Source organism: Homo sapiens, chromosome X (genome assembly GCF_000001405.40).
Source record: "Homo sapiens chromosome X, GRCh38.p14 Primary Assembly".
NCBI lineage: Eukaryota > Metazoa > Chordata > Mammalia > Primates > Hominidae > Homo > Homo sapiens.
Window position 1 is genome coordinate 15,281,310 of NC_000023.11, and position 217,668 is coordinate 15,498,977.

General features: G+C 39.6%; 4 protein-coding genes and 1 long non-coding RNA gene across 16 annotated transcripts, besides 6 other annotated features; all 5 read right to left on the minus strand.

The window, feature by feature from the left end:
- Window positions 388–34,331, minus strand: ASB11 (ankyrin repeat and SOCS box containing 11). 3 transcript variants are annotated; one of them, NM_001201583.2, is made up of 7 exons: window positions 34,116–34,331; window positions 21,419–21,498; window positions 16,265–16,321; window positions 11,861–12,011; window positions 8,195–8,329; window positions 6,572–6,763; window positions 388–2,320 (listed from the first exon to the last, which is right to left on the minus strand). In NM_001201583.2, exons 1-7 carry the CDS (start codon window positions 34,294–34,296, stop codon window positions 2,196–2,198), a joined length of 921 nt encoding a protein of 306 aa, NP_001188512.1. In that variant the 5' UTR covers window positions 34,297–34,331; the 3' UTR covers window positions 388–2,195. The 3 variants fall into 3 exon arrangements, with proteins under 3 accessions (NP_001188512.1, NP_543149.1, NP_001012428.1); NM_080873.3 differs by having other exon boundaries at window positions 16,265–16,372; NM_001012428.2 differs by lacking the exon at window positions 34,116–34,331 and adding an exon at window positions 33,060–33,250 and having other exon boundaries at window positions 16,265–16,372.
- Window positions 16,918–17,212: an enhancer, noted in NCBI's record as "tiled region #14330; HepG2 Activating non-DNase unmatched - State 23:Low, and K562 Activating non-DNase unmatched - State 22:ReprW". NCBI's record gives its function as "activates a minimal TATA promoter and a strong SV40 promoter by Sharpr-MPRA in HepG2 and K562 cells {active_cell/tissue: HepG2 | K562}" and the evidence as "EXISTENCE:reporter gene assay evidence [ECO:0000049][PMID:27701403]".
- Window positions 38,142–54,245, minus strand: PIGA (phosphatidylinositol glycan anchor biosynthesis class A). Of its 9 annotated transcripts, none has more exons than NR_199790.1 (7): window positions 54,192–54,214; window positions 50,565–50,683; window positions 46,912–47,004; window positions 44,605–44,737; window positions 43,711–43,843; window positions 43,356–43,562; window positions 38,147–40,463 (listed from the first exon to the last, which is right to left on the minus strand). NR_199790.1 is itself a non-coding variant. In NM_001440789.1 (7 exons), the coding sequence occupies exons 2-7, from the start codon at window positions 50,619–50,621 to the stop codon at window positions 40,197–40,199; spliced, it is 1,548 nt and encodes a 515-aa protein (NP_001427718.1). In that variant the 5' UTR covers window positions 50,622–50,683; window positions 54,192–54,214; the 3' UTR covers window positions 38,147–40,196. The 9 variants fall into 9 exon arrangements, 5 of the variants coding, with proteins under 5 accessions (NP_065206.3, XP_011543841.1, NP_001427718.1 ...); NR_199789.1 differs by having other exon boundaries at window positions 50,281–50,683; NM_001440789.1 differs by having other exon boundaries at window positions 49,907–50,683.
- Window positions 53,966–54,015: an enhancer, noted in NCBI's record as "active region_29446". NCBI's record gives its function as "activates an Ori minimal core promoter by ATAC-STARR-seq in GM12878 lymphoblastoid cells {active_cell/tissue: GM12878}" and the evidence as "EXISTENCE:reporter gene assay evidence [ECO:0000049][PMID:35858748]".
- Window positions 54,066–54,145: an enhancer, noted in NCBI's record as "active region_29447". NCBI's record gives its function as "activates an Ori minimal core promoter by ATAC-STARR-seq in GM12878 lymphoblastoid cells {active_cell/tissue: GM12878}" and the evidence as "EXISTENCE:reporter gene assay evidence [ECO:0000049][PMID:35858748]".
- On the minus strand, window positions 64,282–210,000 carry PIR-FIGF (PIR-FIGF readthrough). The gene is made up of 15 exons (NR_037859.2): window positions 209,853–210,000; window positions 198,420–198,512; window positions 178,348–178,431; window positions 174,539–174,745; window positions 144,597–144,681; window positions 126,197–126,241; window positions 125,821–126,073; window positions 116,140–116,222; window positions 108,876–108,942; window positions 81,800–82,010; window positions 76,694–76,884; window positions 73,841–73,989; window positions 71,759–71,859; window positions 65,855–66,050; window positions 64,282–64,950 (listed from the first exon to the last, which is right to left on the minus strand). It is a non-coding gene; the product is annotated as a PIR-FIGF readthrough (long non-coding RNA).
- VEGFD (vascular endothelial growth factor D) lies at window positions 64,287–103,104 on the minus strand. Its single transcript, NM_004469.5, has 7 exons — window positions 102,548–103,104; window positions 81,800–82,010; window positions 76,694–76,884; window positions 73,841–73,989; window positions 71,759–71,859; window positions 65,855–66,050; window positions 64,287–64,950 (listed from the first exon to the last, which is right to left on the minus strand). The coding sequence occupies exons 1-7, from the start codon at window positions 102,635–102,637 to the stop codon at window positions 64,824–64,826; spliced, it is 1,065 nt and encodes a 354-aa protein (NP_004460.1). The 5' UTR covers window positions 102,638–103,104; the 3' UTR covers window positions 64,287–64,823.
- Window positions 103,490–212,024, minus strand: PIR (pirin). 2 transcript variants are annotated; one of them, NM_001018109.3, is made up of 10 exons: window positions 211,881–212,024; window positions 209,853–210,000; window positions 198,420–198,512; window positions 178,348–178,431; window positions 174,539–174,745; window positions 144,597–144,681; window positions 126,197–126,241; window positions 116,140–116,222; window positions 108,876–108,942; window positions 103,490–103,807 (listed from the first exon to the last, which is right to left on the minus strand). In NM_001018109.3, exons 2-10 carry the CDS (start codon window positions 209,946–209,948, stop codon window positions 103,695–103,697), a joined length of 873 nt encoding a protein of 290 aa, NP_001018119.1. In that variant the 5' UTR covers window positions 209,949–210,000; window positions 211,881–212,024; the 3' UTR covers window positions 103,490–103,694. The 2 variants fall into 2 exon arrangements, with proteins under 2 accessions (NP_001018119.1, NP_003653.1); NM_003662.4 differs by having other exon boundaries at window positions 211,847–212,024.
- Window positions 157,156–157,225: a silencer, noted in NCBI's record as "silent region_20672". NCBI's record gives its function as "represses an Ori minimal core promoter by ATAC-STARR-seq in GM12878 lymphoblastoid cells {active_cell/tissue: GM12878}" and the evidence as "EXISTENCE:reporter gene assay evidence [ECO:0000049][PMID:35858748]".
- Window positions 211,434–211,936: an enhancer, noted in NCBI's record as "H3K27ac hESC enhancer chrX:15510866-15511368 (GRCh37/hg19 assembly coordinates)". NCBI's record gives its function as "activates a minimal SCP1, AML or CMV promoter by ChIP-STARR-seq in naive H9 embryonic stem cells {active_cell/tissue: H9 hESC(naive)}" and the evidence as "EXISTENCE:reporter gene assay evidence [ECO:0000049][PMID:30033119]".
- Window positions 211,937–212,440: an enhancer, noted in NCBI's record as "H3K27ac hESC enhancer chrX:15511369-15511872 (GRCh37/hg19 assembly coordinates)". NCBI's record gives its function as "activates a minimal SCP1, AML or CMV promoter by ChIP-STARR-seq in naive H9 embryonic stem cells {active_cell/tissue: H9 hESC(naive)}" and the evidence as "EXISTENCE:reporter gene assay evidence [ECO:0000049][PMID:30033119]".

Genomic DNA, 217,668 nt, shown 5'->3' on the forward strand with positions numbered 1-217,668 from the left:
CAATTCCTGTGCTCATTAGCCATATGTGGCTAGTAGCTACCGTATTGAATAGCACAGGCTTAGAGGTTGCAATGAGCCAAGGTCATACCATTGCACTCGAGCCTGGATGACAAAAGTGAAACTCCGTCTAAAAAAGAAAACAAAACAAAGTTCATAATGTTTCATATTCTTTTTTTACTCAATCACTAAAATGTAATATGTATTTTACACTTACAACACATCTTAATTCAGCCTATCCACAATTCCTGTGCTCATTAGCCATATGTAGCTAGCAGCTACTGTATTGAATAGCACAGGCTTAGAGAAGGGTTTCTCACTCTTGGCACTATTGACATTTTGTACCTGATAATTCTTTTTTTTGTTTGTTTTTCTTTCTTTCTTTCTTTCTTTTTTTTTTTTTTGTTTTGAGACGGAGTCTCGCTCTGTCACCCAGGCTGGAGTGCAGTGGCGTGATCTTGGCTTACTGCAATCTCCGCCTCCCGGGTTCAAGTGATTCTCCTGCCTCAGCCTCCCAAGTAGCTGGGACTATAGGCACCTGCCACCACGCCTGGCTAACTTTTGTATTTTTAGTAGAGACAGGGTTTCACCATAGTGGCCAGGCGGTTCTCGAACTCCTGACAGTGCGATCTGCCTGCCTCGGCCTCCCAAAATGCTGGGATTACAGGCGTGAGCCACCATGCCCGGCCAGATCTGATAATTCTTTGTTGCTGGCTCCTGTGCACTGTAGGGTGATTAGCTGCATCCCTGATCTCCACCGTCTAGATGATAGTAGCAATTCTCCCCCAGTTGTTGCAACTAAACATGTCTGCAGACATTGACAAATGTCTCAGTGGGAGTGGGGCAAAATTGTCTCCAGTTGAGAGCCAAAGGTCTAGAAAAATTGGGGGAAAAAAAAACATGTGTGAAATGAGTCTTAGGATGATCTGAGAGGGAATTTTCATTTTAGAACTGAATACTGAACCATGACAGTAATACTTACAATAATTAAAAGTCTATCCAGTTCCCATGTTCTAAATTCACAAAAAAGAGAAAGAATAGAGGAAGAGGAGGGGTGACAGAAGGAGAGAGAAATGAGAAGAAGGAGAAGACAGAAAAGGAGAAGCCTCTTTTTATATACCTTTGTGCTTATTTTGGGCCCCTATCCACAGAAAAAAATATTGACCCAGCATTGAGCCCACTTTGGTGGCTGGCATCAGTATGTAATTATTTCAAAAACCCTGAGCATCTTGACTTTGAAAATAAGCCAGTGCTTGGGTTGCAACATGCCTCAGACAATGCCTGTGGGTTCAGGTTGTTGGGGACACCCAGTGTTCTCAATCCTAGAACTGCTTACTTCAAATAACAGCATTTAATATCAGAAGCAATAAGCAATAGATGCCAACCTCTGGGTGCACTGATCTCTTCCAAAGTCTCTCTTATCAACCAGGACCGCAGTAACTGGAAGCCTCAGTTAACTACAATGTTTCTGAAGTCCTTAACTTTATATATGTATATATATATAAAGTCTATATAAATATATATAACTTTATATATAAAGAACTTTGAAAACATATATATATAAGCTTTATACATATATTAAGGACTTTGAAAACATATATGAACTATATATATTAAGGACTTTGAAAACATTAAATATATGAGTGCATGTGTGTGTGTGTATATATATACGTATATATATATACGTATATGTATGTATATATATATACGTATATATATACAAAAAATCAAAATTATACCAGATTTATTCAAGGAAAGAAAGAAAAAAAGTGGGGAAGGGCTGAAGGAAGGAACTAAATCAAGAACATATCTTGGAATACCTAACATTTGTTATAATCTTATCCACCTGAATTTATATGTGTCTATACAATATTCAGAATGTTGACTTTTAGGTACAAGAAGATCCCGAATCATCAAAAAACAGCCTATTGTTTTCACTCTACTTCACAGTTCTTTTAAGTTTCTTAACAACAAGAGCTAAAAGCTAAATGGTTTCTACTTGCCCCTTGGTTAATGAGAACATTAAACTAACCAGGAGTTTCCACTCCTCAAGTGTTCTAGCTCATGGGGGATTTACTTCGACTGAGCTCATTTAAAGATACTAGGAGTCTAAGCTGTTGAGCTTCTACATTAGGTACTCTAGGTACAGCAGACAACAATCTGTGTCATTCCAAGTATCTTCCCAGGAACACTTAGGACTATTGGTATAGGAGGAATCGTTCGAGTGGCTCTGGCAGATGTAGCTTGTGGATGGCTTGATGACATGCTCGACCGAGACACTTCCGGACACACAGGCGGCAGAGCTGGGAAAGAGCAGGTGGGCCTGAGAGAGAAATAAAAATGGTGTTAACTTCATAGTGGTGGGAGGTGGGGTGGAAGGGGGAAATCAGAGAACTGGAAGAGGCGGAAATTTTCTAAAAGCAGAAGAGAAGCTGGATCTGTATAGGAACTATAGAATGAGGTAGCGGACACTAAATACAGACAGCAGATCCTGATTTGCCCCTCTGGAAGGGATGCATTTCTTTAAGTTAATCTTCCAATGGTACTTGGATTACCAATGTTGAAGAATGAAGCTAACCAGAGGCAAGTTAGGAATGAGGTGTGGGGTCTAAAGGGAATGCATCTCATTCATGTATTGAATGTGCCAATGAAAGTGATACACGGGGCCAGGCACGGTGGCTCACGCCTGTAATCCCAGCACTTTGGGAGGCCAAGGTGGGCGGATCACGAGGTCAGGAGATGGAGACCATCCTGGCTAACACGGTGAAACCCCGTGTCCACTAAAAATACAAAAAATTAGCCGGGTGTGGTGGCGGGTGCCTATAGTCCCAGCTACTCGGGAGGCTGAGGCAGGAGAATGGCGTGAACCCGGGAGGCGGAGCTTGCAGTGAGCCGAGATCGGGCCACTGCACTCCAGCCTGGGCGACAGAGCGAGACTCCGCCTCAAAAAAAAAAAAAAAAAAAGAAAGAAAGAAAGAAAGTAATACACTGGCCAAGGAGAAAATGCAAATGGAAGGACTGAACACGCAGGACTCCAAGACACAGCCACAGAACAGAGGGACAATACGGAAAGGGTGTCAGCGGGAAGTTCCACCTGCGTGGTGACAGAGGCAGTGTTAGGAGATGTGCCAGGGGCCAGATATTCAGCCCTCAAAGTACTCCTGGACCTACCGGCTCTAGCTGCCCATGAGGTGGTGCTGGCTGGGTCTCAACTTAAATCTGAAGAGGCCCTTTATTCTTGCAAGGATTCCAGCTCAATAGAGATCTGCAAGAAGGACTCAAGTCAGACCCTATTGTTCCCTGAAACTGAGTCTCATGGACTCTCAAGGAGTCTCACAGAATCATCATGCCCATGGCTTTGAATGGCTCTGAATCCTTAAGGAAAATCAGCTGATGAGAGTCCAGAATATGGTTGAATAGGATGAATGAGCTTTTGGCTGCAATACTAGTTGCACAGTCATTATTTCCTAACCTGACTGTTATCAGTAAAGATCTCTTCAAGAAAACCTAATTACTGGTCTACACAAAGTTTTCCTTTTCAAAAAAATCCACTGTAACAGCATCTCACACCCCATGAAAAATGATGGACTGCATATGCGAATAGCCAGGTTAACATTTGGCTTCACATTGCCAAGGAGCATCCATGAGATAGAAAGCTACCTGGAGGACCAAACAATCGATCTTAGTTAAAATCTTGGGAAGCAAGAATAGAAAACTTCTTTACCTGTTGTCCTACTTAACCTCCTCTGCAAAATGGTAATGTAGACAAATTGTCCAGTGCCCAGAGACACTGACAGGAGAGTGAACTCTGATGTAGTTGGTATTTAATCTTTCTTTTTTTTTTTTTTTTTTTTTGACAGAATCTCACTCGGTCGCCCAGGCTGAAATGCAGTGGTTCAATCTCAGCTCACTCCAACCTCTGCCTCCCGGGTTTAGGCAGTTCTCTGCCTCAGCCTCCCGGGTAGGTGGGATTACAGGCGGGTGCCACCAAACCCAGCTAATTTTTGTATTTTTAGTAGAGACGGGGTTTCACCATCTTAGCCAGGCTGGTCTTGAACTCCTGACCTCATGGTCTACCCGCCTGGGCCTCCCAAAGTGCTGGGATTACAGGTGTGAGCCACCGCGCCCAGCCAGTATTAATCTTTCTAGAGCAAGTGGCTATATTTATGAAGACAAAGGACAGAGGAGCTAGGCCCTGTCCAGGATATCCAGGTCTACAAATCCTAGTCCTAGAAACATTTTTGATGGAAGAAAATAGGAAATGTGAAAACTTCTATAAACTATAGTCTCTGCTAACAGTTGGAAAGTAGCTGGTATTTCCAAGCTCGGATCTGCTGAGGAAGATCATAATTCTTCTGGTGAAGATTCAAATAAAAGAACAATGATTAATGATCTAGACTATTGAAAATAATCCTGGCCAGGCGCGGTGGCTCACGCCTGAAATCCCTGCACTTTGGGAGGCTGAGGCGGGTGGATCACCTGAGGTCAGGAGTTCGAGACCAGCCTAGCCAACATGATGAAACCCCATCTCTACTAAAAATACAAAAAATTAGCTGGGCGTGGTGGCACGCGCCTGTAATCGCAGCTACTCAGGAGGCTGAAGCAGGAGAATTGCTTGAACCCGGGAGGCGGAGGTTGCAGTGAGCCGAGATCACGCCACTGCACTCCAGCCTGGGCAACAAGAGCAAAACTCCGTCTAAAATAATAATAATAATAATAACAATAATAATAATCTAGACCAGTGGTACGCAAAGTGTGGTCCTCAGACCAGCACCATCAACATCACGTGGGAGCCTGCTAGACATGCAGAGTCACAGGTCCCATCCTAGACCTCCTGAATGAGAATCTGTATTTTAAGGAAATCCTCAAGTGAACTGATATGCATGTTAAATCTTAAGAAGCACTGATTTAGAAAGACTATTCATAAAATGGTTAAAACCAAGCATTCTACTTGGAAGGTATATATGATGTAGTGGTTTCACAAAATGGAACTGGTGAGTGAAATAAGACCCTCCTCACTGAATGTTTCAAAAGATTCAGGGTTGGGGCCTTATGACATTAAGAGTGCACATTCTGATGGCCAGGTGCAGTGGCTCACACCTGTAATCCCAGCACTTTGGAAGGCTGAGGCGGGCGGATCACAATGTCAAGAGATCGAGACCATCCTGGCTAACATGGTGAAACCCCGTCTCTACTAAAAATACAAAAATTAGCTGGGTGTGGTGGTGCACGCCTGTAGTCCCAGCTACTCAGGAGGCTGAGGCAGAAAAATCGCTTGAACCCGGGAGGCAGAGGTTGCAGTGAGCCGAGATCGCACCACTGCACTCCAGCCTGGAGACAGAGTGAGACTCCATCTCAAAAAAAAAAAAAAAAAAAAAAGTGCACACTCTGGGGTCAGATGGCTCAGAATCCTACCTAATTCTATTATGTAGCTAGCTGTGTGACCTTGTCAATGCTTTTCTTTTCCCATTTGTACCTGGCATAGCAACCAGCTACTACCATATAAAGTTCCCACTGCTCTAAAGTTTTAAAAATTCAGTGAGCTTGATCTATGTTTCAAATTTAGCCCAGTGCCTGGCATACGTAGAGCTGAATAATTATAATTATCTTTAATATTCTTCAGGCACACAAATAATCAATATAGGCTCCGAAAATATTTTCTTACTGTATAGACATAAGAGGTTCTCTTCTGAATTGGTTCTCTTCTGAATTTCAGATGCTCGCCTTACCTCTTCTGGCATCAGTAGTTGCTCTTAATGCTCATGGTGGAAACGGGAATGAAGCAATGAAGAATGCAGACCCACCTACTCCCTGATCTGGAGAACAGGCAAACAACCTCACCATTTAGTCGGATTTCTGAAATACTCTGTGTCCTCCCCTACAGACTCTGACTCAAGTCTTTTGAATTTGCCATCAGATTGTCTCCCAATATTACAAAGCAGAGTTTTGGTTTGCTCAATCATACGCTTATGCCAGGACAGAAATGGAAATTCAAGATTTTCGGGGTATAAACAAGGTTTTCTGGTTTTCTTTTTTTTGAGACGGAGTCTCGCTCTGTCACCCAGGCTGGAATGCAGTGGTGTGATCTCTGCTCATCGCAACCTCCGCCTCCCAGGTTCAAGCGATTCTCCTGCCTCAGCCTCCCAAGTAGCTGGAACTACAGGCGCCAGCCACCACATCTGGCTAATTTCTGTATTTTTAGTAGAGACAGGATTTCACCATGCTGGCCAGGCTGGTCTCAAACTCCTGACCTTGTGATCCACCCGCCTCAGCCTCCCAAAGTGCTGGGATTACAGGCGTGAGCCACCACGCCCAGCCGGTTTTCTGGTTATTTTCTTGTTATATAAAATACAAAGCAACACTCTGGTTATAGGTAAATGCCCTTTGGTTGTTAGTGAATATACACAGCATATAAAATCCCAGAAGACAGGTCAGTGACGGCAGGGCCTATCACCTCCCACAATGCCACCTTCAATTAAAAAGAGAAAAGAAAAAGGAAAAAATGCTACAGATGAGACAGGAAGGGGAGAGAATGTGCTTATGGAAGAGGAATGGATACCCAGCCCTTGGTTACCTTCACGGAGCAAGAGTGCCTGCTCCACGCTGCTTTTTGGAGCCGCCAGATCAAGCGCACTTTTGCCCTGAGCATTTCTACGCTTCAGGTTAGCTCCATAGTCGGTTAGCAGGTGGATGACCTCCACATTGGACTGCCTCGCTGCAGCATGGAGTGGGGTGTCCAGCCACTGGCCATGGTCGACACTGGCTCCTTAACAAAACAGATGGCCACAATTCAACACTAAATGTAATGTAAAGCACAATGAGCTTCAAATATAGTCATTGCATATAAAGACATTTTAAGTACCATGACATACTTGACAAATGTTTGAAAATATGCAACTCAAGCCTAGAACCTCAGCAATGCCTACTAAGACTACTTGAAATTCTTTGGTGAGAAAAGTGAATTTAGATAGTTTTAGTCATTTTAAATACTTGCTTTCCCGTATAAACTGTGTGGCATACAAAATAAAGTATTTGAGGCTCCTGTTACATAGTTATTATGTTTTGGGACAAAAGATAAAGCTAAGTTTATTTAGTATTTATATTATTTGGGGCTCAAAAAATGATTTCTGAACTTACTATAGAGAATAGTAAATGATGGGAAATAAAAAAGACAAAAACTTCCTCAAGATAAAAATTCACAACTAAAGGTTTTTACTAAATCTCCACCTTTATGTCAGGGGCTAAGTTTGTTGAATCTTTAACCAAAGAATAGTTTCAAGATATTTCATTTTTCCGGCCGGGCACAGTGGCTCACACCTGTAATCCCAGCACTTTGGGAGACTGAGGAAGGTGGATCACCTGAGGTCAGGAGTTCGAGACCAGCCTGGCCAACATGGTAAAATCCTGTCTCTACTAAAAATACAATAAATTAGCCGGGTGTAGTGGTGTGCGTCTGTAATCCCAGCTACTCCGGCGGCTAGGGCAGGAGAATCGCTTAAACCCTGGAGGTGGAGGTTGCAGTGAGCTGAGGTCACGCCATTGCACTCCAACCTGGGCAATAAGAGCGAAACTTCATCTCAAAAAAAAAAAAGATATTTCATTTTTCCACGGACTCTTGGTTTCTGTATATGCCTTTTAGAATTGCTTTTAAAATGACTAGATACTGTAGCAGGATAGATATAAACTAGCCTGTAGCAAATGTCTGTTTTTACCGTCCAGCATCTTCCTGGCAAGCATACCTAGATTTCCCAAAGGTAAACCACCCTCTTGTTAGTTTCAGTTCTCGTGTTTCCAGTGAAGCCTAATAAATGCAGAGTAGGCTGAAATCTAGGCCTAAACTAATCAATATATTGTATTCCCTTGGCCCCCATGAGGGGTTCAAAGATGGGCATGTGACTTAAAAAGAGCCAATGCTCTTTCTTGCTGCGTATGGATAAGGAGGGCTGTAAGCCCAGGTATTGCTGGCAGCTATCTTGTGACAACCAGGGAGAACAATACCAGGTAAATGGAGTTAACATCAAAGGAAGCAGGACTGAGAAATACAGACACTCATTTCTCTAGAGAAGTTTTGTTTTTAGCATTCAAACATAAAATGCTAACCGAATATTTTTCAACCATGACAAGAACTTCATCTTTGAAGCTGTAGAAAATCAACAAAGTTAACAGGTTTCTTCATGAAAATAATTTTGGAAATTACCTAATTCTAGAAGTTTCTTCACACAGTCTACCCTCTGGTAGGTGCAGGCCACATATAGGGGAGTTCCGAGCTGAGGCACCTCATGGTCAATGTTAACATTATTTGCCAGCAGGATCTCCATGCACTCTCTGTGACCTGGTGGAACACAAGATACCCTCACTCAAGTAAGGGACATATTAAATATTAACAGAATTATAGGATTGCTTATCTGAAATGGGCTTTAGAAATAACCTAGGTTGGCCGGGTGTGGTGGCTCACGCCTGTAATCTCAGCTTTTTGGGAGGCTGAGACCGGCGGATTCCCTGAGGTCAGGAGTTCGAGACCAGCCTGGCCAACATGGTGAAACCCCATCTCTACTAAAAATACAAAAATTAGCTGGGCATGGTGGCACACACCCATAATCCCAGCTACTCGGGAAGCTGAGGCAGGAGAATCACTTGAACCGGGGAGGAGGAGGTTACAGTGAGCCGAGATAGCGCCACTGCACTCCAGCCTGGCCGACAAAGCGAGACTCTGTCTCAAAATAAATAAATAAATAAATTAATTAAATAACCTAGATCTCTTTTTGTAGCATAAAAACATTTTTGTGTTTGTTTTTGGAAATCTTAGGTAGAAACCACCAAAATAATACCAATAAAAAGAGGAGCATGCCCATGCTTCCCCACTCCAGCTCCTCTTTACAGCCCAAGTTAACTTTAACTGAACTAAGGGCTCCAAGTAGCACAGTTGAAATCACTCTCCAGAATGATGCCACCATTTTACAAATGGAAGTGACAAGACCCAGAGGGACAAACGACTAGGCCTATTATTACTCTGAAAAGCTAGTGCTCAAACCCAAGAGAACCCTGTCGCCTCTCCATTACAAATCTCTCATTCTCTTCTTTATCCATGCATGTGAGATTGGATATATGGCCTGCAACAGTACTTTGGTTAGTCTGAAAAATACCTATGAGAAAGAATAAAGAAGTCTTAAGTATAGAATATATTTAAATACACTTTCATATTCAGTGGCTAACAACAACTATGTAAGCAAGCATTCTCTTTTGAGAGTTTGCCCAATAAATAGATAGACATGATAAATTTGCAACCTGTGAATGCTTTGTTCAGGAGAGAGTGCTTCTGAGGTATTGATGGGAGCTTGCAAAGAGTTAGTTCTCTTTGAAGATTTAAATATCTCCCTAAAAAATCATGTCATTACTAATTAATTTAGCCAACCTATTTTTTGTAGATAACATAAAAGTAAGCTTCATTTTAGACCTACCTGATTTATCACAAATTCTAAATTAAGTATAAATATGCATTAAAATGTACAAATCAGGACTGTCAATTCAAACTATTTGTTCACATAATTAAATATTATACCTGAATTACAGCATCAATATGTCAAGGTATTGACTCAAACTATGACTCAGCTTGTTCATAGAGGTTTAGAGCTATAAGAATCCAGAAATAATATCTAGTAAGTCCCTAAAACTACTTGGAAAATACAGGGTATTTAATACATATTTTTGAATAATTCTTGTCTTTTTTTTGAAGAACAAGAAACAGCCTAGTTTGAGTTAAATTTAAATATTCTCAGAAAGTTTTAAAAATGAATACAGAAAAGTTAAATAGCTAGCACTAATACAAGTGTATAAAATAATGAATTTGCTAATCATGCTTACATTCTGTGGATATTTATCCTTAACATGCTTTTACAGTACAGAAAAATATACAGAGACACACAAATTATGTGTTTATTATGAGCATATATATGTTTTATAGGCACATAGATACCAAAAGCTCCAAATATAATCAGTCAAGCACTGCAGACATACTTAATTAATTCAAACCATTCTCAGTACTTATCAATTTTTAAACATTTGTATGGAAATACAAATAATATTAATTTTTACTTCAAAAATTTACTTCAAATCAATATTAAATTTTTAATAAAGACTTTTTGTAATACCAGCACTTTGGAAGGCTGAGGTGGGTGGATCACCTGAGGTCAGGAGTCTGAGACCAGCCTGGCCAACATGATGAAACCCTGTCTTTACTAAAAAATACAAAAATCAGCTGGGCACTGTGACAGGTGCCTGTAATCTCAGCTACGTGGGAGGCTGAGGCAGGAGAATTGCTTGAACCCAGGAGGTGGAGGTTGCAGTGAGCCGAGATTGTGCCATTGCACTCCAGCCTGTGAGACAGAGCAAGACTCTGTCTCAAAAAATAAAAAAAAAATTTAAAAAAATTAAAAAAAAAAGACTTATATGGCTGAGCACGGTGGCTCATGCCTGTAATACCAGCACTTTGGGAGGCCGAGTCAGGTGGATCACCTGAGGTCGAGTTCGAGACCAGAGTGGCCAACATGGTGAAACCCCATCTCTACTAAAAATACAAAAATTAGCCAATTGTGGTGGCGGGCACCTGTAATCCCAGCTACTTGGGAGGCTGAGGCAGGAGAATCGCTTGAACCCAGGAGCCAGAGGTTGCAATGAGCAGAAATCATGCCACTGCACTGCAGCCTGGGCAACAGCACGAGACTCTGTCGAAAAAAAAAAAAAAAAGAAAGAAAGACATTTATATCATTTCCAAAGTAGTTCATTACTCTACAACTTAAAGGACTTACATGATGTTTGGGAAATGACTAACATCAGCTATTAATTAATAAATATGTATTAAATACATTTAGAACATAAAATACATAGATAAATTTAGATTTGGGTCTTTTGCATCATTTAAAGTAATCCACTGGAAAAAATTGGCAAGTGACATGTTTAATAACCTGGAACAAATCTTTCACTTTTGCTTTTTGAAATAAAATATTTCATCTCCAGTTACACCAGCAAAGATCACTATTCTAGAGTGTTTTAACTTCACCATTGTATTTCTGATCTCAGTATAAGAGAACAACTCCCTCACTTGCTATCATCAAAATGTTGCTCTTTGGGTGTGACCTTTGACAAATGGCCTTCTCCTTTCAGTGGCATCTTCTCGGTTCAGGTCTAGTCTGTACATACAGTCTTTAAATTCCTTAAATTTACTATTTTCCTTCACTTGGAAATTAACTGACAACACAGGAGTCTAGAGTCAGCTTCAAGATTACCAATGCTATACTTTGGAAAGTTGCAGCCTTTTCTTTTCAATAACTATGACCTTGAAGTCATCAGCCCATCTAGATTGTGTAACTTATTATGAACGGTTATATTTACTATTCCATTAGAGATAGTATCAGCCTTGGCTTTCAGATACTTTCATAGTTTATTTTAGGTTAGTGGTTGGTATTTTATGGGCTTTAGAGGATAAGCTATTCTTGCCTACTAAGGACAGAGACATAAGCATAGTACAATTCAGGGAAGTCAGAACTACTGCCTTGGCTGTACCAGCTGCCACCAAAACACCAGCAAAGAGGATCTGGAAAGGCCTGCCAATAGACCATCCCCAGGAAATGGGAAATTGGAGTCAGGAAAGCATTCCGAAGTTATAAGTAGGGCTCTTTTGTGCCACACTGGTATTTCCTGAAGATTTAGGCAAATTGAAGTTACTGCTGTGGGATTTCTAGGCCACACATATTCTAATGGTGAGGAAGATCAGGGTCACCCTTGAATGACTAACACTAGACCATTGATTCATACAGATTGGAGTGAGCCCATCAATGTTTCACATGCATTGTGGTGGCTCATTTACCTCTCTTCACTGCCTCATGGATGGGCGAGGCCAGGTGCACCTCCAACTGGGCCTTGGCTCCGAACTCCAGCAGCACATTGACACATGCAGCACTGCCGCTGCAGCAAGCATTGAAGAGGGGTGTGGCTCCGTGAACTGTCACTCCATTGACCTAATGATGGGCAAAGAGAGACCCAAAGGATTTGTTATTTCATTCTCACCATCTCCAAGTATGTCTTCCTATGTATTTGCCTAGAGGAATTCCCCACGCTGGTGAATAAGTGAGGGAACTCCACATCTTTACAGTATTATGAAACCTCATGAAGTTATTGGGTGGATCGAGCGAGTTACTATATGTAAACACTTAAAACATTACATGTCACCCAGTAAGCACTCAATAAGCATTTGCAACAACAATTATTTCCATTTTCCATTTTCCATTAATATGACTCCCCTCTGAATCATGAACAAACATGGCAGGCTGTGGTCCCAAAATCCATGCTTACAAAATCCTTGGCAATTCTCCACAGATCTACTGTCTTTCTTGCCACAACTTCCTCTCTGGTCTACTATAATCCATGCAAATTACACATGCCAGCTGTTACTTCTAGAGATAGCATGACCAAGCCAAAGGGACATAGAAAATAGCCATCAACATTTTCTTAATCCAGTCTATCATTGTTGGACATTTGGGTTGGTTTCACAGGAAGGGGAACATCACACACCGGGGACTGTTGTGGGGTGGGGGGAGGGGGGAGGGATAGCATTAGGATGTAAATGACGAGTTAATGGGTGCAGCACACCAACATGGCACATGTATACATATGTAACAAACCTGCACGTTGTGCACATGTACTCTAAAACTTAAAGTATAATAAAAAATAAAAATAAAAATAAATAAATAAAATTAAAAGATTAAATTTAAAAAAAGGAAAGAAAATAGCCATCAACATGGTGTCTGCAACCATCTTTGGTACCTTGTAGGGATGTGGGAAGCACATGAGAACCAGCAGGGCTGGGAGACATCTTTGTGTATCAGCAATAGATTGGAAAGAACATCGGGAACCGCAGGAGTGGTAGGGAGCCTCTGATGCCATTGAAATATAGGACAGTCAAGTTTGTGATGTGAAACAATTTTGCTTCAACAACTAAGGATGCATGCTTGTGATAATCAGGATTCTAAATGTCCTTGCTTTGGACACAAAAAAAGACTTGTTTCCAGAGTTGCAATATAACCCGTGAAACAGGGTCTTGCTCTGCTATCCAGGCTGGAGTGCAGTGTCATGATCATAGCTCACTGCAGCCTCGAATTCCTAGGCTCAAATGATCCTCCTGCCTCAGCCTCCTGAGCAGCTGGGACTACAGGCGTGCACCACCATGACCCACAAATTTAGAAAAATTATTTGTAGACAGCGTCTAGCTATCTTGCCCAGGCTGGTCTCAAACTCCTGGGTTCAAATGACCCTCCTGCCTCAGCCTGCCAAAGGGCAGGGATTACAGGTGTGAGCCACCACACCCAGCCTAACCCCCATTAAATTGGAAAGTTAAAGATAATATGCTAAGATGGCAGAGACAGACAAGGTCAGGGGAAAATGTGTGTAAATTTATATTGCTAGGGGTTTCTATATTTTTACTAAAAAATATTTGGTAGGACTAGTTTGATTTGTGTTTTACTAAGTTTCATCCTCACCCTCAGTCTAGGAAGTTGTCTTCTTATGCGATTTCCTATAAATTTCTCTTAGTTCACGTCAACAAACATTTATTGAGCATCTACTAGGTGCTAATGTTTTGGAAACAATGATAAGACAATTGCCTCTCCTTGAGTGGGCTGAACAATTGCCTCTCCTTGAGTAGGCTGAATTCCATTAGGGAAGACAAATACAAAAAGAATTTTTTTTAATTTTTTTATTTTTTAGATGGAGTCTTGCTCTGTTGCCAGGCTGGAGTGCAGTGGTGTGATCTCGGCTCACTGCAACCTCCGCCTCCTGGGTTCAAGAGATTCTGCTGCCTTAGGCTCCCAAGAAGCTGGGACTACAGGCGCGTGCCACCATGCCTAGCTAGTTTTTGTATTTTTAGTAGAGACGGGGTTTCACCATGTTGGCCAGGATGGTCTTGATCTCTTGATCTCATGATCTACCTGCCTCAGCCTCCCAAAGTGCTGGGATTACAGGCGTGAGCCACTGTGCCTGGCCAAAAAGAAATCATTTTGAAAATATAATAAATAATTTAGATGACTATGGGAGTAGGATAAAGGAGAGGATAGACTTGGGAAAAACTTAGAAAGTAAAATTAGCAGGAGTTTTTAATTAATTAGATAGGGAGATGAAAGAAATAAGATGACTCTCAGGTTTGCAGCTTGGGAAACCAAGAGGATGTTTCTTTCACCAGGCCTCTGAAACTAGGAACCCAAGATGAGGAGCAGGTCCCAGAGGGAAGAACATGATAAGCTCAGTTACAAATGCACTGAGTTTGAGGTATTCATGGGACTGCCAATTGTGGGGGACTTTCTACTGATGGACCAACTTTCTCTTATTTCGTTTCTCATTCTGATTTAAATGTTAAATGGTGTGCTACAGTATTTATTGGCTGTTTCTTTATAAAATTGACAAAGACAAGGAAACATGTCTTATTCTTCTCTTTGTGCCCAACAAAACCTCCTCTCTGACCTGATATTGTCAGCAGTCTGCCTGTGACTCCAGTCATCTAGCTTGAAAGGAAACGGCTCTCACACAGCCTTCCTTCATCATTACCCATGAGCTGACTGAGTGGTAACTTAGAGAAGCACTACCTAATGAAAATGCATGACCACTTGGCAGGGCACGGTGGCTCACGCCTGTAATCCCAGCACTTTGGGAGGCCAAGGCGGGCGGATCACCTGAGGTCAGGAGTCTGAAACCAGCATCGCTGGTTTCACTAAAAATACAAAAATTACTGCACTAAAAATACAAAAATTAGCTGGACGTGGTGGCGGGCACCTGTAATCCCAGTTACTCAGGAGGCTGAGGCAGGGGAATCGTTCGAATCTAGGAAGTGGAGTTTGCAGTGAGCTGAGATTGTGCCACTGCACTCCAGCTTGGGCAACAGTGTTAGTGAGACTCTGTCTAAAAATAAAAAGATGGAAAAAAAAAAAACAAAAAAAGAAAATGCACGACCACAATGGCATCAGGAAAATTAGTTTTCACAAGGAAGACTTTTATATTCAGTTCTACATGTAGAAACCCGATTTCCATATAAAATGTTTTAAATTGTCATTAAGCACTTAAAAACATTGCAGCTCATAAAGTAAATAATGCAAGGACTGAGTTAAACAACAAAATTAGAAACAAAGAACATCTGGCAACTAAACACAGAAGATTTTTAGAAGTTGTGATTTTATGATTCTATTCTGATATCTGTATTATATATTGCACCTCAGTCACCCTTTGAAAAAAGTTTGGAGATAAATTTAAAATAAGATAAAGTTCAATTCTGTAGGTTTCCCCCAATGTATTATTTATTAAAAGCTCGCTCATTTTGATAATTTTGCTCAATAAAAATAGTTGTTCATTTAAGGTGTTGAATTAAGAGTGTTTTCTATTGTTCTTTAAAATCTTGTTATTAAGCCTCATACAGTGTTAGTGGGATTATAAATTAGTACAACCATTATGGGGAACAGTTTGGAGGTTCATCAGAAAACTAAAAACAGAGATACCATATGATCCAACAATCTTACTGCTGGGTATATACCCAGAAGAAAGGAAAACAGTATATCCAAGAGATATCTGCACTCCCATGTCTGATGCAGCACTGTTCACAATTGCAAAGACCTGAAAGCAACCCAAGTGTCCACCAACAGATGAATGCATAAAGAAAACATGGTACAAGGCCGGGCGCGGTGGCTCACGCCTGTAATCCCAGCACTTTGGGAGGCCGAGGCAGGTGGATCACAAGGTCAGGAGATCAAGACCATCCTGGCTAACACAGTGAAACTCTGTCTCTACTAAAAATACAAAAATTAGCCGGGCGTGGCGGCGTGTGCCTGTAGTCCCAGCTGCTGGGGAGGCTGAGGCAGGAGAATGGCGTGAACCCCGGCAGAGCTTGCAGTGAGCGGAGATTGTGCCACTGCACTCCAGCCTGGGCGACAGAGTGAGACTCCGTCTCAAAAACAAAACAAAACAAAACAAAAAAAAAACATGGTACAATAAAGATTTCTTAAGGTCAGCAACACAGTTTTAAAAGGTTCCTGTGAGTTGCCATGTCTGAATATTTACACACAGGGGGGTAAGTTGAAGAGAGAGGAGTAGCCTAAATGATGGAATACGGACATGGATAGAACCAGCCCAGCCCTTACCCACAGTGGGTAAGCCATCTGGAAGGTAAACTATCATTAAACATTAACAGATGCATCTGGCCAGACAGACCCAAGTGGGCAGGGGCAGTACTCACGTGTGCACCATTTTCCAATAAGGCTTTGGCACAGGCCACGTGACCTCCAAGGCATGCCTCGTGGAGAGAAGACACCCGGTTAATTGTCACAAGGTTCACATTGACACCCTATAATTTAGAAAGAAGAGAGTTTATTTATTTTTTACAGACTGGGGTCTCACTGTGTTGCCCAGGCTGGTCTCAAACTCCTGGCCTCAAGTGATCTTCCTGCCTCAGCATCCTGAGTAGCTGGGATTTCAAGTGCAAGCCACCAAGCCCAGCAGAAGAGAGTGAAATACTGCATTAGTGATAGCAATGAAAGCAATGTTGTTTCACATGTTTCTGACATTTTCACAGTCTGTGGGTGTAATATTAGTACCATAGAGAGAGAAGTAGAAGTTACGATCAGGGGAGCCTAAAGACAGCATGACAGCCTCACATTCATTTATCCAAAAGAATGTTAATTCTGCATTCTGGAGCAGGTAATGTACTAGGACCTGGGTCTTCAAAACTTATGACATGGGTCTCTCTTCTCCCAGAGCCTACTGGGGAGGCAGAAATGAAAGACAAAAGAGCAAGAATATTGCTATACTGGAAGCATGTCCAAAATTAGTTTGGGAGCATAGGATATCCTTGAATCTGGCTTGGGGAGTAAGAAAAACCTTGCAAATGAGGTAGTATTTAGCTAAGACTTGAAGCATAAAATGTTTCAAGCTGTGAAGACCAAGAAAGAGTATGCCATTAGGAGAGAATAGAAACTGCAAATTCAGGAAGCAACAGGAAGTTATTTCCTGTTGCTTCCTGTTGCTTCCTGTGGCAGGGCCACAGTCGGATTTCTGGAACAGAAAGAACCCACAGAAAGTAGAAGCAGGAGATGGGAGGAGACAAAGGAGGACAGTAAGCTGGAGCTAGGTCATGAAAGGCCTTGATTTCCAAACAAGGAGGGCATGTCTTAGAGGAAATGGAGCACCTATGAAGTCTGCTAGGCTGCGGAGGGTCTGGAGCTAATAGATTAGCCTTTTTAGAAGCTTACTGGTAGCAGCATGGAGGGTTGATTGCAGGAGTAGGGATGTAAGACCAAAGCAAGGAGAGCCACAGAGATGTCACTATGAGTCTAGGAACAGGCTGGCATGGGCCTGCTGTGGCTGTGAATAACAGTAGGTATGAGGTATAGATGATGGAGTGCAGACAAGTTCAGGAGGTCGAGCTGGATCTGAAACAAAACAATAACTCCCAGGCTTAAGAGTAAGTAGACTGTGCTCCTAGGATTCATGTGCTGTGGAGTAGCAGCACTGCTTCAGCCATGACTCCACTGTGTGCAGAGGTCTCTGAAGTCCTAGAGTCCGGGGCCAGCGGACTTCTCCTAACCTTCATCTCCTCACCCAGGTATGAGTGCCTCCACCCTGTCCTAACACATTCTCCCTCCCCATACTACCATGTGTCCCCTTCCTTGTCCTGGACTCCATGTGACAGATGACAAGGTCAGCCTAGCTGCTGGACAACTCTGACTTCATAACCTGATTTTAACAACTTGGCTCTTACCATTTCCCTCCCTCTGATGATCACGTTCTATCTGCAAAAGTGTTGACAAAAACAGTCAAACTATAAAATATTTGAAGAGATTTATTCTGAGCCAAATATAAGTGACCAATGGCCTGTGACAAGCTCTCAGGAGATCCAGAGAACATGTGCCCAGGGTAGTCAGGGCACAGCCTAGTTTTATACATTTTAGGGAAACATGAGACATCAATCAAATACATGTAAAATGTACATTTGTTTGGCCTGGGAAGGTTGGACAACTCAAAGTGGGGGCCTGGGGCTCCAGATTATAGACAGATTGAAAATTTTTCTGATTGGCAATTGGTTGAAAGAGTTATTATCAATAGAAATGTCTGTCTGGGTTACAATAAGGGGTTGTGGAGACAAAAGTTTTATCATGTGGATGAAGCCTCCAGGTAGCAGGCTTCAGAGAGAATAGATTGTAAATGTTTCTTATCAGACTTAAGGTCTGTGTTGATGTTAAATTCTGGTCATCTTTTCCTGAGTTCCAAAAGGGAGGAGGGTATAATGAGGCATGTTCAACCCCCCTTTCCTGTCATGGCCTGAACCAGTTTTTCAGGTTAGTTTTGGAATGCCCTGGCTGAGAGGAGGGGTACATTCAGATGGTTGGAGAGGGGGTGCTTAGAATTTTATTTTTGATTTATAAAAGGAATTAGGTCCCTGGTCTGTCCTTCCCAGCCGAGTCCTGCTTTTGATCCTATGCCTTGTAACTGACCAACTGAAAGCTTCCAAAACCCAATGCCATGACCCTGAACCCCGAACTCCTACTTACACGGCCACCATCTCCTGCCAGATCTCTGGCTGCATCCTTGCTGTGGCCAGCAGCTGTGATTTCCCAGAATTGTCCCTTCATCATAAGGCCTCTTTTTGACTCCTGAATTCTGTCTATTTTCATGTCCTGAATATGACATCATTACTCTAGATCTGTGCTACATATTTCAAACTGGGCATCTAATAAGAGTTAGAAAAAGTCTTTTCATTTTTCTTTTCCTTTTGAGAAAATAAGAAAAAACAGACTAGTCCACAAGGTGGCAGAAGTGTGCTAGAAAAAACTGTTACGGTGCAAAATCTCAGAATCCCTGAAATTGTAGAAATGTGATGCTGGAAAGGCCTGAAAGATCATCTAGAGTGGATCACCTCAATTGTGCATGAGAAAATGGAGGAGTAGAATGTTCAAATACTTTTTAAGACTGGTTGTCAGTGACAGCCAGCAGTGTAACCAAGAGCTCCTGAATCTTGGTTTAATGTTTTACTCACATTTACTCACATTAGCTTAATGTTTTACTCATATCGGTTTAATGTTTTACTCACATCGATCATATTATCTAAATGTAAAATAAAGTTTATAAAAGTAGACAAATACATTTTTTAACAGTGTATAAGAGTAAAGAAGTAGGGGTGTAAAAGAAAAAGTTGAACTTTTGTATAAAGAATGCCCCCTTACACATTTAACCATATTATTGAAGCTAATATGCTTATTAAGTATAGTTAGTGCAATGTGGGATCCTGGAACAGAAATAGGACATGAGAGGAAAAACTGGTGAAATCACAATAGTGTGCAGTTTAGTCAGTGGTATTGTATCAATGTTAACTTCGTATTTTTGACTAATGTACCATAGCTATGTAAGATGTCAATATTAAAGGAAGTTGGGTGAAGGGTACAGTGTATATGGGAACTGTCTGTATCCTTTTCAACTCTTCTTTAAAATTATACAAAAATTTAAAAAGCCTATTAAAAATATACCAATGAAAGTATTGAGGTGGGAGACTGAGAGAGAAGAGGTGGGTGGGAGACTGAGAGAGAAGAGGTGGGTGCAAGACGTTTCATTGTGCACCTTTTTAATTTTATTTATTTATTTATTTTATTGAGACAGAGTTTCACTCTTTCACCCAGGCTGGAGTGAAGTGACGCGATCTCGGTTCACTGCAACCTCCACCCCGCCAGGTTCAAACGATTTTCCTGCCTCAGCCTCCCAAGTAGCTGGGATTATAGGCGCCCACCACCACGCCTGGCTAATTTTTGTACTTTTAGTACAGATGGGGTTTCACCATGTTGCCCAGGCTGGTCTCGAACTCCTGACCTCAGGTGATCCACCCACCTTGGCCTCCTAAAGTGCTAGGATTACAGGCGTGAGCCACCACATCCGGCCAGTCCACCTTTTTAAATAATTGTAATTTTTGAACTATGTGAATATATTACCTATTAAAAATAATCAAATCACATCCAATTTAAAGTACTTAAAAATAAATAAGCAAGTGATAAAATCAGGTACAAAGTTCATTTGATCATTGCTGGCAGTGCTGATTTCCATTTACCTCTACTTTTTAAGAAGTAACACAACTCATAAAGGAGAAATCAAAAAACAAATAAATGAAAAATACATACACATGCACACACAGACAGAGAGAGAGAGACAGAGAGAGAGAGAGAAAGAAAAAGAGAGAGAGAGAGCAGTGCACCCAGTGGTTTAAATTCAAAGTAGCAAGAAAGCCAGATGATTGCCTAGTTGTGGAAGAAAGACATGATGGCTTACCTCCTCTGTATAAATGTAGACCCTAAAACATACAAAGCAAATGGAGCCTGCACACTTTCATTCATTCATTTCACAAATACTTACCAGGCCCCTACTCATTTTTCAAGGTGCTGGGGATGTAGTCATAAATATAAATAAAGTAGCCTTCATAACTAAGACTTCAATAAATGTTCCCTGGGGAGTCAGATTTACCCATTGTCAACCTATTTTAATGCTTGTTCTTAAAATAGTGTATCATTGGGATAGGCAGCCTCTAAGATAGCACCCAGTAATCCTGGAATCCAGGTATTGCCTCCCTTGTATAATCCCTGCCCCTTGAGTGTGGGCTGGACTTGTTGACTCACACCTAATGAGTAGAATATGGCAGAAGTGACAGAATGTCACTTCGGAGATGAGGTTATAAAACAACTGTGACTTCCTTCTTAGGTACCTCTTGCACTCTCTCTGAGAGAAGCCAGCTGCCATCTCATGACACAGCCCTGTGGAGAGGCTCATGTGGCAAGGAATTGAGGTTTCCCAACAACCACGTGAGTGAGTTTGAAAGCAGATCCTGCCCGCCTTGAGCCATGAGATGACTGCAGCCCTGGCTGACACGTGGCAGCCTGTGAGAGACCCAGAGCCAGAATCACCTAGCTAAGCTGCTCCCTGGCCCACAGAAACCATGAAAATCCAAGTTTCTGTTGTTTTCAGCCATTATGCTTTGAGGTCATTTTTTAGGCAGCAATAGCTGACTAACTTAGCTTCAGGACTGCTGGTGCTAATGCATGCTGGAAGAGCATGAGGTGAGTTAGTGCAACAAACATTTGAGAGCATTCTCTATCATTCCTCATAGGGAAACTTCTTATGAGGTAAAGGAAGGCCCAGAGGAAAAGGAGGGAACTGGGCTGAAAATGAAGGAGCTCTCCAGGAAAGGAGAGGCAGGAGGAGGAGAGGCAGTGAGGTATGAGAGGACATACGTGCCTCGAATGGCAATGGTGGGACCTGGATAGGGTGAGCCACACCTCTGCTACAGCCAAAGCTAATAAAGAATGATGTGTAATTATAGCATAAGCATGAAGGATCAAGTCTTCAGTTCACTTACTTGTGCAATTAAAGTTTTAAGGGCCAGTAAGCGCCCCTGAGCTGCAGCTTCATGAAGTGGGGATCGATCAGCCCAGCAATCTGAAACACAAATCAAGCTCAAAGTCAAGGCCTGGAGACTTCTTCCTGTAACTTGTCCATGCTGCCCACCCACTGTGAGAGGAGGTTTGGGGGAAGAGGAGGGAAGAGGAGGGAAGCAGGTATCACGCATCAGGCTCTCTCGTCAGCCACTTTCAGGGAGACAAGCTACTGAATGTTAAAGTCCTTTACGGTTTGGTGGTGCGTGCCAAGAGAAGGAACAGTCAATCTCTCTGGCTTTTGGGAGGCAATTTTAATAAGCAATAGATTTAGTTCAAAAATATAGTGCTCAGTGCTTGAATCCGATAGCTCTATGTAAGGCAAAATGAAGGGCCAAGAAAGTCAATGAGCCTCCACATTTTTATCCTTCCCCTGCCTTCCACCTTCATCCACACCCCAAAGACTCAACAGCCTGTGTATTATGAAGGAGACTCTAAGGCAGGGGTGTCCAATCTTTTGGTTTCCCTGGGCCGCATTGGAAGGAGTATTGTCTTGGGCCACACATGAAATATACTAACACTAACAATATCTGATGAGCTAAAAAATAAAAATCACAAAAAAATCTCGTAAGTTTTACGAAAATTTATGAATTTGTGTTGGGCCACATTCACAGCCATCCTGGGCCACGAGTTGGACAAGCTTGCTCTGAGGGATCAGTGAAAATGTTTTTTTCCCCAAATTCTCTAGGTAATTTTATCTGCTTCATTTGATAATGAAGACATATCTATTATACTGCAGAATGTCATTTTTCAGACAATTTAATCTCCCAAAAGTTTTTCCCTAAAAGCTTTGTTGTGGGCAGCTTAGTGTGATGACTGAGCATGGGCCAGTGGAGCCAGACTGCTAGGGTTCAAGTCCTACCTTGATCACTTTCTCTGCCAAATTCAGCAAGTTACCAAAATTACTTGAACCCCAGTTTCCTTACTGGTAAGATGGAAATATAATAATCTGATATTTGTCAAGTGCATTGGTCTCTAAGTAGGCCAATCAAATACAACCGCGATGTTAAGTGCTCCGGACATTGTATGATTAATAAGTAGGCACAGTAGAGCAGTGCCATAAGGAACAGCCTTAGAGCCGCCTTCCAGACATATTTTTCTTATAATTGCTTATCTGCAAACAAGACTAACTAGTTTAAATGAGCATTTGAGAAGTAACCCCCCATTAAACCTGCCAAAGGGCAATCAATTGTTTTGGAAGAAAACCTACTCCAGTTTGCAAAATGTAGGACTTTTTCACATTATGGTTGTGCTTTTCATGCACTGAATAGAATGTAATATAATTTGGATTTAACACAAAGGCTCCTCAACCTCTTGTGGGTGATCCTGATGGTGTTAAAAACTCAGGTTTCCATACCTATAAACTTGGTGAAACGAAAATCCCAGCAAAAATGGAATTGTGTGAATTTGAAATAACTGAAGGCCTTAAGGAAAGAAAGAATTTTTCCAGTGGATGAGAATCAGGGTTAGAAACATTTCAATAAGCCCTCCTCCTACACTGAAACTCAATGTATGAACTTCTCTCACCCTTTGGGTTCTGAAAATGGGGGAAACTTGAATGCACTTTACGAGGTTGGATTGATATTGGAGCAATTAGCATGAAAATGTGATTTTCAATATATCTAGATATAAAAGTAAATTTAAATGTAAAACATAGATGTGCGTATATACGTATTTTTTTTTAGCATGGTGCACTGAGAAAACCTGAACCCGGACTCCTTAGAGAAATGTTGATCCCAGGTCTGGGCCAGGTAAAATACAAGATGGGCCTTAAACATCTTCCAAGAAAGTAAGAAAGTGCTGGCCAGGCTCACGCCTGTAATCCCAGCACTTTGGGAAGCTGAGGCGGGCAGATCACGAGGTTAGGAGTTCGAGACCAGCCTGGCCAGCATGGTGAAACCCTGTCTCTGATAAAAATACAAAAATTAGGGTGTGGTGGTGCACGCCTGTAGTGCCAGCTACTCAGGAGGCTGAGGCAGAAGAATCGCTTGAACCCGGGAGGCAGAGGTTGCAGTGAGCTAAGATTATGCCACTGTACTCTGGCCTGGGTGACAAAAAGACACAGATGCTGGCTTGATGGGGCTTCCATTGGCCAAATATGGGAAAACCTGATTTCAAAATAAACAATAAGAGATTATATCTTATCAAATAAAATGGTAATCTAGAAGTCCTCACTGATATAAATGAATATATAAAGACAGAGAAGAGAAAGTGCTTCCTTATAATAAAATCCCAACTTAGAAATTGAAGAAATAATAGAATCAGCTTCAACTCATCTCCCTGCAAAATAATGACTAACTAGAAAAGGAACAGGGATAATTTTATAGAACAGAATTGTAGACATCACTTTGCCCAAGTGATCAAAGTTAACATCAGCAAAGTTAACACCAGTGATGGAACAGATTGTCATCTGATGGAATGCGATGAGCAACATCATGTGCCATAAGAAGAAACATAATGAGAAGAACACACCACCGCTTCTGTGATATTTCTGCCCAAAATGCATAACCAAAATCTGATAAGGAGGAAACTGTGCACCAACCCAAACTGAGGGGACATTTTACAAAATAATTGGAGAGACTGAGGAACAGTTCCAGATTGAAAGGGATGACGAAACGCGCTATCTAAAGGCAAGACACCTGATCCTTTTGCTATAAAGGACATTATTAGGACCGTTGGCTAAACATGAATGGAGTCTCTGGGTGAAGAGAAGCAGGAATTTTTTTGTACTGTTCTTGTAACTTTTCTGTCGGCTGAAATTATTTCCAAACATTTTAACAAGAAAAAAAAAGATTAGATAGATAGATAGATAGATAGATAGATAGATAGATAGATAGAATCACTGGTGATCCCATACTCCTGATATGAATGTGTATTGCTTTTTATAATAACAAAGAAAAACAGATAAAAAATTTTCCAAAGAAAATAATTATATGCAATAGACATCATCAATTTTATGTTTTTTGACTTTTATCTTAAGTTCAGGGGTACATGTGCAGGATGTGCAGGTTTGTTCCATAGGTAAACTTGTGCCATGGGGGTTTGTTTTACAGAGTATTTCATCACCCAGGTATTAAGCCTAGTATCCTTTAGTTATTTTTCCTGATCGTCTCACTCCTCCTACCCTCCACCCTCCAATAGGCCCCAGTGTATGTTGTTCCCCTCTACGTGTCCATGTGTTCTCATCATTTAGCTCCACTTATAAGTGAGAACATGTGGCATTTGGTTTTCTGTTCCTGTTAGTTTTCTAAGGATAATGGCCTCCAGCTCCATCCATGTCTCTGCAAAGGACATGATCTCATTCTTTTTTATGACTACATAGTATTGCATAATGTATATGTACCACATTTTCTTTACCCAGTCTGTCATTGATGGGCATTTGGGTTGAGTCCATGTCTTTGTTATTGTGATTAGTGCTGTAATGAACATATGCACGTATGTGTCCTTATAACAGAACAATTCATATGCCTTTAGGTATATACCCAGTAATGGGATTGCTGAGTCGAATGGTATTTCAAAAACAGATAAAAATTTTTAACATGAGCATATATTGCATTTGTATTTACCCTTGTCTTTAGTTGGTTGAAAGCTGACAAGTAGAATATTTTAAACTCTCTTTGAGGCCGGGTGCAGTGGCTCACGCTGTAATCCCAGCACTTTGGGAGGCTGAGGCAGGTGGATCACCTGAGGTCAGGAGTTTGAAACCAGCCTGGCCAACATGAAACCCCATCTCTACTAAAAATATAAAAATTAGCCTGGCACGGTGGTAGGCGCCTGTAATCCCAGCTACTTGGGAGGCTGAGGCAGGAGAATCACTTGAACCCGGGAGGTGGAGGCTGCAGTGAGCCAAGATCACGCCATTGCACTCCAGCTTGGGTGACACAGTGACACTTTGTCTCAAACAACAACAACAACAACAACAACAACAACAACTCTTTGGATATTTATAATTTGCATAAACTGGAAATAATGAGACAATGTATGCATATAATTACCAATTAGTGAGGCTTTTCCTCTAATATGTCTGCATCTCATTCAATATGAAATGTACTTCAGACATGTTACGCTCTTGCCTAGTTGCTCTTGGAAGTGAATGCATGCACTGGGGTTGGTAGGACAGTCTTTACCCATGGCTGCCAGCTCGGCACCCTGACCAATGGAAGAGGCAAACCCATAACTGTGGCTTTGTCATTTCATTGTTCTGACAATAACCAGTCAACCTGAGTCACTTGAAGGTACTGTAAGTATTCCATTTAAAAATAAAGACAGGATTTAAGTGGCAACTTGCAATTAAAAGAGTTAACATAGGTTATCAACACGAATGTTTTCATTATTTCTAAAACTTGTCTCCAAGTGGGCTGTGGTGATCCTCATTTTCTAGTAACTTTCCGTTACTTATCAGTCCCATTAGACTCAAGTCATATACACAACATGGATAAATCTCACAAACCTAATGTTGAGTGAAAGAAGCCAGACACAAAAGAACATGTACCGTGTGATTTGGTTTCTATAAAGCAGCAGTCCCCAACCTTTTTGCCACCAAGGACTGGTTTCATGGAAGACAATTTTTCCACAGATGAGGGTGGGCAGGGGATGGTTTCAGGATGACACTGTACCACCTCAGATCATCAGGCATTAGATTCTCATAAAGAGAATGTAATCTAGGTCCCTTGCATGTGCAGTTCACAATAGGGCTCACACTCCTATGAGAATCTAATGCCACCACTGATCTGACAGAAGGCGGAGCTCAAGCAGTAATGTCCCTCACCTGCCGCTCACCTCCTGCTGTATGGCCCAGTTCCTAACAGGCCATGGACTGGTACTGGTCTGTGGCCTGGGGGTTGGAGACCCCTGCTATAAAGTACACAAGGAAGGGAAACTTGCCTTGGGTGTTAGGAGTCAAAAGCACCCCGAGGAGGGGTGAGGACTGTTTGCAAGAGGGCATGGTGGGGGCCATGCTGATAATATGCAATTTCTTGCTCTTAGGTGCTGGTTCCTGACTGTGTTCACTTTGTGAAAATTCATGCAGTTGTTCACTTAGGATTTGTGCATGTCTCTGTATTTACATCATACTTTCATGAAGAGTTTCTAAAGTAACACAGACTAGCCCTCTTTCTAGCTGTAATCTCTGATCCTCTTCACAGCTCCTGGCCTTTTCCCACTCCCAGGGCAGGGTATGGCCTTCTCCAGCCCACCCAGCAGCTGGAGACAGAAGGGCAGCATGTTCTTCACATGCTTCCCACCTCCTTCTTCTAGGGTCCAACCCTTTAGTGCCTTGGGAGTGGGGAGAAACAAGAGGGACAGGAAAGGGAAATGGGATGGGAAGTGTTAACTGGAAGAGGAGGCTGGTCCTGCTTGATCAGTCTCAACTGCAGGCCTCACTCCAGGTCTGTGGCATGCCCTTCACACTGGGGCTTACACCCATGTACCTTTTCTACCCATTGGCATTTGGCCACCTCTCCTAGTGTCTGTCATCACTGCAGCATCCTCTGATGTCCCCAACTCTGATCCTGTGCCTCTGAGATCAAGGTTAACAAGCCTGTGGTGCCATCTTTCATTCCACCAAGAAAGAGGGAATGGTGGTTGTCCTGGGCTTCTCCCTCACCACATTGCTGCTTTCCAATTCTCTTCCTCATATTCATCTGGCATGGGGGGTTCAGCAAGTTGTCTCTCTAAGCAGATTTCCAACTTGAGAGTGAAATTCCAGGCTCCCCTCCTTTTGAATGCCCCTTATCTAAACTTGTATTGCTCCCAGAGTACCCATCCCATAGCTTCCAGTGAAGGGGGGAAAAGCCTTGCTTTGCTGAATGGTAACACCCCAAAATGCATGACAACCACTGCTCCACATGAAGCTGTCTCATGGCTAGGAAGTATCAGAAATAGGACTGAAACCCTAGTTATGGGGACTTTAGAACACACCTTGTTCTGGTTTTAAGAACTATTGGTTTTTAATTTCTCCTTATTCTCGTGGTAGATTGACTTGTCTTGGGTTGCTCTGACATCCACCTCCTCTTTATAAATCAGGGGTCCCTAACCCCTGGGCCATTCCGTGGCCTGTTAGGAACCGGGCTGCACAGCAGGAAGTGAGCAGCAGGTGAGCAAGTGAAGCTTCTTCTGTATTTTTCTTTTTTGAGATGGAGTCTCGCTCTGTCCCCTAGGCTGGAGTGCAGTGGTGCAATCTCAGCTTACTGCAACCTCTGCCTCCCAGGTTCAAGAGATTCTCTGGCCTCAGCCTCCCGAGTAGCTGGGACTACAGACACACATCACCACTCCCAGCTAATTTTAGTATTTTTAGTAGAGACGGGATTTCGCCATGTTGCCCAGGCTGGTCTTGAACTCCTGACCTCAAGTGATCCACTTGCCTCGGCCTCCCAAAATGCTGGCATTACAGGCATGAGCCACTGTGCCCGGATGCTTCTTCTGTATTTACAGCCACTCCCCTTTGCTTGCATTACCTCCTGAGCTCTGCCTCCTGTCAGATCATCAGTGGCACTAGATTCTTAGAAGAGTGTGAACTGAACATACAAGGGATCTAGGATGGGCGCTCCTTATGAGTCTAATGCCTGATGATCTGTCACTGTCTCCCATCACCCCTAGATGGGACCATCTAGTTGCAGGAAAACAAGCTCAGGGCTCCCACAGATTCTACATTATGGTGAGTTGTATAATTATTTGATTATATATTACAATGTAATAATAATACAAATAAAGTGCACAATAAATGTAATGCACAAGAATCATCCCAAAACCATCCCCCCACACCCTGGTCCATGGAGAAATTGTCTTCCATGAAACCAGTCCCTGGTGCCAAGAAGGTTGGGGACCACTGCTATAAATGGTGTGAAATAAACCAATTGTACCACCCTAAAAGTAGAGATCCAGGGCTGGGTGCAGTGGCTCACGCCTGTAATCCCAGCACTTTGGGAGACTGAGGCGGGTGGATCACGAGGTCAGGAGATCGAGACCATCCTGGCTAACATGGTGAAACCCCATCTCTACTAAATGTACAAAAAAATTAGCCAGGCGTGGTGGCGGGCGCCTGTAGTCCCAGCTACCTGGGAGGCTGAGGCAGGAGAATGGTGTGAACCCGAGAGACGGAGCTCGCAGTGAGCCGAGATCGCGCCACTGCACTCCAGCCTGGGCGACAGAGCAAGACTCCGTCTCAAAAAAAAAAAAAAAAAAAAAAAAGTAGAAGTCCTTTTTGTTTCCCAACTGGAAACGAAGTAACTCTCAAGAAAGTAGCCTTTCTAGTTCCATCATTTCCCAGAACTTGCTTCAAAGGACCTTCAAGGGTTTTCACACAGAACCCTTTTCCAGAAACTGCCACAGTGGGGTCTCCTGCTTTTCTATCCTTGTTCCCAACAGAGTCTCTCACTCTTACCATTCTCATTTTGCAAACTGGAGCTAATTGTGAGAAATTGAGGATAAAAGTTACTTGGCAGCTTGGGAGTTTTTCCATTCCCTTCAGGAAGTATGCAACTGAGCTCTCCAAATAAATGAATGCTTAAGTAGGACTCAATCATTCTCTTCTAAGGCAATCTATTTTTAGTTTTTTGGCAGATCGCCCGTGTCACAGGGCTGCAAACACATTATGAAGATAGTTTACTCTACAAATATGTTTGCTTATTCCTGATGAGGTGTACGGAAAATGTTCAAGTGCTTTTTCATTTCCCCCTTTGAATTTTTCTCAGAATGTGATTTGTATCTCAGACTGTTTGAATGACAACTTCACAACAACTTCTAAAACCGTATATATTTCAATAACATTGGTTCAGATGGAGTACAGCTGTCTAAGTTCCAACCATTTGAGATAAAAAACGATTAAACTGTTTTTGTAATTTTTACTCTAATTTCAACAAGTATTTCAGATTACTGTTTTTTTATTTAAAAAGATGACCCAACAGCCGGGCGCGGTGGCTTATGCCTGTAATCCCAGCACTTTGGGAGGCCAAGGCAGGTGGATAACCTAAGGTCAGGAGTTCGAGACCAGCCTGGCCAACATGGTGAAACCCTGTCTCTACTAAAAATACAAAAATTAGCCAGTGTGGTGGCGGGCGCCTGTACTCCCAGCTACTCAGCAGGCTGAGGCAGGAGAATCACTTGAACCCAGGAGGCAGAGGTTGCAGTGAGCCGAGATCACATCACTGCACTCCAGCTTGGGCAATAAGAGCGAAACTCCAACTCAAAAAATAAAAAATAAAATCATATGAAACAAATCTTCTGTAGCATTTATTAAGGAAAAGAAAATTCATAAGGAATTTTAATTTTGAACCAAAATACAGGCAAGAGCCTAGCAGAATTAATGGTATTTTATGTGAAACAAAGGTAACTGGGAAAATAGAATGTATTTCCTGAGATATCTAAAATATTGTAATAAAACTGAGTTAAAATAAATATTCTCCAGAATGTCCAGTCCTAGAGAGGAGATGAGACACAGTGAGCTGTGTTAGACACAATTAACTATGTTGCAGTGTATTAGAAAGAAGGCTCCTTTGAACTCTTAAGGGCGGGAGAGCTGAGCTAAAGGAGACTGGTGGAAGGTAGAGCCTCTGCCAAGGACTGGTTGTCCCAACCTAGGAAAAGCCAGCAGGCACCTGATATGCAACTTAGAGGATGGTTAGGCCAATGTTTGTGGAGACAACCAGCAAAACTAAATAAGAGCAGAAGGCTAGGTCGAGGTTTGGGCAAGAATGAAACTAAGGCGATCCTATTGGAATGGAAAAGACAGGAAAAAGGATTCAGAATGCTGAGTTAGGCAGAGGCATAGCTGTCAAATCATGGTCAGTCCATCAACAAGTGATTTTAAGCATAAAACTTAGAATAGGACTGATCTTTTAGACACAGCTTAAAATAGCCCTTTTTTTTTTTGAAAGAGGGCACTACAGTTCTACAACGTCTTATCTGCACTTGTAAAGTTCCTCCAATTCTGAAAACCAAGCTTTACCCCAAATTTGATGCAAACTTGTTTAGCAGCAAAGCATGGCCAGGACTTAGGTTAAGCAATTTATTATTTGTTTTATATTTCCATCTAGTGTGAATACCTATATGTTCACTATAGAAAGATCAAAATGTTTGACTGTGGGAGGCAGCTCCAGGCCCCACCAGAAGTGCTGTGCAATAGACAGTATGCACATTGTATGATCTTTCTAACATTCAAAAGCTATTGAATTCTGAAACATGGCTGGCTGAAGGGTTATGAATAACAGATGATCAATCTGTATCTACACTATATTTTCTTTCTTGATGACCAAGTCACAGTACTAAACATAGCTTAATACAAATTAGCAAAGCTTGAAAAATCATACAATACATCTCTCCTGAGAAAGTGCCTGCAGAAATATCTATGGACTGAAGGTGGGATCCAGTGATCCATCTGGTGCTCTAGGCATAACACCAAAGGCCAAGGACAATGTATTAAACTTTAAAAAAGAAAAAAAAATATACATATAATAGACAAAATAAACAAAGAAGCTTAAAAACCAAAACTAATAACAGTCAACCATGGCTTAATTCAACTATGATGAGTGATCAGCAAATGTAATAGTTTAAGCCACAAAGACATATAAAATAATGTATTCCAGACTATGAAATCCACCCCCACCCGCCCACTGCACAAAAAAAAAAAAAAAAAAACAACTTTCCAAAAGGTTTTACAGCACAAAGAATGATATTTAATGAGGCATGTGGTGTTAAATGCAGCTTCCAAAAAAAAAAAAAAAAAAGAGTGCTCTGGACCTACAAAAGTCTAACCTGTGTGCTGGCTAGGTTTTTCCTGCCCTTCCTTGCTTTTGACATTGCTGACAATAGTTTACAGGAATAGCATATGCTAGCAGACTCAAGAAACTTAACCTTGGGCTGGGACTTTTGTAAGTCAATTAGCTAATTTACTGATTAAATGTCATATATTTTCCCAACAAACATTTGTCTGACCAGTGCAAAAGTGACCAAAAGCAAAGGTGATTTCTGGTTTGAGTTTGATTTCTGGTTTGAGTTTAACACTTCCACAAAATTTTGTTCTTGATTTTTAATACACCTAAATATATTGTTATGGGATAATTTAGGAATTAGAGAGACTGAGGGGTTGAGGAGGATTTATTGTTTAGGTGTATTGGCCTAGTTGCATTAATATTTAAAGGACTGGGTTTTGAATAAAGAGTTGTTATTTTTTAAGTATTTTGTGGGGCGGGGGAAGATTTGTAATAATATAGTATCTGACTGTTAACAGTGGTATCAAAAGAAAAACACAGAACCATGTGAAAAATACTGGTCCAGGCATGTTACTGCCTACATTCTTATAGAAAGACTTATTTAGCGGCCAGGCACAGGTGCTCACACCTATAATCCCAGCACTTTGGGAGGCCAAGGTGGGCAGATCACTTGAGGTCAGGAGTTCGAGACCAGCCTGGCCAACATAGCGAAACCCCATCTCTACTAAAAATACAAAAATTAGCCGGGCGTGGTGGCGTGCGCCTATAATCCCAGCTACTCAGGAGGCTGAGGCACGAGAATTGCTTGAACCCCAGAGGAGGAGGTTGCACTGAGCTAAGATCGTGCCACTGAACTCCAGCCTGGGTGACAGAGCAAGAATCCATCTCAAAACAAACAAAAAAACAGAAAGTCTTATTTACCAAATCTTGGTAAATTTGGGGGTGGGGGGATTCGTGTATATGTATACACACACACACACACATATACATATATATATGAAAGAAATAAAACTGGGAAATTAACATGCACCATTCCCTGCCTCTTTAACAATAATTGAAAAATGTTTTTGACCTTAGAATACTATGCTACTTGCAAATTAACCTATTTTAAGAGATTGAACAAGTAAAGATATTTGCACTACAGAATGAACGAACTGTATTTAAGAGATTTGTATTCCAGCTCCAGATTAAATTCAAACCATGCTTACATGGGTTTTGACTATAAGGAGGTTTTATACCTTTTTTAAGAGTGCACTTGAGGCCGGGCGCGGTGGCTCACGCCTGTAATCCCAGCACTTTGCGAGGCCGAGGCGGGCGGATCATGAGGTCAGGAGTTCAAGACCAGCCTGGCCAACATGGTGAAACCCTGTCTCTACTAAAAATACAAAAAAATTAGCTGGGCATGGTGGCGTGTGCCTGTAATCCCAGCTACTCAGGAGGCTAAGACAGGAGAATTGCTTCAACCGGGACCTGGGAGGCGGAGGTTGCAGTGAGCCGAGATGGTGCCACTGCACTCCAGCCTAGGCTACAGAGCGAGACTCCATCTCAAAAAAAAAAAAAAAAAAAAAGAGTGCACTTAATTAAAGACCACAAAGACAGAAATAATGCGCAGGTGCAACAGGAGAAAACATTTGTAACATGTTCTTGCCAATATTGACTTTGTTGGACTTCATCTAATTTAGACCAGAAGAATGATTTATCTATGAGAACACCAAAACTATTATTGAAAATTTTAGAAAGCCCTTGCCCAAATTGACAAATTAAATTAGAAGATAACTTTTCAGATCATGCTTAACTTGAAACTTATCAGAAGCATTACTTTTTTTTTTTTTTTTTGTAACTAGTCAAAGTAACATACCTCCCTGAAATGTGTGACAAATATAATCCCCAAAAGAAATCTCTTTCCATGGTCCGGACCTTCTGATACGTTCTGAAACTTCACAATTCTTCTCATTTTCCCCAGTTAATTGAAGCATTCTGATGCTTCGTCCTTGGAGGTCTTATTTCTTTAGATAAGACTGCTGTTGTCTAGTGTCTTCTGAGTTGTCTAGTGTATTGGAATCACATAAGACTATTTTGAAAGAGAATCCTGGATGCAAATTGAAATGGATACTAGATAAAGAATGATGTAATCCTGGAACCCCTGCAAACACTAAAAATACACGGGGAAATTCTGAACTCTGTTTATGAATAAATACTCCTCTATTAAGTGACAATCCCAGGAGTGACAGGGATATCTGACTCATTTACTTTTGTAGCATCTCACCACAATTAAAGTAAATCATTTCTTGAAAGAAATGGACACTATTCTCTACAAAGCATGAGAATTTAAAATGTTTTGCCCAAATCTTGGCATTTCATGTTAGAATAAACTTTGTTTGGAGTGCTTTGCATGCTACCATATAAAATGGGTTTAGTGAAGAGCTTTTCCTGACAGTGACAAGTGGTTAATCAATTCCAGTTGCAAATGACAGCAAAAAAAATACACATAGCTTGCCACGTTTGCTGCTTTAATTATAATTTATTAGTCATTCTATTTCCTGAGAGAATTTAGTCTGGTTAGAATGCCCTTCATTGTTAAAGTTTGCTTTAAAATATTAAAGAAAATAATTATATACAAGTAATTACTTTGGCTAGTAGAAATGAAGTTTCTCAAAATACTCTTAGTAAGCCACTACCTATTTACTTCTTAAATAACAACTGCTACAAGATCTACGAACTTGCAAAAAATAAAGCTGAAAATCCTCCACAAATTGATGCAGCCAACAGCATTTGCTACTTTAAGTGACAATTTTTCAAACTACCCACTTAAAATCAAAGTATAAATATAATCTGCCTTCCAGAAATACTAGTCATATGAATTATCTAGGAGGGATTTTCTTTAAATATTAGGAACAAATTCATGTACTTTTACCTGAAATTCCACCATAGATCTCTTCTGCTATCCTAGCCGCTTCTTTTCTATTTCCTTTGACGATATAGAAATGGGTTAGGAGAGCCAAAAAAACTTTAATTAAAAGCTTAAAGAAAAAAAACGTAGCAAACATTGTAATAAAAATGTTTTTAAAGCCATAGAAAACAGGACCATCTTCCATTTTGGCTTATGCTCTGTATAGGGTCCTAGGACTGTAAAATTTCACTGAGTTATAATTGGTATCATATGACATCTATTTTAAACCTTCTAGCACTCAGTGCTCCTGTTACCGAGATCTCTGTAGGTTCTAATCTAACTGATTTGGCGACTGCATGTGCTGACTCCACAGCAGTGTTAAATAAACTAAAGAAACTTCCTTCTAACCAGAAACATCCAATAGTTCTAGAACTACATAACTCAGTACTATCTAACAGATAAGATTCATATCCAAACATTTTATATTCCTAAACCCCTATTTTTCCTATTTTATGTTAGAAAGCAGGGTTGGAAAGATAGAAACTTCTTGGCTTCCACAGAAACAAAGCAAGTTATTTGACATACAAAAGAAGTGCAAATATGCTGTATGTTCTAAGTGGGAAATACTACTCCCTGGAGCATTTCATTTTCTCTTAATTCTGAAGTTTATAGAGGATTAAATCCAAATCTAAAATATGACCAGTTAAAAAAGACCATTTACCTGGCCGGGCGCGGTGGTTGACTCCTGTAATCCCAGCACTTTGGGAGGCTGAAGCAGGCGGATCACCTGAGGTCAGGAGTTTGCGACCAGCCTGGCCAACATGGCGAAACCCCCGTCTCTACTAAAAGTACAAAAATTAGCTGGGCGTGGTGGCAGGTGCCTGTAATCCCAGCTACTCAGGAGGCTGAGGCAGGAGAATTGCTTGAACCTGGGAGGCGGAGGTTGCAGTGAGCCGAGATCGCGCCACTGCACTCCAGCCTGGGTGACAAGAGCAAGATTCTGTCTCAAAAAAAAAAAAAAAAAAGACAATTTACCCTAAAGCTGTATGTATGTATGTATGCATGTATGCACGTATGTATGTATTTAGTTTTAAGATGGAGTCTTACTCTGTTGCCCAGGCTGGAGTGCAATGGTGCGATCGCGGCTCACTGCAACCTCTGCCTCCTGGGTTCAAGCGATTCTCCTGCCTCAGCCTCCCAAGAAGCTGGGATTACAGGCATGCGTCACCACGCCTGGATAATTTTCGTATTTTTAGTAGAGACGAGGTTTCGCCATGTTGGCCAGGCTGGTCTCGAACCCCTGACCTCAGGTGATCCACCCACTTTGGCCTCCCAAAGTGCTAGGATTACAGGTGTGAGCCACTGCACCCGGCCAAGCCTGTATTTAATAAAAGGCCTATCTTGGATGCCTCTCCAAGTAAGTGTCACACTAGAAGCATCAGACTACTCGCCATGGTAGTTCCATCTGGGACAAGGTCCCATGGCAAGGTTCCCTCCTGATCATTCACTTGCATTTCAAGCATTGGTAAAGGTGGTGCCCATTTCTGAAAAATGTGGGCTATCCTTGATCATGGAAGAGTCATAGTGAAATGGACAAAAGAGATGCCCTAGGTTCTGGATGAAGTACCCAAATATTTCATGAATCAACCTTCTCTAGTTGGGCAATTTTCTCTTATCAGCTGGCCAACACAAGTGAAATGGGTTTATTTTTAGTTTTCCTCATCACTCTAGGTCTCTGCCTTCATTCTTGGCTATGTTCGATTTTGTAAATTTTAAAAATCAATTGAAAAGACAAGCCAAAATATAGTTATACAAGTGGCCTAATAAATCTTAACAAATGATTTATGCAAAAATATGGGAATTTCTCCTAGCATGCAGGCAAATTAGAATGACTGCCTGGTTAAGAACTGTTTCACTACATTAAAAAGCTGACATGTAAGAATACAATCTTGAGTCACAACATACAGCTCATCGATTTCAGTGTATCAGAGCACTATAAAGACCTTGAGTCGTCTTAACTCTCAAGGAACAGACATTAACATAAGATTTACTTTACTGAGCTTATATTACCTGGTAGAATGCCAGTGTATGAAAATACATGAATACAACTCTTTTAGTCCTTTTCATTTATCTTTCTTCAATTATACTCTAAGTAGGCAATCATTTAGTCATGTCAGACCAGTGATGTACATTGTTCTATAACATTATTCAATCTTGTTTTGGTCTTTTCATTTAAAACATGGCTGTCCTATGTTTTACACGCCAAAAAAGTTGGCCATGAAAAGCTCAACTTTATTAAGGTTCAAATGGGTGTCTATACTATTTCTGAGAGGCCATCTTTTTTTTTTTTTTTTTTTTTTGAGACGGAGTCTCACTCTGACTCCTAGGCTGGAGTGCAGTGGCGCAATCTCGGCTCACTGCAAGCTCCGCCTCCCGGGTTCACGCCATTCTCCTGCCTCAGCCTCCCAAGTAGCTGGGACTACAGGTGCTCGCCACCACGCCCAGCTAATTTTTTGTATTTTTAGTAGACACGGGGTTTCACCGTGTTAGCCGGGATGGTCTCGATATCCTGACCTCGTGATCCGCCCACCTCGGCCTCCCAAAGTGCTGGGATTACAGGCGTGAGCCACCATGCCCGGCAAGACCATCTTTACTATATTTGAACATTACATTTGTGATGGGCATAAAAGGCTACTGATACATAAGGACAGTTGATTCATGCTATCTTTCACAGATGAAATCATCAACAGCACCAAGGTTTCTCAGCCTCAGCACTATTGACATTTTGGGACAGATACATGTGTTGTGGGGGATGGCCCAGAGCATCGCGGAATGCTTAGCAGCAACCCTGACCTCTACTCACTTGATGCCAATGCCCCACCCCACCTAGTAGTAACAACCAGACATTGCCAGATGTCCCCTGGGAAACAAAACTGTCCCCCCAAGCCCTAGTTGAGAACCACTGAGCCATACCCAAATAGAAATGATAAAGGATAAAAATCAGTTCCCCCAAGTACTAAAGGCTACAAATCAAATTCTACATAGAACTTTTTCATAATTTTATATTAAAAAATCCAGCCACAGGATGATACAATTCAACATCTAGCCACATCCATTTGGGAATGCAGAGATGGATAAAGAGGCTTTAAAATTACTTCACAAAAGTAAACACAGACCTATACTACCCTGACTTTGCCAAAAATAAGTTTTGGCATAAGATAAATCAAAACATAAACATAGGTGACTGCTTTCCACTGCTTCCCACAAAAGGAGTGGGAGAAACTAAATCAGGGATGTCCAATCTTTTGGCTTCCCTGGGCCACGCTGGAAGATTTGTCTTGGGCCACACATAAAATACACTAACAGCAGATCATGAGATCAGGAGTTCGAGATCAGCCCGGCCAAAATGGTGAAACCCCATCTCTACTAAAAAATACTAAAGTTAGCCAGTGTGGTGGTGGGCGCCCGTAATCCCAGCTACTCAGGAGGTTGAGGCGGGAGAATCATTTGAACCCGGGAGGCGGAGGTTGCAGTGAGCCAAGATCGTGCCACTGCACTCCAGCCTGGGCAACAAGAGCGAAACTCCGTCTCAAAAATATATAAATAAATAAATGAAAATACCCTAATAGCTGATGAGCTAAAAAAAAAAGAAAGAAAGAAAGAAAGAAAATCACAAGTCTCATAATGTTTTAAGAAAGTTTACAAATTTGTGTTGGGCAAAGTAGAAAGCATAATTATGTAGCTCACATACACAGTATAGTTTGTAGATATTTTCCTTGTCTCACGTGATAATGCTAGGGCAATGAAAAACAAGGGCTTATTTGGGTAAGGAAACAAAGGCACAATTGAACTCGCTATTCCATGAGTGAGAGAGAGAAGATATTCTAGAAACAAAAAATGACAGAGTAATTCATCGCCCAAAGGGTATTTCTTGTTTTACTAATAGACCAAGCAACACATCCAAATTGCACTGAAAAAGAATGTGTCGGGGGCAGGGATAGCCTGTTCCACTAGTAAATAATAGTCTGTTCATAAAATAAGACAAACTCAGAAAATTATCAAAATGTCATTCTGGTCTTTATTTTTGGACATGTAGCATGTTTTAACAAATCAGTTTTTCATAGGCAACCTTTTGAAACATCAAAAGAAATACAATATATTTTTCACAAATTTCTCATCACTGTAAATTCACTTTAAAATCAACTAAGTAGCAGGGTAGAGCAATGTGTTTCCATATACCGACCAGTGCAAACTGACAGTTACAATTAAGGTATCCAGAAAGGTTGAAAATTAAGATTTACGTGAAACAAATTTACTTCCATTTGTTAAAAAAAAGAAAAATAATAATTTGCAAATCACATGTTTTACAGGCAAAGGCAACTAACTTTAGATCTTATTTCCATCTCAAATAAATGACAGTTTAAGAATTAAATGACAATTTAAAAAAATTAAGCAAAAATATAAGGAAAAAATGGTGGCATGCCTCTAAAACCTGTTGAATAGAATAATGGCCAAATATTACAGTTTCTCACTTTCCTATGAATACTGGCACTGTTTATTTCATGTTTATATGTGAGTTTCTATGCATAAAAATCCCAGTAAGACTGAATAGTTTAAAGATCAGTCCATTTTTCTCCAACAAAACCCCTAACTTCTAGATTTTAAAAATTGCACTCTTGCTTTTGCATTTTAGTACAAACAAAACACAAATATATTTCTTTTATATCAGTGCAACCAGTTAATAGGCATGTTATTTTTTAAAAAGTAATAAATTTTGTGAATGTTGTCATTTTTAAAAATCCTATACAGAATCACAACACTGTCAGAATCTATGTAGTGCACCCACAAGTGCCTTATTGTTTTGAATTCACAGTCCTTTTCTCACAAAAACCTTAAGAGTTCAAAGAATTCATAATACACACCATGTGGATAATTTGGGGTTAAAAAACCCATGGCTCTGGGCAACAACAATGACAGTTAATAACATCCACCCACAAAGACTGTTTCTAAAATTTTCAACTTAGTTTGCTATAAATAAACCATTCTGAAGTAAAGCCTTTTGCACACTGACAATACTTATCAGACATCAGCGAGGCCACAGTGAAGGGGAGTGACTTACATTAAAAGGACAGGGTAGCAGCTGGTTTTGGGATGGCACACCTCGTACATTCTGCTCAGAAAACACGAAGGCATTTATAGAAAACTCAATTATGCACTGAAAAATGTGGAGGGTTTCTCTGCACTATCAACAGTGATATCGGTCCCCAGTATTTAAAAAGCAAAAAATACCTTCACAAACACAACTGAAGATGGAGGCTCTACCTAGGAGAATGCATACAACAGGAACAAAGTACTAGTAGTGTGTCGGTGATTTTTTTCCTGGCATTAACTGGCATGAGCATTTTTGGCATGTTGGATATTGATCTCATATCAACCACAATTATGATGAAGTAAGCCATTTGAATGGTAAACAAAGAGTGAATGCACCCCTGGTCCTTAATGGCGGGAAGCATCTAGTTCAACATTCTACACAGAGCAGGGGTTCAAAATGTGCTGGTAACTGATGGACTATCTTACTCAAGGAACCTGTTAATTACATGTAACACCTACTGAGTGAACCTAATAAATGTTCAAAGACATGATTTAGATTCCTAATAAATGTATATGAACATGATATAAAACAGTTCATATAATTGTTGTAGTTCCCCTAAAGAAAACTTGTAAACATCTGGTGAGTGTCTAATGGTGTTACATTAAAAACTGGCCAAAAAATGCCCAGAAAACGTTTGGCCCTTCAGCACCCAAAGCTCTCAAAATATAATGTTAAAACATCTCTGCTACAGGGATTTCAGTAGTCTGAAAAATTGCATACCTGAGTGGCTTAAATGTTCTCTCCTAAATTTTAAATAAGTGCAAGAAGTTTCTACACTCAGGAATTGCATACATTTTTATCTTTCCTCAACAGAAAATATTGAATGATATAGAGGTAGCATAACTTACTAAATTAACTCTAAAAAAACAAAAACCCCCCAAAAGCAAGGTTATTTTCCATAGTCTTTATAGAACTATTACAAATGTTTAAAATCTTACAATCTAGGCTTCCTTCTACCTGGTTTCAGATATCTCATTATTCTCACCCCCTCTTTTACTGTGAGAATAGTTATTAGTCCAGGCACCCCGTGGCCCAGTGGCATCTATTGCAACATCAATGATAGAATCTGGAGTCATCCATCTCAAGAAAATGAGGAAGAGGAAGTTGAAAACTGCCAACAAAGCAAAGATGTAGCCTGTTACTGGGCCGCAGTGAGAAATAAGTCTGTCCAGTCGTTTGTCCATTGGCAACACAGCTTCCACTGATACCCGGTCATATACCTGGAGGGAGAGAAGCCAAGTGTGAGCACTTTCACCCATCACCCCATCACCTGTCCCATGATAAACAATGACCCGATCCTGCAGGAACATTTTATAAACAAATACAAACAAAAGTTGCTTGTGTTTTGTTGTTGTTGTCATAGTAATGATATCCTTAATGAACTTAATCACGATAATTATTGCCATTTGATTCAAAACTTATTGGGTACTTATTCTGGGCAAGACACCGGGCTAGAGGCTGTGTGATACAAAGAATAAGCCACAGTTCCTCTCCCCTAGGGAGTCACCATCAATTTTAGCCAACTACTAGAATTCCAAAGTCCCGCAAAGTCTGAACAGCTTTTGGGGTCACCACTGTAGGGTCAATATTTAATTCAGCAGTGACTTCAGCAGTACTGAAGCAGGATTTGCCTTTGAAGATTCCTTGACTAAGCTGAGATGCTCTCACCGGCATCTGGCAGACATCAACCACAAGCAGAGAGCTACAATCTAGCATACTTCTGGGAACACAGAGCCTCCTCTTTCAACAGCCACATGAGGCTGTACATGTTGCTGAGCATGGATGGTGAGGACATGCAGAAGCATTTCATGGATTTCAAATAAAAGAAGATAAAGAGATGGGGGAAATTTCAGTAGATAGTATAGGTCAAATGCTGGCAAATGAAATAACGTTTTTTGCTGAGCAAGTAGGTGGCTTGCTTTTTAAAACACTGCTAAGTACTAAGCTCTAAAATATCAAAAAACGAAGATCTTTAAACATACTTGTTCAGAACACATCAAATGGGCCAACATTCATATTTTGTAATTTGAGTATTACTTGTGCTTAGTCTCATATATTAGACCTTTAAACCGTCTCCTTTTGAACTCAAGGAAGTTATAACATGCAGTGCATGTTGTACAGGTCAACAGCCCTTGAAAGGTACGGCATGTTTTCATCGAGCTCTTTTACCCTGAGGACATTCTGAATACAAACATTTTAATCAGAATTATGTTGAGAATTATGCTGAGACTGGTGAATTGCAATTGAAGAAGTATGTTTACAGCATGAACTCCAAATTAATTTCATGATCGATTTCCTAAATAGCACAGTTAAACTAAGAAGGAGGAGTTGAAATGAATTAAAATGTCATAGGGTTAAAAGAGTAACTACAAACTGACTTTTTTGTCCAGCTTTATTTCAGGTCAATTAATCTACTTATAGTTTTAAGTGATAAAATAACAATTTACTATTATGAAGAGAATGTTAGCGATGACAATCCATTATAGGCAAGGATTTACTTTTTTCTAAAAGTGTATTATAAATCACCATAGAATTAAAAAAAATACAGATGCTGTACTATTACTTTAACCAAAAGAAAAATGTGGTTACCAAAAAAATCCCAATTAGCCCCTTTACTATATGCTGACAAACCGTCACCACAGTTCTTTCCCTGTTAACTTATTACCTACAGTGGCTCAGGCTTCTGGGGTTTATACGATGTCAATGAAGAAGGTCAAGTCACAACTTAACAGTGCCATGGTTCTCAAAGGGAGTGGAGATCAGGATGGTATCATCAAAATAACCTGTCTGACCAAATATCCCTGCCAATTATACCCCCAATTCTATCTCTGCTCCTAAAGGATAACACTGGAATCTAGGGAGTGGTTGGGGAGGCAGGGGGACATCAAGATGGAGTAGAGAGAGTCTGAAAAGGCTGCCCGGGGACTCTGACATGTACTCCCAACAGGTAAGCACTAGACTCCAACTTTCCATGTTTCATATGGGAGAGATAGTACAAGACTTGTAGAAGGTCAGAATGTCTCAAAATGCTTCAGTCAAAAATGTTTGACTGTCGCAAACATCTCATGTTTCAATGGAAAATGTATAAGACAATTTTTAGAGATAAGTTTTTAGAACTTCCATTCACATATGAGTTCATCTTATATACTGGAATTCATCATTCAAACCAAGTAAGAAAGCCTTACAGTAAAGAGCTATTCTCCTCAGCTCCAACTTGCTATCTACTCTAGGCTAAAAACTCATTGCTCCACTGAATATCACGTTGGTAGCATTACTCTAAACTACTACCTTCTCCATGTTCCACCTGGTTATCTTTCTGGTTCACAATTTCTACATACTAAGAAGCTGAGTTGTTTCTGTTCAGCTTGTTACATGGTAATAAGAGGCATGAGGCAGAGAACATCATGAAAAGGACGTAAAGGATGAAACTGAGAATGAAAGCAGTCCCTAATTCAAATTCAGGAAGCATTTCCCACAACTGTAATCTCCTACCTAAGGGTGTTAATCTATTTCCTATACCTGTCCTTTTGGAAATTCTCTGTTGCTGCTTTTTATTTGTGATTTTTCCCACGTTTGTCACGTACATTTTGAATTCTAACTTACTATGTTCTCAATCAGCCCAAAGATGCAAAAATCCTTTTCCTGGAGAAAATCACAGTAGTTAGCAAAAGGGCTACAAGAGGTTTAGGAAGTAGCCTGAATTAAATATTCACAAGTTATAAAGTTGCTGCAATCAGCAAAACCATGCATTTCCTAATAGAGATGTTTGCTTTAGAATTATCAACAGCTTCAAGAAAATATCTAAGAGTAGATTTAATACTCGTCTTGTCTCTACTCATTGTGACTTTTAGAAAATTTTGTAACTTCTTTATGCCCAGTTTAATGAGGGGGCTAGACTGTATTACTGCTATTTTCAAATGTCAAACGCAATAATTTGACCAGACACTTAGCCCGGTGTGTGTACCAAAATCTGTTTCTTTTCACCTGGAAGAGATTTCATCAACTTAAGCAATAGAACAAAAATGGTAAACATCTATGTAAGAAAAAGCAAATGTGTACGTGAAACATCAAGTAAGAGTTCAGACACAATCTTTTCTCAGCATGTGACATACCTTTTCAGTTCTTTCTGCAACATTCCTCCAGGTGTAGAAAGTCTTTACTATGTTATGGATGTTTTCTGGAGCTGGCAATGTCCCTGACTTCAGTTGGAAAATAGCCTTTTCCAATCCTTCACACAAAGATTTTACTGAAGGCTCACATAAAATAATAAGGTTTTCTGGAAGCACCTCAGGAATTCCACCAACTCTGGTACTTACAACCTTAAAAAGAAAGAAAGAACACATACTCCACCATAATCATACCTCAGGAAGATCAACAAAACCAGTTAAAACATTATTATGGAATGTGTCTCATTATTTTTCAAAATACACAGAAATCCCAACCATGAATGCCCTCAAAGCTTTTTACCTGTAAACCACAACTGGCTGCTTCCACGATCGCCATGCAGAATGCTTCAGTAAGGGAGGTATTCAGAAAAATATGTCCTTGAACTAAGACATTTCTAACATCCTTGTGTTCTAAAGCTCCCAAAAGACGCACCCTGATTTTTTAAATGAGAGGGGAAGAAAGGAGTGAAAACTCATGCTACAAAAGAAATTTAATTTATAAACCAAGTCTGCTATTTATATTACACTTAAATTCTTATTGCTGCTAATGTTCTCCACCTCAAGATTAGTATCACCAAACACTGATCTAATAGAAACAGCCTTATAAAGCAGTTGGGTTAAAACTCATACAGCGAACATTATTTCTAACTTTTGTTACACATATCAAACTTTATCTTCTCCAAAACTAGTCTGTATGTAATAATATTAATAAACTTTGATAATTTAATGTTAAAGTGCCATTTGTAAACAGGAAAATGGCCTTTTTATTAAAATTGATGCTTTACACGTACAAGCCTTGTGTTGTGTAAGTTACTGAGGAAGAGACTTGTCCAAATCTGTATGTGCAGAGCAATTTACATGATTTGAGCCCTATTACTTAAATCACTACACAGTATGGCCTGGAAATCTGCAAACGCTTCCAGTTAAAGCAGCTGTTTTTTGTGCCTTTCATGGTGCCTCCAACAATGGCCCCCCAAAGTCAAATAATATTGGGCTAATGGAAAAAATAGTGAATTAACTAGGTTTCCTATTTATATAAAAATTTTGAAAACAGTCCTTGCATTAGATTTATATCAATTATATGTATATCAATTACATGCAGGAGAAGCAACACACCTAAGGTACGCATGCAGTTAAAACCAAATAGAGATAATTGACATCTTCTCCCTCAAGACAACATGAAATTCATCAATACCTGTCATGCAGCTGGTATCTTTCCCGAACTTCTTCCAAAATGATTCTCTTTGGTCCCTCTCCTCCAATTATGAAATTTAAATCTGGATATTTCTGACAGAGTTCAGGTATTATACCACTAAGCAAATCGATCCCTGAAAATATAAAGTTGAATGTTGGAGATATTAATATTTAAACTTAAAAAAATTCACCAGAACGACTGAGAATCCACTTATTTTGAAAAGTATTAGCTATGCACTCCATAAAGGAGAGAAACTCTCTTAAACCTTTTCCAGGAGTGGAATTGTTTGCAAACTGGCAGTGGTCCCCCAAGAGTTACAATTCTTGAAGACGTAGACCTTGACATGCATTACCTTCCACACACCCAAAATATGGACTATTCTGTTTCATCTCAACAGACTATTCTTTAAGTTATTCACTTGTGTTTATACATTGCGTACTTCTAAAAAAGGTATATTTAAGGTGGCTAAGGTTTGAGTTCGTTTTCTCCAGAGCAGGCAGCTGATTGGAGATCTGGGTCTTTTCCCAGCTTTTTTAACCAGCAAGCCCATTGATCGTGGGGAAGTTTCAAGATCTATAAAATAAAGATACCTATGTACCTAAAGTCTCTTTCAGCTATAAAATTCTATCAGTCTGTGATCCCACTTACTGCCACAGGAAAAGGCTAAGCAACGAAATCTAACTGCTGCCTCCACTTTGTTTAAAATGTGGCTGGTACAGAGAATTTTGCAGTGAACACTACATTATCGCAAAATTTAAGTTCAAACCAGCTATAGCCCACTTTCCTGGAATGAGGGTAAATGAAGGCAGCAGGGCATCAACTGTTAGATCACTACAGTCCATAGAACAAAAGGATGCATCTTGGCTCCTTTTTTCTCCAAAATGATTTTCTTATAATATATAAACACAATCTCAGGTAATAGAAAACAATAAAGTAAATTATGCCCTATTAGTCTGAAAAAGTGAGTGGCTATCCAAAGTCCCAACAATGTCAACACTATTTAAGAATCTAGTTCATTAACAATTACAAAACGTACATATTCAAAAGTAAGAGTAGGCAGGGCGCGGTGGCTCACGCCTGTAATCCCAGTAATCCCAGCATTTCGGGAGGCCAAGGCAGGCGGATCACAAGGTCAGGAAATTGAGACCATCCTGGCTAACATGGTGAAACCCCGTCTCTACTAAAAATACAAAAAATTAGCCGGGCGTAGTGGCGGGCGCCTGTAGTCCCAGCTACTCCGGAGGCTGAGGCAGGAGAATGGCGTGAACCCGGGAGGCGGAGTTTGCAGTGAGCCGAGATTGCGCCACTGCACTCCAGCCTGGGAGACAGAGCGAGACTCCGTCTCAAAAAAAAAAAAACAAAAAAAAAGTAAAAGTAAATATAAAATAATCCACCTAGAGCTAAGTTTATTAATTTTAAAAATGCACACACACATAAGAATTGTATTTCTTAATCTTCCACCCCAAATAGGCAGATCAGTTATAAAATAGATGATATTTTATATCAGATATAAAATAGGAGAAATGACATATATATTATAGGGTCATTTTTATTAAATAATACAAAGTAGAATTCATTAAGTAAACTCTGCTAGTACTTTCAAACTGTTATTGTATGTATCAAAAATTCCCACGCAGCTTTTCTGAATATGAAGGCTTCTCATTAAAATCATAGCTATCTTTGTTTCATGTCTACTAACAAATCACTCAATTGGATTTCTAGATAAACCAGAAGGTAGTTTAATGACTTTTAACATTTAGTCTCCTACAATTCCTTCAATCCATTTTCTTCCTCACCCTTTTCTTTCTCGTACAAGGTTAAGAGCCCATTCTTCAAACAAACAAAAAACAACATAGAGCAATAGTCATAAATGATAATAGCTAACAGTAACAGAGTGCTTGCTATGACAGGCAATATACTTTAAATTCATTATGTCATTTAATCCTGACAAGTATCTCATAAGAAATGGAACTGATTACTATTACCAATGATCTATATTCTTATTCTAAGAATAAGGGCTTTTCCCCACCACTATAAAAAAATTTATTCTGGAGCCTCTAAGAAGGGTATAATGCAATGGAACCTAGAGACTTTCGACTGCCATGTGAACACAAAACAGACAATGAAAATCTCTGATCCAAACTGCTTTTAAAGCTCAGTCTAACAATATTTTTAAGAACCTTCTGATCTACACCTAGGATATGAGTGGCTGGGCATGGGTGGAGGAAGAGGAGAACTTAGCTCCAGAAAAGCTGAACTCGTGTGTCATCTCTGTTACTTACTGTGTAACCTGGGTGAGTTACTTACCCTCTCTGAGACTCAATTTCATGTAGATAACATCTACCCTACAGTTGTTGGGAGGGTCAAATGAGGTATTGTACCACGAACAGGCTTTATCAACTGCAGAATACAAATGTAGGTTGTCATTACCACTACAGAAGGAAGCAGGTGAGCGTGCCTACACATGCAGAGTGCTGGTAAATCCTGACTGAGAGCAAAACAGGCTTGGAAGAGGAGGCTCAGGAAAAAGACATCCAAAAAGCCTGGATAAGGAAAACTTTGATTTATCCTCTCTCTCACTTAAGACATTCCAGTGGGACTTTGATATCTGGTCCAATAAACTCCTGAGGAAATTAATTTGTTAATAAGGAATGGACCATTAATACAACTACTCACTTTTGGGCTACAGGCATGGCTGTTCCTTTTCAGAATGTTACTTTCTGCAGGGTGCCTGGCATCTGGAGAGGGTTCGATAAATAACTGTTCAATTACTGAATTGAGTACAGGAAAGGCCATACCATCACTCCATTGGTGGTTAGCTCAGCTAGTTAAAATACCACATTAGGGAAGTAAAGGTAACAGGTTTAATCTTTGCATGGGTAGTTAATTTTGCTGATCCTTGATCACACTTGTGTCATACTCTTTCTCAGCTAGCCATCTCAAGAAGATATGCTATTTGGTTAAAAAATAAATTAGGTACAATTCCTAAGTTACAAAAAAACACATCACTAATGTCCCAGGAGGAATTCAGAATACAGAATGCCAGTCGGTTCACATGTTCCTGATTAAAGAATGAAAGCATGTCATTGCCTTCAAACCAGAAAATGAAGTTCAGGCCAAGTTTCCTTGCCAACCTCCACTTAAATGGACTGCTGGGTCAATCAAGATTCTCCATTCCAAACGTAAACTGACCAAGGCCCACATCTAGATTTTAGGCCACTCCCTAGCACACTGGCACACCACTGAATTCAGTGCTTGTCAAGAATCAATTGTTTGTTCACACATCTGTTTGATGTCAGTTGTACTTGTTATCGTCGTGTTGAGTAATTTAATTATCATATAAACTGACAAAAAGAGTATCCACAAAAACTAAGCTGAACAGTTTGAAAAATCCAATAAAGGAATGTCACAGAAAAAAGTTCTTGGCAGATGAGGGGTGTCCTAAACTACTGTATAAAATTGAAAACAAATTAAAACTCCTGAAGCATATCAGTTCATACGCCTTTAAGTTCTGACCCCACCCAAAAGAAACTCAAAGTAGCAATGGTAGATTATGTTTTATGAAGGAGGGTGTGCAAGATGCAGCTGAAACCAGTGGCCCAGCACTCAAAGCCTGCAATCCTACATCAAACTACGGGCAACTCAGTGTGTATTAATATTTTGAGTTTAATTCAAATATTAACTATTTAAGGGGGTATGTATTTATGTATTTTTTTTAATGATTCCCTACTATAAATGACACTTTTGATTAGTGGACAGGTTTTCAAATAGCACTCAGAAGACACTGTTTTTTATAACCAGACTGTGTCAGACTTTTAGTAAACAAGCCTCCACACATTCAACTGCAGTGTCCATTAAGTGCTGTAGAGGTACAAAAAACAGCCTCCTTGGCCAGGTGCAGTGGCTCACGCCTGTTAATCCCAGCATTTTGGGAGGCCGGGGCAGGTGGATCACGAGGTCAGGAGTTTGAGACCAGCCTGGCCAACATAGTGAAACCTTGTCTCTACTAAAAATACAAAAAATTAGCTGGGCTTGGTGGTGGGCGCCTGTAATCCCAGCTACTTGGGAGGCTGAGGCAGGAGAATCGCTTGAACCTGGGAGGCAGAGGTTGCAGTGAGCTGAGATCACGTCACTGCACTCCAGCCCGGGGGGTGACAGTGCGAGACTCCGTCTCAAAAAAAAAAAACCCAAAAACCTCCTTGATAATAGTGGACAGTTACAAACTAGGCTAATAGTTTATAGGAACTATCACTGAACCCTTGCGAGGTTCCCAATGTTGCTTACATTACACAAATGAAAAAACTGAGACTTAGAGATGTTAAGCTACTTGTCCTCGATCACACAGCAGGACAGACCCATCATCTGATCCCAGGACATCTAATCCCCTTTTCTTCATCACTTACCTGCCAATATGTTACTAATGTCTTATACATGATGAAATGAAACAAGCAAGCTACAATACAGTAACGTGCAGAGCAAGCCCACTGATTTTCAGTATATGTACGTACACATAAAAAAGACAGGAAAGCTATAAATCAAAATACTCATTAGGGTATCTCTGAATAATACAGTTACAGCTGATTTTAGTTTTCATCTTTGTGCTTTTCTTAGTTTCCAAAATATCTGCAATGAAAAGACATTACTTTGGCAATCAGAAGAAAAAAGCCATCTGTGAGCTCTGCCCTTTACTTCTTTTTTTTTTCTTTAGAGACGGAGTCTCGTTATGTCGCCCAGGCTGGAGTGCAGTGGCACGATCTCTGCTCACTGCAAGCTCCGCCTCCCAGGTTCATGCCATTCTCCTGCCTCAGCCTCCGGAGTAGCTGGGACTACAGGAGCCTGCCACCATGCCCAGCTAATTTTTTGTATTTTTAGTTGAGACAGGGTTTCACCATGTTAGCCAGGATGGTCTCAACCTCCTGACCCCGTGATCTGCCTGCCTCAGCCTCCCAAAGTGCTGAGATTACAGGTGTGAGCCACCGTACACGGCCTGCCCTCTACTTCTTTACCACATGTGCAGGGCTGTTTTAATTTTTAAAAAGATCTGAAATTTAACAGCATCAGGTTATTCTTATTTTTAGTAACCATTAAAACATCAAAGGTTGGGGGACAGCATTCACCACCATCCTGAAAAATCGCTCTTCTTGGATATATAAACCAATATTAGAACTTTCTTTGCTATAATTTATAGCATTATAAAACCATAAAACAAAATGAAAAGCCAAACAATCATTATATACAAGTATTCAACAGCTTTCTATAGGGAAAAAAGTCTACAATGCAATTATAGCTATCATTTCATTACCTTTTCTGTAAACAAGTCTGCTGACAACAACAATAGTTATACTATCATGCCTTCTAAATGGGTCTGGAGTGAAGTCAGTAGGATCTACAGCATTAGGAATGACGGACACTATTTCAGGATTCAGTGCTGCTCTTAGTACAGTATTTTCCTTACTAGTATAAGACACACAAATGATGTGGTTTGTATCACAAAGAGACACGGTTAGAAGCTTGTTTGTAAGCACCGAGCTGACATCAGCAAATCCAAAAAGGGAATGGTCCGTGAAGACTGTCTGAAGCCCCATTGTCTTGGCGTGGAAGAGAGCATCATGGGCCATAGCAGAAAAAGAACTATGTGAATGGATTATCGTGACTCTCTCCCGAACAAATATGTACCTGAGCAATGGCAGACTGTGAAAGAGGGTCGTGGCTGTAGACTGGTTGTACATGACTTTCAGAGGCAAGTAATAGACTTTGAGGCCACTGGTGAGGTAACGGATGCCTTTTCGATTTCCATAAGCATGGGTGACAATTATAACCTTATGCCCTCTTTCAATCAGGCACTGAGAGAGCTGGTAAATGTGGCTTTCCACGCCTCCCATATTTGGGTAGAAAAAGTCAGATACCATGCATATATTATGGGTACGGGTTCTACATGTGTAAAGACTTCCAGGGCTAACCCGAGAGAGTGTAGCTGAGGCACGGTGGCCATTCCCAGCTCCTCCTCTACAGGCCATGCTGAGACGGTTTAGACATCAGTTCTTAGAGCAACCCAGTTAAGAGATGTGTCCTCTATTACCTGAAAAAGAGTAAAACAGGATCTCAGCTCAGAAACAAAACACATTCCATATTACAAATCCAGATATAGATATTGTTTTAATGTTAATGTAAATTTGTTAGCTTTCCCCAGAATTAAAAATAAAGCAAATCATCAATTTACTCATTTGACATTTACTTGCTTGGCATTTACATACAACAAAACTAGGTTCTACCATGTCTTAATTTTGCCCTAAAAATACTGCTACATGTAACTTTAAATAGTAAGTTTGTTACACCACAGCATATCATGGTTTACCACGTTAACAAACCAGTCTCTTCCAATAATTAAGTATATATACACACATACATACACACATTTATATATTTCCCCTTTACTCTTATACTTTACCAGCTTCTATTAATACTTATTAAATGGCCACTATACATCAGCTACTACATGCTAAGACTCTTCTATATCTTATTGCAGCCTCACCAAAACTCCATGAGTTATCAACTCCATCTTATAAATGGAAAGTCTAAAGCTTAAAGGGGTTAAGAAATTTGTTCAGTTATTCAGTGCTTAGAGGTAACACAATGTAGCAGTCTGATTCATTAGCGGTCATGTCTTCTGGTATTTATGCCCTTCTATAGTATAGTCCCTTCCCGTTGCATTTGGACCTGGTTTAGCCCATAGAAGGTAGTGAAAGTGATGTGCAAATTTTTGGCCTCGGCCTAAAAAAGGTGTGGTGATTTCCAAGGTGTGGTGGTTTTCACTTGTGCACTCTTAGATATCCTAAGCCAAAGTGTAAGGAATCCATCTACTGTGCTAGAGGGACAAGGGAAGAGATAATATGGAGAAGGAAGAGCTCTGAGACTACATGGAAAGAGCCAGAGGCCCAGCCATCCAGCCAACTTACCAGCTAAATGCAGCCTCCTAGTGACCACTGGCAAGACCAAGAGAACCACCCAGCTGAGCCTAGCTCACTGCAGTATCATGAAACATACCAAAATGGCTATTGTTTTACATCGTCTTGGGGTGGTTTGGTAAAAAATAACAGACAACTAAAACAGGCCAGGATCCAAACTCGGTTATACTGGTCCACTGCCTGTTTTTGTAAAGTTTTATAGGCTCATAGGTGTGCCCATTCATTTATGTGAATGGCTACTTTTGTGCTACAAGAGCAGAGTAGCTACAACAGAGACCATATGACCCACAGAGCTGAAAATATTTACCATCTGGTCCTCTACTAAAGTTTGCCAACCCCTGCTCTATAGCTTAGCCACTGATTCAATTACTCTCAAAGTTTTGCTAGCATTACCTTTGTGGTTTACACTAAAACACACCCGGAGCTCGAACTATCTTTTTGAGAGCACCTTTTTCAAATGTCACCAGAGCACATGCTGCACACATGTTCTCCTTCCTTATTCAAAGAGGGTGATTATTTAGGCCGGGTGCGGTGGCTCACGCCTGTAATCCTAGCACTTTGGGAGGCTGAGGTGGGTGGATCACCTGAGGTCAGGAGTTCAAGACCAGCCTGGCCAACATGAAGAAACCTCATCTCTATTAAAAATACAAAAATTAGCTGGGCGTGGTGGTGCCTGCCTGTGGTCCTAGCTACTCGGGAGGCTGAGGCAGGAGAACCGCTTGAACCCGGGAGTCCGAAGTTGCAGTGAGCCGAGATCGCGCCGCTGCACTCCAGCCAGGGTGACACAGCGAGACTCCATCTCAAAAAAACAAAACAAAACAAAAACAAAAAACAGAAACACAAAAACCAAAGAGGGTGATTATGTAACTGCTCCCTTCACTTTTTAAACTTTTCTATCAGTTATGCAGGCCTTTCAAACTCAATGAGTGTCCCTCCCTTCAGTGCGGTGTCTAAAGATAAAGGCTAAACTAGAGATGGGCTGTATCTGGGACCATTTTCTCAATTTAAAGTGCGAAATGTTTATCTCAGGGGTCCCCTAAAGCTTTATTAATGTGAAATGCCCACTCAATATTTAGTACTACTGTACATTCTTAGACACTTAAAGCTAAAAAGAATCTTGGATATCTAGTCAAAATCTTCCTCAGCTTTACAAATGAGATTTCCAAGGCTCCAGAAAACAAACAACTATACAATGAGAAGCCATCCTAAAGCTCTGAGTTTCCGGTTTCACCTGCAAACTCAGAAAATGCCAATTAACTGTATGTGCAAAGGCTTAACTGTCTAGTCTCTCCAACAAATTCATCTACTTTTTTTTTTTTTTTTTTTTTTTGAGACGGAGTCTCACTCTGTTGCCCAGGCTAGTGTGCAGTGGAGCGATCTCGTCTCACTGCAGCCTCTGCCTCCCGAGTTCAAGCGATTCTCCCACTTCAGCCTCCTGAATAGCTGGAATTACAGGCGCACACCACAAGCCCAGCTAATTTTTGTATTTTTAGTAGAGACGGGGTTTCATCATGTTGGCCAGGCTGGTCTCGAACCCCTGACCTCAGGTGATCCACCAGCCTCGGCCTCCCAAAGTGCTGGGATTACAGGTGTGAGCCACCGTGCCCGGCCTCATCTACATTTTAAATATACTCTCGGAAAGACCCCAGAAGTGTTTGTTGACTGAGTTTACTAATTAAGATTCAATATTACCAAATATTGAAATTCCCCAAGTTTGTACTTTTAGGTGGCTTAACTAACATTTTCTTACTGTGGTCACCTAAACCCGAACTTCCAGTTCTACCAGTTTTAAAAGATGAACGATAGCAAAAACAGTGAGTAATGAACCAAATGATATCATTTAAAATGTTGTCATTAGCCTGCAACGTTCTGTGAGGAGTCTGCCCACTTCCGCCAGGTTTTCAGTCCAAACATCTTTGACATAAAAGTTCATTATGCTGCACAATCGCAGAATCTTAGCTCTTAAAGCCGAAATGAGGCTTGGAGCTCTAGTGAATACCTCTCTCGTTTTACAAATGAGAACCCAGACAAGTTGAGTGATTTGTCCAAGGTTCCCACCCAGCCACTTAAAGTGGCAAAGACATTACCGTAAAATTCTCGACCACGACCAACGAGCCCTGGGCAATCATTAGCAGTAGAGGTTCCTGAAGAACCTTAGGGAGACCTGGCAGGAGTTGTGGGTCAAGAGAATGGTACTTCCACCGACAATTCCTGGGCACTGTCTGAGCTTCATTCCCTGATTCCCTGAGAGGTCGCTGGGGAAACGCTCGGGCCAAGGAGGGGATACCCCTGCTCAGACAGCGACCCCGCTGGGTTCATGGCGGGGATGGCCAGGCCCAAAGAGAGAAAGAAAACAACCAAAGAGTGGACGTTGGTCTCAGGCCCGGGGTTCCGGAGACCCCAGTCCCTCGACCCACCCGCCTGAGCCAAGGAACCCAGCGCGTCCGCCCTAAACGCACCCTCAGCCCCAACCTACTCTGGAGACCCTCCGACCCAACTTCCGGGCTTCGAACCGGGTCGGTTTCACCCCCTCCACCACCCGCCACGATCCCACGCGCGCAGAACAGCCCCATCCGAAAGCGGCCCAGAGCGCTGGAGAGGGGCGGCGCGACGCGCACTCACCGGTGAGTTCCATGGCCGCCAGTGTCCGGACCTCCCGCGGCTGCAGCCGGAGTCCCTCCCTGCTGTTCCGCAGCACCAATCTAGGGCGTCCGCGCCCAAGGGCCGCGCCCCCGAGGCAGCCAATCACAAAGAGGCGCTGAGGTCACGTCCGAGAGAGACGCTCTGTCGTCCCCACCCTTAAGCGCGAGATGTAACGTCAGCGCGCGCCTGCGCCCGTCTCCTAGAAGCGGCCGACGGTAGGGTGGGTGCTCACCCTGGTTTCCTGGTTACAGCGTCTCTATTCCGGACGCCAGTTCTCTGCGCGCTTGCTTCTGATTGGAGAGACTTTTTGTTTGTAATCAGCTGTGCCACGGCAAAACCGTGCCGGTTCTTACCGCTCTGGGACGTTTGCCAGATAAATAAATAAAAATACACAAAAAGTCAAAACAGATGAAACTATGAAGTTTTAATTTCAGATAAAGCACAAATGATGTTTAATACAAGCATGTACCAAATATTGGGGACTTCACTACACATTCGTTTTTTATCGGACATGTAAATTTAACTAGACATCCTGTTATTTATATGGCAATTCTACACTCTGAGGGAAACATACGAGGTCTGATCTGAAATATCAACTCCCACTCGACTGGTTCAACTAGTTACGATGGTGCTTGACTAGGAAGCTAAAGAATCAGTGAGAGTGGTATGACGGTCATCCATGCGTCACAGCTGGTACTTGGAATCCCCCATCCCTGCCATACGTGCGTTTTCGAGAAGAAATTCCTTTCTGAGTACCATCACAGCCACCGTTACTGGCACCCATTTTATTAAGCCTAGTGTAAGCCTATTCATCCCTGAAAATGTCTGCTCCTTTCTGATGCTTTCCCCAAGCCTCCAGAGAATGAAATACTCTCACTTTTTAATTTTAATAGTACTTTGGCCACATGCTGGCCAAAGTATAACATTTATCAGATGATATTCAAGTTGTTTGCCTGATTGCATTCTCCCTCCTCACCCTGATCCTTGATTACTTGTCTCTTGAGATCTCACATGGACTTCTTTCTGAAAACGGAAATTGTATTTGCTTGTTAAATGTCTGCCTTCCCTGCCAGATAGTAAACTGAGGCAGGATCTGTTCTTGGTAATGGATGTTGAGGAAGTTTTAGTTTAATACATGAATTTCTTTACCCAATGTCAGCACACTCCCTGACACATATTAGATGCTCACAATAAAATGTATTGACAGTATTTCGTGGAGTGTACCTTATACAAATTACAGTGCAATAACATCATTGAAAGAGCATTTTAGTTGTGAGATTTGAAGCGAATTAATGAGTTGATGAGTAAGACTAGAGTAGCAATCGATACTTTGCCCTGTGTTAATATTGATGAAGCATCGGAGAATTACAGTGATGAAGACTCAAGGACACTTAATTAAGCTTTATAATTTGTAGTTGGTTTCACAGATAACAGCGACATTACCAGATAGGTACAGCATTTGGCCTCCTTTCCATTTTTGTAATAGGTTTTAAGACAAAGAGTGGGGGTAGAAATCCTGGAAGGTATAAATGAGGGTTAAGCCTCACTTATTGAGCCCCTGGTTTGCCCCTGCCATAGTTCTGATCACAGTACACGTTTGAAATTCCACCATGAATCTTTTTTCAAAATATAACAAATATTTCTTATTTTTATCATCAAACATTTACTGGATGTCTGCTCTGTAAAAGGCCTTGTGGGGAATACAAGAAATATTAAGCATAGTCCCTGTGTTTCAACAGCTTTTTATTTTTTCTAGCTTTTCCTGTACATGTTATCAATAGTCAAAAGAAATCCACCTTTCTTAAAAGGTTCTTTGTGTTTCAAATATAGAATAGGCTGACCTTTATAAATAGATATTAATAGAGGCACACTGTTGCTGAGTCTCTGTGGGGGAGGGCGTTGAGGAGCCTGCAGGCTGTTCCAACAAAGTCTGAAAACATTGAACATTTATTTAAAGCTCCAGCTTCTGTCCTAGGCACTGAGCATTAAAAGATAAATAAATCATGATTCCGACTCCCAAGGGTTCATAATCTCACCTGGGTACATGACTTCATTTATAGTCAGTTAAGTAAAGGTCTCCATTTAAGGCTATATTCTAAAAAGTCAAAAGAAATTTGTAGTAGCAAGATTAAGATATAAATCTGGAGATGATTCTAATTATGGTGTCCTGCCTTAATGTATGGTCTCAAGGTATGTCTTGAGAGAATTTTCTCCGGAACCACTAAAATTAGACTAAGATACTTACATGCATTATATTCTGATTGCACTTAATAAAATATGAGGGCAATTGGTACCAGTTTTAGTATTAAACGACCTGAGATGATGAAGATGTAAAATAAATGTAGATATCATCTTCCCTTGAAATTCAGTTTTTGCAACTTCATATGTAAATTAGCTCTTTGGGATAATCTTGGAGTGCGAAGGCAACAAACATGTCTTGAGAGCCTACTATCTGTGTACAAAGCACGATGCAGAGAAAACCTGGCATGAGCTTTACTTGCAAGGAAACAATACAGAGTTAAGGCATATGTAAATATCTACGATAAAAAGCAGGAAGTGATAAATGCCATAAGAGAAATATAAGAAAAATATTGGGAGTTCAAAGGGGAAGAGTATTTCTAGCTGCCAGCATTTAGCTAGAAGAATAAGTAGATGGTGTCATGCAACTCTTGGGAACAGGGTAATTCCAAGAACAACATGAATGAGGTACAGACAGGTGCTGTCCAGCAAACACTGCTTTGTAATCACAAAGGAAAAGAGAAGGGAAAGTGGGCAGACAGAAGAAGAGTGGCATTATCAATGAAGGTTAGAGCAAACTGGTAGAAGATATTACTAAGGAAAATGGGCTTGATGTTGAGGCGGACTTCCAGCCAAGATCACATTTTCAATTAGTATTTTGAGACTCCTAACTCCTGATTCTGCTTCAAATATAACAATAAGTGATACAATATAAATGAGAAAATTTAATGTTTTACCTGTGATTTAAACAAGAAGATAAACATTTCCGTGTATCAGAAACAGAACCAATACGCAAAATGGTGATCAGGAACAAAGCCACCTAGGTCCTGGATTCTGTATGTGGCAGCAGGAAGATGTGAACCAGGGTTCAGCCCCTGTAGAATAATAGACTAACAGGGTTCCATGTGTGGCTTGATACAGGAACCAGTTTTGTGAGAGACTGTTACAACGGTGACCTTCAATAAACCAGTATTCCATATTGGCAGCCTTGTCTAATCCTCTCCCACATTGGCTCTGGGTTTGAGCATGTGACTGGAATGGCCAAATGAGATGCCACAGATGCTTAATAAGTGTTTATTTACTGGGATGCATCTTGTTGGAACCTTTCCTCTTGAAAGCCAATGACCATGCTGTGAAGCTCAGACAAGATATTGGATAATGGCAAGCCACATGGAGAGAAGCCCTGAAGAATGAGAGGTCATCTTGGGCATTCCAGCAGTAAGTGAGTTCCCAATTTAATATAACCACTGGAGTGACTTCAGCCTATACTATGTGGAAAGAACCACTTAGCTGATCCTAACTAACCCACAGAATTATGAGAAATAATAAATCGTTATTGTCTCAAAACATTAAGTTTTTGGGTGATTTGTTACATAGCAATAGATAACCAAGCCTTATTGCTTAACCATCTCCCCTACTTGTGAATAGACATTGAAAGAATTTTTTGCCAACAGTCTGAGGATATAACTTTGCTAACAGAACTGAGCCAAGCAACATAATTTGCAATTTTCCACTATCACTGCTAGTCTGGGGGATATAAGCACACACACACACACACACACACACACACACACATACACACACACACACACGGGGAGAGGAGAGAGTGAGAGTGAGAGCGAGAGAGAGAGAGCTCTCAAGATTGGTTTATAAACCAAAATTCAAAAACAATGGAAGATATATAATATTAAGAAAGACAACACACAAATGTAACAATGGAAGAAGAATTCACTCTAGACGCAATTCAAATAATTTTTGAAATGACATTTTTAAAAGAATAAGAATTTGGAAATAAAAACATGCAGAAATTAAACAAACACCAGTGGATATAAAAGAATCAATTAGATACCTTGAACATGAAGATGTTACTAGCATTTTTAAAACTCATATTGATAAGCTTTAGGCTACACACTGTTGAAACAAAGGTTAGTGTGGTGGAAAAGAGTAACTAAGGCAGTTACTTCTTTTTGATGCAGAATATGAGATGAAATGTCAAACCACAATCAAAGCTTTGTCCTAGGAAAATTGTTCCAAGAACTGGAGAAAAGGAAGGTGAAAGAGTGGCACAGCTGGAGAAGAGACCAGTTAGGCTGTTCCAGTAGTCCAGAAGCCTCCTTGCAATTTAAAGTAGGGGCTGCAGATCAGCAACAGCAACTGGGAGCTGGTCAGAAGTGCAGACTCTCAGATTCTCCAGACCTGCTAAATCTGAATCTGCAATTTAACAAGATCTGGAATGATAGTATGCACATTATAGCTTAAGAAACTAGCTCTAGACTAGAGGCAATGAGGACCTGATGTTTTCTCGTGGCAATAAAAAAAAAGAGAGAGACAAGGAAAATCACAGGATATTGGGATTTGTTTGAGTGATGTCTTCCTTTTCGTTTTAGCACCCTTTTTTGAAGACCGTCCTCCAGTAGCCTCCTAAAGAAGACTGCATGGGAGATCGGGAGATTTTCTAAGAACTTTAATGTCTGAAAATTTATTTTTCAGCCCTCCAATTTTATTGATAGTTTGGGTGCCAAATAGTAGGCCAGAAATTATTTTCCTTCAGAAGTTTAGCAGCATTGCTCTAGCCTGCTAGCTTTTGGTGTTGCTATTGAGAAAACTAATTTCATTCGGATTCCTGGCCCTTTGTTTGAAGTTATCATAATTTTTCTTTACTCTGGAAACTTATACATTATCTCTTAGTCTCCCGTGTCCTGAAATTTCATCATTTTGTGCCTTGGTATAGGCATAGTTTCACCTTTTGGACTAGGGACTCAGAGAGCCTTTTCACTTGCCAACTCATGTGCTTCGAAATTCTCTTGAATTTTTAAATTGTTGATTACATCTCCTATTGTGTCTCTTCTCATTTCCTGTAACTTCAGTTATTCTGATGTTAGACCTTCTTATCTTTTCACTTTTAATTTCTTATTTATTCTACTTCATAGGAAATTTCTTCAACTCTGTCTTCCTTTTTTGTTCTATTGAATTTTCAATTTATTATAATAGTTTTAGTTTCCTAGGGCTCAATTATGTCCTCTGACATTTTCTTTTTTAATAACACCTTCATTTTATTTATTAGTTGCACTGTCTCACCTTCTTCCCTCATCCCCTGGCTATTAATGATTTGAAGTTTTCTTCTGTTTCCTCCAAATTGCCTTTTTCTGTGTGTTTTACTCTCTGTCTTTCATGTTAGAAATTTTCCCTGGAGGTCTGGGAATTCATGCTTGCTTGCTCATACTTAAAAGAAAGGGACAAAGGAGCTGATCTGAGGTCTGAGCCCAGGAATGGGGCTTGATGACCTCTTTGGGCTGTTCCATTTGATAGTCCCTCCCCCAGCTAATTTCAGTCCTTTTTAGGTCTTTTCTCTTAGGCTGGTAAGATTCCCCCTAGAGAAATACTTTTCCAGTACAGATCCAACTGCCTGAATTGTGGTTGCACCTAGTATGTACGCGTTCACTTAATCCTCTTGTTAGTTCAGCACCCTGCCCTCATGGATGTCAGGCATCCCCCATTCAGGATGCTCTCTCTTTTACCTTAGCCAAACGACTAATAACCCATCTTTTGCCTGGGGTTGGAAGGAGCAGTCACTCCACCACAGGGAATGTGGGAGAAGATTTGGGATCAAACTGTTTCTTATACAGATTTTTGGAATGAACCTCATTTTAGCACCCCTCTCATCCCTCCCATTTCTAGAGGTGCTTGGGACACCCACTTCTGAGCCTTTTGGGAACTCATCTTTCCAGACTGTTGGCTTAAATTATTTTTTTTTTCAGGTCGGCCACATCATTTACAACTTATCTACGTGCTTTTCAGCTTTCAGAACATTGTTGTTTCTGTTGACTTTATCATTTACCCTGTCCTTGCGGGCTTATGCTTTAAAAAAAAAAAAAAAATCCTGGTCCGGGTGCGGTGGCTCACGCCTGTAATCCCAGCACTTTGGGAGGCCGAGGCGGGTGGATCACAAGGTCAGGAGATCGAGACCATCCTGGCTAACATAGTGAAACTCCGTTTCTACTAAAAAATACAAAAATTAGCTAGGCATGGTGGCGGGTGCCTGTAGCCTGTAATCTCAGCTACTCAGGAGGCTGAGGCAGCAGAATCACTTGAACTTGGGAGGCAGAGGTTGCAGTGAGCCAAGATTGTGCCACTGCACTCCAGCCTGGGTGACAGAGTGAGACTCTGTCTCAAAAAAAAAAAAAAAAATCCCCTTACTCTTTAGGAGTATTTACTTTACCCAGGGCATTGGAAAAAAGAGAAAAAACAAACAAACAAAAAAAAAACTAATATGTTTATGCACTATCTCTATTTAGAGTCCACGCCATCAACACTAACATTTTAGAGCTATACCACAAACATAACTAGAACCCATCAATAAATGTATCCATGACTTTATTTGAATTGTGGAAACCTGAAATTTAAATCACTGTAACTTTTTAGCTTCATTGGGTTGCACACTACACAATGACTCAAATAAGGTGAGGCCAGTTGATTCCAACAATCGATCAAGGCCAGGTAAAAGTGCCATTTCTTATAGGGGTTCAAGAAGCAGTCTAATTCATTATATTTAATGTTCATTGATGACGTGATAAAATAAGAAATATTTTTACACAAGCGGTTGGCTAACTTTTTCTGTAATGGACCAAAGAGTAAATATTTTAGGCATTGCAAGCCAAACAGTCTCTGTCCCCAACTACTCAACTCTGCTGTTGTAGAATAAAAGTAGCCATAGACAATACATCAACAAATGAGCATAACTGTGTTCCAATAAAGCAGTATTTACCAAAACAACAGGCAGTGAGCTGAAAGTGGCCTATGGGCCATAGCTTACTGACCACTGTTTCAGAACAATATCAGTGATAAAATTACCAAAGGCAGACTTTCTTTCATGAAGCCATTAATAAGGGTCAAATAACAGAATTTTTTTGCTCCTTTTCATTTCATAAATATTTTGAGAATAGATTAAATTCCTTTCTAGAGTTGCAACATCTGAATAATTCAGACATGCATATAATTTAGCTGAGTTTGAAAAACATGAGCTATGTAAAATTACTCTTCACTTTTTAAAGAGATAATTTCATTGGCTGGCCACAAAATCAATGTAATAACTTATTATTTATTAAATATTTATTGAGTACCTAATATATGCAAGACATTGTTCTCACACTGAGGATTAAGACTAAATTAGGCAAAGTCCAGCTCTTGCTGACCAAATCTATTAAGCTCACAATTTTCACTGAACTATGGCTTTTCTTAAGGGCATTAAAACGTAATGTTTGTATAATTTCCTTTATCAAGTCTCTCAGACAGTATTTTAATCTTCATTCAACTCTGATCATCATGCTGCCTAATCTGTTTCCATCTCTAAAGGGCCTCCTGCCACACTGTTTTAGTCATAGATTTATGACGTGTGCTGTCACATTAATAATTCTCTGGCCCTGTGGCGTAATCAGGGACATCATGCATTGCTGGCATTTATTGTGTTTGCTTAAAGCTCTTGGAGTTTCTCACATACTTTTATTTTGCAACAAGTTGAGGATTTTCAACTCACGTTCCAGGGCTGTTAGTATGACAAATATTCCTGTGCAATGTCTAGTGAACTCTAAGAAAGCAACAGGCCAGTTACCCCACCTCCGCCCTCAAGGACCAGACCCATCCTGACCCAGCGTCAGGGATCCAAGTGCAGATCTTGATGGTAATTGGGAATTAAGGAGGAAGAAGAGGGAGGGGTTTTAGAAGCACAAAGCCAGATCACATTGAGTTTTGGCTTAGCTTAGAATTCCCTATGATAATCTCCATCTAAATGGCAATTATGAAGCCAGAGGCATTTCGAGCCAAAACATGGTTTGAGTTGGTTTTAGGACAGATCCAAGGATCCAGTATAAGCCAAGAACATCTCAGAGGTCCCAAGCTTCTGAGATTTGCTCAGTCTTGCTTTTTTCCTTCAGAATAATTCCTTTGAGCTATAAGGTACATTGTATTGTTCAATTTTTTTTTTTCACTAATCGTAACTCTAATGAAATTATCAATTCTGAGATTTAGGGAAATGAGATTATCATTTACATTTGACAGATGAGAAAACTGAGGCTCGATGACATTGTTCAGGCTTACAATGTGTTTAGGTGGCAGAGTCTGTCCTTAAATTCAGGTCTTTTCTCCTTAGTGATACATCCCCTCTTTTTACCAGTCGAGGATAAGCAAAGTAACTCCTTTAATTGTGTGGTATCCTTGAATTGTCTTCTGCCCCAGATCTCAAAGGAATTTAAGCAAATATCATGGAGAAGTTGGGAGTGGTAGAAACTGAACGAAAAGGCAAAGCAAAGAGTCGAATGCCAAGTATGTTTTAAAAAACTAAGTTATGTGCAAGCATTTTCAGAAGCCTGATTAAAAATACAGTAAAATGAGAAGGAAGAAGCCTGTTGACATCAAGGTCATAAAGTGAGGGCAAAAAGAACAGTGGCAAAAGAGGAGTGACTGGGTTGGCACCAGTAAATGACAAGAGCAATGACAATGGCAGCACAGTGGGGAGTGGTTCCAAGGCCAGGTGAAGGTTAGCTCATGTCCCCAGGGCAGGGACTGAGAGTTAAAGCCAGGGAAGCATCAAAGGACCTGGAGCCCCAGGCTTCAGAGAATTTCAGTGAATGAAGGGAGAATTCAGGAACTGCTTAGAAACCCTGGCAGAGGAAGGGTAGGGATTTGGGCCAGGATCAAACAATGCCACTACCATGGGGCTACATTTGTTTACTATTCCATTGTTTATCATTGTCTTTCTCCTTTTGATTGTACTGTTCCAGGGTGTTCTGGCCTGAGAAAGTTGGGTTACACAAATTTGATCAGGACACCGTTTCCAATCATAATGAGGTCACAGTATGGTGGGGAGATAAACAGGAACACTACTATTTACACAAATGTGTTGTAAGTACCATAATGGGTTGTGTGTGTCTATATACATATCTATCTATGCAAGATACTATGCAGGGATTAATTTTAAGTTATTTAATACATAACTTAAATCTGCTAATGCTGCTAAATTCTCTCTGTTATGGCAAAATTTCAATAAAGTCTACATCATTAACAAATTAGATGTAGGAGTACTTTGAGGAAAAAGGCTTTATGTGGCCGGGCGCGCTGGCTCATGCCTGTAATCCTAGCACTTTGGGAGGCTGAGGAGGGTGGATCACAAGGTCAAGAGCTTGAGACCATCCTGGCCAACACGGTGAAACCCCGTCTCTACTAAAAATACAAAAATTAGCTGGGCGTGGTGGTGTGCATCTGTAGACCCAGCTACTCGGGAGGCTGAGGCAGGAGAATCACTTGAACCTGGGAGGCAGAGGTTGCAGTGAGCCAAGATCGCACCACTGCACTCCAGCCTGGCGACAGAGTGAGACTCCGTCTAAAAAAAAAACAAAACAAAAAACAAAACAAAACAAAACAAAAAGTGATAGCTGTAGAACAGAGAGAAGAACTGTGTTGCCATGAGAGTTGGGGTGTCCATGACACTGAGATTTGAGTAAGTGCAGAAACTTGGAGCCAGAGGTGGCTAGAAGAAATGCAAACTCTCAAAGAGGTCAAGGGCATGGATGGGTTCCCCTCTGCCATGGGATGGGGATCAGGTCAAGTTCAATTTAATCTCAAGGCACAGAGTGATTCGCAGTGGATTCTTGGGTCACATTTGCTTAGCCTCATTTAGGATCTTAACCTTTCTGAGAGCTATTCCCTTGGTTTCCCAAAACTGAGGTCCAGTGTTTGTGTCTCTTCCTGCACCTTCCACTTTGAAATTCCTTTCTTTCTTTAAAACACTTTTTCTTTAGCATAAATATAGAGTGGAAGCATATTAAATAACATAAAATTATATGGCTTGAATAATGGTGTTTATTTTCTTTAAATACACTTAAATATGAAACATCAGATGGTAGTTCATTAAACTGGAAGACTATAAGCTGGACAGTAATCAGAAAGTCAGTACTGATCATACGAATCAAATTCTGCATAAAAAAGAATCAGAATAATTCACAAGAGTTGCGATTAGCAAAGGACTCAGAGACTACAGTTTTCCTCATCTGCTCTGAGTAATCAGTCATATGACACCTGCCATTCCATGACCAGCACACCTTTCTCATTCACCAAAAAACAAAAACAAAACTAAACAAAAGGATTACATGGGTCCCCTCCTCTCCATTCCTTGGTGCGCAGAGGCATCTGCAGCTAGAAGACATCCATCAATGAACCAGGGACTCCTTAGCTGGTGTGAATGGAAGGTTGGTCTGGATTCACTGTGGTGCTGTGTAAAATGGATTTTTTTTTTAACACCTGGGAAAAAAACAGTGACAGCAACTTGGCAAAGCAGCATGCTGTTAAAAATGACAGGGATGGGGAACTTGGAACGCTGAATCAAGGATTCTTTCGGCTGTGGGGCCCCTGGGCAGCCCTTTTCTCCTTTGGAAAGCGGCAATGCTTTGCACATGCTGTTTTGCCACTTGCACATGGTCTGGTATGAAAGGGGCATCTGTCCTCACAGCTGTTGCAAAAGAAAATAAAGATGAGAATTCAGAATCAATGACTGGATTCAAAAGAATAACTCTGCTCTGATTTGATTAAGTTTTCCAGACATGTATTTAAAATGTCAGTATAAAATCCTGCATGGTTATCCCACATGGATTCAAAATCTACTGAAGTGAATCAGTAACCTCCAAGTGTTCTATTCATGAATAAATTACTTGCTATATAAATCCAATGATATTCCCTCCATTAAAGAAAAAAACAAACATATATAGACATAAACAATGAGAGATTGAACTAAACAGGTTGATGATCTGAAACCTCCCCTTCCTAAAATATTATTATTAAGCAATATCCTAATAACTGCTTAAATTTTACCAATTTCATTGTTGTTTAAGAGCTCTAAACCCCGGGTGGGCGCGGTGGCTCATGCCTGTAATCCCAGCACTTTGGGAGGCCGAGACGGGTGGATCATGAGGTCAGGAGATCAAGACTATCCTGGCCAACATGGTGAAACCCCGTCTCTACTGAAATACAAAAATTAGCTGGGTGTGGTGGCACGTGCCTGTAATCCCAGCTACTTGGGAGGCTGAGGCAGGAGACTCCCTTGAACCAGAGAGACGGAGGTTGCAGTGAGCCCAGATCACGCCACTGCACTCCAGCCTGGAGACAGAGCGAGACTCCGTCTAAAAAAAAAAAGCTCTACACACATAATAACAGGCAGGATTGATTTTCTTATTTTCATGATTAATCATGACTCGGTATACTCTTGCTTATTCCTTAGCTGCTAAACCTCTGTTCTATTATCCAAAAGGGACTCAGGCACCAAGGGGAAAAATTAGCTTACTAAGGAATCCCACCAAATTAAAATGGCATCTACGTTAAATGTCATGAGTAAAGGCAAGACAACTCAAGGCATTTACCTGCAGGTGTCTGGGTGAAATAGCTTGTGCTTCTGGCAGCAGGTCTCCAGACTTTCTTTGCACTCAAAGCAACTGCAGTTTTTGGGGTGCTGGATTAGATCTTTGGGACATGGTGTTTTACAGACACACTCGCAACGATCTTCGTCAAACATCATGTGTGGCCCACAGAGAGCTGGTTCCTGGAGATGAGAGTGGTCTAAAGAGAAACAGAAACGTGTTGGTCAGATAGTTGTAGTGTGGCAATTGGATCACCAAAGTTGATTGTATCTTTTATGTCATCCGTAAGTAACTTGGATTCACCCAATCTCCTTCCTATAGATTTATGCCCCTAATTTTTTCACAGGGTGAGGAAGATTAACCTCTGATTTCACAATACAAACACAGGTTTGTGTGTTTTCTTAGGTTTGTGATTTTTAAAATATCATAAGCTGAATATTTTTCATAAAATATTTTTAGAGATTTTTATGTTGATGACTTGTTTAGAATGCAAACTTCCACAACCAAGTATTAGTAATAAAATATAGGATGTCTAAGGGTTATGAATCTAGCTGTCTCCATTTTTTGGTGGAGATTAAAAGGAGAGACACACAAAATAATTGGTGTTGTAGAAATACACCTCAGACATTCCAGGCCAGGCGTAGCAATAGCAATGCATGTCCTCACTGCAGATCATAACACTAGTATAAAAGATATAGGAGTAATAATGAACTTTGATTCCACCAACATCTGCTGGAAGATACATTCAAGTAAAGGGGAGGGTCTGAGAAGTTTTTGACATACTCATCTGACAAATATTTCTTCTAGAAGGTGTATAAAACAATTGAATAGCTACTACTCCAAATCCATTTCTGATTAACAAGTTGAAATTCATTGCAAAATAAATGGAAGAGACAGAAACTTTGGAAGAACTTGACTCTGTCCCTTTAGCATTCTTGAAGGTTTTGGAGGGACGTACATGTTTAGTAGTTTTCTCCCCAAATCTGCTTCTCTCCCAGTTTGCCTCATTTAGGGAATGGTGACATCATTCTTGACTCACCTGCTCTGGTAAGTCTGAGCATCATGTCCACTCAGTTCTGCCTCTCTAAATTTGTTCTTTATTTTCCATCCCCACTACCACTCCCACAATTCAGTCTGTACCTTGTGTTTCTTTTGTAGATGGCTGTCGCTCTGTCACTCATCTCACCACCACAAGTTTTATCCCTCCAACCTATTCTTCTTCACATGATTAACAAATGCAAACCAAATCACTTCATTCCACTGCTTTGAATGCATTAAAAGGTTCCCTTCCCACAATAAAAACCAATTTTCCCACCAGGACATACAAGGCCCTCCATGAACTGGATCATAGTAACCTCACAGACTCATCTTCTGTTTCTTGCTTTCATATATCCTGTGTGTTCCATTTATACCAAATGACAGCACTTTCTGTTGCCCTGATATTCCAGTGCCTCCCAGTCCCATGCCTTTGGCCTTGTCTTTCCTTCTGCCATCCCTTTTCCCTGACATCTTTCCCAATGTCTGCAGGTTTAGCTAAGTGTCCTTATCCTGTGCATATTGCTGTCCGATTCTTTCTTGCACTGATTACATTTGTCTGTTTACTTGTATGTTTCCCCCATTAAGTAAAATGTCCTGAAGGAGAAGGAGCAGGTCTCATTGTTCTGATATAAAATAGGCACTCGATGGATGTTTGTTGGGTTTATTTGGTGTAATAAAAGGGTCCTGAAGCAGGCCGATGTATGGAGCTTCTGGGAATCCCATCCAGCATTCCAAGCCATTGGGTTAAACCATATGTTCTTGCCAATATCTGACTTTAATGACATATCAAAATGAGAATCTCGTGCGGTTCAACTTTATAGTTTAAACTTTTCTGTAATGCACGACGTTTGAGAATGGGTGCTGGAAGGCTAAATCTGAGAAGTCTCCATTTTGAACTTTGTGGAGAGGGAAAATGTGAGCTCTGTAAGTCATATGCCAGTGAGGCAGATGCCGCTTTGGGGTAAGACAAGAGTAACTTGTTAAAGGATAAAGAGGCTTTTTAAAAATTCGCAATGATCACTAGGTGGCAGCAGAAGTTCACTAAGAATACTTCAGACAGGCCCAAGGCCATTGTTGGACAGGGTTGTTCAGGGAAACACAATCCACAAGGTGTTTGCAGAACTTCAGCAGGCTGTTTGGCAGAGTCTGTGCTCACATCCTTATAGCCAAGTTAAAAGAAACAAAAACTGGATGCAAGAGAACTGGTGGTGGAACAGCAAGTAGCTGAGGGTGATATCTTGAAGTATTATGTATTGATTTCCGTCCCTAGAGAGTCTGATGATATGTTCTGTTCTCAGCTTTGTTCCTTTTACCATTTTTATCAATAAACTGATAGAATTTTTTCAAAATAAATTCTTGAAATTGTAGCTCTCTTCAAGAAGGAAGGGATATATTAAGTATTTTAAAATACAGAATTGGGACCTCCTCAATTTATTCTTTTGTGTGTGTGTGTGTTTGTGTATATCGTTTGTTTTAACAATTTAGAGCAATGACCTGACTCTAACAAGACTCAATTAAATTAGACTTGGATTCACTAACCTAAATGTGCTCATCTGGGCAAGAGAAGTCACTGTAGAAAAGGCAGTTGGCTTAACAGTCACATGTGCGGAAAAAAAGTATAGTGAGCAGTAAGCTCAGTAAATCCCATCAATTTGATGGGGCCACTGGAGAAATGAATGTGAACTTGATCCACATTGGGGACTTATAGGAGATGAGAATGAGAAACAATTGTGATCCAGTCCACCCTGCGCCTCTCACTTACATCATTGCTACAACTTCCCAAAAGGTTTCCTGCCTCCTTCCCTGCCCCGAGTCAACACATCCTCTTCTACACTGTTGCTGATATGATTTTGTTAAAATTCTAATGGGTACTGTCACTCTCCTGCTTTAGCCAGTTGTGTGGTTTCCCTTTGTCCTTAGTATCACATCCAAGCTCCCATGCAAGAATTACAAGGTCCTTCTGCTTTGCCCCTGTGAGCCTGTCCAGCTTCTTCTCTCACATCTAACCAGCCCCTTCCCCATTATGTCCCCACCCATTATATCCCCACCATGCTGAACTTCTTCCAGTATGTTCTCTCACCTCCAGCCCTGAGTGCTCATATACCCGCTGCTTAGAACAGCACTTCTCTTCTTCCCTATTCTTCTTACCACCCTCTACACACGTGTACTGGCTGAGTGCCTTCCCAAGAATTATCTCCAGCAGAAATAAGCTGCCTCTCCTAAGGCTACATCCCCTCTCCAAGGCAGCCAATGAACGGTCTACAGGGCTCAGCCTCTTCACCTAGATTTAAGACTTACCCCCGCAGGGGTTCCCAGCTTCAACTTCCCATTGGCTTAGGCTGATGCCTCTTAGCAACTGCGCTGTGGTCTGCTGCCTCTCTCTTTACCCTTTAATGCCTTGTGCCTGCCTACAAACCTCCTCCGTACAAAACTGTCTCAGAGGCTTTGTGCCAGGAAATCCTCAGCTAGAGCCTTTAAGCTCTAAGTATATTGCCCTTCCCACAGTAACTTACTTTCTTTCTCTTTCTTTCTTTCTATCCTTCCTTCCTTCCTTTCTTTTTCTTTCTTTTCTTTCTTTCTTTCTCTCTCTTTCTTTTCTTTTCTTTCTTTCTTTCTCTCTCTCTCTCTTTCTTTTCTTTTCTTTTTCTCTTTCTCTCTTTCTTTCTTTCTTTCTTTTTTTGGAGGCAGAGTCTCACTCTGTCATCCAGGCCCGAGTGCGGTGGCATGACCTCGGCTCACTGCAACCTCTGCCTCCCAGGTTCAAGAGATTCTCATGCCTCAGCCTCCTGAGTAGCTGGGACTACAGGCGCACATCACCATGCCCAGCTATTTTTTTTTTTTTTTTTTTTTTTTTTTTTTTTTTTTTAGTAGTAGTAGAGATGGGATTTCGCCATGTTGGCCCGGCTGGTTTTCTTTTTTTTTTTTTTCTTTTTTTGAGACGGAGTCTCGCTCTGTTGCCCAGGCTGGAGTGCAGTGGCGGGATCTCGGCTCACTGCAAGCTCCGCCTCCCGGGTTCACGCCATTCTCCTGCCTCAGCCTCCCAAGTAGCTGGGACTACAGGCGCCCGCCACTACGCCCGGCTAATTTTTTTTTTGTATTTTTAGTAGAGACGGGGTTTCACCGTTTTAGCCAGGATGGTCTCAATCTCCTGACCTCGTGATCCGCCCGCCTCGGCCTCCCAAAGTGCTGGGACTACAGGCGTGAGCCACCGCGCCCGGCCGGCCCGGCTGGTTTTCAAACTCCCAACCTCAAGTGATCCTCCCATCTCGGCCTCCCAAAGTGCTAGGATTACAGGCATGAGCCACCATTCCCGGCCAACCCCACAAAAATTTTCTAACACTTTTAGAACATGAGTCACATGGAGAAAGAATTAGATTTGTTTTACATGGTTCTATAGGGTAAAACCTGAACTAATGAGTTGATGCTCTTGAGCTGGGCTGTCCAACAAGGTAGCTATGGGCCATATGTGACTATTGGGCATGAAATAGAGAGTCTAAATTGAGATGTGCTGTAAGTGTACAACACACACTGGATTTCAAAGACTTAGCACAAAGAATGTAGGCTAGCTCATAAATTTTTTATATTGATTGCATGTTGAAATGATAGTACATTGGATAGATTGGATTAAATAAAATATATTAAGATAAATTTCACTTGTTTCTTTTTATCTTTTTAATGTAAAATGTGAGTTACATATATGACTCTTATTGTATTCCATTGGGCAGTCTGGTCTGTTCTGGAGAGAGATTTCATTTCAGTATAACAACAGGAGTGTGCCCACCCCTTGGTGCTGCCTCACTGGATGGCGAGTCTCCAAATAACTGATGTATGTTCTGGTAGAGGATGGCTGAACACTTGGTGGGAAGGGTGTAAAGAACATTCAAGATCGGCATGGGCATTTAAACCACATAAATATTAAATTTCCCCACATGCTCTGGGCTGAGCTTTCGTGAAAACATTTAGAAGGAAGCTGAGAGGCAGAAGAATGGAGAGTAGGTTGCTATTTACAGTTTATAGGACAGATTTCTTAGAGTTTAGCCCTTACTGTTCTTGCTTATAGATTATAGTTTAAAACAAGCAAGGTTAAAACTGCATGACTACTTGTGACTTTTTTTTTCTTTCTTTTTTTTTTTTGGTGGAACCATGTAAAGCTCTCTGGAAAATACATTAAAATGCATTCATTTTCAAGCAAATGTTCATCACCCAAAGTCACAGAATTACGGATTATGAGCAATGACAATTTGACTATATCTCATTTTGCTCCCAGCTCCCCTTAGACCAATAGCCATATTTTGCTTTTGCTTTGCCCTAATTCCAGAAAAATTTTCTCTTATTCTCCATTTCTTTTTTCAAATTACTGGCGTGTTTTCATATGATGCAGCTGACAGAAACCAAGTCCAAAATTACTTTATGTTCCTGTGAGACTTTTATACAAATAAATTAGTAAACTGCAGTTGACTAGTATTTAGTTCTGAAGCAGCTTTCATTCAAGTTTAACATCCCCTTTCAATTTCAGTGTTTCAGGATGCTCCAACCACTCTGGGCTTTTCTTTGAGATTAAAAAGCAGAGTGATGCATTGATGGACTTACTATATGATTATGGTACAGAGGGTTCTGGAATCTGACCACTTCTATCACTCTCAGCTGTGTGACCTTGAGGAAATTACTCGATATCTTGGTGTGCCCATTTTGTAATTGTAAAAAAAGAAATAACAATAGTACATTACAGGGTTGTTGTGAGAATTAAATGAGTTAAAACATATACAAGATTTACAACATTGTCTGGTCATACTAAGTACTCAATAACGGTTGCTGCTATTGTTGCTACTTTTATTATTACTGTTATTATTTTACTACTACTATCATTACCTTCTGTTCCAGCAAGTGGATTTTCCTCCTGCAAAACACATTTACATTTGTTGCTATCCCATAGCATGTCAATAGGACAGAGTTTCTTGGAATGGGAACAGCTAGGAAAAGAAAACAATGAACCAGATTTAAAAGCTTTCAAGGATAATCAAAACTTTGGAACATTAAATAAATTCCTGAGTAGATAATAGTTAAGATTTTTTAAATTTATTTTTTGCTTTTTATACTCAGTTTGGAGAAATAAGGTTTTGAGATCTATTGCACAGCATGGTAACTATAGTCAATAATAATAATGTATTTTATATTTCCAAATTGCTAAGAGAGTAAATTTCAAATGTTCTCACCACAAAATGATAAGGATGTGAGAAGAGTTAAGATTTTAAAGGAGCGGGCCAGGTGCGGTGGCTCACGCCTGTAATCCCAGCACTTTGGGAGTCCGAGGCGGGCAGATCACCTGAGGTCGGGAGTTCGAGACCAGCCTGACTAATATGGAGAAACCCCATCTCTACTGAAAAATACAAAATTAGCCGGGCGTGGCGGCACATGCCTGTAATCCCAGCTACTTGGAAGGCTGAGGCAGGAGAATCACTTGAACCTGGGAGGCGGAGGTTGCAGTGAGCCGAGATCTCGCCATTGCACTCCAGCCGGGGCAACAAGAGCGAAACTCCGTCTCAAAAAAAAAAAAGATTTTAAAGGAGCTTAATTTGTATTTATGAACTGCATCTTACTAGATAGTGATTCTGTAATTATAAATATTCTACGTGGAAATGTTTAGAAACTAAACTGTAATTTTGGAAATTGTAATCTTCTTAAGAAGGTATATGTTAAAACTATGCAAATTATAGCTGTCAACAGTTTATTTACGAAAATTAAATATGTTCTAACATACCTCCTAAGATTATTTTCTTTTCTTTTTTTTTTGACGGAGTCTCCCTCTGTTGCCCAGGCTGGAGTGCAGTGGCGCGATCTCGGCTCACTGCAAGCTCCACCTCCCAGGTTCATGCCATTCTCCTGCCTCAGCCTCCCAAGTAACTGGGACTACAGGCACCCACCACCACACCCGGCTAATTTTTTTTTATATTTTTAGTAGAGACGGAGTTGCACCGTGTTAGCCAGGATGGTCTCAATCTCCTGACCTCGTGATCTGCCCGCCTCAGCCTCCCATACTGCTGGGATTACAGGTGTGAGCCACCGTGCCCGGCCCCTAAGATTATTTTCTTTAAAATAAAGATAAAAGCATTGGCCAGAACAGCAGGAACATCTTGAGAATAAATGTTGCTTTTCTACAAGTTTTCTTTTCTGCTGGAGAGAGGCGGGAGGTGTCTTCTTGGTTCAATGTTAACTAATCACCAGCTTACTCTTTTACTTGCCACTCACACAATATATTTATTGCTTTACTTTTGCAAAGTCTAAGTATCTAACTAATGATCTTTTCATTCAGTTACCCTTTACTTGTTTCTTTATATTAAATCCTTTTTTTTCTTCAAATAAGTGATCCTTACCTTTGGTTTTGTCGTTTGTCTTATAAATAATCACAAAATTAATCTCAAGAGAATTTCAAAGCCAAATTAATTTTAAGTCATTTTAATTTAAAATAAGGGTTTTCCATTTGGTAATCTTAAGGGGGAAAGATTAGAAAGTTGCAAAACTCACGTGCTGCTAGTTTTGTCACTCCCCAATGACCCCAGGAATCTTCTTTGTTTTCTCTCATTTCAGGATGTAAATATACAAACAGCCTGAAATAAGTTTTATTTAATGCTTGTTCTGGAACATGTGCTAAATTTGAGGTTACAGCGGTTTTACACCTGCAGTAGACTATGCATATTAAGAACAAACGTGTCTACAAGTAGACATGACAAGCTCATACCACTGAGCGTTTTGGTCCTACCACAATATATATCTAACATCTAATAAAAATATGTATTTGCCAGTTATTACCAGTAGGTTCAGGTTAGAAGCTAAAATATGAATAATTTGAAGATAAATTGATAACTCTACATTAATGAAAAATCCTCTACACACAGTTTTGGCAAGGCAAAAATAAGCATAATCCAGTATAAAAAAAAAAACAAAAGTGCTTACCGATCTTCTTCAGGGATCTGGATGGATCTTCTGATAATTGAGTATGGATGGCGGGGGGCTGTTGGCAAGCACTTACAACCTGTATGATTGGCAACTTTAACAGGCACTAATTCAGGTACTGATGTCAAAGGCACTGATATCTCAAAGAGCTACAGCAGAGAAAGATAACCACAATATATTTTTTTAATTTTATATATCATTTTTAAAGTTGTTCTAGTCTGAATTTTTGCCTTTGTCATTTACGGCAATGACTTTAGCCAAGTTGTCCATTAAGAATGGAACTAAACAGGCTCATCTAACTTTATGAAGTGTTTAAGTTTGGTCAAATCTTTTAACTTTTTGATCATTGATACTCTTGTAAAATGGTACTGTTAATCCCTGCTCCTGCTTTAAATTTGAGTGTAAATCGTAAGGGTTAAATGAGATTAAAGCTATGCAGTTTCTTTAGGATTTTATTAGAATAGATTATTATTCAAACTATTTATTCATCCCTTCTCACACCATCTCTATTGAAGAAATATAGTTTCCTGTCTCTTGACTTTTTATTTGGCCATGTCACTTTCTTTGGCTAGTGGGATGTTAGCAGACATGACAGAAGTACAAATTTGAACTGTGCATGTTTTATGGGGCTTGTTTTCTCAAACTTATGCTATAGCCATGAAAAGAACATAATCCGGCAGGCTTGCTGGTCCAAGCGATGGGAAACATAGAAGTTGACTTGGACTCACACTGCAGCTTAGAGTCAAGCCCAGCTGAATCCACCCTAAACTAACTGAACCTCAGATACATAAGTGAGAGTAAATCATTGTTGTTTGGAACCACTGAGTTTTAGTGTGTTTGTTACGTAGCACTGTGTATTAATAGCTGACTGATACAAGATCATCATGCCCAAACAAATAATTATAGCTAACATGTATATCATTCTTTCTACGCTTTCCGTAGGCCAGGCCCTGTTGTAAGTGCTTTCATGTTAACTCATTTACCCCTTATAACAACATTATGGGGTGGGTTTTTATTATCCCCATCTTACAGGTGAAGAAACAGATGTACAGAGAGATTACACAACTTTCTTGAGTGGTTCTATGATGTGTGGATGAGTTTGAAGTTGATTTTAATGCATTGTCTATTCAATCACCATTCCATGTAGTCCTTACTACATAGAGTATTCATTTGTTCACTTTGTTTCTAAGAGGTGGTTTGCCAAATAGTCCATAACTTTGGGGCGAGAGATAGTTTTTAAAAAACTACTATTAAAATGTTCAAAAATGCATATTTGGAAGAAAAACTGCTGTACACTTACACTTAAGTACATTGTATGAAATTAATCATTTGTTGAGTACAGCAGTCAAAATAAAGTACTCAACTATCTATTAAGTGGAAGCAATCCATTAAGGTTGTGTTTATTCTGACATCTCAATATGTAATGGAACTTCCATGAGTCTCAGTGAGAGTGTTTTTGTAGTGTTTACTTTGCATAAACTTCATCTTCTTGCACAATTTTTTGGCTATGCTCTAGGGAATCACATGATCATGAACTAAACCCTCTTACGTTATGCAAGCTTTTTTTCTACTCAGAATTGATGCTTAGCCCTACTTGGGTCATTTTTTTTTCCTAATTGTCAAATAGTAGAGGTTAAAATACACACAAGCTCCAAGATTCTCTAAAAGAATTTAGAAAAAGAAACTCTGCAGTTTAAAGGATATTTTAGAGGGTGGAGGAACAAAATTAAGGATAAGTAAATCTATTAACAAAACAAATCAGCATTAAGAAAATTACCTAACATGGATATATTCAGTGCATGTAATTTTCTTGTACTACCTCTTTTTGCAGTTAAAAGGAGAATAAACCATATAGGCAAACTGACAATTAAATAAGTATATCAACATTCAAAGAATTTGCAACAGATACCAAAAATAATGTAGTTTGATGTACAGTTTTTTAGTATTGCTTTCCCAAGTTTGTTACTACTGCTCTCATATGCGACATTTATTAAAAACATGGTAACCAGAGAAAGGAAAACTTACCTACTAAGCAAAGGGAAATTTATAAGATGAAGAGGGCTGAATTATTTCTTTCATGGGGACTGCAGAATTATTTCCAAATGTCTTTTGTGCTAGATATTCTCTCTTTGCCCCTCCAGAGACACCATCCTCTCCCCTTCCTTCCCCATCAGGCTCTGTGCCCCAGGACGCTGCCCTCCATGGGCTACATCTATAAACCCTCTTGCCTCTCCCAGCCCCTGCCCCTACTCCCTGCCAGGCTAAGAGTTGACAGTGGCCAGTCCAGAAACCCTCTTCTCCGCTTTCCCTCTGGGTTCCCATAACTGCTCCCTCCCCTTGTCTCCTCAGTCGAAGGGTGGGGAAATCTCACCCTTTTTGCTAGCTTCAGGTGCTTCACTGTCCCATCCCTCTTTCCCCAATTCTGCCCACAACCTTCATTAAATTTTTCTCAATCACTCCATTTGAGCAACACAGAACCTGCCATCAGCTATCTTCATTCCTTTTAACATCCTGTCCTAGTAACTTCCATATGGTTTTCTGAGTCTTGACATCATAGCATCAGAGAGACAATAACTGATAAGAGTTCAGGCTCTGGCCTCCCACAGACCTGGGTTTGAATCCCAGCTCTGCTATTTATCAGCCGTGTAAACTTGGATAAGTAAGTTACCTCTCTGAGCCTCAGTTTCCTCATCTATAAAGGAGCATAAAATACCCTCTTGATTTGTTTCAAAGATTAAATGCGATTATGCACATAAAGCATTTAGTACAGTGTTTAGCAACAAGGTTGTTGTAGCTATCAACACTATTATCATCAGGGCTTTAGAGACGGCAGGCTTGCCGATGTCCTTATACCTGTTTGGAAATGTACGAGGTGCTGGTGTTCATACAGATAAGGCTCTCTTCATTGCAACAGCCACCACATCGGAACACGTTCACACAAGGGGGCTTGAAGAATGTGTTGGTACTCTTCCCCAGCTCACTGGCCACCTCCACGCACGTTTCTCTAGGGCTGCACTGAGTTCTTTGCCATTCTTCATCTATAACTGCAGAGAGAAAGAAAGCTCACTGGGGCTAGCAGGTGGAATGGTCCTGGTGTGCCAACATGTGCCAGGGTTATGCTGAACACAGTCATTTTCACATTTCTACTGCTTGTTTCTTTTACTAGATGGATATTTTTTGTCAGTCCTTTAACCAAAGATTGTTTGCAGAGAAGTTACAACCAATCTCTGTGCTCTTTCCCATTTATACCATACCTTGTAGAATATAAGTATTTTATTTCCCTTTGAGGTAGAACACCATGTCCTGTACATAATTACACTGAATACATCTGGAGAAGCTGGTTAATAGGGAAGTAAATAGAAGCGTGTAAAGAAATAACATGTAAATATTATTTATCAAGCAATTTATAGGATACAGCTGGATAGCATTTCTTCTGCTTTAAAGCCAGGTGTAGGTAGGTTTTAGCATCATCAAGAAATATGTTTCTGTTGGTTGCTTAAGTAACTACAGTAGGATTTAAACTTGGCAAACGCATAAATGGAAATTGAAGTGAAACTAATCCTTACTCAAATCAGAGTTTTCTCATTTGCAAGTGCCCGATACTGATATTTATGTAAATGATGAAATAAGCCTGTTCTTATTACTGGAATGAGCAATCCTTTGACCATAGTTAATTTGAAGGTAACAAAAAAAGAAGCCTATGGGAATAAAAAAATTATATACTTTCTTGTAAAACAGTACTTGCTTTTCTCTCATAATTTATTTTTTAAATTAGATTTTGACCCTTTGATACTTAATGCTGCATAGCCTTTCTACAGGTGTTTTGGGGGAAAGATTCAATTTTATGATAAAGACAACACAAAGACTTCCTTGTAGCTTGCCATGGAACTGTAGAGTTTATTTATTATGTGTGGGGTTGTGGTGCTGGTGAAAATCTCTTGTGGTAGGCAGCTTTGAAACTAACCCCCAGTGGTCCCCATCTCCTGATAGTCATGCCCTTGTGTAAATGCCTTCCCCTCGTGTGTGAGCTGAACCTAGTAACTTGCTTCTTATGAAGAGAATACAGCAAAAGTGATGGGATACCACTTCCATGATGAAGTTAAAAAAGATTGCAGTCTTGTTTCTACTTATTGCAAGCTCCCTTCTTTCTTACTCTGTCTCACTTTCTCACACACACTCTCTCTCTCTCTCTCCTCCTTCTCCACTTGCAGGCTTTTTTTTTTTTTTTTTTTTTTAGCTTATTTTACTTTAAGTTCTGGGATACATGTGCAGAACGTGCAGGTTTGTTACACAGGTATGCATGTGCCACGGTGGTTTGCTGCACCCGTCAACCCGTCATCTAGGTTTCAAGCCCCGCATGCATTAGGTATTTGTCCTAATGCTCTCCCTCCCTTTGCCCCCCACCCACCAACAGGCCCTGGTTTGTGATGTTCCCCTCCTTGTGTATATGTGTTCTCATTGTTCAACTCCCACTTATGAGTGAGAACATGCGGTGTTTGGTTTTCAGTTCTTGTGTTAGTTTGCCGCCATGTTAGAAAGGTCCACACGACAAGGAACTTGAGGCAGCCTCTGGCCAATAGCCAGCGAGGAACTAAGACCCTCAGTCCAACAGCCTGTGAGGAATTGAGTCCTGCAAACAACAGCTGACTGAACTTGAAAGCACACTCTGCTTCAGCTGTGCCCTAAGATGCCTGCAGCCCAAGCCAACATCTTAACTGCAGCCTCCAGAGACATCTGAAGCAGAAAAACTGATCTAGGCCATGTCAGCATTTCTGGCCCACAGAAACTGAGATAAATATTGTTTTAAGTAGCTAAGTTTTGTGGTAATGTGTTATGCAACAATAGGCAAACTCTCCTTTATTTTTACTGCATTTTCAAGAACTCTCCTGAGATTATCCTGAATTCCCATATAGGGGAATAGAAGGAATAGAGAAAACGTCTGCTTGAAGTATACTGATACAATATTACCATTTGAGATGTGACCCTAGTCCCTAAATTATTCCCTTATAACATCTTCTCCATTCCTTTCTCCTTTTTCATCCCTTAATACCAATTTTTTTCATATGTTGCTTCTTCAATCACTGAAAACATAATATGAGTTGTCTGGAGCACTGCATTATACTACACAGTCTACCTAAACTTTGTTTTTTTTTATTTTTTTCCTCATAATAAAACATTCTATCCTGAGAAACTTTTTTTTTTTTTTTTGAGACGGGGTCTCACTCTGTTGCCAGGCTGGAGTGCAGCGGCGCGATCTCGGCTCACTGCAACCTCCACCTCCTGGGTTCAAGCGATTCTCCTGCCTCAGCCTCCCAAGTAGCTGGGATTACAGGTATGCGCCACCATGCCCAGCTAATTTTTGTATTTTTAGTAGAGACGGAGTTTCACCATGTTGGCCAGGCTGGTCTTGATCTCTTAACCTTGTGATCCGCCCACCTCAGCCTCCCAAAGTGCTGGGATTAAAGGCGTGAGCCACTGTGCCCAGCCCCCAAGAAACCTTTTTAAAAATTTCTGATTATTAATATTTATATAAAAAGCCTGAAGGCTGAACACATGAGAGATAAATTACTCAATTAAGTATTATTATGGTTATTATTTAATTCACTATAATTAATCATGAATCCTTGAAAAAACAAGAAACCAACCTATGAAAATATTCCCAATTTAAAATTCTACTTAAAGGTTGCTTTCCATTTGCTTTTTCTCTTTTTATAAAACTAAGTTTTGAAATTGGAGTGGTAAGCTTTTAATCAAAATCATATGCAATTATGACCAACATCACTGATTAAAGGCTTCATAACTCTACTATTCTTTACTGCTTCCCAGCAGGACTGCTCTGCCTCAGGAAATTACCTTGAAATCCACAAGGGAGAGTTGATAACAAATTCTAATTGGTGTAACATGCTGATTTCATTATTGACTGCTTCTAACTTAGTAAATAACTTCAGATGATCCCCTAGAAATTACGAGATAAATTCATAGGGTTTGCAAATTCCGTGATATTTTAATGGTTTTCTCCTTAGAAAATGTCAATGTCATTGACTTTTTTTAGATCACCTAGTCTTGGTTTTATGGTAACGTTCATGTTCATGAAATAGCTCCAGGTTCACCTCAGGCCTTCAGTCAGGTAATCTGGTTAAGGCCTTTGACCTCTAGATGAGGTGCCAACCCTTTGTTCTCATGAAGGCTATATTAATTCACCACATAGAAACATCTAGAGCTTCAAATTTCTGTCTGAAGTGAGCTCGAGGCTATGGTTCCTACCACATCAACTCACTTAGACACACAGTCATACACATGAACACTAAGAATCCTCTTCACACTCATGCCCAAGGTGCTACCAAAGAATATGTCCCCATCTATGCACAGCTCTCCCCACAGCCAACAACAGAGGTCTGTGCAACCCCAACATCTTTTTACAAATGGGAAAAAACAAATACAATTTTAGGTAGAAAGAAAAAAATAGTTTTGGCCTAGTGGTTAATTTGAATTATGCTATATATATAGTCAGTTACCAGGTAATCATGTTAATCAAATCTAGAATGCTAGATCAGCAATGCTGTAGCAGCTTCTTGTGTTGTTTTGACATGACATCAAAAAATTAAGTGCCTAATCAGAAACCACAGAACTTTACTTGACAAGCATTTTATTCATTATGACAGTACCTACTCACACTGGTTTTCTTTCTTTCTTTCTTTGTTTTTTTGTTTTGTTTTGTTTTGTTTTTTTGTTTTTTAAGATGGAGTTTCACTCTTGTTGCCCAGGTTGGAGTGCAATGGTGCAATCTTGGCTCACTGCAACCTCCGCCTCCTGGGTTCAAGTGATTCTCCTGCCTCAGCCTCCCAAGTAGTTGGGATTACAGGCATGCACCGCCATGCCTGGCTAATTTTGTATTTTTAGTAGAGATGGGTTTTCACCATGTTGGTCAGGCTGGTCTCGAACTCCTGACCTCAGGTGATCCACCTGCCTCAACCTCCCAAAGTGCTGGGATTACAGGTGTCATCCACCACACCTGGCCTGATTTTCTTTTAAAGAATCTTCATACGTTACTAGGGAACGATCATTATCCTTATTTCAAATTATGTTATTTTCTAGTCTGGAGTTTTGATCATTTTGTCTTGAGAATTTTCTCCCTTCATTATTCTCCTAGCAATACCAGTACCCAATATTACAACTCAGTGTCTAACTTTTACTTTTCACTTTTACTAAAAAATCACACAACTTTGCAGAAATAAAAAAAAAAGCTATACCTAATCTATTGGTTCGGGGAGGGGGTGGTTTTTTTGAGACAGGATCTTGCTCTGTTGCCCAGGCTGGAGTGCAGTAGCATGATCATGGCTCACTGCAGCCTCGACCTCCTGGGCTCAGCCGATCCTCCCACCTCAGCCTCCCAAGTAGCTGGGAATACAGGCACGTACCACAATGTTCAGCTATTTTTTTCTATTTTTTTGTAGAGATGGGGTCTCGTCATGTTGCCCAGGCTGGTTTCAAACTCCTGGGCTCAAGCGATCTGCCGTTCTTGGCCTCCCAAAGTGCTGGGATTACAGGCATGAGCCACCATGCCTGGCCATCTTTGGTTTTTGTCTATGTATGTATGGCAGTAGAATACTCCTTGTGGATGAATCCCCAGGTTTTATTTTCTAAGTAAACCTGATGATTGTTTTTCTATTGAGAACAATAGTCTTCCTGGGTTTTCTTTGCCCCCACATCCTTGAGTTAAATTTATTTCTATATTTTGAGATGTTCTTTTGTGTTTTTTATCTCAAAATCATATTGAATATATTTCTCTGTGAAGTAAACATTAAAAAATCAAGATTCTGCACTAATACTGGAAATCAAAGACCGACTTTCATTCTCCCTCTGACACGTGTCTGCCCTACGCAGACTTTTGGAGAAAGTAAGTGTGTTTGTCACTATCTAATAAAGAGAAAGAATTTGTCTCCACATCCACACACCTACCTTTTAGTGTTTCAATGTCATAGAAAGTTGCCGCAAACCTAGTGGACCGATGGGATGCTGAGCGAGAGTCCATACTGGTAAAACTTTTGAGCCTCAGCCTGCATCTCCACAGCTTCCAGTCCTCAGAGTGAGTAATTCGAAGTAGTTCCTCCAAACTAGAAGCAGCCCTGATCTGCTGTTCAGATCGTTCCAATGTGGACTGAGATGATCGCTTAAAAAAACAAAAATACCAGTTTAAAAACAAGTTACTAAATTTTAAATTTGTCATAATAATCTTCATTTCTGACACTTAGAAGTGTAAATACATCTGTAATTAGAGATACTATTGAAACGTATGCCAGTGCCTAGGAAAAAGGATATCTTCTAGTATTTTTGGTTTACATTCTGCTCATTTTTGATTGAATCAGAGGATTTACTTATTCTTCCTGGGTTCTCAGAACACTTACAAAGAAAATTGTAGTGCATTGAATGGTGGGCCTCAAAATGATATGTCCACATCCTAACCCACAGAACCTGTGAACATTACCTTAATTTGGACAAAGGATCTGTACAGATGTAATGAAGTTAAGGATCTTAAAATGAGATCCTCCTGGATTATCTATGTGGACCCTAAATACTGTACAATGACAAGTGTCCTTATAAGAGACAGAAGAGAAGACAGGGACACAGAGGAAGGTCATTTGAAGATGGGGGCAGAGACCGGAGTGATGCAGTGACAAGCGGGGGATTGCCTAGAGCCATCAGAAGCTGGATGAAGCAAGAAAAGATTCTCTCCAAGAGTGTTTTGAGGGCGTGCAGCCTTGCTGACCCTTCCATTTTGGAATTCTGGACTCTGGAGCTGTGAGAAAATACATTTCTGTTATTTTAAGCCACCAAGTTTGTGATAATTAGTTATGGCAGCCATAGGAAACGAAAAGATGTTTATCATATTATTTTTGTGACAGTAGCTACTGACAGTTGTTTTCATCTCTGTTATTTGTTTGAGAAATTGATCCACAAAGGCCTGGGTAACCTGACTACAGTCACAAAAAAAAGATATCAAGCCCCTGATAACCTGAATTTTCTTACTTCTAACTCTCTTTGTTTTCTTTTAAAACCTACTATTTCAAAAACATGATTTTTTTCTGACAAAATACTTTTCTGGGGTTTTACGCTCTAGAAGTATAAGAGTTTAATATTCTTATGGAGCTATCAAATACTCTTCTAGAGTTTGCTTTCCATACAGTTGCATGAACTGTATTGGCGGATACAGTGCAACTGTATTGGATGGGTTTGTAAGAAAAAAAAGACTTGGTAGATAAAAGATTTTCAGTATGTAGCCTCTTGTTCAAAATTGGGGGCTTAGTTATATAAATAATGATATATGCATACAATGAATTCTATGTGATCATCAAAACAAAGGATGTAGAGGTATATTGGGACAGAACGAATTGAGATCCTTCCTGGAATGTGCTGGAGAAATGATAAGGTGATCTATCTATGGCTAGGGCCTCCGATTTTCTCTTGCTGACCCGGTAGTTACTAGATGTTTGTTTTGCTGGGTGGTTGGAATATGCAGGCTGAGGCCATTTGTAGAGCTGGGATGAGGGAGGAGGCAAAGGACCAGTGCTGAGAGAGGAGGGTGGAAGGGAAAGGTGAATGTCAGCTGCCTGCTGCAGGGCGAGGAACAGTGAAGGAAAACAAAGATGAGCAAAAGGGGCTGTTAAAAGGCTTTGCATTGGGTAGTGTGATGTACACTCTCCTCCACTGAGCCTCAAAAGCTGTAGTTAAAATCTACATCATGCATTAGCATTTTAGGAGGAGAAATTTTTTTTAGACATGCTAGTGGACACTGAGAGTTGTCCAAAAATGGGTACTCAGAAGAGCAAGTGTGGTCTAAGTCATGTGTGATTCAGCTATGATATAACCTCTTTTAAAATTACTTATGTATTTTTACTTATGCACTTATGTACATCATATATACATACTTATATGGATATATGAGGAACATCTGGAGACATATACATGAAAATGTAAACAAAGGTTATTCTTTATTTATTTTCGAGACCGAGTCTGGCTCTGTCATCCAGGCTGGAGTGCAGTGGCACCATCTCCGCTCACTGCAACCTCAGCCTCCCAGGTTCAAGCGATTCTCCTGCCTCAGCCTCCTAAGTAGCTGGGACTACAGGAGCCTGCCACCATGCCCGGCTAATTTTTGTACTTTTAGTAGAGATGGGGTTTCGCCATGTTGCGCAGGCTGGTCTTGAACTCCTGGGCTCAAGTGATCTGCTCGCCTTGGCCGCCCAAAGTGTTGTGATTACAGACATGAGCCGCTGCGCCTGGCCAACAATGGTTATTCTTTAGATCAAGAGCTGTCAAACTATGACCTCCCAGCCTAATTTAGCCTGCTGCCTGCCTGTTTTTGTAAATCAAGTTGTATTGACACACAGCCATGTCCATTCATTTACTTATTGTCTACGGCTGCTTTCATACTACAAAAGCAGAGTTGAGAATTTGAGACAGAGACCTTCATGGCAGTTTCAATCTGAGGCCACTTGTCTTTTTTATTCTCAATTCTTTAATATTCTCAGCCATTATCATTTTCATTATTCCACCTATAATATTGCCTCTACTCTCTTTTTTGAAAAATGTTGGAGGCTTTTAATCATCTTACATGTCTCTTAAATGTGCTTTTATATTTAGCTATTTTTTCCTCTTCACCTCTCTCTAATGTGTTATGGGTAAATTAATTGGTTCATCTTTCCAATCACCAACTCTCCAATTGTTGTGAGTCTAGAGTTTACTTTGTTAAGGTTTTAATTTCAATCACCGTATTTCTAATTTCAAGCATTTCTACTTCATTCTTCTTCCTATCTACTTTCTGTTACATTTCTGTATATTCTTCCTAGTTTGTTTGTTTGTTTGTTTGTTTGTTTTGAGACCCAGTCTCATTCTGTTGCCCAGGCTAGAGTGCAGTGGCGCGATCTCGGCTCACTGCAAGCTCCACCTCCCGGGTTCACGCCATTCTCCCTCCTCAGCCTCCTGAGTAGCTGGGACTACAGGCGCCCACCACCACGCCCGGCTAATTTTGTTTTTGTATTTTTATTAGAGACAGGGTTTCACCGTGTTAGCCAGGATGGTCTCGATCTCCTGACTTTGTGATCCACCCACCTCGGCCTCCCACAGTGCTGGGATTACAGGCGTGAGCCACTGCGCCCTGCCCCTAGTTTGTCATTTCAATTTTATGAATATTATTTCTTTATCTCTTTGAGGGTTGCAAATATTTTTAAGTATTTCTTCAAATTATTTTAGATTTTAACTTTATAGGTATGACATATACTGATTATTCATTTTGTTGCTGTCATTCTTAGTAATAATTATATTAACGTGATTTGGAATTTTGGTTAGTAGTTCCATTTTCATTCAGAGATTCATTTTTCTTTCTCATTATTCTTTCTCCAACATTTAGAAGTTTTATGGTTGTACCCCATAATACCCTGGGTCCTGAATCCGAATCTTGTTGAGTATTTATGATTCAGGGATCAGCTCAGCTCACGTCCTAGTTGCAAGGAAGTATCTGCTTCCTCCTTTGCCCCGTTAAGTAATTTCATAGAAGTCACAGCTCCAGGCAGCAATGAGCAGTAACTCTTCCTTCCTCTTTCATGGATCTGATGTAGTGCACTAAAAGAGCCGATTTCCAACTGAAGCTAAATTTTTGATGGCCCCTGTCTTCTAGCCCAGATCCATAAGTCCTGCAGCTTCAGCTTCATGGCTTTAGTGCCATTTCTGTAAATGATTGTCATCTGCAGATGTTTGCCATCATTCAATCAATTTTATATTCTGTGGACTAAGAACGATCTGAAAATATGAATCTACAAGGTTATCGCACTTGGGAATCCAGATGTGAGTGTGTGTCTGTGGGTGCATGTTTTTAATAAAAGCGGGAGAATTATAAGCTGGGGGAAAGAGGCAACAGACAGGAAGAAAGAAAAAGCATATGCAGGAGAGCTAAGGCAGGACCTAGAGGGGTTGTTTTGACATAAGTGCCAGAGATAAGTGGATGTAGTGTGACTAGATGAGAGGATCACTGTCAGAAACAAGAGGAAAATACAGAATGACATGGGTTTGTAGATGGCAAGACTGCCTGGGAAGCTCAGTGAGCTCATACCTGTGATTTCTCACTTTTCGATAAAGTTTGAATCAAGGCAAAATTGTGGGAGTGAGAGGAGTGGGGAGCATGAGGATCATAGATCGGGTTTGTGAAATTGGCTTGCCACAGCTTCTTCATCTAAGAAATCTGGAGATGAAACTGAACAATTGCTAATGTCTCTGGCAGCTTTGAAATTCAATGCTTCTCCATTAAGTCTTATTTGTCAATAGTCTCTCTTTTCCTGATTATTCATTCTCTTCTAGTTGGACAGTACTCCATATACAATTCAGTCTTCAAAATAAAACTTTGTGACAATGCTGCTTCCACGTGAAAATAATGAAACCAAGCAGCTTTTTAAAGATTTTAGAGTTGAAGCATATTGAAAGGATTTTTATGTATTGAGGCAAATTTCACTCAATATTATCCAAAAATACAAGGCCAGGCATGGTGGCTTACACTTGTAATCCCAGCACTTTGGGAAGCCGAGGTGGGAGGATTGCCTGAGCCCAAGAGTTCAAGATCAGACTGGAAACATGGTGAGACCCTGTCTCTACTAAAAATACAAAAATTAGCCAGACATGCTGGTGCATGCCTGTACTCCCAGCTACTCAGGAGACTGAGGTGGGAGAATCACCTGAGCCTGGGGAGGTCAAGGTTGCAGTGAGCCATGATCTCGCCACTTGCACTCCAGCCTGGGCAATGGAGCACGATCTTGAAAAAGAAAGAAAGAAAGAAAGAAAGAAAAAGAAAAAGAAAGAAAGAAAGAAAGAAAGAAAGAAAGAAAGAAAGAAAGGAAAGAAGAAAGAAAGAAAGAAGAAAGAAAGGAAAGAAAGAAAGAAAGAAAGAAAAGAAAGAAAGAAAGAAAAGAAGGAAAGAAAGAAAGGAGAGAAAGAGAAAGAAAGAAAGGAGAGAAAGAGAAAGAAAGAAAGAAAAGAAAGGAGAGAAAGAGAAAGAAAGAAAACAGGCAGATGTATGGTTTTATTATAGTTCTTACAGGATTCAATTCAATCTTAGAAATATTTTTAAACTATCCAACTGTGAGAACTCAGGAGAAAATATCAAATCTCTGGATTGAATTAAAGTAATTAAATGGCTCATACAACTTGCCTCATCATAAAAAATGCAGTGTTTACTCAAGTACTCAGAGTTATTTAAGCTTACTTTCAACCCCAGAATTTAAAACCTAGTTTGAAATAACAGAAATTGCAGACAGTCATTTTGCTATTTTAAGTGGAAGTACTAACAATTAAACTTAAGTAGAAACCTGACAAGTAATTCATCAAGGGCATACATTTTCAAAGGGTTCAAGAATGGTTGTTTGTTCCCAATCGGCTTTCTGCACTGGTTGATTTTTGTATAATGAACTTTATGTTATCCACTTGGGTAAGACAAAAATAACAATTAAAAATGTGTTTATCCCAAATACATACTTAAACCATTGATTTCAGTGGTTTTAATTACTAAACCTTTGCCAAGTAAATTGCTCCTAATTTCTTCCTATTTTCTGATGGAAGTGCTAATCAAAATCAAAATAATTAAAAGGTTTTCATCAAGAGGAAGAAAGTGAATGAAGCAGGGTTACCAGATCTCTGCTTTTTATTACAGCGGCAGCTTTTTTATGGTAATTAATTCAAGACTACTAGCAATTTCACTCTTAAATAACAAATCATTCTCTAATTTCTTGGCTACCACAAGCCAGCTTCTAAATTGGGAGGCTTAAAGTCTTTTTAATAAGACTTCACCATCATTTGAATGTATGCTCCTTTCTGTGGTACAATTTCAAGGGTAGTCATTTCCCCTTTTGCTAATTTCTAAGTTCACACAGCATTCTCCCCTGAGGAAGCATGAGCATCTCCATAGCTTCCTAAGTATTAATTTAGGTCACGGGTGACCAAGATGGCAGGCAAGATATTTGGAAAGGTATAGTGGTGGGGTTTGTAGGAGAAACTTGGAAGTGTCCCACGTTGTGAGGAAGTCAACGGCCTTCTGTACTCCTACCAATTTCATCTCTCAATTTCCAGCCCCTCTCCTTCACCAAAAATACATATCCAGTCAAGTAACACATTCAAAGAATGAAGAAAGGCATAATTTGGGGATATCAACGAGCCTCAGGGGAAAAAAAAAACAGCAAGGGGTTCACTTTGGTTGGGCATAGAGCAAGTTTAGAAGTGGGGAATCTGGCAAATAAGTTAGGAAGAGGGGCTGGTGAAATGAGATACCACTTCACACCCAGTAGAATGGCTATAAACAAAAGGACTGACAATACCAAGTGTTGTAATGGATATGGAGCAACAGGAACCCTCACACAAGGCTGATGAAACTGTAAAATTGTATTGTTGCTTTGGAAAAGAGTTCAGCAGTTCTCTAATAAGCTAAATTTATTATACAACCAACTAATTCCAATCCTAAGTTTCCAGCCCCTAGAGACAGAAAATAGATTATTGGCTGCCTGAGGCTGGGAGTGAGAATGGAGGGTTCATTGCAAAGGGACATAACGGACCTTATATGGATGATAGCTATACAACTCAGTAAATTTCCTAATATACTTGAATGAAATTTTATAGTATGTAAATTCTATATTAATATAGTTGTATAAAATTTTTAAAAAGAGGAAGGACTGGAGGCATGAAGACCAGGCTACTTTGATCCAATTTGGGAGGCAATGAAAAATGTTGCATAGTTGAACAATGGAATATTATTGGACATCCATTTTATCAACTTGCTCTTTCGTTCATTTCTTCTTGTTTTGACCTTAGTCCATGCTGTTTCCTTTGCCTGGAATGCCATTCACTCTTTGTCTAACTAAATCTTTCTCAGCTTAGATGTTACCTACTCAGGGAAACCTCCTCCATAACTCCCACCCCTGCCTAGGTCTGGTCCGTCACATGGATTTCTAGCACCCCATCCTTGTCCTTCACAACGCTACCAGTAACACTAATGAATTGTGTCATTTCTTGTTATCTGCTTGTCTTCCCCACTAGGTTGTAAAAACCACCTGAGCAGTAATGGTATCTGTCTTATAGCAATAGTAAGAGCTGAATAAATATTTATTAAATGTATGAATAAACAACTTGATTCACCAAAAGCTATAGAAAAAGTAACCCTGAGATTATTCGTGTATTCAAAACTACATCACTACATCACTTGTCTTTTGAATATCTTCTTTCAGTTCTCATTCCAGGTCCAAAATAAATGCCACTTCTTCCATCAAGCATTTTATGAAGTCCCTAACTTAGACTATATTATTTATGAACACATTGTATTTCCCTTCCTAGACTGAGATCTCTTTGAGGGTAGGATATGTGTCAGATTCATCTTTTTAAAGTAATAAGCACGTAATACATATCTGATGAAGGAATTTATAAGTAATAAATACATACATGTATCTGACAAATAGCAATTGGGCCCAGGTTTGTGTGGTCTGTTGCATATTTTATATGTAGTACTGCCTCTCAAAACTTAATGTGCATACCTGGGGATCTTGTTAAAATGCAGATTCTGACGCAGTGGGTTTGGGGCAAGACAGGATGCTGCATTTCTTTTTCTTTTTTCTTTCTTTCTTTTTTTTTTGGCTGAGTACAGGGAACTTTATTGGTGGTACATGACAAAGTGGGGCTCCCTAGGCCCTTCCCTCTTCAGGGGGTCTGCATGGAAATTGTGAGGAGAGGAGATCCTCAGTGTGGTGGGGACTGAGCGTGGCAGGGATTCCCAAGCAGCTGAGGGCCTCTCTCTTTCTCTCGTGCTCTCACTGGGGCTGATGGTCCTGGGGTGTTACTCCTTGGAGGCCATGTGGACCATGAGGTCCACCACCCTGTTGCTGTAGCCAGATTCATTGTCATACCAGGAAATGAGTTTGACAAAGTGGGGTCTAACAAGTTCCCAGGTGATGGCAATACTGTTGATTGGCTGACTGCACTTTGAGAAGGGTTTAAAGCAGGGGTTCACACTGTTAATTTTAAAGCTAGCAATCTATAAAGTGCACCAGGTTAACTTGAATAAAAACACTATCACAGCCAGGTTTGCCAGTTTGCAGAAACTATCTAACTCTTCTCTCTCACATCAACATTTGTAAAATTAATGTTATAGTGGAAAATAACATGCAGGTTAAACAAGAAAATTTTTATCTTTTTTTCAAGAATATAGCTGGCAATCTTTAAGAAAGATGATATATCCTAAATAGTTTTGCAAGTAATTTTCTTTTTTCTTTCTAGCATTTGATGTCTAGATAATTTTGGACATCTTTTTATTAGACCATGTTTCTGTCTTAATCTTAAACCTGATAACACTTGATTTGCCTTCTATAACCTATTTATTTCAAGCATTCATATTTGAATTTCTTTGGGAAGAAAGTAAATCTGATGGCTCACTGATTTTTGAAAAGCCTGAATAAAATTGGAAAGGACAGAAAGTTAGGAGAACTGACTAGATAAACTGCTACAGTATGAAATTGGTATTACAGGAGGGAAAAGTAAAATTATTCATTACCCAAAACTGACTTCTTACAGCTAGTGCATTGTGCTCATTCCAAATTCAGCAGCAGTTCTATCAGTAGCGCCATTGAACCTGGGTATATTTATGATTTCTTTCAACGTTAAAAAGAAACATAGTGTTGCTCTTTTTCTTAAAGCATCAGTGAAATTATGGAAAATTACTTAAAAAATGAATACATCATAACAGTAAAATTTATTATGAGAGCACGTAGTATGTATCTGTAGCCCTAACACACGGGATGAACATTTTACTACTACCCAGATTTGTGTTGAACGAAAACATCGTGTATTGGAAAGGAGAATTCAACAATTAACTGTTGAAATTGTGAGATTGATGCTTAAAAAGATTTACACCTATTTACAATTTGGGGACAAAAAGGCAGGCTTCATTTTTCATATGTTTGATGAAAACTGGCTTAAGATATTTGTAAATAGAATCAAGAGCAAAACTGCAGAAACTTGCACATTGGAAAGCGCAACAAGTTCCTGTGATTGCAGTAAAAATATTTACTATTCTAAAAAAATGAGAATTGAAGACTTAGCCAGTCAGATGAGGTTTTTCATGAACCCATTGTGGAAATTATTGGATTAACTGAGCCAAAGTGGTTATGCGTTCTCCATCTATTTAGTTAGCACTTTGTATCGTTATATACAATTTACAATACATGTATAACTTGTAGCTATAAACATTTTGTGCCATTAAAGCTCTCACAAAAAAAAAAATAATAAAGCAGGCATTCAAAATCTTGGCTTCTTCTTGAATCTACCTGGGAATAAGCTTCAAAGAAATACTGATGCTCGAATCTTAAATCTCACAGATTCTCATTTTTTGGGTCTGGGCTGCAGCTTTGCCATCAGGATTTTTTAAAAAAAAACTTCCCAGGTGTTAGCCTTAGAGGAAGATAGGTGAGGGCTATATAGGAACTCTCTATATTGTCTCTCTACTACTAATTTAGGGCATGAGAAATGCTGTTTTTAAGTTACAAGACCCAGGTTAACTCCTGAACTTCATACAAGTCCACTAGTCTTCAAACAGTCGATGCATGCTCAGAAATAGTCTTAGTCTTTAAATCTATTTGATGTATACCTTGGGTTCAAAATATTTGTATGAGTATCTTGCTGACCTGGATTTGTAAATCCTTTTCCTATCTCAAGATACCTGACCATTTGCAGGTCAGCTCCCAACCTGTACGACTTTTTCAAGGTTGAAGATCAACAATATCGCTTTTCAGGCTAAATAGCATGATGAAGTTGGCTGCCTTATATGATGCCATCCTAAATGACAGACTAAATTGCCTCTCAAATTCCCCAAAAGCCAAACCAACCAATTTTTCAAAATAAAATTAAAGATAATAGGTACTGCTTTAACCTACTGAATTCAACAAAAAAGTACAAATTATAATCTTTTCAAAAGGCAACACTGAAAGGTATTTGAAAGAAGATATGAGAATATAAATATACATGCCAAGTGGAAGAGGCTTTGGTTTGGGAGTACCTAGCCGGTTCCAATGCTGGTTTTGAGCTGTAAGGCCATCAGCAAAGAAGGTTTAAGGGGGGACCCTGGCTACTTTTCTCAAAGAGCTTCAAAAAGCTTTTCTTGAGCCATTCCAATCCCATGCTATTAACAATCCTCTTGTTCTATATATATGGAAAAGGAGGCCAGCTTTGCTAGATTCATCCCTGGACCTCTAGAGAGCCATGGGTCTGAGACTATCCTTCCAAGGCTTTAAAAAGCTGTTGGTGCTATTTTCTTTGTCAAATTGTGTTGGCAATATGCCTTCAGGAAGCTTGGTGATAAAACGGTGTGATGAATAGAATTTGTATATTTAGAATACCCAGAAGCTTTAGGGTGAGTTATGGAAGGGACACATTTTACACAACTTTCCCTAGATTTGCTTAAAAATTTACAAGTGTTCCCTGGGGGGCGTGGTTCTCTTCTTACTCACCCTGGAGTTCAGGGACATTGCAGTCAGCAATTTCCCTTTGCAGTGGGTTTGGGGAGGTGGATTCGGTTGCAATACAAATAGTTCCATGTTCCCTCTACCTCTTAGCAGCTTCTTCTGTTTCACTGGAAGAGCATTTTGCATTTCCTGTTTAACCTGATGGTTCAAGCTCAACCAAAACCACCAAATTTTTCCTGGTTTTGGGGTCCAAGTAGCAATGTCTCACTCCACTCCCGGCCTTCCTCAGCAGATGTTCTCCCTCCCCCACCTGTCGAGGTATCTTCCCAGATCAAGTTAGATTGGTGAGTCTGAGCTGAAGGTTTGTGACTTTGCCTCCCATAGCTCTCAGTTGGAAATAACATTCCCCAAGATGAAGCTTTGCCTAATATAGTAAACCACTCTGTCGTCTGGAGAAACAGCTTACTGGAAAGAAAAAGCATAGATTTGAATTGTTCAAAACTGGCTTTGAATGGTATAACACTCTGGAAAATGTGTTTGCAGTTTCTTATAAACATATGCTCACCATATGACCCAACAGTCCTACTTCTGGGGATTTTACCCTTGATAAATGAAGCCTTATGTTCACATAAATACATGTACATGAATGTTTGTAGTAGCTTTATTCACAATAGCCAAAAAACTAGAAACAACTTATGTGTCATTCAATGGGTGAACGGTTCAGCAATCGATGTAATACTACTCAGCAATAAAAAGGAATGAACTACTGGGACACTGGTAGAATCTCAAAGGCAGTATGAGTGAAAGAAGCCAATCTCAAACTGCTACATACTGTATGATTCCATTTATATGACATTCCCAAAAAACCAAAATGACAGCGAACCAAAAATACAAAACGACAGTGAAGGAGAACAGATCAGTGATTGCCAGAGGTTGGGAGGCTGGGAGGAAGGTCTGACTGTAAAAGGATAACGTAAGTGAATTTTTGGGGGGTGATGGAATAGTTCCGTATCCTAATTATGGTTGTGGTTATATAAATCTATACATGTGTTAGAATTCATAGAACTACACACCAAAAGGGAAAAAATCCATTTTACTCTATAAGTTAAAAAAATAAGCTGTCTTTGAATCCAGGCACTACCTTTTCTTTTTCTTTTCTTTTTTTTTTTTTAGCTATTTGACTGAGGATATGGTATTTGACTTCCTTAAGGCTTGGTTTCCTCATTTATAAAGCAGCATTGTTAATAATAGGTCACCTCATAAAGCTCATGAAGAGATCATATGTGGTCATATGTAGGAAAGGGTCAGGTATATGGTAGGCACACAATAAATGTTGCATTCCTTTCTTTCCTTCCTCTTTCCTTTCTTTCCTGCCTCTTTCCTTTCTTTCCACACTTAGGTGTGTCCTATGTGTTGGGGTTTAGAAGTCTGTGTTTTAGGGCCCCTGATATTCCTTAGAAGCCGGACAGGTGAGCTTGAAAAGAGCAAGACACGGCAACTCCATAGTAAATAAACATTAAAAAATTTTTTAAAAGACAACTTTCCCAGTGTCAACCAAAGACAAACTTTTTCTCTCCACCTTGCCTCCATCTCCTTTTTAAAATGGTTCTAGGAGGTATTTTCAGATAGAAGATGAATTTTAAGGTATCTGCTCAGGCTTTAAATGTCTTTAGAAGTGTGTAAAGAAAAAAACAACCCACATTTTACATTTTGATGTTTTGTTATTACGGTCTGACTTTAACTAGAACAGATGACACCTGATGGTATAGGGTGTACTAACTAGGGCAGGGAGAACGCACACTTGCTAATAATTATTGCTGTAGCTATGGCTGCTGTGGCTGCTCAGATGGAACCTGCCAAGGGTCTGATCTTGCTTCTCTGAAATCCAGAAACCTGGCCATTTAAGGTTGGGGTGGGCTCATCTTTCATTTCAGAGGCCTCATGCTACCATTGGTGGTTCTGGTGGCTCTTTTCTTTATGCAATTCTATATTTAAATGAATATATATGAAATCCAAGTTGTTTAATTAAACTTAGACTGAGGAAAGGAACTACAAATGCAGGAAAAGAGTGTGTGTGTGAATGTATGTGTGTGTGCGTGTGCATTTGTGTGAGTGTGTGTGCATGGCTGTCTGGGTTTTTTAAGGACATACTAGGGGACTAAATGCCTGGGACCTCCACATCCTCCAATTTGATGAAGACTGCTTGTGGTTTTCTCCCAGCCAGATCATCTAGCACTGCGGGAGATGGCCATGCCCTGCCTTTATGTGTTTGAAATCTGTGCTCCACTCAAATGCCTCTGTTCTCACTTGACATAACTGTGCTTAGGATATGTGGGGGCAGATGGGTGTGGGATGGGCTTGAATGGCAAGACAACCCCAGACCCTCTAGAAGTATGCTCTGAATAACCCCAAGGGGTTTCTGAGGTCTGTTACAGTCTATCACTGATCTCCAAGATCAAGGGCCCAGTGTGCCACCCAAAGCCTTTATGGTGATTAGGCTATTGTTAAAAACATTTTCATTTCCACTCCTGACTCTCTGAGGGAGGGATATATTTCCCAGCCCTACTGACCAATAGGACATTACAAGACATGATGCAAGGAGAGGCTTGAAACTCACATATGATTGCACGTTTTTCTATTTCCACCATCATTGCAAGCACATGCTCCTGCTAGCCCACTGATCAAAGGAGGATGAGAGACACCTGGGGCTGACCTGCACCAAACCTAAGCCTTGAGCCTTAATCCTCTGACTCCCAGCTGACTTGGAGACATAAGTGAGAATAAGGTAGTGATGTTTTAAGCCACTGAAATTTGGACTGCTTTGTTACACAGCATTATTGTGGCAATAGCTAACTGCTACAGCCCTATTCCAGCTAAAGTATAGCATAATCCATTGGATGGGAAAAAGGATCCTTATGCAAAACTTTATTGTCCCTTCTACAAAGCAGCCTTGCTATGCCAGCGGCAGTCAGCCCAGAATACCCTCTTTCACATTTCTTCCCTAAGGATCTAGTGTCCCATATCAAAATCCACTTATCTCCTCTTCCTCTTCCTTATCAACATCCTCTGCACTCTCTAAGATGCCCAATCATCCCTAGTCTTGCTGTGACAATGTACTTATAAACGAAGCACACCATTGCAAAGTTGTTTTCACTTTTTCATTCCACTCTGTTCTTTTTGTGAGTTTCTTATTTAGGGTGTTTTTTTTAGCATATTCATTCAATCAAAATTACACTCTTTCTAACACTCTCCATAATGGAACAGTAAGTAACAGCAAGAATTTGCCATAGGGACATTCAACACATGTTATTTTCTCTTTCCAGAAGCAATGTTAGCCAAACCTAGATTTCAGGAAACCAATACTTATCTCCAATATGTGAGTGTTATAGTTACTTAGGAATACTCAGTGAATGACAAAAAGAGAATCAGCATAAAAATTTACATTACTAAAGTTTCAGGCATAAAATTATCCTTCCCACTGGCCAAGTTGAACTCCCTGACTGTTAGTAAGACATGCAAATACTTAAGACATCTTTATTTTATAAAAACATCATTTCCACTCATATGCCTGGCACATGGTAGACATTCCACAAATATTTACTGAGATGAATATGTGTCTTTCCTTTTCCCAGGGAGAAGATGCCTCCTGAGAAATAAACCTGTCTTCCTTCAGCACACGTTACCCCATTGACCAGCCATGGTTGTTTCCCATCTTCACTAAAGTTGTTCTGAATGTGGTAATGTGATTTCCTAAGCAAAGTATACGTTCTTCCGTGCATTAAAGGAGGCATGACACATGACAGAAATCAGTGAATTTTTTTTATTCCATCTCCTTCTACTCCTCCCAAGTTGTCTCAATACAATTCATTTTCCAGCACTGCTGTAAAATTGAGAATGTTTTTGACATTCTACAGTCAAAGGTGTGTTCAGAAGCACTTAGAAGTCACCAATGTGAAGAACTCACCATGTGTCACAGTCATTAATACGGTTTGTCAAATATTTCCATCTCTCTGCCTTCTGAGCGCATGGTGGGATTGCACTTCCTGGCCCTTTGTGGCTAGATGGGGCAGTGGGTCAAGGGGCTGCAACTAGAAGTAATATGTGTCACTTCTGGGCCAGAGAATTTAAGTGCCAGGGTGAGGCGCTCTCAGGCTCTCCCTCCCTCTGTCATAGTGATTCCTAACATTCAAGATCGGATACTCAGCCAGCTTCATCCCCATGTGGATTTGACCCCAGATGAACCAGGCTGGTCATGTGGTATAAGCAATAAATAAGTCTCTGTTGTTTATGAACCACCAAGATTTCGGGGGTGTTTGTTTTCACAGCATATCCTGGCCTAACCTGATAAAGTATCTGACCAGAGTATTTTGCCATAATTTACCATGATTTTACAAACAACCTAACATAAAATGAAAGCATAGGTAGCATTTCTAAGGCTCTCAGGGATGAAGGAAAACATCAAGATGTTGAAGTTTTGTCCAGACCCCTGTGCAGCCAAATGCTACTTTGCTCATCTCTCTTTCTGTTACCAACAGGCTGGAATAATGGGCTCAGATGACTTCCTTCTATACCTCTGGCTCCTAAAAGGGAACGCCTTATAGGATGGCTTGTGCCTGGAAGGACAGTGGAGAAGTCTTTGATACATCCACACAAACCCTATCCTATGCCCACAGGAAAATAGCACAGGGTGAATATACTGCCTTAAAAATGCTTTAGAATTTTTTTTAAATCATGAAGTCAGACAAGCCATCATGAGAGTAGATGTTGGAGATGATTTAATGCAGTAGTTCATATCCTGATCCTGGGTATCTAAAAATCCTGAGGTCTAGTCCATCAATCAGTCAACAAATACTGTTTTTAGTATCTACTCTATTACATACAGGCTTTTCACTGGTGATTGGGATGCTGCAGTAAACAAGACAATTAAGAGCTCCTTTTCTCAAAAAACTTGTATTCTAGTAGACGGTGACAAAGCAATAAATGTATACACAGGCAAATAAAACATGTCAGGTATGGATGTGTACCATGATGAAGATAAAACAGTGTAATAATTTATATATAACACAATTGCCAAACTATGACCCATGGGCCAAATCTAACCTGCAGCCTGTTTTTGTATGGCCTGTTAGCTAAGAACAATTTTTTACATTTTCCAATGGTTGAAACAATTTTTTTTTTAATTTCATGATGCAGGAAAATTACATAAAATTCAATTTTTAGTGTCCATAAAGTTTTATGGGAGCACAGTCACACCTTACATGATCTTCTCTGGCTACTTCTCCAACCTCAACAACTGCACTTCTGGCCTCCACTCACCCCACCTCCAGCTGCACCGGCTCCCTGGCTAATACCCAGACATCGAAGCCAACTTGCTGCGCCCACCATGGCCACTGCACTGATGGTTGCCTCTGTCTCTCTTATTACCTTCAGGACTCTGTAGAGACATAACTGAATCAGAAAGGTCTCCTCTGATTTATTCAGTACTGTATCCGCTCCCCCTACTTGATTTTCTTCATAGCATTTATCACACCTGACATGTTACACATTTGCATATTGTCTGCCTCTACCCATCACACTTGGAATGCAAATTCCAAGAGAATTGAAACATTGTCTTATTTCCTGCTGCATTCCCAGCCCCTAGACTTATTTCCTGCTTCATTCCCAGCCCCTAGATCAATGCCTAGATATATTGGTGCCCAATAAATACCTGTTGAAAAAAATAAATGAATGAATTGTCAAATATTGGAAAGCTCTAATGAGAGACTAGGCAGATTCTTTATGAACTAGGACATCACAACCAGCTAAGGCTTTCATGATGCAGTAGCAGGGGGCCTCAGGGTGTGTTTGCTGTATAATGCCCTAGTGTCTTGGTAGGGACTGCAAGAACTAGTGGCAAGGAAGACAGAAGAGTGAACTTACCACCAGAAAAGCAAGGGAAGAAGAAATGCTTCCATGTCATCTTTGTCTCATCTCAGTCACATTCCCAATTATATACAGTTTCCACTCTCTCTGTTCATCCTAAGTTGTAGAAAAAAGTTGAGCCTAGAAATGTTCTCAGAAACAATTTTACTGTCATTTGTGTGCCTATTTCTGTAGCACCTCTATCCAATTGTGGTAATAATAAATGTATCTGGGAGTCCCAGATCTTATTACCTCAAGTTCTACATGGAATCATGTGTGTGGACAAATACTATATTCTCATTCCAGAAATTGTCTCTGGGATTTATAGTAAAGGTTTATCCACAGGTCTAAAACAGGATTTTTATGTTAAGAAATAAGTCATACAAGGAAGTACTATATTGAAGATGTAAGATATTGAGGATTCTATTGTATCCTGGGTACCAATAATACGCTATAGTGATATAAAAGTTTCAGTCACCAGTTATAAGTGAGTAACTGGATTAAAACAGATGTGTATAGAAGCATATAATTCAACACACTTAACTACAAGGTCATAAATAAAGAAGAAATTAATGGGAAGTATTTCAGATGTCTTTTGTGCCAAGGACTGTGTCTGACAGAAAAGTGGACAAAAGCTTGCTGGGCCATTTGACCAACATCAAAGTCAATGGACTTCCCTGTACATGACTTTGGAACTGGAAATCGGGCAGGGAGAAGGAGTGGGACTGCTTCCTGGAATTAAATATGGAAAATACACCTCAGTCCTTGTTATTTGATTCACTGTAGAGACAATTTCAGGAGAAGGCAAGTAACACAAATGTAAAGAAGTCTTGTGAGCCATGTGGCTTCTCATGAAAGAAGTATCCCACATTCCTGTGGATCTTGGACTGATTCTAGTCTTACACAGAATGTGAATGACTCCATCACCCACCAATATTCTTCTACCAGTGTAATTAAGAAAGAGGGTGGATAAAAAAAGACAGTACACAGGGAAGATAAAGCAGAAAGAAACAAATTCTGTCAGAAAAAAGTTGTGAAAGCCTACTATGGCCTGGTATTCCTTTGTTGCAATAGTGACATGTCTTCATTAGTGACATTGAAAAGATTTATGAAGGCTGGCTTTCCCCAGCATCTTCAGAAGACTCACAGAATTTCTGGGGGACAAGAATTGTTTATTAAATAAACCAGAAATAGTGCTGGCCAGAAGGCCAATGTGAATGAGAGAAGAGTGAGGATGTAGATACTTATTTACCAAATGTCCAGAGTGTCTACCACATTGTACTTAGGGCTGTCACATACAGATATGTCTATATGCATGGAGCACCCTAGAGTTGTGCAGTGCACATCGTGTACAACTGTATATGACTGTCTGAGCTGTATTAAAAAGCTGGAGAAAATAGAAACAGAAATAAATTCCACATCTAGGCCGTAATCTGATTATATTAATGAACGATGCATAGGTACTGGGTTAAGCTTATTTCTAGAGGAAAACGTGTTCTTCTTAGACTGAGAAACTTAACAGCTAAATAGTATACACAGTGGATTTGAAATCTTAAGTTGAGATTTTCAAACAGATTTGTCTCAGTTCACATGTTCCATGCACTGCTGACTCCAAACAGCTATCCTTGCAAACACAAGTGGTAAGACTAATGAAATTAGGAGGCCTTACACCCAAATGGCATTAAGCACAATCGTCCAGAGCACTAGTAGCTATTTCATGATTGCTACAGGAAAAAAAAAAATCTTCACAGATACCTAGAACTATCGTAGAGGCAATGCTAGTCTAAGCTGGAAAACTGGACAATCTTCAAAGCTAGAAAGTGAAAACTGGGCTGGGGGTGGCTGGAGGACAACCTAGGAGCAAAATTGGCATCACCATCCATTCTGGAAAAGAGGTGGTTAGAAGAGGGGAGGGTGAGGAGAAAGAAATACATATGGACCAAGTACCGAGGAAGACCATGAATTTCTTATAATAAATAAAACATTTTATTTCAAAAAGTAAAAAAAAAAAAACAAAAAATTCAAATACCACCACCCTAAACCATTACCACCATGAATATGTTTTCACACTACATTTTAATTTTAACAAGAAGAACTTTAACATTTAGAAACATTATTTCCTCTTAGATTTTCTTTTCTTAAAAGTTGGGGAAAAAAGAAAACTATAACCAATATTATATATCTCATTATCCCTTACCACTCAGTCATATCTATGCCAAAACTTCTGTTTAGCTATAGGCAATCCTTTCCTTCATATCAGAAATAATTTAATTGAGCGAGGGGTAGGGTGGATATAAGTTCAGTATATGTAGCTTCACTTTTTAAAGGAAATTCTGATATATTCTGAAAAAAAATTGCTAATCGTATTAGTAAGTATATAATGCTGCATCCTCCACGTGTAACAACTTGTTTTCTGTCACATGCAAATTCAGCTGCTTTCCTTCGTTACTCCATTCAACAAATTTATATATTAACAGTACATTCAAAGCATTTAAAACTTCACAGTGCCAGCCGGGCGCGGTGGCTCACGCCTGTAATCCCAGCACTATGGGAGGCCAAGGCGGGCAGATCATCAGGTCAGGAGATCGAGACCATCCTGGCTAACACAGTGAAACCCTGTCTCTACTAAAAATACAAAAAATTAGCCCGGCATGGTGGCACGTGCCTATAATTCCAGCTACTCGAGAGGCTGAGGCAGGGGAATCACTTGAACCCGGGAGGCAGAGGTTGCAGCGAGCTGAGATTGCATCACTACACTCCAGCCTGGGTGACAGAGTGAGACTCCGTCTCAAATAAATAAATAAATAAATAAATAAAACTTCACAGTGCCCAGGACACCTGAGACATTCTTGGTGCTTGTGCTCTTTGAAAGAGCTGAGCAACCTAAAGAATATGACTTATGTCCAACAATTCAGTCTCCTTTATTATACCATCAGATAAAGTGATGTTTTACAAGGAAAATGGAAATATTTTAAAACTCGAGGAGCCCAGCACATCTAAAGGATTTCTGTTTCATGAACTTACGAAAAAGCTGGACAGTCGGAAAAGTCTTACTTGCTTCAAACAAGTCAGACCGTTTTCTCCTGTTACCTATGCTTACAGTCAGATTCCCATTTACCTACAATCTGGCCTTGAGATCCAATATCAAGGCTGGTGGCAGTAAAATGGAGCCAAACACTGTGATTTCTCCCATGTAAATTTGGAATTTGAGAAGTTAGAAAAGTGCTGGCTGCCAGACAAGGTGACTTCCCACTCACCTCCAGCTCAGTGTTCAACATTTTTAAATATCAGCCCCCACCCTCGCCAGGCCACCAACACCAGCCAGGAGCCTTTGAAGACACTTTCCCCCTATGCAATTTGAATGTATAACGTATTTTAAACTACATACCATATGTACTGTATGTACGTCTGTGCGTGATGTATCAAAAGGGTAAAACTTTTTCATCCCTCCACGAACCAATTTTCCCCTGCTGGGGGCGATATCACCCCTGTTGAAAATGCACGTCCTAAACAACAGCTACAAAAACTCAAACTCACATTTAATTGTCTTTTCAAGGCCAGAAGTTCCTAAATCAATAATGATTTAGCACCACTTCAGTCAAAACAATTACATCCGAATCATTTTCAAAATAGAAGCTTAAAATATATATAATCCATGAAATGCATAAAATTGGGCTAAGTATTGTTCCAGCAGTCAGCAACATTCTGGTTAATTTTTTGCATTACTCTCTGTTCGTTAAGCTCTATTTGATGCTTGCTCACAGAACCAAAGATTTGATTAGTGTTGAATTTTACACCTTTCAAGAAGCGAAAAAACCAAACACTCTCTGAGAAAACATTTTTCTGGATGGCAGCAATTGGTAATTTGCAAAAGCAGATAGAAAATGTTCATAGAAAGCACTGCAATTTTCAATTTACCAAACGAATAAACTAACCTCTGCTGCTCACAAAGACCTGAAAATAAATGGCCCACAAAGTTATCAGTCATAAAAACAAATCAATGTTTCATTAAAAAACCACTGTGCCATCTGCATATGCAACCGAGGAGAAACTTCTCCATCCAAAAAGATTCCAGACTGCTCATGTTCTACCATAACTTCAAAAAACAACCAACCCCCACCCCAGCATTTTCAAATACTCATGGCCAGAAGTTTAATAAGACTAAGAAACAGAACAGTCACCAAGAAATGCAGGATATATCCTGTCCAGTCCACTACTAGGATGGTTCTGCATTTTTATATTGTTTCAAAAATAGTGAGGGCAAAGAAAGTCCTCTGTATGAGCCAATAAAAAGAACTTCATCACATTAAAAATTGAGCTCACCTACCTTCACTGGTCCATGTTCATTACTGGAGCCCTGCACCAGCTGGACGTACAACATCATGAAAACATTCACCACTACCCACTCTCTGTACATTTTGAATATTTCAATATCCACTGATTACTAAGCAGTTGACATCAGGCAGCTAGAGAAAATTGTTTCAAAAGGCATTCTCCAGAAGGAAAGTTTGAAACCTCAAAACTTCACACAGAAAACCAAATAATCAGTTCTGATCAAAATCCAATGAAATTATTTCAATTAGGCAAGGTACGCTTTTTTTGCACAATCTTAGGGGTGGGGAGAGAGAGATGAAAAAAATCAAAATGTTCTCCAAAAATAATCAGAAGGTGGACATGTCTTCTACCTGAAATTAGAAAGCACTCTAAATTTACTTCATGTCCAGAAAATTAAAAAAATCTCTCCAATGTATGCCGCAGGTTCTAGTTGCTTTGTAAGGAGGTGGTGTGGCCACCAATGCTTACAGCTACAGAAAGCTGGAACCCAACTCTGGATTGAAACTTTTTTGCACAACCTTCATGGAAGCTTGCAGAAGCATGTGTCTTAAATCTGACACAGATTTTGGCAGAAAATGCAGAGAAGTCTTGGCTGTAATCCTGTTGCGTCCCTACCAATAGCAGGGCAGTTTTAAGAACTGACTCAAATGTTCAGGGCTGCCGTTATTTTAAAGCAGATAACCTGTAACATGAAACCCCAGCACATAGCTTTGACCTTTGTATCTCAGTGGGATTGCTTAAGAAGGGACCTCAGATGCTCATGCATCTGCTGCCAATGACACACAGAAAGCAATCAAATATGATTTTTAAAACCTGCACATGCACAAAAATAATAAAAACATCCATCCATACATGCAAAAAAAGGCAAACATACACAAAACGACTTTTTAAACAGAAGCTTAGTAACTTAGGTATCTCAAATGAAAAACACTGATTTTTAAAGAAACAATGATTAGGTTTATTTGCATGTGCCAGGAAATATCCTACATTTATTGTTACAAAAACCATGTTATCACGTTAGTGTGGAATTCTTTAGAAGCACCGGCTAAATAAGCTTTAGAAATGGAATGCCTTCAATGGCTCAATCTCAGAAATGGCAAAATTCTAGGACACATCAAGACCTGCTCTTCCGCTTTCCACTAGTTCCCAATCTTTGATTTCCAGGTTTTGGCCCTTTCAAACCCATTTTTTGCGTTTCTGAAATCAAGAATAGCTTGAGAAATCTCTTCATTGGTGTTCATCACAAATGGACCTAGGGCAGAAAGAGACATTCAGAAAGTTCTGGGTGGCAATATTTTCCTCTACCACTAGAAATGATATATATTTCTGTAGTTCTTAATTTAAAACAAAATCCAAGCACATCCGAAGAGTAAAAGTTTATTTTCACAGTGTTCAATCCCCAAGGACTGTAAGATGAGTTTCTTGACTAGGATTGTATATGATTATTGATTATAAAGACGAAACTTCAGATAAATGCAATGGCATCTCACCCATTCAGTATAGGTTTCTCACCAGCAATGGTGATCTTTTTTATTAAAAAGAGTCTTAGATTTGGTTCTATTACAACCAATTTTGTAGTTATTTTTATAACATTAGCTGATGTCAAGAATTGAACCCATCTGATACAAAGAACTGACAAATCTTATCATAGCTTTGGTGTCTAAGCAGCATATAAGGCTGTATACTTATTTGAGGATTCTAAGTCATTTTTTGAAAATCAGCAGCACCTATTGACAATAAACAGAAGATTATAAAAATTTCAAGTCGAAGAGCATCATTTTTTAAAAGTTTTCTAGGGGTTGGCAAATGTTTGCTAGGAAGGGCTAGATAGTATGTATTTTAGATTTTGTGGGTCAAACAGTGTCTGTCTCAACTACTCAACTCTTTCATCAAAGTGCAAAAGCAGCCATAGATAATGCAAAAGTGAATAGGTATGGCTGTGTCCCAATAAAACTTCATTTACAAAAACATGCAGTGGGCAGATGTAGCCCATCGACCATAGTTTGCTGACCCTTTTGTCTAATTGCTGGGTCTGAACTCGGATTTTGCTAAAAATGTACAAGAAGTCCTCCCCTAATCTACCAGGAGGCAATGTGTGTTTCTTCCCCTTTCTTCATATATTGTAGGGGCAGAGAGGCACTGGACTGTCTCACCCCCATGATCTGCTAGATGAACAAGGCCAGCTTTTATATGGCATTGACAGTGTCTTTAGAGCAGTTGACAGACTTGTTCACTCAGTGTATGTCCTCATCCAGCCTGCAGAAGTTCCTGACATTCCTTTTATGGAACTGCCTGCTCTAAGGGGCTTTCTCTGGGAGATTCTGATTAATATACAACTGTATTGCTTAGAGAAAATAACATATTCAAACTTCTTAACCATTGTTATCATATCAACATGGATTTGGTGATCACTATAATTTAAATCTTCAGAAGGAAGACACAGGATAATATGTCTTGATGATGCTGAAATCTTTGGAGAGGATGTGGGGAATAGAATACAAGTAGAAAGAAAACACCCAGGCATCTAAATCCATTCATTCAATTACCTATCTATTATGTACTGAATGCCCATTAAATGACAGACATTGTGCTAGAAGCTAGAGACATAAAGATGAAAGACAAATAAATGGCAGACTCCCTCTCCTCAAGGATTCAAATCTATCACACAGATATGAAAAGAAATCATTACAAAACTGTTTGAAATATGGAAGGATAAAAGTGTAAAAACTATAAAATCAACACAGAAAGGGGGAGGAGGAGAAATCCAGGAAAGGATTCACAGAGGGAGTGATGTTTGAGCAGTCACACACGGAGGAAAGGCATGTTCAGGCTTAGTATGCTGGAGGAATACTGGAGGGGATAGGGGTACAGTGGTGGAAGGAGGGATCAAAGGCGGAAAAAATGGCGATCTGAAATATAGGAAGAAACCAGACCCTTCTGGGCTTTGGATGCAATCTACAGGAAGAAGTTTGGACCTACTTTTGCAGGTGATTATGAATCACTGTAAGGTTAAGTAGGGAGTAATATAATATGATTTATAATTTTTAAAGAAGACTTTGGCATCAAGGTAGAAGAGCAGGTGTCTAATTTGGGAGGCTGAGTCAATGGTGGAATTGTTAAGGGTATTTGAGATACAGGACGTGGGAGGCTTTGGATGGAGCAAGGTGTTCAGTTCTGGATATTTTTTGTTTTGTTTTTCTTTTCTTTTCTTTTTTTTTTTTTTTTTTTTTTTTTTTTTTTTTGAGACCGAGTCTTGCTCTGTCGCCCAGGCTGGAGTGCAGTGGTGAGTGGTGCGATCTTGGCTCACTGCAACCTCCGCCTCCCGGGTTCAAGTAATTCTCACACCTCAGCCTCCCCAGTAGCTGGGATTACAGGCACGTGCCACCATGCCCGGCTAAATTTTTGTATTTTTAGTAGAGATTGGGTTTCACCATGTTGGCCAGGCTGGTCTCAAACTCCTGACCTCAAGTGATCTGCCAGCCTCGACCTCCCAAAGTGCTGGGATTACAGGCATGAGCCACCGCGCCCGGCCCAGTTCTGAGTATTTTAACATAGAAGTACTAGAGACAATAAAGTGGTTTCCCAAGCAGAGGTTTTTGGTACATTGTTGAAACTATGGATCTGGAGCTCATGAGAGAAATTTCATCTGGAAATGGAGGTTTGGACTATATCAGGTAGGAAAGAAAAAGAGAGTTAACATATGCAGAATAAACAATAAACCCAAGAGGGTACCCTGGGGAAGACAACTTTTTAAAGGACACGCAGGGGAAAGGGAAATGCAACTTGGAAGATGGGAGCAGGTACTGAGTCAAGGACCAAATTCTTGTGCCTCATAATTTTGCTATGGTTGGGACTTGTGGAGCAGTACTCCCATCCCCCAACTGTTTTCTGTAAGAATGGTGTGCTTCTAGGCTTCCATTTTGACACTTTCTGGGGTAGTCTGCCATGTTTCTCAATTTATAACGTGCACATGAATCAGCTGGGAATCTTATTAAAATGCAGATTCTGATTCAGGAGGTCTGGAGTGAGGCCTGAGATTCTGCATTTCTAACTATCTCCCAAGTGATGCTGATACTGCTGGTCCATGGACCACACTTTAGGAAACAAGTATAACCTCTGTTATACAGGGAAGCATTGGAAGCTTAGAGTCCCCTAAAGCTAACTGATGAAGCTTATCTCCTCAAATCTTCAAGGAGAAAACTGAATCCAGAAAGCATGTTTTTAAATTGATCAACTACAAGGGTTGTGAACAAGAAAATTATTTGATAGTTACCTATAATTCTCTTTCAAATTATAGCTTTCATCACTTCTCTAATTAAGCCTCTGAAGCCCCCCTCTTGTATAAAATGGTGTGTCTAACCTCTTGTTATGTAGAACTTTGGTATAGTGGAGCGAACATAAGACATGGGGTCAGGAGACTAGGGTTCGAGTCCCAGCTCCACTGCTAACAATCGCTTTCCATTAGAGAAGCTACAGGGCAGAGCAATGGACGACCAGCATGGTAAGAGGCAGAAGGGCAGGGTGTTTGGAAAACAGACAGCCTGAGTGTGAATCCAGCTATGTGACCTTGAGTAAGCCAATGAACCTTTGACCTTCTGCTTCTTCATCTGTAAAATGGGCATGAGAGTACCAACCTCATAGGGTTGTTTTGAAGGTTAGACGGATTAACATTAGGAAAGTGCTTTAACCAATGTCTAGGAAATAGTAAATTCTATGCAAGCATCCATTAAGTAAATAAATAAAATATCTGGATTTTATTTTCCTCATCTATAAAAGAGGCATGACTACATCATGGCTAAGGTTATTTTCTATCCTAACATTCTATGATTTCCTGTGCTTAATCTGTGGATGAATAATTAAGGACACACGATGATAAGAGGAGAAAGGGTCTTAGGTAATTCATGAGATCTGTGCAAGTTCCCAATCAAGAGATGGTTGTGGCTGCCTTTAAACACACATAAGTAAAAGAAAAACTTAAATGTCTGAGTTTTTAAAAGTTAAAAAATAAAAACAAAATGCTTTGCTTCTCAGTAACTGAACTTTCAAGGGACATATTTATTTTGTCTGATTACTCCGAGTTTGTATGTGCAGGCATACCTAGTGTCCCTGTGTTCCAAGCCACTGGGAGAGGATCCACATGACCCCAGTGTAGGGTGGCTTTGAGCAGTCCCACTCCTTTGATCTGTCACCTAATTCAGTTAGACTCTTGCTTTTCATTATTGGTACAGAGGAGATTGCCTAAAATAAGACTTCCATCTCACACATGTTTTTCCCACCTAAATGTTAGTTACTAGGAATAAAGATTATGACCCTACTCAGTTTGTCTGAAGGCTTTTTCCAGAAAAACAAACTATAATATTGCAGTGCTTTTCAGTTGAGAGAAAAGGAAACAAGAACCACAAACCTTTGGAATGGAAATCGGATGCGTACAAAATGGTTGTCAAATGCTACAGGCAAGGCAGGGTACAATTTAATGTTCCCCCTGAAGTAGTTAGTAGAACAAAAAAGAATATTTTTAAAGCAATCCGTGTTCTTTAAATTCATGAGCAGCTGGGGTTTATCTGCAATCATTGTGTGTACCTGGGAATTCATGCAAGGCAGGGAAATGCAATGGGATTTTAATGCACGTTGAATTTAATAATTGGTGAAGTGGACATATGTTTTGTAAGCATTTATCTAAATAATAAAATGGGTTTTAATTGCTTTTAGATGTTCCTCATTTAATCAAACAACAATGATATGAAGAAGTCAAAACCCAAAGAGTTGAAGTAATCGTTATGGGTACTTAAGCCAGGATTTTCTGCCTCTAAGTATAGTACTATTTCGGCTATATCAGTTACCTCTACTCATTTTTTTAAATAAACAAAAAATAACAACTATTTTCTTAAAAATACTATTCCTAAGAGTTTCATATTTTTTACTAAAAATGCAATAGACTACAGGACAGTATTGAAATCACCTTTATTTTTGATAAAGATAAAAAGGATGTTAAAGTTCCCAGTAGACTGTAGACTCTTTTTTCAAGTTAAAATTCCCTATGACATAATACAAAAATACTATTTTTGTTCTTCCCACAGTTCCAAACTCAATATCCTATACATAATAGGTATCTAAGAAATGTTTCTTTAAAAAAAAAGAGATGAATAAACATCACATATATATTTCCCTCTGATGACAGAAAAATTAAACAATCCTCAGATTTATAGATGGAGAGACAGGACAAAAAAAACCAGCTATTCTTCCCAACAATAGTATACATGTATACTGTTTTCAAAGAAAAGGAAAATCAACCAAGAAAATCATTGTCATTTTGGTCTTACCATGTTGGATAACTGGTTCTCTTAATGGCTCCCCAGCAATTAAGACAAAGTGGCTTCTCTTGGGATCCTAAAGTTAACAAAGAAAACATCAAACAATAAGCAGGCTTATTTTTGAAGATCAAATTGTGAACAATTTGAAATTGACATGCTAGCCAAATAGGCGATGTTCCTAATTCTGAATATAATTTTCAAAAATATTTTCTGTGCAACACTCAATATAGACATGTTTATTTCTTACGTTGTTTAGTAGCAAGTAGAACTCAAGAATAAGTCCAAGCCACCAAAATATTAACATTCTCAAATTTAAGAAGGAGAACTTAAATTAAGATTTCTTTAACTGGAAATATCTTCACGACAAACCATGTGATTAAATGGCTTATCATGGGATTTATGATTTCTCAGTTACCATATAATTTTTAAAAGGGAAGATTAGTTATGGAAATCCAAAATAAGATTTTGTTACTTTTGAAAATTATTACTAATAATGTAAAATATGCCCCGGAAATATTGCACTAAATGGAACCTTATAAAAACAGAGCATCCAAGGGACATCTGCTCAAGCAAATTTCCCTCCAAAAGGGTCCTATTACGTTAAAGTCTCTAAAAGTTTTTGCTTAGAATTAAGGATTCAATTTTTTTCCTGAAACTGGAAAAAATATTAACCATAATATCCAGTGCTAGTATGGATACAGGGAAAAATACACTTTCATATATCGTTTGGGAGATTTTCAACTGGTGCAGTAATCCTTCCAGAGAGCAATTTGACAATATGACTCAAAACCCCCAATATTGCTAATGTCCTCCGATCCAGTAATGACAGTTTTAGCAATACAGTGTAAGGGAATTTCACTGTCGTAGCACTATTTATCACAGCAGAAATTGAAAACATTTCTCCAAAAGTGAGGGGTTGGTTAAATAATTATATGTTTATAAGAAAAACTATCAAGTGGCTATTAAAATTCATTTTCTCAACAAATATTTAAGTGTGTAATAAAATGTTCATAATGTCTTGTAAGTTTTGTAAATATCACAAAATGGTATGTATATACTATGGATTAAAAATACTAAAATATTAGCATTTATTATTTCTGAATAATGAGAATTAAAGCAAATTTTATTTTCTTCTTTATGCTTTTCTGTATTATTTTCAAATTGCTACAAAAATTTGCTAATTTTAAAAGTTAAAAGGAAACATAAAATATATATTTTCTAAAGTCTGTGTTTGGGGAATTGTTTTGTAATCAAATGCATTTCTGGTTTAACAATCATTAGATCATTTCATTATATAAAACTAAGTATTTTAAGTAATTCACATGTTATAATTGTAAGAGTCCTATCTATCAAAATCATACGTATATCATACATATATACACTTTTCAGTAATTTTATTTGTTAGAAATGGGTGTTTGATTTGAAATTAAGGAGAACTGTAGTTCCGTCAGAAGTGAATTACATATGTACTTAGATACACTTCTATGTGGTGTTTTGTGCCCTGGTAACTTAGTTAAGTTGAGACAATGTGGCGGTTAGTTGTAACAGGTAGTCAGAGGTGCTGCTAGACTTTAGCTTGTCCTCATCCTCCTGCATGCCATGTCCAGCTCTTCTTCCTGACTGCTAATTCTGCTAAGAACGGCCGCAGCTCCATCCCTAGACACTAAGCTGCAGAACTACAGACTTCTCCACTAGACTTCTTTTGTGGCCTCATTTTAGTGCCTGAATATGCTTGGCATTCCAGATTAACTGGTTGGTGACTTCTCTGATTCCCCAGCTTCTGCTTTCCTATCTTCATTTCCACAGCTCCTCCCATAAGCAAATGCTCCCTCTCTGGGAAGCTGTCTTGTGACTGCCCTCTCGCGAGGAATCCCAAACTAGCCAAATGGAGGGGCTACCTAGAGCAGAACTCAGGCATCTCTAAACAACAGCCCCAGCAGAGCCCAGCTCCCAGCCTGCCAGCCACATGAGTGACCCCAGAGAAACCGGCATTAGAACTCCCCACCACATGGAGAAATAATAAATGATTGTTATTTTAAGCCACTAAATTTTAGCGTGGTTACTCACTAATAGATAACTGAACATTATATATCTCTTTTCAGGCTTCTTTTAGGTATATCTTATTTAGAATAAAACAATAAACAAAGCCAAAATGATTACGCACTTTAAAATGAAGCCTTCAAAATTTTTGAAACTTCACCCCAATTCTAATAATATAGCATATTTCTAAATATGTAAGTCAATATTATACTATATCATACTTCTATTAATGCAAAGCTCTTTAATTAGAAATTATTGTAATGTTACTAGTTCCAGAAGATTACTGGATTCAATAAAATTAATAATTAATTCCTTAATCTTCCATGTATTTAATAAAAACTACCGTATTTGACATGACAGAAATTTGTTTCCCTTTCCTGCCTTCAACTTAAAAAATAAATGGGACTGTAGGGTAGAATGGTTTCTTCAAAAGTCTTGATTTACTCCCTACAATCTCAGGGCTGGGGTCATTTAATACTTTTTAAATCAAAGCTGATGTTTTGATCACTTCTTTACATTTTAAAAAGTCTCTGTTTAACCATTGCAAGGCCTATATTTATTTATGTACCATCACTTTACTTATCCATAACCCAACTAGCTGTCAAAATATGCAAACATGAACCTAGATGACATTTTCTTTCCTTAACTTGCCTTCTTTGGTGAAATCTAATCATCTTTCCAGATATTCCAGAAAATACAGTGATGATGTGGCTGAAAGTCTCAGTTGCTGTTATCTTGAAAAGTCCTTGTCTATGATGACTTTGTCTATGGTGTCAAATGATGAAAATCATGCAAAAGCCAAGAGAATTAAATACCCATTTAAAACCCAAGTCCTTGCATGGTTCTAAATGCCTTTATGGGATTTGATTTTAAAAACCCATACAAAAGTAGCAGAGGTCCACTTACTACTTCACCCCAACTAACGTTCACCATCTTTTGGCACCATGTCTTTTGCTTTGGTGCACCTTTTCAGAGTTTCTGGTACAGAGTTAAGCTCTTCTGGGTTTACTTAATAATTTACTTTTTTAAGTTGCTCTTGTTATTCCATAAGTATTTTTGCCAAGATATGTCTCGAGTTCTGCTGATACCAACAATAAATGATCAAAGCCCAGATGAAAGTTTTATGGTTCACTTAATATGTTGATAACTTCTAAACTATGAGTAGCTACTCAGTTTGATCAACTATAAATATAAAACTCAAGATGGCAGTAGGACTCTGAGTATGAATCTAAGGCATGGGTCCCCAACCCCCAGGCCATGGACCAGTACCAATTGGTGGTCTGTTAGGAACTGGGCTGCACAACAGGTGAGTGGCAGGTGAGGTAGTGAAGCTTCATCTGTATGTACAGCCACTCCCCACTGCTCGAATTACCACCCCAGCTCTGCCTCCTGTCAGATCAGCAGTGGTGCTGGATTCTCATAGGAGCACAAATCCTGTTGTGAACTGCACATGTGAAGGACCTAGTTTGCAAACTCCTTATGAGAATCTAATGCCTAATGATCTGTCACTGTCTCCCATCAACCCCGGATGGGACCATCTAGTTGCAGGAAAACAAATTCAGGGCTCCTACTGATTCTACATTATGGTGAGTTATAGAATTATTTCTGTCACTGTCTCCCATCAACCCCGGATGGGACCATCTAGTTGCAGGAAAACAAATTCAGGGCTCCTACTGATTCTACATTATGGTGAGTTATAGAATTATTTCATTATATATTACAATGTAATAATAATAGAAATAAAGTACACAATAAAGGTAATGCGCTTGAAGCATCCCCAAACCATTCCCAGCCACCCCCATCTGAGGAAAAATTGTCTTCCAAGAAATTGGTCCCTGATGCCAAAAAGGTTGGGGACTGCTGATCGAAGGGCATGTTTTTGCATCAATAACATTGATTATAGTGATATATTACCTGAAAAAAATTACCAGAAAGAAACTGTGCTTTAGCATGACTTATTGCATGCATTTGTTCCTACCAGACTTCATTGTTTATACTTCTTGGGCCAATGAAAAGATCAAACAAGTAACTGTTATCAGCTTAAAAATTTAGTGGTTTATTTCATCATGAACTTTTACACTAAACAAGCAAAAAAGTTTTCTCTAGTTTTAACAGGATGTTTTGTTTTATTTCTGTCTTTCAATGTTTATTTTAATCAAATGCTATATATAGTCAAATGTTAATCTTTATTATATTAATGAGTTTTCCATGAATAGTGCCAGTTAAAAAGCACTGTTACAGTGAAGTATGGCTTTGATGACAGCCAGTGAGGTATTGATTGTCTTCCTTGGTCCACTACGGGTGAGTTTGCTAATCCATGAGGCTTAAGACCTTCTCAATAGTATACCACTATAAACATAAGCCTAAGGGTGAGATGGAGCCTTTCATATCAAACTCTAGTACTCCTGATCGTGGAGCCATCAGGGAAACCATCATCTTAAGAGAAAGTCCAGAGTACCATCAGTAGGTCAAAGCAGCACAGGAAGCCTTAGCCCTTGAAACAGAAGCTATTCTGGGATGACTGGTACCAGTCCAGGATTAAATGTCCAGAGTAGTCTGGAGTTGATTCCAATCTCTAAGAACTCTGAAAAAGTTCTAAGATGGAACAGGGAAACCTGGGGCAGAAAGAAGCTGTAGTCTTTTGCATCATCCCTTCCTTGTCCTCCTCTCCTGTCCTGGAGATTGGCCACTATAGGAGATACTGCCCATACTACTGGTCAACCAGTAGTCAAATGGGTGTGATGGTGGAGAACACAGAAAGGAAGAGTAGTAAAAGTGCAGGAAGAACAGAGCCAGAAAAAAAGCCAGGCAAAAAATCAGCTTCTCATTCTTGACCACAGTTTAGTGGAAATGGGATTGGCGCGGCACTGGGCAGTCACATCTTCCTTCTTTATCAAATCCTCAGGCTAATGCTAGGTTCAAGTGAGGATAACACTGGCTTGGAGCGTGAGTGAGTCAGGGTCTCTTGGAGCCTTCTTCTACCTGTAGAAACTGTTATGTGCCCTAAGCCTTCAGGTCTACTGTATAAATCCTTATTAGGTAACATGCATGTGGTATGACTATCAAATTAGATATTTGGATTCATAAACTTTCCAGTTACCATTATTGAGCATCTACAACGTAGTAAACCAAACCTTTTCTGTAAAGGGCCAGAGAGTTTTAGGCTTTATTTGTCACAACTACTCAATTCCACTGTTATTGGATAAAAGAACCTATAGACAATATGGAAACGAATGGGTGTGGCTGTGGTCCAATAAAACTTTATGAAAAAGGTTTGGATTTGGCCTATTGGACATAATTTACTGACCCCCATGCTCAATCTGGAGTAGACTTGTAATATACGTAATCTCAAATATTCTTTCTAACAATCACTTGCAGTTGGCAGTATTATTTTAATTTTGCAGACAAAGAAACTGAAGCTCAGAGGGCTTTACAAACGTGTCCAAAGTCACAACAGCTAACAAGCAGTAAAGCCAAGATTCAAACCTTCAGAATTTCTTTTCTGCTGTAATCTAAAGGGGACTTTCTACTATTGTGTGGATATAAGTGACACATGCTGCCTTTAAATGCTGATTTTTTAATATCAATTTTTTCATAGAAATCTTTCTAAGGTTTTGATGGCTCAGGCTATGCTTATACACAGCAACAATTACAGAATTGCACATAACAGAACGATGCCACTGGAGCCAGGAGTGCTGCTTGCCAGTGAATTGATGGTTTCAGCTGACTCTTTTCTATGTTGGCTGCACCTGTTCTTCTGACTCCCTTCATCACTTCTTTCTGGTGTTCTGTTTTAGCTTCCAACTCCTTATCTGCAATGTGCTCTCTGTGTATTATAGGAAGAACTGAGGTTGCCAAGTTAAACCAGATAATGTTACAAACCATTCTGATATTAGTAGGTTCTGGCCTATGTGTAGCTTTCATGCCTCTTTCCTGTATTGGATTGAAAGATATAAAATAGACATTTTTGTCGGTCAAAAGTCGCAGTTTCATATGGCTCAGTCTAATATTAAAGGGCACTGACCCTGACATATGCATTTTTCTAGTGCTCATCAGGTTTTTCTTCCGTTTACCTCACAGTTCATGGTGGTGCTGCAGATGATTAAAGCAGCAGTAGATTGCTGCCAGAAAAGTGGGCTAAGATCTAATAACTCCTCAAATCCACTGTGTTCTATAACAACAGGCAGGGTCAGAAGGCCAGAAGTCAGTCCGACTGCCTCGGCACTAGTCATCCACACACTAAAATAGTTTTCAAAGTTTGTTTTTTTCAGGAGCTTTTGCACAATTTTCTCCTCAATCCTCTTTATAAGAATGACATAAAGCAGTCAGATTGACTAAACAGACTCACAACATGGTGACTGAATTACTCAAGGGAATGAAATAGACATGAGAAAGAAACCTGGAAATTTGGGAATAAAAACCTCCCAAGACTCCTAAAATATCAGAAACTTTACTTAAAGAGCAGGGATTCATCACAAAAAGACTATGAAATGCATCCTATCTTCCTCTCAGTTCAAAGTGGGGATTCTTTTTTTTTTTTTTTTGAGACGGAGTCTCACTGTGTTGCCCAGCTGGAGTGCAGTGGCGCAATCTCGGCTCACTGCAAGCTCCACCTCCCGGGTTCACGCCATTCTTCTGCCTCAGCCTCCCGAGTAGCTGGGACCACAGGCGCCTGCCACCATGTCCGGCTAATTTTTTGTATTTTTAGTGGACACGGGGTTTCACCGTGTTAGCCAGGATGGTCTCGATTTCCTGACATCGTGATCCGCCCGCCTCGGCCTCCCAAAGTGCTGCGATTACAGGCGTGAGCCACCACGCCCGGCCAAGGTGGGGATTCTTTTCAAAGGGCTCTATGTGAGTATGCATGTAGATTTATATTTCTACTTCTATAGGGCTGATCTATTTTCACTTATGCTAAAAACAAAATAAATCAATTGTATAAAGAAAGAAAATTAAGAGACAACAAAGATGTGTTGCTTCCAGATTCAAATTTCCAGGGGTAAACAATAGGGACTTTATATGATTTCTGAAGATAAAGAATCAATAAAGATAAAACTTTAAAATAAACCCATAGAAATAGCAGAAATTAATGAAAAGACATGATAAACTTCTGGTATAATTTCTTCTCCAAGGAAGAGAGAAAAACTTTCAGTTATCCACAACATTTAGGCATTTTCTTGGAAACCAGTAGAAAGTACATGTTAAGAAAGTTAAAGGAAAATAACATACTTACCTTGTTCTCCACCTGGACACTGTCACCTTCTCCAAGCACTGCTGTGTGATGAGGTTCTATTTTTTGTTGTGCATCATCGGGCCCTACAAAACCAATGACACACTAATTTAATACCCATTATAGTACATTTGTTATATGGTTACTTATTTGGTTAACTATATAGCACCACAACATTTATTTTAATTTGAGAAATAATGGACTTAGTAATTCCCTTGAATCTCTTGGTTAATTATATTTGCTATTATTAAAGCCTGAAACTAGTTTGTTTTCAATTTTGAAAAAGGACAAGGAGATGAATCCTGCGTGTGTTTCCATTTACACTTTAATTGATAAGCAAAGTCCTTGGCATTATGTGCTCATGTTTCCTTAGGTAAATTATAAAGTTTATAAGAATTAAAAATAGTTAGAAAAATTATCAAATGCCATAATTAATTCATTTCCACAAGTATTAATTGAGTACCTACAATTGCCTAGCACTATGGGACAATACAGAGACATGCAAAGTAGATTCCTTTCATAGAAATAATTCAAAATCCTGCTGGAGCAAACTAAATCTATACACACAAAATAATCAGAGAATAATTCAACTGAAAAATAAGTAAGTTGGACAGCTATTGAATAATAGCTATTGAACTCTGAATAAGACCCTTGGGTGGGGGTAGGGGGGAGGGATAGCATTAGGAGATATACCTAATGTAAATGATGAGTTAATCGGTGCAGCACACCAACATGGCACGTGTATACCTATGTAACAAACCTGCATGTTGTGCACATGTACCCTAGAACTTAAAGTATTAAAAAAAGACCCTGTTCTAAATGTTGTGGGAATATTCAGGACAGATACATTTCCATCTCTTCTATACTGAGGTTTACAAATAAAATAATACAAATGAAAGTGTCTCTTAAAGGCAACGATAAATTCATAAGCAAAGTTCAATAAGAGAACAGGGGTGATGGGGGCTTGTGCAGGTCTAGGGACCACAGATATTTGTTGTGGAGGAGGTAAGACTTGAACAGAGCTCTGTAGGATTAGATAAACCACAAGAGGGAAATCTGGGGGAAAGGGCATTCTAGACAAGAGAAAAGATTGCAGTGAAAATTCTACCATTCTTGGAACAGTCTTTTGGGAAGAACGATGGAAATGTAAGCTGTCTTCAGATCAGGGAAAGCCTTTAAACCCATGTTTATCTGTATAAAATTGACAGCCCTTGAGGAGGGAGGGTGTGTGTGTGTGTGTGTGTGTGTGTGTGTGTGTGTGTGTGAAATTACCAGATCTGTGTCTTGGAGAAATGACTATGATGGCAGAATGTGGAGTGAATTGGAGGGGACAACACTGAAGTTAGGATGACCTGTTAGGAGTTTGCTGTAACAGTCTAAGTGAAAATGAATTACACTCTGAATTGAGAAAGTGGCAACAGAAAGATAGGGATGGATTTGACAGGTGGAGTTGAAAAAGAAATCTAAAGGATTTGGCAACAGTTGGAGAGAGAAAATTCTAACATGATTCTCACTAGGAGCAGAAGAATGTAGTGACTTGAAGATTGCAAGAGTGGTTCTGCAAGAGAAGGCTACAGACTGGAGAGGCCAAAGTGCACCACAGAAGGCTGTAGAGAGGGGGTGAGATTTGGATTAGGTCTTGCAGTTGGGAAAAACCCTGATATGTTAATGGGCAGGAGAGAGAAGGTTTCAAATTGAATGAGCAGCCCATAAAATGTCTTGGGAGATACACCTGCATGCCCTTTTGGGATGTAAATAAGGGCATTCATGTGACAAGTTGGAGCTGAATAATCAATAAGGAAATGCTTATTTAAATGAAAACAATAGCTTGAGCAATTATTATGTAAACAGAAACATAATTTGTGAATTTTGGACATATTTGTTGGAGTCCAAACAACTATATTTTCTAGAGAAGACCTTCTCACCTCCACTTTGGAAATAACCAATATGAGGCAGCAGGGTTCATTCTGATGCTTGCAAACATGAAATAGGATTCTAACAGAGCAGGAGTTCTCAACGTGGAGTCAATGTCCTCCCAAGGGGGGTCTATGGATACAATTCAGGGCATGGGTGGACTTTGATAGGAGATAAATTACATGTTTACTTTCACTAACACCTAAATTGAAACGTATCTTCTCCTTCAATCATGAATGTAGCCAACAAGCCACAGTAGTATTAGCTGGGCTGATGACTTTGTCTCCAGCAGAAATCATAGATATTTTCATATCACATTATGGTTTTGTAGATATCTCAAAATATAGTTTATGTTAATTATTACTTAAAATTTAGAGCAGGCCTGCTACTAGATCATGTTATGTCAAATGTCATTAAAGAAGCACACATATAGCTATATCCGAAACCTGTTCTTTTAACATTTTCATAACTGCACTGACTTTAAAAACATTATTTGAGGAGGCAGGAGGCTTCACAGATGTCAGAAAGGTCCATGGCAGTAAAAAGATTAACAACTTCTGTCCCAGAGGAAGTAGTGTGCTGGATAATGTTTAACAGTTGGCTTTCAGGAGTAAAGGGGAGAACTAACCTGATTCCCGTAGTGTGTGCCAATATCTGTGGTGTAAATACTCCCACTGTGGCCAATTTCAACCTACTGATGTGAGGCCAGGGAAGGCACACAATCAGCTCCTGCAAGCTAGCAAGAGCCAGCCCCAGCATAATACTAAAGGTTTCTCCTCCATCAAAGATTTAGGTCAACAAACGTCATGGAAACAAATGATAGAACTCCATTGATTTTCCACTTATGCAGGGATTTGGCAATAGAAGAGAGGTCTGGGAGTTTAAAAAAATCTCATTTAGAGTTGAGTAATATTTTCAACTGTGATACAGAGCAGCATTTCATTAAGTGTGCTTTACTGAGATCCCCTGGGAGCAATGAAACATGTCTTTATCTTCAACTAATTCATGTATAACACCCATTACCCACGTGGTCCACTCCTGGCCCATAATTTTGTCATGTAGGATGTTTCGTGATACATATACCAAAACAGTTTATAAACCCCTTCGCTATGTTTTAATGGAGTGAGCTGGCAAAAGAGTGCTCAAAAATAATGCTGAATTGGTATTTCTCTGCACCCCCTATCAGGGGAGCTTGCTTGACTATGGTGTTCATTGGTCTGTGAGGAAATCTTAATTCAGCAACAAAAAGTTTAGCTTGTCTAAGGGGCTCTAACTCTAATTGTATGTGGGATGCAATTTCTGCCCATTCTCTTTGCAATCTCAGTGTTGATACTAAAGAGGTCATTTGAAATGCTCCACTCTAAGGTAAATATTTATTTATTTATTTATATATTTATTTATTTTTGAGATGGAGTCTCTCTGTGTTGCCCAGACTGGAGTGCAGTGGCGCAATCTCAGCTCACTGCAACCTCTGCCTCCCGCGATTATTCTGCCTCAGCCTCCTGAGTAGCTGGGACTACAGGCATGTGCCACCAAGCCCGGCTAATTTTTTGTATTTTTAATAGAGATGGGGTTTCACCATGTTAGCCAGGATGGTCTTGATCTCCTGACCTCGTGATCTGCCCCCTCGATCTCCCAAAGTGCTGGGATTACAGGTGTGAGCCACCGCGCCCTGCTGTAAATCTTTATTTTTATTTATTTATTTTCTTTTGAGACAGAGTCTTACTCTGTTGCCAAGTGTGAAGTGCAGTGGTGTAATCACAGCTCACTGCAGCCTCAACCTCTGGGGCTTAAGTGATCCTCCCACCTCAACCTCCCAAGTAGCTGGGACCACAGGCATGCACTACCATGCCTAGCTAATTAAAAAAATTTTTTTTGGTAGAGGCAGGATCTTATTATGTTGCCCAGGCTGGTCTCAAACTCCTAGGCTCAAGCAATCCTCCCACCTCAGTCTCCCCAAGTGCTGGGATTACAGGTATGAGCCACTGCGCCTAACCAAGGTAAACCTTTCTTATAGACACTGGAGTCAGGGTTCCAGGTTAATAATAACTGCAAGTGTACTTTTAGCTTCTGTATTATTACATGAAATGTTTAAAACAGGGTCACGGTCACAGAAAGCAAAGATTGATTCTATCTTTATTTCCAGATCATTTTTATGTTATTCGCCCATCTGGTTATCTCCTGAACCTAAAATAAGTCTCAAAAAATATATCTTATTGTTTCTGACTACTTTCAATGATAAATAGAGCCAAATCAGATAACAAATAGTTTCCACTGGGAATCACTGCCAAGAATGTTAAATTTAATAGCACAGTTAAGGAAAAAATTAACTGAAAACAATTTAATTGCAATTTTTTTGCCTAAATAGTCATAAAAGGGTGAAATACTTCAAAACCTATTGTAAAGTTAGTGCTGCATCTTCAGTGTCTGATTAATTGCTGTACAACTTTTCTGCAAATGCCAATTTTTCTTTTCCTTTTTTTCTATTTATAAGAATTGCTGTCCTATTTATTCTCTGTTCCGTACACTCTAGTACTTCTATCATAGGTTTGATATTATCAATTTTATATGTATAGTTGAAGCCTTCTTATCTGATGCAATTGAGATTGTTAATTGAAAAAGACAGTCAAACTGCTTCAAACATTTTATTTTAAACGAAAGCATAAATGTGCATTTGTTTGTAAATGTTTAAAAATACTCCTGTAGCAATTTGGGAGGCCAAGGCAGGAGGATTGCTTGAGCCCAGGAGTTCAAGACCAGCCTAGGCAACATAGGGAGACCCTGTCTGTACAAAACATTTTTAGGTGTGGTGGTGCACACCTGTCATCCCAGCTACTCAGGAGACAGGTGGGAGGAGTGCTTGAATGCAAAAAAAGAAAGAAAGAAATACAGTTAAGGTGGGTTTACTGACTTGATTGAAGCATTTTCTTTTAAAAGCATACCCATAATGCACCACCCATTAGATTATTAGAGTTTCCCCAAATCTTTCACAAATTCAAAGGCATTTTCTTATTATTAAATTTTTAATTTTTGTGGGAACATAGTAGGTGTATATATTTATGGGGTATATGAGATGTTTTGATTCAGGCATGCAAGGCAGAATAATCACATCGTGGAGCATGGGGAGTATCCATCCCCTCAAGCATTTATACTTTGTGTTACAAACAATCCAATTACACTCTTGTAGTTATTTTAAAATTTGCAATTAAGTTATTATTCACTATAGTCACCATGTTGTAAAATAGTAGATCTTATTCATTCTTTCTATTTTTTTGTACCCATTAACCATCCCCACCTCCCCCTGCCCAGCCCCCAACTACCATTCCCAGCCTCATGAACTCATGGTAACCTTCTTTCTACTCTCTATGTTCATGAGTTCATATTGTTTTGATCTTTAGATCCCACAAAGAACTGAGAACATATGATGTTTGTCTTTCCGTGTCAAAGGCATTTCCTTTAGCAATTCACTTTTACAAAGCATCTGCCTTAGTTGTTCTGGAAATACCAACTCTCTTTTCACATTTATTTAATTAATTTACAACTGTTTAATTAAATTACATAATTTCAATTATTGGTGCAACTAGCATAAATGGACTGAGAACAAACATAGGTGCCTTTAAGTCCACTACAACTCAGCTGATGGGAGCAGCTATGAGCAGGCAGACCAGGGAGGAGCGGATCATCCTGGGTGTTCAAGCACCTTCCTCAAAGTATTCACCATAGAATGAAGAGCACTGGGCAATTCAGTTAGTTGGATAAATGGAGGTCAATTATGAGGCCTGCTGGTGCACATTTGTGTTTCCCCGCCTTTACTGCAAGATCCAGAGCCCGTTTCAAACTGCTTAATATCACCCAAAACCAGAGCACAGAAGTTTGTGCTCAAAACGTTAGCACAAACTAAGCGTGAATCATTAGTTATTTAAATGAATTCAAAACATTTTACTGCCTTTGTAAGCCAGTTCATTTCACTAAACACAAACAAATGTTTTTAGATTTCTAAATATTTTCTAAGCACCAACAGTATACTTGATATCAGGCCTTCTAGGGGACTAGAATTCAAGCTGATAAACTGTACCAAGCTACAAGGATACAGGATGTAAACTTTTCTATCCTTTTGATCTCTGCATTAATGTGTAAAGTAATTTCCAGCACAGCTGCAGGGAAGAGATTTGGTACTAGTATCTGTGGGATCTACTGGTTTTCTGACAATGTATTTTTTATTTTCTTTTGACTTTTTTTTTTTTATCATATGATGCACAGATTCCAGCTGTGGGCTGGTCAGAGAACTTTTTGCCTTAGCAAAAGATTGTTGTCAAAGGTCTCTCCCTCTATTGCACACTTTTTAAAATTACTATTCAATAGTCAGTTTAGAAGGCTCTTCATTGTTGGAAAAAGCAAATATATTAAAAATTAAGAAGATCCTTGAAAAGCATAAAGTGAGTACTTTCAGATGAGTCTCAAATGAATACTTTCTTTGAATAAGAAAATGAGAATTCTACTAGTCTTATTTTAGCTCTGTTAACTCTTTTTCTTCAGGGTGTCATTAGAGGACAATTACATAGCCTCACAATACTTACCTTTACCTTTAAAATGACTGACTTACTTTGACAACTAGTTAAACATCCAGCATTTTCTTTTTTTTTTTTTTTTCTTTTTTTTAGACAAGAGTCCCGCTCTGTTGCCTAGGCTGGAATGCAGTGGCACAGTCTCAGATCACTGAAACTCTGCTCTCCGGGTTCAAGTGATTCTCCTGCCTCGGCCTCCCGTGTAGCTGGAATTACAGGCGTGCATCACCACACCCGGCTAATTTTTGTATTTTTACTGGAGACAGGGGTTTCACCATGTTGGCCAGGCTGGTCTCAAACTCCCAGCCTCAAGTGATCTGCCTGCCTCAGCCTCCCAAAGTGCTGGGATTACAGGCGTGAACCACCATGCCCGGCTGTGGAGCATTTTCTAATGTTCAAAACTCCACCTGTTTGTAGTCAAACTAAATTTATCAATGTCTTTTAAGCACTTCCTGTAATCAGTTAATATTTTAATAGCCCTCCTAAATTTCCATTTTATGCAGTCTCCTCAGATTATTTCCTCAACCCAAGTTGCAGCCCATTTATTCCAGCCCGATACACCAAGTATATATATATTCATTACATCTACTTCAACTGAACATGTTTGACATTTCGAAAAAGACAATTCCTTGCTTATCACTTCCTGCCATCTGTGGTTCGTTGGTGCCAACCTAGTTTTATAAGCAAGACAAAATTGAGGCAGTGAAGTCAGAAAACATTTTCTGGATTTTCTCTATTGATTTTATAAGTCAGTACATATTCAAGAGCTATTTCTGTTTCGTCATTTCTTTTTCCCTGATGATTTGTTCTTGCCCTTTTGTTTTTCTCATTAACCGCCCCCCCATTAGGGTGTTGGTAGGAGGAAGGGAAGGAGATAAAATTCAAATGAGGTCATTTAGCCAGCCACTCACTGGTTAAAGCACAGTCCCAAGAGGCCAGTTGTGTGAGCTGGATTCTCTTCACAGTCCAGTTTATTCTAGACAGATGCAACTTTGCTCCAAGGCTACAGACCCATCCCTTGCCAGATGTTTTGCACTGTGGCCCATGGTCACGAGGGGGGACCAGGTCAGTAAATAGAAATGACTCAGGAAAATCCTGCCTCATCTCAAGAAAAACAAGTGGATGTGTGGGTCATTCTTACCCCGAGAACTGCAGAGCATTTCACTTGTTAACTTCTCAGGCTAAAGGTCTGTCAGGAAACAAGGCTCTAACTACTGCTTAAAACAGGTTTTGGCAATTACTCGTTAATTTCTTTCCCCTTCATTCCCTGCAATTCATTTAAACCAAAATCAACTGTCACCTTTGGTAGAGCCCACAGGCTAAGAAAAATTTTCACTATTATAAATGGTTGAAACAAACTTAAAAAAAGCCTTTCATGACACATGAAAAAACATGAAATTCACATTTCAGTGACCATAAATGAAGTTTTATTGGAATAGCCACCCAATTTGTTTATGTATCATCTGTGGCCGCTTCTGTGAGACACGGGCAGGGCTAAGTAGTTGCAACTGAGACTATATGCCTTGCAAAGATGAAAATATTTGTGATCTGTCCTTTTACAGAAAGTTTGCTTCTCCCTGCTTTTTCTCATTCTGCACAAACATTTCTGTTATCCTTACCACCTTAAAATTCATGTGCTTTCTTCATTTCCATTTGTGTAGATTATTTTGTTGCTCTTGAAATCATAAGTCGGGAGCACTACCTCCATAAAAATGTTTTTTTCTATTTTTATAAAGCACTATGTTTTTCTCAGGATTTTCAGAAGATCATAAAAACAAATGATATATCATCTCTTCCAGATGGTTAATATAGTTTAAGCTGTGTACATATAAACTTATGATACTACTACAAGACTTTTTTTCACACTTTCTCCAGTGCTAAACTAAATGAATTTTGCTCCTGACCCCTAATTGAAATGCTATTCACTGAAAAGGGAACTAAGCCCATTTGTACTTTATTAGGAATAAATTCAAAATGCATGAGTTTGCATTACAATTATTTTCCAGAAGAATAATTTCAGGCAATTGAACATCCTTTTTGGAGAATAAAAGGAATGGTTTAAATAGCTCTGGGTGTGGCCTTCTATCCCTGAGCAGATGTTATCTGTCAGCCAGCTGCCTGGAGCTGGGAGTGTATTGCCCAAGGAGGTGGCCATGTTAGGGCCCCAGAAAGTGCAGTGCTGGCATCCCTGCAGGAGCGGGTGGAGAGCACCCAGCTGCAGAGGGTCTCAGAAATGGGGATTCTTGGCCTGTACCCTGAGATGCCCCACCCCATCCACACCACCCATAACCGTCTGTGGGGATGAGGAGGAGAAAACGAGGGGCTGGTTCTCTGAGCTGTCTCAGAAGTATAACTGGAGATGCATATATTCTGGTACAAGGAATTTATCTGGGAGATGATCTCAGGAAACAACAGTCCAGAGTCAGGAGAGTTAGACAGAAAAGGGAAGACAGACAACGAAGGGTATGTCATCAAGCACACTCAGGTGGCTTGGCTGTAATCCCACTGGGAAACTAGTAAATGGCTTTTCACACAGGCTTCAGAGTTATCCTGTCTGATGGGTGAGGTAGCTTCTGGGAATGTTAATTCTCCAGTACTTTCATGCTGCCCTGATTGGTTTCAGAGAAAAGCCTTCAAGCAAAGTGACACAGATACTGGCTATTATTAGTTGGTCAGTGGGCACTCAGGAAGTAAGGGCCCAGGGGTGTGGGTGGGGTACCAACAGCATCTGCTATAGCTGTTTTCTCCCAGTGCTACCAAGAGCCTTTTACGGGAACCCATGGCTGCTTTTAGGAGGATGGGAAGGGGAGGAGGAGACCCAGGCAGGAACCAGGCTGCTCTGCAAGCCCCTCTCTCCCACCCGCTCTGTCCCTTCTGCTGCTGGGTTCGCTAAGGGATTTAGACTTGAAAAGACAAGTTAGATGGTGCTATCTCTGCATTGTCATTGGACAAAAGGTATGGGGTGAAGCGTGGAGAGCAGGATTGAGGAGACCTTGATTCTGGTCCCACATCCACCAATGCGTAACCCTGGTAAGTTAAACAACTTTCTTAGATTTCACGTTCCTCATCTATAAAATGAGCATTGGTTAGGTCTCAAACATCTTTTCTTGATTAGACTCAACAAGCAACATATATACAACCCTCGGAAGAAGAGAAAAAAGCCACTTTTGAGTTTTCTCAGAGGAAACTAGCATTGCAAATTCACCTCCTTCCATTTCCTTCTCCCAGGAGATAGGCAGATTCCTGCTCCCCTTGGAGTCCACTGTAGCTCCATCCCTTTATCAGTATGGAGGTTGCCAACGTCTTAGCGAGGTATCAAAACACATAATGGTGCCTGGACTTTCATCTGTGCACAGGATGTGTCATGACTGGTGTTCATATTCTCTTCCCTCACTGAATGTTCTGTAAGCTGAAAGGCACCCTGCCCTGGGCATACCTGTGCTGGGATATAGAGAGGGCTAGTGTAGGAGAGAAGGTGGCATAGTATTCAATTACATAAAATGGTGTCATCCTACCTTTTCTCCCTTCAGTAGTTTAAATTAAATTGCAATTGAGCCCTAAGTGACACAGCCATAACTTACCAATATACACATCTCCAGATATCGTGTAAATGAAGCTTGTCCACCCTGGAAAGGACCAGCAACATTAACATGTTAGTGTCCATAATGCCAAAAGGAACAAAGACATATACGTATTACAAACACAAAGATAAATTTGGAGACGAAATCCTTTTTTTCCCTTTAGATAGACATTTTAAGATTTAAGTTCTGTGAACTGTTTAAAATATACACTGACACTCATTCTCTTTCTCACACACAAACACAGACATACCCCTAAACCTAAATGACTTGGTCCCAAATATTTAAGAAGCACCCAAAGTACAGTGTACAATTCACTTGGCTGTGTATCTATAGGCTACAAGCTGTATTACCAAACAAACTATTCCTTCCAGTTGTAATGTTATGATAGTAACTGCAACACTCCAGTCTGGCTTTATCTTCCATTTGTTGTGCCTCCAGTGTGTCTGAAGTGTGAAGCTGATGCTAGAAATATGCTTTTTTTTTTGAGCTGGAGAGCAGTGGTGCCATCTCAGCTCACTGCAACCTCTGCCTCCCAGATTCAAGCGATTCTCCTGCCTCAGCCTTCCTAGTAGCTGGGATTACAGGCACACGCCACCACATCTGGCTAATTTTTGTATTTATAAAATTATTTAGTAGAGATGCGGTTTCACCATGTTGGCCAGGCTGGTCTCAAACTCCTGACCTCAGGTGATCCGCCCGCCTTGACCTCCCAAAGTGCTGGGATTACAGGTGTGAGCCACCGTACCCGGCCTGCTTTTTTGTACTTAGTTGCATTCTAGTTCCAGTGCATTCTAGTTGCATTCTGGTTCCAGTGAACTCCTTCTTTTATTCTATCCTAACAGAATATGCATCAGTTCCAGGGATGCAGGAATACATAATCTTAGGGATATAAATGGGCTCCAGGATGGCCTGTGAACTCCCTGGAATTGTTCACAGTTTTTCAAGTGTGTACACTTTTCTGGAAAGAGAGTATATAGAATTCACCAGATTCCTACCATGACCCATGGGGCCAAGAAATCAAAATCACTCACAATAGGCTATTTGCACTCTCAGCACCAACACTTGATTTTCATAGATGTTTATATATTGTACCCATGGCTCAGAAGAGATGCTGTGTTTCCACTGAGAGATATGAACCTAGAAAAGGCACAGTCGAAATGGAATCATGATATCCCTCCATGTGCCTTCAGTGGAAAAGGAGATCTGGAAAGAGAATGCAGGGCACAGTTCAATGCTGGAAGGACAGAGCCCACACTGGAGTCTCTGGAGGAGTCAGCGTGATGACAGGGTAAACAAAGGCGAGTGCAGAAGGAGCAAGGAGGCCAAAATATGTTCCAAAGATATGACTGTCATGGCAGATGGCTTGAAACGTTCAACTGGATACAAAAGAAAAGCTATAACTGAGAAAACATAAATTAAGTCTCACTAAGAAAATCTGAAGGATGGCAAAACAAACACACATGAGCAAGTGCCAGAGAATATTTTCCCATCCCCCTATTTCACAGTTTTTCCTCTCTGAGATTTTACTAGAATGAGTTTAAGCTCTCTGAAAGTAATGTTACTTATTCATAGCTTACTCGTTTTTCTCCCTTTTTTTTTTTTTTTTTTTTTGAGACGGAGTCTCACTCTGTTGCCCAGGCTGGAGTGCAGTGGTGCGATCTCCGCTCACTGCAAGCTCCGCCTCCCGGGTTCACACCATTCTCCCGCCTCAGCCTCCCGAGTAGCTGGGACTACAGGCGCCCGCCACCATGCCCAGCTAATTTTTGTATTTTTAGTAGAGACGGGGTTTCACCATGTTAGCCAGGATGGTCTCGATCTCCTGACCTCGTGATCCACCCGCCTCGGCCTCCCAAAGTGCTGGGATTACAGGCGTTTTTCTCCCATCTTAACCCACTCATATTTAGTCTTCCGAGCTTTGTCTACCATCATTTACTGAACATCTACCATGGGCATGTACTTTAGAGGAAGATACAAAAATGAATAAGGCATAGCCGGGGTGTGCAAATTGTGCACCTTTGGCGGGGGGAGGTCCATGGTAGATGCTGAAAACACACACTAATAATTTACAGCCAGATCCCATGTCTTATCTGGATGGGCTGGCTCTGCTGGAGCACTTCTTTCTTTGTTTTCTAATGAATGCTGAGCTTTTCTACTTCTATTTAGCCTGACTTGTAATCATACTCTACAACCAAACCCCTTTCTTCTCTGCTTTTTCAAAAGTTTCGCCACAATTGTTTTTCTTTTTCAGAGCACCAATAGCTTCATTTTTTCTGATTATAAAAAAACACATTAATTTAAAAATATTTTAAGAATATGAAAGTGTGGGACATCTAAACTGAAAATCTTTCTGCAATCTTCATTCCTACCCTGACATAAATATTGTTAGCAATTTGGTATCTGTGTTTTCAGTTTTTTTTTTCTTTTATGCACTATAAGTTATTTCCTTAAAAACTAGAACTAACTCAGGTTGGGCACGGTCACTCACGCCTGTAATCCCAGCACTTCGGAGGGCCAAGGCGAGCAGATCACGAGGTCAAGAGTTCGAGACCAGCCTGGCCAACATGGTGAAACCCCGTCTCTACTAAGAATACAAAAATTAGCCAGGCGTGGTGGCACGTGCCTGTAATCCCAGCTACTTGGGAGGCTGAAGCAGGAAAATTGCTTGAACCTGGGAGGCAGAGGTTGCAGTGAGCCGAGATCTCGCCACAGCACTCCAGCCTGGGCGACAGAGCAAGACTCTGTCTCGGAAAAAAACAAAACAAAACAAAACAAAACAAAAAAACTAGAACTAACTCAATATTCTATTTTGGATACCTTTCCATGTCAAAACATAGAGAAGTAACTCATCCTTGGGAAAAACTGCATGCATTCCATTGTAAGGACATGTCATAATTTATACAACGAATCCTCTATTCACGGTTTAAAGGTATTAAAAAGTGGTTACCACATTTGACAAAACCTCAAAACTCTCAATAGTTCAACCAGGCTTTTATTTGAGTTCATTTTGATTGTTCTAATCTCATTTCTCCTCCACCTGCTTTGCTTCCTGTTCACCCTTCAAGCAGAAATCTAGTCCACAAATAATTGCCTAGATCTGTTTTTTTTCCTTTTTTATCTTTTTACATGATCTGGAAGGACCAAACATTTGCTTAAAGGAATGGCCTAAGTCAATTTACTAAGTGTGTTCATATATTTTTACTCCTTGTAAAAGTCTTCTGCTAGGATATAGTGTCCATCTTTGCCAGTAATAACACAACTCATGTTGCTGATTGGAAAGCACAGAGTGTTAGAGGGCATGGAATAGAAATGAAGGCAATTTACTTTTTTCTTTCTTTTTAGCATGATGCCCATCTGCACTTGCTTCTGTTAATTTGTTTAATTTCCACTAAGCTTTGTTTCTTCAGCTTGCTGCAAAAGAAAACAAATGCCAAATTTCATGAATGCTTACTATATGTTTAACAACAGCCACAGAAGAGATCTCTTGTCAGATTTTCAGGTCCTTCTCATCTTTCTTTCTTCCCTCACCTCTCCTCCCACTTTTATGTCCTGCACCAAGAATTGATGTCATCCCCCAATTTTTATTGCTTTGTCAGAGTTCACACCCTGCTACATTTTCCTTTCTCCTACAAATATGGTCTGCAAGCTACTGTCTCTTTGCAGCTGAAAAGCTCTTCCCTTCCCTTGGGCAGTGATGAATAAAATGAGCTGGGAGGGAGGTCACATTTTCGTTCTGGCCTCCTAGGACAGTTAAGTCAGCAACGCATTTTAAGTCAGACCTCCTTTAGCCAAACATTAAAAACCCAAAACTTTTAAAAAATATGTAAATCATTTTCTGTGGCAGTTGCTCTCATTTCCAGAGAGGCTCCTAATTCTTGCAAACGTCCCTAGTGAGAGCTTTCCTCAGCCTACATTCCTTGCCTTAACCCGGGTCATTTTCCTTCTGCCTCAGTCTTGGAGTTCATTATTCCAATGAACTTACAAGTATTCCTTACACCTGTATGTGCAGAAAAAATAGAAAAACACGGCCTGGTGACACACCAACACCATTAACAGAGATAAGGGCAACTGGGCTAAGGAGAGATTGCAACCCTTCACAAACTCTGGATCACATAATTGCCAGACCGCAAAGCAACCCTGGTCCCTAAGATCCTCCTCCCATACCCGCAACCTCCCCCCCGCCACCGGAAGTCCCCACATCAGCTTTGGCAGGTAACTCCTTCATCTAGGACCTCAACCCTGGCCTCCTAGGACAAGAGGCAGACCTGCCTGGTTCTTCCCTCCCGCTCCTCCTTCCACCAAATTCTTTTTAATTTTTATTTTAAAATAATTTCAGACATATCAAAAAGTTGCAAAAATACTACAGAGAATTATTGTACACCATTCACCTAGATTCCCCCAAAGCTAACATGTTAACATATATGCTTTATCATTCTTCTTGCTATAAATATATGTCATTCTTTTTTTTTCTGAACTATTTGAGAGTAATTTGCAGACATGTAGCCCCTTTACCTTGAAATAATTTTCAGTATGTATTTCCTAAAAACAAAGATATTTTCTTACAAAAGTATAGTGCACTTATGGAAATTATGAAATTAACATTGATACAATGCTACTATCTATGTACGGATATTCAAATTGTGTCAGTCATCTGAGTAATGCTTTTTATGGAAAAGGAGAAATAAATTTCTAGGCCAGGACCCAACCTGCGATCACACGCTGCACTTAGTTGTCATGTCTAATCTTCTTTCATTTGAAACAGTTCCTCAGTCTTTTTCTTTCATTAAAAGTACAGACCAGTTATTTTATAGAATGCCTCTCAGTTTGGGTTTATTTGATGTTTCTTCGTTAGACTGAATTGTTTGCTAATCCCTGTCCCTCCCAGATTTAGAGAATTTTCATTTATTTTCAATACTTTAATTTTTAATTCAGAAGAGCACAAAGGATGAAATAATGAACATATATGTTTGCCATACTTATTTCATATCTATCTTTTCTTTAAGATAAAAACCATACAGGTGAAAAAAAGTCCCCTAACTGGTTGCTGCCAATCCATTTTCTACACGCGTAAATTGCACCTTTTTAGAATCTCCACTTAAAATCCTTCAATGGCTCCCTGTTCTCCCAGGACAAGCCCAAACTTCTGACAGACAAACTCTTCTCAATATGGTCCTACATTTCTCCAGTATCATGGCCTCTCTGCCTGCCCCGCCTCCATATTTAATTCTATCCATGCAACTCTCTCTTGGGGAGTGGGGAAACAAAGCGCAGCAGCAAACCTTAAAGGAGGCTTTGTGGAGAACCACGGAAAACAAACCAACTAAGCAACCATGAAACAGCAACAAAAATGAGCACACACCATTACAGGCAGAAAGTTCCTGTTTCAACATCAGTGCATCACCCTCAGGGAGATCTAGGACCAGACTCTTCATCTCTTCAAGCCTCTTTGCTGGTTTGTAAAATAAGGAATGAATACGTATAACACAGAGCTGTTGTGATGAACACAGTCTAATGAGGAAACATCAAACATACTGTTTCTATTGTATGTCTGTATAAACATATATAAATGTCCTTATACATCTGTACATACATATGTGTGTTATATGTTTTTAATCTTCTCTACACAATGCCAGGCACTTAGGAGGTATTTAACAAATATCAGTTCATTTTCCTGCCCCTTTCTTCTTTTTCCACTTTCCTTCAAATCTGTGCATGTGGAGACGTTACACAATTCTGATGAGGCTGTGACCCAGGCCAGAGAAGGGTCATTGCTATGGAGATGGCCCTAAGCTCCCTGCTGCACCCACCTCACACCAAGCCAATTAGTCTCTTCGACTGCGGAGCAAAGCTCAGCAGGGTCATCATTTCCCAAAAGAAGTCTACATTTTTGCGACGTCTCCCAAAACGTCCTCATCAAGAACCTCATGGCATTAAGGATGCTGTCTGTGTCCCACCAAACACTGCAGACTAGAATTGGTGACATAAGTTGGGTTGTCTGATCATACAGCAAGTAACAGCTCACCGTAAGATCTACTAGCTTGCCAAGAATAGGCATTTAACCCCCATCTTATAACTGAATATAAACAGCAAGATAAAGAAATGTCAACTTTGTAACTCCACAATCTGAGAGATAGGTTATTACCTGAACTTGTGAGAATTCCATTGGAAAAAAATGAGAATGCCCGTTTTACCAAATTTGATGAGTGACACCAATAATAAAATGCCAAACTATATAACAAAATGGTATACACATCAAAACACTTGAGACAGTTAGTTTTCCAGAATAAAATAGACTCAGAATGCACTTTATACATTACAGAACGATCATACTACAGGCTGTTTATAAGCCATGGGCATATAACATTAAGAGCCATCCCTCAGGATCCCATATTTTAAGTAAGCACAATTGCAGCCTATAGGAGAACCCTGTCTTATGGTTTGGTCCACATTCATAATACTGAACACTCATTGCATCAGAAGCTAACAGGAAAGCTAAGAAATAAATGAAATTTAACATTTTGAATGAGAAATATATAAGCAATATAAGCTCTCTAGAATGTAAACTCAGAATACAGCCTTCTGCATGCCCAGAATGAAGCCTAGCCCGCTGGAGGGCAAACCCTGCTGATTATTTTCTTGCTAATACAATAGTACTACAAATGTATTAGAATGCCCTAGAAGCTTATTAGAATGCCCTAGAAGCTTATCCTGTTCTTTAAAAAAAGTTTAAAATCGACACATAATAATTGTATCCTGCTCTTTAGAGACTAAGTGCACAATGATGCATTGAGGTTTTCTCATCAAGACATTTAATAAAGTTTTTAACTAAAGTAATATATGCTACTACTATTTCTTGGTTTTATTTGAACAGAACTTGTCTCCTCTTCAGACACACAGTATTCACAACTGATTTTTAATTGCTCAGAAAAAAAATCAGAAAATAATTCAAATAATGTAGACATAATCATAAAATTCTATTTTAGCACTCTAAAACAGAAACTAGTTTAGGCATTCGAACTTAGATTGAAGCCACGTTTATAGACTATTAAGATCTGAAATATACAGAACTTTAAGGATTAAATACATGTTCAAAAAATAATAGAAACCTGAAATTAGCAGGGAAAGTCATAAATAACCCTAAGATTACTTCAGGATGTATTTGGACACCTAACTGTTTTTAAGAGAAAGAGGCCTTTTTTCAAAATTACAGACAGAGTCTCACTTTGTTGCCTAGGCTTGTCTCGAACTCCTGGCCTCAGTCCCCCAAAGTGTGTGGATTACAAGTGTGAGCCACCATGCCCAGCCTGAGAAAAATATTTTTTAAAAGCCCCTGTAAAATATGAAAAAAAATACACCCCTGCCAAAATTGAAACATATTTAAATTCTTAGAATAGGTTTTTAGTTTACATTGATCATCAATTTAACCTGTTTTCTCCTAAAGGTGACATAACAGAAAAACACAACACAATGAGATGATATTACTCATTTAAAATTTTCAAGAATAGTCGTTTTTCTAACCTATGTACAAAATCTTGGATTTATTTACCAATATGCCCAAGACACTACTAATAGAGTACTGTTCACTAAAGGTCCATGTTTTTGTTTGGTGCAGGACAAGATGGCAGTTAAGAGTCCTAGCAGAAACTCAGTCCCATTACTCACTAACTAATTGATATTGAGTAAGTTACTTAATCTCTTTGTACCTCAGTTTCCTCATCTGAAAAATGAGGTAATCATAATCCTTACCTCACAGGGTCGTGAGGATTACAGGTGTTAATTCTTAGGATAGGGAAGGTTCTTAGAGCAGTTTCTGGCAAAGAGTAGGCATTTAATAAATGTTAGCTATAATGATTGTTATTACTATATGATGATTCAGTGAACTGTGAACCCCTTAAAATGTTCATGGCATTCTCCATCATGGATTTTTGCCATTTTTTCCTCTGTTTCAAACCATGTTTTAAAAAATGTAATTGTATCTTACCATACATGAAAACCAATTTCATCAAAGGATACAAAATTTCAGTTAAATAGTAGAAATAAGTTCAAGAGATCTATTGTACAACATGGTGACTACAGTTAATAACAATGTATTGTATTCTTGAAAAATGCTAAGAGAGGGAATATAAAGTGTTCTTATCACAAAAATGATAACTATGTGAGGTAATGTATGTTAATTAGTTAAATTCAGTCATTCCACAGTGTATAAATACTTCAAAACATCAAGTTGTACAAGATAAATACGTACAATTTTATCAGTCAATTTAAAAAACAATTAAAAAAACCATTCCAGGTGAAATAAATGTATCAATATGAAAGGCAAAACAACAAAGCACTTATAGTAGAGAGTACATTTTTATGATCTTGAGTTAGGGAAAGATGATTAAAGAAGCCACAGAAAGCACTAATCATTAAGGAGCCAATTGATACATTTAAGGCATTTTTACTTATTAAAATAGAGAAACATAGTATAGAAAGGTTAAAAAAAAAAGCAGGAAAGACATTTGCAACACAAATAACTGACAATGACTAGTATTCAGAATATATAAAGAGCTCTTACAAATCAATATGAAAAAGACAACCCAGTCAAAGGAAAATGATGTTAAACTTCTTCCTGAATAATTTGATATTTCAGGCTCTGATTCACGTTAATCACTGTTCTGAAGACCTATAGATTTACATCCATAACTGTTATGTATATATTCTAAGTATGAAGGGAACTGTGATTGAATAGTCTAATGTACTGCTGGGAAGTAGAGAGCTCTGCAAAAAAATTACTCATGAATTAAATCGGCTTTTGCGTTCTATGAAAAGACTCAAAATGTAAAATTCTACATGAATCATTCATGTTTGGGGCATTCTCCTTAAAAGTAGAGAAAGACTATGAAAAAACAGGCAAGAAGCCTGTGGAAAAAATCACTACGCATTTTTCGAGGTTTACTCCAGTCATTTTTAAAAGTCACAAATGAGAGAGAGAAAAAAAATCACTACTTGTTTTCGAGTCATTGACCATATGGAAAAATGTGTGGTACTTTCAACCAAGATCATAAGTGTGGAGGTCGACTCTAAGACGTCTGCCTGATCCTGCCTCCCGTATTGCCCTATATAATTCCCTCTCTCTGAGTATGGGCTGTGGCTAGAGTCTTGCGTCTAACCAGTAGAATATAGCAAAACTGATGCAATGTCACTTCTGAGATTAGGTTACATAAAGTCTCTGGCTTCCAACTTGCTCATCTTTGTGCCTTCTGATGAAGTCAGAGGCCATGTTGTGAGTTGCCCTATATAGAGCCCCATGTGGCCAAAAACAAGAGAGCAGACTCTAGCCAGCAACCCTTGAGGAACTGAATGCTGCCAGCAACCACATGAGTGTGAGCTTGGAAGCACATCCTTCCCAGTCAAGCCTTGAGATGACCACAGTCCCAGATGACACTTTATTTATTTATTTTTTTCTGAGACAGAGTCTAGCTCTGCCACCCAGGCTGGAGTGAAGTGGGTGATCTTGGCTCACTGCAACCTCCACCTCCCAGGTTCAAGCAATTCTCATGCCTCAGCCAATCCCCGCCCCCCTCCACCCCCAGTAGCTGGGACTATAGGCCCGCACGACCATGCCTGGCTAATTTTTGTATTTTTAGTAGAGATGGGGTTTTGCCATGTTGGCCAGACTGGTCACAAACTTTTGGCCTTGAGTGATCTGCCCACCTCAGCCTACCAAAGTATTAAGATTACAGGTGTGAGCCGCAGCGCCAGCTCCGGCTGACACTTTGATCGTGGCCTTGTAACAGTACACAGCTAAGTTGAGAGACATTGCAAGACAATACATGTTGTTCTAAGGCACAAAGTTTTGGGGGTAATTTGTTATGCAGCATATAGATAATTAATACAATAAGATTTATTTAAATGTATACTAATGTGACTTACCAAGTAGCTACTGTATGTATGGCATTAAAATCTACTTTTTAATCAAGGAAGATGTAGCTCCTTTCCTTTTTTTTCCCCATAAACACAGAAGCAAAAATATATTGGTGTATCAGTTTCCTATTGCTGCTATAACAAATTACTCTAAAACTTAGTGCTTTAAAGTAACAAAAATTTTTATCTTACAGTTCTTGAGGTCAGAAGCCCCAAAATGAGCCTCATAGGTCTAAAATCAAGCAGGACTGTATTCTTCCTGGAGGCTGTAGGGGGACATTTGTTTTCTTGCCTTTTTCAACTTCTAGAGGTTGCCACTAATCCTTGGCTTGTGGGCCCTTCCATTTTCAAAACCAGTAATCACATCACTCTGACCTCTGCTTCTATTGTCACATGTCCTTCTCTCACTCTGACTCCCTGTCTCCCTGTTTCTCTTATTTAGATTCTCATTTATGACACAGGGTCCACCTGCATCATCCAGGCTAATCTCCCTATCTCAGCAGCATTAACTTAGTCACATCTGCAAAGTCGTTTTTGCCATGGAACATAACATATACACAGATTCTGGAAACTGGGACGTGGACATCTTTGGGGGGACATTATTTTGCCTACCACAGAGGGGTAGACTATATGGTTTCTAAATAAATTTTGTTTATTGATCTACATATACTGTAAAGGAAAAGTTATAAGGTGAGGAAAAGCAAAAAGGTTCATAAAATCAAGTTTTTTCCATAACAGCTCTCCATTTTTAACATTCCAGATCCTGCCTTTAAGTATCTAGAGGCAAAGGTGCTGTAAAAGGAAATGAGGAAAATAAACAGAGTGGCTGTTGAGGGCCAAACTGTGATACAGTCAGTCAGAAGACAAGGGGGACATGAGGACAAGAAGGCACATGTTTCTTGGAAAAGACTGATATTTTCCTAGAAATATAGATTTATGTCCTTCATAATTAATGGTAACAAACAGTGTTATCTGTAAATCAGTTTACAGCAAAAGGAAAGTCAGATTGCCTTGCGCCTTGCAAGAAATGGTAAAAGTCACCATTAAAAAACTACTTACTCTTATTTTAGCCAAGATCTAATATAAAAAACGTGTGGCCAATGTGAAAGGAATCTGGTACTGTCAGAAACTCGACAAATTAGATTCTTTGTAAGTGATGCACCGTCCAGCTCAATTCCTGATATCAACTGCCTTCCAAATCATCACTGCATGAAACATCTGTTTTCTGCAAGATTAGCACAACCCAAGAGAAACGTGCCTAGCCTGAAGGAAATAAAGAGATGGTAAAAATCGATTCAAATAGTATTCATGGGAAGGAACTCAGATAAAACCTAGTCTGATTCATGAGAAACGTTTTCAGTCTCCCTTAACTGGATTTCCCTTGGAATATATGCATTTTCCCAGTATCAGGGAGAGGATGGTAGCAGTGTATGCTTCTATTGCTATCCAATTAGTCTGTTAATGATAAAACCAAGTCAACATTAAATTAGTTAGACTGCAAAGCTTATGCCAAAAGCCAAACATAATCCAGACATCCATGTCAAATCCCTTTACCATGAGTAACAAAACAATCAAAACATTATAAACGAAACATGTCCAGGACCCAGCCAATGGCCTACACATTTCACGAAATATTTGATACAACAAAGCACCCAAATAAAAAGAATCTAGACAGTCCTTGGAGTTTATGATGGAATTTGACCTGGAAAGGTGGAAAAAAAAAAAAGACAAATGGTGACCTTGATTTGAATTACTTCATAATAAACTTTATACAGCATAATTTTACCATCCAGTATGTCTGATGACAGGCAGCCAGGACTATCAAAGCTGCAAATAATGAGTGCTTTATAATACTTGAATTAATTGTTAGGCACTAAACAGAGAAGCCTCAAACTTTGTATTTGTCACCTAATGCAGTGGAAGCATGGATAAGTCTGTGTGTGTGTGTGTGTGTGTGTGTGTGTGTGTGTGTGTGTGTGTAAGACAGAGAGAGAGATAGGGGAGGGAGAGAGAGAGAGAGATACAGACAGACAGACTGAGAAAGAGAGAACACTATAACTAAAAGTGATGTATTGGAAAAGAAAGGATCTTTTGCTTCATAGCTGGGTTCATAACGCACTTGTTTAAAGTGGGTTTACAGACGCTCAATGCTAAATGTGCAATTCTAAGCTATTTCCTGTTGTATCCCTATAAAAATGTTTTTGAGGCCGGGTGTGGTAGTTCATGCCTGTAATCCCAGCACTTTGGGAGGCCGAGGTGGATGGATTACCTGAGGTCAGGAGTTTGAGACCAGCCTGGCCAACATGGTGAAACCCCATCTCAACTAAAAATACAAAAATTAGTTGGGCGTGGTGGTGGGTGCCTGTAATCCCAGCTACTCAGGAGGCTGAGGCAGGAGAATCGCTTGAACCCGGGAGGCAGAGGTTGCAGTGAGCCGAGATCATGCCATTGCACTCCAGCCTGGGCGACAAGAGCTAAACTCCGTGTCAAAAAAAAAAAAGTGTTTGAGGCTGGGCGCAGTGGCTCACACCTGTAATCCCAACTTTGGGAGGCCGAGGTGGGCGGATCACCTGAGGTCAGGAGTTCAAGACCAGCCTGGGCAACATGGTCAAACCCCGTCGCTACTAAAAATACAAAAATTAGCCAGGCATGGTGGCATGCGCCTGTAGTCTCAGGTACTCGGGAGGCTGAGGCAGGAGAATCACTTGAACCTGGGAGGCAGAGGTTGCAGTGAGCCGCGATCACACCACTGCACTTCAGCCTGGGCGACAGAGCAAGACTTCATCTCAAAACAACAACAACGACAACAACAACAACAACAAAACATGATTGAAAACAAATCTCAGGTTTAAAATTCATGATGACAAAATAAAATGCAAATACAGCTTTGGAAACTGACAGATATACGTTCTCTCTCAGGAGGCAATATAAGGTGATGTCTGAGAGCAGAGCAAAAATGAACATGAACCATACACTTCCTGCTAGTGGGATTGTGGAGAAACTGGTATTCTATATGCTGCTAATAGAAAGTGTGACTGCCTCTTTGGATTGCAACCTGACAATGTCTTTTAAAACTAAGCATGCATAGATCTGGTGACCATCCCTGGAAACCTGTCTCATCAAAATAAATTTCCACATGGGAAGGCAGATACACAAGGTATTCATTGCAGACCAGTTTGCTGTAGCCAAGCACTAGGAACAAAGTGAATTCCCATTGATAGAAAATAGCTAAATACATCATAGTATGTATTTAGATGATGTAGAATATCACTGTTAAAAGGAGCCACCATTAATGATGAGTGCCTGTAGTCCTAGCTACTTGGGAGGCTGGGGTGGGAAGATCTCTTGGGCACAGGAGTTCGAGGTTGCAGTGAGCTATAATTGTGCCACTTTACTCCAGCCTGGGTGACACAGAGAAACCCTGTCTCTTAAACAAAACAAAACAAAAGGAGCTATATAAGTAAACTGGGAAGGATTTCCATGAGTATTTTTCAGTCAAATAAATAGGACGTAAAAGAGTAGTTATGATTCCATTTTATTAAAATGACAAAATAACCTGATATTTGCATATATGTGAATGCACATATATGTCAGTGTATAAAAATAAGTGTGGAGAAAAATACAGCAAGATATAATTCAAGGATATATCTGTGATCTATATAGTGAGGGTACTGGACATAGATAAGGGAGGACAAGGGATTGGAGGAAAGCAACTCAAAAGTTTAAAGATAAAAGCACTGCACTAAAAGGTTAAAGCACACATACACTTAATGTTATAAAAATCACGGATAGTGAAGGCTTATGTTTAAGCAAATTAATCTAAAATTTTTCTGTACTTAAATAGCCAGAATGGAATCCAAAATTAGTAGAAGGAAAGAAATAATCAAGATCAGAGTAGAAGTAAATGAAATTGAGACAAAAAAATACAGAAGATCAATGAAGTGACAAGTTGGTTTTTTGAAAAGATAAATAAAATTGACAAACCTTTAGCTGGACTAAGAATAAATGAGAGAAGACCCAAATAAATAAAATCAGAAATGAAAAAGAAGACACAATAACTGAGACCATAGAAATACAAAGAATCATTAGAGACTATTATGAACAACTATATGCCAAGAAATTGGAAAACCCAGAAAAAATTGATAAATTCCTGGATACATACAACCTACCAAGATTGAACCATGAAGAAATAGAAAACTTCAACAAAGCAATAACTAGTAATGAGATAGAAGCCATAATAAGTCTCCCATAAAAAAAAAAAAAGCCCAAGATCTGATGGCCTCACTGCTGAATTCTACCAAACATTTAAAGACAAATTAATACCAATCCTACTGAAACTCTTCAAAGAGACTGAAGAGGAGGGAGTACTTCCAAATTTATCCTATGAGGCCAGCATTACCCTGATACCAAAACCAGACAAGAACGCAACAAAAAAAGAAAACCACAAGTCAATATTGCTGATGAACATAGATGCAAAAACTCTCAACAAAATACTAGCAAACTGAATTCAACAGCACCTTAAAATGATTGTTCACCATGATCAAGTGTGATTCATCCCAAGGATGCAAAGATGTTTCAACATTCAACATACACAAATCAATAAATGTGACACATCACATTAACAGAATCAAGAAGAAAAAACATCATTATTTCAATAGATGCTGAAAAAGCATTCAATAAAATTCAACATCTCTTTATGACAAAAACCTTTAACAAACTGGGTATAGAATGAACGTACCTCAAAATAATAAAGGCCTTATTATGACAAACCCACAGCTATCACCATATTGAATGGGAAAAAATTGAAAGAATTCAGTTGAAAAACTGAATTCTTCTGAGATCTGGAACAAGAAAAAGATGCCCATTTTAACCACTTTTATTCAACATAATACTGGAAGTCTTGGCCAGAGCAACTAGGCAAGAGAAAAAAAAAAAACAAAGGGCATTCAAATAAGAAAGGAAGAAGTCAAACTAGTCTTGTTCACAGATTACATCATCTTACACTAAGAAAAACTTAAAGACTCCACCAAAAAAAACCTATTAAGACTAATAAACAAATTTGGTAAAGTTGCAGGATACAAAATCAACATACAAAAATTAGTAGCATTTATATACACCAAGAGTGAACAATCTGAAAAAAATATCAAGAAAGCAATCCTATTTACAATGGTTACAAAAAAAGATTATAAAATACCTGGGAATCAACTTAACCAAAGAATTGAAAAATCTATACAAGGAAAACTATAAAACACTGATGATAGAAATTGAAAAGGACACAAAAAAAATTGAAAGCTATTCTGTGCTCATGGATTGGAAGAATTAATATCATTAAAATGACAATACTACCCAAAGCAATGTACAGATTCAATGCAATCCCTACCAAAATGCCAATCTCATTCACAGAAATGAATCCTAAAACTTATATGGAACCATGAAAGACCCCAAATAGCCAAAGCAATCCTGAGCAAAATGAACAAAGCTGGAGGCATCACACTGCCTGACTTCAAATTATACTACAGAGCTATAGTAATCAAATCAGCATGGTATTGGCATAAAAACAGACACATGGATCAATGGAACTCATTTTTGACAAAGGTGCTAAGAACATACACTGAGGAATAGACAGTCTTTTCAATAAATGGTGCTGGGAAAACTGGATATTCATATGCTGAAGAATGAAATTAGACCCCTATCTCTTGCCATAAACAAAAATCAAATCAAAATGAATTAAAGACTTAAATTTAAGACCTCAAAATATGAAACTACTACAAGTAAACATTGGGGAAAATCTCCAGGACATTGGACTGGACAAAGATATTTTGTGTAAGACCTCAAAAGCACAAGCAACCAAAGCAAAAATAGACAAATGATATTATATCAAGCTCAAAAGCTTCTGCACAGCAAAGGAAACAATCAATAACATGAGGCTGGGTGCGGTGGCTCACGCCTGTAATCCCAGCACTTTGGGAGGCCGAGGCAGGCAGATCACTTGAGGCCAGGAGTTCAAGACCAGCCTGGCCAACATGGTTAAACCACATCTCTACTAAAAATACAAAAATTAGCCAGGCGTGGTGGCACACACCTGTAATCCCAGGTACTTGGAAAGCTGAGGCAGGAGAATTGCTTCAGCCCAGGAGGTGGAGGTTGCAGTGAGCAGAGGTCACACCACTGTACTCCAGCCTGGGTGACAGAGCAAGACTCTGTCTTAAAAAAAAAAATAGTGAAGAGACAACCCACAGAATGGGAGAAAATATCTGCAAACTACCTATCTGACAAGGGATGAATAACCAGAATATATAAGGAGCTCAACAATTCAATAGCAAAAAGAAATCCAATTTAAAAATGGGCAAAAGCTCAGAATAGACATTTCTCAAAAGAAGACATACAAATGGGCAATAGGTGTATGAACAAAATGCTCAACATTACTAATCACCAGAGAAATGCAAACCAAAACCACAACGAGACATCATCTCACCCCAGTTAAAATGGCTGTTATCAAAAAGGGAATAACACATGCTGGTGAGGATGTGGAGAAAGGGGAACCCTTGTATACAGTCAGTGAGAATGTAAATTAGTACAACCATTATGGAAAGCAGTATGAAGGTTCCTCAAAAAACTAAACATAGAACTACCATATAATCCAGCAATTCAACTACTGGGTACCTATTTAAAAGAAAGAAATCAATATATCAAAGAAATACCTACACTCCCATGTTTATTGCAGCATTATTCACAATGTACAAAACGTAGAATCAACCTAAGTGCCCAGTAATAGATGAATGAAGAAAATGTGATATAAATATACAATGAAATATTATTCAGCCATAAAAAGAATGAAATCCTGTCATCTGCAGCAACCTGGAGAGGACATTCAGTTAAATAAGCCAGGCACAGAAAGACAAATATTGCACGTTCTCACTCTTACATGGGAGTAAAAAAGTGGATCTCATAAAGATCTCATGAAGACTGGTGGTTACCAGAAGACATGAAGGGTAGGGGTCTGGGAGGGATAAAGAGAGATTGATTAATGAGTACAAATATACAATTTAATAGAAGAAATAAGATCTGGTGTTTGATAGATCAGTAGGACGACTATTGTTTACAACAATCTTTGTATATTTCCAAACAGCTAGAAAAGAATAATTCAAATGTTTCTAGCATAAAGAAAAGACCAATATTTAAGGTGATGAATATCCTAATTATACTGACTTGATCTTTACAAATTATATGAACGTATTAAATTGTCACATGTGCCCTGAAAATATGTACATCTATTGTGTTAATTAAAAAAATTATTTAAAAATAGACCAGACACAATGGCTCATGCCTGAAATCCCAGTGCTTTGGGAGGCCAAGGCAGGAGGATCAACTTAAGGCCAGGAATCTGAGACCAGCCTGGGCAACGTGGTGAAACCTCCATCTCTACAAAAGAATTAAAAAATTAGCTGGGCATAGTGGCACACATCTGTAGGCTCAGTTACTTGGGAGGCTGAGGCAAGAGGATCACTTAAGCCCAGGAGTTCAAGGCTGCAGTGAGCTATGATCATGCCACTGCACTTTAGCCTGGGTAACAGAGTGAGACCCCACGTCTACAGAAAAAAACAATTATAAAAATTAGCCAGAATTAAAAAAAAAAAAGAACAAAATAGGCCTTAAATACTTGGGAATTTTTAATTATTCTTTGGATTCAAATGTCAATCTAAAGGTAACCTTTACATAACAACACCTATATCAAGCAAAACCTGTATCTCAATCAAGTATGCACTTGTGTATAAGTAACACAGGTCCGAATTTGCCTTCAGGAACACTGTGAGTCAATAGGAGCTGGAAAGTCAGGAGACAGGGGTGTTTTCCTTGCCCTACCTCATCCAGTAAGTGTTTGGGTGGCCTTGAGCAAGTGACCCATCTTTTAGGCCTTCCACACCTGTAAATTGAGTGGTATGGCCCACAAGGTCTGGCCCTAACATTCTGTGAGTTCTTTCTGATTTTCTTTTCTTTCTTTCTTTTTTTTTTTTTTTTTTGAGATGGAGTCTCGCTGTGTCTCCCAGGTTGGAGTGCAGTGGTGCGATCTCGGCTCACTGCAACCTCCGCCTCCCGGGTTCAAGTGATTCTCCTGCCTCAGCCTCCCAAGTAGCTGGGACTACAGGCGTGCGCCACCACGCCCAGCTAGTTTTTGTATTTTTAGTAGAGACGGGGTTTCACAATGTTGGCCAGGATGGTCTTGATCTCCTGACCTCGTGATCCACCCGCCTCGACTTCCCAAAGTGGTGGGATTACTGGCGTGAGCCACCGTGCCCGGCCTCTTCCTGATTTTCTTAACTTGGAAGGTCCCAGCAGTATTTGTCAATTTAAACACAATTAAACATAAACAAGAGTTCTTAGAACTTTGTGCTGAGTTTCAGAAACAAGCACATTCCAGGCAAAACAGCCTCTTGTTGGTTTTTTCTTTTCTTTTTTTTTTCCTGACGTGACTACTAAACCCCAGAACCCATCATACCTTTAGGGATAGGTTGGGAATGTTTGGCTCCTGGGTCCAATTTGAAGTCCAAATATAAGGTTGGTGTGCGAGTGTAAACCTTGGACTGAAAAGGAAAAGGAAACCATCAGTGTTTTTTTCTAAGAATAAGGTTCTTCTTTCCTTCAGCTGGCCCTTCTGTAATAGGCCTGGACCTGGATCCATTATATATATAGTTCCTCCTAGGGAAGTGTTAAAGCCGAGGTGGGCTGCTAAAACAGCCCCTCTTAAAGGTCTTGGTCTGGAAGTTAGCCCTCCTAGCTTTACAATGTGGTTGACAAGCTAATTTCAGGATGACAGCTGTCTCCCTACAGCCAGTTCTCAAATATAGTCCAATAGTAACATTTTACTGGCCAATAATTGCTCCAACTTTCCCACCTCCAGTCTTCCACTTGATATGGCAGGTTATCTCACAACCAAATGTATGTTTCTTCCCCATGTCTCAAGAAAGCCATTTCCATTTTGGAATTTAAAAATGCGGCCTGCACATATTTTTTATTTTTTCTTACTTGGCCCTCTGGCTAACAAAAATGGTCCGACACTGCTCGCTTGAAAAAGCCACAACTCCAAATGTAAGAAAGGCAAACTTTTGCAGGATTTTCCATTATAAACAGTAACTTTTATTCCATCAAGAGTTAAGCAGAGTTTCTAATTTAATATAATACCATCCTGAATCATTGGCATAGACTAAAATTCAAGGGATTAGAACTGTTGCTACAAACTTTATGATGTCTCATTGTTTATCACAAAGCTCCAGTGGTTCCAGTCTACTTTATAAACTTAAAATGCATATGAAAATGAAAAAGCACATAACCTTAAGCTTGGCACGGATGTGTAGTAACTGTAATTTTCATACACTGCTGGTGGGACTATAACTTGGTATAAACACTTTGGGAAGCTGCTTGGCCATGTGTAGCACAGACGAATATATGCATAATCTATGACCCAATATTCCAACTCATAGGTGTATACCTAACAGTCACCTAAAGACAGGCACAAGTACCTTAATAGTGACAGAACTGATAATAGCCCCAAACTGGAAATCATCCAAATGTCTTTAATAATAGAATGGATAAATGAAATGTAATATACAGTGGAATACTATACACCAAGGAGAATGAATGAACTCAACTACATGCAACAACTCAGGTGAATTTCACAGGCATAATATTGAGCAAATGAAGACAGACACAGAAGATCATACACCGTATGATTCCATTTCTACAAAGTTCAAAACAAGCCAAAATTAATTTATGATGTCAGAAGTCACAAAATTAGTTATCTTGGGAAGGTTAGCAAGTAGAAAAGGATTTTAAAGGGGCTTCTGGGGGCTGGTAATGTTCTGTTTCTTAACCTGGCTGCTGCTTTTATGAGTGTGTTTACTTGGTAAACATTCTTTGAGCTGTATACTTGATCTGTGTACTTCTCTGTGTATATGTTATATGTTAATTAAAAGATTACATTCATTAAATACATGCATTTTTAGACAAAAAGAGAGAATCTGGAGCCCAGAATTATTTACTCTCCTTGATGAAGGCATAATTTTGTGGAGAATAATGATGCAAGCTCCATGAGGACATGAACATTTCTGCCTTTGTTACTACTGAATTCTCAGGGCCAACCCACTATGTCTGTCAAATGCTAGGTGTTCAATAAATATTTATTGAATGATGTTTCATAATGGAAAACTCCATGTATAGTAATACAGTTATTGACAGTAGATATATGTATATATGAAGATATATATGAATATATGTACTGACAGTACATACACACACACACACACACACACACACATATATATACCGTCAATAACTGTATTACTATTCCATATACTGTCAATAACCGTATTACTATACATGGGATTTTATATACATATATACATACATATATACACACACAAGTGTGTGTGTGTGCATATGTGTGTGTATGTATACATATATATATATATGGGGTATTCATCAACATCTTCACCTACATGTAGCAAAATGCTTCTCTTCAGGACAGGTGAATTTGGTATGGTCAAAATATATTGTCTGTACATTAAATTTTGAAATAAAGAATCGTGAGTAATCTTGACTATCAAAAGATTTTTTTCCTTTCCTCTGAATGTCTCCAATTGAAGCTTTGGGGTTTAAAATGCTCTGGTAGACTTTTGCATGGCTTAGAAGGTCAAGCTGCATTAATACAGCTTCAAAGACTAGAAAAGCAAATTCCCCCGTGTATATATAAATGAAACCAGAAAGACCTGTGACATCAAGTGCAACCTGAGGCCAAAGATTCACAATCAATCAGAGAGCTTGAAACACACATAAAAGAAGGGCAGCACACAAGGGGCACAGGATCTGATTCTCTAGGATCATTAGGTGTATAAGACACCATCTGGAAAGGGGCTGGTTTTGTCTGATGAGGACTTCTAAAATTACCTCTAAAAAGATTAAGGGTAAACTTCATATAATATCGAATGACTCCTCTGTTCAGGCAATATTTCGCTGTCCTTCAGATAAAGATCCCTGTTTGGTTTAAGCATCTTTTTCAACCTCTGCCTCAGTGGCAGATGCAGTATCCCTTCCAACAGAGAAGAAATGCATCACAAAGAGGTTCTTGCTTTAATTTTTGCTAGCACTCTCCCAGAATGTGGCCATAAAAATAATCTTGAACTGGAAGTCAGGAGTCTTTCATGCTGTATTGCTTTTTCTTTTCTTCTTTCTTTACCTTTCTTTCTTTCTCTCTGTCTCTCTCTCTCTTTCTTTTTTAAATTTTCTTGTAGAGATGGGATTTCGCCATGTTGCCCAGGCTGGTTTCGGACTCCTGGGCTCAAGCCATCTGCCCGCCTCGGCTTCCCAAAGTGCTGGGATTATAGGTGTGAGCCACCGTGCCCAGCTAGAGGTATTGCTTTTTCTGCTGACCAACGAAACACTTATCTTCTTCTGGGTTAATTCGCTCATCTGAAAATTTTGTGAGGGTACTTGCTGTTGTTTAAGTCTATTTCTGGTTCTGAAATTCTGATTCAGAAAAGTAATGTTTTCCTCCACACTCTAATTTTTAAAATTCTCTTCCAATTTCTCAGACTAGAGCTAAAGAGAAGTGAGAATGTGGCTGGGGTGAGGGAGGGCAACTAGAGCTGTGGAGAGTTGGTGGGAAAGCTCTGGTTAACTCGCTGTATTCTTGCCCTCAACTTCAGTCATCAGTCTGCCCTCCTGGCTGGCTCTTTTTCCTTCTTCCTTCCTGTCTCTTGCTTCTCAACCTAATCCATATTGTTCAAAAAATAGTAGCTACCTCTCTAAGTTGCAACTACACAGGCACAAGCACACATGCAGGTGTATTCACACTCACACAGAACGTTCTATATTCATTTATGTATTCATCTTAAAAATTTTAAACAGAAACCAATGAGAGACTTTAATAAAGCCACAAAATATATTCTATCGTCTCACAGTGTGAAAAAGTCTAAGAGGAAATTTTTAATTCATTTTGCAGATGTTTTTCACAACATCTTTAACCTAAAACAGGATTCCAATTCTAGTATTCTTTTCATATTGGGAACTGGATCATTGAGGGTGTCAATATAACATATGTCTTGAATAATAAACTACCCCAAAGCCTTCAAAACTGAATGTATATTATTCTATTTAAAATAATCTATAATGAGGCCGGGCGCGGTGGCTCACGCCTGTAATCCCAGCACTTTGAGAGGCCAAGGTGGGTGGATCACGAGGTCAGATGATAGAGATCATCCTGGCTAACACGGTGAAACCCCGTCTCTATTAAAAATACAAAAAATTAGCCGGGCGTGGCGGTGGTCGTCTGTAGTCCCAGCTACTCGGGAGGCTGAGGCGGTAGAAGGGCGTGAACCCGGGAGGCAGAGCTTGCAGTGAGCCGAGATCCTGCCACTGCACTCCAGCCTGGGCGGAAGAGCGAGACTCTGTCTCAAGGGAAAAAAAAAAAAGGTGATGATGTCAGCCTCAAATGTACCTTGAGCAAACCTGGATTCCATCTTTCCATTACATACCCTGCTGATTTTCAACCATAAAGAAATCTTCCTATTAGGCACATTGTTTCCTGTGTTGTTTTGTTTATTTTTATGTATAGTATTAAACTATTAATAGAACCTCAAAATAGAATGATAATTTAATTAAATCATTCTTTTTTGGTTAAAACTTAGCTATCAATGAATCTATTTCCACAAGAGTCAAACAAATTGGTCCATAAGAAACTAAAAGAAAACATTCCCCTATAAATCCGTTGCAGCATGCACAGAGCTAATGCACTCAAATTCTATTAGTGAATTTGTTTTTTTTTCCTTTTTTTTCTGTTTCAGTTCTGATTAATAATGCCTGCAGAGGTACTAAAATCCAAAGCTCTTCCCCTTTCGTCTTTCTTTCCATTTCACAATCCTGTGTTGAAAGTATTTAGGAAACTTTCCTTTAAAGTTTTAGCCTATATTTCAAAAGCCTAATGGCTTAAAATATTATGGTTCAAATATTATGCAGGGAATATTTCTAGAAGGTAAGTAATTCAATTCTTCATAAGAGATTAAGGGTACATTTTGGCTAACCTACAACAGGGCTGCTACCAAATCCAGGAAAACCTTGTCTCTCCTTCCCTATAAATATGTCAGAACCAAACCCATAATGAGTCTCAGACACCACTCCAATAATGACCACAAAACAACCAAGACAAAACAAGGTCTATAAAACCACTTCCTTCCAAACTCCAACTACCTTCATCTTATGTCCTTCAAAGACTTCCCATTTACCCTGGCTTTTGGTAGGATACCCTTGTCAAGCTGGCTTCCTTCCTCTGCTTTTATTCATAAATGTGATCTTAATTAGGAGATGAAATCACTTCCACATGGAAGCTATGTGGCTTAAAAACATCTCCCCAAGAAAAAGAATGCAGCATGCTACGTTGCTATGTATGAGTGTGGCAAAGGAAGTATCTTGAATTTTGCCATTGCTCCTTTGACAGATAACTGCTGCCCATTGATTCCCAAATGCTGCTGTTTTTACCACCATCTTTGACTCTCCCTAAAAGCAAGTGGCAGCAATGTAGTGTCATAATGCTTTGTGAATGTAATAAATTGTGAATGTAATAAATGCATTCACAGTTCTTTGGGGGAACTATTTCAAAAGCTCTTTATGATTTAGTTATTTCTCAGGAAATGCACTCAAATTGTCAATCTTACTATAATATGTTGCTTAAGGAAATTACTCTAAGTAACCATATTAATGAGTGCCAATCCCCAATATCCTATAAGAGAAAGAAACAGTGTTTCTACTTGTTCCTAGACACACACCCCCCATTTTGGACAACTCCTCTAATATTGGACATTGTGTTTTATGGGGTTTTTGTGTGTCATTGTTAACTTTCGACGAATCTCTTTGCACATAAATCTTTGATTACATTTCTATTTTTTTCCTTCACAGTGAAATTATAGATGTAAAGGTTAAGACATTGTGGCCAAAAGCAAATTGTTCAACATAATCATCTGGTTAAACAGCAATTTTGCTGAAAATCTCTACTGCTAGTCACTGCTTTTCCTAGTCTTGGTAATTTTGCTACACCACAGGGCAGCCTTTCAACTCTTTATGTGCTCTAAATTGTTTTTTCCCCATCCAGTCTCCTATTGTTAGAAAGTTAACATATTCCAACAGATCTCCTATTGTTGCACATTTTTTTTCCTTGTCACAAACATAGAATGGAAAAATTAATTGCTGAAAAAAGGTAAAAGTTAAAAAATAACCACCCCCCCCCCGAAAACCTTTGGAAAATGGACAAAAAGTAAGGAAACAAGCTTAATCTGAAGAAAAAAGTTTAAAGGCACCACCTCCACAGTATAAATACCATTATCTCAACAACCCACATCTAGCAGTATCTGTTCTTGAACAAATCATCATCTGATCACTTGTTATACTAACTAACTTGCTTTCATCCAAATTGGTTTTGTCAAATCACTTGGTAACTACCTTTAAAAAGTGCCCATCTCATCAAAATGTTGATCATCTTATTTTTTTTCATTGTAGTTCATTTAAAAAGCAGAAATTGGTATCTCCTTACTCTTTAAATTTGACTATTAGTTTGGGTGATATTATTATTATTAATTTTAAAATAATAGTAACTATTATTAATATAAAAATAGCAATAACTAAATATGTTGAGGGCTTAGTATGTACCAGGCACTATTTTAGGGGCATCGTATGTATTAATTAAGGCCACTTGCATTTCTCTTTCAGTAAACTATCTGCTCATTAACCTATTTAACTTTTCATTCATTTATCAATTAATTTCCTCATTCAAAAAATATTGGTTAAGAATCTATAATGTGCTAGTCATTGGATATATATTGCTGAATAACAGTTCTGCTCAACCCTTGTGAAGTATTACTTTCTAGTGAAGAAGATAATTTAGCAAATTAAATATAAAACTTTAAAATGTGGTACTTGCTAGAAAAGAAATAAATAGGATGCAGAGAGAGAAAATAAAATGAGGAGAGTAAGGGAAGTCCTCACTAGGGAGATTACATTAAAGTGAAGACTTGAATAAGAAGAGTTGAGGGTAAGAGATTTCTGGGCAGAAAAAAGAGAATAGCATGTGTGAAGGCCATGAAGCCATAAAGAGCTTGAAGTATTCAGAAACTGAGAGGAGAGCAACATGGCAGACATAAAGTGGTTGCTGGAGCGAATGACATAAGTTTAGAAAGTTAGGAAAGATTCAATCAGATATAGGCCATAGTATGGCATTTAGGATTTCTTTAAAATACAATGAGAACACATTGAAGAAGAACCAGATCCAATTTTCATCTTAAAGAGATGTCTTAAGCTACTATATAAAGAACTGGAAGGGAGTAAGAATAGAGGAGAGGAGACTCCTGAAGAGGATGCTGGAGTAGGCCAGAGAGGGATGGGAGAGAAATAGGTAGATTTGAAATAATATATTTGGAGATAGAAAGGTTTTTGCTGAGGGACTAGATGCAGTGGGTATAAGGATGGCCATCATGTTTCTACTTTGAGCAGTGAGTGATAATGCCATTTATTAAGATGGAGAAGACTGGAAGAGAAACAAGTTGTTTGCTGTCAAGACAGGTGAGGGTGGGGAGAACAAGACTTCAACTTTTGCTATTTTAAATTTGACGTGCCTGGGCACCATGCAAATGGAGATGTCAAGTTGGCAGTGGCAGATATGAATCTACATAGAGCTCAAAGGGGAGGCTTGTACTGTGAATATCAATCTGGGAGTTGTCAGACTATACATGGTATCTAAATCCATGAAATAAATAAGCTCACTTAGGCAGATGCTCAATGAAAGAGAAGACTCAGGACTGAGATCCAGGGAACTAAAGTGTTTAAGGGTCTGGCCAAGAAAACGGTGTCACCTGGAGAAAGGAAACTGAGAAGGAGCAAAGAGCAACCAGAGACACAAGAATGTATTATCTCAGAAACCAAAGAAAGAGAGGCTGTGGAGAAGGACAAAGCAATCAAGCCATGGAGAGGAAGAGCTGACATGAAGAAGGAACCAAAGAAAGAAGAAGAAGGAGAAGGAGAAGGAGAAGCAGAAGAGGAAGAGGAAGAAGAAGGAGGAGGAGGAGGAAAGAAAGAAAGAAAGAAAGAAAGAAAGAAAGAGAGAGAAAGAAAGAAAGAGAGAGAAAGAAAGAAATGAGGAGGAGGAAGGAGAAAGAGAGGAGGAAGGAGAAAGAAGGAGGAGAAAGGAGAAAGAAGGAGGAAGAAGAGGAAGGAGAAAGAAGGAGGAGGAGGAAGGAGAAAGAAGGAGGAGGAGGAAGGAGAAAGAAGGAGGAGGAGGAAGGAGAAAGAAGGAGGAGGAGGAAGGAGAAAGAAGGAGGAGGAGGAAGGAGAAAGAAGGAGGAGGAGGAAGGAGAAAGAAGGAGGAGGAGGAAGGAGAAAGAAGGAGGAGGAGGAAGGAGAAAGAAGGAGGAGGAGGAAGGAGAAAGAAGGAGGAGGAAGGAGAAAGAAGGAGGAGGAGGAAGGGGAAAGAAGGAGGAGGAGGAAGGAGGAAGAAGGAGGAGGAGGAAGGAGAAAGAAGGAGGAGGAGGAAGGAGAAAGCAGGAGGAGGAGGAAGGAGAAAGAAGGAGGAGGAAGGAGAAAGAAGGAGGAGGAAGGAGAAAGAAGGAGGAGGAGGAAGGAGAAAGAAGGAGGAGGAAGGAGAAAGGAGGAGGAGGGAGGAGAAAGAAGGAGGAGGAGGGAGGAGAAAGAAGGAGGAGGAGGAAGGAGAAAGAAGAAGGAGGAGAAAGAAGAAGGAGGAGAAGGAAGGAGAAAGAAGAAGGAGGAGGAGAAAGAAGAAGAAGGAGATAGAAGAAGGAGGAGGAAGGAGAAAGAAGAAGGAGGAGGAGAAAGAAGAAAGAGGAGAAAGAAGAAGGAGATAGAAGGAGAAGGAAGGAGAAAGAAGAAGGAGGAACGAGAAAAAGGAGGGGGAAGGAGAAAGAAGGAGGAGGAGAAAAAAGAAGGAGGAGAAAGGAGGAGTAGGAACGAAAAAGGAGGAGGAAGGAGGAGGAGGAAGAAGGAGAAGGAGAAGAAAGACAGGGAGAGGGAGAGGGAGAGGGAGAAGGAGAAGGAGATTACCACCTCTGGTTTGGCCACATGGAAGTCAGTGGTGACTGGTTTCAATGGACCAGTGTGGGTGGATGTCAAGTTGAGAACATCAAGGAGGTAGGACAGTGGAGATGAAATGTGCAGACACATCTTCAGTGATGTGTGACTGTGAGAGGGAATGGAAAATTGGCGGCTATGAAGTCAAGGACGTTTGGTGCTTCTCATCAATTTACATGAGAGGTTTGTTTTTTTTTTTTTTCAATAAAGTAAGGTTATTATCTCCCAGTTTGTTTTTGGCCTTTAATTTCATTTACAAGGTTTCTGACATGGGTCTAATCTATTCATCTTTTCCTTCCAATGCTTTTAAACCTGGAAAGTCTTTCCCCATCCAAAGATCATATAAATGTTTGTGTATATTTTTCTAGTTCAAAATGTTTAACATTAAATTATTTAATCTATGGCCGGGTACAGTGGCTCAGGCCTGTAATCCCAGCATTTGGGGAGGCTGAAGCAGGCAGATCTCTTGAGGTCAGGAGTTCGAGACCAGCCTGGCCAACATGATGAAACCCCGTCTCTACTAAAAACACAAAAATTAGCCAAGCGTAGTGGCGGGCGCCTGTAATCCCAGCTACTTGGGAGGCTGAGGCAGGAGAATCATTTGAACCTGGGAGGTGGAGATTGCAGTGGACTGACATTGCATCACTGCATTCCAGTGAGACTCTGTCAAAAAAAGAAAAAGAGAAAGAAAAGAAAAGAAAGAAAAGAAAAGAAGAAAGAAAGAAAGAAAAGAGAAAGAAAGAAAGAAAATTATTTAATCTATGTGGAATTATTTTGACAATTAACTGTGAGATCATGAGCTCTAATCTGGTTTCTTTTTATTAAATGGTTAACCAATTGTCCCAGTTGACTTATTCTTCTTTTCCTCAATTGATGATAATCTTCTTTATCCCTGTTAAGTTTGCATATATATTTGGGTCTAGTTCAGGTAGGTTCTCCTTCTACCACTTACAAGGAAGAGCCTCAATGGGGAAAACCAAGTGTTCACTTAATTTACTAGCTCAGGAGTCCCAACTAATAGAGTAAGATCTACTCCATGAGGAGCTCATGTCATCATCTAGTACAGTTCTTATGGCTTCCCAATGTCCTCATCTTCCTTCTACCACCTTCCCACTCTCGTGATCTGTTGGGCTTTGCACTGGGGATAAAAATGCATCAGCACAGACCTAGTCTCTGCACTACCATACACACTCAGGAGACTCACTGCCAGATCCCATTGCCCCTGCATGGGGAGCCATACTTTCTCATTTCTCCTGGAGATGGTAAGGCTTTGAGGAAGTGAAAAGTAGATTTACCATACTGTTTAAAGCAAACTTCTAACTCATTTTTAGAATAGGCTGATGCTCTTCAACAAAATGATGTCTTCTGTATCCAATCCAAAGCACTTTGAATTCTGAATTCTTGATTGTTTTAAACAATTCTGATAAGCAATGGGAAAGATTAGTTTCCATCCCCAGTGCCAAAGGTATCGTGGGAAGGATTAAAACTCTGTAATCATATTTTGACATATACATGAAGTGTTACACAAAGAGAAGACAAGGAACTCTTAGGCAAAATGCCAATGACTCTTTGTAGGGTGGGAGTTAGAGAGGGCCAAAAAAACATTTTTAACTTCTATCAACCATAAAAGACTGTGGACAGTCTTGAACATCAAGCTGTCTAGCTGACCAAGAATTTTAAACATAGCCAAATTCAGTCTATAGTATTCTTTTTCAAGTAGCCCTTTAATCAGTAGTAATACTCTTGTCCTTCTCTTTCTCACCTTTTATTTATGGGAAGAGTAGTGAGGAAAGAAGGACTAAAGGGGAAGAGAATAAAGATGATGACGGGGACTCACAGTACTGAAATTTAACCAGAGACATGTTAATTGTGAAACTGGACTTTGATTTCTTCACCCTTTGAGTCAGCATCCTTGCCTGAATTTGGGTTACAGATGTTCTAATTTCTTGGAAAATTAAAACCAGAAAAAGAACAAATTCCCATGTCTTATATAAATAATCCATCTACAACCCTATAAAGGCAACAGTATAATAAAACCACAAATGGCCCCCAAATAGGCTAACACAGAGCCTTCCTATTTGTTAACTCCAATCCATGGGTAATGTGTTCCAAGACTGAGTCAGCAAATCTATTAACCAATGCTAGAATATTCCTCACAAGGCTTCTAATATTTATTAGTTACATTTGCTATTTACTAAAATATTTTTAAGAGTTCTTGTAGGAAAGTGCATCAAGATGTAACACGGGAAACTCATTGGCAAAGATTTCATAGAGCTCTGGGTATGGATACTTTCATATAGATATGTTTCTTCAATTTTATGATTAAAATTAATGAAGGGGGAATTTATTATGGTCTAGGGCTTCTTCTACGTGATCATTTGCAGGATGTTCTGACACAGACAGGCAGGGGTGTCTGCTTGTACAGGCATGTGCCTGAAGGTACCCTTTTGGTGTAGAAAGAGACATGGTCATTTTGAAGCTTCCTTCCATGAAAATGAGCTAAGGCATTCCCTAACTGGAGAGAGATACACTCAGCAAACTTATGCATCAGGGCTGAATGGTGTGATAAGGCAGGGGAAATGTTCAAATAAAATGGGACAAAATTCAGGAAACCTGAGTTTGGGTCTGGTCTTCTTTCACAATGAGCTGTGTGACCTTGGGAAAGACTTTTTGCCTAGTTGGGTTTCAGCCTTCTCATTTACAAAGTGGTGGAGTTGGAGAGCTTATCTTTGGGGTCCATTGCTGCCTGACATTCTGATTCAAATGAAAGTACCAGAAGAAAATGGAACAGTAAGTGGTGGTTGGCTTTGAAAAGCATCTCATTCTATCAGGAATTCTAGATTCGTGTTGCCCTAAGAACTTTGTTCATATATTAATACACCATTATGGCAATGGAAGAGCTGAATGAATGAATGAATTGAAAGTTTTCTGTACAACTATTATATAAATGGGCCAGAGAGAGCCCCTGTATATTAGGTGAAAATGGCCCCCATGTTGGTTACTTCCTTACACTAGGATAGGACCATTAGCCCAAAGAACACTGATGCCAAACTCCAATTTTCGCACACCAAATTGCTTTAAATATATTCCAAAATGAACAAAATTTTAGCCATTTAGAGCCTACCTACTTCATATAGACTGTGAAACTATTCCCAACATCTGCTAGCCAGAAATAAGATAAACTATTACCAGCATCTGCTAGCCAGCTATAAGACCTCAAACTGCTAATGTCCTTCAGAACTCTCTAATCCAGAGAAACCTCACCTTGCTGTTGAGTGATATCACCTGGACATGTAAGCCTCCTCTCTGATTTCCCCTACTCCTTCAGGTCTCTTGCCCTATTTCCTTTCTGAGGGGTGGCCTTGTGCCACTGTCTCTGGAAAATCTCCAGCTATGAAGAACTTTCCCTCTTACGCAACCTTGTCTGAGCACTGCCCAAATAAAGTTTGTATGTTACTGCTTCTCATGAAACTGTCTCTTCCTTGATCAACTCCCCAATCCCCAAATTTACCACATCAACCCATCTAAATACAGTATTCAAATAGGTCCTAAAAGTATTGAATATGGCCTCCTGTGTATCCACAAACAAGAGGAGAAGTAGTTCCCTGCTATTCAGCACCAGCTCAGAAAAATTGAAGAATTGACCAGATCTGCTGAAAGGCTGGAGCACTATGCAAGGGATCAGTATATATCCCCAATTCAGGTCAGGGATCATTCATGAATTCCTGTGCAAATAGGGAGTGGTCAGATCCTTGGCAAAATGACAGATGGGCCAAGGTTTTCCTTTTGAACGCTTCAACATGTATCTCTCCTCTTAAGCCTTTTCAGTCTTTAAAAGTTTCCAAGACAAAACCTTCTCTCAACAAAAAATCTGATTTCTACTGGGCTGTGCCAAACTGGTGAAGGACCTATGTGAGCATGTGATTAAGAGCACAGACCCTGGAGCCAGACCATCCAGTTAGAATCCCAGTTCTGTCACTTACTATATGTGTAACCCTAGGCAAGTTGCTAACCTCACTATGTTTCAGTTCCCTATCTCATTGTGAGAATTCAATTGCACACATTTTACATGCCTCCTCAGAGTCGCTCAGCCTCATTATAGCTCCTCAGCCCTTGGCCTCTTATGGAGACCTGTAGGTGCCATCATTGTTGCAACTGTTGACATCGCCAGATGCCTTGGCCTGTCCTAGCCGACTGTCAAGTTCTGACATCGTCTTGATTGTCCTCTCAGTGGTGGGAGTTCCAGAAGCTCCAGAGTCTGGGCTTGACCTAAGTGACCTACGGAGGCTCTGGATCCTCTCTTCATGCCCACACTTGGATACAGATCCAAGCCATAGAATGGGACATGTGGCCTATTCAGAGGCTGTCTGCAGGGACCGGGTGACACAAACCAGAAGGGCAGGGAATTAGCTCCCCATGGGCAAACTTTGACCAAAGAGGAATGGAAGATGTGGGGCAACAGACAAATTCTTGCTCCCTTAGAAAGTTCTGAGGTACAGCTTCCTGAACAGGCATCCTACATGGCCAAGAATCTGTCTCACTTCCCTTCTCCTTCACTCCCACTGCCCTGGGATTGCAAATAATACTTGCCTTGGGCTTTGTTTTCCAGAGAACCCAAGTTAAATCAGAATTAAAAGAATTGACACATATAAAGAACTCAGAACTTCACTGTCCAATACAGTTGCCACTCACTGCATGTGGCTATTGGGTATGTGAAATGTGGCCAGTCTGCACAGATGTGCTGCAAGTGTAAAATACACACTGGATTTCAAAGACTCGGTAACAAAAAGTGTGAACTATCTCATTACAATTTTATATTGGTTACATGTTGCAATGATAATATTTTGGATATATTGGATTAAATATGCTATTAAAATTAATCTTACCTGTTTTATTTTACTTTTTAAATGTTTACTATGAAATTTGAAGTTACATGTTGCTTCCATTATATTTTTATTAGACAACTCTGACTTAGAACTTAGCACCTCATAAGCCCATAAAAGATGTTGGCCACTTTCATTTCCCATCCCAAGAATTTCTAGAGATTTGCTGTCAGTAAAGACTAATGATAAAAGGGAATGTGGGAAAAGAAAAGATAGATAAGGGAAAAGGAAAGAAATATTTATTAAGTACCCTCTATGTTGCTAGGCACATTAAATACCCTACAAAAACCTCAAGGACTGTGTATTATCATCCCCACTTGGCAGATGAGGAAATAAAAGCTCAAAACAAATTTCCCAAGGTCAGAGCTGAGATTTGAACCCAGGTGTGCTTGACTCCACAGCCTATGCTCCTTTCAGTCCCTCATACTGTTGAAGGATGGACTCTAATGGTACAGTTTTAATAACATGACAGTGAGATTTTCTGTCATATGTTGGGCTTTTTAGAATCCCTTAAATCAGCCACACAGGAGGTCACCTACACCAACCAAGTTAAAAGCTGGTGTTAGACACAAATTTCTCTCTCTCTCTCTCTCTGTCTCTCTGGCCCTGGGTTCATGGAATTGAATTGGCTGTACACTATATTCCATGGCACAGGGTCATCATACATCCATGGGCACCCCTCTTGCTTTGTGTTATTTTCCTCCATCATCCCCCATCTCAAGACCATTCCCCATTGGCTCTCAGTTGAGCATATGTAATGGACATCCTTCCAATCTACCCACAGTGTATTTATTTAGATATATGGGTGTCCTTGAAAAATGAGTAGTATTGTGTGCTAAACTGCTTTCTTTTCTGATTTATTCCTCATTTTTTTCCTGAGAGCTAATAACTACAAGTGAATACAGCCCACTGCTTCTGGCGGCTACACCATATTCCATCATATGTAACCACCATATTTCACTTATTCATTCTCTCAGTGGTGAACACCTATATCAACTCTGACTCCTTTCTATTACTCACGATGCTGGGATGACCACTGTCATATGTCTGCTTGGTGAAGTTTTGATGGAATAAATACTAGGAATGAAGTTTCTGGGGCATACCCTATATTCAGTGTTAGCTTCATTGGATAATGTCAACTTGCTCTCCACAATGAACACAGTTACACCCACTTGCCAAACATGAAGTTTCCATTTCTTCCCATCCTTGCCAGCACTTCACAGTACCCAACTTTGTATTTTTTCTTAATTTGAAGGGTGTCAAGTGGCAGCATATTATTCAAATTTCTATGTTTCTGCATATTGGTGAGAGGAACATTTCTTCATATTCTTATCAGCTTTCCATAGTTGAGTACAGGATTTTCTTAAGATCTGGTGCCTGGAGTTACCACCAACACAAGCATAGAACTTTACACAAAGGAGAAATGTCTCCCCCCAAGAGAGTGGAGACGGTATGGATACACGGTTTTGTTCTCCCAACTATGTTAATGCTCTGAACTGAGCAAGTACATCAATTTTCTACAGATATGACTGCTCTAGGGCTTGGAGATTTGCTTGTGCAATAAAATTTCATGGAACCAAAACCGGTATTGTGATAAATGTGTCTTTTATTACCTTTTGGGACTATTTTTAAAGTGAAATGAATGAGAATTGAGGTTGAATGGATTCAAGTTTGGCAGACCTAATGGAGCCACATCCAGTCCAGGGGAGGCAACTCAGGCTACGATGCTCAGAAAGAAAAAAGAAAATCCTTATTCTACCCAAGCAAAGCAGGGTTAAAATTGGATAAAGATGCTTTGGCATCTTATTTAGAATGCAATTTTAATTCTAGTTTATTTTAATGTGATTTATAAGGGCAAGGGGTTTTAGATCAGAACTTTACTTTTGTCTTAGAAGTTTGATGATAGGAGAGGTTTATGTTCAAATTTGTGATATTTTAATATTTAGATAAAATGAAATGTGCAGTCTAGAAGACAGATATGCCTTGGTGTGAATTTAACAAAAAACTCTCCATATACATTTCACATCATTCTGGGGGTAAAATTGATCCTAGAGAACAGAAGTTAGTTTTTATGTGAGGGGGTCCACACTGATAAATTTCTCATCTCTTTCCTTGAGGAGGCAGTCATGGCTAAGCGTCCGACTCTAATATGTTAATAGAAAAAAAATCAGGGAATGTTCGAAGGAGCCTCCAGACCCCTCCCTAATATCCCCATGAGGCAATACTGCCAGCTGCTCTCTGCCTTTCTCACTAATCCCTGAGGATGAGGGGGAGGCAGGAGGTGGGATCCAGCTGGTAAGAGTAATTCAAGGGACTGAGTATGCTCAGCTCAGGCCCTTCTGAGCTCTTTTTCTTTCTCTTTCTCTCTTCTTCTGTCAAGAGGTAAGCCTGCCTCTGAAGAAGATGCCTGTGACTGTAGGTACACCTCTGCCTGGACGTGGTTAATGAAGCCGGGGAAGTATTAAGAAGCCCAACAGGTCTCAGATATAAGTCGTGTGCTTTTATCTAGATTTTACTGGTAAGAAAGATGATATTTGGATCCCTATCTGGCCAACTCCTCAGTCTCCCTCTCAATTCGTTCGGAACTTGGGAAGGAAAGAAAGACGTACAGGCATACCTTGTTTTATCACACTTCCTTTATTGTGCTTTGTAAATATATGTATTTTTTTTTTTTTTACAAATTGAAGGTTTGTGGTAACCCTATGTTGAGCAAATCTATGGGTGTCATTTTTCCAACAGCATGTGCTCACCTCACATCTCAATGTCACATTTTGGTAATTCTTGCCATATTTCATTATCACGTTTTCATTATCACTATATCTATTATCTGTGATCTTTGATGTTACTATTGAAATTGTTTTGATGCACCACAAAACTGTGCCGACATAAGACACATCGAACTTAACTGATAAATGTGTGTTCTGACTGCTCCCCTAACTGGCCGTTCTCCATCTCTCTCCCTCTCCTTGGGTCTCCCTGTTCTGAGACACAATATTGAAATGAGACCAATTAACAACCCCACAATGGCCTCGATGTGTTCAGGAGAAAGAAAGAGTCATATGTCTCTCACTTTAAACAAAAAGCTAGAAATGATTAAGCTTAGTGAGGAAGGCATGTCAAAAGCCGAGACAGGCCAAGAGCTAGGCCTCTTGCACCAGTTAGCCAAGTTGGGAATGCAAGGGAAAAGTTTCTGAAGGAAATTAAAAGTGCTACTCCAGCGAACACACAGATGATAAGAAAGCAAAACAGCCTAATTGCTGATATGGAGAAAGTTTGAGTGGTCTGGATGGAAGATCAAACTACCCACAACATTCCCTTAAGCCAAAGTCCAATCCAGAGCAAGACCTTAACTCTCTTCACTTCTGTGAAGGCTGAGAGAGGTGAGGAAACTGCAGAAGAAAAGTTGGAAGCTAGCAGAGGTTGGTTATTGAGGTTTAAGGAAAGAAGACATCTCCATAACATAAAAGTAGAAGGTAAAGTAGCAAGTGCTGATGGAGAAGCTGCAGTAAGTTATCCAGAAGATCCAGCTAAGATCACTGATGAAGGTGGCTACACTAAACAACAGATTTTCAATGTAGATGAAACAGCCTTATATTGAAAAAAGATTCCATCTATGACTTTCATAGCTAGAGAGAAGTCGATGCTTGTCTTCAAAGCTTTAAAGAACAGGCTGACTCTCTCTCGTTAGGGGTTAATGCAGCTGGTGACTTTAAGTTGAAGCCAGTGTTCATTTACCATTGTAAAAATCCTAGGGCCCTTAAGAATTATGCTAAATCTACACTACTTGTGTTCTAGAAATGGAAGAACAAAACCTGAATGAAAGCTATTCTGTGTACAGCATGGTTTGCTGAATATTTAAGTCTATTATTGAGCCCTACTATTCAGAAAAAAAAATATTCCTTTAAAAATATTACTGCTCATTGACAATGCATTTGGTCAACCAAGAGCTCTGATGGAGATGTGCAAGATTAATGGGCCTGCTAACACAACATCCACTTAGCAGCCCATGAATCAAGGAGTAATTTCAACTTTCAAGTCTTATTATTTCAGACTTGAAAGTCAAAATTACTCTTTATTATAATTCATATTAACAATTAATATTCAATAATTTAATTGATATTAATCATCATCAATTAATTATTTTATTAATTACAAGCATAATAATTATAATTATAAATTTCATAAGGCTATAGCTGCCATAGATGGTGATTCCTCTAATGGATCTGGGCAAAGTAAGCTGAAAACCTTCTGGAAAGGATTCACTGCTCTAGATGCCATTGAGAACATTTGTGATTCCTGGGAGGGGATCAAAATATCAACATTAATAGGAGTTTGGTAGAAGTTGATTCCAACACTAATGGGTGACTTTAAAGGGGTTCAAGACTTCAGCGGAGGAAGTCACTGCAAATATGGTGGGAATAGCAAGAGAACTAGAATTAGAAGTGGAGCCTGAAGATGTGACTGAATTGCTACAAGCTCATGACAAAACTTCATTAGATGAGGAGATGATTCTTATCAAAGAGCAAAGAAAGTAGTTTCTTGAGAGGGAGTCTCCTGGTGAAGATGCTGTAAACATTGTGGAAATGACAATAAAAGTTTTAAAATATCACATAAACTCAGTTGATAAAGCAGTGGCAGGGTTGGAGAGTACTGACTCCAATTTTGAAAGAAGTTCCACTGTGGGTAAAATATAATCGAACAGCATTACACGCTACAGAGAAATATTTCGTGAAAGGAAGAGTCAATCAGTGCAGCAAACAACATCGTTGTCTGATTTTAAGAAACTGCCACAGCCACCCCAACCTTCAGCAACCACCACTCTAATCAGTCAGCACCCATCAACACTGAGACAAGATTCTCCATCAGCAGAAACATTAGGACGCGCTGGAGGTTCAGATGATCATTAGCATTTTTCAACAAAAGTATTTTTAAATTAAGGCATGTACTTTTTTAGATATAATGCTATTGCATACTTAACAGACTACAAAATAGTGTAAACATAACTTTTATATGCACTAGGAAGCAAAAAAATGTGTGATTCGCTTTATTGCAATATTCCCTTTATTACAGTGATCTGGAACTGAACCCACAATATCTCTGGGGTATGCCTGTGTTCTTTTTGGTCTTCTCAACCTCAACTCCCTACATTTGACTTCCACTGAATTTTAGGCCCTCTTCAATAAACGGGTCTGCTTTTGTTTGGCTGACAGACTTTGTCAGTTAAAACCTACAAAAACACTTAATGACAGTCACCAGAACTCTTGCTCAAAACTTCTTTTGGACTGACATGTAACAGATGGCCTCAAATCCATATCTGATGCTGGGAAAATCCACCAGCCAAGTCTTGGTAGTTACCTAGAGACACTCAAAGTCTCCCAAGGCAGACAAAAACAGGTGGGTACTGACTCCTGACAAGCAGAGCTGCCACAGCCAGGAGTGGAGGCTGCTGAGGAAAAGAATCTGGCTGGGGGACTCAATTGGCAGAAAACCTAATGAAACAGAGGCAGGGAGCAGTTTACAAGAAATCTGTTTGGTGGAGACAGGGTGGAAAGGCCCAAAAATCAATGTTAAAGGAACCAAGATGGTGCAGAAACAGTGTCGGGTTTTCTTCCTCCTTTTCACTGCCCAGCTCTCCCTCTGTCCTGTGTATCGCTTCTTTGTAACTAGAGAATAACACGTGGGGGTGGGAGGTTGGGTGGGGAAGCCAGTATTGTTCTTAGAGCCCAGAGATGAGAAGAAAATTAATCAGAGGCAGGTGACTGAAGGCAGTGGGACAGAAGAGCCTTGTTCTGGACATCAAAATGGCTTCCTTTAAAAAAGAGGCATTTAAATTTCTCTAATTGCTATTTATAGTTGATCTAGGGTAGAAAAATTATGACCATCATGGTTTCCTTCCATAATGTTAAAAACGATCATCTTGAACAATGAGAACACTTGGACACAGGGCGGTGAACATCACACACCCGGGCCAGTCGGGGGGTGGGGTTCTGGGGGAGGGATAGCATTAGGAGAAATACCCAATGTAAACGACGCGTTGATGGGTGCAGCAAACCAACATGGCACATGTATGCCTATGTAACAAACCTGCACGTTGTGCACATGTACCCCACAACTTAAAGTATAATAATAATTAAAAAATAAAACAAAGAGAGCAAGGGGGCTTTAAGGTTTTACGAAAAAGAGGTAAATTGTCATTGTTTTATTTCTCAACAAACCTGGAGGAGCCAGATCTTAATCAGTCCATATTGTATTCCAAACATAACAGCCATATTAATACAAAAGACTCCATTAGATGGCATCGTGAGAGCATTGTGCTTGAGTTTTGTTGGCTCAGGGAGGGAGGTAAAAGGTAAAGAATACAGATGAGAAACTAGCCCAGGTGAAACGTCATCTGTATATTCAAGATATTTCTTTTTTTTTTTTTTTTTTTTTTTTTTTGAGACGGAGTCTCGCTCTGTCGCCCAGGCTGAAGTGCTGTGGCGCGATCTCGGCTCACTGCAAGCTCCGCCTCCCGGGTTCACGCCATTCTCCTGCCTCAGCCTCCCGAGTAGCTGGGACTACAGGCACCCACCACCACGCCTGGCTAATTTTTTGCATTTTTAGTAGAGACGGGGTTTCACCATGTTAGCCAGGACGGTCTCTATCTCTTGACCTCGTGATCCACCCGCCTCGGCCTCCCAAAATGCTGGGATTACAGGCGTGAGCCACCACACCCGGCCTATTCAAGATATTTCTAAAAACAAAAGAGAATAAATTTGAAAAGTTTAAAAAAACTAAGAGAGAGAAACACACAAATTACCAAATTTTACATAAGAAAGATAAGAACTTTTCCAATTTTCATACTTTAGAAAATGAACGTGTGTTTTGAAGGCCTTCTTAAAGCATTGGTTTATACCACTGAACACTGTTTCTCTGTGCAGAAACACCTCTACTCATGCTGTCTCCTTCTGCACCATCTAGACCAGGGGTGGCCAAAATGGATTCCCTGGGCCACACTGGAAGAAGAATTGTCTTGGGCCACACATAAAATACACTAACATTAATGATAGCTGATGAGCTCAAAGAAAAAAAAAATCACAAACAAAAATCTCACAATGTTTTAAGAAAGTATATAAATTTGCGTTGGGCCATATTCAAAGTTGTCCTGGGCCGCGAGTTGAATAAGCTTGATCTAGACATTCCACCCTTCTTCACCAGGTCAGTTTTCTCCTTTAGACTTAGGCCTGTTTTCTTGGACCTCCAGATTGGACTGAGCCTCCTCCTCTGCTTTCCCATTAGCCTGCCATGATTTCTAGCGTGCTGACTCACCACAGTATACTCATGCTATCAGTTGATATGTCTTTCCCTTCAACTGCATCCATCCAGCCCCCTGATTTTTTCACCTTTTCCCCTCATACCTCTATAGGGTCTTGCATGCAGCTGGCCCTCAGTAAATGTTTGCTGAACTCATCTCATTTTACTAAGCCAAAGGAATACTGAACAGCCCCCGGATCTGCAATGGATGGCAAAAAATGATTCCCTGTGATTTTTATGACAGAACATGCTGTTCCTTTAATCGTTACTATCAATGATTTAGAGCTCATTTGAGTTGAAATGTCTAAATACTTGGCTATCTTGGAGTACATATACCTGTCCACAGGAGTAGAATTCCTTTTCAAAACAGATTTATTGAGATATAATTTACATACTATAAACTTCTAATGCTTCCAGTAATCAGAATTTTATCTGAACCCGAATTTGCTCAACACATTTGAGTGTGAGTTTGATCAAATTATTCAAAAGCTACATGATCCCAAGGATTTCTGCTTTGGTCAAAATGAAGTACTGTGTTTGCAGCTATCAACAGCATAGCTTTATATATGCTGATACCAGTTGTTTTTTTGTTTGTTTGTTTGGTTTTTTGGTTTTTTTTTTGTGAGATGGAGTCTCACTCTGTCGCCCAGGGCCCAGGCTGGAGTGCAGTGGCATGATCTCGGCTCACTGCAAGCTCCGCCTCGCGGGTTCACACCATTCTCCTGCCTCAGCCTCCTGAGTAGCTGGGACTACAGGCACCCACCACCACTCCTGGCTAATTTTGTTTTTGTATTTTTAGTAGAGACGGGGTTTCACCATGTTAGCCAGGATGGTCTTGATCTCCTGACCTCGTGATCCGGCCGCCTCGGCCTCCCAAAGTGCTGGGATTACAGGCGTGAGCCACCACGCCCGGCTGCTGATACCAGTTTTTAAAATACTGACATCCACTTTATTCATATCCATAAGAGCTCAGCTTTTAATGCAACATGCAAGAGTCTCAAGACAGCTCTCTGAAGCTGTCCTGCATTTTTTTCTGTGGTTAGAAAAAATATGTAATGTGTTCCTGGGAAAAGACATACTATATCCTAAAAGGACAAGTCTTGATGGCCATAGAAGTGATTACAATAATATGCTAAAGTGACCACTAACCTTTATTGAAGTTGACACCTTGGGTTTTTTTAATAGCTTTTATTATGCTCTTAGTCTAAATTTCCCTGCTAAGTTACAATCCTGATCACTAGGGCCAACAAAGTATGAATGGCACAGGGTGTTACTTCTGGTTTAAAAGTGCACCTATCCATTCTTCATTCACTGGAAGGAGAGGGCTTGTCGCCACGACTGAAATGTACTTCTTAGGGATTAGGTCAGCAGGGACATCTTGAATGAATAAGAACATCTGGCACCCTTTGTGCACACCAAGAATGGTATTTCTGGGGTGAGTGGGCTGCCCTGGGCAAGAGGAAGCTTTTGTCCAGCTGATTTGAGCAGATCCTGACCACTGTTTATTTGCACATTCCTAACTGCAAATGAAGTGCCAACTATGGCTGCCTACCACAAGACAAGTTCTTTGAAGTTGCTGGGTACATTTCTTTGGTGTCTTCCTATTTACTAAACAAGACTAGCAGACCTAATTGTGCCTATTCTCAACAGTGAATCCAAGCCAAGTTTTGCACTTGTCTGTGGAATGTTGCTGATCATCTGCTCAGGCTACATGGCCTGTAGCAGGCACGTCCCGTAGAATGAACTGCTTCATGAAACCTGAGATGAGATGGACTGCATATAGCATGCTGGGGAGGCCACTGCACCTTAACCTCATGCCCTACTATTTAAAACCTTGTGAGAGAAGGATGCAAGAATATGCATACAACAAACGTTGGCCTTAGGCAAAATCCAGAGGTAGACAAACTTGGGTTTTTCTCCATCCCCATATTTTGCATCATTTCCTTCCTCTTGCCCTGCCATAACTCCACAAGTATCTGGTTGCCTATGCAGCCTGCATCAGGATGCCTAAATAGTTACTGCACTCTTACTATCCAAGTCTTTATACAAGCCATTACAAGACGTGATCCCTGCCCAATCTTTCTTTCCCTTGCTCCATCCACACAAGCAGAATTGATTCTCCCTATTCTGGAGTATCATGAGATTTTCACATACTGCTGTTTTCGTATTTCCTGTGTCACATTATACTTCTGCTGTTTGCCGGTTTCTCTCCCAAGCTAGACTGTGAGCATTTTTGAGGACAGTGGTTGTATCTTATTCACATTGTATCTCCAGGGAACTGCATGATGTACACACAGCAGGTGCCTAATAGGAATTAAGGGGAAATGGGACATGTAAATTAAATGCCGTCCGCCCAAAAATCTCATGAGTTATGAAGACAGAATGGCTGTGTGAATCTGGGCAGAAGTTGAGATGCTTGTCGGCCAGGACAGCTGAGAAGGCTGCACCAAAGAGAGGGGACCTGGGTTGGACCTTGGTGCATAGAAGCAAGGAGATAAAGATGGGGAAATCCTCAACTCCTTTTTTTCTACAGTATTTTGCAGAATTCTTTCTCCCTAAAATGCTCTGCTTCCTCCCTTGCCCGGTGTCAAAAAGAGACCAGGAAGCTCTCTGATTCATGCGGATATTTCCTTTACTTTCTCCCCCTATCTATCCATTAAAATACAGTTATAGAATGTCTTAAAAGGGGAATTTCACCAGAATTCATTAGGGTGATTGTGAATTTCTTAGGTGGAACTTTTTAAAGCACTTCTCATAGCATTGAATTAAACATGAACCATAAAAAAATCAATGGAAATAATCAGTGGAGAATGGAGTTGTTATCAGAAAGAAACATAAATTGCATCATCAAAAATCTTGGACTCCTAAAATGATAAAATCATATTGTTTCCAGAAACTGCCTCAAAGAAATAATGGCCATCCAATGTTTTAAAATGTCTATTTAATGTTGAATTTAACATTGAATATTACAGTATTTTTCTTAGCTCTTTTATATTTGTATCCATTTTTCTTATACTGAAAATCTTGATTTCTATAAACATTAACAAATTTACTAATTTGTTTTATTTCATAATACACATTAACTTGTTATGAAATTATAAAACCAACACTAACAACAAAGACTATGGAGTAAAGTTTAAAATATTTTTTGCTGTTCTTTTTGTCTTTAGAATATATCCCACTAAAATATACAGCCAGGACATCATGTTTAAAAGCCCTTCAAATAAATGTTTTCTCTGTGTGGTTATGTTGCCAATATCTTTATACCAATTTTAGATTCTTCACTTGTTTCTATTTGTTTTTGATTTTAAGACTTGTTTCTTTTTTCTTTTCTGGTTTAACTTGATATTTTAAATATGTAAGCATTTCTATCTTTCAAAAGTAAAAATTAAAAGACATACTGAGGGAAGTTTCAGGTCCATCCTTATCCCTGCTACCCTCACCCCAAAGGGAACATTTGTTAAATATCCAGTTTTTAAATCTATCACAGAGCGCTCTGATTTATAAATACAATAAATTAAAAGAGAGGTCTTTGGAAGGGAGAATTCCTTCCCAAGCAAGTGTTGTTTTTCCTTTGCTTGCTCTCTGGGACAGCTGGAGCCTGTTTACTCAAGCTCCCTATGTCAGAAACCCAGTGCCCCTCTCACACTCTCTGCCATTAGGAGAGTATCTGTTATTTTTCTTTTTTTTTAGCTAGATCCATGAACTTGCTGGAATATTTCAAAGGCAAAAAAAGTGTGCGCGTATATGTTACCTGTTTCCATGATTTAATAGTTTTTTTTTAATGCTACTTCAAAATATTGTTCTCCTGAGCTTGAGAAGAAAAGAGCAGCCTCCTGTGGGAAGAGTCCAGCTCTCTCCACATCACACAGTGGACGGAAGCAAATGCAGGAAGGCAGGTGAGGGAGGAGCTCCTTAAATGTGCCCAATATAATCAAAGAAGTCAAATTTCCCCTGAAAATGTTCTGAGTTTACTAAGATGCAAAAATGTTTTAAGTTTACCTTCCAGTATTCTGATTGCCCAAAACCCACTGCCGTTTGCATGTGCTATAAAAGTATTCCCCTAAAAGCCACATAAAATATATTTTTAATCAAGTTAAGGTAGAAGGAATACTGACAAAATTGCATTTTGGTGATAAAGTGTTTCAAATAACATCCAGCCCCTAAAAGTCTCTTGGATGAAAGCAAAACCTGGAAAATGTGGGCAGCTATTTCTCTCTAGTTCTGGTACAGGAAAAATCGTGTGTGTGCACCAGTGGCTTGCACACACAGTGGCTTGCACAGTGGCCAGGAGACTCCATCAGCTCTCCAAATCACAGGGGATTATTACAGGCTTGATTATAAATTACTTGTCAACCCACAACCAACACAGGCCAATTAGTGGGCAGGTTGCTCGTTGACTAGGAAAGAATTGCCCGAGGGACATGGGGTCTTCCAATGCTTGTACAGCTAAACCGGCAAGGGAGGGGAGATATCCACAAGAAATGCCTAGAAAGCTGATAAGTATATCCACTATTCTGGAGCTCAAGCCATGCCCTGAAAAGCCACATGGAAGAAGCTAAAGCAGATAAGAAGACACCTGCCTGTGGACTTCCAAGGGGAACCACAAGCCTCTGAACCTTTGTTTACCATTATTGTCACTGCTTGAAGAAACCTGCAAGAACAATTTGGGTCCTGCAAAAGAGTTCACATTTAAAGAAAAAAAAAAAAGATCAATCTGGCTTTTATTTCCTTACTTCCTAGTCCCTTAAATAGTTTATTTTATTTTAACATATAATTTAGCTAATTTTATTGTTCTCTTAACTTTTTAGTAAGCTCATTTTAAGCTTATTTCACTCATTCTTAATCCCTATATTGTCTATCTTCTTACTACTTTACCTTCATTTCTCTTATTCCAGCATCCATGTATATTTTAATGATTTCATTTACTCATTTGAAAATATTTATTGATCATCTGTTATCTCTCAGGCATTGTTTCCGGTGCTAAGTGCACAGTGGTATGATCTGAGTGAATTACATGAGATGTTTAGCAGGCATTTTTGAAAATTAAATTTTTTAAAGTTTGGTTATCATCCAACACATGAATATACAGACTGTCCATCAGAAGAAAGATTCTTTTGGTTACATTTGTAGGCCACATGAAAACTGCCCAAAGATTTTGTATGGAAGTGAAAATAGCAACCACTTGCAGAGGGCTTACTCTGCACCTGTTCTAAGTACTTTACAAGTAATAGCCAACCTAATCCTCCCAGCAACCCTCTGAGCTGGGTCATTATAATCTTCTCCATTTTACAGATGAGAACACTGAGGCACAGCAATCTTAAGTGACTTCTTCAGAGTGAGTCAGTGGTGAGCTGGCCTTGAACCAAGGCCATCTGGCTCCAGATTGCCTTTCTCTAACCCCAGTGGGGCTGAGGCCTCCTCAAGGTTTGCTTCTGACAACAGAATTTAGAGCAGCAGGAGGCAAGTAGAGGCGTGTTTTTGGAAAAAGAACTGTGTTCCAAAGAGAGCTGGCAATAATATTGCTGATTAGTTGTCTGATAAGGATGGAATGGGGTTTGGAGAATTTCATACTTTCATGAAATAAACATGTGATTTTGACCTTCCAAAAGTGACAGGAACTATTCAAACTATCCCATTTTAACCTTTTCTCCCTGTTCAGCCTTCACTTTAGACCATGCTGTCCTGGCAGAATCTTGTTCTGTCTTGGCTTTCCAAGGGTTGAATAAATGCTCAGACACATACAACCTGGGAAACAGGCATACAGCTACCCTTGGTAGTATCAAAAAGGCAGTTTTGTTGCTCATAAAAGCGACAGTATCTTATTCAAAACCCCCCTCACCTTTTTTGTGGATGTCGGGACTGAGGTCCAGAAAAGCTAAATAAGATTTGCCAAAATTCACAGTACTAGATCATTTGACATCTTCTATAGGAGCTTAATCAAATGATTTCTCAAGATGGGTAAACTCCTGTGTCTTGGATCCCATACCCATTATGCATGTTCCAAAGAGTGGTCCCCAGACCACAGTATTGGCATCACCTGGGAGCCTGTTAGAAATGTAGACTCTTAGACCCCATCTCAGATGTGCTGAATCAGAGTCTGCATTTTATCAAGACCCTCAGGTAATTCACATGAATATTAAAGTTGAAGAAGTGCTGGAATTATTGCTAATTCCATTTTCTAGGTATTTTAGTTGCAGAGATGGAAGTTGTTGTTGACTCTGTATTGGTTATAAATACACTAATCTCTTGAAATATATATTCTCAGCCTCACCTTGTAATTTAACCTAAAATTGTCTTCCTGATGCGAAACAATCTTCAGTTTCTTTTTATGGTAGGTCTAGACCTTTTAAGACCCAGTCATTCCTTGTTAATCAGATATTAAGGCTTCAGATGTGCAAAACTATGTTTCTTATGAGACCCACAACGAAATCACCAGTTGCTCCCTATCTTTAAAATGACTCTTACTGGTGTCCTTTCTTGAGTGCAGGTTAATAACCCTTCCCAAATCACAGCAAATCCCTTTAGCTTAGATGGCAGACATAAATCTCAGCCCAGCTCCTGTTCAAGTTACCGTAAATTAATCAAAATAATAACTGCCACTTATGTGATGCTTACAATGTGTCTGGCACTATTCTGAGAGTTTAATGTATAAAAAGTCACTTAATCTTCACAAAAAGTCCTATTTAATAGATGAGACACTGAGGTCCAGAGAAAGTAACTGGCTTGCCCAAGGCCACACAGCTATTTCATGGTAAGGATTCTAACCCAGGCATTCTATCTCCAGAGTCCATGCAGGTAACCACTGCACCACGCTGCCTCTTGAAATCTAAATTAATGCTGCCCATGGTTCCAAGAAGCGTTATTATTAAAATTCACTCGTAAGAAAGACTGGTCATTTACTTAGGAGAATATAATTCACTTCAGAGATTTTATTCAACAAAAATAAATAACAGAAGCTGGCAGGTACTAAGACATTATTTTACAAAGTTAAAACATTACCTCTGGTTTCTTATCCTTGGCTGTGATTACAAGACCACATGGTCTGCTGCTTGAAAGTGCTTTACTGGCTCCAACTTTAAATTGCCTTATGATTTCTATAAATGAGAAGTAGTTGTAAACTCTAAGGATTCGTGATATCACTGGCTTTGCTAATCAACTAAATCACTGGTCTGATTTCTCTTTTGAACTGCCAACAGTTCAACTCTTTTTCTAAATCAAATCTTATGGACAATCACAATATATGAAATCGGGCAAAGTCTTCTGCTTTGGTTGAAGCAGAAGGGGGCTTCTTGCCCTCTACTATCCATCTCACTATCCCCTAAAGGCATGTCCCTAAAACCTCAGAGTCCTGGAAACAGGGAAGGAAAATACCATGTGAGATGGAGTGAGCAGCTTCATATCTGTATTAATTCAGCTCCCTTTAGACCGCTCTGCCTGATACTATACTGAACAATATCTTTTGCTGCTACACCAGGAAGTCCTCACAGGATCTTAACCCTCTTCTGCAGAGCTCAAGGGAAAGAAACTCTTCACAAACAGCTGAAAAGGGCACTCACTGACCAATGCTTGGCAAAACAGAAACGAGTCACAGAAACACAACAAAGGGTCTTTTCCAATGGCAAAGTAAGCAATAGGTCTGCCAGGGGTGTGGACAGCAGTCAGGTATGCTTAACTTTGTGAACTTTGATTTTTTTGTCGTTGTTGTTCAATTACTTTTGTTTGCACTAGAAACACAAAACAAAATCATATACCTAGGCAGGGTACAGGTAAAAAAAAAAAAAACAAAAAAACAAAAATAAAAACGGTAAAACTTTGGTTATAGTTCAGGAAATACAAAAACTGGTAAGTCCCAACCAATAACCATGACCAATCTGTTAACCATCCCATGCATCCCATTGAGTGGTTGGTTAGTAGCCACTGCCAAGCCATTATCCCTGATGGTACACATCAAAAAATTAAAATTTACAGAAGTTAGTTTTAGATAGTTTTAAGTGCTGGTTGTGCACTGGGAGAATGGCAGAGTAACTCCCACTATCTTGATGCACTCAATGCCAGGTTCCATGTGTAGTACCCGATGTCAAGGCTTCTCCCAGATCCCCTCAGATCCCTTTTAACCATTTCTGTGCCTCCACTTCAAAGTTAATGGCCATAACCAATGACCATTGGGTAAGGGAGCATGAAAGCCCGGCTCCCTTGCCAGGGATGGGCTCGGACATCTCTGAGGCACGTTGATCTTTCAAAGTCCCTTGCAGGATCAAGGTAAAGCCACCCTCTTTAGGACTCTGCCTGAGATGGCAGCCTTGCTTCACTTCCTCCCCTAATTTGTCCTGATTCCTTTTACTGTTCTCCTAGGAACGCTTACTTAAAAATCTCTTGGATGGGAATCTTCATCTCAGGGTCTGCTTCTGGGAAACCCCACCTAAGAAAACACACTACCTCAGATTGGTTGGTGTGAGGAATCTTATGCTCCCCAGGAGCAGTTCTGGTGTGCAATTAACATGGCATTTGCCGCACCCCTTTCCTCCCACAAATATGTCCATAATCTTTAGCCTAAATTGACTTATTTAATCAAAAAGGTGAGACTATAAATCCAAATAATATAAAGTCCCAGTTGAAAAGAATGTACAGGGCATGTCGTGTATGGGTTGGACAAATTGTCAAGTTAAAATTTAAAAATAAACTTTCTGCAATGTAGTAGTGTGCTTTCCTTACATTACTAAGTTGGACATAAGTAATTTACATAAATCTTTGTGAAGTGGAGTTTAGTCTTGCTTTTTGGTTGTTTGTTTCTTAAAGGTAGCAATCCTGCTGTACTAAGGAGCTATAATTTAAAGCATAAAATTGCACTATAAGTGAAAGGAATTAGGCTAAATCAGCACACATATTAAGACATACTTTGAAAATTGCTCCTCGACCAAACTTTATATGAGCTTGCTTTCTTGTAATTTTCCTAACTCTATGGGTTTGTAGGCAGGAAAAATTTCTGAGTTTTCTTAGGTTGCACTTATTCTGACAACTATGAATCAAGTCCATCCCATGGGACATGAATTTTGGTAAACCTAGTGAGAGCTAACAATCCAGAAGGGGCCAGCCTTATGTCACTGCATGCCTCAGGTTAAATAGACACAATAGCCTGGCTTACCTTTATTCCCAGGGCTTCTCCAGAAATGACAGCAACTGTCACACCATCCTTACTGGGTTTAGGGATTTCTTCACTTTTCAGTTCCTGGTACTGAGGCTCCACCATCTTCTCTGAGCTCCTCAAATTAACCCACAGTTGTAGGCCATGGGCTGGCTCCTCTGAGCAAGGCATCTCAGCGTGCAGAATGCCCCGGCCCGCAGTCATCCACTGCAAACACAAAACCAACAAGAGGGAAATGTAACCAAGCTCCTAATAAGTCTATAGGTGGAACAATTACAACACCATCACTAAGTGAGACATCTTACCAGTGCTGCTATCAGAGCCCCTGGGCATCGAGGGGAATAATAAACATCAGTGACAATTGCTGGGGCCCTTTCCAGTTTTGCAAATGCTTCCTGTGCTTCCTCACTTGAAATCAACACATCGGAACTGGAATTCCCACAAATGGAAGAATCCTCTCTTTGACTTCCCTGAGTCTTAGATTAAGCTCTAAGATGGGGAGTTGCAGGAAGATAGTATACTGGGCTGTGTTCTCAGGAGATACAACTTAAGTAGTGAAAAAAGCAGGATTGGGCAGGGGGAGAAGCTCCCCAGCAATGCAGTTACTACAGAGGCTTTAGCCAATCCAACAGGGAGCTCTGGAGTTGAGATGAACCTTCAGAATTGTCCCGACTTGAGACAATGTGGCCAAGTTTTTATATCCCCACATCAGCAAACCATTGACTGTGGGCCATCCCCAGGTGGAAAGCACAACTTTGGGTGAGGCAATTCCCTGCTGCAGAGGGCAGTTCCTAGGAAGGGAAGCCGTTGTGAGCCATCAGCAGCCAGTGTTCCCAGACATTGGAGGATAAATATGTGGGCCTACAAATACATTTGGAGGTCCCCAGTATCCACTATACTGTGGATGGTTAACTTGTATCTGTACTTGCTCAGTTCCAGTAATGGAACCCTCGCTACTTGGAGAAACAATTATTGCCTCCACTGTTATGCAGATTCTTCAAGTGTTTGTTCATGTCTGTATTAAAAGCAGATTAGGGACCAGCCCCAAAGACTAAATCTTGGAATCTGGAGATGAAGGTATGAACATCATAGATGCATTTCCTACCTGTCTTAGTTTGAGTTCTCCCACAGAAGTTGTGAGACAAAGACATGTGCAGGTTGTTTATTTGGAAAGTGATGCAGAAAGCACAAGTGAGAGAGTAGGGAAGAGTGAGGCAAGGGAGAAAGCCAAAAAGAGTTGTTAATGAGAAGGTTATATCTGTGGACATCTGGAATTCAATCCCACTGGGAACCATATATGTACTTTGAAATTGTTGCATGGAGAAGAGGGGAAGCTAGGGTATTTAGACTCTAATTCCCATCCTTCACTGACCAAGAGTTCCCATGGGAGTGTTAAATCACTGACACATATGGTCTGCCCACATATGGTCAGTGAGGGCTGGAGAAAGCCCTCAGACAGAGTAACAGCACTTGAGATGGTACTGTACACATACGGGGACCATCACCACCTGAACTCACAGTTGGGCCAAAGGGCTATGAGGCAGGCCATCAACAGCATCTTCCACACAGCCCTCATCAGGAGAAAAATCCTTAAACAAACAATGTCATGCATATCATTATTGCCATTATAATTGTGCTTGTGCTTCGAAGAATGACAGGGTTCTGTGAGCACGTGAAGTGTCCTGCTCAGTTCAAGGCAGCTTATCTGAGGGTGCAATCTTCAGGCTGAGATCCAAACAAGGAGTAAGAATTAGCCAGGGGAAGGGGAAGAGGAAGAGGATTCCACAGAGAAACAACAGCATGTGAAAAAGAATCTGAGACAAGAATGAGCATTATTAGTTGAAGGATCTGAAAGGAGGCCAGTGCATACTTTAAAGATTTTTTTCTTCCATGAAGTCTAGATTTCCCTCTACTCCCATTTGAAAAGGCTTGTTAAACCTTCTAATGTAGGAGTTGGCAAACTACAGCCTGGGGGCCCAATCTAACCTGCCACCTGTTTTTGTAAAAGTTTATTGGCACACGGCCATGCCCATTCATTGACATACTGTCTATGTCTGCTTTCATGCTGCAATGACAGAGTCTGGTAGTGGCAACAGAGGCCATATGGTCCCCAAAGCCCATTTGCCCTTTATAGAAAAAATTTGTTGACCCTGCTCTAATGCAGTATAAGGTATACCTAAACACCCTCTTATGCTGCATTTCTTCTGTCTAATGATAGTTATTGGTGTCCCTCAAAGACATCCTCCCATTTTTAAGCATTTTCCTTTTCCCTTTAAAGTTCATTTCTTCATATTTTCAATACCTTGGTTATCCTTTTTAGATATGAGCTAGTTTGGCAATACTTTACCTAAAATGGCCTATATATTGGATCTGGAAGGGGAGAATGGGGTTCTCTTTCCATCCTCATCATTTACTAGCTCTGAGGCTATGGGCATCTGTTTTTAAAAACATCTTTAAATCCCCATTTCCTCATTTTTAAAAATGAGATGAGAATAATATTATGGTTCTTTTTGCTGGGCACAGTGGCTCATGCTTGTAACCCAAGCACTTTGGGAGGCCAAGGCGGGTGGATCGCTTGAGCCTAGGAGTTTGAGACCAGCCTGGACAACATAACGAGACCCCATCTCTACAAAAAAATAAAATTAGCCAGGTGTGGTGTTGTGCACCTGTGGTCCCACCTACTAGGGAAGCTAAGGTGGAAGGATCACTTGAGCTGGGGAGGTCGAGGCTGCAGTGAATAGTGAATGCACCATTGCACTACAGCCTGAGCAAGAGAGTGAGGCCCTGTCTCAAAAAGATAATAATAATACTACTTATCGCAAAGAGATCATGCATACAAAAACTCTGAATAAACTGAAAGACACTATGCAATCATCATCCTAATCAATGTGAAGTTATAGTGGTAGAAGAAGTGTTGACCACTGTCTCACACATATGGCTGCTAGGCAGCTCCATGGTGCAGATGGCAGAAGTCACCACTTCCACGATCAGGACATTTCCAGTCATCATATGTATCTTTGCAAGCAGTCTTCATTTCATGTTCTGCTCCAGTGAGAGGTTACTATTGACTTTTTGCCATGACTTTTTTCTTTTGCTTTTTTGTCTTTAAATTTCACTTTCATTGAAATATTATGATTCAAATATGTGAATTTATCATTCCTCAAAACATATACATATAAAATCCCAGACAGTACCTGGTATAGAGTTTCGACTTACAAAACTGGCAAATATGACCCAAGTATTTTGGGGGATTTTAATTGTAACATATCTCAGACAAGACTAGGATGATGGAGGGCTCGAGGTCATTGTCTTAAGTGATAACACCTAACCCTGCAAATGAGTTGGAAGATAAATAATACATTGTCTCAAATGCAGCAGAGAGGTCTAGAAAGATGAGGACTGAAACAATCACTGAATTTGGCAACTGGGACATCACAAGTGACCATTACCTGAATAGCTTCAGTAAAGATTTGGAAGGGGCTACTGAGAGGCCAAATCTGATCTCAGTAAGTACAAAACGAATGAAAGATAAGGAAGTTGGGATATCATTCCTGATTACTCTTTTGAGAAATGTAAGAAAAAGACTAGGTGGGAGCTAAAAAGTGATTGAGGGGTCAAGGAAAGTGTGAAAGAAGAATATAAGAGACCTGTGTGGTTTCCAGGCTGAGTAAAAGAATCTGTAGAAAAGGAAAAGTCAAGAATATAATAGAGAGAGTGTGGAAAGGGTGAATGTACTGGAAGTGGGCAGGATCAAGCACGTGCACCCAAAAACTACTAAACCACCAGCAATTCCTTGTCCTTGGCCATACCTGCAAATCTCCTGGGTTCATTTTACCAGTGTGTCCACAGAAGTCTTCATGGGCCATGCTGCCCCCTTCCAGGAGGTAGGATACCTTTGAAAAACAAACAGGAAAAAAAGTAGATCCTTTGCCTATTTTTAAATTGGGTTATTATTTAATTATCCCTACTGACTTGTATGAGTTCCTTGTATATTTTGGAACTTAATCCCTTATTGGATAATATGGTTTGCAAACATTTTCTCCCATTCCGTGAGTTGCCTTTTCATTAAAAAAAAAAAAAAAATAGGCAAAGGACTTGAATAGACACTTTCCCAAGGAAGACATACAAATGGCCAACAGGTATATGAAAAGGTAGTCAACATTGTCAGAAAAATGCAAATGAAAGCTACAATGAGATATCATCTCACATCTGTTAGGACAGCTACTAGCAAAAAGTCAAAAGATAACAAGTGTTGGTGAGGGTGTGGAGAAAAGGGAATCCTTATACATTGCTGGTGGAACGGTAAATTAGTATAGGCATTATGGAAAAGAATATGGAGGTTCTTCAAAAGATGAAAAATAGAACTCCTATACAACACAGCAATCTCATCCTGGGTATATATCCAAACAAAATAAAATCACTATCTCAAAGAGTTATTTTACACTCCCATGTTCATTGCAGCACTATTCATAATAGCCAAGATATAGAAATAACTAGAGTATCTGTTGACCAATAAATAGATAATGTGGTATATATACACAATGGAGTACTATTAAGCCTTAAAAAATAAGTAAATCTTGCCATTTTCAGCAACACGGATGAACCTGGAGGATATTATGCTAAGTGAAATAAGCCAGACACAGAGGGACAAATACTGCATGATCTCACATAAACAGAGTAGAAGGGTAGCTACCAGGGGTCAGGAGGTAGGGAACATGGGAAGATGTTGATTAAAGGGTACAAACTTGCAGTGACAAGATGAATATGTTCTGAAGACCTAAAGCACAGCATAGTGACTAGAATTAATAGTAAGTATTATACACTTAAAATTTCCTAAGAGAGTAACCTTCTGTGCTCTCACCACAAAAATAGGTAACTATGTGAGGTAATGGATACCTTAGCTTGATTGTGGTAATCATTCCACAATGTATACATACATCAAATCATCACGTTGTACACCTTGAATATAAACAATTTTTATTTGCCAACTGTACCTCAATGAAGCTTGAAAAAAAGGAAAAAGAAAAAGTGTTATTGGGTAGCTGTGAAGACGTGTTTGCTTTTTCCACAGAAAATTTGTTGAGGAAAGTGTCAGGAGCAACTAAGAGGAGTAAACTGAGATAAAGAATCTCTGTGACTGGGCCACATTAGCCATACAATGTCTTTGACAGAATCTCACCTAGGTGCCCCTTCCTCCTAGCAGATGCATCCCTGAGCCTGCCAGAGCTCACAGCTGAGTGAAAAGAGCCGCCACTCACCCCTTCAGCCCAGCAGATGATGGTCCTGGCATGGTGGGCCCTGGAGATTGGGGTGAAAGAGAGACAGCTCCTGTTGAACCAGCAGGGTCCCTGTTACCAAGGCTTGTTCACACAGGTGTGTGGGATGGCATATGTGAGGTCTCCACACCACCAAAAAGCTGCCTCAGGAAATCCAAAGGAAACATATTTCTGACACCAAGCACACAAACTCACTAGGTGCTCAATAAATGTTTATAAAATATGTTAAATGAATTCATAGAAAATAAGTCAACTTTTCCAGGGACATGTCCATACTAAATCTAAAAATGGAAAGAAATTCTATGCTGCCCAATAGAGTAGCCACTAGCGACATGCAGCTATTTAAGTTTAAATTAATTAAAATTAAATAAAATTGGCTGGGTGCGGTGGCTCACACCTGTAATCCCAGCACTTTGGGAGGCCAAGGTGGGCGGATCGCCTGAGGTCAGGAGTTCAAGACCAGCCTGGCCAACATGGTGAAACCCTGTCTCTACTAAAACTACAAAAAAATTAGCCGGGTGTGGTGGCAGGCGCCTGTAATCCCAGCTACTGGGGAGGCTGAAGCAGGAGAATCACTTCAACTCGGGAGGCAGAGGTTGCAGTGAGCCGAGATCGCACCATTGCACTCCAGCCTGGGCAACAAGACTGAGACTTCATCTCAAAAAAATAAATAAATAAATAAAACAAAAACAAAAAAAATTAAATAAAATTTAAAATTCAGCACCTCAGGTGCACCTGCCACATTTTGGGTGCTCAAAAGCCCCATCCGGCTAATGGCTATCATATTGGGTAGTGCAGATTATAGAACATTTCCATCTTTACAGAAAATTCCCTTTGATAGCACAGGTTTAGATAGAATGAATTTGAAAATCAGTAGTCAACTATGGTAGGCATTTTGTGTAGATAGAAAAACCTTCCCAGGACTTTCTGCAATCACAGTACCTTTTGGTAGAACAAGACTTGCATCAACTCTAAAAAGCAGAAGAAAAGTAAACCCTTCTTATTTCATTATTCTACTAAAGGGAAAAATCAAGCAACTCTAAACTTCTCATTTTAAGGCTATAGTGATTACTCTAGCAAATAAAGATTAAAAGATACCAAATAATTAGTAAGAATTTAAAATTACCTCAGGAACACGGCAACATTGTTATTTGAAATATATAATTTAGCACTTAAAGCGTAAAATGTTGTGTGTCAGGACATGGGCTCTTTTTGTGTAATCTATTTGGATTCGACATCCATTTTGTATGCATTTGGGAAATTTATCTGTTAACTCCTTCAAGAAATATCTAAATCCACAATAAAAAACAGAGTGGAAATATTGTAAGATATAAAGAAGAAAGAAAAAAAAATGCCCAGGAGGCAAGAGAAGAGAAAATATTTATGAATTTCTCAGCATATACATCAGATATTGCTGTTTTACACAAACAAAATTGTTCTTTCCTCCTCTATACAAGCACTCATCGAATAAGTCAAAGCCAGATTGTTTTTGTCGTCTATGTTTTTGCTTTATCCTAAGGCATAAAAAGTAGACCTAAATAGTCTTTTTTCACATGAAAATTCAAAAATTTGTTTTAAAAATCATAAACAGCAATGGTTATTATTTTGCCCTACATATTTGTATATTTAGGACATAATCATAAGATATCAATTCAAATATATAAAACCTATGATACAATAATTTTAAAATAATATATTGAGAAGGTAAGTGCACCAACAACATTCATTGAACAAATACTCACTGAAGTCCTATAATGTCCTAGGTACTGTGTTGGGAGATAAAAAAGTGGAGAAGACAGATACAGTAATTGTCTTCATGAAGCTTATATTCTCATGAGGAAGACATATAGTAAGTAGGACTGGTAGAGTTGAAAGTAGAAATTGAGTTTGCAGAGCCAAGCCCCCTCCTCTCTCCCTCCTCTTGAGAGTCAGCCTATCCACAGAAAGCAAGTGTCCTCTTTCTCTTTGTCTCCGTGAGAGGGACTAGCACCCGTGGTGGTAGCCTACAGGGGTCTAGCACAGCTGGTGAGATCTGAGTAAGTCTGCCTTATTTTCAGGTGCAGTATTCAGAAGCCCACCTGCCCGCAGATATAAGCCACCTTCTCCAGTATCAGCTTTATCAGAAATAAAGGTATTTTTGTCTGCCATCTTTCTTACTCCTTTATCTTCTCAATTGGTTGAGAATTCAGGCTGGGAGAACAAGTTATTATTTATTATGCCTCCTAATACCTAAACTAAAAGCAATAAAAGCCTTGCTACTGTCATGTTGTTGACGTTTTTATATTGCAGATTTATAATAAACTCTCCTCTTCCTGAGCTAACTTTATTGGATGCCAGTTCTTGAATCAAAATATTTATAGAGCACATAATACAGTGCAAATCAGGGCTGGCTGACACAAGGACTCTCCACGTTTCATCCTGCAGAATAATATCATTGAGGTATACTGTGAACAGAATAGCCTAGGCAGGGCCTTTACCCCAGCAGGTCACAGGCAGATGGCTACAAAAATTAGAGGTTCTAGGTTTGAAGTCTAAAACCCCCATCTGGGAACTCGCTATGGTAATGGCAACAATGCAACACTGGCACAGGGATAGAAGAGACCCATTTGTATGGGAAATTAATATATGAAAGTAGCAATTTCAAATCAGTGGGGCAAGGATGTATTTCCCAGTGAATGATGTTAGAACAAATGACCATATGAGAAAAGACAGTAATCCCCCACTACATACAAAAACATGTTCCAAATGGATGAAGGATTTAAATGCAAATAGTATACTTCTGAGATTTAAATCTAAGGAAACAAAAAAAACAAGATTTTCTGCACAATTCCATTCTCTGCAATATTTACTGCAATAGCAAAAGACAGGGACATTCTGGATGATAGGTTAATAAGTAACGCAACTAAATTACAGTGTAGCCATATAAGAGAATACTGTGCAACCGTTAAAAAGTGATATAGATCTTTATTTATTGACACAGAAAAAAATGAAATATTATTTAATTGGAAAAGCAGGTTACAGAACAGCAATTCTATTTAAAGGGGACAAATAAAACAATGTATTTAAATGGACTCATTTAAATAAAATTATCGAGTTGTGTTAGTATGCATGGAGGTGCCCGGATGAACATACATCACAATGTGAACAGTGGTCATCTCCAGATAGTAGAATTTCAGATATGTTTCTTTCCATTTTTCTGACAGTTTGAATTTTCTGTAATAATTAATTGACTTTTATACAATGGAAACAACTTTTTTGTTTTGGAAAAAAGAAAGATGCTGCCGCTAATCAGTGGATGAAAGTAAGTGATATAGTTTATTTTACATAGACGCTGATGAATATCTTGTTCCCTGCTTAGGTGAACTGGGGCTGGATAGAAAGGCAGTGAGACACAAGGAGAAACACTAAGAATCAGAAGAGTAGCTCCATATTACATGTAGGACAATGCAGCTCCGACTTTAACATGTGTTACTGTGTGGAAAAGACCTGCATTTTTTATAGAGAGCGCTTATGTCAGAATAGGAACAAAGCATTTAGGATCTAATACAAAGCTTAAAAATTTAAGAGGACAAACAAAAGCTTCCAGATTTCAAACAATCAGCCAAACTATAAGGAGTGGTGTCTAGAATTGCTTTGCTTTTCCTGCTGCACATGCATTTTTAATTAAAATAATTGCATGAGAAAGGCAATCTCCATTCTGTTTGGGCTGAAGCTCCCTTTTGGGCTCTCAAAGGAGTCCCTTTCAAATCATATTCTTTTCCATCCCCAAATATTTTTCAATTATCCAAGCCTAAGGGCTTTCAGGTTGCTAACCATCTAAAAATATGTCAAGCAACTTTAAAAAGTAAATTGTGGTGAGTATGACTCATTTAAGGATGAAAAATCTAAGTGGACATCAAGATTTTTTTTTCCAAATTTGATTTTAGGAAGCAATTTCAACACTTTTTTAAAAAGATTCAGGAAACAGTTATCCCCCCTTTCCTCTACTTTTGCAGTGTGGATGCTCCTTTCCCTGGTTATACAATTAAACCTCGTTGCTCCTATCCTAAATATCATAAAATCTGAATTAGAGAAGTCTGGTCAATGAAGTTTTATTGAATTCAAAATGCCTATCTTTTACTACTTGAAGCAAAAAACATACTTTCAGCCTTTGGGGAAAAAAAAATCAGAAACCAAGGAAACCACTGACCTTTTACTTATTATAACCTTTTATTTGTTTTTTTGCTAAGTAGTGTAAATGCTAGACTGAGACTTTACATATAAATTAATGTCTGTAGAGGATTTTTTAAAAAACTGAAGCAGTACTTCTGAGAGTTGACACAATCCAGATGATTTTTTAGGGCATTACATAATCACAAACACCTGGAGAATTGCCGTGGGTGGCTGACGAATTGTGAGTGTTATGTTTAAACTCAAGAGTTGCATGTGTCTAATTAAGTAAGAAATTTGTAATCTGAAACAGGTGTTTTCTTAAAGCACTTGACGTGCTTCTTGGTCCTGCTTCCTCTTTTCCTCCTTCTAATTCTTTCCGTGGGTCTTTACTAAATATTTTTGCTTCCTTGTCAGTTCTTATTTCCTTGTGTGTTTGTGTTTGGGGGCAGAAAGACAAAACACACAATAGTGATGAAAGAAAAGTGTCACTTGCCATGTGAAGTTTAGGAAAGGTGTACCTCAAGGAGCTATAAATTAATTCTGAAGAATTACAACGCAAGAGATAATATAGTTTGTTGTTTCTTTCTGGCTGGTATTTAGAAGGCAGAGTCTGAGTACCTCATTCAGTGTTTGGGAATAAGATGCAAGACCTGTTCTTTAAAGCAAAATGTTTATATTACAGGGAAAACTATGTTTTCCTTTAATTTCCATTTGCTTTAAAATGGTGGCTGTTTTTTTTTTTTTTTTTTTTTTGTCTACTAGTGGCTTGGTAGGAAAAAGAGAAAAACAAAACAAAACACGAGTTGAGGTCATGGCTGATGAGAGATGCCAGCAAGGAACATATTGCATAATAGAAGCTGCTAACTGGTCTTCAAGGATGTCTGAATCCATACAATTAAGGACTCAAGTTATTTTACAAAAATGTTTTCATGACTTGAGTAGAAACCGGGAAAATCACCCAATTGACTAAATTGACTCACCCAATCCCAACCCCACATACGCACCTTCACAAGTTCCAAAAGGTGGTTTTAACAAAAAGGAAAAGATAACCAACACGGTTCAGGTATTCGGCCAATGGATAAATCCGAGTATTTTAAAGCTCTACCAGGTCCTGCCTTACATTTCCCTGCCACCACCCTGCAGAAGCACCAGTGCTTCAGAGACTCCCGCCACTCTGCCCCCTGCAGGTGTGGCCCTGCCTCCAAAAACTACACCGGCTTTGGGGCTCTGGTGCAAACCTCAGGTTTGCCATTTACCAGGTTTGGTATGCAGGGTGAAGTCCCTTCACTTCTTGGAGGCTCAGTCTCCTCATGTACAGCATAGACCTGGGAGGTGAGCTCTCCGAGAGTGGTAAGGACTAAGTGAGTAATGTGTGCAAAGCACCTGGCCCATAACAGGTGATGGGTAAGTCCTAGAGTTGGCACAGCTACCACAGCTCCGTGGGCAGAGATCCCATTCGTGGATCTTCATTCACGCTTCCTGGAATAGTTCCCCCTACCCCCTCCAACAGTCTCATAGTTCACCTCCTCGCTTCACTCAGGCCTCTGTTCAAATGTTACTGCCTAAGAAAGGCCACCTCCAACCAGCCCATCTGGTCTAATTTATCAATCAATTCTGTATCCTCCAACCATGGTTTGTTTCTTCTTCCTAGCTTTTTCACCATGGGACACTATATTATGTAATTATTTGTTATTCATTTATTGTCTGTCTTCATTAAGAGAATGTAAGCCCCATGAAGGCAGGGACTTTTTTAACTTAGCTACTATGGTGCCTAGCATACAGCTGGCACTGAAGATTTGTTCAATGAATGAATGAATTGATCAATCAATCGATGGATGGATGGATGAATAGCATCTTATATTTGCATAGCATTTCAGCATTTACAAAGCATCTGATCCTGGAAATATGTGATCACCTATATATTACTGATGAAAACATCGTGGCTTAGTGAGATTAAGGTTACAGTTAACAATAGCAGAACAAAGATCTAAAACAACATTATCTGTCCCTGAGAATAAAACTACTTTCACTCCCCCACCCCCATGCTGCCTCACAAATGCTGACGGCATATTGCCAGTAACGTATGTGCTGGGAGCACAGGGCTTGTCTCAGAGGAGAAATCCCATGACAATTGCAATAGGAGCCAGAACTGCAGGGATTTCACACAGGTAACAAGGGGACTTTGCCAACTTCAATGGCTTCAGGCAAACTGGCTATTTCAGGCAAAGAAAGGGTCCTACTGCTAATATACACAAAGCTGAAAATAGGCCTCATGATTTCTGAGTGAAGGGAGTAGGTTTATGGAAGATCCCAAAGCTACAGGATCCTGAGATGAGGTGATCATGAAATCCTTCTTTGGTGTGGGTATCAAAGAGTTCTACCTACCATCTAACTACAAAGAAAAGAACAACTGACTTATTTGTCTCTTATTTTTTTACGTTGTTCCCATTCTCAAGTCTCCCAAACCTATTTTTTTCTTTCACTCTGATTAAAATTTCTGACATGGACATCAAGGTTCTATGATAATCATATTCCCAAACCTAACTACTCAAAAGAGCTGAATTACAAACTCCCTCAGAAACTTCCAGCTGCTTCTAGAACCCCAGGACCAGGCATGCCCCTTCTCCTTCAAACCCAGATCAGGAATAAATGTTTTGGGGAATCTCTTCAGACAAGCTATGCCTGGGTCGCCATGTAATCAGCAGCCCAACTTCTTAACTGGCACCACCTACATCTGGCAAAACTGTGCTCAAGATGTTCATTTCCATTGTTTTAATTTCCATGTTATACTGAAGGGGCCTGAAGGGAATGGTTTGCTAACTTCTATGACTACCCAAATTTCCACATAAACGGGTAGTCGGAACTATTGTTGCTTAAGAGAGCCCTCTGCTGACACAAATTATGTGTGCTCATTCTTTTCCTAAAATCAAACCTCACCAAACCAGACCTATGTCTCGCCAACAGATCCACTGATTACTAAATATGTCTTGTAGCACATGCATGGCGTCTCTGCTTAAAGACTGTGTGTCACTGTGGCAGGCTGCCATCTAGTCATTAAGGGATCAGCTATGTTGTGGCATAGAGGGAAGTTCTTCTGCTTAGTACAGTCTCCAGTTAAAAGTTGTTAAGGCAGATGCCTAAGAATGAAGTGCCTGAAAACACTTGTTTGCACATATGGTCTTGGGCAGGTTTGGGACTCACAGGGGTCTTACAGAGGAAGAGGTTTCAGAGACTCATGTCGATTTTCCTTTTAATATTTTGTTAAAATTTCATTATAACAATATTTAATTAAGCAGCTGACACCTTTTTATGGGTACGTTATTATTATGATTCCCTGATTCAATTCACTGTAGATTTAATTTCTCAAACTTTGAGTGAGTGTGATCATTGAACTTGATGTTATTGGGCCCCAGGCCCCAGGATTTTGGACATCAAGAAGCAATAAAACATTTTAAAATAAAGGGGTCTGAGAGAGGGATGCCAATTTTTTGCCTTCCTTAGTCTTTTAAAAATAAAAGTTAAATTTTGGAATAATTTTTAAGTTTACATAACAATTGTAAAGATAGTATGGAGAGTCCACCCAGCTTCTCCTGCCATTAACATATTATATAACCTCAGAACATTTGCCAAGACTAAGAAACCAATGTTGATACACTGCCATTAACTAAAGTATATCACTTATGTGGCTTTCACCAGTTTTTCTATGAATATCCATTTTTGGTTCAGGATCCATGTCATCATGTCCCCTTGGTTTCTTCCATCTGTGACAGTTTCTCACTCTTTCCTTGTTTTTCATGAGCTTGATAATTTTGAAGAGTACTGGTGAAGTATTTTATAGAATACTCCTCAATGGTGGGTGGGGGTGCCAACTTTTAAATTCAGATTGTGAAAGGTAAAAATTATCTACTATGGTCATCATTTCATAAAAGAAAGGCCATTCTAACAACCAAAAAAAGGAAGAATAGCAATATCTGAATAAAGAACAGTCTTTTAAATAAAATAAATTTATCTCTAGGAAAAGGCCCACTACTTTGCTAATCATTCCTCCCTCCCCTTTCTTTTTCTTTCTTTCGTTCTGGCCCACCCAAGATAAAATGTCATTACAAACTCACAAACAGGAAGTCAGGAATCACCTAGAAGGAACACAGTGGTCATTGCTTCCATACCTTCAGGGAGCTACCACTCTAGCAGAAGATAAACCACTAAAATATGCAGACAAGAGAAATGAAAGCTAAAGAGAAGTACAAGCAAATCTAGAAGAAAGATTGATTGTGACAAAGATTCCAGAGGAATGAGGGAGTAATTCGTGGAGGAGGAATCCTCCCAGGTGGGTCTTAAAAAGAAGAAATTTGGGGGAAAAAATTAAGGTAGGGTGGGGAGAAAAGGTATACAGAAAGAGGGAAAAATTAGGTTGTAGTAAGTTATAAGCGACTGAAACATGAATTTATTATCATGTTACTACTAGATCATGAACAGTGTTGCAGCTATAAGAAGTAAGGTAAATGATTGTCCTTAAATAGCCAGGTACAATCAACCTAACCCATTTCCTCATTATACTGGAAGTTCAGAGGACAAGTGAGAGCACTATTTTGGACTTACAGATAGGAAAATTCAGATCCCTGGACCATGAAAGCATAGGTCCCACAGTAAGTGAGTGGCAGAAGGAGTATGGGGTGTTTATTCATAGTTTTATGGTCTATGTCACCTGCACAATCTCATTTCTAATGGTATTAAAAATCTTTTAATCATCTGAATGTGTCAAAGTATTGAGAAAATATCAGATATATAGAAAGGGAACTTTGTTCCAGAAGGAGTGGTAGCAAAAAAGAGTGGACAAATGTGGGCCTGGGATCATATGGGCCCACCAAATCTTGCTCTGTATGGCCTGTGTGAACTTCGCAAGTCACCGCCTCCCTGAACCTTAGTTTCCTCATGTGTAAAATGGGGGAGATAACAATTTTTACTTTTCAAGATTGTTTTGAGGCTTACAGGTAACGTATCAACATATGAAGCTTCTCATATATCAGTAGTTAATACTGTTGCATGGCAAATTTCCTTCAAGTTTAATCCTGTGTAGTCAGGCCTGTGATTCTAAGAGTCTGTTGATTGGATGACTCTGAAGCAGCTTTGTTAATAGTGTGGACAATTTGCATGAAGCTTTTTATCATTTAATGATCTATGTTAATTTACTTTGGACTTATTTCTCGTTTCACTTGAAAAGCTTTATTTTATATTTGGTGATATAAAATAATGTTTTAATGATTGGCTTATAGTCTTTATTACATTTCCCCCCACTCAATTTTTCTTTCTTTCTTTCTTTCTTTCTTTTTTTTTTTTTTTTTTGAGACAGAGTTTCACTCTTGTTGCCCAGGCTGGAGTGCAATGGTGTGATCTCAGCTCACTGCAACCTCCACCTCCTGAGTTCAAGCGAATCTCCTGCCTCAGCCTCCCGAGTAGCTGGGATTACAGGCGCCCACCACCACGCCCAGCTAATTTTTTGTATTTTCAGTAGAGACGGGGTTTCACCATGTTGGCCAGGCTGGTCTTGAACTCCTGACCTCAAGTGATCCACCTGCCTTAGCCTCCAAAAGTGCTGGGATTACAGGCGTGAGCCACCGCGCCCAGCGCACCCCGGCCCCCCACCCCCCCAACACTCAATTTTTCTACTTAAAAACTCTTGGAATGTAGCCTTTAAGACATGAATGGTTTTTGTTTGTAATTGCAATGTGGTGTGGGTAGGATGTATAGGGAAATTTGTTGGGAATTTATTTGGACTACTTTCAAAGAATATTTCAGTTAAATTTCTACTCTCCCTCATGTGACCTACGCTTGTTAACACAGACGAGGCTTTAATTCTTTGCTGTGGGAAGTGGCCTGTGCACTGTAGGAGGTTTGGCAGCATCCCTGGCCTCTACCCACTAGATGGCAGTAGCACTCCCCAGTTGTGACACTCAGAAATGACTACAGAAATTGCAAATGAGTCACTTCTTGGGCTTTTGGCTAAGATCAAATGTAGAAATTGCCATATGACCCAGATGGACAAATCACCTCCAGTTGAGAACCACTGACATAGACAGCACTCCACAAAAAGCAGAACTTTTAGGCTAAAGATGGTTTTATTTTAACGTGATTGTGTTAAGTTGACAGTTTCAGGATGTGAAATATTGTTCATTCATCTATAGCTAGAGATCAAGCTTGGGCTTCGAAGCTTGGGCCTTCCCCAATAATGGCCCAACCTAAAATTTTAGACCCTATAATACTCCTCCACCTCCCATCCTTCCACATCCCATTTGTAAGCCCGATTAGATGACTCACTGTTTCTACTATATCCCCATACCGCGACTTTCACCTTTACCTCCACTATCCAGAGAGTCAAATCTTACTTATTGGTTAAGGCCTTACTAAATGGGCAAATTTTCCCTGAAGCCCTCCCAGATCCTTCTGTTAGAAGGGATAGCTTCTGCCTCAAAACATGAAACTTCTTCAACTATACCCATCTTGTTCCTCCTTAATTATTTTCTAACTTTCATGCAATTTGAAAGTCCTCTGCCTCCACTTCTAAACTCATGAGTGCACTCACTATTTTAATATCCTTTCAGCTAGGCAATGTGTTGTGGAGGAGAAAGTTATGCTTTTGATTTAAGGCACTCCTAAATCTCATGCGCCCCTCTAATGGTGCACAGATGTTTTCTAGAGAAAGTCCTCATCCCCATTACACAATGGCATATATTATTAGCTTATCTGGTTGACAGGAATAGAACACAGGTAAGGTTCACTTTATCTGGAGAGGGCAAACCCAAGTAGGAGGCCTCAGCAAGAGTTCCTGGAGAACAAGTGATCATCAGGACCTTCACTAACCATGAGGGCACAGTTCATCTTTAAATATCTGAATGGCTGGTATGCGAAGAAGAAATTTTGAAAACATGAATTTCTTAAATAATTAACAAATACAACTGAACATTCTAAAGGTACAAAGAGAAAAAAAGGGTTCAGCGAAAACCAATAATCTTGTCCACAACTTTCCCTTGTCACCCGCTAACCTTCCCTAGAGGTCACATTACAAGTTTCTTGGGGATCCTTTCAGAGATAATCCAGGCAAGTCTATGAATAAAGGTGTAAATGGAAACAACCCAAGTGTCCACCAATGGATGACCGGATAACAAAATGTGGTCTATCCATACAATAGAATATCCATACGATACAATAGAATATTAGTCAGGCATATAAAGAAATATATATGCTACAAACTGAATGAACCTTGAAAACATTATGCTAAGTGAAAGAGACCAACCACAAAAGGCCACATACCATATGATTCCTTTTATATAAAATAGTCAGAATAGACAAATAAATAGAGACAGAAAGTGTGGTTCCTAGGAGCTGGAGGAAGGAAGAATGAGAAAAGACTGATAATGAGTTCAGGTTTACTTTCTGGGCTGATGAAAGTGTTCTGGAATCAGCAGTGATGGTTGTGTAATCCTATAAGTACATAAACCACTACTTTTTAAAAAGCTTTGTAAATACATATTTGTACCTGTTATGATGTGTTCATTTTCTCTTTAAACACCATCTTCTTTGGGTACTATAACATGTATTTTGTAATTTTATTTTATTTGCATCAGGATAGTCTGTAGAAATAATCATTCATTATAATAATCCATCTTCCCCACAATAAACTTGGCAATAAGCCATTTAAAAAAGAAAAAAGGCATAGTTTTTGCTTTTTATATAAATGCTACACTATGCCACAAGAATTGTGCACCTTGCCTCTGTCACTTTCCAAATATCATCAAGATTGTTCTATATTAGGACCTATCAAGCCATGTCATTCTCCTTAATGACTGCATGGTAAGCCATGCTATTGGACACATATATTTAAAGTACTGGTTCTCAGCCAGGGGTGATTTTGCCCTCTCTCACACCCCCAGAGGACAGTTGACAATGTCTGGAGACTTTTTTTTATTGTCACAACTGGGTGTAGGCAGATGCAATTGGCACCGAGTGGGTAGAGGCCAAGGACGTTGCTAAACATCCTGCAATGCGTGGAACAGCCCCCCCATAGCAAAGAATTATGCATCCAAAAAGTCACTAGTTGTGGAGGTTAAAAAAAACAATCTAAACAGTTTATGATTGACGAATATTTAAATTGGCTACAATATTTGTCTTTATAGATAATGCTGCATAACATTCCATCTTTCAAATATATAATTTTCTTATAGATAATTTCTAGATATATAATTATTCCTCTACTATTTTGAATACTTTTTTATTTTTATTTATTTATTTATTTATCTATTTTTGAGACAGAGTCTTGCTCGTTGCCCAGGGTGGAGTGCAATGGCGCAATCTTGGCTCACTGCAACCTCCGCCTCCCAGGTTCAAACGATTCTCCTGCCTCAGCTTCCCAAGTAACTGGGATTACAGGCGCCTGCCACCACACCCAGCTAATTTTTGTATTTTTAGTGGAGACAAGGTTTCACCATGTTGGCCAGGCTGGTCTCGAACTCCTGACCTCATGATCCGCCCGCCTCGGCCTCCCAGAGTGCTGGGATTACAGGCGTGAGCCACCGCGCCCAGCCTCTGTTTTTTATTTTTTAAAAACTGTACCAGAATAAACATTTGTTAATAAGCCTTTCTTCTTACTTTGGATTTTTCCCATAAATAGAGTCATAGAAGTAGGGTTACTGGGTTAAAGGAGAATAACTTTTTTCTAGGGAATTATATCGGGTTCTTACTGCCATTATGAATACGATGCTTTCCCCTGTTAAAAGAAAACTTCGGACAAATTAAATTTAACAGAGTTTAACGGACCAAGAAAAAAAAATGATTAGCAGATCTGGCAGTCTCCAGAATCACAGCAGATTCAGAGAGACTCCAGGGATGCCACGTTGTCAGAACAAATTTATAGACAACAAAAGGAAAGTGACATACAGAAATCAGAAGTGAGGTACAGAAACAGCTGGACTGGTTCAAACAAGTGTTTGCCTTGTTTGAACACTCAGCAGTGTATGAGTGGTTGAAGTATGGCTGCTGGGATTAGCCAAGACCCAGCTATTGTTACAGGCACATACTTCTAAGTTAGGTTTTCAATATTGTCTATCTATTAATTTAGGTTATGGTGCGTCCACAAGGACTCAAATATAGAAATACAGAGTCCTTCTCAAGCCATATTTAGTTTGCTTTAACACCACCATTACATCTGATTATTGCTTTTAAGCAGGAGAATTATTGATTTTTCATAGTTATTTTATATCCAGCCATTTACTAATAGGTTTTGGTTGACATTCTTAGTACAGTGGTGCCAAGGGGTGTCTTGAGAGTAGAGGTGGCTTTAGCTTCCTTCTTATATCTGTTACCTTCACTCTCAAATCATGCCAAATGAATATATATGCTAAGATTTGTGTGCTTCACTGTAATCACAACTTCAGGACAAATCCTGAGCCTTCCTCCCTCCTCCAGTCATATCAACAACCAAAGCCACATTAAGCCACTGTGAGTTTCATTCTTATTTTATTACCTACAAATAATTTTTCTCCTCCTTTCCAACACTGTAACTCTTACTTATTAATAGCTTCAAAGTTTCCAGAACCATATTAAACTGTGATGGTACTGGTAGACAGTCTTGTCTTCTTTCTCATATTAATAGGAATATAGCTAATATCTCAGTGTTAAATATAACAAAAGATGCTCCCTGAACAATAGAGAGTCTTTATGATATTGAAAAAGTATCCTTTCCCGGTTTTCCAAAATGGATGTTGAATTTAATCAAGTTTTTTTTTTCAGCCTTGATGGTAGGGTTTGCTTTTGAAAGTGGTGCACAGCAAGCTAGAAAAAAAAAACAGGCTATGTGGGAGGTGGGAGGTTTGAATCGGGTCATAAGTTTTAGGTGTGAATCACCAGGACCTTTCCCTTCCTCTCCTGGGTATTGTTCAGGCATTGCACGCAAACACTGTCGGCTACCAACAAGTAATTATGAGCGTGGCTTTTCTGATGGACACACCCTTGGAAACAGGGTGGTTTTGTTCTCGTGAACAAAATCAAAGAACTTGCTGAGGCTTGTAGTGAAAAAATTTTAAAAACACTTCTCAGCCTAACTGAGAACACAGTAGACAAGGCCATCCTAAAATGTCCCTGAAAAGCAGGCAGGATGGTTTTCTCCTAATAGTTCCTAAGTTTAATTAAACAGGAGTGACCAGTCATCTCAGTTTGCTAAGGACTGAGAGGTTCCTGGGGACAGGAGCCTTTCAGTGCTAAAACCTGAAAAGTCCAGAGGCTATCATTTAAGGATGATTTCAAAAGGCACAACACATGTTTCTTCCTAAGGTAGGTGAGAGGTTCATCAACGGAGTCCGATCTATAAGTACCTCCTTTTTCGAGCTAAACTTTAGCGGGACTTTCCCATGTCTCTGATTGTTCTTTGTTTCTGATAACTGAAGTTGCCCTAAACAAATCACAATATCAGGCCTGACCAGAAACAGGGTAAATGCAGAAGTATTTCACCTTTTACCACTCAGGCCTTTTGAAAAACAATCCTCCCCAGAAAACAAACTCCTGGTAGGAAAAACTGAATGCATTTCTCCTTTTGTGTTGTGACCACCAGCTGTGCCTCTTCCCTAGAGTACGCCTTCTCAATTTTCAGGCAAATTTTTAATAGAAAATATATAGCTATTCAAACCTAAGAGTTAAGTTTAAAAATGGCTTAGCCATTAACCCAGTAAAATTGGGTTCTCTCTCTTACTTATCTCATAGAATCGTATTTCTGATTTGGAAGATCTAGACCAGCATTTCTCAAATTTTAATGTGTATATCAATCATTTGATGATGTAGAAATGTAGATTCTGATCCAGAGCTCTGAAGTGGAGACTGAGGCTACAAATGATAACACTGCTGGTTCATGGGTCACACCTGAGATAATGAGAATTTTATAGAATAATATTTTCCACATTTCTTTGATCATGTATCACTACCAGTTAAAATAAATGTGAGTGTGCACTCAAAATATGTATATTAGTTACATTTTATACTCATGTGTTAGTAAAATTTCATTTTTATTAAAAAATAAATAAATGGGAGCTCCAGCACATCACTATTTTGAGGACCTTGATCCTGATAACACATCAAGTATGTGACCATTCAGTACATGCTTATGTTGTTCCAGTGCATGCTTATATTAGTTATTCTATCTTTGCATAACTAATTGTTACAAAGTTCTTCCTTCTATTTTGTATCTATGCTTTGTATTCAAAAGTTTACCTCTGAAGGCATACAAAACAAGCCCAATCCCTCTTAACACTATTGCAATTCCTATCACTGAAAATGATCTGACTTCCTTAATATATGAAGACCTTCTATAAAATAATAAAAAGAATACCAGCAACCCAGCAGGAAAAAAAAAATCCAAGAATATTAAATATGTATGGTGAATGAATGTTTTAAAATGAAAACAAAATCAATCTCGCTCAAATAAGAGAAATATAAATTAAAACTATCATAAAGCATTATTTTTCACTTGTAAAAATGGCAAAGGTCAGAAAAGTCGAATAAATACATTTATGTTGCTGATGTTGAGGGAAAACAGGAACCTTCAGAACACATCACTGTGGTGATATCAGTTGGTACAACCATCATGGCAGATGCTTAATGAGGCCATTAAAATTAGTTTTTTAAATAATATTTTTTAAATGCTTATAGTATAATACTAAGCTAACAAAAAGATGCAAAACATAGTGTGGTACCAGAAAAAAAGTACTGAATGAAAATATATCAAAATAAAAACAATAGCTATTTCTGGATGGTGAGCTAACATCACAGGTGATTCTAAATTTGTTCTTTATCCTAGTCAGCATTTTCAAAATGTACAAGCCTGTATAATTTAGAAAATGCTCCAGGGAGGTGATGAGAGAGTACAAGTGGGGCTGGCTTTAAATTTCAGCCTTTTAAAGCTCACATTAAGAGATAATGGCTTACCACTTGAGTCTCTGGCTTACCTACACTCCTGAGGAAAACTGATACAGTTGATTCTCATCATTTTTATAGAAAAAATGTTCTATATAGTTGCCATGATCACTGAATTAGAGAATACTAGACCATTGCTCCTAGGATAAATACAGGATTGTGTTCCTGCAAGCCTCTGGTCACAATATTTTGCTCAGTTGATCAATACATGACTTTGTTTTATGTTTATTTCTCTTTAAAGACACCTTATTTAACAAATATTGTTGATTAATTAACATTGAACTCTAGGCCAAGAGTGTTACAACTCATACCTGAATAAAGTTTATCTAAGACAGATATTTTCTCCGTAAGGCACATTTCAGCCTTCTTACACTTAGGAACACTAGACAGCATTAGTGTATTGTGTGTGGGAGCCATTTTAAACAGTGAAATTACCCACACAAAGCACAAAAGGTGGACAAAGTGGCACTAAATACACTGTGAAAGGTCACTTTCTTGTGAAACAAGAAAAAAAGAGCATCGCTTCATTCAACCTCAGCTGGGAATGTGTGCATTGGGCAGCTCAAATTTTTTGCCACTCTACACATGCCCACAAATTACTACAAAAGCACCACAGGTACTGATTTGGGGGTTACAAATGAATTTTAGCAAGTAAATGAACTGACAAATAATTACAGTTACAGTTTTAAAGAAAATTCTTAAAAGAGCCAAACATTAATATTCTACAGCTGCACTCCTTGAGGGAGTTGCTTAAAGCTGAGTACCTTATAATTTATAAAGTATTCCCCCCCCCCCAGAAAGCATTTTCCATAATGGAAATCAAAGTAATATATTTAATCATTCATTTTATTTAATATATTCATTGTCTTCAACTTTTTATTATCCAATTAAATTCAGCCAGTAGTTACTATCTCCACACAGAGAACACAGAGAATGATCTCAGCTGAAGCAATTTATGATCCTCTTGGGTATGTGAGGGGAGGTTGAGGCAATCCCCAATTCTAATGCAAGACAGATAGAATACAATCAAGGTCATCAAAAAGGCATAATGTGCATGAGACTGGTAAAAATATAATGCGATGAGGACCAAATGAAGGAGAAAGTGCATCCTCTTGGGATTGTCTGCAAAATTTGATGGAGCTGGTGATATCCGAAAAGACCTTGAAGGATTAGTAAGGTGGTAAGTGGAGCTATGGGATGGAGCACACAAGAAGTAGCTCGAGCAGGAGCACAGAGTGGAGACATCTTCCAGGAACAGGGTCAGAATCCAGTATGAGTGTAGGGTAGGTGAAAGGAATGGCTTCCATTATTGCTGCAAAGCAAGCCACAGCGCCTTCAACGTGTTAGCAGAGAAGGGAACTGGAAGGCGAATGGCTAAATGAGGAAGGGAAAAGAGTCCAACTACCCTGATCCTACTTCCAGAAACTTCTTGGTTCATTATCCCTTTACACTGTGGTGGTGCCCTTTCCCAAACATCTTTAACCTCCTTAACTAGACTGCATATGAGGCAAGCAGGGATCATGCCTCACCCTTCTTTAGCCTCCCTCCCTCTGCCTTCTGCTCACACTTCCCAACACACAACACACCCTAACATACAAAAGATCACCCTACACCAACGCCTGCATATCGCCAGCCTTCAATAAATATTTACTCATTCACTAATTGGGTTTATAAACACACTGAGCCTTTAACAAGCCCTGGTCTCTTCCCTACTAATGCAGGTTGTTCTGGTGAGTAGATGGTTAAACATTGTAACTAGGAAGTAACGATCCCTGAGCTTCCACAGAATATATGTGTGTGGACAATGAGAATCTTTGAAAGTGCCACAATATTATGTTACACATTTTATTTCTGTATCTAACTAAAGCTGAATATTAAGTGTTCAGTAGAATCTCTAAATTTTGCAATTAAACTAGTAAATGTATATGTATGTCCTTAAAATCCTAATTTTTAGGCTATGTTATATTTGGGCCCCTTGATTCTATAATTCCTTAGAAGTTAGTATAAATACTCTTGTAGTTCTTAGATTGTTTTTTGGAGTTTATAATATTACAGGAGGTTACACACATCTGAACATTCTTGGATAGAAACAAGATAGAAACAGGTTTTTTTCTTTCTTTTTTTTTTTTTCTAAGACAAGGTCTCACTCTGTTGCCCAGAATGGAGCGTAGTGACATGATTAGAAACAGGTTTTCTATATAAAAAAGTATTTTAATCACAAATAGTTTATTCTATCCCCAATGAATTATTTTAATTACAAAAATATTTTAATAAGCCAACTTATTAACTGCACAAATAGGAATGTTTTTGGTGGCATAAATTCAAAGAATACTAAAAACAGTAAATATTTAAATTTGAGTATATCTTATGTAAAATAGCCTGCAACTTATAAATGAATTTTTAGCCTATTATTTATTGCTTTTAAAATTGAATTTTCTATTAGAAGAAAGAGGTATGTTTCAAAATACACACTTCTGCAGTCAAATTATTGTACTTACTGTTTCAAAACCTCGATGTGGATGATCAGGAAATCCTCCTGGTCTACCTCCTTTAAATTCATCAAACAGTAAAAACGGATCCAGATTTTTTAACTGAAATAAAAATAAAATTTGCAGATTAGATATGTCTTTTAAGCCATACTACCAGGGGCTACATTTATGAACAGATCTAGCAAGCCTCATTGAAAACTACATAGCCAATGGGCAACTTTTTACAATGAAAATTGCTTTCAGGAAGAACTTCTTATACACACTGATATGGTTTGGCTCCGTGTCCCCACCCAAATCTCATCTTGTAGCTCCCATAATTCCCGTGTGTTGTGGGAGCAACTCAGTGGGAGATGACTGAATCATGGGGACAGGTCTTTCCTGTGCTGTTCTTGTGACAGTGAATGGGTCTCACGAGATCTGATGGTTTTAAAAATGGGAGTTTCTCGGCACAAACTCTTTTTTTTTGCCTGCTGCCATCCATATAAGATGTGACTTGCTCCTCCTTGCCTTCCACCATGAATGTGAGGCCTCCCCAGCCACATGGAGCTGTTTGAGTCCAGTTAAACCTCTTTCTTTTGTAAATTGCCCAGTTTCAGGTATGTCCTTATCAGCAGCATGAAAATGGACTAATACACACACACACACAAGGATTTACGGATTGTGTTAGAGAGTTGTCATTTTATGAGAAGCGCAAAGAGTGGACAAACATTTCATAATCATCTAAGATATAAATAGTCAAGTATAAACAAGATGTATTCTGTATCCTAAACAGATTCATAATCTTACAGGGGAACAGACTAGAAAATCAATTATTGCAACAAGATGATAAATGCTTTGGAGGAAGACAATTTTACACATATGAGAGTGGGAAGGGATCAAAGAAGGTCAGAAAACTCAGGAATATGGCACTTAATCTCTGTCTTGAAGTACATGGTTGAGTTAATCAAGTAGATGGGAGAAAAAGAGAAGGAAAGATATTCCAGGTAGAAAAGCAGAAAAACAGCTTGGCATGCTTGAAGAACTAAGGGATACTAATCTGTTGGGGCAAAAGATGCATATGGAATTATGAGATACATGGGCAGACGATGGAGGACAAGTCCTAAATGAGTTTGGATTTTATCCTGAAGGTGATGGGAGTTTTCATCAGAGTTTGATATGATCAGATTTAGAAGGATCACTCTGTGGTAAAGGAAGACAGGAAACAAAGAATATCTAGAAGGTTATCTCAAATAGTCTGAGCAAAGGCAAAGGCCAGAACTAAGGCAATGGCAGTAGTGATGGAGAGTGGTTGAGTGACTGGGTAGATATTTATGAGACAAAAAGGAAGAGCATTAACTGACTCCCAAATTTTTAACTATGGTATCTGGGAAGATGGTAGGGCCATTCAGCACTTAAAGAACATAATAGAAGAAGCTGCCTTGAAATAGCTATGATGACTTCATTTTAGGTCATACTGAATTTGATATATCCATATAAATGTTATCTGTATAAATAGAACTATTAAGTGCACATTATATTATGCAAAGGCTAGCAGACAACTAAAGATCAATCTCAAGCTCAAATGAGAGGTAGAAACATATCTGGTTGTCATCAACATATGTTTGTGATTGTCTTGCTTATTCTTGACCATGTTATTTTATATAAATTTTAGGAAATTTATCAAATTCTATGAAGAAAAATTTTGAACATTTGATTGGAATTAGTTTTAATCTATGGATCAAATTGTGAAGAACTGACATTTATATAATATTTAGTTTTCCTCAATGTTTCCTCAATAGAACCATGGTTATCCCCATTTATTTAGGTCTTTAAACATATTTCAATAAGGATTTGCAATTCTCTCCATAAAGGTCTTACATATTTTTAAAAATTATTTTTCTAGCTAACTTGTATTTTTAATGGAATTCTACTGCAAACAGCATTTACACATTATATTTTGAACAGTTTGCTGCTGGAAATTAGACATGCGCTAGGCAATTTTTGAACCCTGCTAAGCTCTTATTAATTTTAATGATTCATCTGTAGCTTCTTTTGGGTTTTCTTTGTAGATGTTCATATCACCAGTGTATTTATCAATAAACTTTTGCTTAATAGTTCACACACAAAAAAATTGTCTTGCATTGGATTAAAGCCGTGGCAGACTGCAATTTCTCTGGGTTTTTATGGGCCTGGCTGGCCTTGACATGTCTTCTCACTCTGGGATTCAAGCTGAAACAGCGGCCACTATGGAGGGCATTATGTTCTCATAGCCAAGGTCAGGAGCAAAAAGCAAGGCAAGTCAACCATTCACAATCACATTAACACATCCCATTGGTCAAAGCATGTGACATGGCCAAGCCCAAAGTCAGGGAGGAGGGCACTTAATCGCTCCCTATGTGTCTCATGGGTAATGTACCTAAAAATGGATGCGGGTGTAAAATCCTATTATAGAGAAGGAATGAATATTTGGTAGTAACATTTCGACCAACAACCATTAGCAAATAAGAAGGGATTTTTTTTTCATTTTCAATCGTTATATTTTCCATTTCTTTTTCTTGTATTTTTACAAGCGAGCATCTCTACAACAGTCTTGAGTAGAAATGGTGGTGGTAGACATCCTTGTCTTCTCCCTGATTTTACATAGATTGCTTTATAAAGTTTTATTGGTAATCTGGTTGTTTAATGCAGGTGTTTTATAGATTCCCTTCATAAGGTTAAAGAGTTTCCCTTCTACTTCTAGTTTACAAAGTTGTTGTTTTTTAAACATGAATGGATGTTGAATTGTCGAATGTCTTCTCCACACCATTGAGACACTTATATGATTTTTTCTCCTTTAACCTCTTAATGTTAATAAAATACACAAATAGATTTTCTAACATTAAACCAAATTTGCTCTCCTCAGATAATCCAAATTTGGTCATGATATATTATCTTTTAATACATTGTTGAATTTGGTTGGTTAATTTTCTATGATTCTTGCAAACATTCTCATAAATGTGATGTAATTATTCTTTCACTGGCTGTCCTCGTCTGGTCCTGATAGCAAGGTAATGTCAGCTTCATGAAGTGATTTGAGGAGCACTTCCTTGGATTTTATCCCCTGGAGAGTTTGTGCATTATTAGAATTACTTACACCTTAAATATTTTGTAAAATTTGTCTATAAAATCTTCTGGTCCTGCTGTCTTTGTTATAAACTTTTAAAGTATTCATTCGATTACCATTATGGCTATGAAACTATTCAGATTTTCCATTTTTTCTTTCTTTCTTATTGTTTTATACTCTAAGAGTTTCAGCAACCTCTTGGCAGCTCAGCTAATTAATTTTAAGTTATTTATCTCAGGATGTCTACTCTGTCATATTACTAGAAATTAAAGTATGAAACTTTCTCATTCTCCGGTTTTATCTTTATTTTAACTTTCTATGAAAAAAACATGCACACATATATACATAACATATACATTATACATATATATATAAATTCAACAAGCTACTGCAAGTTTTTTAACCTAACCAATTCTCAATTTCTTCATTTGAAAATGTGGACTGCAACCCATATAAAGCTGGGGCACTTTGTAGCCTATCTCAACCTGGTGTTTCATCCAGTCCAATATTTAAAAGTAATTGAAAATAAATTCAAATTATTTATTGAATCCTCTCAAAAACACCAAAAGAGGCTTCAATTTAAAGATATGCTTAAAATCCCTCTTACCCCTCTCCATGTATATATCTGTCTCCCATGATTCCATTTTCTCTCACTCTAACTCTTCAAATCACTTCAAACCATCAGAAGACACCTCTTTCCTTTTCTCCTCTCCTCTCACCTTCTGTATTTACTCTTTTCTCTTCCACTAGTAAGTCTCTGCCCTTTCCAGTGAAAATCAACCAAGCAAATTTGTTTCCTTTCAGTCTTGTCATTCATTTTTCCACATCAGCTTATTAAAAGTCCAGGAACAGAACTGGGATTGGTAGAAGGAGAGGTTGAGAATTCTCATACCTTATTATACATTGCTTTCTCCTCACATGATAATATATACCTTGGAAGATTATAAGGATTGAAAACAATGAATGTAGCACACCTGGTCCAGTGCCCAAAGCACTGTAGGTTCTACATAGATGGGTGGTATCTATTATACTGCACCAGTCCTATAAATATCACAGCCATCACTTCCCTAGGTACAAAACAAAGTGTTTGAAGCTCTAAGATAACTTTTAAATTCTGTGTTGTTGTGGTTCTATTAAAATATGGGTAAAGACAAGATAAAGAAATACTTATTGTTTCTTTGTATCGAAGAGTTTTATATGAGCAAATATGCCCTGCTGTCAAACTGTGAAAACCAAGAGGTTCTCTCTTTTTAGTCCTACCCTTATCACCATCCACCACCCTCAGAACAGTAGTTATTCATTGTTATCAAGAACTTGGAGCACTGATGTAATGAATACCTAAAACTGGAAGTAGCCTTGGAACTGCTTAAACTTAAAGAGTAGAGGCTGGAAGTCTTGAAGTCATGCTAGCAAAAGCCTACATTGCTGTGAATGAACTATTAAAAGCAACTCTGGTGAGGGCCCAGAAAGAAAAGAGGAGAGCGGTAGATACAGTCTCAATTTTCTTTTTTTTTTTTTTTTTTTTTTTTTTGAGACAGGGTCTCATTCTGTTGCCTGTGTTGGAGTGCGATGGCATGATCTCGACTCACTGCAACCTCTGCTTCCTGGCCTCAAGCAATGCGCCCGCCTCAGTGCCCCAAGTAGCTGGGACTACAGGTGCCAGCCACCATGCCCAGCTAATTTTTGTATTTTTTGTAAAGACGAGGTTTCACCATGTTGCTCAGGCTAGTCTCAAACTCCTGAGCTCAAGTGATCCACCCACCTCAGCCTCCCAAAGTGGTAGGATTACAGGCATGAGCCACTGCGCCCGGCCTCAATCTTCTTAAAGAATACCTAAGTAATCCTGAACAGATTGTTGTAGAAATATGGACAGTAAAGGCCATTCTGATGAAGTCTTAGACAGAAACATGTTATTGAAAACTGAAGGAAAGATTACCCTTGTTATAAAGTGGCAAATAACTTGGCTGAACTGTGTTCATATCCTAGTGTTTTGTGGAAGGTAGAACCTGTAAGCAATGAAATTGGATGTTTAGCTGATGCTATTTGTACACAAAGCGTTGAGAGACCGGGTTCCTCTTGATGGCATATAGTAAAATGCAAGAAGAGAGAAATAATTTAAAGGCAGAATTGTTAATCAAAAGAGAAGCAGAACTTAAAGATTTGGGAAATTTTCAGCCTACCCATATTATAAAAAATGAGAAACATGTTCAGGAGAAAACACCAAGGGTGTGGCCAAATGACCATTTCACCATTTAATAAGGAGCCTTGTCAGCCATCAAAACAGAAACCAGGACCTATTGTTCAAGACAATGGAAGAATGATCCCAATTTCAGTGCCAATTTTCTGTCTTAGTCTGTTTGAGTTGCTATAACATAATACTATAAACTGGCTGGATTATAAACAACTGAAATCTATTTCCCACAGTTCTGGAGACTAAGAAGTCCAAGATTAAGGCACCAACAAATTTGGTGTCTGGTGAGGGTCCAACTTTCTGGTTCAGACACAGTGCCTTCTGGCTGTGTCCCACATGGTGGAAGGAGCCAGCTAGCTCTCCAGGGTCTCATTTGTAAGGGCATTAATCCCATTCCTGAGGGTTCTGCCCTCATGACCTAATACCTCCCAGAGGCCTCCCCTCCTAATACCATCATATTGAGTGTTAGGTTTCATGATAGGAATTAGGAGTAGGGAAGACACATAGATTCAGACCAAATCAGTACTATTTGTCATATTTATTGCCCATTTGATCCTTCTGGTCACCAATCCATGAAATATGAACACACATAGGAAGAAAGCCAGCACAAGAAAGAGACTGAAGAAGCTAGGGGGCTGATTGAGGTAAGAGTCAGAAGGATGAATTGATTATCTTGCCAGAAAATTGGTGATATGTGTAAGACACACTTTCCCTCCAAAAAGTAAGAATATCTTGCATTAGACTGTTGTACTAAAGTGTTATTTGCAGTACTGGGTATTAGTCCTCGTCAAACTTCCTAACATTCTCTAAACATTTAGCAGGAATTCAATAGCATGTAAAATAAACATGTGTTATCGGTAGACAAGATCTAATTTACAAAACTCTGATTTTTCTAAAATGTTTTCACTAAGTCCCCAACTCATTCACATCTTTCTCTCTCTACATATCAAATTGACAATCTTTTAACGTTTTTGAGCCACATGAGAATTTCTTTTCATTCAAATAGTTCTAAATCCTTTAGCTGCTGAATTCAAGTGGCAGCTTCCAATCTACTTCTTTTAGTCTCTTAAGGCCAATCAGGCCAGGCGTGGTGGCTCATGCCTATAATCCCAGCACTTTGGGAGGCCGAGGCAGATGGATCCCTTGAGGCTGTGAGTTAGAGACCAGCCTGGCCAACATAGTGAAACCCTGTCTCTACTAAAAATACAAAAATTAGCTAGGCGTGGTGGCTGAGGCAAGAGAATTGCTTGAACCCAGGAGGCAGAGGTTGCAGTGAGCCGAGGGAGACAGAGTGAGACTCTGTCTCAAAAAAAAAAAAAGAAGGTCAATCAAAACTTGTGGCCACCACCCCTCAGGCATGTGGTACTCCCATAATAAAGCCTGGAATTTTATTTACAACAGGAAGCACTGGAAGTAGCTAGCAAGAATAATAGTTCCTTGAGGATGGGGCCGATGCTATGCTTTTTTATGATGCTCCACTGAACTTACAATAATTCTGTGTACATAAAAGGTACTCCATAATATACTGAGTGGTACTTGTTTTAGGTCCATGGCATCTCTTGTAGCTAGTTGTGTTCATATGATTGAATCTAGCTACAACGTAGAAGTTGCAGGGTGGAACTTTTAGGAAAATTCCTTATAAGAGGAGGATGGACACAAGATGAGTATCATTTTGCCCTTCCCCTCTTCCTCCTTTCTTTGCCAGAGGGTAAATGGTTGCCATTTCCCTAACAGCTGTCTTGGACTATAAGGCGATGCACTAAGAATGTACTAAGAATTATGACCTAGGATAGAATGAACACAGGTCCCTGATAAGAGTGGAAGGCCACCCTGGAGTGCCTATTTTGGCACTTTACAAAAGAGAAACAAACACTTATGTATATCATTGGTTTTGGATGATGCTTTCTGTTACACACAGTTGAACCTAATCCTAACTGATAAAAGGGCAATAATGTCTATGGTAGTAGCCAAGAATCAGGTGATTCTAGGTCAGCCTACATCAAGACAATACGGGAGCAGCTGAAGGAACAGGCTCCTCAAGATTGACTCCAACACCTCAGGCTACCTTCTGGGTTTACTCGGCCTCTAGACTGGAACCTGGGGATAACAATGAGAAGGCAGAAGGAAACTGCAGCACATATCCTAGACTGAGATCTAGATACAGCCTTGAATGGACTTGAGCTGTGACTATATGGCCCACTTCCTTGATTCAATATCTAGAGACCTTGATAATGAAAAGCATCATCTACAGAGGCTAAATCAGTGAAGAACAAGATTAGTCAAGGCTATTTGATGATATTAAGGGATTTTTAAAATTTTTGTAAGTATGATAATGAGATTGTAGTTTTTTTTTTCAAGTTATCTTTTAGAGATACAAATTGAAATATTTATAAGTGAAATAAAATAATGGCTGGAATTCTCTTCAAAATACTTTGAGGGGAGAAATGGATGATAATATGGATGAAATAAGACTGCCATGAGTTGATCATTGTGGATGCAAGGAACATGGAGATTCGTCATACTATTTCTCTACTTTTCTATGATGATTGAAATTCTTCATTAACAAAATAAAAATAAGAGTGACCCATGGAGAATCACATTACACCGAGGAGTGTCTGGTAGCAGGAGTGGGCATAGAAGCAAGTGCAGATTAGTAGTGGATTTCCCTCCTGCTGGGAGCACAGAGGAACCACTCCCTAGCACCTATGCTACTCAGCCATTCAAATTCCAGTCTGGCTAGGCTGGCCCATGTATAACTGTGATGAAGGGTGTGGGCCAGCCCCACTCCATCTCTTCCTTGTTATTAAATCACAGAAAGGCTCAGTGAGAGCATTGTATATTCCTCTTCTATCTCCACATTTGCAGTCAAAGGAGTCAAAACACTTGCGGCTGTGAATATTGAGTGCTGTTGTAGACACTATGCTAAAATAGCTCTGGGTCCAAAGTTTATGAGATATTTCTTTAGAGACAGAAGCTTTGGTGCAGAGTTTGAAAAATAACCTCTTGGTCGGGTGCAGTGGCTCAGCCTGTAATCCCAGCACTTTGGGAGGCCGAGGTGGGCGGATCACCTGAGGTTGGGAGTTTGAGACCAGCCTGACCAACATGGAGAAACCCCGTCTCTACTAAAAATACAAAATTAGCCAGGCGTGGTGGCGCATGCCTGTAATCCCAGGGACTTGGGAGGCTGAGGCAGGAGAATCACTTGAACCAGGGAGGTGGAGGTTGCGGTGAGCTGAGATCATGCCATTGCACTCCAGCCTGGGCAACAAGAGCGAAACTCCGTCTCAAAAAAAAAAAAAAAAAAAAAAGAAAAGAAAGAAAAAGAAAAAGAAAGAAAAGTAATCTCTTGATGTTAGACAGATGCTTTCATTCTCTGCTGATGGGAGGGTTAGGGAGTCTACCTTTCTGGCAAGTTGGTAGTATGTAGAGTGCAAAAATAATATGGCAACAATCTAAATGGTCAAAAATTCACGAGTAAGAGAATAATGCAATGCTTATACATGGGATATGGCATAACTATTAAAATGATGTTTATGAAGAATTTATAATAACATGGGAAGTCCTTATGCTACCATTGTTAAATGAAAAAAATTGGAACATAAAATTGTTTGTTCTATATAATCCCATGATGTAAAATATACAATTATATGGAAACAAACAAAAAGACCCTTTGTCTCAACAGTAATTAAACCAGGCTGATGGGATTAGGAATGATTCCTATCCATTTATTTTTCCTTAGGGTAGAGTCATACCTGGGGTACAGGAGATCTGAATCAGTAAAATATGGGGATCTGTAAAGCATAAGTTATCAGCCATGGACTTTTACCTGGCACCACTGATAGAACTCAGAGGGGTTGTAAACTTGGACTGCTAAAAAGTTATATCTCTATTGTCACTAACCTCTACTAATTTTTTTGTTTTTTTTTTATTGTGGTAAAATATACATAACATAAAATTTAGCATTTTAACCATTTCAAGAGTACAGTTTTGTGGCATTAAATATATTTACATTGTACAACCATTACCGTCATCTCTAGACTGAAATTTAACTTCTTCAATTATGAATGTAGTCAATGCACCACAGTAAATTACCAGTACCTGTGACTTTGTCACCAATTGAAATCAAAGTTATTTTCATATCACATTACAGTTGTTAGTAGATATATCGAAATATTGTTCGTGTTCTTCACAGCTTTGAAATTCAGCAGTTACTAGAACTGCCACCAAATCGTGTTATTTAATGTAAAATTACCAGATTATGAAATAGTTTTTAAAATTGTTCTTAACCATGTTTCAGTATAAAAGTTTTCCTTGGTAATCCTATATATTTTATTTTAGTAATCCTATGTATTTTATTTTATGTATTTTAAAACATTGCTTTCAGAAGAAATTGATAGGTTTCATCAAACTGCCAAAGGGATTCACAGGACAAAAACAATAAAGAAATTCTCAGCAGATGTGTTCCTGACAGATGGGCTAATTAAAGTGTTAGTTACCCTCAATATATAATAGTGGCTTAGTAACAGGTGTGTTTGGGGCCCCAAAATTCTTTCCAATTGTTCTATTGGTGATGTAGCCTAGTAGAATATGATACCAACTCCATCTGCATCTCCCCAACACTCCCTGTGCATTTAGCCATTAGAATAATCTTGTTTGCAGGTATCCTTCAGAAAACACTGTTTGATGGACCTCAAAAGACATTCAGGTGTAAACAGGAAGCTAACTGGAAAGAGAAATGGCCTGATGGGGCTGATGGAGAGTTGTGTTGACAGTTTTTCCTCTGCCTCAGTGGCCAATCAACATTACGCTAGGTGAAATAAGCCAGGCACAGAAAGACAATTACTGCATGATCTCACTCATATGCGAAATCTAAAAAAATCAAACTCACAGAAGCAAAGAGTAGAATGGTGGTTACCCCGGCTAGGGGATGGGAGGATATGGAAGGAGAGATGTTGGTCAAAGGATGCAAAATTTCAGTCAGGAGGAATGAGTTCAAGAGATTCATTGCACAAAATGGTGACTATAGTTAATAACAATGTATACTCGAAATTGGCTAAGAGAGACTTTAAGTGTTCTCATCACAAAAAAATAAGTATGTGAGGTAATGAATATGTTAATTAGCTTGATTTAGCCATCCCACAATATAGACACCTATCAAAACATCATTTTGTACATCATAAATATATACAATTTTTATTTGTCAATTTAAAACATAACTAAAAAAATTGAACCCATCAAAAATGTAGATCAGCACTCATTGAGGAAGGCCAGGAGTTTTTTAAAACCCTATAAATACATTTCAAAGATTAAAAAGTTGAGAAAGTAACCCTTTTAAAGCTTAAGTTGAGCAACAAAGTAGCATGAAAATTATCAGAGTAGAGTTTAAGAGGGACAAACCAGTCTCACTTTTCAAAATGGAATCCATCTCTGTAATGTATTTCTTCTATTAGAAAATGTTTTGGGGATCTGATATGGTGCTAGGGGCTGTATTCCCTGGGCTATGACCACCATCTGATACCTTTCTGTGCATATAAGACTTATTTCCCCCACAAATCCCAAATTTCCCATATTCAAATGAAAACATTCTCTAAAGTTGAAAGACATCTACCTAATCTATAATCACCTTCTCTGAGAGCTAGACCCATCTACACGTGTCCCTCACCAGACGTCTACAGAGTTGGGTCCCAGCAGTCTCTCAGTGAATCTAAATCCTTGGCAACGGCAGATTGGCCAGCAGTGGAGGCCTGATCTATGCTCAACCAATCAGATTCTCTCTCCTGGGAATTTGGAATTGAGAATCAGAGTTACTCCCTGGTGCTTTGAAGTGTGGGCAAATAAACTTAGGGGCTGTGTGGTGGGCATGTTTGGCGATATGCATGCTGAGGCAGATAGCATGTCAGCCCAGGGTGGCACACCAGTGTGCAGAGAGAAGCAGAGACATTTCCTGAAGCTCAGCTGCACTTTCTGCCCAAGACCTCTGTATTCACATTACAGAAACCCCCTTTGGGCTGGGGCTGGTTTGCCCCCAATTGCAAACTTTAAAGTTTGCACTTATGCACTCCACAGGCCAGCTCACGACTATCTTGGCCCCCTCTTCCCAAAATCACCATCAACATCCCACCAGTCCCTTCTGAAAAGAAAACAAGGAGCAGCCACCCAACTAGCATACCTCGGGTCTGCCAATGCTTCTCCGGACCCTCGCTCCAACCCCTTCCGACTGCTCCCGGCTGAGCACTGAGAGAGTAACTTTCTTGGAGGACCCCATATCGGAGTCTAAAAAGAGAGTGTTCTGATGCTGAGCTGTAGAGGATGGAGGGCTAAAGGAAGGACAACAAAAAAAAAAGAAGTCATAAAGGAGGGAACATCCAAGGACTACAAAATAAATGATATTAAGATTAGATGCGCAAAATAGTAGCAGCTACAATTTGTTGATGTCTTACTATGTGCAGGGCCTGGGTTAGGTGATTTAAAACAACCATAATGATGGTGAACATGTATGCATACCTACTAGGTGCCCAGTACCCCACCAATTATTTACAACTATCTCATGTAATCCTACAGTAATCTTGTGCGAAGGTTAGCGATACAGTCATGTGCCTGCCACATAATGACATTCAGGTCAACATTACACAGTCAACAATATATGGACTGTATGTATGACAGTAGTCCCATAAGACTATAATGCCATATTTTTACTGTATCTTTTCTATGTTTAGGTATGTTTAGATACACAAATACTCACCACGGTGTTGCAGTTGCCTCAGTATTCAGTACAGGAACATGCTGTATGGGTTTGTAGCCTAGGAACAATAGGCTATACCATATATCCTACTACACACCTAGGTTATACCAGCTAGGTTTGTCTAAGTGTACTCTAAGATGCTTGCACAACGACAAAATCACCTAACAATGCATTTCTCCGAACATATCCCCATCGTTAAGTGAAGCATGACTTTAGCAGCTCTGTTGGCCCCTTACTAAAAATCTCCAATGAACACTTTGTCTTTCTTACTTCACTGAATTCTCTCGATCTCCCACCCCTTCCCCAGTGCCACTCATCTGTCAGCCTCACTGGTAGCACCCATGAGGTAGTTGCTACCAATGAGGCTGACAGATGGGGGCAGGTTTGTGTGGCGCCTTAGAGAAAATGGAGAAAAACAAAGAGGTCCCTAACTCTTACCAGAACATGCTGAAGATCTTGGCATTAAAAGAGATCTTCGAGGGTCATTGAATTCAAAGACCCATCTATTCCTGAAGTTCAGGGCCAACATTTTGGGCAAGAAATCTTTCAGCTTACTCATGAAGTCTCCTAGAGCATAGGCAAGTCATGGACCAGCTGTTCTTGGCAATGTATCTCATATTTCAGGACTTACCTATAGCCAGAGTTTGTTATTCGAAAGTCTTTTCCTCTTTGGGAGGTCTAGGTTCTAATGGACTATCCCAGAAGGAATATAATCTATCCCTATTCCACTTCAAGTGTTTGCAGACAGTACCCCCAATCCCTTAAATCTTTTCTTCAAGTGAAATATACCCAATTCCTTCAAAGATTCCTACTGAAACGAAGAGAGGTGCTTTGGCAAAAAGCAGACTCTGGAACCAGACAGCCTAGGTTTGCATCTCAGCTTCACCACATATCAGCTGTGTGACCTGAGGTTTTCTGTGGCTCAGTTTTATCTGTAAAATGGAATGATAAGACCGCCTACCTCAAAGGGGTGCAGTTAGTGCTATGAGAATGTTAGCTGCTGTTATTCAGAAGGGCTCTACTCCACAATACCCTCCACTTAGTCAAGGCCTACCCTAAAATGTATCCTCCCTGAATAGTAATCGATAAATATTTATTGGGTGATAGGTTGCAAGGCGCAGAAACGAGCTTAATACTCAAAGCAGTACAGGCCGGTCATCACCTACATCGAAGCAACCAGAAAGTATCTTTATCCCCATCTAGATTATGTCTGGGTCCTTCCAGACTCCTACGATTAAATTGTATGCATGTGAACAACTGATGAGGTACTTAGATCTCAGTGCTTTGCAGAAAGAAAAGCCGTCTACCATTTTCACCAAATTTCGTAGTACAATTTAAGTATCTCTTGTTATCTCCCCTAGGAGTCTAAAGTGAGCTGGGGAAGGCAGGATTTTGCAAACTGACCGCCAGCATTCCCTCACCTAGTGGACCCCTGCAGGAGCCCCAGGTACTCACGCTGCGGTAGCGGCACCTGGAGCCTTAGCGGCGGGGGTGACGCGAAGAGCCGCCGGGAGCGAGTGCAGGGAGGGCAGGTTAAGAGAGTGTGGGTCCAGTAGCCTCACCGTGACTCAGCGCTTCGCGGCCGGCGGCCTAGAGGAGGCGGGAGGCGGGAGTCTACGGGTCTCGGAGGCCCTGGGGCTCCGCCCTCGGGAATGTCACTCCACTCTCGCTCCGCCCTACGCCTCTCCCAGGCCAGCTTGGCGGCCCTTTGGCCTCCCTGCCTCTCGTGCCGGGAAGAGATGCTCACTCGGGTAATTTAGGCGGCACTTGCTGTGCTCCAGGAGGAAATGTGTGGCCCGGGCAGGTGCTCTGATCGGCGCTCCGGTCGGTCTTGTGGGAAATCTGTTTTTAACTGTAGTCTCCCTGTCACCCAGCCGGCGGAGCTTGGCGGCACGGATTCCAGTGCTGCCTCCACCGCTGGGAGGCACCACTTGACATGACCTGGGACAGGTGGCTCAGTCTCTCTGTGCCTCTGGTTCCTCCTCTATAAAATGAGGATGGTGATGATAATAGTGCCAGCCTTATCGGGCTGAAATGAGAATTAAATGAGCCTGTCACATTCTAAGCACTACAGAATCGTTTGTTCCATAGATAAGTTGCCTGCTGTTTGTCAGTTAGAATTGCGAGAAAAGGAGTGCGGGAGTGGGGACGGGCAGCCATACGTCTTTATTCCTGCCTGAAGAGAAGGCACACTCTAGTGGGGAGATAATTGGTTAAGAGTTTGTATGGTGTTGGAACACAGTGGGCAGGCGTTGGAGAGTTTTTCCAGAAGAATGAGGAGCTGGCACAAGCCAGTGAGGGGATCTAGTTGATTACTAGGATTATTAACTAGTGGTACAGGCATAGCTGCAGTTTCTATTCTCTAAACACCAGAAGGCTCATTGCCTGGTTTTGAGAAAGGAAAGACAGTGGTGTCTCTAAAATAAGGTTGGAAAACTTTGTCTGTGAAGGACCAGATAGTAAATACTTTGACTTTGCAGGCCATGTACATTCTCCAGTTTGCCTTTGTAGCAAGAAAGCAGCCATAGATAACATGTAAATAAATGAATGTGGCTGTAGTTCAATAAAACTTTAATTATGAATACTGAAATATAAATTCATAAAATTCATACAATTTTGAGTTCATATAATTTTTACTTGTCATGAAATATTATCCTTCTTTTGATCTTAAATGTAAAACCACTTAAAATGTAAAAACCATTCTTAGCCCTCTGGCTATACAAAAATAGGTAGTGGGCTACCTACTCATTTTGGCTGCAGGCCTAGTATGCAGATCCCTGCTCTAAAAGAACAGGTTAGTAGAGGAACGAACACTTTTCTCTGGGCTTTTAAAATATCAGTGGGGCTTAAACCCGTCCTCATCACCTTACTTAGGCAGTTCAAGGCTAGCTGAGATAATACACATGAACATTAAAGGTGCTATGGAATAACAAAGTATTGTTTCTTATCGTCATTGTAACTAGTTCTGCAACTGTCTCCTCTACCTCTGCAGCTGTAATAGGTGTACTAGGAGTGAACGTTTCTCCTCTTTGTCTCTCAGAAGCCAGTTACAGGTAAAAGCTAAGTCCAAGGTTGTACATGGTTAGAGCAATGCAGGAATTCCATTTACAGGCCCCTGCAGAAAAAAGAAAAGAAAAGAAAAAAGAACAAGTCTGAAAAGGTAGAAGACTTAAAATGAGGAGAAACAAAGGTGAGAGAGGGAAGAATTCTTACAAATGAACAAAGGGCGTATAATGTTTCACTGTAACAGGGTCCTGTTTTGAGATGAGAAATGTGACCCTGTATATTAAGCTTTGAGCACTTTTCACACTGTCATTGACATCCAGATCAAGATGTGGAGTAGGTGGCTAAATATATGAGTGTGTAGATGGACTGTTGATCACCTTTGGAATCTTGGGAAGCATAAAGAAAACTCATGCTGATATGACAATGAACAAAGCCTTCCCTAAATGATTCCAAATAACACCATTATAATCTTTAAAGACAACCACATTATTTAGGTACCTTGACTCTTTTCTTTTTTATTCACGAATTCCATTTTCCTCCTCTGTAAAACTTATTGAATTTCTTTTCAAAGATACATATTATAGAAGTACATGGGGCCAGGCGCGGTGGCTCACGCCTGTAATCCCAGCACTTTGGGAGGCCGAGGCAGGCAGATCACCTGAGGTCGGGAGTTCGAGACCAGCCTGACCAAAATGGAGAAACCCTGTCTCTACTAAAAGTACAAAATTAGCCAGGCGTGGGGGCGCATGCCTCTAATCCCAGCTACTCGGGAGACTGAGGCAGGAGAATTGCTTGAACCCAGGAGACGGAGGTTGCCGTGAGCCGAGGTCGTGCCATTGCACTCCAGCCTGGGCAACAAGAGTGAAACTCAGTCTCAAAAATTAAAAAAAAAAAAAAAAAAGTACATGGACATCTGAAACACTTCCTTATTTTTGTTTCTTTCTTCTTCAAGCCATCAACTCAAAAATTCTTTCTTGTAGATTTTGTTAATTTGCCCTTCAGGGCAGTGTAGCTGCTATTCATTAGATGACAAATGTCTCTGAAATATTCCATATTATAAAGACTCAGACTCACTGAACCCAGGAAATCAATTGGCTCCAAGTCAAGGACTGATTATTTTATAAATGCTAGTTTACGAAGGCCATAAATACACTGGGTGGTTAAAGACATCCAAAGATATCCAGAAAAGATGAGCACATGTGACTCCCATATCCACCCTCATGAGAGCATTCTGCACAGACACGGTCTGTTCCATCGACCAGTGCTCTGACCAAGAAGCTACATGTGATCAGCTGTTGCATGAAACTCATAATTGTGTTTTTCTCTATCTTTCCCTTGGGTTTTTGGCAGTTCTCCGAAAAAAAAATAGCTTATGACCCTTTCCTTTGAGCCACAGAACTTTCTAGAATCCATCACAAGCAAAATACTCTCAGGCCTGAAAGGCCAATTCATCTCTGAACCAGGAAACTGGAGAAATTTAGATGAATGATTCCCCTGATACTTACCTCAATTACCCTGATAACCTTTCTCAGTTTTCAGCTTTTGTAAAGTTTTGTCTTCTGGCTGAATGGAGGCCGCTTTCTAGATCACAGTATTGGAGTAAAAATTAAAAAATAATTTGAATAACTAACAACCTCTAGTTAATGTTATGTACATTAACTAGTGTTTATGGATTAAGTGTACTGATGTCCGCAACTTACTTTGAATGCACCAAAAAATAACAATAGCAGCAATAATAATAGGAATGACAACAAAGTGAATTAATGGATGAATAGAGAGATGGATAAACGGATTGATATATGACAAAGCAAATACAGCAAAATGTCAATTGTAGAATCCAGATGGTGGTGTATTGGTGCTTTAACTTTTTTTAACTTTTCTATATTTTGAAATGTTTCATGATACAATCTTAGGAAAAAAATAATTTGAGTCACAGTGGGAATCAGAACTAGAAGGATTCCAAAATGTTATACCCCTTTGTCTACTTTCTTTGCTTCCAACTCTAGCACCTTGTACACAGTAAATGAAGTGACTCTCTGTTGAATGGAGCTGTTAAACTAAATTCCAAGCTGCAAGATCACTTCCAAAGCTGGCAGGATGCTTCCAGAGTATGAGTTGGTGATTTATTTCTGTGAAGGCCAGATAGTAAGTATTTGAGACTTTGTGAGCATACAGTCTCTGTCTCAACTATTCAACTCTGCCGTTGTAGACTGAAAGCAGACATAGACAACACTTGACAGTTTGCCAAGTAGAGGATACCATCAATGCAAAGGCCGTGGGGCAGGAATAGTGGCTGTGTTCCAATAAATTTTATTCACAAAAACTCATGGGGCTCATAGTTCGCCAACTCCATGTAGACCACAAATACTTACCTCCGACTAGAAAAACAGGAGTAAGATTGACAAAATGCCAACAGTCTATGTAAAGGTTTCATGGGTGACAGGACAGGACATGGCTGATAACAAAAGGAAACAACAAACATTTTTGTGTCTACCTCCACCTCCTACTCACCCATTTCCTTTCATTAAAAACAGGGCAGTTTGTTCCGGCACTGAACCTGAGGTTTGATATGCAAGCACCCTTAGGAGAGGTGACATGTTAATCTTCAATTCTAGTAAGTGTGAATAATTCACATCTGATCCCAACTTACAAGCAGATTATTTTAGCACCAGAAGGAATACATGCAGGAGGTAATGGAGTGACGTCCCCAAAGAAGAGATACCCATGAACAAAGTTCAAACTGCAGAGATAAGCTGTTGGAGCCCTTGTGGTCTTACTCTTTAGTGAGGAGAGACAAATAATAAAGGTAATAAATAATTAAATTATGTATTATGCTATAAGGTGATGAGTCCTGTAGAAGAAAGAAAACACAGAGCAGAGTAAGGGAGATTGGAGTGCTGGGTGGAGGGTGAGGCTGTGATATTAAACAGGGTGGTCTGCGTAGGGCTATTAGGAAGATGCCATTAGAAGCAGAACCTGGAAATGAGGACACGAGCCAGTCAGATATCTGGGACAGTTTGCCAAGCAGAGGATACTGCCAATGCAATGGCCCTGGAGCAGATGTTGCTCAGAATATTGGAGGAGTAGAAAAGATGCCAGTTTCAGGAGTGGTAAGATGAAGTAGAATAATCATGTGATGATGTTAGAGACAGTCCTAGGGGACCAGAACAGGGGGGACAAGCGAAGAGTTCAGACTGGAGAAGTGCTAAGATGTGACTTACATTTAAAGAATCACTCTGGCCACTCAGTGGAGAATAGACTGCAGGGGCAAGAGTGGAAGAAGGAGAACAGTCAGGAGACTAGTACAATATTCCCCCTGGGGGTGGTGGCAACTCAGACCAGTAGGTGGCAGTAGAGGTATTGAAAAGTGGCCAAACGGGGGTACATTTGCGGCTAGTGCTAACCTTATTTCATGAAGGATTGAACGTTTGGTGCAAGAGAAGGGTAAAAATTAAGGATGACTCCATATTCTTTAGCCAGAGCAACTGGAGGGGGAGAGTTCCTATTAGCTGAGAAGAGGAAGACTGTAGGAAAAACTAGTTTTGGGGGTGGGGGGGTGGGTGTGAATCAGGAGGTCAGCTTTGGACAAGTTTTGACATATATATCAGATATCCCAAGTACAGATGGACAAGTTGACAGTCAAACATAAGTTTGGAATTCAGGGAAGAGGTCCTGGCTGTCATAAGCATATAGATGGTGTTTAAAGCCATGAGTCAAGTGAATTTTCTAAAGTGAGAGAAAAATACAGGTCAGCCACAAGCCAGAAGGACTCTGATTATCTCATTTTCTTTCTTCCTCTCTCTCTCTCTCTCTCTCTCTCTCTCTCTCTCTCTCTCCCTCTCTCTCTCTCTCTCTCCTTCCCCCTTTCTCTCTCTCTCTCTCTGACAATGGATTCTACCAGGTTCTTTTTTATTTTAAAAATGTAAGCACAAGTAAACAGGCTTGTTCACATCATGAAGTCAAATTATCCCATGCCATGTCCCTTTAGCTGTGGCCTGCTAAAGGCTTGCATGAACAAGCTTAGGAGAAAATTCCTAAAATTCTAACTGAGTAAAGATGACAATGCAGAGTATAATTTGAGTAAATGAAGTCATATTATCGTAATAGCAGATTGCCAAAAGTTAGGATGTAACTAAACTCATGGAAAATACAGAGCCAAAGAAACAGGAGAAGTAGCAGAGGAAGTGAATGAATAGAATAAAGTAAATAAATCTGTGACATTTTGCCTTAGAGGAAA

Bases quoted from the DNA above. Each gene is read 5' to 3' on its own strand.
- ASB11 (NM_080873.3), bottom strand. From the start codon at position 34,296: ATGGAAGATGGTCCTGTTTTCTATGGCTTTAAAAACATTTTTATTACA. The intron at 21,499-34,115 runs GTAAAAGTACAT...TTTGTGTTTCAG, and splicing joins GATCTATGGTGGAATTTCAG to ATTGCTGGGCTGATCGATCC. The intron at 16,373-21,418 runs GTAAGTGAACTG...TCTAAATTATAG, and splicing joins TTAAAACTTTAATTGCACAA to GGTGTCAATGTGAACCTTGT.
- PIR (NM_001018109.3), bottom strand. From the start codon at position 209,948: ATGGGGTCCTCCAAGAAAGTTACTCTCTCAGTGCTCAGCCGGGAGCAG. The intron at 116,223-126,196 runs GTAAGTTATGGC...TTGGTTTTGTAG, and splicing joins ATCTGGAGATGTGTATATTG to GGCCCGATGATGCACAACAA. The intron at 103,808-108,875 runs GTAAGACCAAAA...TTTCTGCCCTAG, and splicing joins AGAACCAGTTATCCAACATG to GTCCATTTGTGATGAACACC.
- VEGFD (NM_004469.5), bottom strand. From the start codon at position 102,637: ATGTACAGAGAGTGGGTAGTGGTGAATGTTTTCATGATGTTGTACGTC. The intron at 82,011-102,547 runs GTAGGTGAGCTC...TGTTTTTTTAAG, and splicing joins ATGAACATGGACCAGTGAAG to CGATCATCTCAGTCCACATT. The intron at 71,860-73,840 runs GTAAGCACTTTT...TTCTTTTCCTAG, and splicing joins CAGATCCCTGAAGAAGATCG to CTGTTCCCATTCCAAGAAAC.
- PIGA (NM_001440789.1), bottom strand. From the start codon at position 50,621: ATGGCCTGTAGAGGAGGAGCTGGGAATGGCCACCGTGCCTCAGCTACA. The intron at 43,563-43,710 runs GTAAAAAGCTTT...TTTCTTTTTAAG, and splicing joins CAGCCAGTTGTGGTTTACAG to GTTGTAAGTACCAGAGTTGG. The intron at 40,464-43,355 runs GTATGTCACATG...CTCTCCCTCCAG, and splicing joins TTGCAGAAAGAACTGAAAAG to GTATATGACCGGGTATCAGT.